Genomic DNA, 234,440 nt, shown 5'->3' on the forward strand with positions numbered 1-234,440 from the left:
TCAAAGAATTTAACACTTGATCACCGATAACTGACAACATCTTTATCATTCCGAATTGGATCTGAAATTTTCTGTACCGATTGCAGAGTTTTGCCACGTAACTTGGATATCGAGAATCCTTACTCGAAGGAAGTGCAGAATTTGCTGAAGATCACCAATCTCAGAATTAAGATGATGAGGTTACACACGCTGGGGGATGATTTGTTGGACGACCGAGCAGAAATTCGTGAAAAGTATTACTACGGTATCACTGATATGGTGATAAGAGGATCCTGTTCCTGTTATGGTCACGCTTCGAAATGTCTGGAACTGCCAGGGGTGGAGAACGTCCATAATGACATGGTCCATGGTAGGTGTCAGTGCACGCACAATACCAAAGGATTGAATTGCGAGAAGTGCGAGGATTTCTACAACGATACACCATGGAGACCTGCCGTGGGCAAGCAAACGAATGCCTGCAGACCTTGTAACTGCAACAATCACACTACGTCCTGCCATTTCGACGAGGACGTCTACGAACGCTCGGGAAGGGTCTCTGGAGGTGTTTGCGACGACTGCCAGCACAACACCAGGGGACAGAACTGTGAACTGTGCAAACCTTTCTATTATCACGACGTCACTAAAGACATCTCTCACCCCGAAGCATGTCAACGTAAGTGGTTCCCCAATAAATGCCTGTGAATCCTTCGAATGAACCGTTCAAAAACTTACGCATCTTCGATTTTTAACAGCCTGCAACTGTGACCTTGACGGCTCCATCGACGATGGCATTTGCGATTCCAAAACGGACGTCCTCAGCGGAGACGAATCTGGCCGCTGCCACTGCAAAGCGAACGTCGAAGGTCGTCGCTGCGACAGGTGCAAGAATGGCTTCTGGAACTTTGATGTTGCCAATCCCGAAGGGTGTCAAAGTAAGTTGAGACGCTTTGGACGCTCTCAATGTGCTTTTAACGCTTCTTATGTTTCTAGGCTGTACTTGTAACATACTTGGTACCATCGATAATCAGGGCTGCGACATGGTTACCGGTGAATGCACTTGCAAGAGATACGTCACAGGTCGAGACTGCAACCAGTGTTTGCCTGAATACTGGGGCCTCTCGGAGGATCGGGACGGGTGCAAGCCTTGCGATTGTGATCCTGGTGGTGCTTACGAGAATTCCTGTGACGTCATCACTGGCCAATGTCGTTGCAAGCCACACGTCAGCGGACGAACTTGCAACCAGCCCGAGCAAAGCTATTACACTGGCTCGCTCGACTTTTTGATCTACGAAGGAGAATTGTCGAGGGCCACAGACGTGAGTTCCAATTTCTCATTCAATTTTTAGCACCAATGTTGGAAATTATAATGATTTCACGAATGATTTTACAGCAATGTCAAGTAGTCATCAGGGAACCGTACAGGGATGGAAGGAACAGTACTTGGACCGGAACTGGATTTATGAAAGCTTTGGAAGGATCCCAATTAAATTTCACAATAGACGATGTGAAAAAGTCCATGTGGTACTACGTTGTGGTTCGTTACGAGCCAGTGCAACCTGGAACTTGGGAAGATGTACAAATAATCATCGACAGAGATGGTCCGGTAGATCCCAATGGTCCCTGTGCAGACTGGCAACCAGGACAAGATAGGCTCTACGTTCAGTTACCCTTCAACGCTAGGAGTGCCATTGCTACACCGGAAGTTTGTCTGGAGGAAGGCAGGACGTACATTGTGATGCTACAGTTTAGAAAATTCAGCAATAACGTTGATCCTACTCCTACAGCCTCTATCCTGGTAGATTCGGTGAGTCTTCTCGTCGAATATTATAGCCACCAATAAATCCATAAAATTCTCTAACACATATTAATTTATAGATCATCCTACGACCGAAGATAGAAGCCATTCCTTTCTTCAAGAGTCCCGGTCTTGGCGAATTGAGACTTCAGGACTACAAGAGATATCGTTGCGATCAATACTTTAACGAAGTCGATAATTATTGGCAGGAGATGCCTGAAGCTTGCAAGAAATACCAGAACAGCATTGGTTACTATGTTTTCAACGGTGCTCACTGTAAGTTCAAAGAGGGATAGAGATTCAGAATGTGTGTGTGTAGAAAATATGGTAATACATATACAGATAAGGCAAGAGACCAATGACACTGGATTAAACGTGAATCTTTTTTCCAGCCTGTGAGTGTAATCCTACAGGATCGCACAGTTTGCTGTGTCAGCACTATGGCGGTATATGTCCTTGCAAGCAGAATGTGGTTGGAAGGCGTTGCGATCGCTGTGCTCCAGGAACTTACGGATTCGGTCCCGAGGGATGCTTGCCATGTGACTGCGACAGTGTAGGAGCCCTCGATAATTTCTGCGACGTTGAGACCAGTCGATGTAAATGTCGCCCGAACACTTATGGACGTACTTGCGGACAGTGCGAGCCTGGCTTTTGGAATTTCCCACATTGCCAACGTTGCGAGTGCAATGGCCACGCGGACAGCTGCGATTCCAAAACTGGCGCCTGCATCAATTGCAGGGACAGCACAACTGGACATAACTGCGACAGGTGCATCGACACTTTCTATGGTGATCCACGACTCGGTGTTGATATTCCTTGCAGAGCATGTCCTTGTCCAGGTAAGGTGTCCTCCGTATACAAAAAAATATATAATCAGAATAGACTCGTTTCTCCTAACACTTGAACCCTCATTGAAAAAGGTACCTTGGACTCTGGACACTCTTATGCTGAAAGTTGCTCATTGGACCCAGTGACCCACGACGTTATCTGCGAATGTTTCGAGGGCTACACTGGTCCAAGGTGCGAGAGCTGTACCGAGAATTATTTTGGCAATCCTGAAGTGGCGGGAGGAGCTTGCCAACCTTGTGACTGTAGCAATAACACTGACATCAGAAGACCAGGCAATTGCGATCCTCACACTGGACGTTGTCTTCAGTGTCTGTACAACACCGATGGACCAAATTGCCAAATTTGCAAGCCTGGCTTTTATGGAAATGCATTGGAGCAGAATTGTAACGACTGTCAATGCAACGTCCTGGGTACTGACCAATCGGCTGGTTTCTGCGACCATAGAACTGGTCAGTGTCCTTGTCTCCCACACGTGATCGGTCAGCTTTGCGACACCTGCGAAGAGAATCATTGGAGAATCGCCAGTGGCCAAGGTTGCGACCCTTGCCAGTGTGACGTCGTTGGTAGTCTCTCAGATACGTTAGTATTTCTTCATTCAATTTCTGTCATCGTCGCAAAGAACCGCCTTCATTGTTCTTTTAATTTTAGGTGCAATCCGTTCGATGGTACCTGTGCCTGCAAGCCAGGATTTGGAGGAAGACGTTGCAACGAGTGTCAGACAAACTTCTGGGGCAACCCTAACGTCGAGTGTTACCCTTGCGACTGTGACTTGATCGGTTCTTCGAGTCTTCAGTGCAACCGCGAGACAGGGACCTGTGTCTGTCACAAAGGCATAGGTGGAGATAAGTGCGATCAGTGCGATCGTGGCTATCAAGGCGATGCACCTCAATGCAGTCCTTGCGGCGAATGTTTCGACAATTGGGACTTGATCCTGACTGGCCTGAAGAATACTACGAAAATGGTCATAGAAGAGGCTTCCAGAATTCAGAAAGTTGGTACCACGGGTGTCTACAGCCAGGAATTTGACGATATGGTAAAATCCTTGGATCAGGTCAGCTCTCTGATCAGCAACACTTCCATCAGGTCCCAGGACCTTGATGAACTGGACCATCAAGCGGATCAGCTTGCAAATAGCATCAATTCTTCCACGAAAAACCTGGAGGAAGCCGACATTCTTTTGGAGTCTGTTAGCCAGAGGGTCAACCTTGGAGACGTTGCTTTGAAGAACATGAAGAACAGGACGAGCAGCTTGCACCAGAGAGCGTTGGATCTCAGGGAGAACGCCACGAGGCTTCAAGAGGAGAACGTTCAAGGTGCCCTGAACGTCACCCAACAAATGGCAGAACAGTCCAAGCAAGCTGAGAAAATTGCGAATGATACCAGTAATATACTTGCGGACGCAGAGCGTTATCGAAAACACACGGAGAATTTGCTAGTTAAGAACAACATGCTGGTGAATGATGCTCAGGAACGCAACGAGGATGCTCTTCAGCGACTGGGCAGCAAGCTTACCGACTTGAATTCCATTATGCCCAGTCTCAATTTGGACATGTGCGGTGATAACGTAACGGAATGTAGTAACGTTTGTGGAGGTGCTGGATGCGGAGTCTGCGGTGGTTTGTCCTGCGATGCTGGGGCTGTCACGAAGGCTACTCAAGCTTTGGACGTTGCCAAGCAACAGGCTGCGAAAATCAAGGGCCAAAAGGACGAAGCTGAGCAGTTGTTGCGTAACGTAAGTGTTTCAAATATAGGAATTAAATTGAATTTTCTTGATATTTAGCAAATAACAGCTATTGTTAAGAATATCGATATATTCGAGCGGAAATAAATTTTCCAGGTGATCAAGGTCAAGCAGGGTGCAGTAGCTGCTAGAGGAAACGCTCAGGATGCGTACAATTACGCTTTTCATGGTCGGAACAAGACAGACAAGATCGCCAAAGATTTGTCAGACATTAACAAGAAGATCTGGAATATTCTAAGCGAGGAGCATGCGACACCATCGATGGTCAGGGACCTGGCGAACGAGGTGCTGACGAAGAATATTCCTCTTAGGCCGGAAGAGATCAAGGATCTAGCAGACAAGATCAAGAACATCGTTGGTTCTTTGACGGATTCTGACGAGATTTTGGCAGAGACGGAGGGTGACCTTCGGTTGGCCCAACAATTGGAGTACCGAGCTAATAGGACCAAGGAGGCTGCACTGGCTAAACAGGAGCTGGCCGACAAAGTGGTGTTGCTGATTAGCGAGGCTCAGAATGCTCAGAAAATGGCGCAGGGTGCTATAGAACAAGCTGAAAAGGACGTTTCCAAGGCCCACAAGGACCTAGCGGACATTACCGAAGTGACCAAAGAGGCCCAAGCCAAGGCCAACAATACTACGCAATCCGTCGATGCTCTGGATGCTCGTCTTAAACAGGTTCAAACCCAGTCGAAGAGAAACGAATTTGTCCTTGAACAGGAAATAGAGTCCGGAATTCGTAGTGTCGGAGAGGAGGCCAAAGTGGTGGATGCAAAGACGAAGAAGCTCGCTACGGAGTACAAGAATGCTGATGAGACGCTTTATCAGAGAGTCAACAAGAGCAAAGGTGACATCCAGAGAGCCAAGAAGCTCCTGCAGAGAGCATCCGAACTAACAGCCGACACTACGACAAAATTCAAGGACTTGGACGGTATGGAGAGTGTCTACAGAGATAACGAAAGGACTCTGTCCGACCTGATGACCGACGTTGACTCTCTCACAGCAGAAATGGAGAAACATCTGGCTGAAATAGAAATTAAATCGCAGAAGTACAGGAGATGCACTACATAATTTTCCCAATAGGTTTTTAGATCAGAGATTCGTATCGCTATTTTTGGTATGTGTATAGGGTGAAACATCCTCGTAATCCCATGTGAACTATTGGCCTATACAAAATATCTCGACGATGTTTCCTTCCAACGTCCACGAGTCCTCTCAGCTCCTAACAAGAAGTTTGTCGAGTCTTTGGGTTCCTTTTAGAATTTTTTATTTGAGTAACAACAATCTTATACATTGTGTGCGTGGTATAAATAAGAATATCTCAATATTGCAAGACGTAGGTTTTTGTATTGTCAATCAGCTGTAGAAAATTTGTCAAACCGAAAAGCAGGGGCCAATCAGTAATACGAATCTGAATAATGCGAGACTGTGTAGAGTGCCAGTTGAAGAAAATATTTTTGAATTCAATTTTATCGAGCGAGAGAGCTTTATGACCCACTGGGATTAGCATTTATTGATAGTTAACATAAATAAAGTGCCTATTAGTTCATACAAGTCTCTTTGAAAATATTTAACATTAATTCTAAATTCTGTTTTAGGAGTAATGTAAATATTTTAAGGAGTTCTTGTCAGTGCCATAATCTTACACGAAGGGTCCACTTGTTTATGTGTTCAAAAAGGTATTTCATAAGTTCACATACGATGCATTTACAATGACTCTTTAATCGTGCGATACAGTTTAACAGAAAACGCGAAGAGGATCATGAAAAATATGCAAAAAAATAATTGAGTTTGATCATAAATCAAGCAAAAACTTGAAAGAATTTTGTTCAATCATCATGTAATACGTGTATCGTGCCTTTAAAGTTTCACCAAATGAGAATATTTAATTTTTCTTGAAAATCCAGACACAATTTTCTTGATATTACTATTCCTGGAAATTGAGGTGCTCATGGGTTTTTTTGAAGAATTATATCGCCCATAAGAATTTACTTAACGCTAAACAAATGACTGAGCAAAACGTATTGAGGCTGAAAGAAATATACAAAATGATTTTGTACTTATAGAGTAGTAACGAATTCTTCATCTCAGTAACAATAAAGTAGATTCTAAATACATAGATACGGTACTGTAAGTAGAATACAAAGTCGAGGGGAGGCCTTTTTTCAGTCCATGTGTAGCACTTGTAAATAATAATCGTTATTTACAGAACGCCAATCTGTAAATAAAATATTAAACAGCGTAAGTTAACCGAAGTTAACGTAATACCCAACGTACAGTCACTTTCTGTCGTAATTGTTACAATTATTTCAATAGAGGTTTAAAGTTTCATCAAGAAGCGACCATAGCAACATTAATTTCTGAAAATCAAGGAAGAAATGAGAGAGAAAGAGAAAGAGAGAGAGAGAGAGAGAGAGAGAGAGAGTAATAAAGAAAGGAATAGGTACCAGTGATGAGACGACCAAAAGAATGAAAATTTACATAAAAGTTAGAGAAAATGAAAAAGAGATTACCATTTAATTAAGGAAAATTTATTGCGCAAGAAATGAAAAATAAATCATTTTCTCAAACGATTCCGTAAACTTATCAGTTGTAAGTTTACTGTTAAGTTAACGGCAGATGCAATAACATAGATGCTTCAACCAAAAGCTTTTGAATGTATATTTAATACTTTGTTATAATTATACAGAATTCAGAATATTATACATTAGTAAAATAAAGATTGATAAAAGATATCAGACAGGTGGCAGAGTTAAATTTTCTTGAATAAATTTCCCATGTATTTTTCGTTCAGTCTACACACATTGCAAAATCCAACAGCAACCCCGAGCTTTTCGGATCATTGAATCGGAGAGCGCGTTATATTCGTGGGTTATTCTTACGATAACAATGTTTTTCCGGCACGTGATTGTAGATTGTAGGAAAAAAGGGCCAACGGAAACGCGATATCACTGCCTGATAGAATATTTTAATCTGAATGGGACTTTATTATTTCCTGAATGTCTGAAAGTTTCTTCCCTTACCTCGACAAAGTCTGTCGCAAAGTTTTTAACTGGCGTATATTTATTATTTAAAAGCCCCAAAAACTTTGCACTGCAAAATTCGATCAACGACTTTCCACACGAGATTTATCGATTTTCCAAGCGGTTTTTTCTGGCTGAGAAATTTCACGTGCATAATTGCAATATAAATATAGATATTAAAGTTTATTATGATAGACTCTGGTTTCGGTCTGCACACGTGCGTAAATAGAAACTTGGTACCGTGACGAAGCCACCACCACCGATGTAATTTAAGCTCGGGAGACAGAGCGAATCTCTAAAATAACTTGTGTATTTTGTATTATTCTTTGATCTTTGCAATAATCCTTTAAAATTATAGAGCTTGGTCTAACTGCCGAGTTTTAACGAATGATCCTTTAAATCGTTCTCAAAGGGTGGTATAGTTTGATGTGTGAAGAGAGTTCTATTATTATTTTCCATTTGCTCTTCACTCCGTGCCTGTCTCTTTATTCCAGCATGAAACCTCCGGACGAGGATGTTTGGAATAATACACGAAAACTTTTTATTTGCATTTTGCTTAATTGTCATCATGGCTAAACTCTGGAGACTTTTTCCCTTTCAGACGTAGTTATTCGAGGGTGTTTGTGAATAGAACGCTCTGTTGGATGCAAATGGAATATAGGTTTACGAGGGCTAAGCACAATGAGTTCATTCAACGAGTGGTCCAGGGGCTCTCATAATCCTGTAAATTAATAATGAAATTTTTCTATCTTCGTAGCTTCCACTGCGGAAAATAAAAGAGAAATCTGCAACTGCAGAGTCCAACAGTTGGAGAATAATCAATGGAGACAACAAGATTATCATTTTCCACGTCATGTAATTATTGGACTCTCGATACTATGTTGCGGAATGGAAATAAAAATATTGAGCGTCACTGGCCACGAGACAAAGACACAGTTGGTGGTGCGGTCGTTGTGACTTCTGTGCATATCACAAACCAACTAGAAAGACGAAAGGAACACGAGACGACAAATTACCGGAAGCTTTATTGATTCTCATAACGGATTATTATTATTATTTTTATCTAATTTTCTGAAGATATACAATCCATAGAAAATAATGTTATATTTTGCTTTATTCCTAGGAATATACTCGGTAAATAAGAAATTTGACATTGAATCTTTCTTAATTTATAGTTCGAGTAATTAATTTTTATCATCGCGGAATTTTGTGAGCGATGTTAAAATGTTTTGAAATTTGAAAAATTATTCTTTTAATAATCGAGGAGAGGATTGATCGATACGATTAAAGTTCTATTATGCTCGCTTTATCAGGGACTCGTATAAATTCACGTTTATCTTCGGAAGAACTTTTGACCTTTCCCATAAGGTATAGACGCGACGAACAGGAAGGAAATTTGCAATTACAACCTTGGACCATCGACAGTCCCGGATACGCTGGTGAATAGACTATTACAGTTTTTAAGGCAGGAAATGACGTATTAAAAAGTAACTGGGTATGATTGACCAATTGGACTTTTTAAATGGATAGTATACAGCTACAAAATTTAATTAATGAACAAAAAAACGAGAATCAAAATTGTTATTACATATGCAATTTTTAAACAAAAACTTAAATAAACCTTACATTAGAAAAAAGTTCTAATTGTCTAAGAAAATAATAAATAAAATCACAGGGAAGTTAAATGTTTATTCAGTACGATTACACGAGGTCGGATTTCCTGACTATATTTGCTTTTCCTTCCCACCTTCTTACTTTCTCCAAAACAGCCCCTGTTTAAGGACCACCGACAACGTTCGTATTTTTGAAAAAAAAAAAAAACATTCCATTGCATAGAAAAAAATATTCTAAACCTATCGTAGAAAACCCAAGAAAAATATTCCTATCTTTTTGTTACTTCCTGTTATAAAAGAAAATTGTAGGATTTAACGAGGTTTGTCTCTTCAAATATATATATATATATATATATTTCATCAAGTATTTAAGAACCAATCGTTGAAAGTAATCGAAGGTTCCAAAGAAAAATGAGTGGGAGTAGGGAACCTTTGATGAGCTATAAATTTGAAGTACGAATTGAGCATGGACACGGTTAAAATGACGATGACTTCCTTCGCTGGTCGTTCAGAGGAACGTGCGTTCCTGAAATGGAAAGATTATCGGTAATCGTAGGGCCTACAGCAGTTTGTGGATGGGATAAGGAGGGGGTGAAGGGGGAAGTAGTAGCTGAACTTTATAAGTAAAAGGCGTGTGTGCGTGTGTAAGAAAGAGAGAAGGGGAGAAGTGGGGTGTGGGGGGGGGGGGGGTAGAGACCGGGGCTGTTGGACGGTGAAGAGAGTTCCTTCCGATTGTGTTGGGCACCTTTTGTGGGGGTTGACAGCTGGCAACGGGAAGGAGCGGCGAACCCGGTCGAAAGCTGCGCCAATCACCATGTGACCGGTGCACTCGTCGCTCCTTATACCTTCTCGAAAATCGCTACGCGACTCTTTCCCTCAGTTCTCGCTCACCGGCAAAACTCGCATCATCCCCGATCCAAGAAAATCATCCAATGCGGTCAGTCGAAAATTCCATTTTTTCATAAATTATTCATTCCGATAGAATTCGCCTACTCGTTCCTCTGAATTGACTCGTTCATTATTATATAATAACAATAAACTGTATAGTAAAATGCTGTAATCGAGTACCGGTCTAAAAATTCTAATCAAATCTCAGCAACGACTCTCAATGATTTGCGGTTGCAGGAAGAATCAGATTGCGAAGAGTAGGTTACTGACACATTTATAACAACTAGCAGTTTCCTGCTGGGGAGGCGGATAATTGCAAACTATATAAAGTTTTAATTCACGCCTGCACGACCTTGCCGAAAAAATTGATCGATCGTTCGCCAATCTACTTTTGCAAGAGAACAGAATATTTTTGCTCGCCGCGAGTGTAATAATCGTTCGAAGCGTCTTGTAAGGGTATAGAAAAAAATGTAGGTGTGGCGGAGGGTAAACAATAATTAAGGGGATTCGATCGCGCGACGAGCAAACGCGGTTTCTGATGAAAATAGCTCGGAATTCGAAATTCATGGAAAGTATGCAGGAGTCTCGTGGAGATTGTTGAATTTTTAGTTGAAGTAATAAATAAATAAAAATTAGTCAATCGTGTTATACGTGCGTGTACTTGGTTGAATGTTAATTATATCGGAACTCGTTATTTGATTGTTGCAGATTGGAGACGTTGTGCGATTGGGGTAGGTAAAAACGCGGGGTCCTCCTCTTGGATCGACTAAAAAGAGGCTGAGTCTCTCGGGAGCTGGCAGTCGGTGTGGAAGAAAGTAAAAAGGAGGATGGGGAGAGTTAAATCGAGCGAGTTAGATAAGAAGCTGTGTGCATTCATCGTAAACTCGGCGTTATAGCCACCGTACTGGTACCAGTCTTTGATGAACATGTGCCGCGCCGACACATTAAACCCGTGTATAATTAACAGCGACATTAATTAATTATGCCCACTAATGGTGCAATCGACTTCTTCGTGGAAACGTAGAATTATAAACTACGTTGTCAAATTAGACGTACTCTAATAGTTGTCTTTGAAATTATTTTCTTTTTTCTTAATTTACGAGTCTCGTGATATACGATGTATATTGAGTATCGTAAATATTGGGAAAAAAGTGTTTTGGGAAGAGGACGAAGAAGCCGGAGAATTTAATCGGGAGTTTTCAATAAATGTAAGAGGCCAAAGGTCAGTAGCCCAAAAGTGTCGAGAGATAAAAATTTATAAAGTGTCCGTGGGAGAGACGAGTGCATTTATCAGTGTGTGGCGTGAAGAAGACGAGGGGTGGTGTACAAAAAAGGAGGGGGGAGGAAGGGGACCGAATGAATAAGAAGCAAATTGATGTTTCTTGTCAGATAAGTCGAGCTGGGCACAAAGGGTAAACATTGTAGAAGGTCAACAGTCGATCCACAGCAAATATTTCCAACGAATGTCTCAGGACCACGTTGTCTTTGCCAGCCAGCAGAATTGACAGGCAAAAAATCTTGCTTGATACAAGTGGTACCAGTCGAGTCACGGGCACTCGAGAGACTCGGGAGGAAACGCCTCGAAAATTAGGATCAACTGTCGTGCCAGTGGAGTTTTGCAGGATTTTCAATGAAGCGTGAACATTTTGAGAGAGGATTGCGAGGCTGAGTATTTTTTTTGTTATAAAAAAATAGTGAACAACAAATACCGGTTTGTAGGAGGCAAAGGTTGATTTCCCTTCCACTGCTGAGGAATTATCGAATCAATTAGGAATATTGCTCGTTTGTTCGATGAAAGTGAAAACGTGAAATATTGATCAGGGACTGAGTAATTGCTAGGTATTTCTGTGTAGGAAAACAAGAAGAGAATAGAGAGAGGTGTCATTGTGTTGGAGCTGAAAGACGACTGCAGTTTGCTCGGTTTTTATCCCACAGGATAGTGCTGGAGAGTAAAAAGGACCGGAAACTGACTGAAAAATTCCAGTTTTTTTGCCAAACGAGAACTCCTGGCGCGGTCTTGAGAGCTTCGATGAAGGATTTCGCACACATGTAGTTAGCGATCTTTGCGAGAATTCGCTATCTCGACTCTCCAGTGGCTGCTCGCACGTGCAGCTGAACAGTCATCGTGCAGTCAGCCAGTTATCATTTTGACAATACTATATTTTATACACGGTGACTCTGTAGGCCGTTATTAAAATTGGACCAACATTCTTCTCCTCCTCCTTCATCCGCAAAAACCAAACTCGAAACTTTCGAGTCACTCTTAAAACTCAGACTTGATTATTCTTCGACTGTGATGTCGTTCGGGGAAGACACTTTTTTCGAGGAAACTGGGGAGATTTTTTTTAAATTCTTTTATATTATCAATTACGAGTTTGTTAATTTTTTGATTCGTTGCTAAAGTGTTTTTATGCGAGAGTTAATTATTAAAGTGTGTACCAAAGTTGTGCGAGTTTTTATAGTGTAGCTTTAACTTGTCATGGAATAAAATGTAAATATCGGAGAGGAATGAAAATGGAGAATTCGAAAATGGATAATGCAACGATTGCGAAGATAGTGGAGAGCGGATCGTTCGAATCTTTGCCGAGATCGGTGATGATCATAGCTGCGGTTTGTGCGATCATTTTCAGCATAATCGGCATTCTAGGTAAAAGTTCTGATAATTTATCTATATATATATTTACCTTTTGTATGTGTATATACGCGATAGGATAAATATTATTGAATATAATTATTTGTAAACAAGAATAGTTTTGGTTCTGGGTTTATCATGATTTGGAATTATTTCGTCGTTTATAGTATTTAGTATATATATATATATATGGAAGCACATTTAGATCAATGGATTTACCGACCTTTAATTCGATCTAATTGATAATGAAAAATACTCTCCTCCAATTCTTTCGCGGAGCTATAAAACTATACTGTTAACACCCTCGTTTTGCCACTTATCGTTTTCTTTATCCTTATCTTCCTCTTTCATTATTTCGTGCCTGCAATTAACTCGGTAATTGGTGCAGTTTACTTACACGCATACAATTTTATCAATGCAGTCTCGTAAGTGAATTAAATGAAGCTATATAAACAAAAATAACAAACTTATCGCTATGTAAATTTATTATAAAAATAATGATTGAAAAAATATTGCCTTTTATCTTTTGAGATATATCTTTCTATAAATGTCACGTTTCATAGGTGTATAGAAAAGTTAAATTCGGTTAGTAGCTTGACAGATACAAATTTGGAGCGCGAGTCATGAATAATTCTAGTGCATAAGAAATGAAGAATGTTGTTTGGCGTTTGCTCTCTGAATTATGTGGACCCAGCCTATCGGCTATTTTGTAGCTTATGCTTGTGTATTATGTATTGAATTGGAAAACGGTAATCCACGAGCCAAGAAAATGAGATATAAAAGGAGTCTTGATTACATGGAAAAATTAATTTAAAAATAAATGTAAATAATATTCTATGAATAATTTTGATTTGCAGGAAATCTTATAACAGTAATTGCATTATTAAAATATGCAAGACTGAGAAGGCATGCCACGACAGCATTTGTGGTCAGTCTGAGCGTATCGGATTTGATATTTTCAGCTGTTAATTTGCCACTAACAGCAAGCAGGTATTGGAACCAAGCTTGGATACTGGGCGATACTCTTTGTCAAATATTCCCATTGTTTTTCTATGGGAACGTCGCGGTTTCCTTACTCAGCATGGTAGCAATAACGCTCAACAGGTAAGAAAATAGCTGGAGCATCGTCTTCAACATTCATTATCGATTGGCATGTAACGAATGAAATGGTAGATGGATATAGATATATCTAAATAATCATTGTCGTATCATCTAAAAGAAATGCAAAGAAGCTTTCGTCAGCATTTTTAAGTCCCAATCAAAATCTTATCTCAGTCGAATAAAAGGATACACTTAGCTAATTATAAACTATTTTATCAAACTATCATTCCATTGTATTATTGTTATTATAAAATCTTTTTATGGTTATCATTTTGAAAAAATGTATGTTATTTTACTGTTTTTTTTCTTCTTCTTCTTTAGGTACGTTTTAATATCCCAATCGGATATATATTCTCGACTGTACACGACAAAAGGAATAGTTTTGATGCTGATCGCCATATGGACACTGAGTTTTTCCCTCATGATACCACCTTTGCTGAGCGTTTGGGGGACCTTGGGCCTGGACCCAGCGACATTTTCGTGTACAATTTTAAAGAAAAATGGATCTAGTCCCAAAAAGCTGCTATTCGTCCTGGCCTTTATCGTGCCATGTGTCGTTATCAGCGTATCTTATCTATGCATTTATTGGAAAGTTAGAAAGAGCAGGAAAAATTTGGAGGCACATGCTGGTCCTAGTAAGCGCAAAACAGCTGGATTCCAACGTCGAGAAGATTCTAGAGTGACGAGATTAATGCTGACGATTTTTCTCTGCTTCTTACTCTGCTTTATGCCGCTGATGCTGGCCAACGTGTTGGACGACAAGATCAGGATTCCAATTATTCATGTGATTGCGTCGATTTTGGCCTGGGCTTCCGCCGTTATCAATCCTTTCATCTATGCTGGCACGAATAAACTTTACAGAGAAGCCTACAGGCAAGTTCTGTGCCCAGGTACCAGTAAAATTACAATGTCTGGTCCTAGACCAACGCATTCACACTCTAGCAAAGTCTCGTCCCCGCAAACTACTTAACAATGTTTGTACAAAGTGGAAGAAACAATTTATAATTATATAAATGAGACAATTAGAAGACGAAGTACAAGTCTGTAAATTATTCTTAGCGAATAATCGATCGATGTATCTTTGGGACGAAATAGTTTATTTCTTTAAAAAACAAATAGGAGTGACTCTTATTTTATTCAATTTTAAAAATACATTGTATATATGTTGTTATATATATATATGTAATATGATTTAAAATGACACTATTATAAATATATTTTTATTACTGTAAATTCACCTAAAGTCATTTAATAAATATATAATTATAAAATAGGGATGTAGAAAATAAAGGGCTGCATATAGAGTAATGCAAATATTTGAACATAACGAACTAACTTTATTAAGGTAAAAATATTCACACAACTGTATATTTAAAGCATTGACAAAATTAGGTTTTAAGCATATTAATTATTTTAAGTACAAGATCGTAATGTCTCGCAAGCATTTTTTTTTTTTAATTACTTGTCGTCGAAACATTACTGCTTCTCTTCATAAATACGACGATTAAATACAATATTACACTCCAATTTTGAGATCATCTCTCCTTTTACAAAATAATCACTCGTTAAACAAAAGTTTACAACTTTCGAATGCACAGACATGTATAAATTTATCAAAGAGTATGGAAAAACAATGTTGCTCTTGTACTATCCCAATATTTATAATCAGTATATTTTGAATAAAATTATTTCTACAAAATAAGGCTGTTTTGTATTTTTTCAAAAAGTTATCAAATAAAAGAATGATAATCCGATTTCTATCCAAGTACTTAATAAATATTTATAGATTTGTCGACTGTAGTTTATTTTTAGAATTACAACATTTATTCATTGTACATTTTTTCGCAAACCTGCGAAACTCAAGAATTTGAATCATTCGTTTACGCGCTCAGTCATTTCAGCTTCGTTCTTTTTAACCAAATAATACAGGCCTTATTCTTATTTGATCCTTATTATGGCAAATTAATTCTAAAAATTTGGCATTGGTATGATAAATAAACGAATTTTTGGCAAATGATGGAACACGTTTGACTAATTAATTCTAATTTTAATTTGATTGATGTGCATTTCGTCATAGACCAATGATTCACGAATGCGGTAAAGATCATTTGTGAAAAAATCGGCAGTCATATGATTCTATCTTCCTTTGTTATACACCTGTATCAATCCATACAATTGTTTATTCCGGAAAAATATATAAAAAGTGTATCTTCATAAAATAAAATTATTTATGTTTTATACAGACTATAGACATTATAATATTAAGGCAAATCTCTGTCTTCTTTTCTATTCATATAAAATCTCGATTAATATACTAAGAAATACCGTTTACCTTAGCTTATATGGACGGAAAGGTTTATCAATGGTAAGTCTTGCATTAAAATCTTACTGGATAAAATTATAAAATAAACACTCAATAAAAATATAAAAATTGCTGCGAAATAAAGTTTCTCTACTAAATTAATCTGAATTGGACGGTAACTGAGCTTGATACATGCATGAAAAATCTAGGAACACTTCATAAAAACGTTATTGTATATACACAAACTTACGAATAGACATTTCATAAGCACGATATGTAAGTAAATGGAGTGCATAGTGTGCAAAAGCTTGAAAAAATCAGTTCAATTCCAGATCAGGAACATACGATTCTGTGATGGCCGTAATGGGCACTATAGTCAGAGTATCCTGTAAGCATATTGAAAACGAGTTTAAATATAAAATAATGTAAATGAATATCTTTCATGAAACGTTATGACCTGTTTATTGTACATTTGAGGAAAATAATAAGTACTTACAAGTCTCATGAGCTCTTCAAAGCTCGGCCTTTCCTGGGGATCGATTTGCCAACAGGAAAGCATAACTTCATAGAGTGGATCTGGAATATCTATGAGTTGAGGTAATCGAATACCCTGTACAATTGCTTCCTCGACTTCGCTATCCATACTGAGATTCGAATATGGTGTTCCACCCATACTTAGCATCTCCCACAGTAAAACTCCAAAGGCCCAAACAACACCTGGCTGTTGTTTCTTTTGAGTATTACTGAAACACTCAATAGCAGTCCACCGTGCATATTTAATATCTTCCAGGCCATACTTGGCAATTCCATGGCCCATCACCTTCGGAATAAAATCTGAGGTAAGTCCAATACTTCTGGCACAAAGATGATTATGTACAATTTTATGATTCGCTAGATGTTGCATGGCGGCCGCTATAGACGATGCTATGTTTAATATATTGTCAACGGGAAAAATCTCCCCAGATCTTGCGGCAAGAAGTCTGTTCTTTAAGGTTTGAGGAGGAAGCTCAAGAGCAACATAAAGCATATCTGAAGTTTCACAAGTTCCAATCAATCCAGCAATATATTTTATTGGGGGAACTTTGATACAGATGTCCAGTTCCCTCAGCATATGTCTTTTTTCTGATGGTTTCAATTGGCCATCAGCTATAGTATGTATGGCTGCTGAATAAACTTTATTATCTCTCTCTACAGTGCCTGTATGGACAGTTCCAAAACGACCTCTACGTATAACATCCTCATTGATAGATAAAGCATTTCTTGGTATACTCCACACTTTATTCTTTAATTCTTGATAGTGATTTATTCTTTCAGGTACATCTTCAGGAATATAGCCCATATTGTCTACCTCGTACAAAGGACCTTGAAGAGTAAGCTCTTGTTGCTCAGGCAATTTTCCCATACGCAATTTCTCGTGTCGACGCCGCAAATACACATAAATTAGAATCGATGCTACCAACAAAATTCCTAATAATACTATGGCTATCCATAGTACAATTGCTGTAGCACTCATAGCAGTTGTCTTTACTGCATTGTAAGGCATTCTATTAGTTAAGTCGGAATAAGAGTACTGAACTTCTCCATTAGCCTTAGAAACTACAGCTAAACCAATATGAGGAAATATAGAGCCAGTCTTTAATGGTACATTATAATATTCTCCTATCATTTTCCCATCTCCAACAACAAACTTTTCATAATTATTGAAGTCAGATGAATCAAATTCTCCTGTTATATAATAACCTAAACCTAACTCTGTAGCTTTTTCATAATTTGTATAAGAAGTCTTGCTATCTGTAGGTGGAATGGTGCCAGGTTGGACTACTATAACCTGATAAGCGCTAATAGGTCCAGCCTCACTATTTCCTTTTGTAAGCTTAACCGTAACTGTATTTTCTGTTTGACATATAATTTTAGGCATTTCTGGCTTCATTGGTGGACCTACCCCAGTCCATTCTGTTGCAGAAACTGATTCACTGATTCCTTGCAGATTAGAGGCAATAAGCGATATATTATATTTTGTTCCGGGCTGGAGTCCTTTTAATACAGTTCTATTAGAAGTACCACCCTGTATCTGACTCTCCACAGGTGGTAAAATATTGATAGCATATGTCTTAAGTACAACTGCACGAAGAGTATACGAGGTAATATTTCCATTAGGAATATCCGGAGGTTGCCATGTAATCAGGAAGCTATCCATTCCATCAGCTGTTATTTGAATCCTTCTTGGTGGACTGGGACCTGTCAAAATACTTTCATTTAACAAATAAACTTAAAGAAGTAAAATGTATATAATTTACCTTTCTGACCAGTCGAGTATATACTCATTGCAGTAGCAGCGCCACAAAAATTTGTTAAATCTGCAGTACATGGAATAGTACAATCCTTGGAAAAGCCAGTTTTGCCATATTTACTGCCACAATAGCACTGATGGCTGTTCATTAATCCAGCAAACCTGTGTTTGAAAATGAAATAATATATCTGTGTATTGTTTTACCTTAAGAAAAATTTACACTTACATGAAATAGCGTGATTGACATTCCTTTATACACTCTGCAGGAGTATTGGCATTAATCAAGGTTGATACAGGCAAAGCAGGATCATAAGAGGAACTGTCGAAACAACCTTCATAATCTTGTCCATAAACCAAAAAGCTCATACAAAGTATCAAACCAGGTAACAACATATTGAACATAATTAAGACGTGATAAAAGTAATATCTGTTAGAACTTCATCAACTACTCCTAAGAATTGTAAAATAATTTAACATTCTTTTAGTATGAATAAGTTATTTCTGAGTCAGGAGTGATGTCACGACGATACAGGTACTGATTGAGGTTATGTTAGTTTCGGATTAGGCTTTACAGTTGATTCATAAAAAGCTGGTGACAGATGAATATACCACAAGTAAGTCATAATTTGAAGGAGAATATCATTTGATTGAAAGTGAAAAGATGTTATGATAAACGTCAGCGAACTATTATAAATGATTGATGACAAGCTGCAGACGCTGCTACTGCCACTATTGTTGCTATTGCTATAATAATAGCTGGGTGCGGTCGGTGCGGTTGCCTGTGTCAGCGTTGTTTTGACCAGTGCTGCCGCAGGAATTTATACAAAACACAGCACATTTCACTGGCAAGTGGCAACCATGCTAGCAACCATAAAGCTATTCGACCAATTCGACAATCCGATTGGTTGTTCTCCACCAAGTTCTTGTCATTTGTGATTTGAAAAACTCAGATTAAAGTCTTTCTTTTCGTAAAAACTAGAAAAGAAATCGGATAAAATTAGGATATCACTACTAATAATTATAACTTAATTATTCTTCTAAACGATTAATAAAAAAAAAATAAGGAGAAAACAGTATTAAAACAAAATCACTACCTCGGCCACCTTATCAGGTTTACAAATCGATACGTAGTACATTAAAAATCTCTATAAAAAACCTGGTATTTGTACGATAATAAGGATTAATTACTGGGATCATAATAGATATAATGATAAGGGAATCGACGAAGAAATTTGATGTGAGTATAAACCGAGAGTTATAATAAAATGAGATTGCAAAAAAGCGAAGATGGAAAAGAGTGCGCTATGGATCGAAGTCGGTCAGGTAAGCGCACTTGGCGTGTCAGCTTAGAAAGTTGATTATTGCGAAATGTTTAGAGTATATGCAGGGTATAGGAAGAAAGAGAGAGAGAGAGAGAGAGAGAGAGAGAGAGAGGGGTGGACTGTGGAGGTGTGTGCGCATAGTGGTTGAAGCTGTAGGAGGAAAAGCCGTAGACCGTGTGTGGTTATCGCGTTCGTCATCGTCTTGGCACGGAGGGAGGGTTGCGCGTTGCATTGCTTCCCATGAATCGAAACTTGCATCGTAAAGACAACCAACGATAAATCCTTGCATTTTGACGCGAAGAACCGTGGCCGACCACTTATCGTGAATTAATGTCGTAAAAATTCGTTATTCCTCGGCGACTTGGCGATAATTCATGACCTGCGATGACATTCAAGGTCGTTCTGGTGGGGCTGGTACCTCAAGATTGCATCTTAACGATAGCGTGCCAGACCATCGGGGCGAAAGACCCTTTCTATCGATTTTCAAGGACAGACCTCGCTTTTCTGCAAAAACTACCAGCCCACGAATTTCCTATGACGTCACTGGCCTACTGGGATTCCCACTCGAAGCTTCCACGAAAAAAAAAAACTCCTCGACCCACTCGACTCTTTAGAATTTAATAATCTCGCGTCGCGTTCATTCCTGAGAAATGTTTACATCTTGCTCGCTTCAAGCGTGATTAACTTGTTTTTGTATCTCAACGTTCGCCAAGCTTTTATTATCCTATAATCCAGTCGATCTTTTGTATCATTTTATTAATAGCGCAGCGTGTGTTATCGTGATGAACGAAGCTCCGAATTACGTGGAAATTTCTCGCGAAAATATTAACGAAATTACGCGGTTTCTTGGATGTAGAAGTAGTTTAAGGATAATAATATGCAGGCTTTGTTCTCGAGTTACATATAGAGTTATGGAATTTAGCTTAAGCTCGTTCTTGACACCGTTTCTACAAATGTTGTTAAGGCATGGGCTACCCGGGGTCATTTGCATTCCGATAAAGCTTTGTTAAGCGAATTTACGAGACTCTTAACGTACGCAAATTATTCCCAAGAGTTTCAGTCTCGCATGTTCGCTCAAACTTTATGCTTGGAAATTTTAGGACATTTTTTTCTTCATCTCACTGTCAAACGCACTTTCGGAATAGAATTAATATAAACGGGTGAAAGAGAGAGATTTTGAATGTTTCATCGAGGCACGAATATGTAATGATTCAACCTCGCAAAAACGAACATCGGTCTAATGGAAAAGTACGAGTTTATTATCAGGTCAATAGTTAAAAGGTCAAATGATAATTTCTGCCTTATTTCTGAACAACGGTTATAAGCAAGTAATTCGATAGAAACGTGCGAGAAGGCATTTTCTGCCATGATTAATTGTCTTATGCAAATGACAGTTTGATCAACCGTCAAATTTATTATAATTAGCTTCGGCTTACCTTATCTTCGCTTTCTGAATAATTAATTAAGTTTACCCCAAATCCGACAAAATGTTAAAAAATATTAAATAATCATTGGAAGATCATCGAGATGTATTCAAACATCGCTGAATCAATCGTGGTTGTCTATCTCAAATTGAACGGAATTCCTGAAATTGCATATAGCTTCGAGCATCGCACAATACACATCGGTTTTCGGGTTAAATTTTTAATGAACGGAAATACGTTCGTTTCCTGCTTTACAGAGGTATCGGCAATTAATTCAATTATTTATAATAGCCCATACGTGCCGCGAAGCAAGGTCATTCTGAGTTTGTTTAAAAATTTATCGTCAATTCAGTATCGAAGGTTACCGATAAATGCGTCTTACCCTCTAGAATTTCATCCATCAAACGTGGATTAATTACTGCACTATTTACCCCCCCCCCCCCTTCTCTCGCGACTCCTAGCTCTAAACGTGGGTCGCTGCTGAAACTTGTGACGAAAGCAATCCGATTACAATCCTCTAAAACACAGATTTACGTATTATAGGAGAGTTAAGAAACCCTTCGAGTATTACTGAACAACGTCTGCGAGATAATTAGAGGCAAATTAATTTTTGTTACAGGCTTCGAGGAAGAATCTGGAGAAACTAGTAGTAGAGACAAAGGACGAATCAGACAAGCGATCAGAAGGGTTGAAGATTATCGAGAGAGCGAGTGTGGAGAAGTAGAACGAGCGTAAAATAAATCAGGCAGGTGATTCAGCAGCATTGAAAATAGCGACGATGTTGAAGAAAAGGGGAGGGAGGTTGAAACTGGAAACGAGTGGTATAAATCCGAGGCGAGTCAGCCTGGTGGAAGAAAGGGTTGATAAACGAAAGAAAAATGGTGGGTGGCAGGTTTGGAGTGGGAGGGAGGGTAGGAAGGTGTTTAATAGGGAAAAGAATGAAAGAGGGTGGGAAGTTTGGAAAGGGATGAAGGGAGTAGGGTGAAGAGGAAGCTAGTAGTATAGGTACGGGTGAAGCTTGGCAGGGCTAAGGAAGGGGTGCGAAAGGTCGAAGGAAAAATGGTCACTGGCTAGCGGAGGACTGAGAGTGGTGAGGAACGGAAAAAGGGGGCGGAGGAGGAGGAGGAGGGGGGGGGGGGTGGGGTAAGTAAGTAGAAGGAACGGAGGAGCTCGAGGTATATACCAGGAGGCAGGTGAGCGAGGGTCAAAGAGCGCAGGTCTCCCTGATGGCAGTTCACCAGTTGGTAAGCTACCTCGGGCAGCACCTGGGCAGGTGGCGAGGAAGCGGGGGGTCGGGGGTCCCAAGGAGGGTTGCCGCTAGGAGTCACGCGAAGAAAGAACCGCGCCAGGTTCGGGGAACCACGGATTGTTTCCGAAGCAATCAGTCAGTCGGCAGAATGAAGTGGCCACTGCGAGTCGACCTCGCGTTCCTCCAGCAGACGACGCTGCTGCTGCTCCTCCTAACGGGAATACCCTCGACCATCACCCAAAGAACCCACGCAAGACAAGGAGTCAACCGTGACGCGCCCACCGTTAGGATATCTGGACAAGGAACCGTTGCTGGAAAAGAGGTACCAACTCTTTTCACTACCTCCCTCCCCCCCCCCCCCTCTCTCTCTCCTCCTCTCTAACACGTTTCCCCAACTCCATCTCTTTCCCATTCAATCTCTTCTTCTCTCAAACTTTTTCCATATCTACAATTTTCCAGTCCCCCAACATTCTTACCAAGAAAACCACCCCTTCCTCCCCCACCATGTTTAATGCATGTTCCTCGAGAAATTCCTTTCGCTGCCAATTTTCAATCTACCTTATAATTATCGAATGAAAAAATGTTTATTGAAATTAATTTTCTCTCGTAACGATCGCAGTCACTTTTTTTTTACTTTTGCTTTTTTTTCAGAACTTAATGTATTCTCTTTATGTTCGTTTCGTTTCTTCCTTTTCTCCCCTATTTAGAATGCAAGTCGTAAATACTGCTGGGTAGACTGAGAGAGGGAAAAAAGTGGTCAAATGTGCCACATAAATAATCTTATCGGGCCTCCTAATGTACCAACGCATTTCACGTGCTTCACCACGAGACTTCGTAGTCATTTTCATTCTTCTTAAAAGTTCTCTATTGTATTCGTAGATAGTGGATAGATTTACGTGTGTGTATATATTCTCATTATTATTGTTTCATTGCACGTTCGTATTGCGTAAACTGCACGTATAATAGTTAGGATTACTTTCTACGACTGTATTTAATTTTAAATATTAATTACAGTCAAAGTAACGTGAATTATTTATACTCTCAAACACGATTTAAAACTGATTACAGCTCGTGTTACATTGACTATATACTGTTTAAAATTAAACACGATCGCAGAAAGTGATCCCTGGTCATAAAATAAGTAGTCGAATCCCCCAATTGGAGAAGACATGCTACGGAGGGTTGTAAATGTTTATACCTCCGAAATTAGAACTAGCCTGGTAGTTTTTCTGCTTACGCTCAGCGGTAGTTTACCCTCGTATGGAATGTAACAGACCAGGAAACGGTATTCCGGTTGCTATGCAATTAACCAAACGTTTTCTTCCTTGTGTTTACTAAATCTGTTTCGCTAGACAGCACTTTCCCTCTGTCAGAATTTTGATTGATTTCGACCATCACCACAGTTTTTGAACGAACAGAACTGACCTGTTCAAATTCTGTTATTATTTTATAGAAAAAATTGTGCTTACCTTTTCATTTATACAATTTGAAGTTAAATGTCAACTTATTTGTATGCAACGAACGAGTATTATTGAATCATTGTATATATTGAAGAAAGGGTGGGAGTCTATTAAGATTTTTGATAAGAACTTCATTGGACGTTAGAGGGTTGGGAAAATGACATTCGGGACAGGAAGGATACGATTCAATCGATTGGTGGTAAACCGCAAAGCGTGTGTGGTAAATCTTGGTTTGAACTGGCGAAAAAAGGTAAAGTTTGATTATTAATTTAGGTATTCGTGAGTAGAACTCAAAGGGTGGTGCAATACCTTGGCATCCCTTACGCCCAACCACCAATCAGGAAGTTGCGGTTTTCTGCACCGGTTACGGATCCTCTCCCCAGCTGGAGTGGCGTGCGAAATGCATCGCAATTTGCACCGTCATGCCAACAGGTTTCGAACCGGTTAAAATTGCACGAGAAGCTTTATATGCAATTACTACCTCAGGATCAACCTGAAATGAGAGTCAGCGAGGATTGTCTCTTCTTAAATATTTTCATACCGGACGGTAAGTTCAACTTTGCAATCTTCGATACACGCATCATAAATAAATATACATTTACACATTTGTATAACAATTAAAAATATAGCTTCTTAATTTGAGTCTAAAAATTCTAGCAGTGAGTTAAGTCACGCATCTTCAACAATTTTAATGCAGAAGAGAGTGGTTCTGGCTGACCACCAATTAATAGCGATAAACCGAACAATGCTTTGTAAATAATTGAGGATGACGATGCAAAATCAGCTGAACGCGAAGAAATGTAACTCGATAAATGCTAAGAGGTACGCTTAGAATTCTCGCGTACTTGCGTGATGCATTAAATTGAAAGAAATCGACCATTCTTTGGCGTAACGTTTGATATTGCGAAAGAACTAATACGCTGGATGGTATATGGTTGATGGTTACATCGGAAATGGCGCATATTTTTAATCGAAGGCCTTGAGCTTCCCAATTTTACTCGGATATGCCAATAAGAATTTATCGTAAATCGCTATTATCAGGAGAATTAAGTTCCATTTTATTCAAGAATTTCCCTATTTTTATTAGATGACACGCCATACGTTGCTCTAGGCTTACAATTTCTTAGCAAAAGTTCAAATTTAATGAGAAAATGAGTCCATCGCAACAGGAAGTACTTTTGTTCGAAAAAACCCGCGAGAGGCTAAAAGTATAATTACCGCATTATTCACGGCCAGCGTCAGTGACGATGCTCGACATTAGGTGCACGATAATTATATTTTAACAAGTAACTTTTGGAGCGAGAGAGAAGCAAGCACGCAATATGGCGGCAATAATTGCGACCAAGTACATTCTCGATAGTTGAACGTACGTATGCAGATAAGCTGTTTAATGACAGCGTGGCATTGTGCACAATCGCAGATATTTATCTTCCCGAAAGAATAATAGACCATACATATATATAGCGTCCAGAAGCAAAAAAAGTGTCACCTCGGCGTTATGAATCTGGAAAGCCAAGCATGACCGACATGTTCCAGCAGGTAAAAATAGCAAATATAGAAAAATCTGCGCCAAGAACATTTGATATAAAGCGTGGAGATTAGGAGGAAAGTGAAGTTGAGGCTGATAAGAGCTGAAGAAAACTTTTTATCGTTGGATCGACTGTGAAAAATCAAGCGCAGGCTGATTATGCTTGAGAAATTGATTTAAATAATATTTTGTGGGTCGATGGTGATTCGTGGAAATGGCTGAAGAGAAGAAACGTCCAGTGGAGGGGGAGAAGGGTGGTGGTTGAAGAGTATATAACACTGAGCACAATTCTGGTACGAAGGACCAGTTTAGGTAGGAGAATGTAGCGAAGAAAAAATTGGAGAGAGTAAAATATTGTGATAATTGGGAAAGAGGTAACTTGCGTAATCTTGTCGATCAGACGTTTGGCACGTGTTCGGATATCAATGTCCTAGGTTGAGTCATGCTCTGGCGAGAGGAGAAGAGGGAATGGAATGGGATGATGGGGATCTCCCAGGGAGTCGAGTCTGCGTCGCCATGTTGGTCGATACAAGTGCTGAGGCGAAAGTAACTGGTGCACGTGGTGGCACGCGATCTTTTCGAGTTGCTTCCACTGAAGAGAGAAAGGGGGGGGGGGGAGATGTCGAGATAATGACTGCTTGGTCACGAAAGCTTCTCCTCTCGATTCTCCTTCCTCTGCCAAATCCAGTCGATCGGTCTACATTGTCTTTAGCCGGTCAACCTTGGCTATAAATTCGCGATGGAAATCAGAGTCGACGCGATAACGTCGAGGGACCTTTGCTCTTGGACCAATTAGCTTTTACGTGGCTCAATGGAAATGCCCTGATCACCCTTGGATCTCGGTCAAGGTTCAAAAATAGAGGAAGTCCCTGTAGACTGCACGGAGATGCAGATAAATGCAACGACGATACGTTCATTTGCATTCGGTTCCTCATGCTGGTTAGGCTTGCCATCCCGTCCTCTTTTCCCCGCACATCATTCTCTTTCAAGCGAATTCTAAAGAAATTCAATAGGGGTATTTATAATTTTAATAAATAAATTAATAATATCATTGCTCCTGTAAAACTATTTTCAATAATAACAGTGTTTATTTCAATATATCTAATGTGTCCGGGGTTATAAATGGGAACCTTACTCATGGTCTATCCTCTTCTTAGCACCAACGTCCACTGCTTTTTCGCGTTCGTCGTTTTTCATAAATAACCTTCGACGTCAATTTCGCTGGGGAAAAGAGGCAAGAGACGTTGCGCCAAAAAGCTTTCGCAGAAACCAAATCGCGTAATATCTCTATTCGAGCACCAATCTGTAAAAAAAGGAGGTTTCAGTACAAGGATAAATGCCAAAGGACGCAGTTTTGTCCAATGTAAATGCTAAAAATTATGTATCGATGTTTCAAACCTGAACTCGATTATCCACTTGAAAAGGGATTAATGATGAATATATAAGTATTTACGTTGTTATTAACGCTCTTTCCAGGCTATCCATCTCCAGTTATCTCGACTGATCCTGAGATAGTTTTTCTTAATAGCACCGGTAAACGAAGCCATTTCATGCTTAGATTTTACCGATACAAGTAGTTCCCCTCCAAAAATTATAATACGGTATCAACGTGATTTACATACAAAAGTGTTATTGTTGAAGCATGACACAATAGTTAAACGTACAACGATGAAAATACAATTAAGCGATTTAATTTACTATCGAATAATTTCTTGGTTTACGGTATAAAATGGAGTACAATATTTATCTTTAACCAATTTCTGAATTTTTCGCAGGAAATCGGCCACCGGAAGGATGGCCAGTGATGGTCTGGTTCCACGGTGGAGATTTTAACACTGGAACTCCTGCGATCTGGGACGCCTCGGTGTTTGTCACGAAGCAAAAGGTCAGACTCCAAACGAGCACTCTTCAAAGAATCCGTGAATATTCATGAAAGGAACCCACGTTCCATCTGGATGAAGAAAACGATCGATCCTTTAATTTCTCCTGAAAAAAAAAGTAACATTAATCATCGACACTGACCATGATAGCTACCCTTTTCCGCATACCAAGGTCACGGCGTACGAATCAGCCAGTCGTCATCAATATTAACAAGAGTTCTTAAAGAGAGTACCTCTAACGCTAAATTAATAGAACATTGATAGTCGACAGGAAATCGAAAGAAATCAGACTCGATCATTCCTGGGCGATTGCTTCCTGTAGAAAATCAACCTTCGATATTGGCCGCTTTTTCCTCTCATGTATTATCGACTCTTCCCTCTTCTTCTCCCCATTAATCAGTCGAGGAAACTTAATAAAAGCAATTTTCTCAACCGAAGGGAACTTTTCGCGATATTAAAGTAAATTGAATGTCCGAAGATGAGCCCGATAAGAACCGAATATCGGAATGATACTGATAAAGCCTGTCGTGTTTATTCCTTCGACATGTTGTACATTCTTGAAAGATCAGTCGTTGCACGAGGTACGAGTTGATTTACAGGAGAATCGATCGTTCATTTTGCAGTATACATATATGTCGTGAATAATTTACTGAAAAACAAGGTAAACAATTATGTGCACACACTGATGTTGAAAACATTGCAGATTCTGGTGGTGACAGTGGCGTATCGATTGAACATTCTGGGATTTTTCACATCGGGGGATGGCGAGGCGCCAGGTAACTACGGGATGTTTGACCAAGTTGCAGCCTTGGATTGGATCCAGAAGAACATCCACCAGTTCGACGGGTCAGCTTCGAACGTGGTGATCGCGGGTCACAGCTCAGGAGCTATCAGCGTAGGATTGCACATGATGAGTCCACACAGCAGAGGGAAATTCGCAAAAGCGATTGCGCTGAGCGGGGATGCAGTTGGCTCGGTCGGTTCACCGGAAGCAGAGATGCCGGTGATCGACATTGTTGCTGACAGATTCGGATGTTATCGCAAACCGACCACTGCTTTGCTCAAGTGCCTCCGAAATGTGAACGAGACGATCCTGGTGAGAGAGTCCTCGGATATCGAAACTTGGGGACCAATCGTGGACGTTCAAACCAACAACGATACTGATCCCTTCCTGCCCGAACATCCCAAGGACACTCTCGACAACGGTAATCCCGTCATAAGCGATAATAGTAAATCTGATAGAGAAATGAGCACAACTGCTGTACAATTGACAAATCAAACTTTTTTATTGACAATTCTTGTCTCCAACATTCTAGAACACTTACACTCTTCATCTATGGAAGGATATAATTCCTTTACGAGTTTCTTGCTTCTCATTCTTATATAACTCTAATCCTATCTAGCTTGCTTCGTGCGTTAAATGGTCCCTTAACTTATGAGAAGACATTCGGCTGATTGCAGCTTAATTTTAATTCGACAATAACGAAGATTGCTAATAATTTCAGTTAACGTTAGAAAGCTACAACAGAAGCTCGAGAAACTTATACATATATTGTCTTGATTTTCATTCTTCACATCCAAAGCTTCGCATTCCATTTACAATGGTCGCGTCGAACGAAGACTCGTTAATTTTTACAGTTAACAACTAATCGTATGATTGTCGAAAACTCTCGTTGCATTTTCATCTCGTCAAAGTTGCAAATGACATTAACGAATGGATAACTTCCCAGAGAAAGAATTAGCAAAATAAACTTAACATAGAAAATATTATATAGTAGATAAAAATCTTTATTTTAACGAGAACTAGAAATTGTAAGATAGGACAGAGAATTAATACAATTGTCAAGGTCGAGGCATTAACACGTTAAATATCATTTAAGGCAACTTCAACAGTGAACCATTCCTGGCTGGCTACACGAACAACGAACAGGCACTGGCCTATATAGAAGCGATTGGTCGACAAGACACGGATGGCAAATTGTCATCGAGAAAATTCGAGTCGATGATCAGCGACGAGTCGATGAACGCTGTGAGGGTACCATTCGAGAACAGTAGCTGCGAGCTGAGACCGGAAATGGTAGCGGACGCAGTCCTCTTCTTCTACAAGCCCCATCCACCGACGAAGGACCAGAGTTTCCTGCGCGATAGGTACTTGGATTTGCAGACGGACAAGAATTACGCCGCTGGTTTGACTCTCTTAGCTGGTAAAATGTCCAAAAAGGCAACAGCTTACGTGTACAGATTTGACTATCGTCCAAGGACGCAGTCGATCACGAGAGATGTGCCTGAATGGGCTGGAGTACCCCACATGTTCGAGCTGCCATTCGTCTGGGGTCTGCCTTACACGATGAACAGTATGGTCCAGTGGAACCCGGCTGACAAGAAGATGGCCGATAATATGATGTCCATGCTGGCTGGGTTTGTGCGCGAGGGTAATCCTTCCATCGGGGGGATTAGGTGGGAGCCCTACACCGAGGAGAATCCTGGCATCCTCATCATCGGCAAGAACATCGACATGAGTGCTCCCAACACTATCGACTACAAGGCTCTTGCTTTCTGGAACGAGTATTATCCCAAAGTCCTTCAGCAGGCTGTTGAAAATTGCTGTAACATGACTGGCAACTCCGCAAGAAGACATTTCGTGGAGAAGCGACTCCTTAGCTTAGTTCTCACGATTGCGTTGGTGTGCCTTCGACGCTAGTCCACTTTGCATAGAGAGATTCTGCGAGGTCGAGGGAGAACGAGATTTTTAACGAAAGAAAGACAGAGAGAGAGAGAGAGAGAGAGAGAGGGGGGGGGGAGTAAGAGAGAAGCGGAAGGAAAAAAGAGTATGCCTGAAAAACTACTCGTGCTTTGACGTCCCGATGCAAGGATCTTCTTGGGTTGATCGCTGTTACCAAACGAGTTTAACGAATATCTTTTCTATAATTTAATAATGATATACGTATGGTGCAGTCGAAGGAACGAGGTACCTATGAAGCGTCGAGTACTCGATCTTAGCCAGGTTCTAAAGCGAATAACAATTGACAATCCTTCCCTCCTTAAAGCTTTCGCTCGTGGCGAATAACGAGAGTAAGATCAGCCTGTGGGAACAATCAACAGGATCGTGTTATGGAGAACAATAAAATTATCCTACGAGGACTTTCGATACACCTATATTTGTACAAACAAGAACGCAAGCAACGAAACAATGTAAAGTGTAATATTTCATTAACGGGAATAAAGTAGGTTACTGCAGTGGACACACTTGCAACAAAGCTGATAGTTAAGAAATGTTTTGAAAGACCTGATTATGAAGACGGAGAGATAACGAGGTATTAGGAATCTGGAGAAAATTTGGACGGTTGCAAGAGGAGGAACCAGCCTAGATGTTAACATTCAGTGATTTTTTATTATTTGCTTTAATACGGAGAGATATAGAAAAACATATATTGTTTGAGAAACAAACGATTGATAACTTATGAATATTTTGATGCTTTCATAATAATAATAATTAATTAATTAATTAATTAATAATAATAATAATAATAGCAATAATAATCATCATGTACCGTCTATGTATAATTATTATATTATATAAGAAGAGGTGCGCGGCGAGCGTTGCATGGGGGCTGGTGGCCTGCGCACGCGCACGTCCAAACGTTTCTTTTTTTCCTTTTTTTCCTCCTAAATATATATAATCATAGTTAATCATTTTTTTTCTCAATCATTTCTTTAATGCAAAACTCCTACAGTGATAACCGATGCCACGGGGTCTCGTACACTACTTTGTGCGCCATTTTGTTTGCGCGTGCACGCGAGCCACCCCGGACTAACGTATATACAATAATCCTCCGTTTTCTCGCTGTGCTTCCCTTTTGTCGGTATCTTCCTCGTAAAGTCTCTCGCGAAGCTCTTATTCGTGTGAATGTGTGTATGCTCGCAATCTCTCTCTTTCTATCTCTCTTTCTTTCTCTCTCTCCCTCTTTCTCTCTGTATATATGTGTATCTGCATATGTCGTTATCTTCCTCAGCAGCCAACTCTTGTTGATTTCCGTAATCCGCTCATATATATCTATATATATATATATGTATATCATCCTATCAGCCCCCTCCCTCCTTGTCACTAGATTTTTTATTTCGTACCCAACTGTATTTTCTATCCTCCACTGGTATATTCGGATTTTTATATAGGAGAATATATGGCAGGGGCCATAATTATCTTACAAGAGCCGACACAGCGATTTCTTCTTTTGTTTCATTTTTTTCTCTGGTGACTTTTTGTTGATTTGCCGCACCAGGTCGTAGAAGACCTGAAATTTAATTTGAAAGATACAGTTTGCTGTTCGAACATCGATACTGATTTAATTTTTAAGTAAAAAAAAATACTATATCCATGTGTATTTATTACTCACGTCGTAAACATTAATTTTGGCTTTGGCAGAGGTTTCCATAAAGGAGCAATTAAATTGCCGAGCAAGATTGACGCCCTGGTCTTTGCCCACTACCCTCTCATCTTCCAAATCACACTTGTTGCCTACCAGCACCATTGGAACATCATCTGTGTCTTTTACTCGCAAAATTTGTTCCCTCAGGTCCTGCAGGTCGTTGAACGTCGACTGTGCCGTTATCGAATACACCAACACGAATCCTTGACCATTCTTCATATAAAGATCCCTCATCGCTGTGAATTGTTCCTGTATCGACGAGAAAACGATACAAGTGATAAAAAAAACAATCAAGGAGAATTATTACCGAGTTTTCGATATTCAAAGAAGATTTCTGCTTACCGTTCCTGCCGTGTCTAGAATTTCTAACATACATTGTTGTCCGTCAACTTCCACTTGTTTCCGGTAACTATCCTCGATAGTTGGGTCGTATTTTTCCACGAAAATACCTTGTACAAACTGGACAGTGAGGGCAGATTTGCCTACACCTCCACTGCCCAATATTACTATTTTATATTCACGCATTTCTTGCCCTATCTATCTGTGCACCTTGTCACAGTCCAGGGGTCACCGAATCCGCCACGTTTTGTCCTCCTTTTCCCCTCAACTAACCGGTTCTGTAACAAACAAGAGAAAACATAACATTAGATCATCATCGAAGCTTCGGTTAAACGAACAAAAAATTCTTCCCTTCTATTTTGTTCTTCTCACATGGACTGTACCAACAATTGTTTTTGCTCGTACATTCCACGTGACTTTTTTAAAACTAAGAGCACAAGAGGAGAATGTTACGATCTTATTAGATCCAAGCAAGATAGTAATCACGTGTGCAGGGGAGCTTTGTCGATGCGTAAATAATTTATCGCCCATAATATATACACACTGAAACACGGAATAGCGTTAATTTTAGCAATTTCGCAATTAGGGTCAATCGATATCACCATGTAGATATCCGAAACAGACTGCGAAATGATTGAACGATGACTAGAATAATGGGGATGGGAATTTGTTAGAGGTTATGTGATCGAGTTGTTGGGATGGTGGAAGGGGGACTTGTAGTAAAGCCGAGAGGATTTTGAAGAAAATTCGAGATGAAAGCGAGTCGCTGATAGGTCGTTTCGCGAAGCCCTGGTGGACGAAGGAGTCACGCAGTCTGTGATTGGCGTGCGCAACATCATGGCGAGGCGTCGACGTCCAATAGGCGTCCTCGAAATTCTTTCTGCCAATCCGTCATTGATTTTAGGTTTATGAATGGGCCTTTACACGACTGTTCCTTCGCTTTCGCCTCCGAAGCTGCTTCCAGACAATCGATGCACACACCAACTCGGGCTGCTCGCCGGGTACACGCGAATCGCAACGTTTGCAAGGAGCAAATTGCAAATCCCACACAACACGCGCACCGACTACCATGAGTATAGAAATGCCCACGTGAGAATCGACCAATGCACGCGCCAAGCACAAGAGTGATTCGTGTATATTTATGTGTTATAAACATTCAGACGGAGAAACGGAAACGTGTGGAAACGAAGACGCGCACGAAACTCAAAGGTAAATGAGAATGGAACGCTGGGCTGACATGCTCAAAGTTAAATGAAGATACACTTGCGGTATTGTTCGACGAACACTGTTCTTTCCAATTTCACGGTAATTGAGTAACGAAGATATTCCGTCTCATTAATGATATTCCCAATTATGTCTCCATAAATGCACGCGTTTTCTCGAAATTTTTTGTCTCCAGCAAACACTCACGACTACCCGATATATTTGGCTATCTTCCTTTATTTATATGCTAGGGACTGAATTTTGAATTGACTCGTTTGAGCACTGAAACCGTTTTCTTATCGACCTCTGACTGCGAGATTTGAGCAGGAAATGAAGCGTTGATGATGTGGTTTCTAACATTGTGATTAAAACGTGCTTCATATGATGCTTCGTGTAAAATTTCGTACAAAAAAGTATGGTTCCGATGATAAAGCAATGCTCGTAAATTCGTCCGTAAGATAAGGAATTTTCTCTATCGTTTTTGGAATATCATAGTCCCATTCTTCCTGGGTAGAAATGAATGCTTCATGTTGTATATTTACGTATTTTATTATGTGCAATTTGTGTCCAGATCACAATCAAAAACCTCGCAAAACTGATTGTTTACTTGTGTGATCTAAGAGTTTCGATTTATTTTACAATCAATCGAGTTATATTAAAAGCTTTTTTACAAACCTCCTCGCTAGATTTTTCTATTAATAGAAATAGGAATGATGTATGACTATTGATAGTCGTTACATAAATTGCACATTATTAAAACACTTGCAACGATTGGTGCTTATTCGTTAAATGATTACAGCAAGCATTACACTGAACACTAATATATTATACTCGTCCTACTAGAATCCGTCGATAAAAGAAAACAAATGTCTACGATCACAGGATTTCTGAAGCTAACGTAGTAAATAAACACTAGCTTATTTATGTCACAGGTTGAGAAATATTACCAAATAAAATCTCTATTGTTGTGAATAACAATGATAAGAAATCGTATGTTATACGGCAGTATAATATTCGAGCGTTCTGCGAATGAGGCAGCGCCGACTTGTTTTGCAGTGATTAGTACAGGAAATTGATCAGCTAATCGATGTTTGATATCGAAGTAATTTCATAGCAGGGAATAGCAATGAAGAAATAGGGAATATCGAAGGTGACGGCTCAGAAAACCAGTTATATCGTCTAACGTGAGAAACTGAGCAAGAAAATATATCCGCAAAGTATATTATCACAGCACCATGAAATTTTCAAAGTAAATTGTTCGCTATTATAATTGTGATTCACCGCAATACTTTCCCCAATGCCAATAACACTATTTAGTTTATCAAGCTAGGCGTCATTCGGTAACAAGTCAAAGTTCAATTGAAGAAAACACGAGGAAAGTTGGGAAATATAGCCGCGATAATTTAATGGCTTCTTCACTGACTGTCGCATTGGTCACTATGTGGCGCGTCGAACGCTGTCAAAAATGGCTGCTTAGAAAGGAAAATATTAGATAAAAGAAGATAATTCGCGTACTAGAAAATTGGAATTAATAATATTAATGTATTATGATTAACAGAATTATATTTGCAATAGATTAGAAATCTTTATATATAATGTTAGCTTTATTTGTAACATTTTTTGAACGCTCGCCTTTCCAAGTCAGTTGAGTAAGTTCTGAATTGGCCACTAGTTGGCGCTGACTTTTACGTACGGCGGCCAATCGAATTGGGACTTTTGCGCGGAATGTGTAGTCGTATAAAAGAGGATAACGTAAAACTACGAGGACGTAATTTTTCTAATAGCATTAATTAACAAAGTGAGTGACGCTGTATGCATGTATCGGTTTAAAAAGGAGAGCTGGAGCACGATTCGTTCTGGGAATAAAGCAATTAGTTGATGAAACTCGCTGAAGCGCGATTTTCAAAGCTGCGAGTGCTTGGTACTTGGAATAAAAGGGGAATAAAAGAGAAATGTGAGGGAAGGATGAAGAAAAGGTAGTAGCTGTGGAGTGGGGAAAGAGAAAAATGAGGAAAGGGGATGAAAGTGACAACGTGATATCGACATATTTGCCTTTGCACGTTTATTATTTCTTTTCGTACGCATCGACAGTTTTTTGATGAGGTTGTGGGTTTCTTCTCTGAGCGGTTGAATAAAAGAAAAGAAGGCCGTTAGGGGAGAGAAGCCAAGCAGGTATGTTTAGGTCGATAATATTGGCAAATGACCCGAGACACATCACAGCTTGTTTCACATCCCGACGAGATGAAGTTTCGAGATAGTATATCGAGTATGTCACACTTGACAGAGTGTAGTATTTCGAAATTTTCAGTAAACCAGAAGCGGTAATATTTTCCGATCGATCGACGAATCAGCAATTTCGTAAGAATAAAGAGCAAGAGGTAACCATATTTTTTCACACGGTAGATATTATATATAATGAACTATATTTGGAAAAATTAGGTGAAAAACATGTTCTAACAAAGATTGATGCTATTGTTAACAAAAACTGCTCTGTACGAATTATCGACAAGCCGTGAATAATTGGTAGAAAATTCCAGTTGACCTGTGTCACCCAGCTTTTTCCATGGTTAGTTGTTTCGAAGGAAGTTTTTTTTAATCCAAGAGCAATGTATTGTTGTTCTATTGAGAATCGACAGACACGATTAATTTTGTGCACTCGCCCAGGAGGTATTAATCTTAATGTAAACATACCGCACACTGGAATTCAGATGAAAGAGCTTTTCTGTTTATTCGAACGACTTTGAAAACATTTGGTGGTTGAAACCATCGGCATTGTATCCTACAAACTTGCATTATTATCTAGAACATAGTTCGTGTAAAATATAACCACATCCATTTCTCATGCGTCTATATAATCGATTTAACACGTTTTGAAACTATTCAATGATATTCGAAAATACTGCTGTTGCTTTCAACCTTAGTCAACGCGAATTACAAGATTCCTATCGTTGTATCCGAATAATCCTATCGAAGACTAAATTCACAAATCATAATACGTCGCCTATCTCTTCCTGACCCGTATGTAAACATTCGTGAAGTTCACCCAGCTGTGAACGAAGATCTAATAAAAAAACTCATCGACAAAAACGTGAAAAATATGAGAAGGAACGCAGGACGTTTTAAAAAGTCAATCTAGCAAAAAATGATTTTAACTGAAAAATGTCGAATCTCGTGTTTCCATACTGAGAGACCTCGGGTGCAATCGAAAAGCGTGGCTTAAGTATGGCTTCCTATCCAATTACGATAGCATGCAGCGATTGTTAAAGCAAAGCCAAAAGCAGCCAGTGATAAACACGTTTTCAGTCAGAAGCGTTTAGGGCAAAATATTAAAAACAATAAACAAAATTCAATTATTTCTAAAAAAAAAAAAAAAAAGCGGCAAAAAACTTGATGAATTTTATTGTACAAACAAACATTCATATAAGAAACTTATTTGAATAAACCGCTCCTTCCACTCATTAATTTTAAAAATTCTTCTAAATTATTCTATATAAATTTTTTCTACATTGTGTAGTAAAGAAGCGTAAAAGGATAAACGTGTTACTAGGGGCGAAAAGGTAGGACAAAATTAGGTTATTAGATTGGGTTAAGGAGTAAAAGAAGAAGAAGAATAAGTGAGACGAGAAAATGATGTAAAGGATGTGGAACAGATAGCTAAATAAGGGACGGTATAAGTTGGATTCCTGAGTAAGAATGTTAAGTCAAGATCCAGGATGAGATTCCTAATAAGTCTTAGTTTTGCTTTTGTGTGGGAATTGTCGTATCCGTGTTAGACGTGATCCGCAAAGGTAAGGAGCTTCGTGTGTTGAACGCAGCATTGGCTGTGGTTGGCTGGCGCCCACTACGACGCGTATTGCTGCTGCTTGCCAGTTTGCCACTTCTCTCGGGGAATCAAGTGGGTGCATGCGCATGCGCAAGCGCAACGCCTCAGCAACAAGTTGAAGCGACCTCATAAAAGACTCCCGGTAGATCGAACACTGCCGGCTACTGCCTCTGTGTGTTCTTCTAGCCATCGCATCATCCGAGCAGCAACGAAACCTTTTATCACCACCACCAACAAACAAAAATCAAACTGTTTTCCTTGGAGACTAAACCAATCGAGAAACTATCATCTAAAATTTCTCCAATCCCAGAGATTTCCAAAGTATTCCCAGAGCTGAAGGATTTTATTGCCAAGTTAGGTAGAACGAAGCTTCTTGAAATATACACAGACAATTCTGCAACTTTCAAACGAGTCTTTTTTTTCTATGAATCGATGTATGGCTAAGCGGAATAGAGTACGTTTACATAGCAATTAAGGATAGTAATAAATGCGATTGTGGCTTAAATCGTAAACACACCCAGGCTGGAATTCCAACTCAACGGGTTCATAGAATCCTAAAGCTTTAAAGCACACACATTCGAAGCTCGTGTACGTGTGTGCATTAATAACAATAGAAGAATTTACACGCATGGAAGCTGGCTTTTTAGAGGCACATGACTGTGATATATATGTGTGTGTGTGTGTTCATGATTGTGTACGTACCATGGAAGAGGCAGCAAGTTGCTTTCAACCCCTGACCCAGTTATGGCAACTTGGCACAGGGTGGTTTGCCTGTGTTCCTATATAGTAGAATATATGTATAGATCACCCATATCTTTTGTTCGGAGATTCGAGCTAGTTGAAAATTATGATTCGAACCAACTCCACCAAGCTTTGCACTTTCCCAAAGTATTAAATCATAATGATCATAAATCTGATTTCCTTTGTTATAATTGAGAAAAAACTCTAATCTCTCCGGCAAATGAAATTAATAATCGATAAATACTAAATAAAATTCGTGTAACCAAATATTGGTTTCGATTCAACTCTTAAACTGAAACCTATTTTACGACCTCAAAGTTTAACGTTGAGAAATTCTATCTGAACGTTCACCAGTGAATTGGTTATGTATATGGAAATACCAAGAAAAATAAAACGTTATAAAAATTTATATGATAATATTATAGCGTGTAACTGAATTTTTCATCGGATTGAAGTTGATTGAAAAGGGACTCGAAGATGGATTATACGAATTATATCTGATATTTATGCCGGATATCGAACAAGTGGCAATTAGAGCCAAATTAGGCTCGACAAAGATCCTGTTTAAAAGGGATTTTAACGTTAATGGAGGATTCCGCACTTCACTGGACGAGTGAGGTTTCGTCTCTTTGTGGCGTATTTAACGAGCTGTGTGCAAAGGTTTCGATGAAGAGGTAAATGGAATAAAAAGTAGGTGGAGGGGGAGGGGGGGAGATTTAGGAAGTAGAGAAGGAAGAAAATGAAAGTGGAAGCGCGAAAAAATGTAATTGCGTGCAACAAAGTATTGTTTTTCGTACAAGCTTAACTGAGCAATCTAGCACCAAGATCCAGTTTACATAGCTCGATCCAGGTCATTCGATTTCATGCCTCAACGCTGCAGGAAAAAACCATTGAATGAACTTCATGGAAAATAGTACAAGTGTTGCGAATCTTTTATGTAACGGCAAAGAATTAAAATGGCAAAGGCAATATTTATGTAGGCAGCCTCTTCTCTTTTAACGAATGCATGCTCGCGAAGACTATTATAATTCAATAGCAACAGCAAATATTAGAATTCAGCAGCAAGAAATTAATTAATGAATTTTGTGTTCACCTGTGGCACACATACACACTATCATCTAATAATCCTCTTCGATAAAATTAATTATCTACTGTTAACGTTGAAGTTGAAGGTTGTGACGGTGAAAGAAAATTTTTAACGACGAATAATAACAAACTTGCAGTGAATTTATGCTAATAAGAAATAAATAAGTGGAAAATTAAGGATAGCAATAGAAATTTGATTTTTCAAAATTCCCTCAACTTATTGGTAATAAGAAAGATGCTCACTGATGAGTTTTCTGACATTTTATTTTCGGTTCTAAGAAATTAACTGGGTCTCGACACTTTACATAGTGTGAGTAAATTGCAATTTAAAAAAATAATAAATAACGTTCCTTGAAATACATTAAGCCGTGGTCACTACGAGCAATTCGAGTTATTAATTACATTTTTAAAACGAGTTTAATATCTCGTCCAACGCCTTGAGACTGTTACTACTCTCTGAACGGGAGCCTAATTCCCCTGTTTTGGATAATCCTTAATAAAAAAGTACCTCTTCGTACTAAACGACTACAGAGTAATTTTTATTTTGAGTAAAAGAAAAAAATTACTTCTTATTCATTTTAAAAAGAAGTTTTATTTGCAGTAGAGATAACACGCAATTAGTGTCGTTATTTTTAAACAATTACTTGCAAACAGTTTAATGTATTCGGAAAGGGAAATATTTTATTAAAAAAAAAAATAAATAAATAAAAACAATAATAAATAAAGGTTGGACGATTTCTTGAAAAAAGTCTTTCTTTTTTACCAGGAACAAGGAACGAAGAGAAAAGCGCAATGAAAAAAGGTAATATTTTTCTCTATATAATCTTTAATTAATCAAACGTTTTCTCGTGTAAAAGAACTCAGTGAGTCTTGTCGTAGCAATAAGAAAAACTAAGATGGGAATAAAAGAAAGGAAATAAAATGTAGTATATTTTCCCTGGTAACAAGCATTGAATCACCTTATAAAATTTTCCATCATCGATTCCTCAGCAACGTGTTAACTGGGTCGAATTTAAAATAGACTTTTTTTATCTCATTAGTTGGTAACAGACGTATAAATTGGAATCATATTCTATATCTATTTTCATATATCCAATAAGTATGCTTATATATAGACATCAGCTTATACAGACTAGTTTTAAATAAACTCTTCAAGAAGATCTTAAGCAGATTTTCTTAGTTGAGCTGCGATAAGCGACGTGAAAAAGTTGGCTCTTTCAGAAACTATATTCATTTCAAGCTTTCTCGCTAAAGCGAGCTTCGGATCCGTGCAATTCAATGCTCAATTCCGAATAGCGTTTATCGATAATTATTATCCATTTTCTCTGTTATCAGCGTTCGGCTGGGAAAGACAAGTTCGTTTACCGATTTAATTAAGGAAAGAAAATAGCACAGATCTATATTTGCGATTCGCACGAATTGTACCACCAGAAAAATATAATAATTTCTTTGCAAATATGTTTTGCAAAAAGGCGATAGATGCAAATCAAATAATTACGTTTCTTTGGCGGTATTATAGAGAGACAAAATTAACGTAGTGTTGCGAACTACTAATTTTCTTAAACTAATAACAACGATGGGTCTTGCCGGCGGGTTCTCCCGAAGCAGGATCCACGCGAAGACATAAACCGCAGCTGTACGAGGCATACCGTATGAGGCGAGCGTAAAGTTCTTACTGCGCCATGGAACTTATAATACGAGCAAGTTCTCTCTTAAAGTGCATTTAAGCTCTTCTGTCGTTCCAACAACAATAAATGGGAAATTTCTGAAACTTTTGGACGACATCTGCTTACATGTTGCAATAATGAACCAAAAGTAAGTAAGCGTGATTAAAGCTTCCTAAAAACTATGTATACATCATTTACACGTGTCTTACGCACTTGCAACGTGTCCTATCAAAAGGCGAATAATTAAATAAACGAAATCTACATATAGCGACGAGCTTGAAGGCCTTGAAGGATGGACTTGAAAATTATTAATCTTCGCGTACCTCGAGAATATAATTTTTTATAGTGCGATAATTTTTAGTGTAAATGGAAAAGGACGTTGAAAAAGACCCTGTGGAAAATTGGCATTTTTTAGATGGTCCGGAAAAATATTTTCTTACGTTTGTTTACATTCGTGTTTTCCGAGTGTTCCATCTGTCTCACCCTGTATAAATTAGCTTTTTGCTCAAAGTGTCAAAAATGGATTAAATTTGTGCGAAGTATGATGCTAAAGTGTATTAAAAGTCTAAATTTTATACTGAATGAATGAGGCAGCACTGTTTCCGTGCACGTGTTTGTTTTATGCGACAGCTGGGTGTATTCGAGCTTATTTAACGCGCTAGTATAACACGTACGATCTTGCTATGTTTTATTGACTGACTGCATTTTATCAAGACAGCCAATTGAACGCCAGGTTCAAGACTTTGACCCGGGAATTAACGGCACAAATGGCACACAGCATGGAACGAATAGCCAACGATATTAACAGATATCACCGAGACTAAGTAGTTGAACCGTAGTGGATCCTTAGGTTTCTTTGTATCAGAAAAACATTTGTGTTTCTACATTAAGTGTATTTGCTATTTTTATAAAAAAAAAAATCACAGAGACAAAGTAGACAAAGTGTGATGGTTTCATAGTTTTTGTATAAGAGAAAATTTTGTTTCTAGGAAGTATTTTTGCAATTTTCCTTAATAAAATTCTTTTTTTAAAGAAAAATTTGATGGTTATGATGTGATTTATCTTGTGCTTGTTGATAAACAGAGTTTCAAAACTGCATTCGAAGAAAAGTTAACTGGCAATTTTGTCCAGTTTGAAGTGAGCCCAACCCACCTTAGTTACGTCATTAATTACGCGTGTTAAGTGTGTCTGTGTAGGTATAATTATAGAGATTAAGGCTAGGACAAATTTTCTCAACGACTCACGTGTTTCTTTCAATGATATTTGTGTATATACTGATCGTGTTGAATGATTTTAATAGATAAGTCTAAATTTAGAATGACAAATTTTCCCAAATTTACACTTCCTTGAGCATATATATATATATATATATATATATATAGATGTATACTTCTGCTGAAAAACTTGAACAAAAGGTTTAAGAGCCAATTTTTCCTCGTTTCGATTCACATGTGATAACGTGGAGAATGCAGTTGAAGAGAGTAGGACATTTTTTGCCTTGTCTATATAGATACAAAAAAATTAATTAATTTTTACGAAGTCAATTATTAGTTTTCTTCCTCAATTCTCTGTGAAAAAACAATAAATTCGACCTTTTTGAATAGCGTATTCATCTCTTTGTTCTACCAAAAAGGTCAACGTTTACGTAAATATGGCTCGAAAACCAATTTATTATGAAAGCTTCGTACAATTTCTGCTCAAGCTCGCATTATTGGCTGAGCTTCATAAACAATTTAATATCAGCATTGTTTAGCATTGCCCTGTACCTAAACATGGTTCAAAGCCTACCAAAAATAATAGAATTAAAAAAAGTCATTAGACAACATTCGATGAAATAGAAATATTGTTAAATTAATTTAACAAAGAATTTCCACCTAAGCGTTAAATAAGTATTGTTCACTTCTTGTTATTGTTATGTTATTTCAAATAATACTACTAAAAAAATCATTACACCACATTCAATGAAATGCAAATACTATTGAATTAATTCAATAAAGAATTTCCACGTAAAAGTTAAATTAGTATTGTCCACTTCTTGTTATCTTTGTGTTATTGTTTCGTTATACCCAACATGCTACTAAAAAAAAAAAGAAAGAAAGAAAACATTGGACGACATTCATTTAAAAGCAGATACTACCATGGAATTAATTCAATAAAAAGAATTTGAGCGTAAAAATTAAATTACTACGTTATCTATTGCTTGTTATCACACACACACACACACATGAAATTCATTAATGTGAGGGAGAGAGACACTGAAATATTAAGTACGTACGATGGAAATATTTACATATATGGATAATGAAATAGAGGGAAGTATAGTCCTTGTGTTGGTAGAGGTGACCGAGTGCAATCAAGTGTATCGAACTTGTTGAAGCAGATAACGTATTTATGGTTCAAAGTGGATACACATCGACGAAAAATGTGCTTGTGTACTGATCACGTGAGCTTGTAGCCAACAAGCTCTCGCGTGTGCATACATATACGCACACCTGGTGAATTTTGCAAGTTTAGTGGATTTACACACACACACACACACGTACACTTTAAGCTTTCATCCTTTATATTCGATGCATGCTCTTGGAATTTTTTACACACGTTATATTTTATACACGTGTGTCGTGCTCGGTCTTACCAGGAAACTAAAAAATTTACATACACAAATAGACACACGAACACAGAGCAAACTTTGAGAATTTTGCGTTTCGATCAAACGAATGATTCGGTGTTTGGAACTGGGCGTGTATTATTCTCGAATATCAATATTGCAATTATTCTAGTAAAACCAACGGAGAAAAACAAAGCGTAAAATCGGTCGATAAATCAGACAAAGTCGAATAAACAATTCAATAGAGCAAAACTTGTTCTAACGATAAGACATTTATTTAGTTGGCATAGAGCGTTTGGAGAAGAAACGCAAAAATAGTTTGCGTTCTCTAATTTCTATTTGCCTTCTCGAGCAGCTATACCCACTGGCCAGTGTAAAAATAAAAGTACGAGGAAGCGAGTTGTTAAAGCAAGGAACAAAGGCTTCGGCGGAATTATCCATACAGTGATGTTAAGAATTTGTTCCAAAAGGAAAGTGGTCTGGGATAAAAGAATGGGACAGAAGCAGTAGCGTTTAGAAAGTTGTCGAGTTAATTTTCGCATTGTACGGAGTAAGAAAGAAAGGAGAAGTTGGTGCTGGGGGAGCTTTTTACATATCCCCAGTAAGACACCGGCTAAATTTACTCCGAAACGGTGACTCATTTTCCATTCTGTCTTTTTCTTGGGCGATCAAGTGCGACTTGGTCGTAGCTGAACCGGAGAAAATTGGAGGCTCGAGTGGAAGAGCCCAGAGGTCTAAACGATATACCGACTCACGCAAACGGCTTTGGAGATAAAAAGAGGAAAGCTAATCCCTTGAAATAACTTGCAAGGTATTAATTGATAAGGAGGCATATCGCCTTAAATTAGAAGCTGGAGCAACTTTGAGAATTTATCGTAAGCTTGGGTGCTTCCGACCGAAAGAAAATGGTCCGAACTCTGCTCGATAAGAAGAGGGAGCTGGCTCGAGAGAAAAGAATATACTTGGACGATCGCCAAGACGCGGTTGCGATGCAAAAATAAAGGACAAATCGCGTCTAGCGTGATTAATCGCTAATGACCGCGAGTCTTTGAGGACACTTCATTACCGACCGAGCAAACGGACTAATTAAATCATCCGACGGACAAGACGGCTTCTTCTTGTACAAACGACTCCGTCGAGTCGAGGAGGACTACAGGAATGACCAAACCACCCGATCTTGCATATTCCTTCAAAGTGAGTCGAGACCAATCCGAGTGATCGCTGATTAAGCAACGCTCCTTTGCTTGGGAAAGCGATTCTTCCGAATTCATCGAGTTTCGTGCAAAATTTTTTGTTCTCCAACCAACGAGCTCGATCGAATTTTGGTGGAACGAAAAATTAGTGGTGTATGAAACGTAAAATCACGCTTGCATTTTCACGGTTCGATTGGGGCGGGCCAAATTGGAAAATTCAGCTCAACACGCTACTCTTCCGAATTGTTCGCTGTTAACCCTCTCATTATGCGGTACAAAACTTGTAATTTGTACAATATATATACAGCGTATATGTATATTTAGGTCGACGACGCATGCCCACGATATAAGCTCTGCAATTTCCCTTTTAAGCCCAAGTTAAATCTGGATAAACCTCCCTATTCTTGAAAATTCCAAACACTCGATAAACAGAAATCAATATCGAAAAATAAGGCGATAAATCAAACCCTTCCTCTTTACTCAGAATTTGCATGTTTATATACAAATTCAAACAATCCAGCTGATCAAAGTATGTATTTATCCAATAGCTTGGTATCGTTCGTCTGTAAATATTGTGTTGTAAACATCAGCGGAGCATTCCACGAAAAACCGATCAAGAGCTTCTCAGAACTGCTCTATCCAGGCTTTCGAGAAAGGAATGAGCGTTGGAATGAAATCCGAATCGTTTGGAAAGCAAAGTATTGTCATCGCACAACAGCTAACTAATCGGGAGGTTTATTATGAAATAGCGCTCAGTAAACTCGCATGGTTCGATGAGTCTGCAACGATCTTTAAAAACAAACAGGCAGGTTGGAACACGTTCACGCGTGTTTACGAATACACCGTGGATGACATTTGTAAATGTGTATGCGTGTGAGTATATGCAAAGGTACGCGTGTGACAAACGACCACTTATTCTTCCACCACGTACAATGAGCTGCTCTGCTCTTTTGTGTATAGGAAAGTATCAAAACACTTTTTTGCCCAATTCCAAGGATCGGTGTATCCATCCACGAATCGTCCACGACCGAGCCCAGTATTGTTCGTATTTCAGCGCAAAAAAACCTCGTGGAAAAAACTAGCGAAAAACTCTTCTACCAACGTCGAGTGTTTATAGCTGGCCAAAAAACGAAACTGCGAGTGTTCACAGCGAACGTTTTTTTTTTCGGGAACGAGACGGTGCGTATCCTGTTGGATTGGGATTAGCCGGTTCAACGAATCGCAGGCTATACTCTGATCGAACCAACACCTGCTCCTCCCCCAGTGTGATATATTTATCTCTTTTACTTTTTGGAAATATCGGCTAGGGATGAAAGACACAAATATTCTTTTTTTTTCTTGCTTCTTATTTTATCTTTACTGCATGGACAGTGATCTTTGCAGTGGACATACGAGAGTTTTGTACAATTGGTTTATAGTTTTGCTTCGTGGAGGAGGCGAGGATAATTTTGTTGCAGAGTGTTTTTCTTCTCCCTCTTTTTGACAAGATGGCGAATAATGGATTTTTGCATCCGTTCACCCAAATTGTTTGCTGGGATGAAAAATAAGTTTTGGATTCTTTCACGATGCTCCGTGACACAGTTTCGCACAATGGAACATTTCGAGCAGCTCCTCCACATCCTTCGAAGAGTGCCAGTGGCTACACGGATAGTCTCCTACATTGACACTGCAGACGAGTCACGTGACCCCTGGTAATTCGCAATTCCGACCTTATGGATTACCAAATGCGATCGAGCGTCCAAATATCTGTGCCAGCCACCTTCTCCTTTATGTGGATAGGGATTATTTTATACCGAATTTAATATGCATCAACGGCTCGATCGATTTTCCATTCGCGTATTATTAAAACGTAGCCTGCTTTTCAATTCCTGCAAAACTTTTAATCCTTGCCTTTAAAATACCAATAACCATATGATTTCTGGAATGAAGCCAGTTTTCAAAAACGTTAACAAATTAACTCCAATCAGAGTATAAATTATCACAACCAGCTTTTCTCTTATGAGGATTGAATTATTTTCTAACAAATTTAATATGCGCCAGTGGTTCTCAATCGATTTTGCTTTCACGTATCAATATTGTATAAAAATGTATTCCTTTGAATCACGTCAGCTAGTTCCAGCCTGGTTCCAGCAAGCTTTTCATCCCAGCTACGTAGAAACACCAATAAGCATGATTTCTGGAACGTGGCCAATTTACACAAATGTTGACAAATTAACTTCTACCCAAGTGAAATAGTTAATTTAGTTATTTTCACGTCCATCAATTGAATTTGAAATATATGTGTCAGAGGGTGAATTCACTTCAAAGGTATACCTTAACTTTAATCCTTCGTCGAATGAAAATTCAATATACGAGAACGGTATTAAATTTCAAGCGAGAAATCGTATTTAGTTCCAGTATTTACATGTAGATGCTGCTCTGATCATCGAGAAATTGTCCGTGATTACTATTTATTTCTGTGTTTGCAGCACTTGTCGAAGAGAACGCTAAATTTGAAAACTTTTACCTGACTAAGCATGTCCCCCCCCCCCCCCCCCCAAAGTATTTACATGTGCAAGTCCGTGACGTAATCGACTGATAAGCCAGTGTATATTGTGCAAGCAAATCCACACGAAACGTTCAATTCTGCTGCGTGTAGTAAATAATTACTCGGTAAATAAATAACGATTCTCTCAATATTATGATTATGATTAGTCATTATTATTATTATCTTAGGGAAATATAGATAAACGAGAAACTTTTATCGGTATCTCTATTGTACTTTCTGTGTCCACTTCGGATTTTTCTTTTTTTAATTAACGAGCTAATTCCGCACGTTCGAGCTTAGAAAATATATCCTGGCTCTATTTTATAGTCTATTAGCTATATCTGCTAATTCGACTTTTAAACAGAAATCGAAGAGGACGGTATACGAATTAAAATGGCCTTTGTCGTGACATCCCTCAATTGCATTGCGATTCGCAAATCGTTCTGCACTTTTTTTCCTACAGTTTAGATCATTCCGCTATTCTTCCTTAATAAAATAAAAGATTCGCAAAGCAGCAAAGGAATAACATTACGCACACAAAAGAGAAATTATCCCAAGCGAGAAATTACGTTATTTCCAGTTTTGTAACAGCTCCTCGCGTAATCGCACACGCAGAAACGCGAAATGTGAGCGTGAATTTTGCAAATATTCAAACAAACGATTGAAAGAGACCGATTCCTCGAGCTTTAAAATCCTAACGCGAGGGCCTACTAGACTATAGACATATGTTCAGTGTGGTTAAAAAGTTTCACGATGCACGTGTGCGACATGATTGGAAGGTTCCAGGAACTTGAAAAAAATAGTCGAGGAAAAGAAAATGGCAAAACAATGTTAACCTACGGGAACAGATTTATTTGCAGTGTGGGGAGATTCACCTGATTGGTCAGCTTTCTATGATCGATAACTAATTAATTATTGGTCCTATCGAAAAACGACAAATGACTTTTCGTTTTGTGTTTCCATATAGAAAAAATTCGTACAAGTTTTATGTCACGTACCGCACACACAAGGTAGTTGTTCAGTTTTGCAAGCCGCCCTTTTTTCTCCTTTTACACTTGGCGTTCCATTTTTACGACGATGCCAAATGCCACCGCATCGGTTCTCGTATATTTCGCTCTGGCTACGATATGTGCTGCTATCTCCTGCGCGAGCTCGCTCGAGCGAATCCTACGATAAAATCCTGCACAAGACCCACAGTGGAATATTTTCACTACGACAACTGAACAGCCTCTCCTGTATCGTTAAACACTCGCTTTCATTGGAAACCGTGCTCCGTGCTGTTTGACGCATTGAAAAATTTCATTTGTAATTATTGTACAGTCCCTCTGTGTTATACTATCCATCGTTATGAAAAGCAACTCTTTTCCACGGAGCGAATGAAACTTATCGTAATAACGATGCAGTATCGAGTTGTGGAGACGTCATTGATTATACTCGAGGTAAATCAGGGTTTTATATATATATATATATAAACGTATAGATAAAGAGAGCGGTGAGACGTAACTTCAAAGGATTTTTATTTATTGAATATTTAATATTAAAAAACTGTACTATTTATATATAAATTGACAAAAACCATTATTCTGCCAGGTGAAAAAAATTATTTTCCATCAAAAGACGATACTTACACGAATTCCTTGAGCAGAGAGGATTGAAATTTGCATTGGAGGTATTTTTGGTCACGTGACACGTCATCGTGATTAGGAAAGGGTTGGTTATAACAAAATTGAGCAACACAGCGTGCAAGAATGCACGTGTTTGGGTAGAAGATAAATAATATTCTCTCTCCTCTCGACCCACGAGAAGTATCCATATTATTAAAGGCGGCTCCACGAGCTGGAAAAAAGCTACGAGCAACGCTCGAGCTCGTCTCCCGTCAAAACTAAATAGATCAGCCGACGCTAAAGAGTCTCTTCTTGGAAAAAAGAAGCTACAAGATTACCCGCGTTTCCATCATGAATATTTATAAATTTCTCCTTTAATTCAAATGCGATCTTTGCATAAATTCAATATGCAGTCTGGACCTTTGTACGCACCAACGAAATTTATATGAGCTACCGGGGAAGAAGGATGGGTTGCTCGAACGCGCAGATCGATAATATTCCTCTCTGCCACGTTTAGGACAGCTTTCATTAACACGGATCGAGAATGAAAACGCTCGGAAGATTTCGCGAGGAATTTTCTGAAAATTTATATAGGGCACTGGAGGCCGATTTTAGGGCGAATAAAAATTTTGAAGCTGCTAGACGTTGGGTTTGGATCGATGACACAGATAGCGGCCAGAGCTTCGTTCTCCAGTCTTTTCAGAGTTTCTCGCGCGGAGGTGAAATCTGTAATATTTTTATTTTAAAGCCGAGCCGCGCGCGGGGATTGGACCATGCGTGGAAGATAAAGAGGAAAAGAAGAGTAAAAGAGAAAATTACTTTGCGTGTTTGGCGAATCGTCATGTTCCTTTGCTAAGATTTATTCGCTTCGACTCTAGTCTGTCACGTACGAAAGTTGATATATATTTCCAGATGTGTTAAGCTGACTCGGGACTTTCCTGATAAGAAAAACTCCGTGGCGAATTCCAAGCCGTTACGCTCGGAGTTTTGTGTATATATATAGGTTATACCGTGTGCAGTATATAGGATAACCGAAGCGAGTGTTATCTCGCAACACAGGAATAGTTTTAAAAACAATCGTTAATTTTATTTTTACAGTGAGAATAAAGAAGCAGTGTTGCTCTTACAGTTGAGTTTTCAATCAATGCCACAAAGTTTTTTGTTAGCTCCCTGGTTACTAGGAAAATGTTCAAGAACATGTCAAAAAAATGTAAACATTATAGATAGTTCGCGGTCGTAAACATGTTTCGGCCGCGCCGAGTGTTCCGCGAATCCAAGCCATCAGAACTGTATTGTTCGAGTACACACTCGTGTTGGTATTGGTTCAGTGTTTACAATGAGCGCTATAATCGTAAACATATTAAAGCCGTGTGACAGAAATTTTATGGGTATTAAACAACCGAACGAGTCGAATTTCATTTCTAAGAATTTTACGCGAGTTTTCTCAAAATTCGTCATTGTTCTCGTTACAAGAATTTTTTTCCATTGTTGCTACAAATGAACAGTGTTTTGGTCGTGTTTTCGAAGCATTACAAGATTATTCGTGGAGGAAAAAAACAAGACGAAGCGAACAAGTGAAGATTTATGACCGAGTATGGAGGAATAGCTGGTGGAGGGGACTTGTGCGTTTGGAAAATTTGGGTCCACTATCGACGTGAGAAGTTTGTATAGAATAGAATATTGTAGTAAACGGGTGCTTAGCGTATATAAGATAGCTGCGAAATGACGGTAAGTTATGGGGCGTGAAGAACATGCTCGCCTTTCATTATCGAGCATTATATCATATCCGGTCAGGTACTTATCTGATCCCATTATTACAGTACTCCACTAAATTCTACCTGCCTTGCACATTTTTTCCACCCCACTCTCAATAACAACACCTCCGTTCAAAAATTCATTTATACGAACAGCTTAATTCGCACGGAAAGATTTAACAAGATATTTTCGATTTTCCAGCTTCTGTTTAATTTAACTTTACCACTCAGTCGCTCGAGGAACTAATATCTGCTACGCTGTAATTCCACGTTTCATTTTGACATTCATTTCCCCATCTCGACTTTTTCCTCAGACCGCTTTGTTCACTAATTTCTTTTCAAATTCTTTGCAAGCTAGATTCTAGTGTTCGTCATTCGTACAAATGTGTTAGGGCAAACGGGACGCTAAACGAGATGAAAATGGAAGAGGTAAGGGAGCAATGATAGTCTTTAATATTAAGTATAGTACTAGTTTTATACCGTTGAGACACTTTGCCATTACAATGTGTATAATCAAAAATGAAAGATAACACTGGAGTATATATGACTGTAAGAGTTTTATAATTTGACAAATGCGATTTTTAATAGCATGCAGCAGTTTTAAGTATATATAACGAATCGTGCGGCAATGGATGAAATAACAAAGTTTTATCATTAAGAGTTCTGCCTGCCTGGCACAGATTACTATCGTAATACGAGAAACGAACGAGACACGCGACATCCAAAAATTGCACAAGCATCCCTCCACATCCTCCTTCCTTTTCTCCCCCCTTGCATTAGCCTATTTCTCTTTATCTCTTCCCCGCATTAAAAGTACATTCTGCAATCTATATGTATACGCGCGTCACATAAACATTCCACACATACACGCACGTGTGATGCACGCGAGGCTCTTTTGGATAACAAAAGCTATTTCGACGATTTTAAACCCGGCAAAACGCTAAATCGCTCTTACCCTAGATCCCGTTTTAGAATGAATCGATAATTATCGATAAATATAACTGACACAGAAGAGAATCCATTCCCTTTATCGCAATCCTTATAAATTCAACACAGATTATAAGCTCAATTTTTTCATCAACTTGAAAGCTGTTCACGAGTGAATATTCTCTCTCTCTCTCTTTCTCTCTCTCGTGGTGTAATTTCTTTGAATTAATAAAGCGCCGAAGGTTTGGACAGTTTTTACGGACAAGCATTATAAGGTAGAATAAAAGCCCGCTCAAGTTCGTATTAGCAGTGCAAACACCTGCTGGTCGACGCGTGTTAAGCTTTCAATTAAATCTTCGCGGAGGCAGAAAGATGGTTGCAAAAAAAGTTTCCATACTTATACAGCGAGGCTGGAGGTCGGTTTTAATATGAAAAATGGATAGACTCGTACAATCCTCGCCATGTTAGTTGATCTTCTTACCTCTACCGGACAAGCAAGTCGGAAGAAGTTGGAGTTTTACCGATAAAGAACAAACGAGAGGGGCGAGAACGTTCTTTCGGAATGAAAATTTCAACCGGTGTCTTACCGATGGATCAAAAGAGATTAGAACAATTGAAAGGGTTGTTCCTCCGAAAGAATGAGTAAGCGAACATGACGAGCGTCCCTTAGATCGAAAGGATGTAGTACAATGTTCTACCGGAAAGAAGAGGTTTACACGCTACTGGTGCCTTACCGAAGGTCAAAATTAAGCGATTAGAATAACTGAAAGTGTTATTCCTCCGAAAGAATTAGAAGACGAACATGACGAGCGTCTTTTAGGTCGAGGAGGGGATATACGATGTTCCTCCGGAAGGAAGTGGCTGACACACTACTGGTGCCTTACCGATAATAGGTCGAAGGAGAAGGAGGAGGGGGGGGGGGCAGCCTTGTCGATACCATCATCGGAATCTGCAAAAAAATGCCTCGGGCAATTTGTGATCGCTGTCCAAGCGAGCTTCACCGCAAATGGAAAGTGTTATCCGATTACGTCATTGAATTCTATCCGATAGAATCGTAACGGTTTTTTTAAAACCCACACAAAAGCTCCAATTACGACGGAGATACCTCGTCACATCGCGATGATATCTTTTCCAGTCCACTAATCGAGAAAACCGTTCATGGCCCGCAATTTTTTCGCAACGTTGCAGAAGATCGGGATTCCTATACGAATCTTACGAGGAAAATTTCGAGCGCATTAAAAACAAACGTATCTAAAAATGCAGAATTCGGTTGAATAAGAATTTATACCGCGTATATCACGTGACAATGCATTTTCAATTAGTTTTTATAATCCTCGTGCGCGAAATTGACCCAGTTTCCCGTAAATGGAATATCTTGGAGCTGGTCCAACGTTTTCATAAAATCCTTGGTAATTCAAGATTTACAAACGACCTTCGGAAATTCCAGCAAGCATCCACGATCTGATATTTGCAGGATCCTCGTTAAAAATTACCTTCCATTTCGCTCGAGTCGACTTCTCCACGAGGGAAAATCACTTCCGCTAATAGTCTCTTCGAATCCCAGAGTAAATTTATATGTAAATCCTTCATCGAAGAGAAAATTCGGATAAGATTTTACGAATTTACCCGTATATATCTATGTACAATATTCTTGAAGAGATTTGTGTGATCCAGTGGTGCAGCTATGTCCTTTGAAAGATTTGAGCGATCTGCTTGTTCTACAATGTCCTTGAAAAGATTTGAGGAATCCACTGGTTCCACAATGTCCTTGAAAAGATTTGAGGAATCCACTGATTCCACAATGTCCTTGAAAAGATTGGAGCGATTCACTGGTTCCAAAATGTCCTCCGAGAGATTTGTATAACCCACCGGCGCCAAAATGTACTCGAAGAGATTTGAGCCGCTACTTGTCCCACAATGTCCTTGAAAAGATTTGAGGAATATCCACTGGTCCACAACATCCTCGGAGAGATATTCGAGGGATACACCGATTCCAAAATGTCCTCCGGGAGATTTGTGTGACCCACTGGTACCAAAATGTCCCCGAAGAGATTTGTGCGATTCAATGGTGCCAGGATGGTCCAAAGCTCGTCTCGCGCGGAATCGCGAGAAAAGTCAGACAAGCTCCCTTGTCTCTTAAAACTTGCTCGTTAATATCGGCCAATCGATTTATAACACTTTAATGGACCGTCGACAGCATTCTTAATTATCGTTAGAGTCGTAACGAAATGGAGGGGGGAGGAGTAGAGAAAAGATGCTCTCCGACGGTTACAAAATTTATCTTATCTGTTGGACCAGCTGCAACGCTTATCCGCCTACGAATTATCTCGAATTTAATAACAAGCAGCAGATATAACACGAACGGTTAACTTTGGCAAGGAAAAAGCTCGCTTTTACGGCCATTAAAATTTATGATAGACTTTAAACTTTCCAAACGGAATTTTTTCAACGGCAGAGAGCCAATAGCCTCTATAATTCGATAGAGCAATATTATACGAGGTGCCTAGCGGGTACGAACAAGTGCACGAGTACCGCGTCAAACGTATCGAGTTCGGTGTAGACATTCGAGTCGAAGAATGCTGCGAACATGTCCCAGAGTGTTCGAAACAACAAAATATTCGAGAAATCCAGCAACAAAGAGCAAAGATCCAAATCGAGTCATTTTCCATGGAGCATCGATAGGAGCCTGTTTTCTCTGCTGGTCCCTGCTGCACTATATATAAAACTATAATTCTTGTTAAAGGGGTCAAAGGAGTAATTACCATCGACTCTAATAAATTGCAAATGACGCTTAGCGTTGAACAAAGCAGCATTGTTGCCATTTCTCCCCTTTTTAGGCCACTTTTCTGCAATTTACTGGTCCGAGGAATATATAAAAACTCATGAAAGAGAACGGTGTTAATCATCCGGACGATTATGTATTTGAGATTAGTCATCGCATTCTTCGTGCTTTGCGTCGAGATACCGATAAATCTAGTGCTTGCATCATTATGCAAGATCATTCAAGGATCTATTAATGAAAAGCAGTGAGCGTGCAGTATATATATATATATATACACTAATGCGTCTCGATCACGAGTCACCTTTCGTTTTACAGCGACTCCACAAGCTCCTCGGCTCTCTTATGACGTATAAAAGAGGCTCCAGGAGACTCAAAGTATCCAGCAGCAAGCTTTCTGCCTCGTATACGCCATCTATCGCGTCGTGCGAGCTTTATCACCCATCGGTTTCTTCCTTAGATTTCAGTATAAAAATTCAATGATTCATGGTCTCTACGCGAGCGTAGACTGGAACAAAAAATCATAATGCAAGCGTGTGGTGATTAAATAATAATCGAGTGGTTCGAAACTTGGGTGAGTCTGAGATTCACAGGGTTGCAAAGGGGAGAGTTTGGTTAAATTTGGTCGATATAAACGACGAGGAATCCGGTGAAAATTGGTCGATATAAAGGCGGAGGAATTTGCTGAAATTTGGTCGATATAAACGAGGAGGAATCCTATACAATCAGCTTTTGTCTAGGCATTTATATATATATATATATATATATATATACACACACATAAGAGGCCTCCCTGCAAGCTCGAACAAGAAGGCAGCGAGGCATTAATTAATCCAGTGTGATTGTAGGATCTACCCACGCTGCATACCGGAAGTTGATCGCCCTCATAACTCGAACGTTATGTAGGGCAGACATATACATCGTTCCTACGATGCCCATCGCGATGCAGCGAGGCCCGACATGGCACAAACCTCGCAAAACTATTACGCAAGAGGAACGACAACCTCGAAACGAGTAGGAAAAAAAATAGAAAATTCTGCAAAATTTAAAAAAAGAGTGCCGGATGATCCACAGCCGAAGCTGTTTAATCCTTTCTTTCGGGACGGTCGAAGAGCAGTGTTCGCAGAGTCGAAACACTCAGTTTACATGCGATATGGTATAAATTAGAAAATTACCCGTCGTTCTTATTGATTTTTAACAGCCGGTGTCCCTGAAATAGATACTCGTAACAGAAATAGTTGGGATAAAGAGCCAAGGCCGCGTTTAATCGCATCGTAGCTCGGATTAGCGGTAAATTATATTACCATTTGGAATTTGCTACATATTACGAGCATTCTTTTTGCATGGACAAAAATTTTTACGCCAGCCACCTATTTATTCCGCCTCGATAATTAATCTCCGTGTGAAAAAGCGTTATCCAACTGGGAGCTCTTTAACGACCTCCACGAATTATAGCAGGAGAGAGAAGCTGTTCCTAACGAGTGGAAAGCAGCCATAAAAACTCAATCTCTGAGCAGAAGCAAAGAACAATGCACGGATGTTCTCTGTTTGTATATATATATCAAACACTTTTTTTCCTTCGATTTTTAGGCGTTCCTCGAAAATCCTGACCAACCCATAGCCCGATATAACAACAGAGTTTGTATTATGATAATAATAGCGATCGATGACCTGGATATCAGAAATGTTCTAAAACTAGTTTTTCATTTCTACATATATAACAGCTCGTAATCAGGGATAATTCATTGAAACGACTCGTTTCTTTGTGGAAATATGGAATTACCGATGGAATATAGAATGGTCACTGGAGGATTTGCCCTATTTATGTGGATAAAAAGAGAAGAAGATTAGTGAAAAGGGAATTATTGACTGGATCCGCGCGTCGAGACCCAATTTCGCTAAACGACTTGGATTGGCGTTGAGGAAAGGGCAAAGTGCTGCAGCAAAAATCAGGGGGAGGGGGGAGGGGGAGGTATTGAAATCATTAACGAGACCCAATTCGTGGAAGTCGCCGCGATGGGTTGCATTGACAGGAAAAAAATAAAGGGTGCATGTGTGTACATATATATATATATATAGAACGTGTCATAGCGTGACGCCAGTATTATGAGTCATGGTAACCTTATGGTGCACTACAGGGCCCCACAGAGACCCCTTTCCTTCGATGTTCAAATTGTACAGCTTCATCCCCGAAACCTTATCTTTCTTATATTCTTTTCCCCACCCTCAAAAAATTCTAATTTTTTTTTTATTCCATTTCCATTATTTCCACCGATGGAGTTTTCCGGATAATCCTGCGAAAATTAACTCGTTTATGCTTCGATCTCATTTTTTCCTAGAAATAATTTTTTCTCCCAAATTCCGCCTTTGTTTACTCGCTGAGAATATATATGTGATTGTGTATAAGCATAATAAGCGAAGCTGAAGAACAGAATTATTTTCGAAAACTTGAAAATCGATTCGTACGTTTCGAGTCTCGTCTCTTCGTCTCTGTACGCGTGCGACCATTCACACACATACACACCTAGTCTTCTCGCCCACTACTTCCGCTTATCTCCAGGAGATTCGTTGATTTCGCTGGATTCACCGTAATCCCTCATTCGTCCGTTACAATTCAATTTCATCGCTATCCTTGAACAAAATTTTACGGCCGATTAGAAGGGAGACGGTAATTAATTCTCCATCGCGAGACGAAACACAAAATTCGTCCATTACTTATGGCAATTGTCACTGGTAATTTACGTGCAAATGGTGTTTAAAATTTTGCAAGACGTTCTTCGATATATTCCCAAATTTGCAGACCGTGCAATAATAAAATAGCGAATATATATCACAGCTGGTCAAATTTTTAGAACTTTGAAGAAATTACTTTGATTGATGTAAACTATTTATCAAATTCCTACAAAGTCATTTTGCTTAAAAAATTGGATATAACGAAATTTTATGCTTTATCCGAAACCGATAAATTCTTTTCAAGTTTTATGTTTGCACAAAGATCAGCGGTCTGATCACAATTGGCTTCTCAAGCAACCAGCGAGTAAAGCGAGCAATTTCTCATAATCGCACAATGCTTCAACCTTAGTTTGCTCGACTTTGAACTACATACACGTATTATACAGTAGTATAATATATATATATATATATATATATACATACTTGATTCAATTTCACGCTGTACAATTACTTCTTTCTCCCATCGTGACAAAAAAAAACAAACAGTCAGAAATTAAAATAGCCTGACTGTGAAATGATACTTCGAGTACATTTTCTCAGCATGACAAGAGTCTATTTACAGTTTATCATATTTTATGCAAATACGAGTTTATCGTATGGCATACAGTGGTGCGGAACAAATTTGATTATTCCACGCGTGATAAATACGCGAGGCAAACATATGTTCAAAATCTTTCAAACCAGAATGATCGTCGATTGACGAATTTTGGAATCATTGCTTTCGTTTAGAAAAATCATCAAATCATCGTCAAACGTGACTCAGGATGACACGAGCCTATTTACACTTTATCATATTTTATGCAAATACGAGTTTATCGCATGGCACACAGTGGAGCGATACAAATTCGATTATTCCACGCGTGATAAATGCGCGAGGCAAGCATATATATTCAAAATCCTTTAAAGAAGAATGATTGTCCATTGACAAATTTTTCGAATCATTGCTTTCGTTTAGAAAAATTAATATTAAACGCGATTCAAATTCTTATTAATTTCACCAGAGACTCGAGTCGATAAAAATTTGACCATGTTGATAAACAATGATAGAATAAACGCGTGTTTGCGTGTGTGTGTGTGTGTGTGTGTGAGGAAACTGGGAAAATAATAAAAAAATCTCAGGTGCAGCGTTGCACAATTCTCTTTAACCGAAGCGCGCGTAATTTAGTTGTAACGGGCCCTATCCGTTTGTATGCAAAGTAACACAGGCTTTATAATTGCTGTTAATAGAAAAAATGTTGCGTTGCCGTTACACAGTCATGATTTCTCACAACGATTTCTGTGTTTCGCGCCAGCAAGAATGTGGAAAGGGTTGCCTTCAATTGTCGTTATGGGAGACGGAAATTCTCTGCATTTTTTTTCACACTGTACAAATGGTCGCCAGTCGTAAGAGTCGCCATTTTTTTTACTGAAAATAAAACAATTCTGAAAAAAAGAAAAAAAAACTGTATGAAAAGGATCCTCGAGATAATCTGGATTGAAGGAGTGTTGGTGAACCGTTCGTTAAACTTGTTTTATTATTTTTATATAATTAAATAATAATACTTACATTAAAAACATTTCAAAATTCGAGTATGTTATTTTTTACGATTCTCATTAGTCTATTCTTCGTCTATAAAGTGTTAATAAACAAACTTTCCATTGAAATAAACACTGGAGTTTTAAGAGTCGAGGCAAAGATAGCTGTGAAATTTGAGGTTTGAGATATACAGAATGATATTGACTTGTGACAATGTCAGCACGTTTGGATGCTGGCCAAACTCTCCCCACAGCCAATTTAACGAAGATAAATTTAAGATTCCCTGCAGCTACTTTTAATTAAAGAATTGATCCTCGTTGCACGAATACGTATACATCCATCACAATACGTGAAGAAACAGTGAATCGAATCTTTTGGATAAACTGGATTTTTAGGTCTATATAAATATATAATATTCTATGGATTAGTTTTTAATTGTAAAATAAAAATATTAACTGTGTCCACTGTATTTATGATTTCACACAGTACGTTTAATTTGAAGAACGTAGAACATAAAACATTGATAAATATTTCAGGTGTTTATTGCAAAAATGAACCAAGAAAATTAGCTAATAATGTGAAAAAAAGAAGTAAATTGTTTGATGCTGGATCTTTAGTAACATTTTTCATAAGAGTTAGTAATATTAGAATTTTGTAGGATGTAGGGGGTAAGCCAGTTTTGCAGTAAAAGCGTCTGATTTGAATTTGAATTTGGAGATGACAGCATTGGCAAGTGCATTGGGTCTGGAATTGTGCTGAGAAACGGGGAAGACTCCGAGCGAGCACCATCTATGAAGTAACACGTGTAGCAAAGAGAAGTACTGAATGAAAACTCGATTTATACTTTCAACGGCTGATTTTCTTCTACCTCGCGCAAACTATTGTTCTCACTGACCTTAAGCGTAATTAGCGGAAACTCGGGAAACTCTCCTAAGCAGTAGAAAAGTTTAAGCAACGGCTACTTGCCTATATAGCCATTCACTTTTCGAATAAACTTCGAGTTATGCAAAAGTACCTAAGTTCAATCCATAGAATTTTATCTCTTTCGTCATTGGCAATTGAATATTTCTCCAAAAGGAGTCTCACGATTGTTACGAAATAACTTTTTGGTTCATTCGTGAAATTTAAGTCTGTTGAAGGTACTCGTTACACGCACTTGTCCCTCCTGGGTATTATTGAGTTTCAAAAATAAAAGGACCCATTTCCTTTCGAGTTCAGGTTTACTGAAAAGCTGCATATTTAATATACATGTGCATGAATAACTGGGTTTCCTTTCCTTCTCGGTCACTTCCTGTCCTGCTGCGATGACTCACGTGAGTCGATTAGAAGTCAAGCCGCGAGAAGGCGAAAGGATCCACATTTACTTATGGCCCCTTCTCATCGGCCTATGAATTTTAACTCTTTTAATAGGCTGGCCACATTCGGCTTATTAGCATGATAAATCCACCGATGTACCGGTAATTGTAATGCATACTGCATAATTTTCCATTATCTACTCAATAATCCGAATAAACTTGTAATTATTACCGATAGAGGTGATTTTCTTAGTAAATTTCGTTGAATAAAAATTGAGACGCAGACAGAAAAAGATTGAGAGTGAAGTGGTGGAAGAGGGGACAAGGAGGGGGGAGGGGAACGGATGAGTTGAAGCTATCCATAGGGTCTGGGTTAGAGGTTTGTTGATTGAATATGGCTGGGATTGATAGAGACACGAGTGGAGCACATGGAGAAGTGGGAAGGGTAATTTTTTGAAGTATACAGTGGGATGAGAGATTTGAAGAGGCATGGGTTGTCTGAAAAGCACGAGTTCCGGCGACGATTCTCGTACCAACGCCACGACAAAGCTCCGCGGGAGATTGAGCAGTGGATCTTTTTTTAGAAAGCACACCCGAAAGTGGGCGACAATGAACTCTTACCTTCTGCCTTCTGACACGCTTCTTGATAGCGTTATACGATATATTCCTTGTACACCGATGAATTCGCTCTCTCTTTGCTTGTCTTCTTCTCTCTTTCTCTCTCTCTCTCTCTACTACACTCTATCCTTGTCTGGTTTACGCACCGTTCGAGCTATCCTCTCTCTCTGTTCCCCGTAGAGACGAGATTCCAGCGATTAATCGCTTCCTGCACCGCTGTTCGTTTCGTCACGGCAGCTCCGCAAGTTCATCGAGCCGCAAGCTTCGATCGCACCGTTCCAAGGACACGCACGGATGAAGCGTGTCAATCGCGCGAGAAATTCCACGCTTAAAACTGGCAAGAGTCGGCAATACTGCTCGGCCCAGTCGCCACTTGCTCGAGACTTTGACCAACTCTACTGTAGTCACTACTCTACTCTCTTTTTACCCGATGACCAATCACGCTCACTCGCACTTCCAGCACATCGACGGATTATCCTTGGTCGAACACTTTGCGGCTTTAGCCAAGTCTTTCAAGGTATTTATTTAGTTGGCGATAGGCGCCGCGAGACACGGTGCACGCACAGTATTCTACCGTTATCTAGGGCGATGCCTTTCTGCTTTCCGCTGCTCCTGCTCGCCGCCGATTTGCCCTCCGTCATCGAAAACACGCTACGTTGTCGTAGCCGTTGACACACTCGACGCTACCGCCCTATCGCCGCCAGTCTCTCCATCTCTCTTTTACCTCTTCATCTCTTTCTCTTACTTCGACTGTTAAACTTACTTACCGACCAAACATCCTGACCAATAGCATTCACCCAATCGTCTAACCCCAAGCTCTCCCATTCGCTCTTTCATCGAGTCACAAACTATACACTATGTCCCCACTCCTCCTTCATTTACATCTTATTTTACATTCTTTGCAATCAAACACATTAGCACCGTTCAACACTACTAATTTTAACTCGTTTCGTATTTGCAATGATTTTACTTCATTAAATTTTTACGCTTGAGAATTTATACATAATCCTTCTTTCTGGACACTTCCCCCTCCACTTTCCTATCATGAAATTATTTACGTTCAACCAATGATGAAGGAAGAGGGGATTTCGGATCGGACCATTCAGATTCCCGTCTTTGAGTATACTTTACCGCAGTATTGCACATCGTTATCATCCGAGGATTTTTACAAACGCATCCTTTCGATCCTTTCAGGTTTTCGTTCATCGTATTTTGCGGTTTGTATAATTTCTAGTGCACTTTACATTCCCATCTGATCTTTGCAATTAAATAATAATTAACTCACTCTATATTTCAGGTAAGTTGTTTTTATGCCCCAGCACTGATTTCAATATATTGATGTAAAGTAGCAGAATATGAAGGCTAAGTAATACATTTTGGTTAGGGTTGTTAGAAGCGTCTTATCGATTTTTCTGCCACCCGTTGCTGATTTTGTCAAGTCTTGCAAAATGGGAGTTTCGTGAGTGACATTATTAATCATTAATATTACAGAGCACTACCATTAGGCGCTCAATTACACTTCATTCTCAATTCGACCATTTAATTTCCCAGATATTATCTGTATAAAGAGCAACTACTTTACGACCGAATATTATTAATATTTAACTGTATAGTTGTTAGGTAGGTTTTTAATTTATTTTATTTATTTATTCAGTATTAATTACCTTAGGAATAATATGGTACGAGGTGGACGTGGAGGAATGATCAGGGGTGGCAGAGGAGGTATGGGCCGTGGAATGGTCTTCCCTAGGAAGCAATTTCTCCCACGTCATCCATTTGATTACACACTGTGCGAAGCTGCTTTTCCACGTGTCAAGCCAGCAGTGGATGAGTCTGATTTTCAGACAGCTTTATTAAAAAAAAATACAGATATGTGCCCAACTCCAAAAGAACAGACATCTATCTTAAATCTAGTAACTAAACTGCAAAGTGTTCTTGACAATTTAATTGTAGCCCCTGGAACTTTTGAGGCCTGCGTAAGTAATTATTTTCAGTAAAATTATTTCCTTTTCTTTGTAGGAATCTAACTGAACGCTTTTTTGCAGCAATTGGAGGAAGTCAGGCAAGTTGGAAGTTTTAAAAAAGGCACAATGATTAAAGGTCATAATGTAGCAGACATTGTTGTAATTCTCAAAACACTACCCACAAAAACTGCAGTAGAAGCTCTGGGAACCAAAGTCAATACAGATTTAAAGACTGTAAATCCAAAGGAAACATTTAGACTTTCTCAAACAGAAAGGGGTTTTGATATTGCAAATAACGAGGCTACAGTCAGAGTACTCATTACTACTTTACATCAAAACTTACGAAAACTAGAGTCTGACCAACATTTGGATGTTAAGATATGTCAAGGTACGAAATTACAACTAATAAAACTTTTCTTATTGATCCATAGATAAGAATAAAGATAAATAATTTTTCAGGTCACTTAGCAGCAATTAGACATTCTCGTTGGTTTGAGGAAAATGCTCATCATTCCAGTATTAAAGTTTTAATAAGATTATTGCGTGATCTCAGAAGTAGATTTGAGGGATTGGAACCACTCTCCCCATGGATGCTAGATTTGTTAGCTCATAATGCAATTATGAATAATCCAAGTAGGCAAGCATTGCCTATCAATCAAGCATACAAAAGAGTGTTGCAGCTTCTTTCCTCTGGTTTATTCCTACCAGGCTCTGCAGGTATGCTGTAATAATAAAATATATTAGCGGTTGAGAATTGTTGCCTAATACAACTATTTTTTTTAGGTATTTCCGATCCGTGTGAAGGTGGAAATATTCGAGTCCACACAGCAATGACTTTGGAGCAGCAGGATTTGGTCTGTTTAACTGCACAAACTTTGCTACGTGTACTAGCGCATGGAGGTTACAGGCGCCTTTTAGAAGGAACCAATAAATTTGCTGTAGAAATGAACGTATGGGGAGGTGGAGTTGTCGTCAGTCCTCTTGACAAAGCATACGAACCACCAACAGAACAAGAACAACAGGAAGATATGGAGGAAACCAGTGAAGAGATGATCACTGAAAGTGTTTAATTTGGAACATTTTGCAATATATATATTGACTTAAAGAGGAACTTTACGTTTTAAACAATTATTTATTATCTTCGTTAGCCAATAAATTTTCTAACAGAATAACATTTATGTTCTATTGACAAAACAGGCAAAAGCTCGCACATGGAGTACATAAGTTTTTTAAGCGGTGCTTTGCACGATGAATAAATCAATATGGATAAAAAGTCATTGATATACAGTCTTGTTTTTTTGGGCACGCTTGTAAAATTCGTACCCAGTAAAATTTATTGCTTCAAATTAACAGGTTCAGACTTGGACCAGGTATAAGAATGATACGCATCTATTGCCACTTATTGATTATCGTAAACAAGGATCATTTTCAGACATCCAATTGGCGCAGTTGGCAGAGTAATTGTTTTCGGATGTCACAGGCACCTTGAAGAGTTTCCCCTCCGGCATACAAACACAAACTTTATAAGTCTCTATCGCTGTGGATTTGGATAGAAATAAAGGAGCGATCGGTATTTTATTAATATCGATGGAAATACCGTTCTTAGCATCCAAAATTATGCTTCCGTTGATGCTTTTTAGGAAAACATCACTATTCGCACTCCAAACTACTTCTTTACCGTCCATTCTTGCTCCTTCAGCTCCCTGCATCGAAATTTCTTTGTCAGATTTAATAGTTAAGCTTGCATTCATAGGCGACGTGATCCTATGGGTCTCTGCAATTTTAACGTCAATTCTTTCCACCCCGTCCGGTAATCCGAAATTTGGAAAATCTGTGGAAAAATACGTGGAGCCCGTCTTAGGGTCCTTCACGTCGAAAGTTTTTACTCGAGATACCGAAGTACCATTTTTCTGAATTAGTACGTTGGCATGGTGTAAATTACGAGAACTGTATTTCTTTACTTCTATTTGAATTCCAGCTTCATCACCCGATAGCTCCATTGGCTCGTCTCCGTATCCTTGACAAATTCCCGATTGCACACAAACCTGAATAAAATACTTGTGTAATATTTGTGGTGGATGCTATTGAATGATGAGTCGTATATTGTTCGATTAGTTCTTACGTTATCTAAATCACTTCTGCCATAAAGCTTGATCAAACTTTCGTCAGGAATAACTTCTAGAGATTCCATTCCCTGTCCAATTCGCAAAATTGCAATTACCGTGAGGCTTAGAAATAAATTGCACAATCCAATCAAGCCAAGAATAAGTGTAAGCGTCCATAAACAATATCTCTTTCTCGTGGATCTTTCATTAATTTGTTGTTTTGAAGAAAACTGTCCATTGACGTTTTCTGAGCTGCAAGAAAAATTATGGTAAGGAAAATTTTCAAAAAACAAAATCAAGCTAACTCTTACCTTAACCGCTTTCGACCTGTGTTATTGCCGCAAAGAGATTTTTTTATCAAAGGACCCTCACTGTTGGATAAATTGTCATCGGCCTTTGATATGGAGGGAGAGCCAGTTTCATTTCCAGCAGTGTCGATGAAAGCAGACATTGGAAGAATAATCTCAAATTCTGAGGAAAATAATCTAAAAAAAATATTAAATTGGCAATAATGTCGTTCTCAATATAAATGTTCACAAGTATCTGGAGCAGTATCCCAGGATATTTAAAGATGAGAGCCATCTAAGATAATAGCACTATCTCGTATAACGCGAAATAATTCAAGATATCACGTGGGCAAATTTGAAACAAGGCCAACTACTTGTTTTAGCCACCTCGTCACGCGTTTGCCTCGAGATTGGCAATTCTCCACTCAATTCCTTTTTGTTTATGGATGGAACGCATCGACCAACATCCTCTCTCACTCACTAATTAAATTAAATAAGTTCTACATATACCTTGAATTTTGACGAATGAGTCTGCTTACGATTAGAAATTCTTCAAAGACCGGAAATACACGAGACTGGAAATTTTCGAGGAGAAGGTGAATATTCGACGACGGAAAGGAATGAAACGGGCCGAAATTCGGCGCTTGCGCGTCTATAAATCGATGCTCCATATGTACTCTTTCGCATTCTGCTATCGCGCAGTTCATTTTAAATCCCTCATGAATTAATCACCACTCAAAAAATCCCCAGTCTCTCATCATAAAACAGGAAAAAGCTTCCAAAAGATCTGACAATATTTATTAGAATATTTATAAAAATGGAGAAATCAACTTCACACACATCACGAGATAAAACCTAAATATAGCGAGCAAGATGAACAAAGAAGATTGATCCATAAGTAAAGGCAGAGTGCACAAGCACCGTTGAATTTATTTACATAAATATAAAAACATTTTTTTCTAAAAATGTTTAACTCATTCCTGTGGCCAGACTTGGCTCTCTATCCACGGAATGTAGTGATAGATTCTAGTATAGATTCCAGGAATGAAACTACCACATATTTTTCCAATACTGGTCACTCCAATCACATTGTACATACAGTTATGATCGTCGTTGAAGACAGAAAGGGGTCCTCCGCTATCACCCTGAAAAAGCAAGTTATATTAACTTGAGAAAAATTACTAATAAAATCTTATTAAAGTAGTAACCTGACAAGTATCCTTTCCCATTCCCCCAGCGCAAATCTGCCAATCGGAAACGACTCCTATTGGCACTTTATCATCTGTGGTACCACCTAGGAAGGTTTCGTTACACCTTGGCTGGTCTACCAAATTCAGAGTTACCTTCAACAGATCATTCGAACCCTCTTCGTCGGCTGAAATAAAGCGTTATATTTTTGTTATTATCCGACTTATTAAAAAATCATAAAACGAATTTCGTCAATCAATTTACTCCAATCAACGCGGCCCCAGCCGGTGGCAACTGCGTTATCACTCTCTATGTTGACATCCGGAAAAGAATATGGTAGGCAAGCAGGTCTGACATAGGCATTAAAATTCACCGGTCTTTCTAATTTGAGCAAAGCAATATCATGATACTCCGAATTCCTTGGATTGTATCTAGGATGTCTGATTCTCTCGATCACTCGCCTCTCTTGTGGCTTGGCATCATCGTCACTGGACGCCAAATTCAAATCGCCAACTCTGACCCAAGCTGCATTACCCCTAAATTGAAGAACATTAATAAAAAATTTATAGCTAATGTTTATTTGCAAAAAAACTCACCAGGTTTGTGAAGAGAGGCAATGTGCGGCAGTCATGACGAAATTCTCCGCTATTAAAGAACCCCCGCACAGTCCCCAAACTATATCACCAGATCGCTTGTCGTAACCGATAGCAGTCATATGAGGGAACTCCTTAGGATCCGCTTTTTTCCCGCCAACAATTAATTTCCTGAACTTGATTGCGCACAGTGAAACATTGACTGGTTTCCGGTTTCCCGAGAGCGTTGGTGGCGTCACAAGAGAATAAACTGATTTAGCGTAATCAGCGCATTCTAAATGAGGAAAAGATCGATTAACCGGATAACTTGATTTTCTTCCACAATGTAATTTTTTTATATTTAAATATCGACAGTATCTGATGTTAATTCTTTATATCACTGGAAACAACATTACCAATTTAAAATTTAATAGGAAAACTTACTTGCTTAATCATATTAGATTTGATTTGAATTCTTTTTGTATCAAAATATTATTGTTTTTGGAGCTTTTAATATATTGGTAATTACTTCTTCTGGCAACTGCACCCCGTCCGCCATTGTTTATCAATGAACCACCGGATTGGGGTGCTGGCGTAGTAGACGTAGTCGTAGACGTGGTAGTTGTAGTCCTTTTGGTAGTGGACGCTGTTAGAGGACAGCAGACTATCGGATCGAATCCTGAAAAACTGCAAATCTTCTTGGGAGAAACACCGGATAGGAGCTCCTGATAAACGGATTGACAGTTGTCCACCATCGTACACACTCCACGAGCTCCTCCGACAGTACAGGAGCTGCCTGGAAAAAGGCCAAATTCTATTGTTTTGCGGAACGACAGGATTGTGCATGCGGTGAATCTTGGATAGAGGATAAAAAAGGAAGGAAGGAAAAGAAAGATCGTTGGAGAATGAATTCAAGGCTGTAAAATATTCGAATGTGGATGTGGAGATTGAAACGATTAGCATTTTAATCAAGTATTATATTTACCTTCATATTGCGCCGAGACTGCAGAAGGAGCGAGAAGAATGGAGAATGCTGCAAAAAGTAATGTAAACAGCGATGCTGGTGTATACAGCATCGTTGACTCGTGTTATTACTGTTCTAGTTCAGTGTAACTGCTGCTTCCTTCGAGATCAAACTCACGTATGGCTGATTTTCTTGTCCCCACCAACCAGTGTGCACCATGAATCTTTTTATTCCGTGGGACGTGGGACTAGACTCTTCCCTCCCCCCTCCTACACTTCCCCACTTTCTCGGCAAAAGGACCAAGAGAAGAGGGGAGGGGGCACACGGCACCCGAACGCGTCACTTCGCCATCTACCAAATCAAACGATTTTTCTTCAATAAAATTTATCAACAAGTCATGCCTTGAGAGCCTGTAAGATATCATCAACGCTGCAATAAATGGAAATGTAATTTTTATTATGCCAGTTGTCTGAAATTGGCGAACCGTTAAATTATCCATTATTATGTAAACAGGTGCATGAGTTTGGTGCTTTTTGATAGACTTGTGTAAACAATGTGAATGAACAACCCACTGTTGCTCTCGTGTCCAAGTAATATGTTTGGCATTCATATAATAATGAAAGTTCAACATAAAACAATTGCATTATGAATCAACAAAGGCAACTTTTATCACGCGTTTTCCGGGTGATAATATTCTATTCAGCTATTTTGCGCACAAATTTTATATGTATATACCATTGTATTCTAGAAACTAATAAGCACTGCCCCTGTAACGGGGTTTCCCAAGGAGTTTATACAGAAATAACCTATTCGAAATACGTAGTTTTTAGTATTCCCCTGGCAAGTTGGCGTAAATAGAATCAGTGTGACGGAGAATTAATGAAAAATTGAATGGCTCGCGTGGTAAACCGCGAATGTTTATGACTCGACTCGTTCTGGCTTAACAATCATCTCCTACGCCACCCAAGTGATGACGTATGACAATCAATGAGCTAATTTCAACTCATTCTTCTATTTATTCCCAATGATACGAGATTTATCTAAGAAATTCCATTTTTCCTAGAACGGAAAGAACGTCATTTGCATTAATTAAATGATATTCGATTATTACTCCACGATCGCGATTAATAAAATCCATTAGTTTTGTCAATTGAACATTGCACGTGTTTTGAACGAAATCAGGAAGATAATAAATCAATATAAGTAGAGGCTGGTACAGTTAACCGATTAATGGAGTGTCTAGACACTAAGCTTACGGTAAAACTCATAAAATTTAATCACATTTTAAACGTCCCGATATTAATTGCGTCTAATATTGGAAAGAGTAAGTATATATAATGAATAATATCCCGTTAGAGTTTACGAAAAAACATTAAAATTTTGATAACAGTAATTACATCTTAGAGTTAATAGAATGCCAATTTTATTTCATTTGGTCGCCTAAGGTTTCTCCAGCCTTTAACAGGACGACTTTTCAAGCGGTAAATTTTTGTCTTTTGTAATTGTAAAGAGTATTTTTTTTTAATTTTAAATTTTAGTATTTGTATCGTATATATAATGAATAAAACAAACCATTTTTGCAATAAATTGATAATTTTGTATGATCCACAGAGTCTAGGCCATAAGAAACGAGTCAAGATGTCTGAAACGAGATAGAAGAGCGAAACGATCGTTTTACAATTGGATTAATTTATTGTAATTATACAAAAAATAATTTGATATAAAGATTATTTTATTGATATAAGGAATTTTCGGTTATTTCAATGAATTTAGTAGTAAACAATTATCACGAAATTACTATAGTCAAATTTTTCCACAGGTTCAAATTTTTTACGATTAAATCTCGCTGCTTCAAGTTCCTGAAAGTTCGCGCCTGGAAGAACGAGCGTTTGCAGACCGCACGTGGTAGCAAGGGGGTGGTCTTGTATATAGGGTCCCCCAGTTGAAACGTGTAGAGCAAAGATGCACGAAGTGTATCTTCATGATTATCAAAGTTATTAAATATTTGGGTAAGACCTCTTTTAAAAATCTTATTATTTATATTTAGAGTGGCCCTATAAAAAATTTAATACTTATAGTTTTGAAAATATTTTTTTTAATTTATCTATGAGGAATTTTAACTGTCGGACCCTATATGTACATATATGCACACCGTACCTATTATCCATGGAAAATAAAACGTCAAAATCTCCATTGCATATATTGCTAAAATTTGAGGAACATTTATGTGATGCTATCGTTTGAAAAAAATCCTATGGACGCCCTTGCAGTGGGTTTACGAAGAGGAATTCACGTTCCGGAGCCGGTTCTAGAATGGTTTCCCATTGCATCGTTGAAGCGCCATTAATCGTTGACGGCTGAAAAGTAAAAGCCAACGAGCTCCTCATACGGTGAGCGTATTAAAATAAGAGTTAATAACTTCCAGTCCTTTCCGTGTCATCCTTGAATTATTCTAAATGTCCCTCTGCAATGATCGAGTCTCATAAATTATTTTCATGAATGAACGCATCCTTCGATGCATCCATCTAATGGGCTCCAATTTCTTTAGTTTTTATTTTAAACGTCTGGCCGTCTGATTCGTTCACCCGTACAGTTATTGGCTGTGGAATATATGAACAAAGTATTTCTTCAAAACCAGCAACATTTCTAGCTATTTTATTTTGATCCTTCATCTTTTTAGCTCATACGATAAGTAAATTGATTTTGTTGTTGTTATTATTAACGCAATTTGTTTCAGATTCAAAAGTATGCACTGAGAGGCAGATTAATCTACTGATGTAGCAGGACATTATATGCAGGAAGAATCACATTTAGTATCAGTAAATGAATTGCTCTGCTTTTATTTCATTTTTGATGGTGCATATGTGTATTTCGTCTGGCTCGAAAAAGGATACTTAGCAGGAGAGAAACTTTATTGAAAGAATAAAACGTCCTCATGCAGGTGTGGTATCTCGTCATCGAACTACTCAGGCTCAACGAACCTCTGCAATTAAATCCAAGAGTAAGACCAGCTCAGCCTGTCTGGAAATCGATCCATTTCCGCCAGACAGATCAATCGATGCATGTGGATTCTGAATAATTGTATATGACGAGTGACATTTGAAATCGCAGATTTTTTTTTAACGTCACCGCAGAATTTTTTTGTTACTGACACTGTCTAGCGAGTATTTCAATGACCAGTGTCGTTTAAAAGAGTCTAACTTTATCTGTGTTAAAATAGTAAAATAAAAAACTTTGAGATTTCTAAAAAATTAAGCTATCTTTTAAGGCTATCCAATGAAAGTGGCTTGATTAAAAACTGCGTTTCGAAAATTCACTACCAATCTAGTACATTTATTTCTATTAATCAAATATATATATATATATATATATATATATATATTTCTGTCGTCACGAGTCTTATAATAGAAAATTGAGGCGACAACAAGGATTTTACGAAGGTCAAGATTGCAAAAATAGTTTTGGAGCTGATTTGAGTGGGCGATAAATGCCAAGAGGATTGATGGACGAATTGTTTTGTGCTGGTATACAGTGACGGGTGGGAAAGGCACGTATGTCAGGTATATGTATGAGTAGTACACTATCGTTAGTATTAAAAAAAGACCGATTGAATAACCAGTGATAAAAGTGTTATGGTTATTTTTAAGGTGGTATTGGAGTACCAATGCCCCTATTCTTGGTAGAATTAATTAGTGGCTCGTAGGGGTGAACAATTTTGGAAAAATCTGCACGTTGTAGAATTCTTAAGGAATTTCTTCTATCTGGATTTGACAGTTGAGTATGGTAATAAAAGAAGAGTGGTGTGTTTAAACATTGTATTGCAAGTTCTTATTATTCAGTAAAATATTTACAAAACGGTACCCATAAAAGCACGTATACAATTCGTATCATCTAATCAAGGCAAACCAGTGTTACATACTAAAAATGACTTATTAATTCCGCATTCCATATATGTGATAATACTAATTAATAAACACACTATATACATACATTTATCTTTTAACATAGAATTTCTCATGAAGATAAAAATTTTAACAATTTCTCAGTCTGATGATTCCATCATTAAACTTTACAACCCTTAAATGATTAATACACGTATTTGTAGAAAAAAATAGAAGGATAATGAATTATTTACATTTAACGTAAAACTCCCACCCTTTGTACGAAACATGCGATGGATTTGTAGAAATTAAGGGCATGGATAAAACTTTTGTTTCTTCTCATCGTGATTTGAATGAATTCTACAGTTACATGATCAGCCGTAGTTCGAAAAGTTTTATCGACACTCAATTCCGTATAAATCGGGACTATTTACAAGCATGTACGTGAATTAAGTTATCAGTCTTACGGCTCTCAAGGGGGGTAGGTACGCATGCGAAAAATTCACGCATCAGAAAATCTCACTATATATGTATAAACTATATATGTACATATACGATTATATATTGTGCTCGAAATAACGATCAAGGGTACGAAAGGCATTAAATTCTCACTGGACAGCGAATGCCAGAAATGGAACGACGCTTAACTTCATCCGACAACAATAAAGCACACCGAATTCAATCAAGCCCAATTTAAACCGATTGGATCTTTGCTCGTACCATTTTTGACATTGACTGTACACTTTCCTTACGACTACTTCACAATTGATAGTTCACATCGCATACAATAAAAATAAGACAAAGGTCAATTTGCTCACTCAATGAGTAGTATATAATAAAAATAATCGACGCAACATCTATTGTAAGAATTATTGCAAATCTGGAAACGTGCGAGTTCCATGAATATTTGTCTCGTATAGTAGATTAATTATATTATCGCGCGTTACGGATAGACTGAACAAGATATTAATTAATCAGTTATTACGTGTATAAGAGTCAAGAGCTATTCAATCAATCCGTAACGATGATTCACACGCTGCTTTACGAAAAGTAATAACACTAGTCTATTATATTAATTGTAAAATTCTACTCTTGTAGATAACGAAAAATAATAGTTCTCTTTGTATCGCAGTCCACACGGAAGATAAACGTAATAGTGTCCGATATTCTTATCGATTATTGCTAGTAAATTGACGTTGTTTGTATTAATTTATTAAGAAGACCTGTATATTAGCTGTTCATTTTTCGTCTCTCACTGTGAAGTTAAATTTCCAATTGGTATCAGCTTTTCGAATTGATGAGCATTTATCGTCGCTGCTTATCGCGCTGCTTTTTTCATTATATGAAATAATTGTATCGGTGAATGAGTGATCTTAGCGTAAGTGGAGCGTGTAAGGTTGATTATTAGCTGTTATTTTTATGATTATGAAAAAGTGCAAAAGAAAAGACATCGTCAAACCATCCGTAATCTCATACTTTTTCATATTTCGTGTGATAAATTCTCTCGTTTTCTATATTCGTTCTCAGTGTAACGACTAATCTGAAAAAGATTTCGAGTAACGATGTAAATAATTTTCTGAAAAAAAAATCAATAACAAAATAATCAATGTAAAGTATTATACAACAATTTTTAAAATCCAGTATAAAAATAATTTGATTAACAAAGAAGAACACTATCCGTACGTACATATTGCTCGTTAAGTTAAATTTGAATGGAAGCTGCTGCTGATTAGTACGAAATGTATCTTTTTTCAAGGAACCATGTACGAATATCTCGTGCAAAACACGTTTGATAAAAATATTTACAAAGTCGTTAGGAACTATATTAATTGAGAGTATCTGCGATAGTTAATTGGTAAAAAGACAAATCTCTATTACAAAACACATTACGCACCGAATATGTAATTCTATCAGTCTATTTGTGTATAATTATGCTTCTATCTGAACCGCTGAAAGGTCAATTTTTTTTAATTTCATTCTATAGTACAAATATAACTTAACCACGTGTATTAATAAAAAATCTGCAATATGACCGTATTGAAAAATTCTGTATGTTCGACAGGGCATGAATCGACGAATTGGACCACCGAAGACACGAGTTCCTGAAGAAGCTCTCCATCTGGAAGAGATCTAGTGCCCTTGGAAAGAAAGATGAGGAAGAGTGCGACGAATATTAAGTTTTCATCTTTGGGATTTCAGCCTGTTGATAGGGCAATCCATCGTTTCACAGTCGAATCCCTGAAAACAAGACCTCGATTTCCTCAGCAAGTTGATTGGTCGCTACTATAATAGGCAACAAAACGAGATTTCTCTTTCTTGGTCGAAAAAAGGAAAGCCAGCATGCATTTTTCTCCCATGCCAAAGGTTGCCTCGTGCACTGCTGAGATTGGTGCATTTCAAACAAGAAGCGTGATAAGTTGAAATATTTCTCTGCGAGCATATTTTTCATTGATAATGCAGATTTCGTATGTACAGAGACTCGACTTTGGTAGATTTCACACTTTGCTGGATGGTTTGCGTTTCGTTCTTTTCCAGCTTTACTCTAACGATAGGCAGCTAACGTTAAAGCTGATAAATTCAATAATGCTTCATACACACAAGCTAATATTAGATAACGATTAATTACAATGAAATTGCGATAAACTGAACAAGCTACCAGTAGTATAAGTATAGACTAAATGGGTATATATGTATATAAATGTATATACTAAGTTATCGATGTACAGTTGTAGTTGATGAACTTAGCAATATTCTGATCTCAAGTACAATTGTATTACAAACTATTTCAATATCGATTCGATAAGACGTGCTGTGCTTCCAGTGCGATATAGTAGTATTAGTGCAGCGCAAGTTAATTGAAAAGTAATAAGTTTCTTTAAAGTTAATGTGCTTAATCGTGTCAAGATAATAAGAGCTTTAAGAAACTTCTTCATTAAAAGTATAGATAGAGCACGAGAAAAGCAATAATTAGCACCGTTACGAAATTATCATAGATATTTTTAGTGGTTCGTTACGATAAGGACAGTTTTTCGCTCGCTGTTGTAGGAAACAAATATTGTGCCGTCGTTCATTGAACACTTCTGCCCATAATCAATTTGCAGTTTTGCACTGCTTTCTCGACACTGTATCATGAGCGAGGCTCGTAGGTGTTTTCACGTTGACTCTCCACGAAGAATTTCTTTTCTCGAGACACCTACGAGGTCTCGCGTAAAACATGTATAAAGCAAAGCAGCTGTGCAACGAGCAGAATTGTCCACGAACCGCTAAATTTAGCGAATGTATATGCCTTTCGGTCTGGCCTTATGTACAATCTTTGACTCGTCGGGCATAAATCAACTGTGCAAATACGTAACTCGAGTTTCTCCATTTTGCCACTAGTGATGCCCAAAACTTCTCGATTTCGAGAGTCTCGTCTCAGTCTCATCTCAGTCTCGTCTCATTTTTGAGACGAGCCTAAGACGAGATAACTTAATTTATTTATGAAATAAGCCAGTACATTATTTTCATCTCGTCTCGAATTCTCGCTATTTCAGTTTCTCAAATATTTAACCATTTGAAAATTCCAACTATAATTTTGAACATTTATTGTGCACGTTATAACGAAAAAAGCAAGCGTAATTACGCTGCAGTGACATTGTGTTATGCCAAACATTTGATTAAATCTATTCATTTGAATAAAATAGACAAAATAATTTAAAAATGATATTTTTGTCGTGTTTAAGTCGATTGTCGCAAAAACTTGATGTGAATGATGAATTCGGTTACCTGCCAGATTAAAGTTCAGCGGAAAAGTTACACCGAAAATGCTGCTGAACTTTCATTAATAAAATTCATAATAACTTGTCGATCACTGATACTCTAGTTAATATGATAGATTTCGATATCTTAATTGGCGAAGTGGAACTAGAGCAGTCACTCTAGAGGTCAAAACAGATCCCCCCCTCGGAATCCTAAGTCCGTATAACTATATAGACTTGTTGGTCATAGTAGGGAATTTATTTAGACACAGACTGTCGTCACTGGGTGGAGTTGCAGTTGGTGGAGAGTAGGCTATGAGAGTGAGAGAGAAATATTTTATGCTAGACGGGGGAGAGGTGTATTAAAGGGATTCGTTTTGAGACCGGTAAACTGGTAAAACGTTAGAAAGAATCTAAGGAATACAATTACTTATATTGTGACTAAATTTTGAAAAGCGGAAGGCAAACGAAAACAACACAGTGATTCGGAAGAGGACATATTAAGCTCTTTTACTGATCACTCTATTAAATCTACTAATTATCAACTGAACAAAAATCTAGAAGTAATTTCAATGAATATTTTAATATTAATACATCTTTAAAAAACAAAGAAGCCACTTGTAAAGTTTGTCCAAATTAAAAAAAAAATAAATAAATTAGCAGCGGTAACACACACATACAAGTGGATTAAAAAAATATTTAAAAAATAACGACTGTAAAAAATTTGAGAAGTTATTTCCAATTGAAGGTAGACATACCTCTAACTGTTCAAAAGTGAAAATATCAGATGTTTTCAGGAAATTTTAAGGTAAATATTTATAGCATAAGATATGCGCAACATAATTATTAATGTTTCTCTTTTACCATAATAAAAGAATATCTTCGTATGTCCCTTTATTTCCACAAAGTATTCATAGCTAATGCGTAATGTATAGAAATTTAATTAACAATTTGACAGGGATAGAGAGAGAGAGGGAGAGAGAGAGCGTTTGTTAAAAATAGTGGGTTTTGCAATGAGGGAAATATTTTGAAAAACAATTCCAAATAAACATTTTATGGAGAGTGGTTTATTGATTATGCAGCTAAATTAAAGTTGCAGAAAAAGACTGTCAGTTTCGTCTGTTTTCAATAAACTTGCAATGTTCTCGCTAACTGGCGAAATTCTAAAAATTATCAGCAAAATGTACAATAACGAATGTAGATAATATTTTTAATTTTCGGTTTCGAGTTATTCTATATGGTTCATCCCACAGCAATCACCGATCTCACGGAGCAAAAAATTTTTAATTTTATTGAAAATAATTTATTTTTTAAGATTTATCGAAGAAAAATGCTTATTGCGTCTAAATTTTACAAGCTTATCATTAATCCTTAAAAAAAGCAATGAACTTTTTAAAATAATGTATTTCTAACGATTCTGAGTTTTCATACGCTTCTTATAACCTTTTAAATAACAAGGATATTCTAAATATTTCAGAAATCGGAATAAATCTTGCAATTTCACAAATTTATATCTTTTTTAACGCGGTTAATTAAAACTATAAATATTTACATACAAGCCCCTTTCGACATGTGCGAAACAATAACAAATTTGCAAGAAAGTTAAATATTATTAGGTCCGAGAAGTCGGTAGCTTGACGTGGAATGCCACATATGTATGAATAATTTTGACAAATATATTTATGAACAATTTTTTTAGGCAAAGTTAACGAAGGAAGAAACAGACTATTTAATTGTGAACTGGATTGTCAAGAAAAATGTACTGTTTAACTTTTTGAACGGTGAAGAAACTCAAAATTGTTTGAAAAATAGCACCTGGAGTTGTTATACCTAAAAGGACACAGTTAAAACGAATGACAATTTCAAGATTTAATGTATTACAAAAAAAGTTATGAACATATTAACAAATAACATTTCTAAGCTATATTTTACAGAAGATAGCTGGACAGCAATTAATGGGAAATGTTATTATGGCATAAACGTTCACTTTATAGACAATAATTGGAAGTAGCAAGCAACTACGCTTCACTCATGCTTCCTCATGATAGTCATACAGGCATAGATATTGCCACAATTTTTTACAAGTGTCTTGAAGAAAATAAAATTCAAGGAATAACTTTAGATATATAATGCTTAAACTAATACCGCTTTTATAAACAGCCTTAAATTTTTTGTTCCTGACTTAAATGTTGAAGATTGTCATTTTAGATGTTTTGGGCATACTATAAACATAGCAGTACAGATTTTGCTGGAAAATTAAATCTAGAATCAGAATATGACGATGATTCATACGACGATAGTAATAAAGCCGTAACTTTTGAGTCTGAAAACCGTTAAAATACTATTTGTAAAATTAGAAGTATTTTTTCAAAAATAAGAAGATCAGAGCATGCAACTTTGAATTAAATATATGCTTGCTTGCGAGGCTTCTGATAAATGCCATTTTCTTCCATTTATTTTAGATGTTCTAACCCGTTGGAATTCAACTAGCAATATGCTAGAAGTTGCTTTAAAAAATAAAGCAGGTTTGGATATGGTTTATAAAATATTTTCAATTACAAGAATATTGCATTTATGAAGAAGAATGGTTGCTTTTAGAGGAAGCGAATAAATCTCTTTTAAATTTAAAAATATTAACAACAAAATTAGAAGTTGAAAATAAAATAACATTACCATCTGTTATTATCTCATTAAATATTTTATTCAACGAATGAGCAAATAAAGTATTTAAATGGGATAATAAACCGGAGAAAAATCGTTCCAATGAAAAATTAATAATTGCATTCTAAGCTGCAAGAGTTAAGATTTTAAAATATACTATAAAAAATTGAAATAGATATATACAGTTATCCTAATTTTATATCCACGCTATAAGCTAGAGGGTTTTAATGTAACAAAATAGGGAAAAGAATTGTACTCTGAATCTCTGATCAAATTTGAAAATATTTACAATAATTATTATAAAATGGTAATAGGCCAACAGGTTAAACAAACATATATGAATATAGGAAGTAACGCTGTTGGAAAAGAAGAGGCATTTCTAATAAACTTTCACAAACTATATAAAAGAGACTGGTCACAAAATGATTGGAAGTACGAACTTGAAAAATATTATAGTATGCTATGAGGCGATAAAAATTTGAACATTTTGAATTAGTCGAAATACCACAGTACAGTGTTCTATATTCTGAGCTTAATGGCAAAAGTGCAATTCAAGCAACTTCTGTGCCTGCAAAAAGATTGTTTTCTCGGGCGGCTTTAATTATTCGCAAGTATAGAAATCGGTTGAATAACGAATCTGCAAGATATCTTTTATGCCTGAACTATCGGGTAACAAATAAAGCGTTATGTTAAAATTGTATTCGTGTGTATGTAAAAAATTAGAAAGAGTAAATTTCGTTTAATAAATTTTATAATATATATTATATTTTAAATTAAATAAACAACTTTATAAGATACTATAATTTTGTAAAATTTCATATTATGCACAATTTATATTACATATCAGTAGTTATGGAAATTAAAATTGAGAGCGAGACAAATATTCGAGTCAAGAAGTAAAATTTCTACACGAGACTAAGACGAGACTTGACTCATGTCGTTACGAGGCAAGAGGAGATTTTTATAGTTTATCGTTTCATTGGTCTCGTGGGCATCACTATTTGCCACGAAAGCTTTGAAGATGTAAGCTCAAAGTGTACGTTACACACTTCCATGAAAGCCCAGAGGGGGAAGTGAGAATAAAAAGTTGAGTCGAGTGGGAGAGACGAAGCAAAAGAAGATGGATAGAGAGAAAAACAGAAGAAGAAGAAGAAAGAGGTGGGTAGGGGAGGGGGGGGGGGCGGGGTAAGAAAAAGGAGGAGAGGGAAGAGAAATGTGAAGCTAAAAGGATTTGCCCTTCAGAAGGGAGGAAAAACTTATCTTTGCCGACTTCTGCGGGACAAGATCCGAGACAGAGAATTACGGGAGAAGGAAGACAATCATTGGTAGTAAGATGACCGACGATTTTCTCGCTTATGCTGAATTAACTGGATGGAGGGACTCTCGAAATGCACTGGAGACTCCGCCGAGTGGCAAAACAACCGCCTGGGCTGCTTCGCTTCCATCGATGGCACTTTGCTCCCGTGTGATCTGCAAAAAAAATTCACTCTTAATTTTTCTCATCAATCAGACAGTTCAAGAAGAGATTAAACGATGCTGATAAATTTCAATTAAGCGAAACGTCTGTTTATTTTACTCTCTAGTTTTTTCAACTGGCTATTGCTGACCAATTGTAAAAAAATATTCCTTATCGAATTACCAGTGGAGTTTGCGTGTGTGAAACTTTGAGACTCTCGATAAGCTCATTTGCGATTGTGTATTTGCGAGTGTAGTGGTGGTCGAGGCGTGGTAGAAGCCGGTCTTCGTAATACCACAGCGCACACCACGCCATACCGTGTAATGCATCGCGAGCACCGTAAAACTTTAAGACGTCTAGACGCGTGGGTCGAACAGGGTAGTGTCTGGGTTCTCGATTACCTCGAGACACATGTAGCCCACCTCTTTTCCATTTTTACACCTCGTCCTCCGTGTAAAACATGTCAGGACTGATACCAGTTTGCCCCCGAGCTAAAGCCAACTTTCATTCGTCTCAATAAAGTCCTTCGACTCCGAGAAATTCTCTCTAAATTTCCATAAAGCACGATGTAACTCGGAAGATTAATAACGTTGGAAGGGATACAAGGGGTTACAAAAACTATCTCAAATTGATTTTATAAACTCTCGGCGAATGAGTTTCAGCTATACAAGGTCGAAAAATCGTTCCTATGGGGATTTTACTTGTTCGAAAAAAAGATCAAACAGACGTATACTGTGTAAGGTTAAATTAAAATACATCAGGGCTGATAACGATTTTCTTCCCAAGGATAGCTAACTTTTATTCGTCTCGTTAAAGTCCTTAGACTCGAAGTAATTTTCTCTCCATTTCCTTAAAGCACGATGCAACTTCGAGTATTAACTTTAGAAAGGACAAGAGGAGTTTAAATCGAACTACTAATTGATTTTAGAATCTCTTAATGACTGTATGTTATATCGTATAAGGTCAAAAAGATGTGTACTCTCTAAAGTAAAATTAAAACATGTCAGGACTGATATCAGCTTTCTCCCAAGATATAGAACCAACTTTCATTCGTTTCGATAAAGTTTTTAGATTCGAAAAAATGTTCTCTCCAATTCTATAAAGCACGATGTATATAAGTTGAAATATTAATATTATTAAGGACACGCGAAGTTAGAAAAGAACTTAAGACTGATTGTACAGCTTCTTAACAGCTACATGTGTACTGCATAGGATGAAAAAAATGCATTCTCTTTTAGTTTATAATTAAACTATCTTAGGACTAATATCAATGTTCCATCAAGATAAAATCAACTTCCATTTGTCTCAATAAAGTCCTTAGACTGGAAGAAATTCTCTCTCCGTTCTTATGTATCACGATGGGACTTTGTATGTTAAGTTAAAACATGTTATGCGAGCACTGATACCAGTTTTCCTTTGGAAGGGAAGCCAAGTTCCATTCGTTTTAATAAAGTCCTTCGACTGGAAGATATTCTTTCTCGGTTATCACGAAACAAGATTCAACGTTAAATGTGAGGAAGTGGTTGAAAAAGTAACTTGTTAATTCCTCATTGACCAAGTTTAATAATTGTCAGGAGGGATCAGAGATGAATGGTTGTTGTTGGCATAGCAGCTAGTTCAGAGTAATTTGAGCAACAAAAGGCCACCGTTTGAACACGTCAAATATATCTATTGAAGAACGCGTCGCGATATTACTGTAGCAGTTTATAAATCCAGAGGAGAAAGAGAGGCGTCTCTGTGGTGATAACGACCCCAAGTTAAGGCGATTAACCATGGCAAGAGTCTCTTCGATCGAGCTCGTATCGAGGCGAATTGTTATTTATGTAGAAAGAAAGTTTAAAGACACGGGAAAAAAGTCTCTCCCGCATGAAGAACGTACTCGATAAACCGTACAGAGAAACAAAGAAGATGTCTCAGAGAAAAGGTGCGAGGCCACTGATAAGGAACTCGAGTCAAAATGTAGTTCTTTTTTAATAAGATAAAAATCGAGTGGGTTGATGCGTTCAATCCGATAAACTAGACTAAATTTTTATAACGATTCAGTCGTGTGAGTTTATAGCATTAAGATTTCCGGTTGATCTACGTTAGAACTTTATTGGTTTGGGGAACTGAGGGGGAGTTATGGCTAAAGTAATATTTACCCTCAAATCGGTGCGATTGCATACCCATTGATGAATGTCCGCAGTATAAAAATCATTAATCCAATTTTCCAATGTGTCGACATCGCAAAGTCCTTTTGGAAGAAACTGGTGGTTCTGCATTGACACTATCACCAAACACCGTTCTCTAACAGCATCTTTAAACTGAAGGAACACTGGCACCAGACTCTATTTTTGCAGAAAATACACGCTAGTCGTAATATCACATGATTTTCACATAGTTCCCTCACAAAGGTCAACATTATTACATTGCACAGTCTGCGCGTTATTTCGTATTATGTAATGGTCCTTGGTCAACAGTTATACTATACATAGTTCTGTACTGGATGGTTCATAAAGAAATCTATATTGTCGTAGAGTGTGAGAGTTCTAACTAGTCTTAATCAATCGACAGTGAATCAGATAAGTATTTCGTATATCGTCATATGGAAATCTTCCAAATGGGTAAGCCCTTCGGAAAAGGATTTTAACATTTCAACGCCAATCACTGCTGTTTCTTGTCCTCGTTATCGTTGGTGCTTTCGCATCTTCGTTGGTTCCTCCTTCATGGTCCCTCTCGCTAAGAGTGTGAGAGCTCTTACTAGTCTTAATGCATGGACAGTGAATCAGATAAGTATCTGTGTAAATCTCTCTTTCTATATATATATACATATATATATATATATATATATATATATATATGGAATATTTGAAATCCATAAGCCCTCTTCAAAAGGAGTTTTATACGTTCACGCCAACCACAGAGAAACGCGAGTACACACTGTCGTTTTTCTTGCTCCTCGAGTATATCTAGGTATATAGGTGCTTTCGCATCCTCGTTGATTCCTCCTTGCCGATGGTCCCTCTCGGTGGCATCAGTCGACTCTCTCCTCTCGTCGTTTCGTGTTCCACTTTAAGAGGTTTCAGCGAATCCTGCGTGATCGACGTTTTAACGATTTCCAAGAAAAGTGTGAAGGTGTTCGGGGCAAGTGGACGTAGCGGATTCGGGCATCACCAGTAAGGAGCGTCGTTCGCCAGATGCTGCCAGGAGGCGAACTCGCTCCACGCCGGTAAATTTGCTTTGGTAGCATCCGTAACACGGCCAGTATCTTCGTAGATGCCCTTCGACGGCCCATCCACGTTATTCTTGTCCAGCTTTGCCGTTTCCACCGTCGACGTCAACAGCTCGCATCTTTTCGCTGGGGCTCGGGACTGGAAGACGAACCCTTAATTAACGGCTTAGATTAATATTGTGCAACTCTGTTTATATTATAATATCTATATAAAGCAATTAACGAGTGCCCACATGGAGAACCAATGGGGAAGAAGCGAAACGTCTCAGCTTGAAAAAGCTTGAATGGAGGATTTATGGTTATATATATATATATATATATATATGTATGTATATGTATATACATGAGTATAATAAGGTTTTTGCTTTACTACTTTCGGTCAAGGTGCTGTTGGCTCGGTTCAGGACCTACCGCATACGTGTCCGACTATGAATAGGAATGTAGCAAGGTCCCGCAGACGTGCATGTAGCTTTCAAATGAAAATTCTCTTAGCGCAACAGCTCGTCTACTATAAATAGCACAAGACCAACGCGAGGCAGCTGGTTCGCGCAAAAGCTTAGGATTCTGTTAAGCGAAAGCACAGGGAGAGAGAGAGACACATTGCTGGCTCTGCGTCCAGCCAGGAATAAAATATTCTTTTATCAATTACCTCTGGTCTCTTGGTAACGACGTAATTGTTGCCATCGTTGTTGTCCCAGAACTCCTGCCCGTCGGTTTTGAATCTAACGCAGAATTCGATCTTGTTCGAGTTCACTGGGAGGTTCAGTCTGAAACGGAAGGTGTCGTAGAGAATGAGGACCGGTGAGCCTGGTTGCTCGACGTAGCTGCAGGTCACGTCCTCGTGAGTCTGCCAGGAGTCGCTGCTGGTCCTCACAGCCACCTCCTTGTTGTAAGCGAGATTACGGACCTTGATGGTACCAACGAGACTCTGCTCCGGTTCCCGGAGGATCACGTTCTCCAAGCTGACGTTCTCCTGGTCCAATTTGTGGCGGAAGGCCAGGTAGTCGCTGGCTGGCTGAGGGAAGGTCAACTGCCAAGGTGGTGGAGCATCCTCGGCTACCTCCGCAGGCTCGCTGCTGTTCTCCTTCTCCACTTTCGTGCGGAGTACCGTGCCCCTCACTACTCCTGCCAGATAACCCGAGGTCCATAATGGAGGAACGTTGCTCGGCTCCGACATGACGCGTACCTGAAATCCACAATATTAACCGTTACAATCTTTTCTTCAGCTTCTTTCGCCATCAATCGAGCACTCTTAATAACCAATGAGTATATCAAACTTTCGTATATACTGACTTCATTCTCATCGATATAACAAAACTTTATTCATTTGCATTCTTCTTCGTTAAAATAACGATTGACAAAAATATTGTAATTTTCGTGTAAAGTTGGTCATTATATCGATGATAATCTTATGTAAAATAGATAAATCTGTATTCGTACTGTAATTTGGATGTAGTGTTCGTCCTTGAAATGAGAAACCGTATTTTTTTCTTCAATGAGAGTTAATTCGTTGTTTGGACGAAGGGCAGTTTTGCTCGTGAGTTTCGTTCATTTAATTCTTTTTTTTTGTATGTGGTTAGTTTTCTTTTAAAGAGTCCATCGTACCTGAGTGAGTGGTCGACCACGATCATCGGCAAAGACAACCCTCTTCTTCTGTCTATTTCCATCGTTGCTGTTGCGTAAGCTGTCCAAGGCCAATGACCCCGTGGAAAGGCACGGTCTTATTCTCGGTGGCACCGATCTGGTAGCAATCGGTGCTCCGGTCACCACCAGAGGCGAATACAGCAGGGAACTATAGACCGGAGGGCTGTGCCCCAGAAGTAGTTCGGCCGGCATTGCTATGGAACACATTTAGATCTGAAAGTACAAGACAAATTTCAACGTTAAAACCTGAAGAGTCCTTTCCTATGCGTTTATACTTAAAATAAGGATCGTTCGACCACCAAATGGTAGCTTCATTGTTAAAAGATGTATACATAGCATACTAGTTTTATTCATCAACCTCCGGGATCCATTTTACAATATACGTAGCGTACCATCAACGACGAGTTATTTTCATCCACGATCGTTCGATTTCATTGGACGAACACAGTGTGGCGCCACGCGATGCTAATTACAATTTTAATGACGCTTTAACGTTTTTGCATAATCTCGGCAATTGAAATTCGCAGGATTGTCGATGACTCGTAAAAAAGAAGGATTATGCAAACGATCGCGATAGTCAGGAGCTCTGTAGAATTTCGGGGATACAGCTTCGTGCTCGAGGAATGTTTTATCACGTGATTGGTTCGTGCTCGTAAAAAAAGGCAGATATTTTCGCGTGCTCTTCAGATTATAATTTACGTACATGCGCTCTACACCTGGATATATCGAAGACTCTCGACTCGTGTATCTTATCGGTGCAGAAGAAATAATAAAAAATACGAGAATGAGAGAGAGAGAGAGAGAGAGAGAGAGAAACATCTTGAGAACGGAAACGCATATTTTTATTTAACAACTCGCGGCTCTATCTATTTTTAATTTTACACTCCCGGCCTCAAAGCACTGTATTTTTATTCGCGAAACTTCACACTGAGCTTTGGACAATTCTTACGTAAATGTTTGCATGAAATTTTAATTATTCTCGTACGTCGAGAGGAATGTAATTATTGTCGAGGACAAGGTTTGACTTTTCGAAGGCTACGTAACGTTAATCGATTACCAGGGACGATAAGTTTTTGATGTATACATATATATAAGCAAAGAAATTATCTGGATCACAACACTTGACAGGATAGCTCGAACAAGGTGACGTAGAAATCTTATCTAGGTCAGTATCGCTCCAATCTAGAGGAGATCTTGAGAGATCAAAGCTACAGTCTCACGATTAAGAAACGTTTTACTATGATTCTCCATCATCCATCGGTTCGCCCATCGACATCTAGCGAGAGAGCTATCAGCCTTTGCCATCTGGCGGAGCTTTGAGGAACTAACTAGAGCCAGTCATCAATATCAAAGTTTTTCTCCTTTGACTCGCTGGCCAAATGGAAAAAACAACCATTTAGATCTTGCTATTATACACTGACAGCTTAATCGTAGCTGTGATTCAATGCAATTTGTTGCTATGTTATTTAATCGGTAAAAATTGCCGAGTAATTCCACCGTGCAAATTGACCAGTAATTTTATGACTTTGGGGGAGCCCAGTACAGAAATAGAACTCATCAGCTCTCTTCCTGACCTCCGAGCAGTTAACAAACCAGATCCGATGGTTACCAGACCAGAACCAGACGCGTAAGACAACCGCAAAAATTCAGATTAAAACGAGACACACGTACCATTGTGGCAAGCTTCTTAAACTCTGCAGTTTCGCGTACTTGAAAATTTTGTCGATAAGCGTTTATCGTTTGCTTAAAATTCTCTCTCTTCTTTTCAAGACGAGAAAAAAATACATAACAGGTTTTTTTCGCGATGGGGAAAATGCTATTCTGGCAATACGCTAGTGCGAAGAAGTATCGAGATAAACGTCCCAGGAACATTCGCGGAATGTCAACGAGGCGATGATCGTTAATGGAATCAGATTTGCGTGCTTGACAATTTTGTAGATAAGTTTTTATCGTTAACTTAAACATCTTCTGTTTTTGTTTTCTTTGGCCGGGAAAAAATACCGAAATTATTTTTGTGACGCATGAAAATGGTTGTTTTGGAAGGCGATGGTGGACAGAAATCTGCAGATAAACGTCCCAGGAACATTCGCGGAACATCAGCGAGCGGAGGATATGGTTAATGGATTTAACCAGTGATGCAATTTATTTGCATAAACGAACATCCTTGGCAGATGGCCAATTGTATTGTGTGCACCAAATTCGAAGGAGAGCAAAGCCATGCAAAAGAGCTGAGATCCATGCTAAGTCCACTTCAAGAACAACGTGATATTCAGGGATGACGTATGGTCAGCTGCTAATTTCAATACGATTCACGTTTGACTTTTTTCTTCTTTCGGTAGCAAATAACGAGCACACGCACACAATTGCACGATGAATATCAATATTGAGAATGTATCGTACCACCTCGTATCTGGCATGAGACGTTTCGCGGTAAATGTCAGAGGATGTTACGCGAATTAAGATAAGAATATAACGTTGAACTCTCGAAATAAAGTTGATCCAAGGGAAACGACACGTTCGTCGTGGATGAATCGAGGAGTAAAAGCGACATTTTCCATTTTGCACATAGATACTAAGAAGAATCGTTTTCAAAACTTAAAAAATTTCTTTGACTTTGCAAAGTACATAGGAAGAACACTCACTGTTATACAGTTTATCTTTTCAAATCCTTTTCCTTGATCGAACAAACTTACGAATAACGAACGTTTCACAGTAACGAAAATGGCAAGTTGAGATAAATTTTATCCAAAAATGTGTAAAAATGTCTATATATAATATAATTTATTCCTCTACTCTTCACTTATTCGAAACTCGACGAATAAAAGTCACTGAAGTCACTGCGGAAACAAACTAACTTCACTCTGTTCGCGTTTGACAATATTCCGGTGGAGTTGGCCGGGAATCGCAAGTATTCTGGACGGTGCAAGACTGAGGAGTACCAAGTGTCGTTCGGTTGACGGCGACTTTAACGACGTGGCGCACGTGACAGTGATGATCTGGGGCAATATTACGGAAGAGATGGAGATAAATTTCTGAGATTACGTATACATGCAGTGCGAAGGCGGAAATGCATGACACGTGTATCAATAATATTGACAGAGATCTTCTGGTTGAAACTTAGGGTCGAGGTCAGGAAGCGGAAGATTCGTGGCGACGTCGAAGCGACATCTTCAAGGACAATCGAGTCTGTTTCGTCTCCCGTTGAAAAGAGAGAAGAGAGCTTATCTAGCATTTTTCTCATCTTTTCTTTCTCGCGGATTCTCAAACGACCATTGGCTGCTTCCTCTCGTCCCCACCCCCGTACTTAGTTCTTCCCGTTGATCTTCGTCGATCGCGATATTTTTGCTGGGCGGGATTATTAATTTATCGTCCCTCGGGTCAAAGCCTGTAACCGAGGGTCGTCCAGAAAAACTTTCCTATTATATCAGACCAATCGTCATGCCTCTTTTACATCGGATTCGGAATTTTCCGATTCCGACGTTCACCCAAACTGATTCACAAATAGCGTCTGCTAATCCCAATTCGATCTCGTTGTTTCTTCCTCTTTTATTACTTTTTTTTCTCTTCCCTCCGTCATTATCGCAATAAATTTTCGACGCTTATCGCCTAACACCATCGAGTCCAGATTTAACAATGAGTCTCTCTTTCTCTAAAATTAGAATAACGACGAAAGATGCGGTAGGAGTAAACAGTGTTGAATGTATTTCGACGAGTGAAGGATGGAATGAAAGTTTAAGAGCGTTTCGTCGTTGTGATTGTATAGGATTTGATCGAAGGAGCAGGTGGAAAATGTGGATTTATTGCTCAATTGCTCGGGAATTCGATATACGAAATATAAAGTAGGTGAAGGAAAATCAGTTGCGCTCTGTATGTATATATGTACAGGGTGCTTCGTTGAGTTTTGTCAAAGTGATAAATTTGTATAGAGTGAGTGATTTCAAGAGTAAAGTTCTTGTGCTATTTTTGTGTTTAGCCCTTAATTAAAAAGTTGTTAAGGATTAAAAATTATTTCTTTTTAAACCTTTTATTGGTCGTGTGACTCGTCGATGACCTTGTCCTATCGGTCAGGCATAGGTCATCCGGTAGTTAATTGGAGAATCCAAGCATTTTTTCATTCTCGATGACTGTTTAATTAATGGCTACGTAAGAAATTGTTTAAAAATTTGATTCTTATAAAATCATTGGCTCTAATGAATTAATTAGTTTAGCATGAGTTAACCAGACACGATTATTCTAGATAAAAGGTCCTAAAATATTTTTCAATATAACCTCTACTCAAGAAAATATTAAATTTTCCAATCCCGGAAGTCAATACAGTGATGCGATGGTGGTGGTTAAATTTTCCACGTTTAACCCAATGACGTTAAAGAAAAAGTTGTAGTAGTTAAAACAAAAAAGTAGATAAAAACACGTCAAGACTGTAAAGGTTAAAGATTGAGAGTCTGTTAAGTCGAGGCTTCTAATTGGCTACATCGTTTTTTTACAACCAATGGGAGGTCACCAATCAATCTCCCAATAGGAAGCTTCGAATTAAGCAAATCTTTATCCCTGATATCTTCTTAATTAAAGGCGTAATTAAAAAATGCTAGAGGAACTTTTTGTTTATAATTACTTAAAATATTAGAAAATTTCAAATTGACAATAATTTTAGTATCACTCTGTACATTCAAAAAATATACGTTACTCTCTGAAGACTTTACTCAGCAATATCTCGCAACCAATTAAACGAACAATACCGTCCAATCACAAATTCCCGCGTGAATCTAATTAACTCGCGATATTTCACATTGAACATTCTTTTCTTACACAAGGTGCTTTCTTATCACTCTTATCGACTCTTTTTTTCGTCACGAGTAGGAATCTTCGGGACGAGAAAACGTGCATTCATCTCAAACTTTTCCCTCTTTCTTGCTCTATTTTATCTTTCGTATATACACGCATACGTTTAACCATTTAATTTTAACGTTTTAAAACAAAATGCAAAGATTCGGACCAGTCGAGAGGAACAGTCGTGACATTTGATTCGTGTTTCGCTATTGTCAAACATCGCGCTTAAAATTAGATTTAAACTCTTGCTGTAGCTTTGCCGTTTCGCCATTTAAATATATATACATATATATAACAACTGGACGCGCTCCAAGGGCGGCTGTGTCAGCGCAAAGATGCAGCTGACTAAATTTAAATCATGAAACGACGAAATGGTACGAGGACTACGTAATTTTTATCTCTTCACTTATGGTCGTTTTCCTTTTAAAAAAAAACAATCATCATTTTATGCTACACATCTATATATAGAAAAAAGTTGATAAACATAATTGCAGATCGATTGTACGTTTAAGCAAAAAATAATGCTGTGCCAGCGCAAAAATATAAGCGAGAGTAAACAAAAAGACTTGGTAATAACGAGAAGACGTAAAATCCTCGAAAATAAAATTTGTAAAACCATCCTTCAGCCTGAATAAAATTTCAGTAAATTTGATTCAAAATCGGTTCTGTCCAGAGCTTAGAAAAATTTTGTTCCAGCGCGAAGATGCAGCATCGGATGCAGCTGACTAATTCTAAATCAAGAAACTCGGAAATAGTGCGATGACTGGGTAATTTTTGTCCTGGCTCTTATGGACATTTACTCTTATAAAACCGGAATTACTATAGACACGAAAATGAAAAACTGGCCAAAACCCAAAAATTTCATAAGAACACAATTTACACCCATAAACACAGTCAAATATTTTAATAATTACTATTATAATTATAAAAAAACTAATCGTAATCAACAGTAAAAGAGTTTGTTAAAAACAGTTGGAAAAAGTGCGTAAACCCAGCGCATTAAGATTATCTCTTTGCGTAAATGAAATTTTTGTGAATTTTATTGTAGATGTCGAAAAAACAAAAAACAGAATTGGTCTAGAGCGATCGGGGAGTGGGAATCCTCCAAGAGCTCGGGCGCCTATAATTATCACTATCGCAATGTAAAATAGCAGAAAATAGATCGTTTATGCAGTGGTCTTATCAGTGTCGAGCGTTCGAGTCACGAGATAATCACGAGACACGTAGCAAAACAATGCTGGCAAATTCTTTTCCCTTTTCAAGTATGTTCTAATAATTGCAAGAGCGATCGCAAATAGAACGCATGCGAGATATCCAGCGAATCGTCTGGCGAAATCGTGGCCTGCTGTTGTATCGTGTAGAAACGTTAAAATCCCGGCTCGAACGTGTCGTTTGTATTTATTTCTGATCGGGTCCGAATACCAATGTGGCCACGTGACGAGCACATGCCAGTGGCCGTTGTGATCCTTAACGAAAAGTAAAAGGAGCAGAGCCACTTTGAATCCCACACCGAGAAAGCTCCCAAACAGACCAGTTATTTCTCTCAAAAATCCTATCCATAAATTAGGCAAAATCTTTAAACAAGTTTTCTATTTTTAATCCATGGTGAGGCGCGTCAAAACAAGCCCCCCATAGACGCGTAAAAAATGTTATCTGGTTAATTAAAAAAAGAAATTAATGTTTGCATGGCGCTTATATTCGAAGCTTCATTACGTATATTTACAATCGGAGAGGTCTTGTGCAAAAATTCATATCTCTTAGACTTGAGCAGATAAACGAATTTTTAGGTTCTAGTTCTGGGGTGTCGTAAAGTGAATCAGTATATTATGGAAAATGTGGAAAATGTTGTGCAGGAAAAATAGTGAATTATCGACGGAAAATTATTCAACGTAAATTGTTAAGTTTTTATCCCCCCCCTCTTGTCCTCTCTGGCCAACTGTTTTCTTACGCGTCATAGTTAACGGTTAATTGTACAAAGTTATGGAAAGTGTGGTAAACTTTGTACCTGAAAAATAATGATTTATCAACGAAAAATATAATTCAATATAAATTATCCATTCAGTTTTTCTCCCCCTTGATTTTTCTAGCAAACAGTCGTCATTACGAGTAATATTTAAAAGCTAATCAACTACAAAAGTATATATAAAACTATGGGAAACTTTGTACCCGAAAATGATTAAATAGAAACTGTCTATTCAGATTTTACACCCCCCCCCCCCACCTATCCTTTATTCTTTCCGGCCAACGGTCTTTATTACGCGCGTACATATATATATTTAAGAGTCAATTGGACAAAGCGCGTTTTTTGATACTGTTGAGACGAGTGTTGGTAAATAAGAACAAGTTTTTTCCGCGTTAGTGGTGAGTTTCGATGACGTTTTCGGCGACTAAACTTTGTCCGGTATAATTCCGCGATTGATCGGAGGGGGATGAGGGGAGGAGGGGGGCACCGCGAGGATGTCGGTTATCGTGCTGCTTCGAACCAGAAAGTAAGTGATAAGAGGACAGATTCGACCTCCGCGACGTCAAACGCGCGAACAGCGACGAAAACCCTGCGAAAAACTCTATTCTCGATCTGACGCTAACGAAAAATCATTATCGCGGTTGGAAAGTCCGCTTGATAAAATAGAAAAATTTCAAGAGTTTCGATAGTATCGCGCGATTGCAATTGAGTTTAATTGGCACAAGAGGACTGTTTCTATATTTTATATTAAATTCTCTCTCTCTCTCTCTCTCTCACTTATAAAAACTCTCTCCTTCACCTCTCTCGTTCACCCATCATTTATTGTCGAGATCCAATTATGTCCAGCACCCACAGGACCTCTGACTTCGGGTGCAAAAGGTCAACCAAGCATCGAACGTAAAAGTGCAGAATCTAATCGTCAATTGATAAGTTATATAAATTCGAGCAAATTGATACTATAGTGTAATAGGCGAGGAAAATGAAAAAATTGCAAATTATTCGACGAACGGGCAAAAGCAAGCAGGATATCTCGATTTAAATAGGAAAAATGCACTTCCGGCAGAACCCGATTTTCTTCCGTGTCTCTCCAAGTGACCACGTGGCGTGGGAAGTGTCGAGGCGTGGGCACAACCGGACTCGAAATTTTTCACGCTTGGAAAATTTGCTCCTTCGTCTCTGCACCGCGAAACTACCTAAATAACCGAAAAACACGACACGGCCGAATCAAAATAAATCGCACGTGCCATTTTTATTCCCGTCCGTTTCTCCAAAGACTCGCGTGGAAAGCTAAAAATACTCGGGGAATATATAATTAAAGACCCGTTACGAGTCTCTCATCTCGAGAATTACAAACGTGCGATTAATTCAATCGGCGCTTCTCAAGCAGGATTATCAATTTCTAAAATAGCCTAGTAAAGGATAGATTTCTTGGAGAACGCTTGTATTTATATATTATACGAATTTGTATTTTTGCCAATTTTTTATCACATTCGACGTGTGATTGAATCTTCTGGAAATTTCCACCGAAAATAAATGAATGAAAACAAGCTTTGGCGTCTACTTGCAAAAATTCGTAGTGATTATTTTTTGTTCAATCGAGTTCAGTGACTGAAATAAAAGAATAATTCGGTTGGTTCTTCTCAGAATGAATGGTCAGTTTCCAGAACGATTTAATTAAGGAGAGATTTTGTAGAGAACTCTTGTTTACATTGGTGTTTACTTTAACTGGTCGCAGAGCGTGAACGTAAAAGAGCATTTATCTATGTTTCCAACAGAAATACAAGTTTCTTGCATACTACCTTTTTGGATGTAAATAGAAAGAGCTTCCGAAAAGATTTCATGCAAAAATTTGATATCTCATATAGTTACGCAAATAAATGAATTTTTGTTTTCACCCTCCAGGACGAGTTAAAGTAAACACCCTGTATTCGACTTTGTATATTTACTAATGTAGAATGACACCAGAGTTTCATTTCATCCGATGGAAATTTCCAATGAAAATAGGACTTTTTAGTTGTTTGTAAACACACATAGTGAACAGTTTTAGTTAATATAGTTTTAAAACTCGAGTAGAAGAAACTGTAATGATTAATTAACTCGGCGCCTCTCGGACAGAATGATACAAATTTGTATTTTTATCAATGTCGAGTGACACTAGTGTGATTAGATCCAGTGGAAATTTCCAATGAAAATAAATGAAGCGAAGAGGACTTATAGCGACTATTTGTAAATGATGAAGTGAGCAATTTTGGCCAATCGAGTTCAATGATTGAAATAGAAGGAGTGGAGTGGTTAGATTGGAGAATTATGCTAATAAAAACTATGATTTATTTTGGAGCTTCTATATTAATCAAAGCGTCGATCTAGCATGATATCAGTAATCGCATTTAATAGTTGCCACTTAGACCAATTATCATAAGAAATTGCGCTTGCTGCTAATATACGTTTTACAATAACAGCGATTAGCGCAATTTTTCTCGAGATTTTTCCAAATCTAATTAGCGCCCGTCGAGGCTGAAAAATCAAGGAAACGAATTGAGGCGAACGATATGACGCTCAGCCGTTTGAAGATTGACGGAATGTCGTAAAGTTGTCGTGTGACTATGGACGCAGGGATTACCAATGTTTACTGGTAAAATAATAACGATTATCTCGTTATAATTTAATGAAGGTAATTAAGCGAGACCTATGGCAGCAACAGACCGATAAGTTTGTAGTTAGAGTTTTGTAACACTTACGGGACAGCTAAGAAATTTGTAGCTAAAGAAGTTGCAATGCTAAAATTAACCACGCGATAAAAGAACGATATTCTTTTATCGTAAGACGCTTGTCCCCTTCTACATACGCCGAGCGTTTTATTTCCATAGATTTTTTCCAGTATGTGCATGCTATAACGTGTACTACGTAATACGATCTATGATTACGAACGCCTAATCAATTAAAAACTCGTAGACCAGTTGCTGAATTCACGATAAAGAACCAGTGCTAAACTATAACATATGGAAATAGTCTTTGTGCTACTTTTAGATCGTAGATTAATTCCCTTTTGAGAGAATTTTTGATAGCCCCGATGTCTCGGCTATAATTACCATAAGACCTTTTTTTATCTATGACCATGGAGAACACAACACAGATTAGGAATGAATATACAGAAAATTATATCACACGATAATAATTCTTACATAATTCCGACAATGATTTTCGACTGTCTGCGCGATTGTTTAGCTTCTTTATAAGTTTATTTATACACAAATACATACTGCATACGCGTATATCTTCAATGTTATCGTTTCCAATTTGATTATTCTTATCGGTGAATTTTATATCGATCGTAGTACTATTATCGCCAAACATAACCTATTGATCGTCGAACGATCAGGAAAGCCCTGGATTATAAAAGAATTTTTTTGTTCCACTTTATTCTTCTCGTTAGCTTTTAACAGACTTGTTTCTTTGTTTTGCTGTTTTTAATCGTAAGGCAGATCCAACCGCTAAATCCTTGCAAGAAAGTTTTTGTTCTATTCGGTGGTTCCATTCATGGATAGCTTGAGTCAATCTACCTAGAGTTTTCAGATAACATTTATTTGATAAATAATGAGACTCGAAATAGTCAGTGAGAGGCGACATTTATTCGACGAGTCATTATTTTAAACGAGCGTGTTGAAGGGATTATTTATATTCGCGAATGAAGTTGAGATTAATGGACGCTCGCGATTCGAATGTTAGGGTGGCGCGCGATGGGGTCACAGTTGAGGTTAGACTCGTGTGCAACTGGGAAACTGTGATGAGTCGCGCGCAGTCGCGCGTTTTCGCGATAGTGAAATTAGCCGTAATGACCTAATTTTTTGCTACTAGGGTTACCAAATTTCACGGCTAGACGAAATTTTCGCTGACGCAACGGTATTCGTGATTTTAATCAGTTAGGATAGTTAGGGTGGCTGCGTGGCCGCGCCGTCGCGCCATGGGTCATAGTTGAGGTTAGATTCGCGTATACAAGTGGAAGGCACTGAAAGTCCGTGGACTGTTGCACGATTATTAGCACAGTCATAATTTTTTTGCTGCACTGGTACAATTAGAATTAATTAAAAGTAATATGTTTCCTCGTTTCACCTCACACACTCTTTACTGTACTATTCCAACAGTTGAGCGAAAAATAGACACTGAGTAGTTCCGATTTTTGCCGTTGCATTTCCGTTGTCGCGACATTCGCCACTCGCGAGTCGCGACATCTGGCGATTTGAATTGGTGAGATTTTGTGTAAATGTGTTCGGGACGTTAAGGTACCTGCGCGTTTACGTTGAAGACATAAAAGATGATAGGAAAAGGAAGAAAATTATAAAGTTATTCTACATCTATATAGCTTTCATTGCCACTCTAATCGTCTATTGCATCTCCGACATAAACGCAACCCTAGATTAGTTGGAATGGTCGCGCGTTCGGGTCACGTTTGAGGTTAGGCTTGTGTTTTGCACGCTTTTAGCATGTTTCTTGGCTGGCTGGAGTTTTAGCTGACGCAACGATACTAGCGAATCATACGAGTCGATCATAATCAAAACGCTGCTGTCGACAGGCGTCTCGTCTCGTGATTTTAGGCGCCAGCTGATAAACTTTCGTACATACATCTCAGCGAAACTTAAGCATCTAACGTAACGACATTCACGAATCACGTGAGAGAAAAGTACCGTAGACTGGGGTTCGGTATTTAGGTAGACGAGATGTCTCAGCAGAAAGATAAACTCCATTATTATACAATTAGACATCCAACGATAGTCTAATCTTGGTGAGACAAGCGACGCCAGGAATTCCTAGGGCATCAGAGTTTGTACACTCGGCGTGCACGATAACAAATGTAAACTTTGGTGGTATGCTTCTTCCCATGCTTTGTAGTGTTCTATTGTAAGTACATCACGTGAAATTAATCGATTTCTTTCTCCATTCAAGCAAATCGTTAATGACGATTTTTGTTTCTAGTTTCAGATACTGAACTTTCTCCGGAAGGCGGCAGTGTATGAGTTGATATTATGGCTGCCAGAGCGTTTGGTCTCGAGAGACGAGAAAGCATGTTAGGGGTGCTCCTTTTAAAGGAGGGGAGGGACGCATTCTACCGAGTGGCCGTTCCGGTTTTCTCGAGAAATACCCAACTCTCGACTTTCAAGATTGGAAAATGCTTTCAAGCTTTGGACCAATCCTAAATCCCACGAGAGAAGAAATTTATATTTGTCCTCGAATACCAATTGTTCACGCTGGAATGATTTGAATTGGAAGTTGTAAAAGGGCTCTGCCTGGCTGTGTACTGGCCAAGGGAAAAATTGCATAATTGGTGGCGAGGTTTATTGGTAAATTGATATTCAGGTTCTCTCTTTTAACGAGCGTATACTGTGAAACGTGACTAAAATTGTGATGGAAACTCATAAGGAATAACAGGCTTTAAAGAAGAGTGAAGTGGATAAGGAAAAATTGCGTGGGCGGTTTAAGCGTAACGTAGTAATTAACTAGACAGATTAGAAAATGTTATCCCAGGTTTACTGCTTATTGCTACGTCACATTTAAGACGATGCGTATTTTCTCCGTTAAATTCCTAAGAGAAGAAAGAAGCAAGAGGAAGAATCTAGTGAAGCTTAAATGCTTATTTATAGATTATGCAGGATTTTCTCTTACGCCGACATATAGTTCGGTGTAATTTAGTACCGATTGTAACACGAGCGGAATTAATTGAGAAAAAATACAATTGTAATGAACAGTTAGTTGTTAACACTAGAACTAGTGTAGGTAGATATCGAATTATTTTAACAAGCTAAAACTGAATTAAAACCAATTAAACTTATTGAAAAAATTGGATTGTTTAATTAGCACGGACTCGAATTAGAGTACCATAAATTGTTACAATCGTACATTTACGTTAATCGATAACTGGAAAAAATCTTGTAACCAGTCAAATTGGCTCATGTCAGTCTGTAAATCTAGTATTAACTAATCGATTGTTCACAAGGCTTGTAAGGGAGACGTGACTGGACACTGCAATGTAAAAATGTAAGAAATAACAAGTTTAGATGAAGAGCCGGCGGAGAGAAGGAAAAAATCGAATGATGCGATAAAGAAAAGAGAAGAAAATCGAGAGAACTTGCGATGTGATTAGGTAGTGAAAAAATAATTGTTATCAATCGTCATTAACTAATCGAATTTGTCCACGGAGCTCGTAAATGTTCGGCGAGTGAAATGGCGTGAAAGAAAACGGCGCTTATTTACGTTTCAGTTGTCGTGAGGTCAGCAACCAGCCAATCAGTCTCGTTCGTTCGGTTGCTGATTAAACAATAATGCACGCTCGCTTCGATTAAACAATAAAACAACGACGTTCCATGTCATTCCCACTGTACGCGTTAATCTTACCAGTCGATTTTCTTTATTCTCACGATAAAAGCATCTCTTGGCACTTTCCAGAGCTTTCATCCGCGATTTCTTCAATGAGCTGCGTACCAACGACAAAAATCACACTCACACACACACATGCACACGCAAGCGCCGAGAAACGCTAATAAGATCAGAGAAAGAGAGAGCTTTCAATCCAATTCAGCGGGCGATGCGTGGGCAGTTCATTTATAGATTTTGCACTACATACTAAATAACATATATGAAAGCCATTTCGACATCCGCCCAGCAGCAAACTATTCGAGTTCGCAGTACAAACGCATTTGCCGTAACTATTTAAGTCTCGCGCACAATCTATTTCCATCCGGCAATCGAGCTAGATTTGTCTGTTTTGCTCCCTCGATCATTTTATTTGCCACTGGCAATTACAACGTTCAATCGATGCAATCTAAAATCTTCATCCAATTGAATCAATCGCTCTGTTCGAGTTACACCTTACCTTTGCCTCCAATAACATGGATGTTATTATTATGGATGTACGCAAATGTTTATATTGTATTGGCGCACTGTGCTCGATAGAGGACACGCTCCGAATTTTAAGTACCGTTGCTGTCTTGCTACACTCTCTTAGTTTCCGTCGCGATAAAACAAACTGGAAATTCAATGAGACACGATTCACCAAGTATTTATCAATGCAGTCGCGTTTTTTCGTCGATTTCTCAGAAGGATCGGTAAGTTTCGCAGGACCGATCTATCCGACGACTGGCTTCATTCATACACCGGTCGCTAACATATACACAGACTGACCAATGAGAAGAAAGAAAGAAAGAGAGAGAGAGAGAGAAAGCTGCGCGCGCATACATGCAGCGCGCCAATTGACGGAGCGCATCAAACGCGACGAACTCTTGTCATCCGTATAGTACATTAAAATGTACTATACTTATATAATAATGACTGCTCGAGGACGGAGAACATTCGTAGCTGTCACGAAGATACGACAGAACCGTCGAGCAGATCGAACGAAAATAGAAACAGAGCTTCCTCGCAATTTCCAATCCCTCTACGTCAATAATATCCACACGATTGTAATTCAATTGTATTCCGACGAGTTTGCTATTTTATCGCTCTCGAATAGCGTAACATGTATATTACACGTGCGCGTCGATACAAACGATGAAAAAAAAACAACCAGAGGGCTCGACGAGACGCAATTAGAGCAACCGGTCCGATTAAATATTCTTCGGGGATCGACATGAAAATATTCGAAGCGTTTAAATCACTGCGAGGCCTGACGGAGATAAAATTGATATGCAAATGAAATTGGAGACCCGTCGGTAGGAATATGAATCGATGCGACGGACGTAGCGAAAATTACGCGCAGCGGCAAATAAACGCATTGGAACTTAAATGGAGCATGCAGTTCGGTTCCGTTACTTACGTTTTGTCAAAAGGACCGAAGAAGCGTTGCTGAGTAACTCCGCTCTTGCTCCTTTTCTCACTACAAACAAAACTATGCACTTCCCCTTATCTTCTTCGGCTCCTACCGTAGATTCCAAACAGTCGACCTTTTCTTTATCGATGCATTCGAAGCTTATCTTTTCCGTTCTATTTTCTTCTTTTTTTTTACCGAAAATCGCTAACTTACGTGGCAGAGCTCTCCTGCATATTTTCCGGCTTTTCCCGAAATCTTCGTCGAGAGACTTGAACGAGTGGTCAGTATATTTTCTCCGAGCTCGTTAATTCCATGTCACTACGTTAATGAGTAATTTATCGCGTTGCCTCGGTGTACGGAGAAAATCGGCCTTTCGAAAATGATGAGTTATTGCTATTATACATAGAGAATATTTCAGTGACTCGTGTATGTACTTCAGCTTTCACTGGAAGAGGACGTTTTCGAGAGATAGTACGATTCTAGTGACGAATCGGTATGAAAGATTGCGGAGAATCTTCTCGGCTCTGGCGAGGGTTTGGTTTTGCGTGGAATTAGTTATTATTGCACACTGTACGCGTGTCGTACAAGTGCGTCTGCGTCCGTAGCGACGACGAACTGATCGGCCCGCGTTCGATGTCGGTCGGATTTGACTCGTGAATCTCGAGAGTCGAGTTGCTTGGGCCAACCGACCACGACCGAACGGACCGGGTCGAGCCGGCACGATCGTCGCAGCCGCGCATGCGCACAGCGACTTGCAATGCAAGTTCTCAGCGTGAACTTCACGTGATCGTCGACTTTCTGCGAATCAGAAGCTTTCTTGGACACGTGCCTAACGTGCCGTGCCAACGCAGGCACACAGTCGCCGATCTTCCCCGTCGACGCCGTAAATTGGCTAGCCCCCCTCCCCCCCAACCTTCTACTTTCTCACACACACACATGCACAGACACATTCACTTGGAGCAATATACTGGAACATCCACTGTCGCGCTACTTCTTATAGTTCTTTCGCCTATTTACTTCCACCCACACTCCCCTAGACAAAACCCCCTTATCACCACCGGTTCTTTTCGCGAGTCTAAAAACCCGTCGAATTGGATCGCGATTCGTTTATAAACACTGCTGCTCCGTTTCAATTGGTCTTACAGATAAATTTTCTAGATCATTGATCGACGAATTGTTCGAAACGCTGATAAGGAAGTTAAATAAGCGATTTTTAGGGTTATGTGAGGAACGGAGATAGGAGGTTAAGAAATCTTTGCTAAAAATGGACGTCGAGTGGATCACGCCAGCAGGGCCAGTCTCGCGGCGCCGATATCCTTGCCGGTGGCGCTTCTCTGTCGCTCGTAAATGAATAAACGAGATTAACCCGACTCGACCAACAGGCAACAACCAGCTTGTCGTCGTTCGACAAGTTCGCTTTGCGTGCGTTCACCGAACTACTTTCAAAAATCGCGTTTGTATGTAAGTATGACGAACAACCGGCTCATCCTGCTGTAAGCAAAAACATGTGTCCTGCTTCGACAGTTTTTTTGCACTGTAAGGTAATTACATTTTTCTTTTTATTCATTACAAAATTGGCGCCATTTTGTACATACGTTCAATAAAATTCGAAGTAATTCCTTTCCCCTTGTTTCCTTTTCCCTCCTCACGCACACGTGTTTTTTTTCTTCCCTAGGTTATTTATTTTAGCGATGCTACAAATACTTGATAGCCTGACGCTTTGCATCATACGGCACGTTTCAAAATTCAGCGAAAATCGTGTTCGACGACCTGACTTGAGTGAATAAATTTAGGCTAAAATTTCCGAATGGAAATATTTCGCAGTTGAGATCGACAGACTCGTTAACGCGTTAAAAATATTACCTGCGATAGAGCAAAAATAGGCCAGAGAACATTTACAGCTTATACACCTATTTATTTTAGAAACATTATCGTCATTTCGAGTGAGGGGGTCAACTATTGTGACAAGATTAAGGAAAAGCGGCAAACTGCATTATAGCCACAGTGACTCATCCGTTATGAATAGCGAGTCACGTGTTTACTTGATATTACAAAGGTGCAAAAAGGTTTGCTAAATCTTTTTTCAGGGAAAGTGACCTAGGTTCATTTGCTGTAGTTGTATACATGCGAAAGGCTAAATAGACCCATCACCCAGGTAATCTAGCCCAGTCTAGCCTAGCTTGCAGTTATCTGGCGTGACGCGCCGTTATTTACCAAGTTGTCCACTTATATACAATGAAATGCAATATTTTATACCTTTGGACATAGAATCGGATTCTGTTTGCAGCAAAATTGAGAAATTGGCTATGACTAATATCGTTTGTATACGATAAAGAAATTATTGAGTAGATAAAAAGTTTACAAAGGAGGAAGCAAAAAAATTTATTCAAAAGTTTACGTTGAAAATTCATCCTTGACATTAAGAACTTCATTAGTCTCTTATAATTTATTTATGTTTGTTTATGTAACAAATACAATTGCATAATCGTCATTGCAAATCTAAAATTAGAAGCTAGCGTTCCTTTGGCAAACGAATAGAATCTTTCGTCTAAAGCGTAAAAATATTTTAACAGAAGAAAAATGTCACCGGTTATAAATAAATGATGAAGAATTGTAAGAACAAATTCCCTCAGGGTTTAACTGGTCTTGTTAATCAAATTGATAAGATAAGCTTTGAGTCTTGAGGTATCGAAGGTGAGCAAACGCTGCGATACGTGTACAAGAAATGTTTTATACAGCGAAGATCTAATTCAAATTTTCCATTAAAAACATTTTCAACTATCAAATGCAAATTTAATAACAACTGTTGCATCTATACTTTGCCCTAAGCTATATTTGCTTATTTTTATACTACCCGATTCACTATCATATCTAGCCGACGACTATTAAATAAAACTGTGGCATTTGTCGCAATGAGATGCTGAATATTTATGAAAAAATCACAATTTCCAATTACTATGAATTTCTAAAACTGCTGATTAAGCTAAAATAATCATAAGTGCACTATACATATAATCGCAAATAGATCTGACACATTGATCTATATTATGATAATACGAAATAAACAAGCGCTGATCAAAAAATCTACAACTATTTTCATGTTCTTTTCGTCCGATAAATCCATTTTAATTGCAATACAAGATATTATGCAAGACTTATGAAATAAGATTTTCATCTATCATTTTTCAGAATTTATAATTCATCGGTTATTCGTTGAAAACTTGAAAGTTATAAGAAAATTATTTAAAATCTAAATTTTCCATTTTACAATTTTAAAAAATTACCCTTTCAACTTTATTGTTTGCATATCCGCGAGAATAAACTAGTTTTCTTGCAATTTGACACCTGAAAAGTCAAGTTTGGTGGATTTCAGTCTGTCACAGATATCACGTATTCATTTCCGTAGAACAAAGGGCTGTTGAACAGTTTAAACGTGACACTTCTTCGTAGTTACGAGCGAAAAAGCTGAGAAACTGCTTAGTTCAACAGAAATTCGGAATAAATACAGTCGTATTTTTAAAAAGAGTTTGATATTTTATTCGTCAATCTGTTCTTTTTTAAGCTTTGGGATAAGGTAAGACATTGGATTGAAATAAAACACCAATTTACACGATAACAGAGGAATATATTATTTCCTTTTTGGGAATCACAAATCTTTCAGTTTACAGTTAGGAGATAATGGCGAGTCTCTTCCACCTATAGACGAAAATAAGTCATAGACGTCCAAGAAATAGCAATAAGGATCGTCCCTGTCTTTGAATGACTTTTTCGTCAGTCACTAAGAACACTCACACGCAGACTTTGTTGATATCGTAATTGTATATATATATATATATATATTATAATATACACTTAGCTGTTCTTAAACACCCATTAACAAAAATCCACCGCCACCTGGGTATTATAACCTATAAGAAGTGCAATGAATCAATGTGAAAAATATGCGAATTTTTTCTTCTCTCTATTATTCGTTCCTATCATCATTATTTATAACTCACTTTCGTGTCACATGCAAGGATCGAATACTTATAGTATTCATTTTGGCATCTCCTTGATTTTCTAACTATGCATACATTACGTTAACGAATGATCGCGAATGTTTTCGTACAACTGCGGTGATTTTCCGGGTCGATAAAGTATCAACTGTATCAAGGACAAAATAACTGAAGCTTTATGGCAGGTTTTGAATGAAGAAAGATGTATTTTAATAAATTCTGATTATTCTGTTGTGCCCAAAAAAAATCACTCTTCAATCATACGAACATCCCCCCCTCCCCTCTCCACCCAGGCGAGATCAAAGAACACTTTTAAATTGAACTGATAGTTCGACAAAATTTATGAGCTTGTTAAGGTCTCGGGCAAATACTCATTTTGTCAGTCAGTATTCCGAAGCTACATTATTTCTGAAGAAATTAAATGCAATATGAATTCGACAGTATGATTTTGGCCAGGCTCGTATAGCTTACACAATTGTATTATGTTGAAATAAATAAACATCTTAGTAACTAATTGTTGAACATTTTATTCTTTTTCAAAAATTTTATCTCTCAGAGGAAACAATGAAAGTATCTATTGAATTTTTTAAATATTAAGTATCATATGATGTTACAAAAAAATGTTGCATTATTATTTGTAGTGAAGTTGCAGTACAAATAATTCAAATGCCTCAAAATTAATTGTAGTTATGGAAAAGTTTCAATTTATTAGATTAAATTTATAATAATATTTTTAATATTATATTTTTAATTAGGACTTTGACTAGACTAAACAATAAATGAATTAATATCGACTGAATTCAATTAGAATTAGAATCTCAGATATTATTAATTCATATAAAATTAGCCATGTATCTGGTCATAAAGCATTTGTATATCTCAAGTAACGATAGTCCATATAATAGCTATCGGTGATTTTAGTAAACGTGAAATACGGCATAGAAAAACAAATAGACATTTTAAATATAAATTGTAATAAAAACCTTTCCGAATAAATGGGACAAAAATTTAATTTAATATCTCTAAAATTTTTACATTATCAAAAAGAAACGTAAATGTATAAATATACATTGATAAATAACACATAAATTGATCTATGGTATGTTTTCATTCATTTGACAATTTCATCGATTTTCATTGCAACTCGCGCAGCTAAGCAGGAAGGACAGTCGCTGACAAACATTAGTTAGATATCGACAAAGATTAAAAATTTATCGGCATGGAGCTATGGAGCAGTCTATCATTGACCCTAGTTCTTCCCGATCATTCCATATTTTTATTATAAAAAGCCAGGAAGCACTCTGTAATCGATTTCTCCTTTAAAAAAATACTTCTTTTGATAGTGATATTTGCCAATGAAGCAAACATTTTTGCAAACTTTAACATTTTTGATAAAAAAAAATATCTGCTTCTATGACAGATATTTTGTACAAAGATGTTAACAAATTTTTTACAATAAGGGAAAATATAATAAATACAGAATGAAAAGAACCTCCTTAATACTAAACATTATCTGAGAAATTTCGTGTAAAATATTATTAATACTCACATGTGTTACGTAGCATAGAAAGCTATAAAAGGCATAACTGTCAAAGTTCTAATACTGATATATCTATCTTCTGAAATATTATAGATATTCCCTATGAGTATCAAAGATGGAAGAACTTGCTCTGTAAGCTCCATAATTCTTTCCTAAATTAAAAGAATTTTTTTTATTCACGATAGGCCGCTACACGTCCTGGGTCTCTGGCAACAGCAGAGAATCCTCAATCTAGCCGCAGGGCCAAGCTCTTCCGATCACCGTTCCTCAACTCCCTCGTTTCCGCCAGATTCTTGCTGAGGCCTTGCAATCTGATAAGTAATTAAATATTCGGGATAAGCTTGCTCGCCTCTATAAACGACATATTCAGGAAAAACTAAACCGCCCTGCGACGGCCTTCCCATTACGCTATGATGTCCCGGTGGAGCGTGTGCCATTTTCATGGCTGAAAATTGCAGGAATGACTTTCCGAGGGTAACTCTACACAAGAGCAAATGCCTGAAAACAAAAGCAATATAGTATTAACTTTCGAAATGTATACGGTTTAATTTCGGTTTTAAAAGGAACTAAGGAATTATTTACCTATGACAGATATAACAGCTTCGATCTTTATGCGCAGGGCAGCCGGTTCCACCACAAATTCCATAAACATATTGATTACTTTTACTACTGTGTTCGGCAAAATAAATTCCTGCCCCGAACATTCCACCGATATATGCATGGCGTTCGTCAAATCCTTTTTGCACAATAGCATTAATGAATGGACTGCCGTGGAAAAGCATTCGCTCATTTGCTTGAGGCACTCCAGAATTTGGAACTGGTCTGGGACCTGTGCTAGGCGACGATGGAGCCGCGGCATTAACCTCTTCTGCTACTTCTTGCCTTCGGTGTGCGTATCTCTCCCACAACTTTCTATTCTGAACTTTTTGTATCTGAAAATATTAACCGTAATTAGAACAACGAAGTCATAGAATATTTAGAAGTTTATTTATACACTTACCCTCACAATATTATACCGTGAGAAAATACCACCAGAATGTCCATTATCTCTGTGTTGCCTAATAGTACTCTGCATTTCCTCCTCGACGGCAAGATATTCTTTATCTTCCGCTAATAAATCGACTAGTAGAGTACCCGGAGTAATAGAAGGTTGCCACAAAGTGCCAGCAGCAGTGTTTAGAAGCTTATCCATGCCTTTGATCAATTTGTGTCTGTATCCATACGCTGATACTCCGACTTGTTTCAAGTCTTCATGACCCATTTCTGCTAATATATCCAAGGTGATTTGCTCTCGCTCAAATAATTCTGACAAATGATCTAGCCCTAGGCTTTGGAGGAATCCAACAACTGTGGTGACGTTTGTATGTTCTTTAGAATTATCCTTCGATTCTCGTTCAGAACACAATTCCGAAGAAGGCATTGGACTTAAACAACTAGTTGGTCGAGCTAAAGGTACGCATAGCGTTATTGCAGCGCCAGATGGCATGATCACTGTTTCTTGAGTAAGCGGTGGTGGTGGTGTTACGGGAACTATTAAAAAATCTATTGTTACGTATAACTGAATACAATTTATAAGAACTATCAACAAAATTAGGTAAAATCTTACCAGCTACTATACTTGGCGGTCGACTATTCGTATTATTATTTCCACTGTTGTTAATATTGATACCGATACCAACTCCATTACTGGGTGGTACGGAGGGTACCACTTGTTGAGAAGCCATAGCATCTTGAAGCAAACACCGAACATCGTCAGCACTAGCCAAGTCAACAGGGCTTTGGCCTTCTTGATTCTTCAAGAATGGATCAGCCCCGTGCGCCAATAAAAGTGCGCATAACTGTGTTCTACCCTTTTGAGCAGCCTCGTGAAGAGGAGTAAAGCCCCACTTGTCTGTTGCATTAACTACTGTGTTGTACTTTATTAATAATGCTGCTATATCCAAATGTCCGTAACTGGAAGCATTGTGTAGGGGTATCAACCCTCCTTTGTCTTGTGCATTTACGTCCGCTCCACGCTCTAGTAAAAACTCCGCGACTTCCAGGTTATTGTAACCAGCTAAAGAAAAAATTAAATCTTATAAAATGATAAAATAAACCAAGTGGAGGGTAAATGGCTAAAAGTATAATATTACCGGCTAAATGTAGTGGTGTACTATTTCGACCTTGTGCATCGCGACAATTAATATTATCCTGCGTAACCAGTCTTTGTACCCTTGCCAAATTTCCTTTTTTCGCTGCATCCAGTAACGCGCTATTTCCACGTAATAGGTCCGCAACATCCTGGTCTCCATCCCTAACTAAATCTAACGGTGTTGCACCATCCCTGTTTTTCTTAGTTGCATCCGCTCCATGCCTCAGCAATAAGCGAACTATTTCACATTTTCCTTTGGCTGCAGCTTCATGGAGCGGAGTAAACTTCCATAAATCGGCAACATTTACTGATGCTCCATGTTTTACTAATAACTCGGTAACTTCGTAGTGTCCATATGAGCAGGCGTTGTGAAGAGGTACTAGCCCACTGAAATTAATTATGATACACACAGATCAATTGTTAAGATTCCTTGGTATTATATTTTTGTACAACTGACCCTTTATCCTTTGCATGAACATCGGCTCCATGGGCCAAAAGATATTCTACAACGGGTACTCGATTGAAACCCGCAGCAAAATGCAGCGGGGTCGAATGCCTGCCATCCAAGTCTCGACAATTCACAGCATGTGGATTCGCTTGAAGAATTCTTTCTACTGCACCGAGATCACCGGATTTACTCGCTTCCAATAATTGTGCCTCGGCATCATCTGTTCTACTTGGTGGATCTTGGAGAATTTTTAAAACATTCTCAGCGGCTACTTGCGCTGCAGTGTAACCCTGCAGCGATACTATCGACGGATCGATATTATACGAGAACAAAATTCTACAGGCTTGCACATTGTCCTCTCTAACGCACCTGAAAAATATCATAAATTTAAAACGTTTGTGAATTTATTCGTTAATATTCTCAATAAAATTTAACTACCTATGCAAGGCCGTTTGTCCTAAACCATCCAAAGCATTGACTTTAGCGTTATGCCTCAGTAAAACGTCCATTGCGTCAAAATGGGAATGATCGGTAGCTATATGAAGGGGTGTTAAGAAGTCTTTATTTTTTTCATTTAGGGAAGCATTTTTTCTTATTAAGTTTTCAATAATCTGCTTCCTCTTAGGATACGGAGAAGCGACTGCGCAATGCAGTGGTGTATCGCCAGTATACGGATGCTTGAAATTTACAATGTCTTGGGACAAGTATTTTTTTAACTTAGTAGGATCAGCCTGCCTGCAGGCATCCAATAGGCAGTGTCCTTTATATTCATCTGTAAATGATGTCACAATTCTCTTACACATTTCTTTTATACCTATAAGAATTCTTATTAAATAAAAATAATACCCAGCTTACACGCTAGCCTTTCTTGCAATTCGAGCGTCGGTGCTACGTCAATTGCACTCTTGCTGTGGCAGTTTAATTGAGTAGGGTCCGCACCCTCACTTAAAAGCAAGGAGCAAACTTCTGCTCTTGATTTGCTTGCAGCTTCATGTAAAGGTGTAAATGCCCAAAGATCACTAGCATTTACTGCTGCTCCATGCTTCAAAAGAGCCTCTGTTACTTCAAAATGCCCATATGAACAAGCATTATGCAATGGAACTAGGCCACTAAATGAAAAATGCATATTAATCAAAGAAATTAAAGGTTAATCAATTTTAAATGATATCTGAAATGAAAATGATTTTACCCTTTATCTTTTGCATGAACATCAGCACCATTCTGTAATAGAATTTGCACTACTCTTGATCTATTGTAACCAGCAGCTAAATGCAGGGGTGTCGATCTTCTACCATCGCTAGCATGGCAATTTACATTTAAAGGATTGAGAAGCTGTAATAAGCGCTCCTCATTTCCCGATCTTGCTGCTTCTAAAAGCTCATCCTTTCGATATTCTCCCGTGAGAACTGGCTTAGTTGCAGAATCAGCCAGTTCTAATGCAGTCTTTCCCTCAGTGTTTCTAATATTAGCATCTGCTCCATGTTGCAACAAGGCAATGCAAACATCTATTTTACCCTAGTGAAAAAAAAAACAAAAAAAAAACAAATATAGACTTATGTGTGTGTATTATCCTTTTATTTTCTGAAATAATTACTTTGATTGCTGCCTCATGTAAAGGAGTATAATTCCAATTATCTCTTGTGTTTGGATTTGCTCCAGCCTCTAATAATAATCTAACCACATCAGAATGACCAAATGAGCAAGCATTATGCAAAGGATGCAGCCCTCCATCATCTCTTGCTTGAATGGATGCTCCTGCTGATAAAAGAAACTCTACTACGTCTCTTCTACCATAACCTGCAAGAATTTATAGATTGCACAATCTCATGTATAACTGCAAATAACTAAGATTTATTATCATAAGCTGCACCAGATGATGTAAATAGGAATAAATTATAAGAACATAGATGTAAATTTATTGAGTTGAGATACTAGGTTTCTCCAATTATTTATTACTCTTGTCAAATAATGCTATTTAATTATCCACCTAGACGTAAATATTCGCGTTGGAAAATTAAATACGTATATATAAGCAAAACTAAAATTCCAGCGTATTTTATTAGTCATTTCTAACTAAAATAATTTTGAAATGAATTTTTTATTCGAAAATTAGATATTATTAAGATTTCAGAATTTGATAGGATTATTGAACGTGATTTTGACAAAATGTTGACAGAAGAAATGCCTTTACCAGCTGCGAAGTGTAGAGGTGTCGATTTCCTCCCTGCAGTGTCTCTAGCATTGACCGTCTTGGGAGTAACCAAAATTTTCACCCTGGTAAGATCTCCTGTTTTGCAGGCCTCAAATAGTTCTCTCAGAGGGTCTCCATTTCCTGATCCCGATAGGGATTCAGCACTTGTCAGAGCTGATCTACGTCCTGCCATTTTACGCCGCCATTTTCACGCTCTCTACTTATCATCTACTAATCTACCTGTGCCATCACTGCCATCTTGCCACTGTCCAGCTCCAGGACCGCTGTCTGTCTTTGAGATCTAAGTCTGAGCGTGTCTGTTTGGAATACTCCTGCTCCATTCACAACTGTTAATGCACTAGTGCCAGTTAGGCACTAGCTATTAGCTGAGTAGCTATATTATAACCTCACCTCTCAGCAGAGAGAGTACAACGGCACAACTTCTTAATAGAAGTAACACAGCCACCACACGCAGTCGTCGAAAACGTCGAAAAACCATCAAAACTGCACGCCAAAAACTATATACATATAGTAACACGCATACAAACAACCAAGTCGATATATTTTTCCAGCAATTAAATCGATCTTGTGTATCGATTATTATAAACAATTGAACAAATATCGATTCGTGATAACGTCGATCTGAATATTCGATGTTTGAAAATATCAAAAAGCGCACGATGCCACTAAAATATTTTATAAATACAAATTTTATTCAAAATAAAATTAATTCTTACTGAAATTTGGTAAACGATAGTTTCAGAATAGCGCATGCTCTTAAACCACAGTTTGCCGCTGCAACACATAAATTAGATATTCTTTTCTATTTAAATAATACACAATTACAAACACGCAAAAGCAAGTTCGCATTATGATTGGTAAAATATTTTTTTTTATAATATATGGACTCCGTCGTCCCCGTCTATACCGTCTGTACATTATGATTCCAATATTCAAATAATAATAATGCTTAAGTGTATAATAAAAGTACTACCTTATTGTGTCAGTACGTCAGTACTTGCAGCAACTTACAGTTAATAAATGAACACGACCATAACTCCCATTTGACCCCTATACTAGTGATGGTATAGCAGGTAGATTGTGGGAATTCGGTTTCCCCACTTTCACTTCCTTGCATATACTAATCCATGAGCTGGGAGTCTTGAATTCCCGCAATCTACCATCACATCACAGTTTAAAGTGTCGGGACTGTGGACAGTGGAGGTGGAAGGTGAAACCAGGGGGCGGAAACTCTCATATACACAATTCACCCGTAATGCTTAGTTCCTCCAGATTTTCGAGTGGTGCGATGGCGCTGCGATCGATGACTGTGGCGCCGCCAGGTGTCAGAACTGTGAAACAGAGTTTTTTATTCACCTATTTATTTATTAATACTAATTAACAATAATTAACACTTAAAAAGCCTTTGAAATTAAATTTTTAAGTTTTTTTACTTGTTTAGATACAAGATATGTGTTAATTTTGCCTAAACAAAAATTATTGTATGATAGCATATGATGCGCTTTTTTGGCGCCAAAACTCCATTCCGCGGGGCTTTGCCTTTCAGCCGTATAGAGTAGACGTGTAATTTTTATCGGGTCTTAATTTTGCAGAAAGACGCATAAAATTGAATAGAAAGTGATAATTTGTGTGTAGAAAAGAAAGAAAGGCAACTGGATAAAACAATTTCACTATTACACCTTCATTTTTTTAGTGGAGAAAGTGTGAAGTTTGGTGTAAATTGTTGCGTGGGTTAGTTCAGCTCAAATATTATTAACTTTTTCATTTACCAATAACGTATATACAAGTAGTTGCATAATTAAATCTTGTTTTTTCTTAGGAAACACTAACAGTTGCAATGGGAAAAAGTTGTTGCGTTTTGGGATGCCCTTCAAGATGGGATGCACCACAACATATTTTCCCAAAAGTAGCCACAAGATTTGCTCAGTGGAAGAAATGTATATATTCTTCAAAAGTGGCACATTTAGATGATGAAGGTCTAAAAAAGTGTGTAGTGTGCTACAGACACTTTAAAGAATCTGATTATGAAGAAACACATAAACAGAAAAAATTAAAATCTTCTGCGAAACCCAGTATTAATATTATAACTGATTACACGATACAATCTGTAGAGACTGAATCAGGTGAGTTATTCTTTTTCTTTCAATTTTATATTATAAAGTTTTCATAAGTAACATAATATTTATATTTTGATTGTTTTAATTACAGTTGATGATCGTTTATCACCAATTGAGATAGCTGTATCATCCAATAAACCATGCTCAACATCTAAAGAAAGATTGAATACTGGTAAGAAATATAAAAGTATATTTCATTGATTAAAACTAGTGTGCAACAATAACTGTTTCAAATTAATTAATTTTGATTACAGATAATTATTCATTATCAACTTTCTTGGAGCCACATGACTCTATAAATGATGATGTAATGGAAATTGGCAAGTATTTCAAGCAGTTTTATAAATTTTAGAAAATATTTTGTTCTATAAAATTTAACTTTAATTTAATTTAAATTGTAGATGTTTCAAGAGAGTTTAATGTGGAAGTACCCATAAGCACAATAGAAATTGTAAGTGAGAAGGGAAACCCACGAAATTATTTATTAGCTAAAAGGACAAATATGAAGAATCTGAGTGGAAGAGAAAGGAAACTGTACAAAATAGCTAAAGTGTTTGAAAAAAAGGAAAGAGATACTCAGAAAAAAAATATGTTGTTAAAACAGCGATTAAAAGAAGCAGAAAAATATAGTAAATCTAAATCTATTGAAAAATTACTGAGTCAACTAACACAACAGCAACGAAATTTTATTTATATGCAAATAAAGGCATCTGCATATGCACCAAGGGTATGGAAAAAATTATATTATAATATAGCTAAAGCTAAAGCACTCGGTTTTGATATAAATGATGTCCTGTATAAAGGATTGTCATTTTGCCTTCCTTAAACTGCATCATTAAGAGGTACAATAGTGCCTCAATTAGATGATTAGTATCAAAAGTATAAAATTACGTTCACACTCCTGTTTTTTATAAAAAAGTAGTGCATTTGAAGTCTTTTCTCTTATATGTTATTAAGATTCTTTAAAATCTAAATACATACAAATTAATAGAATAAATTAATTATGACAGACATAATATTTTAACTAAGTGTATATAAAATAATACTTAAGCTACAATTATGCGTGAATAGTTATATTAATTAAATATATTTATATATAATACTGTAATAAGTATAGTAATAAATATACGTTATAAAAGACTGTGAAAATTAAAAAATTTAAGAAATTAGATTATTATAAATGTTATGTACTGTCGTATATGAATAAATTCACATAGAAAATGTACACACAAATATATGTTTTTAACCTTTTCTGCAGGGGCGAAGATATACTTTGGATGAAAAGATCCTAGCTATTTCATTATGGAAACAATCATCAAGAGCATATTTATTTTTAAGAGAAATGTTCCATCTTCCTGCCACTAGAACATTACGTACAATGCTGCAGAAAATTAATACTTATCCTGGTCCGATGAAATTTATAAATCAACATTTGAAGGAATCAGTGACACAAATGTCAGAGAAAGAAAAGTATTGCGCTTTAATGTGGGATGAAGTAGCACTTAGTGCACATGTTGATTATAACAGCACGAAAACTTACATAACAGGATTTGAAGACTTTGGATTTGTAAGAACACCAAAGTTTGCTGACCATGCTCTAATTTTCATGGTACGTGGCATACATTCTGGATGGAAGTTTCCATTAGCCTATTTCTTTTGTGATGCTGCAACTAAAACTAACCAATTAGTTGATTGCATTAAAAGAGTATTGGAATCAGTATTAGAATCTGGTCTTCATGTTCTTGCTTTTGTCTGCGATCAAGCAGGAACAAATGTTGCTGCTATAAATAAATTGAAAAGGGAATCTTTCCGCAGTGAAAATGAAAATGGTATGTTTTTATTTATTGTACTTAATTTATAACGAATAATAACTCTTTACATGTAAACTGAATTTTTTAAAACAAAATTTATTTTGACAGACTACTGCATTAAATTATTTGGAGAGGAAATTGTACCAATATATGACCCACCGCACTTAATAAAGTCTATAAGAAATAATATGTTGACAAAAGATCTGGAAATTAACTTTAAGAATAAAAATGAAAATGAAAGGCAAATAGCTTCATGGGATATAGTTCAAACGGCATATAAGATGGATTCAATGGATCATTTATATAAATTGATGCCTAAAATTACAGCGGAGCATGTGGTGATTAAGAAAATAAAAAAAATGAGAGTAAAGCATGCTGCGCAAGTTTTAAGTAAAACTATGGCTAGTTTTATCATGTACCATACAAAGCTTAAAGGTAAACTTTTGTTTTTTTTTCTATTACTTTATATTTGTGAGCTTTCATTAAGTTATTTTCTGATGTTCTTTAAATTATAGGTCATATAATTTCCAAAGAGGGTCCCCTCCAAATTCCAAAGAAAGAAGGCCAAAACACTGCGGAAATGCTTAAATTTTTTAATGATCTTTTTGACTCAGTGAATGGATATACCACAAAGACACCAGAAGCACCGTTGAGAACTATAGTGAAAGTAAATAGTAAACATGAAGAGTTCTGGAAAAGTGCTATAGTTAAGTTAGAAGATATGAGATTCGTTGATAAAAAAACCAAACAGCCAGTGAAGAACCCACCATGTTTAAAAAACTGGAAATGTACAATACTAGGCTTCCAAAAATTATGGCACATGATGAAAGAAAAAGGATTTCTTTCTTTAAAACCCAGGATGATCAATCAAGATCCACTGGAGAATTTTTTTGGTCAGATAAGAACCTTTGGAAGAAACAACAGCATTCCAACTTGCACTCAATTTGAAACATATTACAAAGCATTGTTAATTAATAACTTGACAACAAAGAGAACACGAAAGACAAATTGTGAAGATGTATGCAATGGAGATTTGCTCTTCACATTAAAATCTATGTTACAAAATGAACAGATTAATAAACAAGACAATGAAGATGAATTTGAAGAAATTATAATAGATGATGCCAAAGAGGAAATAGATAAATATATTAATAATATGAATATGGAGAAGATAACGACTCTAAATAAAATGGTCATAAAACTATTACAAAATACAGAGATAAAAAATTGTTCATATTGTGAAAAAAGTTTAGTAAATAATGAAACGCAGCCCACCAACAATGTAGTCCAAGTATTCCAAAAAGCGCAAGAAGTTTTACAACAAAACATGAAAAAGAATGTAGAGACAAAAAATTTATGGACAAAATTAGAGACAATGTTATGGATAGAGCTTGATTTACTATGGATTAATTGTGAGAAACACAATATTCTTTTAAAATCACTGCTTATGCAAGTGATATTAGCTCAATATATTGTGAGATGGTGCACCAATATTAATAGAATATTGCAAGGAAAAGAACAACGAGTGGGAAATAATTTATTTGCAAAGGAAGCACAAAATAAATATTTGAAAACATTAAAAAAGGAAAAAGGTGAAAAAAAAGGAACAGTACAGAGACCATTAAAAGAGCAGCAATCAACGCAGAAGCAAAAGTGAGAATAAAATCAAACCATAATAAACTATTGTTTCAAAGAGTCTGATATCAAAAGATGAGTATAGTTAATTATATATGGACAGCTAGTCAGCAACCAGTTCCACTAAAATATCTAGAATTACCTTTAAGAGAGCACAAGAGCAGCTTTGGGAGATTAAATTTTATAATTGAAGAGTGACATGAAAAATTATCAAAACCTAGATTATGTACTTCGCTATTTAATATAAATGTTAACAAAAGACTGAAAACTTCGATTAATTAATCACATCAAGCAAACTGCAGAAAATTGTGAAGTTTGATTACATTTTCCATCACTCTTTAAATGACTATTGTGATAATTGATTATTTATATGAATTTTTAAGGAAAATATGTTTAATTTTATATTTATTGTTAATATTCTTGTTATATATGTATTTATAGAAAGCAAATGTATTTTTGATATTTTAAAAATATAAAAATTTAAATTAAATTTTTTGGTGTTTTCTTTTGGATTGACTTATATATATAGTATATATTCTACGTATGCATATATATATACACACACATAAACGGACACACTTACACATGCAAAGAGTTCCTGTGCTTCTAGCGCCATCTCACCACTCGAAAATTTGGACGAACTACGCTTTACGGGTTTACCTATCTTGCAGAGAGTTTCCGCCCCCTGGGTGAAACTATGGTGAAGTTCCTGAAGCTATGCAAGAAGGCTTCTAACCTATATTTGTATACATTATACAGTTTTATTTTCTGAGTACAGTAACTGAACAATTTTAATAATTTACATTGTTCTAGGCGCTGGTATCATAATGTCATTTTGCTGTGTACGTTTTTGTCCTTCAAATAAAAACACAAAAGTCAATAACAGAAATATTTTCTTCTTTAAATTCCCTAAAGATGAGAGGTAAACATTTAACAATTTAATTATCTAATATACAATAATAATTTTATCTTTTTAATTAATATTTTTCAAAGTAAGAGGAAAAAATGGTTACAAAATTGTCAACTTGGAAGCCATAACATTGACGACCAGGCATCAGTATGCGAGTTGCACTTTGTTAAATCAAGTTTTACCACTTCTGGAGAATTAAAATCTTATGCTTTTCCCAGTATATTTAATACAAGGGATGGTAAGTTATTTATAAAAAGATTTTACTCTGAGTGCAATATCTAATAAATTTAAAAATTTGTATATTAGATTGTGCTAAGAAACGTAAAGCTGAAGAAGATTCTGCATTATTAAATGTCCAAACTAAGTCTAAAAAAATGAATGATGATAAAAAGGTAGTTATATTACCTTCAATTAAGATTATGGATACTGAAACAACAGTCCCAAGAGAAGAAAATATCTCTCTGAATGGCTCTTCAAAAGATACTACTTCTATCTCAAGAAAAATTGGAAGAAAAATATACAGATTGATCATACAGATTGACAAATTACATAAAACACCACCTACAATCTCTGAGACATGCAAAAATATAATTGATTCCAAAAGCAATGAGAAAGTTGGTTCTATGTCAGACTATGAACGGCTGCTTGATACACATAGTGACAAGAAACCTTGTACAGAAGGCTGCAAATTAAGGAAAACGGTATTTAAGGATAAGCCAGCATTTCAATGTGAATATTGTGATAAATATTACATTTCAAGAAACTATTCTAATTTAAATTTTTCAAATAAGAAATCATCTTCAACTCTAAAGACACAAGTAAAAAATAATTATATTTGTAATATTTGTCAAAAGGACTGTACTACTCAAATGGCATACGATAAACATTTATCATTACATGTCAGTGCTACTCCAGGTTATCCATATAAGTGTCATCAGTGTTCTGATGTCTTCATTCTAGAACAAAATATTAAAGACCATTATAAAAAGTTCCATTCAGAAGATAAAACAAAAACTTGTGTTTCACAGCCTGACTTACGAATTGGATTACAGAAACCTGAATATACATGTAAACATTGCAATTTCAAATTTTATAGCAAGGAGGCTTATGGGTAAGATTTTTGGTATCAAACTATACAATTAGTTGATATATTAATACACTTCATTTATAGGATTCACATTAAGGGCCACTTTCGAAAAGAAGTACAAAGTGACATAGCTGAAGTCAGTAATGCTGCTCCTATGCCCAATCCTGTAGCAGGAAATCCAATTGGAATTTTAAGAGCTATAAAATTTTCATGTAAATTATGTTCCAAGGAATTCGATAATGTTGCTGAAGTAGACAGACATACGCGTACACACTTAGAAGTGGTGGAAAATCCACATAAATGTAATTTATGTAACAAATCATTTAACACTACTGGATCGCTAAATATTCATTTGAAACATCATCTTTCGAGGGCTCATAAATGTCCTATATGCTCCAAAGCTTTTATCAATAGAACTACTTTAAAAATACATATGAGAACGCATGCAGAAGTTACTGTAAATGGATAAAGACGATTTTGAATGTTCATGTTTATGTGTTATCTCTTTGGTTATTAACATGCTTTATATTTCTTCAAAACTAAATTCATAAGCCATTTTTATTTTTTTTGTTATGCATGTAAATCCAAAGGTAAATTGCATTAATGGTTATTTAAAATTAATGAAATACTATTATTAGTATCCTTGAAAGAGCCACTGTAAAATTATGTTTAAATTTGTGTGATGATCTACACCTTTTTCATTAAAACGTTAAGCTTAGTGTTCAGAAGATTTTAAAGAAATCATCGAAGTTAAATAAATCTGTACAATATACATAGTTTCTCCTAATGATTTCTCCGCTTTCATATGAAAGGATGACACTAAAATAGTAATTTAGCGTTTCTCGGGATTCCGAGAAAAATTCATGGATCCGTACGATCAGTTAGTAATAGTTTGATGGCTAGCTATATAGTATACGCGGGACGCGTATCGAGTTGTTGAAATTCTATGGGCGATTCATAAATAAATGCGAAGCTAGAAATACATATATCGAAACTAGGCGTCGCGTCATCCGTCGGGAAAGGACAACCGCAAAGATCAACGACTAACAACAATGGTGAAACATGGCAGTATCTTTTGTTGGTGAATGTAGCAAGAATGATCCCGATTTTCTTCCAGGTCGAAGCTGTTAGTTGGTTGGGGGAGAGGGAGGGAGAGAGTTTCGGAAACGGGGCAAGCAAAAAGAAGCCGACAGTGTGCTCGGTCAGAATACAATTGTCCCGATATTCACGGTATCCTGTCAACGTGAACCACTTCAAACGCAGCCGGTCTCAATGTGTTTATTTAGCCAACGTCAAATTTACTCGTGCAAAGGAGCCGGAATCAATCGTCGGCACACACCTTGACGCAGGACATTTTCCTCTGGAAATCCATGTACTCGATTCGGGCCACGGCCAGGGCGTGGCTCGTGGCCCCATTGTCGAAGCTTCTGACTTTACGGACAAGTCAAGTATGCGTAAGGATTAGAGAGCTAAACCATTCTCAGTGCACCATACTCTCATTGTTCATTCACTTTACGGGGAGCTTGCAATTGGATTATATCCAAACCTACTTACTGTAAATATCTCAAGTTCCGCGCAAAACCTTCTTAAAACGGGAAGGGGATTAAAATTTACTTTTCGCATTAGAATAATTTGATGTGTTCCTGGAACATCTTATTACAGGGAACTAGACCCTACGTTTTGTATACAAAACAGATACATAATAATACACGTATACTCTTAAGCATTGTGAGTGCAAAAAGTTTGAACACACAATAAAAATGATTTATAAGGTTAGAATATGTTCGATGGGAAGGATTCGAGCTTTCCATTAGGTTCAAGTGCTTAAGTAGAAGCTAATTGAGCCGTGTCACGTTTCTCATCAGTTGGCCACTGAATTCTGGAGGCACTCACGGGAAATCGCGCGATTCGACACGCAACAGCCCCTCGCACCTTTTATCCACTCTTGAGGCCTCCCGGATACTTTTATATAATATATATAGGTGAGCGTTTAGCGTTTAGCAACGGTGAAAACCCGTGAAAAATCTATAGATCTTCTTTCAGTGGCCGTTATTACCAACGCATTAATGCGATAGGTTTGAAGAATGATACACAACGTCACTAAACGCTTGTCCACGGTAAAAGATATATATTAAAATCATTTCTTCACTTTTCTATATACAATACATATATATAGTTTTATTATTTTTAAAAGAAAAGTCAATATCCACACAAGAAATTAGTATTCTACACAGTAATTTAGAAATGTTTAGTAGATTTATATTAATTTATTAAGAGGATTAACGAAAAGGAAAAGATTTTCCAGAATTTCCATTTACATCAATATTTATAGTTCAAAATGACGCTTGATGGCATATTCCACGCGTGGCGTTGCTGGTCAATTCCTCTTGTAGCTGCTCCTCCCGAAAGTGACGCGCACAATCGGCGACATTTCGGCAGCTGCCGTCGGCTTTTTTTGATCATCGTGTTGTACCCAACGAGGAGCATCCTCGTACAAGAAGAGCAGCTCTCGAAACCAACACTCGAATACAAGTGCACGTCACCCTTCATCGTGAATTTGCGAGTCAGGAACTATCTACCCTTTACCGTTCCAAATATACAAACCTTTCAAAAACACCGGACAATGACTTTCTAGAGCGATTATATTTATCTACATTAGAATTATTTACCCTTCCTCTCTCACTCGATCCCAACAACTTTTCAAAAAGTCAATGTTTAGCACAATTTCAAAGATGAAGCTTAATCTCACAGAATTTAACCTGACGAGCTTAAATATTTTGAATAATTTTTCAAGGAAAGTGTATAGAGGTCTCCTCGAAAAAAATGACTAAAAACACTTTGACTCATAACATTCTTACTCGACTCTTAGAAACGAAGAAAAATAAATGAGAAAAATCAAATTTACTGCTCGACTTATTTAAAATACAAACAAACTACATAAAAGTCGCTTCGACATCTATAACTACAGGGCGCTTCATCATTTCTGTAATAATTCCAAAAATCAGCTGCCAAAAACCTGGGATCAAGCGAAAGACCAAAAAGTTGTTAACAAAAAATGTTCGAAATAATGTCCCGCGCGTACCTTTGATGTTTTACCGAACATAACAGTTACACCCTGTATATATAGTGCTACAGCTACACTATTGCACTTCATGCTCGGGTCGTTTGGAAGGTGACGGAAAAGGATGGAAAATATCGCTATAAGCTATATTTATGGTTTTCCTGGAAGTTAGGTTGGAATATCGAGAGGCATTTGCATTTGTTGTATCTGTATACAAGTAGGAAAAAGTAAGTAATGGAAAATTTGTGGCAAAAGACGTTTATGGGGCATAGGTACAGCAGTAGCGCGAGCCAATCGACGAGGACCGGGGAGGCCATTAATCAAAAGGCAACTTCCAGCCGAGTGATTCCAACATTGGAAGATATGGGAGAGATAGAAAGCATAAAGGATGCCTCGGCCAGATGGCCCGTGCCCGCTATATATGTATACGAAGAGAGAAGCGCGCCTTTCCCCATACTACGTTATACGTTTGCTCCTCACAAACGAAATCACCGTTTCCTCCGAGCTTTTCTATCCCGCCATCTCGCGTATTATATAAGCGCGTGTCCGTGTGTTGCATCATCCATGCGTGGATCTTCGCCCGAAGAACGTTCTCCACCATTCTTTGAGAAGACTCGCTGTGTCTATTGTGTCTCGTGGTTTGTGCCCTTAGGAGTTGCCCTTTGTTGCTCGAACGTATTAAAATTCGACAGCTCGCGTCTGCCCCCCCCCCCCCCCTATTTATATATCCTCATATTTTTCCGCCGTGAAGCATTATTCTTTGATTCCTGCGTTTAATAAAAGCTCGGTCCAGTGTTTGAATAAAGTTTAAATTTACTAGTCTGTATTTATACATTTATATTGTTTCCTTTTTTATTATTTTTATGTCAAATCCATAAAATGCTTTCGTAACGCTACTCCAGTTCTCGATTGCAGCAGAATCAATAATTTTAAAGCGAAATGGAAATCTCGAATTGATTTTTGCCAGTGGAGGTACACAGGGTCAAGTTGCCTTGGAAAAAGTTGGATAAATCACATGAGAGCGGGTACCGGCCAATGAATCTTGTCGGGTTCATCCACATGGAAGGGCATAATCAAATTTTGCCTTGCCATGTGAGGGGCGGCGACTCTGCGGTCGCACACTTTCTGCCTTTTTGTCTGTCAGGGAGGGTGGGACCCGGTTGAGGGCTATTATGGGGCTTGCCATGGGCTACGGGGCTACCCCTCGATATTCCAAGATCGCCCTTTGCCACTTCAAAGAACACCAGCCCACAGGCCTGCCCATGGCGAGACTTATACCATCGTACAAAAATCCGCAAATCAATGGTGGCTTCGAAGCTCTTGGACTCTGAAATTTCTTCCATTGATAATATGCAACTTTCCATTCGTTAACGCACAGCGATTATTATACGGCTTTCACGTTTATTTTAAAATAATGGAAAACCCTAACAAAAACCAAAATTTTCCGCATTTATTTTTATCCAGACTTTGCGATCATCTCGGTTTTAGGAAAGTTGGTTTATTTTTCAGAACGATGATTGATTGTAAAATTAATTACCGAATCATTGAATATTTGCAATTTTCATCAACTTCGTAGGCTCGAATGTTCTTACGTTCTTTTTTATACTGATTTAATAATAATAATAATAGTAAGAAGAGAGAAATATTTCTTAGTAAATGAATTTTTATCCAGGCATCGATGTCTCTTGGGAAAGTTTATTATATTTTCCATAACACTTGAAAGGAAATTATTCGATTGTTTAAATAATTATTGAATTTTATAATTTTTATAAGCAGGAGATATTCGGGTTGATAAAATAATAGTGAGGATAAAAGATTTTCTTTGTGCATCAATTTTTCTACATACATCGATCATCGGCTAGAGGAAAGTTCATTATTCTATTTTGGGCGATGGTCAAGGGCTCGATGTTTTTTTCTTCGAAACTGCAAGTTTTTTCTAATTCAGAGAAATTGGCGGAAAAGTGCGTAACACGCTGAATGCCCATTTCCGACTAATCCGTCATCAGCTCTACGGTCACTGACACGCGAACCCACAAAAGCATTCGGTAAGTATACAGATTTCCGTCGATCGTTCAATTTCTTTCTGACAATTTTTTTTTCCAAACACCCAACAGCCTCTATGTTTGACCCTATTATTTTTTAGATTGCTTGATCGATAGAATTTGCTTAACGAACGCATTGAAAATACAATATAAAATTCTGATTTGCAACTGAGAAACTTGTGACGATTTTTGTTCCTCGATTGTACGAATGAAACTATCAATGATGTATGAGAAATATTATTGAAAGATATCTGCCACTTTGCAATATTTGTGCAAGTTCGATGTTATTATATCAAGCATTTTTTGAAATTGTTTATAAATAAGACAGTGCTTATGCTATTGTTTGTTTTACAGTGGCAGGTTGACAAATTTTTCGACACAATCGAATTTTTACGCGAAACTATTTGTGTTGTGACTTTGAGCCGACCAAAATAAGACGGATCGAAGACTCGAAGAAAAGAAGTGGAGCGAGCGATCCATCAAAGCTCGCTTTGCTTAAAAGCCGACTGGCAAGATTTTAGATTCACCTGTCAAAAATCTTTTTTTTTGACTTTTGACAACTGAATGGAAATTTCTGGTTGCTCCAAATTTCGTTTCCGTAAACACGAAAGCAGGTCGAGTTAAAACGACCAATGGAGTCTGAAAATCGGGGAGTTAAAACGCTGTTGCTGAAAAGTAGAAATAATTGCAAGACGCCATTTTCGGTGGGGTGTGACTGGATATGAAAATCGGTTACGCGAATCTCTTTTATCGTTTGTCAGGCAAAAATGGGACCACTTTAAACACAATAGGCCAGTGCTTGCCCTCGTACGGAGATGTCGTCTCTTGTATGAAATATCCTACGAGAGTTGCGAGGGTGGAGCCCCAAAGCGTTGATTTATTGTAACACTGGAGAGTAGAACTACCCCGAAATACCCTCGCTCAACGAACAATTCGCCTTGTGCATTCGTCCCCCCTTCCCCCTGTATAACTTCTTTTTTCTCCTCCCACCCTGACACCCTTTCCATCCTCTTCCAACAAAAACCTGTCAAAGCCATTGATATTCGTCTTGTCTTTATCCCCCCCCCCCCTTTGTACCTTAATAATTAAAATAGTAGAAAAAAATAATTACTTCAAAACTGACACAATTACATATCGAAGAATAATTTAAAAATATCAAAAATAATATTGTAATCCTGTTTGAAACAACGAATTAATACTCGCAGAAATACCAAGAGATTTACGTTACGCAAGAGGGTGAAAAAGGGGGATGTGTATGAAAGCTTCTTGGCAAAATTTGCGGTAAAGGGCACGAGGAGGGTTGCGACCCCACTTCGATAACTTTATTCATTCTGCGAATGCTCAGCTGACAAAAGTGAAGAGTGGCTGCAGTGACCGATTAATTCCCGACAAAAGAGTCGCGTATCTTTCGGTGTGCCCTTCGCAGGCCTTCCAAACTCACCGAGATAGCCCCACGAGCCCATTTCTCCTACCCCTGGCGTGAGCGCCCTTGCAAGAGTGGCCCAATCACAGCACGAGGGTGGGATTCGAGCCTAGCTCAGACCCAACTATTCCCCACCCTCGTCTACCCTCGTCGACAACCCTCCTATAAAAGCTCGTAGTCCCTTTTCCCTCGAGTCAGTCACGTTCGGATCTTTTCAAGGGCAAACGAGTTGTGGTAGTAAATCCGAGAAACAAATCAACGGAAAATTTAGTCAAAATGTGCAACAGGAGCGACGCAGGTTTCTTCAGGCCGTGGCACTCGCCGAAGGAGCATCATTCAGGATTGGAAGCAACTGAACCGGATAGCGAGAATTCGTCCTCGTCCTCAGGGTCCTCCAACGGAGAGACCAAGAACAGTCTGGAGATGCTGAATAGTTTCGTGCAAGATGTGCGAAGGATCGTGTTGGTTGAGGAGACTTCCGGTCCATCGTCTCCTAGCTCCTGCGACGCACTTCCGGTGTCCTTGGAACCATCCTGCAGCTTCCTACCCACACCACAGAACCATCTGCATCCGGTTCCTCAGGATGGATTCCCCGCGATACTCCCTGGAGCCTCCTCGTCTCTGTCCACGTTCGCCAGCAATCCTTACGCCATCGGAAGCTTCTACTACCAGGAAGCAGCGGAACTCATCCGCAGACAGGATATGGCTGCCAAGCAGATTAAGAAGTTGAGGCCGAAGAAATTCAAGTGCGAGCACTGCGATGTTTCCTTCAGCAATAATGGACAGCTCCGGGGACACGTTAGGATTCATACTGGCGAGTTTATTGAAAACTGATAGTTTTATTTGTTTATTAATCATTTATTTTTGTAAACATTTACTGCTTTCGTGATCTTATAGAATTTCCATAAATATTATTATAGGAAATGGAAAATAAATTATTTTCTGGTTTGTTAATAAGTATAAATATTTTACGTCAGACTTAAAGTTTCTCAAATTTTATCGTGAAATATTATTGAGAGAATTGTACATATAGCAATATATTCCAATAGTGTTACTGTGAAATAGTTTTGTAGATTTTGTGGGACGAAATTTTGGATTCGCTAGAGATTGCTGTTATTTTATCAAAACTTCTGTCACGATCTTTTCTCGCCAAAAGACGTATTAAAAATTAACCAAATTGGCTCGATAAATTATAGACACGCCTATTTAGAGTGCCTCGTAGTTATATTTAGCTTTACCGGTCTTCAAAGGTTAATATAAACATCGTTTTCCGGTAACAGTCGAATTTGGAACTAAAATTATCATCCGATGTTTTTCGATGAACTAGTGTAATAAGTTGAGATAATTGAGGAAGTGTAATGTAGAATAAAACAGGTCTTATATTTCGTACCGATAACACGAATACGTCGAAACGGATTAATAGAGTTTCCTGCAGATTTTTCTCATGAAATGGGGTTGATTTATTCTGGGGTACAAATATGGATATAAGATTATTATATTTTACCACACGTCTGGCATAAGTCAAGTATTTCACAGGTTGGTCTGGTACCTGCGGTAGAAGTCGGTTTACCTGATGGATTAAGGGCACTCGCAGTAAATTATATATTAAGTAGTCCTTCGAGCCTCGGCTATTAGCAAAGGCTGTAAAATAATTTGGAAATAAGAGGAGAATGGTATTATTGTAAGAAGGACATAACTTTCAACGGGGATTATTTTTTGTTTCAGGCGAAAGACCTTTTAAATGCGAGACGGAGGGTTGTGGCAAATCTTTCACCAGGAACGAAGAGCTTACGCGTCACAAACGTATTCATACTGGATTGAGGCCTCATTCCTGTCCAGTGTGTGGCAAAAGTTTCGGACGCAAGGATCACTTGAAAAAGCATACGCGAACGCACGAGGCTAAAGAGGCATACAGGATCGCTTCAGCTTTCGAAGCTTTTGCTCATCACCGCGCTATGCCTGTTATGTACCCCTTGCCACCTTACGCGTACACTTTCTAACGCACATTTCGATCAGCTTTGGTTCCTTGCAAAATCACGCCATTTTTGGTAACGGCTGAAAAAGTAATTATTCTTCTCACTCCTCGTAATTTTTTAATAATGGGCAAAATTTTTAATCGCTATTTATCGTTTAAGGTGAAAATACCTTGATTTGGTGACCATGTTTCGATACGAGACGCTGATATGATCATTCGACGGCACCGAATAATTTATAATGGTAAGGTAATTGTTAAATTTTCAAAATCTCTACATTTTTATATTTGGGAATAAAGTTTCAAGTGCTTTTTTATAGTTTTTTTAATTTTTGAGTTTTATTCTTCAGGTGGAACACGAGGGTGATGAAGAGTACTCCTTGATTGGTGAAGCATAAATGAACTGATTGATGTGAGTTGAAATAATTTAACTTTGAGAGATATTACTCGTTTGTTGTATTATATATTATTTTGAGATGTGGTCCGGAATTATTGATTTTTTTCTCTTCTAAGGTGGAAGATCCTTCGAAAGTGACCCTGATGCCTCTGACAAGAGAATCTATATATTTTAATATGGAACGAGAATATTTTCTTCCAATGAATACGGGAAATAGCTTTTGCACGGATTTCTCTAATTAAAATATTTTTGATAAAACGCTGTATTGCAACCAGATATAAAAGTGTGATTCTTGTTAAATATAAAATTTTATGACACGTTTTGCTGTTTATTGCATATAATAGTATATATATATGTATATTAAAATACACAATAAACGTAGTATTTATAGAAATCTATTTTTACAAAAGAGAATGTAACTGAAGTCTAATAAAAAAGACGATTATTTATATAATTTAAAGATTTTCTCAAGAGTATCCACCATTACCCTCTCAATTAGTTTTAAGATGGCGTCATGGGTAAGCTATGGGGTTTGTCAGAGGAGTAACTTGCGCCTGTATAGTTTTCCCTTAGCTGTGATTATATGATACTGCAAACCCTAAGGGTGGCCCTTAACAGGGGGTGTTACCCCTCACGCTTGTCGGTTACCGAATGAGAGCCTCAGCCTTCCACTTTTTTTCTGGCAATACGTTTTTATAGGTTGAACCCGTTGCAAGCTTGGCTATGACGATCCCCTTGCGGTTACACCTTAACCGAGGGTGAGAGAATCCTAATCTGATTAAATATATAAACAAGTTTTTTTTTCTCTTGTAACTTTAACGTGCAGTATATGAAATTAATTAAAAAAATGATTCTTATTTTCATGAATTTCTCAAATATTAATTCAAGTTTTTATAATTATAGGATAAAATCCATTAGAGTTACATTGTCTCCGAGTGTAAGAATTTTAGTACTTTTATCAAACAAATATTAGTGAAGTCTTCTTAACGTTATTTTGTAATATGTCATTCGATTTAAATAAGTGATTAATTTTATATCTTATTTTTAACAATACTTGCCTAAGAGTTTTGTATCGTTATCGTTGAGACGTGGATAGGAAGACTGTAAAATCTTATATAATTTGGTAAACTATATCAAGGATTAAAAGTGATCGAATCAGAAACTTGAAGAATTTGAAGGTTTTCGGTAGCGAGTATAGTATAGAGAAGCTATTATATTGAGAAGCCACTGCTTGCAGGGTCATTTGGTCCAGCTTGTTGACACCCCCCTACAGTTCAACAGATATACGACACACTGGTCCCTTCTGACTTTTCTCCGGGGGTGCCAAAATCATTTCTCTCGCTCTTCTATTGTCATCCCATTCTTCTCTCCTCCCCTCTTTTTCTCTTTCTCACTCTCTCTATCCCTCTCACCTATCCTCGTCAGTTCCCATACAACTTTCCTTCTTCAGATTCCCCACCAGATTTTTTCAAGTACCTTAAACAAAAAATGTTACATCAATTCTAATCCCTTTCCCCAAATATTAAGTGTACACGCTGAAAAACTTAATCTAGATGTAAACTGGTAGTTTTATTAAAATAAAAAGAAGAAAAATATTGCGTTTGGTTTGGTCGAAGAAGGTTGGGATGTGTGATGATGAAGAGTTAAACAAGAATCAACTAGTTATATTATTAGAGCAGGAATAAAATTATCGAATGACGAAGATTCGCTCTAGATTTTATTTGTTGAAAGAAAATACTAAAAAACATCCAAAATTGTTACGTTTTATAAACTAAAAGTGCTATTCGAGGATTGGTTGTACCTTCCACTGGCTTTATACTCTATTTAATAAAAATAATTGCAATTGTTTCCTACGAATATTTCATAAAAAAAAAATTGAACAACAATAATTCATCGATACTATTTGTACTGGAATAAAACTGTCGAACAACGAAGGCTCGATGTAGACTCTGCTCGCTGCCAGAGATGGAAAGGTCCAATAAAAGCATCGACTGTAAACTGTCGCGCGAAACGCAACGTGGATCATGCACAGCAAAGGTCCAACACAACACTACGGGTGGGCCTGTAAATCGAAATGTTTGCCCACGTTATTGTTGCGCATCCTGACACTCGATACGTTTCTGCCCCGTTTAAAAAGCGTTTAGCCCTAATAGCCCACGCCAGGACACCTTTCCGGGCTCGCTGAACGCGTCAGAATCCATTCAGAAGTGTTTTTCATGCTCCCGAGGAAAATTTCTCGATCCAATCGATCCATACATCAGCCAGTCAACGCACCCCGGGTGTTCTTCCCTTCCGTTTCGATTTCTTCGCCAACATTTCAATGACCCGATCTCGCGCGCTCTCCTTAACATCCACGAATCCTATATAGGTACTTTTGCCTTGGACTAGCATTGTCAGCGACGGACGATTAGTTCTTCTCAACTTTATGCGATCGAAACTACATCGAACCTCCTTGCCAATTGAAAACTTCCAACTGTCAAGATGCTCCGTCCCTCCTCAAATGGGTTTTCTTTTTTCTTCTAGTATTTATAATTTTTTTTTTTTAGAACATTTGGTAGTTGATGCATTTTTATTGCATTTTCTAAATTTTATTAATTTAGATATATATATGTGTTACGTGATGTTATTTATCGATCGATTCGTTCGATTTTTTTACTGTAGAATAAGGAGAAATATGAAGTTTGATAAAGTGAGCTATATCTCTTTTGAAATGTAAGAGTGTTTTTATTCAGAATTTATAATTTTTATTTCAGAAAATCTGTTGATAAAAATGAATGTTATCGTTGTACACCTTTTTATTATCTACGCGTTTGTTACTTATTTATTACGTTTCGTAAATTGCGTCTCCAAACATGTTTCCTGTTGGACCATAGTTACATACGAGGAACGTGTTATACCAATTATCTGCCGTATGATATTCGATTAGTCCGCATCCAAGTCGATTTGTCTTTGCCCAAACAAGTTGAGTGTAGTGGCCAATCTTCATGAAATTCGCTCCACTAAATTAAATAATTTTATAAGATTAAAAAATCCTTTCATTGATCATTGCTTATAACTTGATACTTGGTCTTTATGAACAATATATAAATTATTACAAACTTATTGGCTTGAAGTAAACTATACAATTTTATTTCACCTAATGCTTCAACTTAGCAGCATCAGTTCGTAAAAAATTGATAAGTATAGTTTACATCAATAAAATTAACTTTAAAAAATAAATTCTTATAAAATTCCACATTTGTGTATATAAAGATTCGGAGCTTTATTTATAACTTACCTGAATTTCTTAACTTCATCCTTGTTAAAGTTGTTCACCTCGTTGTACCACATATCGACAAGTTTGCTGACATCCCCTTTTTTCTCTTCAGACGCAGAAGAAGAGGCAATATTTTGTCCAACTTGAAATCGTGCTGCAATTGATTTTTAATTGTTAAAATATATAAATTAAAGAATAATATTTTTACCAATGTTTATTACTCACGGATATCTCTACACTGATCGTGACTAAAATCGCACTGATCTGCCCATGCCTGTGCTACTTCAGCAATTTCATCGTCCCACTCCTGAGCAAAATTCATTATAAATTTGTTAATAAAATGTTACATTTTTAGAATTATAAAGAACACTGAAAAATTAGCATACTAAATCCTGCATATTTTTAGCTGCTGGCTGGGGACCGGGGGATCCCTTAGTCTCTTTTCCACTAGCAACATGTTTTCTGTACTCATTATGCTTGTCAACCAAAATTTTCTTCTCTTCATCAGTTAAGCCTTTACGAATGACCTTATTATTGCATTTTTGACCATAGTTGCCAGACTGCAAAATATCAAGCAATTATTAAAATCATTAATCGTAATTAATATAGCTAGATGCAGAAATGTAATGGTTTTTTTGTTTGGAGAAAAACTGTGTTTATTGATTTATAAGCTCGTATTGAAGATTCATGATAAACTTTAATGAAATATCAGGTACTAATAACTTAAATGCAAGCACATATAATAGTAATTCTAGCAGTTCAAATAAGGTTGATAATTTATTTAAGACGATGTAAAAAATATATTACTTACTCCATATTGACACAAAGTTTGCTTAACTTCGGAACCATAACATTTTACACTACAGGAGTCATCTCGTGCTTGAATCACTACAATTATTGCAGCGAAAATACAAAAGCAGAAAGAATGCAAAGTGTTTCGCATGATTAATAACGATATGAGATATGTAGTTTTTATACTTAGGTGAAACTTCCTCAACTGTTTAGTACTTTCAAACCAACTTCTTATTTATAGTAAAATTTTTATATAACATTATCTACGCGTGAAAATAAATATATTGTCAATTTGATATTAAAAATAGTAAAGATTAGTGTTCTATATACGTAAGCTCTACATGGGACATAAAAATTTCCTGAAAACTACCATTAATAAAAATATTTTTATTGTGCTATCCACTAAATTTCTCGATGTTTTGACGTTAATTTTATTTAAAAAATAGTTTTTATATATGTATATTACTATTTAGGAACGTAACAGCTTAGCGAAATATTTTTAGTGTTTTATCTCAGACGAAAGCTACCTAAATTTAAAAATGAATTTATATTTTAAAGAAAAATATTTTAAGGATAAAAATTATATAGTACCAAGGATGTAAAATGTTATTTTTAGATTTATATAAAAGTGCATTCACTCTTTTACCTACAAATTCAAATGTAAATACCTTTATTAATTAAAAAATTAAAGTGTTTGGCAACCTCTTGAGATATCCTACAGTAAAATGCAATAATATAGATTGGTGATGTACCCGCACTATTACAAACAAAGGTGAAATTAATAATAACAAATTTTATTTCCCTGAGTCATAAAACTTGTTTTTTAAAATATTACATTATAATAAAACGATTAGGATTTGAGATATTTGAATGCAGAAGTTAAAGTGTGATAACCTGTATATGATACTATTAAAAATACATTATTATAATACCTTCAAAATCAAGGACAAAATTGAAAACAGTTGAAAATTTTTTAAACCAAGCTTATTTTATAACAAAGTTTAATTTAATTGGTTAATAACACGGTTTGGCCTTAAATAAAATTGTTGTGATTCAAAAATTATAAACTGGCTCTTTTTTTTAATAAAAATTTCAATTTTGTATAGCATACTAGACTAGGATTAGCATTCCAGATACAGACGATTGGTTCTGCTCAATAATCTGCAACTGATACTATATATCAAACTTCTTTGTAAATGAAAACTTTCAGTTGTCAAAATAATCTACATCTTATCTAAAATTAAATTTTCTTGCTTCCAATAGGGGGGAGTGGAGGAAAATGATCCCATGTCGAATAATTTAAATTATAATTTTATATCTATGTATATAGATATGATACACAGAATTTAGTTTTCAAAAGCCTCATGGATAATTTTCCTTCGAGGGATCATTATGCCCCACTCTCCTCTATATGTTATATCATATTATTTATCGACCGATTCGTTCTCTTTTTCTCACTGTTGAATAATGAAAATATAAAGGATGATAAAGTTTACTCTATTCCTATTGTAAAAAAATTTTTTGTATTCAAAATTTATATATTTTTTTAAAGAAAATCTGTTGACAAAACAAACGTTATTCCTATGTATACATCTATTCATTATCTTCGTTATTATCAATTATTTATTTGGACAGGTAAACTGAGTCTCCTAACATGTTTCCTCTTGGACCATAGTTACACACGATATGCGTAGTAAACCAACCGTCTGACGAGTGGTACTCGACTAATCCGCATCCAAGTCGATCAGTCTTTGCCCAAACAATTTGAGTGTAGTGGGTAATAATGTTTTGTTTATGTCCTACTCCACTGAATAAAAATAAATGATAAAATTATAGAAAATCAAACCTTTATTAAATATGCTTCTAATAACTTACGTGAATTTTTTAACATCAGCATTGTTAAAGTGTTCCACCTCGTTGTACCAATCATCGACGAATTCGCGAATATCTACTTTGGTCTGTACGGATGAAGAACTAAAGGCAATATTTTGTCCAATGGCAACTCCCGCTGCAATTTATTTTTAATTATTAAAACATAAATCAAAGATTAGTATTTTTACTAATGTTTATTACTCACGAATATCTCTACACTGGTCGTGATTAAAATCGCACTGATCTGCCCATGCCTGTGCAACTTCAGCAATTTCATCGTCCCACACCTAAGCAAATTTTATTGTACATTTGTTAATATAATGTCAAATTTTTACAATTATAAAGAAACACTGAAAAATTATACGTACTAATTTCTTCATATTTTTAGCTGCTGGCTGGGGACCAGGGGCTCCCCTCTTCTCTTTTCCATTAGCAACATTTCTTCTCAACTTATTATGCTTAGCTAACAACATTTTCTTCTCTTCAGGCGTTAAGCCTTTACGAAGAATTTGATTGCATTTTTGACCATAGTTGCCAGACTGTAAAATATATCAACCAGTTATAATAATCATTAATCACAATTAATATAGCTATAGGTGCAGCAATGTAATGATTTTTATGTTGTTTGGAAAAAACATCGTGTTTATTGATTTATAAGCTCGTATAGGAGATTCGTGATAAATTTGAATGAAAAATCAGGTAATAATTTAAATTCAGGCATCTGATAGTAACTTTAGTAGTTCAAGTGAAGCTAATGATTTAGTTAAGATGATGTAAAATATAAATCACTTACTCCATATTGACATAAGGTTTGCTTAGCATCGGTGAACGCACACTTTACGCTGCAGGGGTCCCCTCGTGCTTGAATCGCTACAATTATTGCAGCGACAACACAAAAGCAGAAAGGATGCATAACGTTTCGCATGATTACTAACGATGTATATTATATAATTTTTATACTTCGGTGAAACTTCCTCAATTGTTTAGTACTTTCAAACCAGCTTCTTATTTATACTAAAATTGTTATATAACGTTATCTACGTAAAAATAAATGTCTTGTAAATTTGTTTCTGAACAATACTAAAGATTACTGTCCTTCACATAAGTTCCACATAAGATGTAAACATTTCGTAAAAACTACCGTTAATAAAAATATTTTTATTGTGCTATCCACTAAATTTCTCGATTTCTTGGTGTCTGCAGTTTTATTAAAAAAATAGTCCTTTATGTATATTATTTTTTAGGAATGTATGGAATTAATGAAATATTTGTAGTGCTCTCTCTATCTTAGAAAAAAACTATCTAAATTTAAAAATGATATTACATTTTAAATGAGGAATGAATTTTAAGAATCAAAAATTTGTAATGCCAAGGATATAAAATTTATTCTTTTAATCTATTTTTTAGCGAATTATTAAAACATGTACATGCAAATTCCAGGGAAGACATCGGTATACCAAACCTGGAAATATAAATATTTCATTAAGAAATGTGTGACATAACTCTACCAAAATATTTGACTATATATAGTGTACAAATTAATAGATACTAACAATTTATAGAGTGTTATTTTTAGATTATTTATATATAGGTGACATACACAATTTTACCTATAAATTCAAATGCAAATACCTGTATTAAATGAAAAATTAAAGTGTTTTGACAACTCCTTGAGATAAGCTACAGTAAAATGCAATAATAGATAGGAGATGTACTCGTAATATTACAAACCAAGGTTAAATCAATAATAATAATTTTTATCTCCCTATGTCATAAAAGTTATTTTTTAAAATATTACGTCATAATAGAATGATTAGTATTTGAGATATTTGAATGCAAAAGTTAAAGTGTGATAACCTGTGATACTATTAACCCTTTTTTGCATGATTTTTTCTTTTTTTTTTTAAATCAGGGTGATGTAATTAATGCTCTAGATTAAAGGAAAAATATTTTTAAAAATCTTGGTGTAAATAAAAATATGTATTATGTAAAAAACAATATGATGGAAATTTCCATCATCATGCAAAGAAGGGTTAAAACCATATTATTATAATATTTTTAAAATCAAGGAAAATTTTAAAAATAGTTAAGAAAGTTTGAAATGAAGCTTATTGCATAACAAAAGTTTAATTTAATTGGTTAATAACTGTTTGAACTAAAATAGAAGTATTGTGATTCAACAATAATGCACTCGCTGTTTTTTAATAAAAAATTTAAATTTGTATATATAACATATCAGAGGCTTGGAGTAGCATTCGAAAAACAAACAGTTAATTATACCCAACTATTTGCAACTGATACTGTATCAAATTTCCTTGCAAATGAAAACTTTCATCTATTAAGATGCTCTACGTTTCGTATAAAATGAAATTTCCTTGCTTCTAGTATTTATATATATATATATATATATATATATATATATATAAATATATAGTTTTTCTTCATGAAAATCTGTTTATAAATAAAATCTCTACATCCTCGTTCATTTTCTATTTTATTTCATTTTAACTACACCTCATCATTCCATATTTTTGCCTAAGCCTGGTACACTAGAGGAAAATAATTATTTGCAATAATATACTGTATATAACATTTATTGTTATTTTACCGTGTTCCACATATTTTATATCTTTATTTATTTAGGCTGATAAACCGGCCGATTATAATAGTTTCCAGACGGACCATAATTACACACTACAAATATGTTCCAGTAATTGGATGACGAACGATACTCGGTAAGTCCGCATCCAAGACGGGTCGTTTTTGCCCAAACAATTTGAGTGTAACTACCAATATCAAATAAATGTTCTGGACTGCAATAACAGATTTTATGCGATTAATAAAATATTTTAATCATTAATGTTCTTAACTTACGTGAATTTTGTAACTTGAGAACTCTTGAAGTGAGTCACGCCATTGTACCATTCTTCTACCACTCCGGCCAGATCTGGGTTTGCTCGATAGGTTGAGGTCATAATATGAATATTTTGTCCAACTTGAAAACGTTCTAAAATTTTCATTTAATAATTAAAACAGATCAATTAAGCAATAATATTTTTATTACTCACTAACGTCTCTGCATTCGTCGCTACTAAATTGGCACTGATTAGCCCATGTCTGTGCTATGCTAGCAATTTCATCGTCCCAAATCTGAGCAAATATCATTGTAAATGTTTTGAATTAGCAATCTAATTTAAAGTAATAAAAAACATTGAAAAATGAGTGAATACCAAACTTGGCATATGCACAGCTGCTGGCTGGGGACCGGGTGATCCTCGTTTCTCTTTTCCACTGGCAACAAAAGCTCTAAATTCATTATGCTTATCTAGTAAAACGCTTATCTCCTGAGGCGTTAAGCCACTTCGAACGACTCTATTGCAATTCGGACCATAGCCAGACTGAAAAATATCGAAAAAGCACAATGATAATTCATCAAAAGTACAGTGACCAATGTGATGTAATAGGACTAAATCCTTAACAGCGAAATTAAAACTTTCTTTTCTATATTTTCTGCTTAAAAAGCCCAAGTGAATTTGAGATAATTCGTTCGGGGATGAAATAAATAAATCACTTACTGCATACAGGCACTTAGTATGCTTTCCGCTGGTACCCGAACATTTTTTATTGCAATAATCCGTAAACGCTTGAATTCCTACGAATATCGCAGCGAATAGATAAAAGTACAAGGAAGGATTTAAAATATATCTCATTATGACAGTCAGTACGATATGGTGTTTAAAATTCGGTGAAAGGTTTCTGAATGGTCGAGTACTTCCAGATCAGCTTTTTATTTATTTATATTAAGATATGTAACACACTTTTCAGGAGCTTCTAATGCTTACATACTGTCACTAGCAATTTCTCTTGATGCATTACATTTTCTTGGAAGACGTCAGAGGAATAAATCTGACAATTTAAATATTTTTTTAAACAGTGTGACATGATTGTATCACGTACTGTGACCATATGGGGGGGGGGGGGGTACGCAATTTAATGCTAACAATTATATTTAGATTTATGTAGAGGTGCATTTGATCTATTATCTATATATCCAAATGCAAATGTTTATATTAAATAGGAAATTAAAATGGTTTGAAAAGTCCTTGAGATAATATCCAGCAAATGGTGATAATAATAAATACGAGATTAGCCCGTCATTTTACCATCCAAGGTGAAATTGATAAAAACAATAAATGACATCCCTCTAAACTATAAAATTTGTTATTAAAATATTACGTTATAGGGTAACTTGCCCAATGGATGGACAGTTTAGCAATTTGTTGTATATCAGGGCTGCATATTTAAAATGTAATATTAGTCTTTAAAGACAAATGACGAAATTGAATAAAAAAATTATTAAAGTATCGAATAAAAAATAATTCAACCTATTAGAAATAGTTTGAAATAGATTTTAACAAAGAAAATTGTCAAAGGACCAAAAACACCAATAGATGGACAATAGTAAATATTAAGATTCAGATTAAATTTAAAAGGTAATCATTAGATATCAATATAACTATAGAAATGTTTTGTAAAATTCAAAAAAAAAAGACAGTTTTCATTTCAACAAAATTTATATGGTGATTACTACCTATCATTAGTAAATCATCCATTTATTGGTCATCGTCCATATATTGGGCATATTGCCCTGATAGGAGGATTAATTTTTAATATATGTGAATGCAAAAATTACAGCGGCAACACCCTATATATGTGATGCTATTATAAATATAATTTTATAATATTTTCAGGGTGCAACGCAAAAATTCCATAGTGGGTAAAATGATTTGTTGACCTGCTAGTGTAGTATAACATTTATTACAATTTTCGAATTATTTACATTTTATTTTATTAACTATCTGGTCTGGTAAATTGGCTGATCATAATAGTTTCCACTTGGGCCATAGTTACACACCAGATATACGTTCCACCAATCGTCTAACGAAATATACTCAACAAGTCCGCATCCAACTCGAGTCGTTTTTGCCCAAACAATTTGAGTGTAGTGACCCACTTTTTTTATATTGTCTCCACTGAATTAATACATTTTATGAGATCAAAGAAGTCTTTTATTAATCATTATTTTAACTTACGAGAATTTTTTAACTTCAGAATTCTTCAAGAATTTCACCTCATCGTACCAATCATTGAGAAACCAATTTAGATCTGGTTTCTCCCGATAGTCTGATGTCATTTCATAAATATTTTGTCCAACTTGAAAACGTTCTGCAATTTTATTTTAATAATTAAAACACATAAAAAAAGTGTGTAATATTTTTCATGATACGTGAGGTGAAAGTTCAGCTTTTCATGTCTGCTTTGGCGATGAAAATGATAAAATTCTGCATGAATAGCTTGAGGAAAATCAGCTCAGTCTAAGGATAAAGCAGGTCTGGAGGGGTGAAAGTAAATTATTTCACACCACGGAAAAATTCATGAAAAACAGTATTTTCCCTCGATGGTTAATATGAAAAGTTCTATATTCTTCAAGAAAAGAAATCAATATCGACGATGTCCGAAGCTTGGATGAACTCGGCTACGTTGTTAATCCTTTTCTTCTGTTCAGTTATCAACCCTGCCTTTGTGCATTCAAATTTCAGATCTCTTCGGTAATAGATCGCTTTCTTCCCTTATTGGTTAAAAATATATTATTTATTAATCTCTTTACTCACGGACATCTTTGCACTCGTCGTGACCATAATTGCACTGATTAGCCCATACCTGTGCCACGTTAGCAAGTTCATCATCCCATTCCTGAGCAAATTTCATCGTAAGTTTGTTAATCTAACAAAAAATTTTAAGATAATAAAAAAGTATTAAAAAATGAACGAATACCAAATTTGGCATATGCACAGCTGCTGGTTGGGGACCGGGTGCTCCTTGTTTCTCTCTTCCACTGGCAACAAAAGCTCTTAAATCATTGTGCTTATGTACCAAAATTTTCATTTCCTCAGGTGTTAGACCTTTTCGAATAATTTTTTTACAATTCCTACCATAACCAGTAGACTGAAAAATATTCAGCAAAGACAATGATAATTCGTTGAATTTACTGTGACGACTGTGAGTTAATTAGTAGGACTAATTCTTTAACAGTAAAATTAAAACTTTCGTTTCTGTATTTTCCGTATAAGACCTAGTGAATTTGATCATTCATTCGAGGATGAAATAAATAAATCACTTACTGCGTACAGGCACATGGTATGCTTTGCGTTGGTGCCCGAACATTTTTTATTGCAATAATCCGTAAACGCTTGAATTCCTACGAATATCGCAGCGAATAGATAAAAGTACAAGGAAGGATTTAAAATGTATCTCATTATGGCAGAAACTACGATATGGCGTTTAAACTTCGGTGAAAGCAGTTTTCTGAATGATTGAGCACTTCCAAATCAGCCTTTTATTTATTTATATTAATATATGTAACACGTACACTCTTTTCAGAAGCTTCTAGTGCTTACATACTGTCACTAGTAATTTCTCTTGATGCATTACATTTTCCTGGAAGACGTCAGAGGAACAAATCTGACAATATAAATATTATTGTAAACAGTGTGATATGACTTTATCACGTAATGTGACCATATATTGTACGTAATTTATTGCAAAAAATTATAAAAAATTATCTTTAGATTTATGTAGAGGTACATTCGATCGCTCTATTATCTATATATATATATCCAAATGCAAATATTTATATTAAATAGGAAATTAAAATGGTTTGAAAAGTCCTTGAGATAATATCCAGCAAATCGTGATAATAATAAATACGAGATTAGCCCGTCATTTTATCATTCAAGGTGAAATTGATAATAAAAAATTATATCCCTTCAAACCACATAAAATTTGTTTTTAAAATATTACATTATAATAGGATGATTTCTTTTTAATATAATTGAATTGAAAAATTAAATTAGGGACACCCTTTACTTTATACTATTAAAAATTTAATTTTATAATATTTTCAGAGGAAGCAGCAAAACTTTCATAGTAATTAAAATTCTCAAAAACCAAGCTTATTGTACAAAAACATTTTTGATTTAATTGTTTAGTATAGCTATTAAAGTTTGCACAGGATCATTTTAGTTTACCACCATACACACTTGCTTTTTTTGAAATAAAAAATTAAGTTTGCTTTATAACATATTAAACTTTGACTAGCTTCTTTGAAGCCAACAATTAGTTTTGCCAAAAATTGTACGATCGAAGCTACATCGAGCTCTTATTGCAAATGAAAACTTCTAATTTTTAAGATGCTCTACATATACATATCATAAAAAGAAAATTGTTAACTTTTGCAGCATTTATAGTTTTTCTGTTCGAAAATTATTTCATATAGATAAAATCTAGGTTCCCTTATTCAATCTCTATTTTATTTATTTTTAATTACATCTCATTGCACCATACTTTTGCCATAAACTGGTACAATGTAGATAAATGATTTGTTGACCTGTTAGTGTAGTATATAACATTTGTATTTTTTTTAATTATCTGATTATTTACATTTTGTTTCCTTCATTGTTCGATCTCGTAAACTGGCCGATTAAAATAGTTTCCACTTGGACCATAGTTACACACAAGATATACGATCCACCAATTGTCTGATGACATATACTCGATTATTCCGCATCCAAGACGTTTGGTTTTTCCCCAAACCATTTGAGTATAATGGCCAATATTTTCCAAATCGTCTCCACTGAATTAATAAATTTTATGAGATTAACGAAGTTCTTAATTAATAATTTTTTTAACTTACGAGAAATTTTCAACTTTAGAATTATTGAAGAGTGTCACCTCATCGTACCAATCTTGGACAAACCAAGATAGATCTGCTTTCTCTCGATAATCTGACATCATCTCATAAATATTTTGTCCAACTTGAAAACGTTCTGCAATTTTCTTTTAATTATTAAAACACATGAAAAAGGTATAATAAAATTTTATAATACATGAGTTAAAGTACAGCTTTATATGTTTGTTTTGGTGATGAATATCATGATTTTTCCTGAGTAGTGGGAGAAAATTCAACTCAGTCTGAGGAGAGTAAGTCCAAAGGGGTGAAAGTAAATCATTTCATCCCGCTGGAAAGTTAATGAAAAAACTGTATTTTCCTTCACTAGTTTTGAAAAGTACTATATTCCTCAAGAGAAGAAATCAATTATCGACAAAGTCCGAAGTTCGGATGAACTCGATTAGGTTGATAATTCTCTTCCTTGATTATAAGCTATGAATCCTGCCTCGTGCATTCAAATTTCAGATCTCTTCGGTAATCGATCGATTTCTTCCTTTGATTAACAAAGTATACTATATTTATCAATGTTTTTTACTCACTAACGTCTCTGCACTCGTCGTGACCATAGCTGCACTGGTCAGCCCATACCTGTGCCACTCTAGCAATTTCATTGTCCCAAATCTGAGCAAATATCATCGTAAGTGTGTTAATTCACGAACAAATTTAGAGTAATCAAAAACACTGAAAAATGAGCGAATACCAATTCTGGCATATGCGCAGCTGCTGGCTGAGGACCGGGTGATCCTCGTAGCTCTTGCCCACTGGCAACAAAAGCTCTAAGCTGATTATGCTTCTTCAGCAAAACGCTTATCTCATCAGGCTTTAAGCCTCTTCGAATGATTTTATGGCAATTCGTCCCATAGCTAGCCTGAAATATATGGAGCAATGATAATGATAATAATTCATTGAAATTACTGTGACCATTAGGATTTAGATCCTTAAAAGTGAAAATAAAACTTTCGTTCCTGTAATTTTAGTATAGTCATTGAGATTTTGAGTAAGAAGATTATTAATAGTTAATTCTTCGTAAATCAAATAAATAATTTTATTAATATGATTAGAAAAATTTGATTTATATTCATAACTTGGTTTCTTTCCCAAGAACATAACGGACTTAGATAGATTCGATTAAAAGGGACTAAGTTATGAAATAATAAATATTGGAGTACCTGAAGAGATTTTAACATACATATATATACAAAAAGAAATTAATGTTATTTTTATACGGGCTTTATAATTTTTGAAGGAATATAAATTTTGTTTCTTGATCCTAGAGTGGTTTGTTTAAGTACAAGTATCTAATAATATATACTATAATTCCAGTAGGCTCTACGATTCATCTGAGAAATTTTATTAATAAATAAATAACTTACATAGTTCAGGCACATAGTATGCAATGCGTTGGTTCCTATACATTTTTGGTCACAATAATCCGTATACGCTTCAGTCCCAACGAATATCGCAGCGAATAAATAAAAATAAAAGGACTGATTTGAAATGCGTCTCATTATGAGTGATTATATTCAATGCAGCGTTTATACTTCAGTTGTGAATCTTTTCTAAATTATTTAGTACTTCCGAATCAATTTCTCTTATTTATACTATTAAAAGAATATATATACAGCGCTATCTGTATAAAAATAAAAATTACCCAAAATTTATTGCTAATAATTCTATAATTTCTATTCTCCACGTGTATGTATTAAGAGGATATAATAAAAATGTTATCAAAATTACAAAGCCATATTTCAACTGTGTTACATACTAAACTTCTCGAGAGAGAGAAAAAATTATCATATAAATTAAATTAAAAAAAAAATAATCTTCATACTTTCGTTTTATGTGGAAAAATAGTAACATATAGCTAATCACGTTATTTTTGTACTAAATAAGACACAAGAGCTACTTAAATTTAAAAATGATTTTATATTTCAGAAAAGTTGGGAATTTTAAAGAAGAAATATTTATAGTCTTAAGGATGTAAGAGTCATTCTATTAATCTAATCAGCATATTACTATATGATATACATCCTGTGTACAACTATATATATTGTGCGTACATGATTACATTCCACGTGCCCTCAATTATTAAAATTGTATTGTTTATAATCTCAACCTTGCGAGAAAAAAATATTTACGACGCGCATGGTCAGAAACGTACTAATAAGCAGTAGGAAAAATTTTGTCATTTCAATACTATATTAGACAGTGATCGTGCTATATTTTTGGTTCAATATATAGATTATTACGGTTATGTTTTGGACTTGTAAATGTTGTTTATTTATTTTTTGTGTAAACACACACATATTTCATAAAACAATTGCGTTTTTATTTTTTTTTGTTATATCTTGAAGTTTATTTGGTCAATGTTAATAGCGTTCATAGGTAATTTATAGAGTATTAAAAAATGAAAAAAATGAGATTTTGAACGGTACAATCGGATGGTTACTTACGGAGTAAACAAGGAAAAGACTTAAATTTTGGGGTTTTTAAAAAAATTAATTATTCAAACATTTGCCTATAGTTTTAGGATTGTGCCTTCGTAAGTAGACAGTCATTTGTATATGAACTTTATGCGCACTAAATGCAGATGGCATCGTACAATTAATTTTTGCGCAGTAGCAATTTTAATTTTTTATTATGCTGATTTATAGCAGGGCTCGTAGCATTATTGATTGTCCTATGTTAATTTGTCCAACGGATATTAAAAGTAGAAGAAGAATGCAATAAAACATCTATCTTCGATTTATCCTAATGTGCTGCGAAATAATAAAAAAAATCGCTTGCAAACAATTAAAAATGGCCGACCGCACGAGAATAGTTGAGTAGTTTCCCCCACTACTTCTAAATCACAAAATTTTTGTGAGCAATTGATTAAGTTAAGTTCTCTGAGAACTATAGGAAGGAAAATTCTGGTGAACAAAACAAAATAATGCTTGGAGTAACTGATGATAGATCGTTTATTCAATACGTTAAATTAAATTTACACAAGAATTATGTACAAATAATAAAGTTGCCCATAGGCTGAAGTAAAGAATAATGCTCCGATGAGCAGAAAGTAAATAGAAATTGCTCCGAAGAGCCGAATGCAAATTAATTGCACGAGCAAGTTTATAGAGTCGCTGAAAGTTATAGGGATGGCTAAGCTTTAACGTTTGACAAAGTCTAGGGTCTAGACCATTTACGATTATGACGAGCCGCGCACAGCGCAAGTGCCAGGCCAGTTGGCACTTAAATAGATTTCGAGCTAAATCGTGCGAGCGAGAGAGCTCTCGATGGCCGTGGCCACCTAGTGGCGTTTAGTGAAAGCAGGAGAGGAAAGAGACGGAGAGTTGTGCGGGAGCGAGAAAGCCCGAGAGGCCCCGACTGCTCGCACCGACACATCCCCGATCTCCAAAAATTTTCTCTACTTCTTAATACGTTTCTGGCTATGTGAATCGTGATAAAATCGTTTTTTTCGCTTTGAAAATCCACAGATTATATAAATTTTAATTTTTTTTATCTATGGAGGATATCCCAAGAAACTTTATTGATTTTCTTTATAATTTTCAGAGAATGACAACACATTTGTTAATTGATTTTTTTATCATAACTGTTAACGGTTTAAAAAATGTATGACAATCTATTGTTTTATATATTTTTCTAATAAAATATGAATCTTCTTAAGTATTTTGGTTGCAGCCAAAGTCTTTTATCTTCATTTTTTTTAGGAAATATAAATTTTCAAAAATTACGTGTTTTTACCAAAAGCAGCAATAGTGCAAACTTAACAGCTTGTATCTCCGGGACAAGATAAGATTTTTCACTCCAACCTGCGCCATGTCTTGTATTTTCTTATATTTTAACATATTTTATTTAAAAAAAAAATGTACTCCAAAGTCTGTTCGTTTTATCATGAAATGGCTCTTGTACCTTCTTACTGATGCAAAAATATACTAATTTACGCTTTTATTACTTAAGTAACTAATTCAGCAAAACGATTTATTCTTCCATATGGTTTTATTAAAAAAAAAGAATATTGTCAATCAACATTTATTTATAAATAAATTTATTTACAAATTACACTTAAACATATACAGTAAAACTACATAAAAAACAAGAATGCAGTTATTGCTATCCTTATTATATATAATAACCTCCCGACTCGTATTTGTGTGTGTCGAAGAGGCCGGGCTACGAGTTTATGATCATTAACCATTGAAAGCTGTTGCAACAAGCGCATTCGCCGTGAGTTGTCCATTGTAATGCTCTGGATGATTTTTATCTGCTCTGAAAATTTTTATGACTGGGTATCTCTCAACTCTGTATTTGACAGCAAGAGGCCTGTTCTTTGTTATATCCACGGCACCAACTTTAAAGACTACCTAAAAGTTTAATTAATTCGATATGAAAAAACATCGAAAATAGAAATGATATAGTAGAATATCTTTGATATTAGTATACCGAAAGTTTTCTAGCTGCTGCCTCGAAGTGTGGTTTAAAGTTTTGACAATTCGGACAATAAGGTGAGTAGAATTCCACAACCCAAGCATTACTACTCTTAATTACTTTATCATTAAAATTATTAACATCCAGTTCTATAATATTCGGATTGTTGTAGAACTTTTGCTCGGAATAAGCGCCAATGATCAATATTAGCAATAATCCTGTGAGAAAGAAAAATGTCATTTATTTTAAAGCTTCGTTTAGAACTTTGAGATTATTTTTTTTTTTAAGAATTTATTTATAATAAAACTATATATTCTTAAATTTTCAATGCTTTTTCTCAGAGGGATAATTTTGCATTAAATATTGTTTATATGGCAAAAATAATTTACCCAATATTTCCTTCATTTTTACGATTTTTTCCTTGCTAGTCGAAAAAAGTCTTAAAATTCTCGAGGTTTAAACTCTCACCACTAATATCTTTCGTCAAAGTCAGTGTTCCTTTAATACTCGGTTCTTTTACTTCGCACTATAAATACCATTCCTGATTTTGATAATAGCCCTTCAACCCCCTCTCCCTCGTACAAATTATCATAATTTTTCTTGCACTATTCTGATTGGTGCATTACATTTAAAGACTCTTCGATAGACTTCGATGAATATCGTGCACAAGCAAAAGCTATATAGTTGTTTGGTCCTTTTTGTCTTTTTGCGACTTATGCCTTCGCACTCTCTCATTTGTCTTTAAACGTGATTCAACTAATTTTATAATATCTATATCTTTGCGTCAATTGCCACGAAAAAATATATTTATTAAAAATAAGCGGATTTTTTATCCTTTTTAAGGAGAGGGGGGAGGCCGTTAGAAGAGGGAAGATATATAGTTTTTTTTAGTGTACTTTCAACTGTTAACAAGTTATATTTTTGATGATAGCAGCAATATTATTTCGAGTATTACAATAAGTGATACTGTTTATGGATTTCCCAATACTCAGACTTTAATGCCTTTAGGTGTGATTATTTTTGATGATTAATTCTTTAATCGGTCCACAAGATATTTTGCGATCTTTATTATTTAGACGGTCAGGCGCCATTTAAATTGCACGAGAACTTTTTTATATCTTTTCAACATAAATATATTTTTAATTATCAAAATGGTCACGAATCATATTTAAAAATTTACTCAAATAAAAAAAAACATCAGCAATCTAAAATTTAATGTCGTGTTACACATTAAATTTCTGGGGAAGATGTGATTATAATAAACCTGTCAGTAATGAATATTTTATTAAACGAAACTATTAATTTACTTTCTCACGTGGTATTGAGATACAGAATAATCCAGTAACTCTGGTCACTTACAATTTCTTGCTTATTTCTGAGGATAAGCAACTCGAAGAATACAATTACAATCTTCCAAATGTATAATGTTATGATACAAATTTGATTTTTTTTAAGGTCAAGTTATTGCAGTTCTCAAGGTCATTGAAATTTTATTAAAACGGAAAAACCTATTTTTGTTGCTTTTTTTGTATCTTATCTTAAGAACTTTTTGGAGCATTATATCAATGTAGTGTAACTAGGTGTTCTGAGATACGTGTATTTCCAATTAAGCTTAAATGCAAATTTGACCAAAGTGAAGTGAGCGATCTCTATGCATATACGCACGATTTTATAGCCTATATATATACCTATTTATTTTTTTTAATTTCCAATATTTTGTAAAGCCTGACTTTAATGGCATATTATTACAGTGATTTGGAAAGCTCCTGAGATCAGCAAAGGAATATGTAATAAAAAATAGAAAATGACATTAAAAAAAAATTACAGACTTTGGTATGACCGTCATTTTTCTATTCAAGGTCAAAATGATAAAGTCAAATTATATCCTATTCTCTGAGTTATAAAACTTGAACTGTAAAAATTATTCTGTTTCCCTTAAAAATAAAATTTCTCTTTTTCTTTATAAACATTCATTCTTTAGGAAAGTGTCTTTGTAAATAAACATCCTTTGTAAAATTTGCTTACTACCTTTATTTATGTTTTCATTGTTTACATGTTGTTTACATAATTATTTAATATGGTAAACTTGTTCACCAACGACGTTTCCAGATGGGCCATAATCACACACGAGAAATGTGTTCCACTGATTGTTTGTTGACAAATATTCCATTAATCCACATCCAAGACTTTTCGAATTTGCCCAAACAATTTGAGTGTAGTGACCAATGTTTAAGTAATTCTCACCACTAAATTAAATAATTTCATAAGATTAAAAAAACCTTTTATATATATCGACAGTTACTTATAACATGATTCAACATCTTTATGCAAAATATGTTTTTTAAATTTATTGGCTTTAAACAAACCACGAAGTTTTAGTATATCCAATGTCTTAATTTAGAAATATCAGTTCGTAAAAACTTGATAAAAAGTTTACACCAATCAAATTAGTTTTAAAAAATAAATTGTTGTAAAATTTTACGTTTGCATAAAGAGTTGGAGTCTTATTAGTTAATAAACTTACGTGAATTTCTGAACTTCAGCCCTGTTAAAGTCCTTCACCTCGTTGTACCAAGACTCGACAAAGTCAACTACATCCACGTTTCGCTGAGCGGATGACCAGGAAAGGGCAATGTTTTGTCCAACCGAGAAACGTGCTGTAAATATTTCTCAGTGATTAAAACAAATAAATTAAAGAATATAGTATGATTTTTTTAATGTTTCTCATATATACGTACGGAGTTTTCTGCACTTGTCATGATTATAGTCACATTGATTAGCCCAAGCCTGTGCTAAATTAGCAACTTCATCGTCCCATACCTGATAAAATTTCATGGAAATTTTATCAGTCTTATTATAAAGTTTAAAATAACAAACAAAACAAAAAATTTATTAGAATACCATATTCTCCATATTGTCAGATGCTGGCTGAGGACCAGGGGATCCCCTCTTTTCTTTTCCACTGGCAACAAAAGCTCTTAACTCATTGTGCTTGGCTAGCAAACGTTTCTTCTCATCAGACGTTAACCCTGCTCGAATGACTTTGTTACAACGCTGACCGTAACCATGCTATAAAATGATGATAAGAATATTGATAGCAATAAATCATCCAGATTCTCATAACTACTAATATATTATATTAAATTATCAAAAAAGTTTGCACCAGATTATCTCTTCAAGTTTATCTCTAAATCATCCGCAAAATTCAATCATTTTGTATTATACTATATATAGCAATCCTATACTGTTTTCATGATTCATCTAAGAGGAGCTTAAAAAATAAATTGCTTACTGGATACTGGCACAAGGATTGCTTTTCGTTGGGTTTACATTTTATGCTGCAGTAGTTGGTTTGTGCTTCACTCGTTACGAATATCACTGCGAACAAACAAAAGTAGGCAGGATACAAAATACTTCTTATCATGGTCGACGATACGATAACGTTGTGTTTGAGGAAAACTTTCTTACCAATCGAGCATTTCGAAAGCAGCTTCTTATTTATACTAGAATATTATAACGTTATCTATGAGTTATTTTCAACCAAATAGAAATTTCACGGAAGCTTCGCTTTTCCTGTCCTTCATTTGCTTATTATCTGTATATCCTTACAATTTTTTCAAGTCCATTCTTCATCCTCCAATAATGGAAAACGAGCGATTACGATATAGCGAGCTTTCGTTTACTACATTTCCGCTTTTAGCGAATTATACCAAGATAGCGTTGAAGTTAAGAAATGTCAGCATAAAATAAGGAATATATAGAAGTAAACGCTGTAGAGTATATTATATTTCAGTTTTATGACGTAGGAAAATGAGCGAGCGAGTGACCTTTAGCCATTAGCCAACGACGAGCGACAGTTCGCTGTCTGAACGTATACGAGAGGAAATAAGTCACATAAATAACAATGGTAAACGGTATCGACTGGTAAGTTCGATCCAACACAATGGCTATGATACATTTGAAAAAGGAAGGGCCGGCAAACAAGATTGCCTTGACAAAAGGTCACCTTTTTCAACGGAATATCCAGTAGCCATTGGGTAGCTTGGTATATACAAAAGGTCCCATTGGCTGCTTCGTCATTTAACAAATTTTATTAAATACCAATTAAATTTCTTAATTCCCCTTCGAAATAACTATCAGAAAAATTAATATTCCAAATTTGTAGAAGAACCAACCGCAGGATTTTGTAATTTAAATTTTAATCTCGTATAATTTACAATCAAACAATATAAAAATAATTAATACTTAAACAGTATTGTATATAAAGATTTAATTAAGTATTCGTGTAAACTTCGTAAATTTTCAATTATACAAGAAATAATTACAATATCGAGTGATAAGGAAGAAGGAAATTAAATGATATATGTTCAACTAATAATTTATTTTAAATAATTTAGAATTGGATAACATATAAATAATCAACATTTAAGCGCGATCGTATACGGGAGATCCAAGGAAGTTTCCAGCAGAAGCGTAGTTACAGGCGAGATAGAAACTGTACCAGCCTTGGGCATCCTTATATTTGATAGCACCGCATCCAATACGATCAGAGTCACCCCAGACGAGTTGAGTGTAGTGTCCAACCATCTTCACTTCACCATTCGACAGCTGAGCGTTTCCAGACCTAAATTTATTCAGTTTTTCATAAATTCTTCGAATAGTCTTGCTCCCACCTCTGTATTAATCCCTTTTCACAAACTACTCACTTGAATTGATCTACATCCCTAGCGTTGAAGTATTGTACTTCGTCGTACCAACCCTGAATAAGATGTTGCACAGGTTTAAACGTCTGTGCTGTAGATGAAGCAATTGCAAGATTCTGTCCTACTCTTTCGCTTGCTAGAAAAAAAGTTAATAATTAATAACGTATTTTAATTATTACTTTTTTTTCAACTTACGAGTGTCCCTGCAAAGATCGTGCTGGAATTTACATTGATTGGCCCATCTTTGAGCAATAGCTGCCAATTCGTTGTCCCATTTCTGAAATTTTATCGAGAATAATTTAATAATCGAGTAATTTCTATTTTAAAAATTAATTAAACTAACTTTACCAATTTTTTCATATTGGTAGCCCTAGGTTGGGGTCCTGGCAGTCCTCGTTGTTCCTTTCCAAGGGCAACTTTGGCTCTGAGGTGGTTGTGCTTGTGGACGATTTCTTCAATCTCTTTTTGGGACAGACCTACCTCGATTACCTGGTTGCACGTACGTGCTGGGGCTGAGGACTAAAATTGAACAATTTCATAATCACGATGACATTTCTTAATCATGAATAGTATGCTATATATGCAGGTTTTATAATTTACTTTGAACAAACACATGGTATGTTGGGCACCCTTTTGTCGACAGGTATCCACTCTGCAATAATCAGCAGCTGAGAGACCAACTAAAGCCACCAAGATGGCAGTGAATGCTAAGAGATTTGCCATGGCTGGTCGTTTTCGCGTTATCTTCTGACACTGACAGTCCGTATGTGACTCTATGGGACCAGTCGATTGTTTTATACTACTTCTCTTATCAGTAAATTCAATAATGTAATAATTCAATAGTGTAATATGTCAAGATGATATTAATGAGTGCCTTGTGCTGTATCTACGTATTTTGGTGTTGCTTCTACGTTTACCCAGTCTGTTCAGCTTGGCAAATACTGCGTGCGGATGTGCTTCAATCGAATAGAGCAAAACACTCGATGAGAATAATCGAGGTGTCAGCAGAACTTGGCTGATACTCTTCCAAATCCATTGGAAAGATCACGAGAAATTGCACTGTCATTCATCAAGCTATTCTCGTTTGTTGAACGACGATCCATTCGAACAATACCATCGAGTTTATTTTATTCGTCAGAATTATTGTTTAAACAATACTCCGAGAGAACAATAACATAAACTGAACAAATTTGCTTTCGATTGATCAGCCATGCTATGATTAATCGTTCCATAGGAAAATATCGAATTGAACGAACTATATATACTGGAGAACATATTATGCTTATGGACGAAGGTAACAAATTTGTTAGCTTCATTTTTCTCATTGGTTCAGGTGCGCGAAAAATAAATTGTTGAACAAACAGCCTACTTTGAATAAAGAAATATTATTTGACGCTTAGAGTCATTGATAAAACCGTAAGGAAACACAGGTGTCGATCATTTTTTGTTAAAGTTCAGCCAATGTAAATAAATGTTACATGAAAGAGGAAGGTGGTAGCCTGTGAAATAGGATGGGGGGTTAGCTAAGAAATATAAATTCTAGCGCATTCAAGGATTACACAAGAGAAATTGAATTTTTTTCGATCATTATGCAACATAATGAAATGAAAAGTTTTGTAGGTCAGCGAGGGCTTGACAGGTCGGATTTTTTGGCTTGTGCACTTTGCTGAGAAATCGTTTCCTCCCCTTCCCCCATTGTAGGGGCTTTTTGACCTCAAGAAATGGACCCTCGGTGGGCGGGTGGCTTTCTAGAACGCGCTCGACAAGAATCAATGCACCTAAGAGGTCCATTCAAGGAAACACCTGATTCTGACTCGTGAGAATCTCCAAGATATTCTTCACGACCTTATTTCTACGTCCTATCCAGTTCTGCTGAAATTCTACTCTATTCACCAGAACGAGCTTCGAGATTCTTTCTCACCAATAAAAAAACACCATGCTAAATCGACCTTACGATCATCAAAGGGATCCGGTCAATTTTACAACTTTTCACACTTTTTCCATTTTAATTAATATGATCGATTTTTTTGCAATTTTGCCAATTATACTTTGATTCATTAATGAGTTCATCAATCGTTTAATTATTTTCATCATTCCACTCGAGTTTAAAATTACAAGATTTATCGAAGCTATCTTTCTATACATTTCTGTTAAAATTCTATTCTATCCATTAGAATAAGTTTTGAGAATTTTTGTCATAATGGAAAAAATACCGTGCCAATTAAATGTAATCTTTATTTAAGAATTCCGATTGAAACATAAAACAATTGACTTTTTGCAATTTCCTCAACTTCTATCCGTCAATGAATTTGCTTCTTATGAGAAAATTCTGATAACTCCACTTGAGATAGGTTACAGGAGTTTGTTCAGGCTCGGTGGTTTCTGGGACAAGTATAAGAAGCTACTCCGCCCAAAATAGGGGCGCGTTCGACACCCGTAGTGTCCCCGGACCTTTCGATCTGTTACACCACCTTTAAGAATCTTACTGATCTGGAACGAATCGAGAAATTTGTTCCATCCCCACCGAAAAAATTAAATCTCAATTAATTCCAGTCAGTTTTAAATCGCGTAATAAGAATTCGGTAACCATCGTTAATAAAATATAACAATACATACTTTTATTATATTTGTATACATAAGTGTACGTTTATCCAAAGCAGCAATACTTCCATTACAAGGTTCAACGTTTATTATATAAATTAAAGATTCAACAAAATTATATATATATATATATTATTCAAAAATTTGTATATTCTTCTCACGTAGCTGGTTCAAAGCAAAATTGTACTAAAATTTAAATAAAAAATGTACAGTTTAGCTTCATCCTCGTATAAGAGAAACACAAGCTCGTACCATGATTCGACCTTTCTTTTTAAACTCCACACACTTGTGCAAAATTTTCTAAATTTTACAAGCAGCATATGGGCTCGCACCACAAAATTTTACGTTTCTTTCTCGCGAAACATTGTTCCTCCATCGGCATGGATTTGATCAAGTGAAACAGTGGAATATTACACTGTCTACTCTCCATATTCTTCTTAGGCTGGCAAATAAAATCAGAGTGCACCTTCGGTGGATTGGCCAACAACTCGTATTTTTTTATCATCTCTTCGGTCCAAGGTTGAGCCGTCTTGAACTCCAGGTCTAAATTGTCCTTCTCTTCGCCACTTTTACTAGTTTTTTTAATTCTTAAAATATACACATTGGGATTGTCCTCGCAGTCTATAGCTCTGGGACATCTAGCTCCCGAAGCATTTGTCTCTGGTTTATCCGAGAGTGGTACCACAGTCACTTCTCGACAAGCATCGGCACAAGTTTTCATCCCAGCACCCGAATCGTCCCGGAAGCTTGATAGAAATGGACGCTGCAATCTTCTCTGGGCTTCCGGATTCGTCGGGCAGTCGCAGGGTGGAAAGAACTCCGTATCCTTCGGTCTTAGCTCGGATTGTGTTCTCACGACGATCCTATGATCGTTTATCACAGCCTCGACCTCTTTATAGGGAAGACCGTTGCTCGCTATTTCGGACAAATTTTTGCCAAGATTATCCTCGCAAGAGCAATCATCGGCCAATTTAATTTCATTCCCGCTAGGACAAGACGCATCGCAGGCAATCGGTGCACCAGGATGAATGGATTTCAATACCGAAACATCTCGATCAGCTGCGTTACAAACGCAATTTGAATTAAATTTCTCGATAAACTTTTCTAATTTGGAAAAATTCAACTGTTGACCCTCGTCCTCGTGGCTAGAATTCCTCTTAGGTACGATCGGACAACCACAATTGCGAGTTGCTATAATCATTTTAATTTTCTTATATTATTTTGATATTTTTGTTTTTATAATTTTATACTATTTGTTTGTAAAATTTTTGGACTAGTTCATGGTGCACTTCTTGGTTGGACTCGTGGATCAACATTGCGAAGCTTCTCACTTGTAATCGCACGAATCGATTGTACACTCGCGCGAGTTTTATTCTCGAGATATCGTTAGGTTAATCTTGCTAATGATGGGAGGGGAATGAAAAAAAATTCTTAGTTTTTATAATTAAAAATTGCAATGTTTTTACTATTTTCAATTATTAACAAGTAAATGATCGATTCGTAATATGGATTATCTACAAAATAGGACTGATGTAATAGCAGGTAAAATTTGGATGTTTATCTTCCTTGAAAAAATAGATGGTAATTTTATAATTTTTTATACAAATCTTTGCAGCTTGCGGATGTGCGTTAAATCCCTCGGAATGTCCTCCACCGAAACCGAGGAAACCACCAGAAAAGTATTTCCGGCAGATCGGAGCCGAGGTTATAGGTAACCAATTAATAATACGTATGCAAAAAGAGAAAAATAAGAAGAAGAGGAACGATGAGTGGTACCCACCTTGCGATTGCGTGGAGATAAAAGGAGCATCGAAAACCCAAGGGCCAAAAATAATCAAGACTGTCGATAACGATCAAATCTTGTTAAAAACGGTATCTAAATCAGGATTGACCAAAATTGCTGAAAACTCACACAATTTTGGTTACAGGGTGAGTAATTGGGTTGCACATACTTGATGTTTTTATCTAGTGATTAGTGACATTCTAATTAGACCTGAAAATACGTGAAATTCCCAAGTTAATAATTTCGAATGATTCGAATAGTTTCCTTATCTCTTCAGATTGGATTTTGCGAAGATAGGGAGAAATCCTGCAATGAATGCAGAGCAGTGACGGTTTATCCTACAGCAACCGACGAGTCGGCTCAGGAAGTCTATACGGATCATTTGATAGAGAACGATCGCGAAATTTACTTTTTGAAAATCAGGAAGAAGGCAGAGGCCCCTGAAGAGAAAGAGAAGAAGATCGAATTGGAAGTTATCACACCGAGACCACCCACCCCTCCACCACCTCCCCCAGAATTCGTGGATAAACCTCGAAGGATCAAAGCCAGAGTCTGCAAAAAAGCTAAAAGAAAGAGATCCTCGAGTCGTACGGTTTGCCACTGCTGCCGAATTTGTCATTGAATTTGGAAAAGGAGTTTTGTACGTTATGGACATTTTTGTAAAGAATCTGCAATGACTGTTGTATAATCTTTGCAGGGTTGGATATAAAAATAGTAAAAAAGTAAGAAAAGTCTTCTCGTATCGTTTAATTAAATAATAAATTTGCCAAGTGTTTATGACAAAATCATGATACCAAGACTGAGTCCTTTGACAATCTTGGATAAACCTCGCAGGGAGAAACCTATAAAATATTTTATCTTGTTGTTTGCAAAGGTAAATTGTGAGTAGGATAGAACGTATATCCTCATTAAGAATTCCTCTTCAATGAAATAGAAGCGAGTACCGAGAATGGGCGTGAAAGCTATGGAAAACTCCATGAATTAGCCAGACGATGGTCGTTCATAGTAAAATTTGCTGCAAGTATTCGGCAGTCCGTGAACAATCGATTCGTTCCAGGCATAGATGAAAACGCCGACGCATACCACGAAGAATTCTGAATGAACTTGGCTACTTTGAATGGATGCACCTTTCGTGAATCGAATCCTTGAAAGAAACTCGATGATCACGACGATTGATGAAGCCGACTCTCTAGTTTGGCCAACCATTCACAATTCTCTCTCTCTCTCTCTCTCTCACACACACACCTATACTGTTGTAATTACACGTACCGTCCGGTCATTTCTGTCAAACTCCCATCTTTTCACCTACTTTCACGCTGAATTACAGCGAGCTCTATATTTCCTAACCCTCGAACCGATGATTCCTGATGAATCTTGGATCTTTTGCCATTGTTTTTCCTCATCTATACATACACACAAGTGGTAAACATGGTGTGTATAAATTAAGATTTTTTTTAATCACGAAATTATGCGTGTAAGTCATTAGATGTTTTAGAGAACACTTGATTAAATATTTAGCATCGAATACAGTTAAATTTATGAATGAATTTAAGTATTTTGAATGGGTACGCCAAATCCTTTAAAGAAACTCGGTTATCTGGACTAATGACGAAGATGACTCTTTGGATATACTTGTTTTTGAGAATTCTCACTTATACTGATGTAATTGACAGATACTCTGCATATTAACCTGATAATGAATCGAGAATGTGTAGTTTTGCACGTGTATGTTATCAGCATTGTACATTCATTTTTTTAAGTTTCAAGCTTATTTTTCATAAACGTATTTATAGACACGTGTTCTTATTAAATTTTCGTTGTGTTAATGTGCACAGACATATAGCTTTCCTTTCATTATATCTGTATATACAATCCTATATCTTTTCAGCAACTTTCACGCTAAATTACATCGAGTTCTATATTTCTTAACTGGTAGCAATGATATGCTCAGTGATTGCTCAATTACAAACCGATCATTTCATAATGATATTTTTCTGGTCATTGTTTCTAATCGTATAATAATAACACATACAAGTTTTAACTAATTTCTTACGCTGTATCACACTTTCTTCGCATTAAAAAATAGTCTATGATATGTGATTACGTATTTTGGCAAGCACTTGAACAAATATGGTACAACGCAGTACCCCTTATCAGGTTACATAGACCTGCTGGTACCATCCAGGTGTTAAATACTGTGAACGAAAGTTTGCACATCGATTTAGGCTTTCTAGTGACATAAATCAAAGTGCAAAATATTCACTGGCAGAAATGTTGACAAATTGGTGTTGACAATGGCTTTCTCCAGAGAATTTTGTGCTGCAATCATTATTCTTCATGGTCAATTACAAGGGTCGTTCGAGGTATTGGCTAGTAGTAGGCAAATTTACAGAAAGGTATGAATGAAAATTTCGCACCTGGTCAAATTAACAGGTGAGACTCAACCCTTGCTACGTGGTGCATTTAGAAGGGACCAAATATCCATGTTGCTACAAGCTTTTCCCCTATTCTGTTGGTACGACGAGTCAAATGGGAAACCTATAGATCTTTGGTAAAAATATTACTTGGAAAATGAAGTATGTCACTACATCTCTAACACACTTGACTGAAATCCTTGATATTTTTGAAACCAAGACTTGCGTCGAATATAAGGACGATAGTGACAAAGATGTAGATGAATAATGAGAAGATGAGGAGCCTATATATGATTTTTGTAAATAACATTCAAGAATTGATAGATGTGACTACTTCAACCCTTAACCATACTCAAAAAAGAATAAATTTAAAGTTAAATATTGCTACCAGATTTTTCTCAATCTTAAGTGAAAAATATATATACACCTCTGGTAACAATACCAAGAAAATAAAGAATTCCACAATTTTTCTCACACTTGACTGGAATCCGCAAGATTTTTGAAAGCAAGACTCGCATCGAGATAGCACATAAAGATTATTGCATCGAATGTAAGGACGATAGAGAAAAAGATGTAGACGAAGAATAAGAAGACGAGGAAGTTATATAGGTGGTAATCGTGAATGGCGTGGGAGTTCATAAAGGTGTCGCTCGTATTGTGTGGTCTTCCACGATTAACAATGGGCAAACCAATAAATTAGGCGAGAAGAGTGGACACGCTCTTGAGTCACGATGGCAGGAAAATAGCGTGACACGTATGATTCCTTCAGTGGGTGGTATGGGTCCATATAAAAATACTGAAAAGCTGCGGTCGACACTACTCAATGGCGCGACAAGCGTGACCCAGAGACGAGCTGCTACGATTTCTTTGGCCGAGACAACAACTCCAAGACATAATCCCACGACCTGTCAAAAATTGTCAATTTTATCATTCGACTATATATATCTCTTATCAGCCTAGAAACTGCAAAGTAATTTCTTCCGATACTATTGTAAAATAGTCAAACAAAAAACGATTCTCACGAAATGACAGAAGAGATATACAAAAAAAAATCCTGAAATCTTTGCTATCAATACTATATTATTAATCAAATTAAAAAATTGCTCAAAATAATGCCTTAAAAATCATTGATTAAAACCTGCATGAAAAATAGAATACGATATTCATCTAACAAATTTCAAAATTAAAATCCTCACATTCTCAAAACGTGTATAAATAATCTTCACAAGTATCTATATATACATTTATTGAAAAACATTCACAACAAATCAGAAAAATTGTTTATTCGACGACTGATGTGAAATACTTTGAGCATAAAAGAAAAAAAGTTTTGGAGAAAACATTCCGTTGGTTTGTTAGGTGTAACAAGAGGAAGGCAGTTCTGTAACAATATTTGTTTATGAATCAGCATATCGTCATCATTAATAATATTGAGGTTCGACAATGGTGCTGGGTGGAAATAAATAAATCAGCAGTTTTGGTTCTCCACAGGTGGTGGATGGAGCACATGCGAGGATCTCCAGGGGTGGTCCAGGCTGGCATTGACAGGAGGCATTGATGAGCCTGGGGTGAATCACCGAATCTACCACATCGAAACCGCAACCGAAAAAGTCGACGAGTCCTCTCGAGTGATGCTATAATATTATTACGTCAGCGGTCGCACAGCACGAAGAGTCTCGGTGCGGTTTCTCTGCTGCGGCTTTGTACTGGCTCCCCCTGGCCAGGGGAGGTTTATTTTATTCCAGTCCTGAGGGATTTTCTTCCCGTCGACAGCTATGGTAATCTGTTTCCGGTTCCTTTTTATCTCCCCCTGCAGATTGCCACTCGAACGGAAGCTAAATGGCTAAAGTCCCCCTGGCCTGATTTTCCGTCTCTATTTGTATCTTCCGCTTGCTGTCACCTGCGGAATCCCCGCACAATAAGGATACGAGCAAATTAGCCCCATCCTGACCAACCGCTTAGTCCTGACACTTGCGAAATTCTTTTAGGATTTTTGAGCGTTGCTCGCACATTCTGCAGTTTTTCTTTAAAATTTATGTTATTTCACAAGAAGTTTACACTTTTAATCAAAAGTGTAGAAAGTGCGAGTAATACGAATAGAGCTATTTTCTAGGCTGGTTATGTTTATACGAATATTCTTTTGTTTATAACATACGTCAATTTGGCTATCAATTAGCGATCCGTGATTTCCTATTTGAAAATCATCATGTGGTAATATCAATTAGCCCAATAATGTCATTAAATTACTCGGTAATTACCGTTGCGAAATTTTCTTCGCCATGTCATACGTAATTTTCAATCAATTATAAATTACCGGCATTATGATAATTGAGCCATTAGTGGTGCTAACCGTGTTAAATTGTTTTTTTATGTTGAGTTCTACGATGACCACGTGTGCATTATGGTGAGTTTCGTGTGTAATTAAGAAATTGTGTTTGTATTTGGCTAAGAGTACTTTTGTAAATTCGATTTGTTTCTCAACCAATAAGGTGGCAGTACAAAACCCACGAGTGTTGCTTCTTGGGAAAGAGTCGAGCTAAGCGTCCGAGGAATAAAAAAATTCCAAATTTGAAACGTTCCAGAAGCGATAATTCTTCCTCCAGCACAAATGAACAGTTTGACACGTCGATGAGTGTCAAGACAGCTTCCATTAGAGAAAATGTGGCTAGAGAGAGGAGACCCAGATCAAAGTATTGCAGGAGATAAAATTTCTTCTCTTTAATAATAATTAAAAATTGGCTCAATTATATTTTTTATTCAAGACAAGAAGTGGCCACAGACGAATCCAAAACTACACTCACGGAAGCTTGCCAAACGCCTCGAGATGCTAATTCACCGATCGTTATGGAGTTCCAAACGATTCAACGAATTACGCAAATCAAAGAAGACGACTCCGATTTGTCAAGACTAGCCATTAAAAATATCATCACAAGAAAGGATTTATCAGGCAAGGAAAATCAGGCCCAAGAATCTGTGGGGGCTGAAAAAAAATTGTGACGAGGAATGAAACTCGATAGACTGTACGAATCGTTGATAAATTAACGCGATGTGATAACAAAATTCCTGTTGTAATGTGAAAATAAGAAATTTTATGGGAAATAAGTGAAATTGGATCTCGTGGTTAATAATAATAAATTTGGGCCAATAAAAAGTTTCCCTTGAAGTTTCAATGCGAGTTTCTTAAGGTCGCTCGAAAGGTGCAATACTCGATTCAAGGGAATGGAAATTTCTGCTGCACTTTTCTCTTTTGCTAAAAGTCTTTTACACCGCAATACCCATATATATATATATATACAGTAGGCTAAAATTTACAACGCGACCAAAAGAAAATGTACTGTACAAGTTATTATTCATCGCTGTCAGAATCTATCCACCACCACAAATCATATAGAATCTAAAGAAAAAAAAGTTGAAACACGTGTGAGATAACTATAGTTAATAATTCCACCAGATATTGACCAATAACAACGCGAGTATTACTCAAGCCTTTGGCACAAAAACCACCAGCCTATAATAAATCGCGATATACGAAGCATCGAGCGGATGAAAGTTTTAAGAACTTTTTTCATCGAGCAAAAAACCTCATCAGCTTATAACATTTTTTGCTGCTTCTAACGCGTTCCAGTTGATTAGCATTTGGCAATAAAACAAATTTCTCCTCTCGCTTTGTACTGCCAGCATGCGGGGGACTCATTTCGAGAAAAGTAACGGAGGCAGCACTTTGGCTCCTTATTAATTTACACCCAAGTGACCGAGCAAAATATATATATATATATATATCAACGCAAGGTCGTTGCTCGAAACCGAGAAAGAAGGAACCTGAGACACACAGACGTCCGTGAAAGCGAAGGGCAACGAGATCACGAATCCGCAGCGATTTTACTGTGGACAGTGCGTTCAATGCTATATACTAATTCACTGGACAATCTCGTCGATACATTTGCGAAACCGTCGAAATATCTCGAAAAAAAGGAACTTATCCTTGCCAAAAAACCAGACTTGTTAATCTGTCTTCGACATCTCAGTGCGTATGCAAATATAAATTAGGAATTAATTATAGGCACGTATGAGGACGCAACGGTCTCTCTCGTGAATGAAGATTTTTGATATATAGGTGTCGATTCCTCGATACATTCGCCGATGCGTGATGTCGTCTTAACGGGATCGTTTGGAAGAAATTGCGAAAGAAAGTAAAAGTGTATAAAGGTGTGGAAAGTGCAGGTATCCGGTGGGTTCGCCCGGTCGTCGGTCGTCTCTGTATTGGTGCCTTCGTTCGTTTATATAAATCGGTGCACGTGTGCGAGTACACGCTTTCCGATCTAAATGGGCTCCTGCAGGCTGCCCATGAGGTATTCGTTCGTGCACTCGTATAAGAATTTGGCCAAAGTACGTTGAAAAGGTAAATTAGTCTTGTACAGTGGAACGTGTGTTGGTTATTTTACACAGGAGTTGGATCTTGCTCTTTTCAGCTTCGTAACGTGGTTCTTGTAATTTCACACGAGTGGGGCACATATCGGTAAGCCAAGTTGACTCTGTTCAGTGTGTTAAGTTGCAGGAGATTTCGAAGTGGGGGGCAGCTACGTTCGATACGAAACGAATCATTCCCGCAGTCAGTCTAGTCTTGTCTCATTCGAGCTATGCTTGACACATGATTGCAGTAAACTTTGTTTTTATTTCATCAATTTCTGTCTTCGATATCTACTGGTGTAATTAGTGTCGATTTTTAAATTTTTAAACAACATTTTTTACGAGGTTTTTATTCGTTTGTACTCTTTTGTTGATTTTCTACTGAAAACTTCGAGGGGGTTTCTTTATCCCCCCCCCCCCTCTTTTGTACGATACAAAGTCTGAGATTTTTGTAGGATTGTTTTCAAAAGTTCACGAAGCAGTGAGTAGATGTTCTTTTTTTACGTAATTTCTATTTTAATTTATAAGCTAAGGGTGATTATTGCGAAGTATTACTCATGTGGATAATTCGATTTTTATAATTAATAGATTATAGAGCGATTTGCTTCTCACCGCACTTTTCGTTGCGTTTATCGCTTTAACGATTCGCAAGGTGGAATTCTAACGTGATTAACTACCTGGTTTCTAGCGGGTAAATAAATCGCGTTTGTAATGCGATTAACATAAAAAACCAGTTACAAAAGTCGGATAATCCACGATTACGCGAAATTGCTGCCTTGAAAATGTTTAAACACACAAACACTCGTTTACATCGCTCTCTCTGATAGCTAATAGTAAAATAGTACATCGATCGTTTGTCCATTGAATTTTGTAAGAAAAATAAAAAAATCTTGATATTCGAAAGACGAAAAATTATTGTGCAAAGATTGTAACAATTTTTCAATCATTCTAATCGAATAGTTTAATTTTCCATATAGGTCACCCTGCGTCTTGTACTGTTGTTTCTAAAAGCTAATACCACAAGCATGCGTCGATCGGTTTTCCTGTTAAATTTAACGTTTTCTTGTCCATAGTAGAAAGTTGCCCTGCGAATGTTCGTCTTTTTTTCGACCGCCAATTGCGCACTCAATTTCCAAGCGTGAGTGCATTTCTGTGGTGTACGCACATGCACGCGCGTTTAGGTTTGTAAATCGGTGGAATGTGCCACTACCTCGATTTTATTTTTGTAACACAAACAAGAAAAAAAAACAATAAATTTGCCTACGTTGCTAAATAGACATAGTATGACTCAGTAAGCGTGACTTTAAAATTATATACAGGGTGTGTACTTTAATACGCACCACGTATGAAAATTAATTTTTACGGGCCACCCTCTGGGATGATTTAAAATTCCAAGCCAATTTGCTCGAGTAATATTTATAATGGAAATTACAGTCAAGATTAAAATTCCTATCAAGATTTTTCTCTATTCTTGCGAATTTTGCAAAATAAAGATTCGCACGACTCGCGATCCTCGCAGCCACAACATTCGTCGCATCCCAGCGCTAACGTGTCGTTGGTCGTCAACGTGTCTACAATCGCGCATGTTGCCACATTTTGCGTGTTTCTCAAGCTAAACCTGTTTCACCTTTTCCTATCTCTCTCGCACCTTTGCCAACCGAGAATTATTTCGCCGTGACTAATCATACTTTTGGGAAACTTGCGAGAACTATCATTATCGTAGACAATAGACTACTTGGATTGATACGACCTGAATAATCGACCGAGCTTCCCTTGAAACGACCACTTTTACACAAATTACCTGTAATTTACCACCGTACCGCAAACCTGTCACTAACACGATAAAAACACATTTAATGCTAATGAAATTCCTATTAATTTGAAATTGATGTCCAAAGAAATTTTACAAATTAATTTAGTAACTACTGATAAGATGAGAAACATTTACAACTATGAGAGTATGTTATATATATATAGTATTCAACGTTCTGATTTTAATACATTGAAAAATTTATCAAGATTCCTTTAATTTTTTCTTAATATACTTGATTGCAAATGCTGGATTAATTGAAGTATTTAACAAAATAAACAATTTCGTAATTAGATATAATCTTTCAATACTCCTCATTTATATTCTCTGCTCATTTCTATATACGCAATTATTATTCCATGTAAAAACGTGATGCGCTCGTGATAATACCTAAATTCGCTTCACGATTTGGTCAAGCAAATAACTTACTTTCACCCAATTCTTTGCATTATCATATATAGGTTCGCGTATACGGTTCATACGTTGTTTAATTATTCTTGTCCCGTGGTTAAAAAATTCGAAGAGAAATATTTTTCAATTATCTTCACTCGACTGGGCCTAGAGAAACGGGATGCACGTTCGGGGAGAAAAATGGGGAAAAAAAGTTCCTTTCACACGTAGTACGGGAGTTTGGGTGGTCCAAAAACTACGTGTTCACGATACGAAAAAGCCGAAACCGTCCACACAAAAAGACTCCATTTGTTTTCTCAAAACGAAAAGTCGTTCGGTATTCGATCCTTGGGTCCAGACTCTGAAACGACAAAATTACAAATTCCAATCACGATTTTAGAGTGTCTTTCGCGACCCGATTTCTCCCATTGCTGAACTATCTATTCCTAATCGGACTACCGTGATTTATATTATGCCATTGACTTTTCATACAAATTACAAAAACACGCTCACCTTATTATTTTTTTCTCTTGAAATTCTCTTAGTGTTATAATTTTCATTTTTTGTTTACTCTTTTAAATATAGCAATGACCTTGCTACCGCCAACCGTGGAGCAGCAAAAATTCATAGACGCGGAACTTCCGCCAGAACCGGAAATGAGAAGAAGAGACATTCAGGCTATACGGGAGTGGTTGTCCAAGCAACCCCATTTACCCGATCACATGGGTCACTACAAATTATCCAATTAACAAGCGATATTCCCCTGAAATTATTTTCTCGTCGATAACGTTTTAAACGAACATTTCAGATGACGCTAGATTATTGAAGTTCCTTTTTGGTTGCAAGAACAGTGTAGAAAGGTGCAAACAAATTTTGGAAAGATACTTCAGCGTTAGAACAGCTTTGCCAGAATTTTTTGCTGTCAGAGATCCACTGGCTAACGATATTCAGAAATGCTTCAAATCCATGTAAGTAGCGTGTAGCAAATTTAACAAACTTAAAATGATAATTCATGAAATTATCTAACGAAAATTTCGTGTCACGTTATACGAGGTAATCCAGTCTATCCAATTCCCACCAGTAAAAATTGACTCATATTTCTAAATATTTTATCAATTAGTATTTCCAAAAATGAACTAAAAATTACATTAGATTCATCTTTATAAAAAAAACGTCTAGATAATTTAAAATATATATCTATAGTAAAATATCTTAAAGCTCTAAAAATGTTATCTTCATTTCTTCGATGATTCCATTCATAGCAAAATTGTAAACAAATTTAACTGGAATAATAAACGTTCTTTACGATTTAACAGCTTTGGTTAATTATTCATTAATATTATTATTATTATTTCTTATACTTGATTCAGAGATTACTTTGTACTACCGTCACTCACCAAGGAAGGACATCGAGTTACCATTTTGAGGCTGAAAGACACCTCTATAGAGAACTTTTGTTTGAAAAGCATTACTAGGCGGATTTTAATGGTTTTGGATATGAGAATTCTGGAGGAGCCTTGTTTGTCCAACATCATGATTCTGGATTTAAAGGTGCTTGATACTGTTTGATAAAATTTTAATTAGCACAAGATGAAGTTTAACAGGAAAATTTATTGCACGATACGACCAGGGGTTTACAGCTGCACATTTCGCCAAATGTAGTCCAACACAGACGCTAGTTAGAAAGGCAATGCTGGCAGTTCAAGATAGCATGCCTCTGCGTCTAACGAGGGTCCATTATTTAAATGCCCCAGCATTTATAGGAAGTGTCCTCAACATTTTCTACCCTCTCTTGAAGGAGAAATTAATCCAAAAGGTAATTAAATCTAATGGCATCTTCCCATAATTAATTACACCCTACCATCACGCTTTACAAATATTTCAGTTTCGAATTCACACGGGGGGTGGCGAAGACCTGCACCCTTACATCGAAAGGGACATTTTACCCTTTGAGTATGGTGGAAAAGCTGGATCCTTCGCTGAGCTTAATGGTCGATGTTCGAATATTTGGTAAGGAAACTGGAAATCTATCGAGAGTAACGAATTTATTGCTTTGCAGAATCTTGGAAGAAGAAGTTGGAGAAGAATAGGGATTGGTTCCTGAGGGAAGAGAAAATGAGCAGAAGCAACGAAAATGCGAGAATTCCGGAAATGAAAACTGCTCTTCTGAAGGATCTCGATGGTTTACAGGGTTCGTTCAGAAAACTGAATATCGACTAAGGAAGAATCCTGCAGGTACCTACTCCATTTCCAATAACAAACAAATCCTCTGCATTTTATTTTATCTCGAGGAAAAATGCACTTGCTTGACAGCAGCACACCACCAAATAATCAAACTTTCGTGCCAATCGTGTAACGAGGAAGAGAAATATGGCAACGATTTAATTCCATGACAGATTGTTTTCGTTTCGAGGGAAACCGCTGAAAAGTCAATAATTCCACCAGTAGAGAGAACTGTATCCAGTCGAGGAAAATCAAGATTCACTCTGCTCTCCGAAAGATTGCGCCACGTACCATGCTAAGCCACACAACACTTGACTAATTTATAATATTTTCAAGCTTTGTAAGAAAGATCTCCGGTAGTATTTTAGGCCTTAAGAAGATTCGCCTTGGCGAAATCCACTGTACAAAATATTTCATTGTTCGATATATACGTATTAAAATAATCTTTTTTATATCTTTATAAAGGGATCAAAGTACTTTTAACTTAGATCTTTGAAATTGTATTATTTACTATTCTTAAGCACTGCGTTACAACATTATTATAGAATTAAACTTTTAGTCTTAAGATATTTTTAAACATTTATGTAAATTTTCTATCGTCATCCAAGTTGTACGAATGAAAATGAATAAAAGAGAAAGGAGACAAGGAGTGTATTTTTAGACTGTTCAACGAGTGTAATTTTATTAATAGAGCATTTGCAGTAATAATAGCAGCTGTATTTTTATCCACTTGAATTGAGGCGGTGGTCCGGATAGAATACAATTCCTATTTACTCGGTTGTTATTTGTAGCAATCGCGTATGGTCGAGCCACCTTCTTTTGTACTCCTTTAACTAACTTGATAAGCTAATGGTGGCCGAGCGAATGTTCGCAGCACAGCATCCGAGACTTCAACACTCCTCGCTTTATTATCACGGATTTATCTCTATTAACAATTATGCCGTACGTACTCGACTGGCTATTAACAATTAATCTCGATAATTAATTCTTAGCCACTTCGTAACTCGCTTCGAGAGGAATAAATTGCTGCATTAATTTATCTAGCAATTTTTCTGAAATAAATTTTCTGCTAAAATTAACAAAGTTGAAGGACGTTTGATTAGAAAATTCTATTAACTATATAGGCTCGTCCAATTAGAATATGAAGTACAGTGTGACGTACTATCTGCATTATGACACATATATATTCATCATAAATGCATGCGTGCAGATCGTAATACTATTGAGTTGACTAGTTCACTTCTATGACCGTTATTATTATGCTTAAATCAACACCAATACAGCAGTAATTTTATTAGCGAGACCTTGGCAAAATTTGTCTTTTCTCGTAACAGCTTTGGCTAATCGACCAATAAAAATTGACGTTTTTCGCGCGTATATTTTTTTCTCCACGTTAATACGCACGCTTCGAGTAGAAAAATAAAGTATGGAAGCTGATCGCATCAGGGATGATAAACGAAACTAGAAAATATATGGATCAAATCGGAATCAATGATTTTTGAAAATTATTAATATTATAACGAGTGACAAAAACTTAATAAATATAGTCATGATTCAAATGTTTTGTATATTGAATAATATAATCTGCAGTTTCTGAAATAATATTGTTTCTTAAATTCGTTTGATTACAACAGTTCGATTCTTATTAAAATCAGTCCAGTAGATATTGAATTGCAAACTTTTCAAAATTATAACTTTTTTTCCATATTACAGTAGTTGAAATTCAGCTATTACTATGCTGTAAGATCATGCAAATAACATAACAGAATTTGAGTAGTTTATGACCACCAGGTGCAGATCTAAAAAATTCATATATATCAATACAGATTCTTTTTTGTTGCACCCTGTATACACAGGATCTGCCTCAAACAATTATTGAAATGAAAAAACCTTTATCTCTGTAACTATTAAAGATATCAAAATGTTCCATACCATTTTTTCAAAATCTCTTTTTTCTACACCCAAAGAAGTATTGTGCAAAAGAAACGATTTCTTACGTGCCTGATTTGGGACATTTTCAGTGGCAAACCATACCGATTCGAGTTAATTTCTCACATCTGCTAGATCGTAACACCAAGAGGAAGTAGCTTTTCCATTTTATTAGCAATTATGTTTCCCCAGTAAATTTTTTAATTGCCCAGAGGTAAAACTTCGTTCGAATGCACTCTTACGATCCAATCGATCCCATAAAATGGAACTCGTCGATGTCTCGATTGGTTCGTCCAATAAATTTAATCATTGCGTAACAAATTTTCGAACGTGCGAAGAATAAATCTTTCGATTCAATAAATTTCTAGTCTCATATCGGATAGTTAAAGCTTACGTCGTAAAATTTACGATTTGATCACGTGGTTGAATGACGTTAATGAAACTATTGTTTTTCTCATTGCTTTTATGGATCTATGTATCACAAACGGTCAGGTAGAACTCGTTTTAATAGCAGCGACTCTGGCGAACGCGAGAGTTGTATTGCAAAAGACAATTAAACTATGCGCACGCGCGATGGCCATGATGATGCAGGCAATTGATTAATCGGTTTGGAATCGTTGCATCCTGTGTCACAAGTTCGATTCATTAGTTCGATAAAATTAAAGAGAAAATGCCTGTTTATCGATATAGTATTGTTTATAAAAAAAAATCGTTAGAAATTTATGTTGCAGTTTTCCATTTTTTTAGAAAAAACAAGAATAAACATTGACGACGATTCGTGGAATCATTATCAATGACGAGATGCGAGCGTGAGTGGTTTTGTAGAAACGACCGAGCGAAGCAGTCAAAAAGATAAGATCGAAAAAAACATTATTCGAAAAAGCTGAAATTGTAACGACGATTCGCAGAATCTTCGAAATGCGAGCTGAAAAGGCGTTTGGACGAATCGAGCAAACGATGCGATCAAAAAGTAGCAATTAATTAAACCAATAAAGAACAATTGCATCCCGAGCCATAAGTTTGTTTCGTTACTCTGAAAATTCCAAGGAAGATCATTGCTTAAAATACCAACAAGAAAATACTGTAAATAAAGAAAAACCTCGGTCACATTCACCATGATTCCATTTAGAAAATTTTGTGTCTCTCGTTCGACAAAAATGAAGATAAACATTGATGACGATTCTGAGAATCGTTAGCGGAGGGGTACGAGCTCGATGGGTGGTTTTGGCGAAGCGAGCGTGCGAGACAGGGAAAAGGGTGTTCGCGAGTCGGTGCAGGGTGGATTGATTTTTCGGGCAGTGACGTCAGAGGCGAGAGGGCGACATGCGCGTGCCTCGCGGCGGCAAAGGACGCGAACGCGACGGTGCTCGAGTGTTATTCGAACCGGTGAGTCTCGACGCGAGTGAGCCGGTCACCGGTGCCGCTCCGTGGAAGCTGTCACCAGCGGGGAATCCCCTGATCGAAATAACAGAGTCACTGCGGTAAGAAAATAATAAAAGATCGAGAAGCGCTTGATCCAGATCGAAGCCGGTGCTCGATCGAAACGATCGAGCCTGAGACCTCCTTCGTCGTAGAGTGCAGTGCGGATTGATAGTGAGAGAACTCGATGAATCAACTCGGTGCTTGGTTCGATTGAAGAGAGCGCGAATGAAGTTTGTATGCCATGCCTGGATTGGTCGCTGCCCATACGCATTGGTACGTCACTCTTTTTTACCTACCAACCCCACCTTACCCCCTCCCCAAACACTCGCAGCATCCTTGCTCGACGTCCAAAATCACACCTGGTACATTTTTTGCAATGTATATATTAATCTACAAGAGTCTCTTTAAATGAAAATGCTCAACGATAGGACACCATCCTATTGGAAGAGAAGAATTCTAATAAAGTCCGAGGTTTATTTGTGAAAATCCAATTTGCGAGAGAAATCGTATAAGGGTTGATTTTGTAACTAAGAGGAGAAAAGAGGGATGGAATTGCAGAGAGGAGAAATTTCGGCTTACGAGAGTCTGTGCTGTGGGGAGTAGTCGTCGAGATAAGGTGAGGGGACGAGGCAGAAATGATCGTAGCGCCGGACGTTTGGTGGCAATGGCATCGATGGGTGGAAGGGGTGGGAAGGGGGTGGTGGGTGAGGAGGGATGGTTAGGGGAAGAACGAGGTAGCGGAGGTAGATCTCTCTCTCTCTCTCTCTCTCTCTCTCTGCGGGGTCACAGTAAGTTCATTCAGTGCCGTTCAATTCGCCAGGCATCCCAGAACCACTTTTTTTCGTCTCATCCCCTTTCAACCACCGACAGTCCCCAACGACCCCTAAACCCTACTCTCCTTTTATCCCCCTTCAGCCATTGCGCCGTCTCCATTTTCATCCCGTTACAGCCCCCTTTTATATTCCCTCTAACCCTTACGATATCACCCATCCTACCCCACTCCTCTAACTTTCCCCTACTCCGTCCCCTCCCCTCCCAAACCTTCCGCCATTCTCTTTCCCGGTGCAAGTGTACCAAAATCTGCTTCCATTTCAGTACACGTCTCTCTACTTATTTCTATGGATGATACTTTTATTTCTGGAATATCATCTAAATAATATATGTATTATTTTTATAAACACTGCTGTGTTTATCTAACAATAAAAGTTATCTTATAATTCACAAGTTTGATCTTTTGAGTTAAATCAATCAACATTGTTATTTTGTCTGAGAATTAATATAGTTGCACTACTCGAGATTTCTTTGTGTTTTCTTGCATATGACTCGGTTCTACCAAACTAGAAATTCTTTATTGAATTGACCCTTCCAGATTATCTACGAAATTAGATTGATACAGATTTCTGTAAAAAAACTGATTCTACGGGTTTCTCGATGAGACGAAAGAGTTTTTGTCAGTGCCCAGGGTTTCCGAGTCTCCAGACACAATTCTCTCCAGACTCCTCCTCCCCTTTTGTCGGATGTTGAACCAACGTTCGAGCCTTCAATTTCACCCCGAATTAAGTCGATTCTACTGAAAGCCATTTTATCAACTATATATCTCGCGTTATCCCCAATTTTTTGTTCGCCCCCTCCTGAATCAATGATTTTTACCAAACTTATCTACAAAATTACATTATATAGAAATAAGTATAGTCCGAATTTTCCAATAAACCAGAGAGAGTTTTTGTCAGTGTGTCTGGGGTAACATTTAATTTCAGAGTCTCGAGCTGTAACTCACCTCAGATTCTCCCTCCAATTTCCCTCTCCTTTTGGCGAACGTTGAACGAATAGCCGGGCCTCCAGTTCCAGCTGTCATTGAGTCGATTTCAGAGTCGTACGTGATCAGCCGTCTGTTGCAATTCCTCTCAACCCCCCCCCCCCCTCCCCGCCCTCCACCTTTCTTCAATTCTTCTTTGTCCCGCCCCACCCCACCTTCCCATCTCTCTCCCTCTTCAATTCTTTCGTTCGTAGCTAATCAGCTGTAGCATTATTTACTCCTGAGACCACCACAGTCCAGCACCAAACACTCTCGGAGTAACTACACGCATCGAAAGCACCAAAATCATACCGCAACTGAAACCTCAACTCGAGACACGTGCTCTCCTACATGACAAAGAACTCCATTTTCCGGGAGATCGTGTATATTCCCTCCAATTTATAAAACCTTGTGCACCGATCACTCTCCAGTTTCGTGACAAGGATAAAGGTGGGCTTGTGTATGATTTTTATTTTCTTTTTGTGTATTCAAAGAACAGTAGCTTAGAACGTAACGAAAGAAAAAATTTTGTGTACCATTGCAATGATTAAGGGATGATAAATTAAATTGCAAAGAAACACAGTATGAGCTCGTGCATAATTTTAATGTTTGCTTTTCAATTAAAAAAAAACAATTTGTTTCTAAAGAAGGATCAAAGATAGATTGCTCAAATTTTATTATTGTGTATTTAAGAAATATTTGTTTATAATTGGAAAAAAAATAGCTCGCGTGTATCTGTTAATTTTTTGTTTTCAAGCTTTTTAGAACAAGTAATTTAGATTAACTTTCTCGATAAACCGCAACGTCGATATCAAACTTCATCGATATTGTATCGCACAGCTTGACTAGCTTAATGAGAAAAGGCTACAAGGGAGAAAGAAATTAGTCTCGCGTTTAAACTTTCTCCTCCAAACTTTATTAGAATTTGGTGGATCTTTAGCTAATTTATCATTGCACCTATTCTGTGTGAGGTATAGTAAACTGATAAAGTTCATTGAGACAATCAAATGAATGGCGATGGAAAGGTGTATTGTGTCGAGGGTGAAGGGGGGGGGGGGGGAGCAATTGCCCCTTGACCTATCAAGTCGTCGAAATGAATGAAATTGAAAGCTCTTAAAAAAACCAAGAAACAAAGCAATTTTGTCCATAAACGAATCCTCGGAATTGTGCGAGAACAGTTAATTAATAGGATCGTAAACTACAACCTTAATAAAATAACGAGATACAGAAAATATTGAAAGAAAAGTGTTTCTGCGAACGAAAGGAAGATACGAGAACGTGTCGCACTGCGTATTTAATTGCGAGAGTAGGTGTGGCTTAGGATCTTGACCTGACCAGTGTTTAACACTAGGTACATACACACACACACATACATACGTAGCACTCGTACTAATAAGTGCAATGAAAGCATTTATAGCGTTTATTTAAATTATATACATTAATTATAAAAATTTGTCATCGTTAATGATTTTCCACAAGTAGTATAATCAATGTATAAGCAAACAACAGAAACACAAATTCGTGAAAGAAGATACAATTTCAGCATTTTTCTATTTATCTAAATTATTATAAAATAAAAATTCTTTCTTTATCAATAATTTTCGACAAATTTCACGCGAAGCAGGTTCGAAACAAGGAAGTACGTTACTTGTAATAAATGGAGCAGTTTTATCATGTTATTTTTTATTTAATTGTTATACCATAAAAAATCTATTTATTTCTAAATAATTGTATAAAAGCTGCATAAAAAATGAGAATGGTATCGGGCTCCTCGTGTCGATTGGTGCGTTGCAATGGATACGCGTGACCCTTGTGCATCGACCCGTCTTCACTGCGTTGCTAAACCGCTCGATTATTCAGTACTCACTACTCGGTCACTCAGTGTGATTCTGTCGTGTCGTGCCGTGTCGTACCTGTTTTTCGTCAGTGCGCAACAGATAAACTACCAACCCACGTGAATTCTCTCAATGATTCCCGCAAATGTGCGCCAGAAATCTCTGGCGATTCCTCTCCACGAAAAGTACACCCAATGGCAACGTACTTTGTCCCACAGAGTCCTCATTCATTGCAACAAAATCCAACCCTCTCCACCATTCCATTCACCACCTCCGGTAAATTTTTCGAAATACCCTCGTAAATCCTAAAAGTAGCTCGAGAATTTTAGGGCTTCAACGACGATTATCCATAAGTATACTCCGTTTCAGTTCTGATTACAGTTTTCTATTTTTTATCAATATTTTGTATCTGAATAGAAAACATCTTCTATCTTGTTGCATCGTTCTTTTTAGAACTAAATTTTAGAATTTTTATTTTGGATTTAGGTTATAGTGAAAGGTCATTGACCTTGTTTTGTACAGATTATGATTGTAGTTTTTTGGTTTATGTATTTTATTAGCAAGATACTTGCGTCATTCTCCATCGTATTTCTTGGAAATTAATGGGTGGTACCTTCATGTTCTGCAAGTATTTTTCAGATTTTAATTTTTGCTTTTTGAAATTTTTATTGATTTGGGTCCTGGTGAAAAGCCACTGATCTCATTCTTTGCTACATAGATGTATAGTCATCGCGTGTGTTCTATGATTATTCTTCTCACCTCTCTCTCTCTCTCTCTCTCTCTCTCTCTCTCTCTCTCTCTCACTCACTCACTCAACTTATGTAATAGAACACTGCCTGTAACTAGTATGAGTGTCCCTGGTATGATGCAGGTCCGAGCTCGAGGTTAATGGTACCCAGTTCCACAAAACTTATCGTTCTTTGAAGAACCAAAATCCATCATTGAATTGGAATATAGAATAAGCAAGAATTTGCTGAAAAAATTAAGAATCACCAGAAGAGTGTAAAAAACTTGTAAAAAATCCCATGAAATTTTCAAATTGCAATTTCTTTTAGTATAACTACAGCTTATTTTCTTCCAAACCTTTTCCTCCTTTTTCCACGTCCATCTGATTCCACAGTTTACGAATCTTTGTCAATTCGTAGAAGAAATTATGAAGAAAATTAATCGTGATTAATTAAAGGAAATGACTGATATCTGGTAGAAAAATGTAAGAAACTGTTTCTATAAAATAATTTTTCTAAGACTTCTACATATTCTTGTTTACTAGCTTATATTGCACTATATTATTTCTGCATCTTACGCGAACGAAATTACGAATAAAATTAATCATGGTTAATTAACTAAATTCAAAAATATCTATCAACGAGAAACGAAAAATTTCTTAACTGTTTTTGCAGACTGTCTTAGGTAGCATATTTTGTCTACGGCTTCAATATACTCTTGTTTACAAGTGGAGCACAATTATTGCCGCGTCACTTCTACCTATTTAGGCCATTGATTCGAGAATACGTTGGGACGGAAGCTCCACTATAAAATATTAAAATCCTGAAATTTATGCAAGTTTTTATTTTTTATTTATTTTTTTTTTTATTTCAGCAAATTACCATTTAGAAAATACTCGATCGATTTTACGATTACCAAGAAAAATATCATTGGTTCTAGTAAGCAAGAAACACGCCAATTTGTCTGTTAACACTCGAACAAAGTGACATTGGGATAAAAGCAAGTGTATAAAGCCACGTGTACATATCGTTCTATCCGCTTTAAATGGACAAGACACGTACAGTTCAAGTTTTCTGTCGAATTCCACGAGACATTACATTCGTCATTTTTTCTGTAAAAAAATTTCTATTGTGATAATCTCAATTAATTATTGTTGTGCGAAATTTTGATCTAATTTATTTAAATTATTATCAATTATTTATCGTTATTTTTCTGGTTTTATAAACAAAGTTTTATTATAGGTAGTTTTATTGGCAAAGTTATGTTCTTGAACAACGTAGCTTTATATGGCAATCGATTTCCTTCGACACTTCGTTATAGGATGCAGTCTTTGATGGAGGAAAAATTCAAGCTGAACTATCGCTCCAATATCTTTAATCAGATTCTGCGCTCGCGGTTTCTGCGCAAGTCCGTCATATTTTTCGAAATTTATCTCGCAATTGCATTAACCAATAAACATTTCACTGCGAATTGAATTTTATAAATTTATAAAGTTGCTTAATAATAGAACTTTGGGGATTTATATTTCATGTAACACGCTTTAGTACTTTTTTAATTTTTAGCACACAGACTGGGTATTTAGTAAATAAAGTGAAAGAATTTGAATGTTGAAGACTGTATTGTGAACTACCATCGTTCAATTGTTGTAACCTCGAATTGAAAGTTAAAAATGGGCTATAGTTTTAAATTTGATCTCTCCTTCTGGAAGGATGGTTGTCGTTGTCAGGTCTTTCGACGAGTTAGCAGGTGATGTTACAAAAAGTCGAATAAACTATCTGAAACCAAAGGTTTAACATTGAGTCATGAGAATCACCTTCGTAACTTTAAGTTGAAATATAAAAATAAGTTGTAATTTATAAAAATCCTTCTCTTCTTCTCAAAGAGCCTCTACCCTTAAAAATGTGCTAATCCATTAGCATGCAATATGTATATATTTAAGTCTTTCCACGGGGTAATGATTGATGTTGATAAAAAGTTAGAATCAATTATAACGTTAACTGTAGGTTGAGTTTTGAATCCTAGGAATTACAGTCTCGTAACTTCCAATTGAATTTCCTAAATAAGAATTATCGGTGATACCCTCAGAGGTGAATGTGTTAAACATGCATTGATGGGACACAAAACGATATATGTAAATCCCTCTAGGAAGGTTGAGTAAGCGTTTAATGTTAGGAAAATTCGAATCAATTGCAACTAAAACTAAAGATTTAATGTTGATACTTGGGAGTTACATTCGTAATCTCGTGAAAAACATGTCGATAAATCGTTAAGAGTTGATGTTGAAAACTTGGAATCGTCTTCCACCCAGTTTGAAGAGTCAATGTTGAAACTCGAGGTTTACCTTTGTGGCCTCGAATTGAATTTTAAAAATACACTGCTTTTTAAAAATTGACGCTAAGAAACATCTGTCATTAAACCCCTAGATCTTTGCAAGAGGGTTAAGGTAGCGGTTGATGTAGCGAAGGTTCGAATCTATATATAGAGGAGGCGCTCGGGGTCAAATCAATAAACATCTCGCACATGTATATTCGCCCTTGTTACCAACGTCTACGACACCCTTTAAGGGTTTAACCCCCTTGTAATCCCCGTTCTCTCTCGAATCACCAGAAACTTCACGAAATTTACCTATCGTTGTAAAACTACACAATTATGCAGAATAAAAAAGGCGAAAGTTGATCGATTCGCGGAAGGCACGAGAACTGGGCTACCGCATTCTATTTCGAGCCGGTAATCAATCGTAGCGAGCTGATTCATGAAATGCATCGCTGAACGAATCGCGTACGTGCACCAGAGGCGGGTTAATTAACCGGAAGTGGTGCTAAAGCTGCTGAAAAAATAGAAAATTGTGGGAGAAAAAAATGGCGTAACATGTATATATATAATTTCCAGTTTTAGTGGGTGCGTTTATCAGGTGGTTGGGATCGACGAATCGGAAGGAGGGTTGGAGAACGGATGTTGTGGCCGTGGCGCCGTTCATGTGGGACGACGCAAGCGGAAGTAGAAGTAGAAGTAGCCGAGGAGGAAGAGGCGAGGACGGTGGATCGGCTGGATTGGAGCGAGCTGGCGCGTGAAAAGGCAATTTGGATGAACAGAGGAGACCGTCGACGGTGATGGACAATGAGCAGCCACATCAGGAACTGGTCAAGTGCGTCGTCGTCGGGGACACAGCGGTCGGAAAAACCAGGCTGATCTGCGCCAGGGCTTGCAACAAACATGTCTCCCTCTCGCAATTACTCACCACACACGTCCCTACCGTTTGGGCCATCGATCAGTACCGGATCTACAAGGATGTGAGTCTCTCGATCTCATTATCATAGATCATCCATGAAATTTCTTCATTCTTCTCATTGTTTATCGAAAAGTAAAATAATCATTTTCAACGACAACGTATACGCAGGAAAACTAATGTAAAATAATAAGAGTTCATTTTTCAACGTTTCAATATTACTGACAGGTCCTGGAACGATCGTGGGAAGTCGTGGACAATGTCAATGTCTCCCTACGACTCTGGGACACCTTCGGGGATCATGAGAAAGACAGAAGATTCGCCTATGGAAGGTATGCTCTATTTTCTTTCAATTTAATATTCCTCCTCTATTTTCTTCCTTCTCATCATCTCTCTTCTTTCAAGGTCGGACGTGGTGCTACTGTGTTTCTCCGTAACCAACCCAGTCTCGCTGCGAAATTGCAAGGCAATGTGGTATCCGGAAATTCGAAGGTTTTGTCCACAAACGCCGGTTCTCTTAGTTGGGTGCAAGAACGACCTGAGGTACATGTACCGGGATGAAACTTATCTCAACTACTTTCGAGATCGAAGCCCATTTGTCAGGTGAGTAAATAAATAAAGGCGCATAGCGTCAGTTTTATAATAAATAAATTCATCCTTTGAGCCAATTGACAATAATTGATAGCATTCGAGAAAGAAAACATTGTGCAGAAACGATACAGTGGACTTTGATGATCCTCCTGGGATGGTAAAAGTTCGTCGTGACCCTCAAAATATTTCTATACTGACATTCATCTGCCATTTACTGAAATGTCTCCGAAGGCAATGAGCCTTTCGTGAAAATATGCTAAGTGTCTCGGATTTCACAGACGTACGGTGGACTTTAAAATGTCGCATTGTGTGTGTAGTGTGTACCGTGTGTACTTGGCACGAGACACACATTTATAGTACCCCTCGGTTCAATTCAAGCCCAGATTGGATAATAGTATCGTATAACACATTTATAACCGTGAAACGTTAACCCTCGATTAAGGCGAGAAGAAAATCCAAAATCTGGCAAATTTTTGATAAGCGATTAATTTTGGTTTTTGCAGAGCAACGAGAAAGAGCGACCTGGTGATGCCTGATCAGGCACGCGCCGTTGCCAGAGAGCTCGGTGTCTGCTATTACGAAACCAGCGTGTTCACAGATTATGGTGTTAACGAGGTCTTTGAGAATTCGATTCGTGCTGCGCTCATCGCGAGGCGGCAACAGCGATTTTGGATGACGAATCTCAAAAAGGTTCAACGACCCCTGCTACAGGTAAATCACCGCAGTTTTCAATCCATGCGATTGTATCGCAAACTAAGGCAAATATAAGCACGTACCTTGCATGAGCCTCGAAAGCATTTAAAACCTCAATGTGTACACTCTGTGCATCTATCTAACCTTTGTTTGTTCAGATAGACCTTTTCATAAATTGAATATATGCTTGATAATTATTTAATTCGACCTGATCTAAAGCATTGATGATGGTTATGGAAGAAAAAAATTTATCAAGGAATTTAAACAACTGGTTTTAATTAAGAAATTTACAATATTTAACGTTTCCTAACACGAATAACAATTTTCAGGTCCCTTTTTGTCCTCCCAAGCCAGTTCCACCGAAAATCTGTTTAACACCGAGTACCTACGAGGAGAATATGAGGGCGCTGTGGACAAGACCCGTTCACACCGATGTCACGTTGATAGCAGGAAATTGCACTTTCGCGGCTCACCGGTGTCTTTTAGCTGCTGCCTCGCCGGCATTTCATCGACTCTTCTCGATGGAACTCAGCCATGAACTCACGCCAAGAAGTTCCAGCGAATCTAGCATGGTACGCGTCCCCTCCCCTCCAATGTAAAAACTCATTGGAATCTCAAAGCTAACTCGTGACGTCACTAAGAAAATTGGAAATTTTATTCACAATTGTTGCTCGAACGCCAATTTGAAATGAAACAATAGCTTCTGATTTAATATAATATTGATGAAATTAACAACAATAATCACTGTTCACGTGTACTTGTGAGAGATGTGAGTAAACAAGAAATCATAACCTCTCTTTGTTTTTGGCTCGAAAGGTAAGCACATTTGGCGAGGCTACTGTTGGCGAATTCAACGATGACACTGAATGCCTGATTCGCATCGATCAAAGCAAATCCATCAAGTGAGTTTTTAGTGCTATATAACTCTGTGAACGCGATTAAGAGATTATTTTACTTTGTTATTACTCGCAGAGTCTGGGAGCAACTTAAGCGTCGATCGAGCTTCCAAGTATTGCCAACGATGGATAATCAGAGAATAATTATTACTGGTGCTGTTGCCTCGAGGGAGCTCAATCATCCCGCCTTCCAAAACATTCGCATATGTATGGTATGACAACATTTCTATCTCTATACTTTTCTAAATTTGTTCCGAGTAGCCATATAGGGACCGTGCACATCAACACAATGATAGAGAAGTGTCAATGTGTAACTATATACGTATAAATAAATTACACTCAAAAACTGCGAAAATTGACCGATAGTTTGCGCTGATAGTATGCATATACACCAATACACATTCTCATCTCACTGTCATTGTGTTGATGTGCACGGTCCCTATAGAATCACACTGAAATTCGTTTCAGACTGAAAGCTCGAACGGGGTGCAACAACCCACGACTGTTGTGACACTCTCGAAATTAATTACACCACAAGCGATGCAGCAGTGCCTACAATTTATTTACACCGGAAGTCTCGATAAACGGTATCACGATTTGCAAGTAAGTCGAGAACTTCTCCACCCCCACCCCCACTTTTTCTCTCCCTTTATCCAATTTATTCTTAACGAATCAGAGCGTCTCGAAAAGCTTCCAAAGCCGTTTTCGCTTTTTTGCGCAACGGACAGATGATAAGTGTTGTCGATCGAGGATTGCACCACTTATAATAGGAAGTAAAACTTATGAGAAACAAGAAAAACTGAAGAAAACCAGTGAAACAACTAACGCGGATGTATTCTTTCAGACAGCTCCTATCGGGCTTCTACTGGTTAGTACTGAGTAAACAATATGCGTTTCCCGATAAAAACGCACGCCTGAACATATTTACACGCGCTCGCATCTAGAATCATCGAAGAGGCCAACGAAGGGCGTAGTTTTGCAAAATGTCATTTTCCTCCCACAATCGACTATTGCAGATTTGCGAAAATCATCATTTCCACTATCACTCGACTGCAAAGATTCCTCGAGCATGTAGAATTCGTACTCGTCATGATCATTGCCTGTATAACGATCACCAGGAATTTCACAAAAAGTCCCATTCAAATTTCTGGTACCTTATAATGCTGCGCATAAATGGAAATATTAATACAATCGTTAGAATTAAAGTGTTGTAAAGACTTGCTTTTAGACATTTATGCGAGCACCTGTCGTTTTTTGTTATTAATTATACAAATTTGAGGTTAGCTCGACAAGTCTAACGAGTATTTTGTGTTGTTGATAGGAAATAAGACAGGCAGCCGAATTTTTAAAGTTGCCGCACTTGCTGATGGTGCTGCGCAGCATTCAAACCAGAGAACAATTCGTCAATAGCGATCTTAATAACGGATACAAACAAGCAGTGAGGCAACGACTCGAAGATATTTGTTTGGAACAAGGTGAAACTTATTAAAAGATAAAGTATGCACAGAGATCCGTCCTTGAAAGCCCGTTCGACAAATTAATGCGCGTCCCCGTTACATCGTTCGCTCAATCTCTTATCTAACGATGAAGAATCGATGTTTTTTCTTTAGGCCAATTTGCCGACGTCATCTTCGACCTGGACGACGGTAGCGTGCCGGCACATCGAGCGATTCTTACTGCCCGATGTGACGTCATGAAGGCTATGTTTTCAGGAGATTTTCGCGAGAGCAGTGCCAAAGTTGTGAGTGCAAATAGTGTATTTGTTCACGCACTTATGGTATTTTGCACGTCAATCTTTTTTCTTGAACATATTTCCTTCTATATCATTGTCGAAAATGTTTCTAAAACGTTCCGGGAAGCGACCTGATACGTTGAAATGTTTTAGGAATTTTATTGACACTGCTACATAGAGACGTTTGAAGCGCGTCGTCTCAATTTACGCGCGAGAACATCACTGATAAGCTCCATTACATTTTTATATTTGTTTCGCACAGATTGTATTTCCTGGCGTGCGTGAATACACGTTTCACAAGCTGCTGTGTTATTTGTACACGGACGAGATTCCAGCTATCTCATCGGCAAGATGTTTGAATCTTCTGGAATTGGCGAATCGGTTATGTCTGGCGAGATTGGTGAATTTAGTGGAGAGCAGAGTCATCGAGGATCTCGACAGGCTTTCTCAAAACGAGGGAAACGAAGCGGTTGAGAACTGCCTCAGATTGCTAGAGCCGTGCAAGGTGAGGAATGAAAACAAAATAATAACAAGATCACTTGCCTGTTTACACCAGTATTTTAACAATTTGCCTATAGTTGCACAACGCTGACCAGCTAGCAGATTGGTGCATGAATCATTTGTGCGTGAATTATAACAAATTGTGCAAAATGTCACCACGCAGTGTACGGCTCCTTCATCCAGAAAATCAGGAATACTTGAACGAGCATCGCTGGCCACCCGTTTGGTATGATGTTTGCCAGAAAATGAATTACACAGTACACTGTGTAGGCTTTGTGATAACGAAGGAATGCATTTGATTGATTGATCAATATTTTAGGTACTTGAAGGATTATGATTATTATCAAAAGTGTTTGGCGGAACAGGATAAGGAGAACAAGCCGACGTTGAAAAGGAATGGGAATCAATCTGGTTGTCTGTGTTTTTCTGGCTCGAGCAAAACAAGACGAGAAGCTGGCACCGTAACGACATCTACCATGTCAAGCGAAGCTCCTGCGGATCGAGCGCTTTTCGACGCCTCAACAACAGAATCCGCCGATCAACCAGTATGACAAGAGCCTGGCGGCTTTTGCCGCTCGATCAAACTTCATCTGATTCTACCGGTGCTCATGCTTTTCGTTTGCTCCATTCTTACCATTTTGATACTGCTACAGATTTATACTTAACGATTGCTTCGTGTAAACTTTTAGCACGAATCGAGTCGCGGAACATGCCGAATTTTTTACGAGCCCGATAAGGTTATATAGCTCATAAAACTTTCATAAAACGTTCCTTGCAACACTCATATCGTTATACAGGAGAGCTGTTAGCTCGCTAAACTTCGGGCCAGGGTCTCTCACTTCCTCATCGATTTGTTCTACTTTTACCAAGCAAATGTAAAACAGGTTTCTCCAATTCTTATCATACACCATACCTATACCCAAACCTCTCGAGATCTTCCAATTCGAATACCATATTGATAAAACAAGTGCTTATATTTTCTCGAATTAATTCATCTATCGCGGATCAGTCAGTTAATCGATGCTGACAGTCCGAAAGCTCTTTTTCTGCAGCCCGAAGATACAAAATTTGTCTTCATAACGACGATCGGAGAGTATGAGACGCGAGTGATGCAAAGTGAGAAATACATTTTTTGTCGATTGTACTATATATATTATGCAATGAAACGTCATTTTTTATCGTTGCGAATTAGACTGAGAAAACAAGCAATAGTCTTAGATCGTAGTTGAGATAATATAAATGGTATTTCAGTCACATGCAGGACTTTAGCGTCATAAAAGCATCATGTCCTATTCTACACGTAAAGTCTGCGAATTTTTACTAAAAAAATGTGTATATATATATATATATATATATACTATATTAAAGTATTTAAATCGCGATGGAAATTGGTCCTAATCTCCTTTCTATCATTCACCGTTGTGTTTTCCATCTTGTGTTTTCTTTACATCGGCAATAACGATGGATTCACTATCTTAGATATTCCTATGCATGGTATAAAACAATATTTAATGCCCTTTCAATAACAGTCTGTGTCCCAAAATACTGTGATTAATTGTTTCGTTTGATTGTCAATGCTTAATTTTTACTGATTTCCTCCTATGACAGTAATTTTGTCTAAATACATTTATTTACTCTCTTCCTACTGTACTTTCGTTGCAAAACTGAGAGAGCTATTAATTACAGCAGCTTAGAAATAAAATAATCACAAAGTATTTAGCAAACTACAAAACGTACAAATACTTTATCTTGATAGGAATAAAACATATCGCTCCAAAATGCTGTTGAAGCTTACTTTTCATAAGATATTAAAGTTTATCAAAAATCCGAAAGAATACTTTGTAAATATGAGCTTCTCCCGTTTTGATAAATCGCATAAAGATTATTACAATCTAGTGATTGGTCTCTTGCTTTTTGCAAAAAGTACAATCCTGTTGGAAAGGACCAGTTGCCTCGTAACACGGCTTTATGGAACATAATTCGATTGAAAAATTATTCATGAAAATAATCTATGTGCGGAAGGATCGTTAATAAATTTGATACTCCTTAGTCTATTCTTCGGAGCATCAATAAAACTTTCATTGAATCTCGAAAATATACATATATGTATAAGCTTAAGTAGTCCAAACGCACGGAGAACAAGGAATGGACAATTATTTTTAAGGAGAAGGCCTGCTCATCACCATACAAAGTATCATACAGCAGTTGATACTACATTTTTGTAATTTTTTATTGAATTTTGCACCACATCTGTGTACCGAAGTATTAAACAAAATGTTTAAAATCTCCTCGTTCTTTTGTCCGATTAGGTCGCACTGTGAGCAGGTTTTTCGAAAGTGATAATCGAGACGCAGCGAGAACTGGTATGAGATAGCTTTAAGTGAATATACTTACATACTCACAAGATATGCTACTGCCCGATGTATAAAACCAATACGTAAGAAGTGACGATGCTTTGAGTACCTAAAGCAAGTATCTTAGAATACCTGTCAATGTTGTCCTTCATCACTCCTACGTAATTGTACATTTTATACTGACATTGGTAATAATAAGATTATATGTGATGACATAAAGAAAGCAAAATATCATAAATACAAAGAAGAGATCTGAAAATAAATTTACAAACATTTTGCTTTGTTATTTTTCTATTGGATCAGAGCTTTTAGTCTTATTCTATTATGATTTCTAACATGATTGTAGGTTTTTATCAGGATTTTTTATCAGGATTATTCCTACTTTATAAAACATGATATTTTAAGTAATAATTTTTTATACTGAAATGGAAGGATTTGAAAAGAGGCAACTAAAGGGAAAGGCCTCTTCTTTTTACCTGAAGAAATTTTAACTTCTTATGCATAGTTCTTGTAGGACTACTAAGCTAAGAAGGAAACTAAAATTAGTAATATTTGATGTATTTGTAAGAGGTAAATGAGCAAGTTTCAATATTTTTCATATAAATTGCAGCATATTATGAAATGATGTGTGCATTTCATATTCAAACTTTGCAGGTAAAACTCCTTTATGTATTATCTAATTCTTTCCACGATGGAAAAGATTTTTCTAATGAAAATATTGAAGCTTTGAAGCTTTAACATCTTTGTACATACATCAATTATGGATGATACAGGAATATATTTACATTGCAAAAGTCGTTTTTTTACAAATAGAAGAGGAAATGATCAAAAAGATACACCTATTTGTATAATTATTAATTAACCCTCTCTTTTTACTATACATAATAACTAGCTTCTACATGACTATAAAAATAATTGGTTTAAAAAACTCAGGAGTAACCTCTTCTTATTCAAAGTGATTGAATTATAAAATAACTTACACAAAAGCTATAAAGGAGCTACTAGAGTTATCATTGTTTTTCTCACTTCATCATAAAGCTCTTTGTAATCTGGATGTTTTTTGATGAGGACCATTAAACATCCTCTTTTAACACCCATTGCTGCTCCAATATCTTGCCTGGAAGGTGTATAGCAGTATGGAATATTTTTATCTTCGCAAACTACAGGGAGGTGACATATAATTTCAATTGGTAATAGAGGTCTCCAGTAAAAACTACCAACCTGCCAATGATAATATATATATATGTATATAACTATTAATTTATCTTATTAAAGAATGTGTGTTTGTGTGGATAAATTAATATAACTCACCCTTTTTCTCCTTTTCTTATGTGCTTTTGTACATCTTTTAAACCATTTTTAAGGTATGTCTTATGCTTATATAAGCTACAATAAGAAATCACACAAATAACAACAAACCTTATTTAAGTAAAATAAATAATTACTAAGAATTTATACCTTTCTTGACCAATTTATAAATTTTCTTCGTAAATTATGTAGAAGCCATTAGTTTGCTGATTTTGTAATTAGGATTGCTATCTGTCCTCTTTTCCCCGGATACTGACCTCTTTTATTAGCCTTACGGGAACGTCCGGAGGGATTTTTAAATTTATCTAGGATTTTCAAATCGTTCGAAAAAGTTTTTTTTTTGATTCTTTATTAGCCGTTAAAGACTGATGAATAAATATTATTGGAAATCGGAGATGTGTCGTGGTGAGCGGCCCGGGGCCCCGGGACTGACTTGCTTGAATTTGAGTCTCACTCTCTCTCTCTCTCTTTCTCTCTCCGTCGACTCACTTTTTTAGGGCCGGTGTCAGTACGAAAAGCAGGTATGCCTCATATCCAACATAACTGCAAAAATCTGAAAGTACACATTTTGATTGGCAGTTTTTCAGATTTTTACTTCTTATGTTGGATATGAGGCTTGCCTGATTACTACTGACACCGGCCCTTTTAGCTAACGAGTCGAGTAAAAATCATTTTCGGACGTCTACTTCATTCCTCCGTCTACCCACGTCTACCTCCGTCTTTCATACCCCAGATTCGAATTCGATTTCATTTAATAACTTTTTTTTTATTATAGAATGTTGAAATTACTATTAACCTATTAAATTAAAAAACCTGTAAGAATGGGGTTTCAATATTTCATAGTTACGCTCAAAATATCTTTATTGAGTCTTACACTTTAAATATTCTTATAAAAATTTAATTTTTATTCTATTATTAATTCAAATTAGTTATTAATAGCTAGTATAAATATTCCAAAATTATAAAAAAGAAAAAAATGAGAAGCCGAAGAGGTCTCGAACCTGGGACCATGAGTTTCAAAAGAGGGAATCCACCTGTGGCCGGCTGTGGAGTGTGGCCATCGGCTGAGTCAGCTGAATGGCCTGGCGCCAGTGGCGCCTGCCCCACCCAGCGCCACCTGTGCGGCCTGTGCCACCAATCGGCGGAGACTGCCACGGGACGGGATCCGCGAGTCTCGGACTGACTTCGACGGTGCAGCCAATAAAACTCAAGAAGAAGAATCTGGCAAATCTGGCTTTGCCTCGACTGGCTGGCTGCGGCCTGCGACTGGTTACCGTGCGGAAGTTAGATCGATAAGAATTTCATCTGAAACAAAAAGAATGAATAAGTAAATAATAAATTATGATATTATTTTTAAAATGACAATTGTGCTGTACATAAAAGAATATCAAACGAGATGCTTATAAACTTTTGTGATCCCCGATTGGGAACGGAGGTTACTTGCAGTACTGTTAGTACTGAAGGATACGAAGTTACAAATTTAATAAATAATTCGGACAAAGGATTTTTAGCTTATTCTTGTATTAAGCCTCCAATTAATATTGATTTCACTTTGATATACAATGTTCAAATACATCATATATTAATTTGGCCGAGTGTTGGATCTCAAAAATCATCAGGCTTCCAAATTTTTGGTAAAAGAACAAATGATGAAAGTGTGCCTTATACAATTCTATCAACTGGCTATCTTAATCCTATGAATTCTGGAGTGTTATTTTATCCAAAAAGAGTGAATCATCTGGATATACCAACACCTGTGTCTTTCTTAAAACGTTATATAAAATTGTCTTTGGAGCCAATAACAATGCAGTTGCATAATTTAAGAATATGTATATGTAAAACTGAAAATTCAGTGCCAGCATTAGGAAAGATAGAGATATGGGGAACTGTTTCAGCTCGTTGTGGAAAAGATGTGGTAGCTAGCATACATACTTTATTGTTACAGAAACCAAGTTCTTTACAAGATAGAGTTAGTGATATTGAAAATGATAACATATTTTCCAGATCAGTAATAAAAGAGTAAACTTCAAATTTCTAATATATAATATTTTCAATGTACAACTGAGTTATGCTGAATTTTATTAAGAAATTCTTTTGTTTTAGAAATGTTGAAAGAAAACATCTGGAGGTACCTGAATGTTTTCTTGATGCCATTACATGGGAGATCATGACTCAACCTATTATCCTTCCTAGTGGAAAATTAATTGATCAGAAAACATTAGAAAAACATGAACAAAGTGAGGCTCTTTGGGGTAGAATAGTATCAGATCCATTTTCTGGATTACCATTTACTGCAGAACGTAAACCAGTTATAGCAGTTGCACTTAAATCAAGAATAGATAAATTTTTACTTGAGAATTGCGATTCTGATGAAATTAAAAGTTTGCCAAGGGTTTTAGGGCATGTTTCTTATAAAATTGAAGATACAAATGTAGTAATAAAACATGATACACATGTTGCAAATATCAATACAGCAAAGCATACCGGACCTGTTACGGTAGATTTAGTAAGAAAAAAGAAAACATGCCACCAACTGCCAGTGGCCACAATTAATACAGGTAAAATATTAAAAAATTATAGACCTGTAAAGAAACTTAAAATTTCTAATTCACCAAATACTTGTGAATTAAATAATTGTAATAGTACAAATGATAATGTATGTAATTTCAATAGTAATGATAGAAATCATTTGGATGATAAGGCACAAATTTTACTGTCAAATTTAAAATGCTTTAGCCAGCCAAAAATTGAAGAACAAATTAATATACAAAGTAGTTGCAAATGTTGTGCTATAAAAATTTCATATAAATTACCATGTAAACATATTGTATGCAGAAAAATGCTATTATCAAACAAAGGTAACCAGTGCAATTTTTGTAAGGAATCATATAAATCTCATGAGATATCAAGGGTTCATTAAGCTTGTATAACAAAAAGATCTTATGATATAAACACTTTTTAAAGAGTGGAAATAAAAATAGTTATTTTTTTCATTAAGTATTTTTAAACGCTATTTTATTATTTATACATTTAAACATCAAGTTACTAATTTATATTGTATATGTATATTACATTGACTAAATAGATGATATCTATTTTTCTTATTTACATACTTCTCATTTTTTTTATTTAATTCTCGAGCCTATTTTATTGTAATAAAAATCAGTCTCATTTATAATTTATTTTGTAACATTGCTTATAATAAAATATATTTAGATAGGAAACATTCCAAAATAGTAATAATGAACAATTTCCTTGATATTTATTATTTTACATAACAAAATTCTATATTTACATCAATTTTAATAAGATAATGCATAATATTTTACTTTACATGGAATGCAATATACCAGTTTACATTATCAATTTTCTTCATTGAATTTGATTATATTATTAAACGAAAATGTCTTTAATAAAAGCAATTTCTCGTTTGTATTTGGCATATTGCTTATAAGACCGGAAATCCAAAACCTTGACTCTGCCGCTTAGCTATGTTAAAAAGTGACAATAAATAATTACGTGAGTCAGAGCCAACATAAAATGTAAGTGTATGTTCGAGGGGCTGTGCCATGGCTTCAAAAGCATCAGGCTCTCCATCACTGTTAGTTGAAATACTTGCAAGTCCTGTGCTACTAGTTCGAACGTATTCAGCTACTCTTGCTCTCATTTCTTGATCCATCTGAAAGTGTAAATTATGAATCAGTCAATGTGATAATATTTATTAGTAGCTGGTATATACCTCACGTTCAGGTGATAATAACTGGTTTGACTGAGAAGTTTGCCGAGGACAATAGAAGCATAACGTGTTGGACTCAGAAGAATGATCAATGCTGATTAATTCTTTCAAAGAAAATATTTTTTCTACACTGTCCTCAGTCGTATTGACAAGTAATAGAGCTTGTCTAGTAAGTACCAAGGTGACTGGACGGTTACTGCCTTGATGGATAACAAAATCTGCAGTGGCGACATGCAATATACTGTCATGTCCATTTTCCAGAAGAGGAAGTAGTCTCCACGCATATCGCACTGATGCGTTATTACTGCTCGAAGTGTACTGGACGATGGGTCTTTGGCGTGGCTGTTGACGGTTCTCTTATTAATACTCAATATATCTCTTAAAATAAACAAAAAAAATGCAAGCTTACAGATGGTAATGCGTTCCATCCGGCACCTTGCAATAATCCTTGTCCGGTCAGAGCTACCAATTCTGCTGCTCCACTTAAAGGTTTTGTTACAACTCCAACTAGTCCCAAACCAACTCCAGTGACCAAACCTTTAGTAGTAGTGGCACCAGACCAAACTTGTTGCAAAGGATGATGGGCCAAACCAGCAACAGCACCTTTACACAAATGCCAATATGTTTACATATATATTAATATTTTTTTTCATACATTATTTTGAGTACCTAGTACACTCATTCCGAGTCCAGTTAACCCTTGATAAAGCCCTTGGGCCATCCCTTGAGGTCTCACTCTACGTGATTCTTCCTGTCGTTGAAGATGCTCCTCGTCCAAAGTTAGCCTGTCCAAATTCCTAGCTACGCTCGACGCCAGTTTCGTTACTGAATTAACGGTTCCTGCAAAGAATATATAATCAATTAATTCAGAAATTGTACAACTAAAATATTATTTTATTTACCAGCAGTTATGTGTTTCATTAAGCTTGCCGATCCATGAGTGATGCCAACGATAAATCCCCATGGTCCTTGCAACAATCCTTGGAAAGGAAGAGACACGAAATCTCTTAGTCCAGATCCCAAGGCTTGTGCCAAGCCTCCTGGTGACCCCAAAATTTCCAAAGATCCGACAACCCATCCTAAAATTATTGAAAATTTGATTGAATATGCAAAGCCTTTGTTTCTCGCTTTTCATCCAATTACCAGCTCCAAAAATAGCACCAGACAAGTAATGCATAGTTAGGGCATTTCCAAGCCTATACGGAGTCGTGAGTAAATTCTTCTTCTCGAAAGTACCAAAATGAAGAGGAGAATGATCCAAGGCCACGTAAAGGTGAACCGAGGTGTGAACGCTCAATAATATTGAAAGCGGATCGATAATAAAATGCTGAATTCTCAAAGGTTTGCTTAAAATTCTGGCATCAATTATTATGTGATCGGGCACGTATACAGCTGTTTGAATTGGCATTTTTTTCGAAAACTCTGGAGATGCTACGAAGCACGGAGGTATCATAGAAGTTGCGTAATCCAATAATGAAGAAATATACGTATCCTCGATATACGCACTAATAGGTGCAATTTTCAAATGAAAGTCCTTATATGCTAAAAAAAATATAAAAACTAGTATTAAATCTTACTTGAGAAAAGAACACTAAAACTGTGAATGTATAATAATACACTTACCAGTTTTACGCTCATAAAACTCAGATACATAATCAATTACAATCAAAGAGTTTTCTTTAATTTGACTGAGATTACTGATTAAACAATTATTGGCGTAGTGGTACTTTTCTTTTAACGTGGATGAATTTTGACTTATCAGTACCACAGGAAAGTCGAAGCCTCCTTGATCAAACATTTGATTGTCCAACTGCAAATCGCCAATGCAAGTGCATAGGTTAAGATGATTGAACTTAGCATCCACAATCGTGATGAAATCCATCATTGACAAACTGGCCACTTCCGTTCTTTGAGAATTTTCATTTACATCGTGCATAATGACAATTGTAACACCATGGAAATAAAACATTGCTGAGCCTTCGCTACGTGTCTCTTTCTCCTTTTCTTTCTTTTCCGACTCCTCAAGAATTTCAGTCATGGAATTTTTTATTTTTGTAGTTAATTTTGTATTCGACGGCGTCAGGGAGGACTCTGCTCTAGAGTCATCTTCTTGCGCCGAATAAAAACTCGTTACGGACGTGGAGCTACTGGAACTCTGAACATTCAATCCTCTATCGTCTTCCGGTGACTCGAAATTTGATTTATTATTATAAATCATCTCTAATTCTTTTTTGTCCTTTCGCAATAATCGACTTCTAATATCCCTTGCGGATACTTCTACCTGAGACATTGGTACTATGCTGATATGAATGGTATAACATCGAGTTTGCATCAATAGTTTGACATCACCGTAAGATGGTAGCCTCACGAATTGTTCCACGAGTGTAGACGTCAAGGCGAACAAATTGATTCCTCGAGACCAGCGCAAGTCTTTCCGCCCTACATCTTTGTTATGAGTTGGTAAAATGGCTAGTAGCAAAATGTTGGAATTTTCAATGGTTGGGGTATCTGGCAATCTGCTACCAAATGATGGAAGGGAATAATGGCACGTTGCTCCAGTTTCTATCTTGCACATCCAAGAGAAATGTGCTGCATCCTTGATTACACTATCAGCCTCTTCGTTGCTCTGTCCTATTAAGATTTTAAAGGAGCAAGCGTTTTCAATCTGTAATTGTGGATGATTATCATTGTGTATTATTATATAAATTGTTCCCTTATCCTCTTGAGTGGTGACAATCACTGGCAAAGTGGTATTATCATTTGGTATAGATATGCACCTTCGACTCACATTTTGATCGACTCTAACGGGACAAGACCAGGAATACCCTAAAGACAAGGATACGTACAGAGCAACAGGTGTGATCACGTTATCAGAGTTTAGCATATGCCATTGCACGATTGGAGTCGCTTGCCTCTCATTGTCCGAAGGTAATACGTTTAAGCTGTAAGGTGTGAGGTCATCAGGAAGATCCAGATCAGCCACTGAATCGTGAACTGCCATGGTGGCTACATAAAGTTCTCGATTGGTAGAATTACCAATAACGTGACTACTGCTTACACGTACCAAGCGCATATCTTCATGCATACTAGAGTTTATAATTAAGAAGGAAATACTGGTCCCACAATCAACCAAAGCTTTAACGTTGCCCTCGACAGGTATCAATCCATCGATACGTGGCATATAAAAACTTTGGCTCCAGTCTGGACGAGCCAATTGTAAAGTCTGGGAGGTGTGGTAAGTGTCCCCAATGGCAATTCCAAGATGAAAAGTTCCTTCCAATTTAGGGGGTGTCACAATGCCATAATGGGGAATCTGGCAAAGCTCTGTGTCTTCTGCCACCAGTGACAAATGGCATCCAACAGAATTGATGAAGAAACACCAAGGCTGCAGCTCGAGCAATAAAGTGCTCGACACTAATTTGGCATCCTGATATTTCACTTGAACGTGTGTTTGGGGTTGTTCAGCTGGTATCCATTCTTCTATGTCATCAGACTGAAAAGGCCACTTTGGTTCATCCTTCAGACTATCTAATTCTTTCAATATGGCATCGATATCTTCATTCTCTAGTCTCCTAAAGAACTTTCTTTGATCCACAGAGCTATAGGACAATGGCACATAAGGATCCGATGCAGAAACTCCAGACTCCAATTGAAATGTTAATTGATGAAAGTGCTCGAATGTCCCAGGACAATACAATTGCTGACATTCTCCACGTCCTACTACTACGGTACTCGAGGATGTCTTCAGCGATGGCGTTTCTATGTGAACATTGGCAGGCACTGGTAAATGCGATCGAACTTTGTATAATGGACTGAGGACTGCCAGAATTTTTAATCTACCACTAACGGCCTGGGTAATTATTCGCACCCAAATACTATAAAATTGACCTCGTTCTTGCAACGGTACTTTTACCAGCCAAGGCTGACCCCATTTAACATTGGGTTGTAAAGGAATATCCCCTGTCCATGCCAGATTTGGAATATTGGAGAATCGCAGTCTCATTGCCATTTTCTTGTAACTCTCTAAAACAAAGGATAGTGGCTCACTTTTCCCAGATATCATATAGACAGTTTTTAATACAGTAACTTTAGATCCAACGTCCGATTCATATTTAACCAATCTCATCTCGAAGTTGTCGTTCAATTGGTTGGAAATTATAAATTGACCAGAAAAGGTAATAAGCTTTTGGGTAGCTGATAATGGAGCAACATTGGCGAATAAACTAATATCTGCTGGACCATTTGTGAATTCTACCACTTGAGTACCATCTTGAGTAACCGCCAAAGGTCTACTCCAAATCCAAGCATTGGCTTCAACAGCAATTCTTATCATTTGATTACTAACGTGTCTCCATGAATAAAAGTGGCACTCTTTGCTGTCTAATAAAATATTATCATCTGTTCCACTTTGACCAAAACGAATTGGAACATCGCTGTTATTAGCAACTACGTATCTCGTCAATGCAATTGTCTCGTTCTCTTGATTATTCAGCAAGGTTGACCACAAATGAGCGGAAACTGCGAGAGTGTGAGCAATGGCTGGAGAAATTTTTAAAGTGAATGGCTTACACGTCATTAATATGTCAGTTTTATCAGTCAAAGACAACTGAAATTTCCCATCCAGAGGCTCCAAGACCTCTTGCATTGTCAAATGACCGTAATCCAAAACTTGAATACCAATAACACAATTGATATCTATCAAAACTGATTTGTCCAACCATTTGTTAAAAACGAATACAGCTCCTTTCTGATCCACTGTGGCAAAACATTGCATTTCCGGAATCGTGTCTTTCAGTGTATAATTCCTTAATGGTCCAGCTAGTTTGTTGTAATTCACGGATCTAACATTATTGTACAGAGATATGTGAATTACTCCAATGTTTAACGCTGCTTGAATATTTGGTATTATTGTAGAGTTGAAATAAGAATCAATACGTAAGCAAGCAGCTAAAGCCCTGGAAGACGTAAGAGTTTTCGAGGATGATCGTTCCTGAGGTAGCAAAATTACTCGCCATATGCAAGCCACTGCACGAGCTGGTGCTTTATCTGGCAATTCTAGTCGGTAACTTTCGGTTTCTGACAAATAAAAATCCACGTATCGCTGGTAAGCCATATGACAATCGCTCCAATACTCAACGGCACATGGTATCCTTTTGACGTAATCGGCACCATCGCTGACATTCTGTAAAGGCTCAAAAGCCATTAATACTTACAAAGCAAGTTAATACTTCATGAAGAAACGAATCATTGCTTACCTCAAATGGTACAGGACACACATGAATTCTGGTTAGAGTTCTTGGCTGGGGATATCTCCAGGCCATAGCTTGTTGAGGGTAATTAAAAAATATCACTTGATATGGAAAAGGAAGCTCCTCAGCATTCCCATCGATAAACTGAAAAGCTCCAGCTTTTAAATCATCCTTATAATGTTGCTCTGCTGACAAGATAAGTTGTTTTTCATCAATTTCTTCAGTCGTGGATGATACAGAGAGTTCATTAAATAGTATTTGACAATCTTCAACAACGGTTTTTAGAATTTTAATTTGATCTGGACTGAAGTCTAAGTATATGCTCTCACTGTCAGCTTGCAATTGTATTTGAGGAAGTGCATCGTTTTCTTGCCAAGACTCCCAAACAAAATAGACTGTCAGATTACAGCACCACGGATTTAAAAGAACTTTTATGCTATCATTTAATATTGCAGATATTATTAACGAGTCAATCGACATATTGGAATATATTCTGTCTGGTCTGATAAGAGTTGAAGTGCAACTTGCCATTGCAGACAAACTAATTATTATCTCTGATCCAAGATCAGTTCTTAGGGAAAGTACGATTTGTTTGGTATTTAGATTAAAATCTGGAATCTTCAATTTCTCTGAAGTAGCAGAAGAAATAGTTGATCTACTTTTTGTTGGACTCTCCATTATCACTTTGACGATATCTTCATCTACGAAACATGTTTGTACTTTATTATTTATGCTCTCAATTTGGCGTAACCTTGATAAAGAAATATAAAATTTGGTTGGTCGTCCCATGTTAACAAAAAATTGCGAGTTTTTCCCTACAGATTTTTCGCACTTGATAGTTATAAAAGAAGGAGGTATTCCAGTATCGACTGGTGGTTCTCCATTTTTCGTTTCAATCATAAAAGTTTTAAAATCTTTAACAGTCGGAGTAGTTGTCAAATCTGTTGTATCTTTATCGCCCAAAGATATGGCAATGTCGAAACATGAAATTTGAATTTTTTGAGCTGATTGGTGCTGCAGCAAGTAGATATTTGGTTGATTGATCATCAAAAAGAGTAAAGGTTGCTTCAAGCTCGTACCATTTTCATCATCAGTTTCATTCAAATCTATGAGATATTCGGAGATTGTAGGATTTTTCTGAACGTCGTAAAGGATGAAAGTCATTTTTCCACAATTCACTAAAAATTCAAACGGTGGAAATATTGAAATCTCTTGCTGTAGAATCTTCCCTAAACTCGCAGAATTTATACTGGACATTTCGAAATCAATTCCACTATCTTTGGTGTGATCCCTCTCATCGTCAAAATTACGCTCCGAAGAAATTTGTGTTTTGTTATCCGTCACGTTTACAAATTTTTGAGCTATACTACTCGTAACATCAGTAATTTCCATTTCCTCGAAGCTCCCAGAAATAATATTTTTAAAATCTCTTTGAAGCGTTGAAATTAATTTCAGTTGATCTAAATTGATAGTGACATCGACATCTGTCAAACAATTAACTTCCATGGCACTACCGCATACAATTGTGTCCGGTTTAAAAATAATCGTTGGAGCGATAATTAAACAAACATCAAATTTCGTCAGCATTGGATACGTGGAGAAGCGTGGCTCCAAATTGTTTCCATTTCCAAGTCTGTTCCATTCCAGAGCAGGATTCTCGTTCATGGTATACAAATAGGATTGTGACATCCTTTTATTTATACTCATTTGATAATTTTTCCACGTGGTCGTATGAATACAAATTCCTTTTACATTCATTTGATACTGACGATCCTCCACGGCCGAACCAGGCACGTTTAAAATATTGGCTTGAGCAGCAAGCTGGTAAATGTCTTGGCGCAATGGAGTTCTGCAAATTGGATTTTCTGCATGCGGTGTAACGTAAATACCATCCAGCTAAAAATAAAAACTGTTGAAAATTAATGAATTAAAAATATCATTGTTATTGGATTACCTGAAACATTAATAAGTCATGCTGCAATTTATATCTAGCTGGAGCTGATGATGGGACCATAAGCCTGAGTCCCTTGAATTCCAAATAAATCAGTGGTAAAGATTCGTTGTTGAGATTTGTGATAAAACTTAATGGAAAAACCGGACCTGGGTCCTTGACTGTATTCTTCCCTATGGACTTGCTTAGGCGCGTTAATGGCATCATTAGTTGCATATATTTGTTGAGTACACTAGGTGGTAAAATAACATCAACCATCTGCATCTTAATCACCGCTTCAGTAATGTAACTGTTCGTGGAAAATGTTGTCTCCGTTACAGACTCCTTTTTTTGACCCTTGTACTTCTTAAAGGCCCCCCAGCGAGTATGAACATTTCCTGATTTTGCTCGTGTTAGAGTGACACTAAAAAATCCAAGATCTTCTCCTTTTTGTAAGGTGTCTTCTCTTCCGCAAAGAACCAATCCTACATACTCGCCAAAGTCCCAATTTTGCGAGTGTGCAACTTTCACATAATGAAAAATAGTAGCTGTTGTAATTTTATTTTTTAATTTTAAATAGACAGGCTGAAGATCGAGAGACGTGATGATATCTTCAAGTTCCAATACTAATTTCAAGGAAGACTGATTTTCTTGACCCATGACGTACAATTTTATAGCTATTTTCGTTATGGTCCACTGTATCCAAGCTGTTAAAAATATTCCTTCCCTTTCCTGGTTGGACTCTTCTTTTGAAGTAGATACAGTGGAGGTTGTAGTTGTGTTTTCAGGATATAAAAATTGTGGAGGTGTTGAAGGTGTTTGTGGAAAGATGGGAAGTACTACTGGTGTTTCCTCTTTAGCCAACGGGATGGGCTTGTTCTTATCTGGACTGGAGGACCTCCTTAATGCATGCAGAATATTTAAAAGAATATTGCTCATAAAGATCATCTGACCTTCCGATACTGATACAATAATAGGAGAATTGTCGATGTGAACGCAAAGAGCCAAGGCTGTGAGGGAATTCCCCGTCACTTCGGATGTAGCAATTTTTGTAGTCAGAGCTAACGTTGCATTCAAAGATACTTCTTTAACAAAACTCTTATGTTCGTGTCGTCTAAGCGTATAGCAATGAAATTCGAGTAGACTCAAAGTCCATGGAAAACTTTGCGTTTGATTTACCCAAATGGATTTTGGCAATTTCACGGGAAGCTGCTCCAAATGTGGAAGTAGCAATTCCGTGCTCATATTGGATGAGTGAATGAGGAGACTTGGCATTGTTAAAACTAGAATTTGTAGATCTGCATCTGTATCCAATGCATTGTCTTTGGCTTGTTCAATGCCGTGTGCATCAATTGCACTCATTGAATTCGATGGAATGTAAATTACAATGTGCCCAATGGAGCCGTTCAACAGCAGTGTTGACCAAAATGGATACAGATCCGAGAGCTTTGCTAATATTTCTGATTTTTTCAAGCTGCTATTCTCATTGCTCTTTGGCATTTTTAAAAGAAACTCGTCATTCTTTATGGTTTTAGATTTTTTTGTAGCACTAACAGATTTTTTCCTCTCTTTATCAGAAGTACTGTGTACACTTTCATGGAGACTTGGAAAAGTTTTTTTACGACTTGCTTTATCTGACAAAGTTCCTTCAATGGGTTGAGTTTCTGTTCGAGCAATAGCTAAAGTATCCAACTTTTGGTAAGTTACATGGTATTCCAACCAGCGGAATAAAAGTGGATCCAGTGATCCTCTGATCTCTGCTGCTTGAAAAGAGATTAGTGAGGGATGAGTCTGCATACTGTTACTTTTCGGAAATTGCACTATTATTGTTATCAGGGGCTTATCAATACCCTCAATATCACTCTCTGGACCAGACAATATAAAAGCTTGTTCAGTATCATTCAAAGCAAATATTTTTATAGAATCAATATTTAATTTAAAGCACATTGTTGCCAAAGATAGTTGACTCATGCCACTAATATTTTCTATAGACAATTCTAAGTAAGTGGAATCTTTTTCCTGACAAACATCGCTGAATAGACTAGAGCATACAAGTGGATTTGTTGTATCAGTTGGATTAAACAGTGAATTTACAATTGACATGGTTACTATTAGCTGAGCTTTTGTCCCTGTTACAGTGATCCCATCCATTCTGAAGAAATATTTCTTTTGAATTAAGTCAATATTTTGCCAATACTGGGGGTACAATAGTTCTTTGAAAGAACACTCGGCCGAACATGGCATTATTATAGACGTATGGCATTCACTTGTCAAGAAAAGCTGACTCTTTCCTCCATTTAATTTTATTTTAATATATCTATGGCATTGCTCAAACATTTCAGTTGACAAATCTGTTTGCCTTGAAGCGCAAGATGCAAGCCTAAACCGATACATTGGCTCTGTTACAGTAATAACAGCTTCATCACACTCCAGACTCATGAAAGGGTCGTCAGTCAAGGCAGGATTCAATGGAGCTGTACGATTTTCAATCAGCTTCATCTTCTTGGTTAATCCATTGTTGCAATGATCGGCTAATTGTAGCTGAATGGATGATCTTATTATGATAAATTTAATATCAACCATAGAAACGTTCTCCCTGAGTGACTCAAATTCCTCTAAAGTGACTGGCGGCAATTCTTCCAAAGCTGGATCGGATTTTGGAACCACATAAGGATCGTAATCATACTTTTCTGCTGCAGTTTTTATTGTCTCCAATCGATGTAAAAGTCCTGAGCACAGTCTTAATGTCAAATCACCGACAACATAGCGCACGTATCGTTCTTCCTTGAAATTACTCTCTTCGAAATTAGAACCCAGTGCAGCCAATTCTTCCGGTGAAATGTCATCGGGAATTTTTACACAATACAAATAATCCATAACAACTGCTGGGCATCTATCTAATAATTTTTCCACGGTATACGTGGCCAAATGGTATTCTACTCCTTGGCTGTAATCACGCTTCTTTCCCTTGTTTTCTACGGCCTCTTCGTCGAAAAGAGAATCTTTCAAATAATTGGTATTCATTCTCCCAGCAACCAAGTATAAGGGTGGTTGAAATCCATCGAGAACTTCCAAATGACCACAGCTACAATTTCCACGAGGATACAAACGAATGTACCCTATTCCAATTTGAAAAGATGTCATTTCTATTCCTTGAAGAAGAGTGTCTATGACCACTCCATTCAGTTGCAAGGATGAAAACGACTTGTACCTGAGCTTACGCGATTTATAAAAAACTTGCTCTTTAATACTTTCGATTATTTTAAATGTTATGGTTGCATCGTCAATATAAATTCCTAAGTGTATAATGTGACCAGAGTAGGCTATTTGTTGCTCAGTAGACAGTTCCATATCCCAATCCATTGGCAAAACTGAAGACACTATATTCCAAGCCCATCCTCCCCAAGTCGCAGCTTCGTTCGCTACTGTACTGTGGATAACATCATCATTAATATAATCTTCCCTTTCTTCTATTGGAACTGTGCTTCTGTCTTTTTTCATTGGAAATTGCTTATTTTGAAGAACTAATAACAAAGCCATCAATCGACATAACATTGGCACTTGCTGTTCTGTTATACTAAACTCCATTTTTTGGCAATGAAGATCTAAGCGGGTTACAGATGCTCTTTTTGCTGTATTACCATGATAATTTATAATCAGACGAATCGTCATTGAACACCGATATAAGACCGGATCTTGATATATCTCTATTTTTCCTGAAGCATCCATTTTATCCAAGCATAAAGTTAAATCTTGGATAGTTATAATCTTTCTCACCATTACTTCATATCCTGTTACATCTAAAAACCAGATCATTAAAATGTTATACAGAAACAAACAATTTTTCTCAATTATAATTACCTGTAAATGCTGGTTCCCATTGATGATTTACTGTTTGCATACTTAAAAATCTGACATTAATACTTAAAACAATATCTTCTTCTACGTATTTCAATATTAAATTATTGCAATTGATAGTTATGTTATTTATAACTTTTGTTACAATACTTTTAATGTATCCTGGAGGTGCTTCCTCTCTATAAAAAACGAAATTAGAAATCCATAAATAATTAATTACAAATTAACTGCTTACTGCTCAGTTTCCTTGCTACTCTGTGCATTGGTTGTGCTATATTCTGTTTTGCTCTCATTTTTTAATTTCAATATACATTCTGAAATGGAATTAATTTACAATGATAAAAACAGTATTTTGTTATTAATATTTTGCTAACTGATAACGAATTAACTCGTCTTTCATGCATATACGTTTTACAATTGCCAGTCAACAAGGTGTTAACTGCCAATATTAAAAATCTGTATTTTATTTTACCAACCTTATAGTTTTAAAACTAGCAATTAAGCTTTAAAATTTATAGAGGATAAAGTACACACTATTACAAATGGGGACTAACAATTTTCAATTGCTAATAGCTTACATTAATGAGAAGTTAATGTATTTTTCTAAATGGTAAACAGTAAGATTTAAAAAATTTCTTATAATTGGAGAAAGGCTGGACATTTCATGGTTTAGAAGAAGCAACCATTTCAAAATTGTAACAGTACAAATTGGCACAAATGTGCACCTTAAGGGTTGCTTATGGAATATAGGTAGAGAAATATTTGGTACACAAACAAAAACTTGAACCCACCTATAGTATTAATTGTAACTACAATTGGCTCAGATGTAATTTTTACCCAAGGTACATGAATAAGCAGTTCATGAATATGCCCACTAACAAAACTGAATGGTAAATTTAGCTGTTCCTCCAGCACCTCCAATCTGAGATCAAGATTTTGAAAAGATGCATCGCCGCCCCATAATGAAACCTTTAGGAATAAATATTTATGATAAAATTAACCATTATTAGTTACAAATAAATGTAATTATAAATAATATTTTTACCTGGGATTGTTCCGGCTTAAAGTTCTTGACATATTTCTCCACATAGCTTAAAATTACTGGTGTTATATAAGACTCCAATTTGAACATTATAATTCAAAATGAAAAAATTCCCACATGCTTCTTGCACTTTTATCCAGTTAGGCACAATTGACTTCTTTACTCATGGCTTAGGTTTTTATATTAAACATTTTCTATAAAACAGAATAGTAATCTTAAATTATATTCTAAAACAAAATAAGAAAACATATTCAGTTCTTCACTGACACAAAATTAATAAAATATTGTTCTAAAAAATAAAAATTTAAAAAATATGCAAGGCGTCTGATTAACTTATGTCAAACAGATAAATTCATATAGAATTTATAGTTGTAAAGCAAAATTTTTATGTCCTTTTTTAATGTATCACTTAATTAAAAAAGGATTAAAAATTAGAAATTATCTTATTCAAAACTTCTTAATGATAGATCTACCTGATGATCCTTTCTTTCCTGTTGGTCAGGCATCTGTGAGACAATCCATTGACTAATAAGAAGCTTTCAAATAAGAAACTTTTTATTATTAATAAATCTTTTGTTAAGTACTAGAAAAAATAAGTTAAGAATTTTCTCCTTAAAATAAATACTTCTATATGAATTTATTGATTTGACATGAGTTAATCAGACACTTTGTATTTGTATATATCATAGCTTTCAACATTTTAAAAACAGTTGAAATATTATATACTATTAATAGGAAAACAAAATGTAGGATAAAGAAGTTGAGCAAATAATTTCTCAACAAAATATAATTTATTGTTCAAATTTTATTTATTAAGCGTGTATACATAATCTTATAATAAAATTATTTGACATATACTTTGTATACGTGAAAAAGAGACAATAAAAAAGCTATTTTTATTGCAATTTCTGTCATTTAATTGTATAAATAAAATGATTATTTTTTATTACTTGTATCTTTTGATTTGACAACCCTCTACTCTAACCTATGCTACAGTAATTTATTTTCGTAGTCTAAAAATAACTAAAATTTACTTATAAACATTAACAGATCCAATAAAGCTGACAGCAACCACAATAAAAACGATTAGTAATTAGTCATAAAATCACACATATATTAAATGGATAATAAATATTTACTATTTACTGCCATTAAGAGCCACAGAGAGCATGGGCGGCATGGGCCATGGATGATGGATGGAGCTGCTTCTGGTGCCCGTAACCAATATCCATAGACGTCACTCGAACTCCATACTCCACGTCTCCACTCAAGTTTTAATGCTACAGTTTACGTTACATATACTGTAGTATTTTAGCCTGTTTCGAGACATTTCGAGTTCGAGTGGAGCTCGAGTGACGTCTATGAATACGGCCCTGGAGCTAGGCCGTGTTCCAGAATTCACTGCCAGCAGAGATGAAACGGGACTGAACGGGAGCTCATGCGAGGTCCCGAGGCAATCCCTACCGGTAGGCGGCGCTGGTGTTGGCAAGCGCCAAGCGTCTCTGGCATCACCATTTGAGGCTTGCCGCAGCGGCAGCCCGCACAGTCGCAAGTCGCAGTGCCGTGCCGCTTTGGCTCGCAAGCTGAGTGCTGAGTTTGTTCTATGTAGATTTGTTCGCTCAGACGTCGACACTCGACAGACAAGCAAACTTAGCAAACTAGCAAAGCAGAAACAAAACTCGTCTGCAGAAAATAAACCAATGGAAATCTGCCAAAAGCTCAAAAACTTCTTTTGGCGATACATAGATATTCGACACAAAATAATCATCGAATGTAACTGAATTGAGTGGAATGTAACTGGAAGTGGAATGTAACTTTAGTACTACTGGGCAGTACTGGCAACCATTTTTGTGAGAGTGCAATTCAATTTATTTTATGAACGAATATCGTTGGCCAAAATAAATATTTTTTATGGAAGGATGAAAACAAAGAATTAAAAACGGTTGCTATGTGAACACGATATTTCTAGTTTTTAAGTAACAGATGATTTTTATAATTTACCAATATAGTGCACCATATGAGTCTATGTGAAAGTTATTTTTTTACACATTTCACTGACAATTTATTTAAACATCAGTATAAAACAAGTGTTTTCATTAATTTAGTAAACAACGATTTAATCTAGATCAAAATCTAACTTTTATTATAACTATACCTGATTGCCATACAAGATTTTCTGCCATGAAGAGGTCTTTCCAATATCGTCCTTGGCATTTAAATATGTATTAATTAACAAATAAAAGCGAATTATTAATTTTAACATAAAATTGATTGATTTATGAAATAATGGCTGCTACATTTGATCAATATGATAAAAATAGGCAAGTACTTATCATTATTTAGAAAAGATGATAAAATGATCAAAATAACTTTCTTATGATTAACTATTATTAACATTATTAAAAATTTATTAATATCTTCATTGTAGTTGGTATTTTGGTGCAATGTCAAGACAAGATGCCTCAGACTTGCTTATGGGTGAAAAGGAAGGCGGTGTCTTTCTAGTGCGTGATAGTACTTCCATTCATGGAGATTTTGTTTTGTGTGTAAGAGAAGACAGTAAAGTAAGCCATTATATCATTAATAAAATTCAACAAGGAGATCATTTACGGTACCGCATTGGAGAGCAAATATTTCCAGATATCCCGAATCTTTTAGCATTTTATAAGTTACATTACTTGGATACAACTCCTTTAATTAGACCTGCCACAAGAAGAATACAGAGGGTAATTGCCAAGTATGATTTTGAAAGCAATGACCCTGAGGATTTACCATTTAGAAAAGGTAAATAAGATTTTTTTTAATTTTATCTAAAGTAATATTATACTAAATTAATATTAACTTGCAGGAGAAATATTAACTGTGATCTCAAAAGACGAAGAACAGTGGTGGACAGCTAGAAATAGTCTTGGACAAACTGGCTCTATACCAGTCCCATACATTCAAAAATACGAAGAAGATAGCCTCCCAGTTAGTGAAAGTATTCCACGTCCAGAAAGTGGGGGAAGCTCAACTACAAATTCTAACTCTGTTCAGCCTTCTGCAGCTCAAATACCTCAACCTGAAACAGGACAAACAACTGCTACACGTAGATCTAATATTCAAAGACAACTACCTGCCTTTGCTAAAGTAAAGCAAGCAAGAGTACCAAATGCCTATGATAAAACAGCATTAAAATTAGAAGTAGGTGATATGATAAAGGTAACTAAAACTAATATAAATGGTCAATGGGAAGGTGAATTACATGGTAAAGTTGGGCATTTTCCATTTACTCATGTAGAGTTTGTTGATAATGATGAGACTAGTGAAGAAAATAGAGAGATTTAACAAAAATCAAAAGTTTGCAATATGCCAGTTCAGTGACAAAAACAATGGGGGACAACTTCTGAATTATTAGTTATGAAATTGTAACTAACATTATATGTACTAATATAAAATTCACTTGCTAAAATTTTTCAATCTTTCCAATAAAAATTTCATAATTTTGCAGTTAATTGGTATTTAATTGTTTCCAAATAGCTAGACATCCAAAGAAAAAGCTTTAGAGTATAAAAGCATTTATAAAAGTTTATGTTGTCTTAACATATTTTACAATCACTTATTAAATCTTTCTAGTCATTTTACAAATTTTATAGAAATTAACTGTGTATACTTAGTAAACTGTTTTAATATTAATAATATTCAGGTGAAACTGATAATAATAAATTTAAACATTTAAACAGAAGAGTAAATATTTTTATATTAGTACATATAGTGCAAAGAATATTTAGCCATAAGTTGTGCCACCATTATAATTGTTCTTTGTATTATAAAATGTATTTAGTGATGGAAATGTTAAATAGATTTTATATAAATTATTTTTTACACTGACAGTTTTGCAAAAAATCGTTTTTATTGAAGGATTTTGAATGAATTTGAAATATTCAGCAGGATACGATTTAAATTCAATGAATTACAAATGTAGATAACAATTTATGTATATGATAAGTCTAAAAAATTAAATTTTTAATCATACAGAATAGAAACGTGCAATTAATCATAGATTAGCATAATTTTTAAGCATTCATACTCTATTAAAAGTTGACATTTCCATCATTGTAAATTCGCATGAATCATCCGTAATCTTCCTATTAAATTTTCGCAGTATTAAAATATATAAAGCTGGAAGTATTCCATATCATTATAAAGTTTGAGTAATGGCCAGATCCACTTTTGATATGTAATTATCTTTTTTAAATTATGATTACATCAAGTTTTCAAAAGTTTTATTAATTTTGCGATAATTTTGATAAAACTTAACATCTGAAGGAAGAAAGCTCTTTAGGTAAAAATAATAATCTAGCCATTGATTTGTATAAATTAAATGAGGAATAAACTCTGTGCCATTATATATATTTATATTTTATCTTTTATTATGAGTAATAAATAAGATGAGGTGTTTCAATAAATTTTGACATACATCCATTGTGAAAAAATATGAAATTGGTTTAAGAAAAAATTACGAAGTTGCCCATAATCTTTTGCATAATAATTCATTAAATCAGAACATCTATGAAATGTAGCAAAATCTAATGATATTCTTAATTGACAATGATATTTACCTCTGCATTCTTATTGCATCTTATTACAAAATATTAAAAATTTATTAATAAAGATAACATTGTACAATATTTTTAATTTAATTAATCCATTCATCAAAGCATGTCTTATTTGTATATGTGACATACACTTATAAAGATGGTGAGATATGATAATGTATATTTTTATAAGCATACGCACATTATTTAGTTTCCTTTTGTAGTAAGCCAATTCATTGAATGAATGAGATAGAATAATTAATCTATAAGGTAGGTAAGTAATTGTGTTGTAATTTATAATAAAGCCTAGTGATGTATTGGATAATTGCATACAATAAACGATATTATATTAAAATCTCGTTTATTTTCCTGATATAAATGACAATCTCCCCGTGGTTTATTTTATTGTTTTTTTATTTAGAACACTTTATAATGAAATTTAAATAATGTCTTTAACATGAACGATATTATGCTTAATAGAATATCATTTTTTTAAAAATCACATATTATTTTTTTGCTTTTAGTTAAATACTAAAATTCATCTTAAAAAATATAACAAATTCCCTCATTTGATGTTTTGACGAATAATTCAATTGTTCAACTACAACTTATACATGTAAGCATTGTGGTGTTCTTTGGCGGCTGAAGATTAACGAGCTAATTGCGTTATTAATGCTGCACACATTTCAAAAAATTCCATTGTATGATGACCGGTAGCTTGAGGCGGTGGTAGTGTAGGATCTAAAAGGAAATTAAATATTAAACACAAATTAATTTATTTACAGTACTTAATTACCTCGCGCAAGCTCATCTTCTTCATTAGATAATGACTTGAAATCCAGTAAATAGCTCTTGGTGTCTACTTGGTACAATTGTAAAGACATTTTACTATATCTATCGGCAAGTTCATTTTTTTGACGAACTCTTACGCTATAAGTGTTAATAATTTTCCACTCCTATTAAGCATATTTAAAGTTATTTTTCAAGTTTTTACAAAGAAATAAAAATTTAATAAAGTAGAAAAACTTACAAAATTCAGAGCCTTCATAGCCCGATAAACTTCGTTCATAATATCGTGCGGATTGGATTGTGATCTAATGCCTAGATGCCACTTTGCTCTTTTTATTGGAGTTCCACGATTCCCTTGCATCTGAGGTACCACACTACTCTGTGAGCCTTGTCTTTCTCGGAGGGCTGAAAATAAATACAAAAAGTGGTTGACCTATATAATAAAATTAATTTGATGAATATATTAAGTTTATTAATCTCATACGTGCAATTCTTTCAGGATGAGGTTTTAAAGGACTGCTGTTACTAGCATCATTAGGGCTAAAAGCCATTGGTGGAGGACTGGATGCAACATAAAAATCTTTAAGTTCAGCTTTAGCTGCCTCATCTGCAATTCGTTTATTGTCTATAATCAGGTGATATGCAATTGCCAGTTGATCATGTGGATCACCACCAAGTAAAGCTGAATGAACTTCAGCTTCTTTTACATTGAACTTCTCACACACTTCATTCACAGCATCTATGTCAATAACAGAAGAATCTTGTTCTACAGGAGAGGGAAATAAGTATGTTGGTAAGTCTTTTTGGAACCACTCGTGTTTTCTGAAATTAAAAAAAATTTGTTTACATTTAACAGAATTATTTTTTCTCTATTCACTTACTTTATATCTTCTATAGTAGCTCTCCGCATTGGATCAACTTGCAACATATGATCCAAAAGACTGACCACACTTTTCTTTAAATATTCAGGAATCGGATAAGAACCAGCTAAAATTGAATAACTCATTAATAGGTTATATTTGAATTCAAGTTTCACTTACATTTAATTTTACGAAACAGTGTAGGCACATGTTCATCATCAAACGGAAGAGTTCCACATAATAGAGCATAAAGAATAACTCCACAGGACCAGATATCTACTTCTGGACCAGCATATAATTTGCCTGAAATTACTTCTGGAGCTGCATAATTTGGGGACCCACAGGACGTACATAGAAATTCTCCATCCATCATCATATTAGACAAACCTATGTAATATAAATGAGAATAAGTTTATTAATAAAATTATTACTTGCTCTTAGTCTTAAGATATTAAATATATCTTTGCATACCAAAATCAGCAATCTTTACATGAAGATTATGATCTAATAAAAGATTTTCTGGCTTTAAATCACGATGAACTATCATATGTCTATGGCAATAATCAACGCCAGAAATAATTTGTTGAAAAAATCTTCTTGCTTCATGTTCTTTTAATTTTGCATGCTTTACAATATAATCAAATAATTCCCCACCAGAGACATATTCCATAATCATGAATATATCTGTAGGAGTACTAATAACTTGATACCTAAACATAATTTGAATTATCATATCAAATTTGAATGAATTTGGATTAAAGATACACTTACAATTTTATAATATGTGGGTGACGGAAAAGTTTGAGATTTTGAATTTCTCTCCGTATCTTTCCCACAACGTCTAGACTTTTTATTTTCTGTCTATTTAGAATTTTAACAGCAACTTTATGCTTTGTTAAAATATGTTCACCAACTAAGAAAAAATGAAAATTTAAACTTAAATTATATAATTATTATATTTGTTATTTTAGGCAGAATGTTCGTCATACTTTTTACTTTGCCAAATGTTCCAACCCCTAGCGTTTGGCCCAATGTATAGTGACCTATCTTAACAATAGGCTGCTGCTGACTTTGTTGATTCTTTTCAGCCATTTTCACTATCTAACTGTCTAACAGTGCGATTTTAATTATTCAGATATATGAAGAACGATTTTCTATCAAAGCAAAAAAAAACATGGATTCACAGGAATTTCATTTGTTGAAGATACGTAGCCTCGTTTATATTTAACAGTGATAAAAATACCTATTTTATTGAATTAGGTTTATTTTTATAGCACAGAGATGCATAAAAGAAAAACGTATTGAAAATTCAAAGAGTCTATAAAAACAGAAATAATTATAATCACCTGATATTTATTTACATGATTTTCTGTCAATGCTTATTTTCCACAAAACTGTATTATATATTACATGGCTACATGACTATTGACTGCATATTCTTATGAATCTTATTTACAATTATACAGAAGGCTGGAGGAGGGGAAACTCCCAGACTGCCACAAACATACTCCGTTTTAATTTTTTGTAGTTCTTAGAAGTTTTTACAGATGCCACTAGCTAAATTCTAAGGTTAGGTGGGTTAGATGTTAGATTCTTTAGGTTAGGTCGGTTAGTTAGCTGGTATTTGGCAGAGGAAAAATGTTCTATTTACTTTGTTTTGATCAGATGGTAGTATTAGAGTTTTGGAATCCAACTATTCCGAATAGAAATGTATTATAAAGATCTAACGTCTGTGACAAGATATCTTGTCTTGAAGATAATTCCTTCTTCAAATTTGACCAATGATATGTTCCCTTTCAGCACATTATGACTAATAGTTGAGTTAAATCCACTCTTCGTTCATGTATGCCGTTAGAAATTAGAATTTTTTTCTTTTATAAGGTTGAGCTGAGCTAAACTTTAGAAGTAATCCTATTGGTCCATTTTGCTGTTAAAATTATATTTACATTTTATTAATTCCTTTTATTTTTAATTGTGCATTAAGTCGTATAAATTAGCCATGATATATTAAAGTCGACTGAAAGTTAACTATATAAAATATATTGTCGTACTGTGCTATTGGAGTATAACATATTCGTTGGAAAGCGATAAAGATAATAAAATATATTTATTATTCATGAATTAGAGAGTTTTAGAAATAGAAACAATAACATTCTGCTAATGGGTATAAAATGAAAGGAAGTTTTTAATGGGGGAGGATAAAAGAAGTAAAGGAGAAAGAGAAAACTTTTCCGTTTGGCCGTTTTTAAAAAAATAGGTTTAAATCGATTCGTATGCTAGTATGTGTAATACTGCGTGCATGGTAACATCACACAGACATATCCCACACATACCACACACACTTCGATAGCTCGATATTTCGATTGGTTGAAAGAAACTCATTCTCCCATTCCTGTATCTCCCTCCCGTAGCCAGTTACTAGTTAGCCACCCGTAGCCGTAGCTCCCTTATAGTAATTGCTGATTCGCCTCGCACACAGGGCCATACAATACAGCACATACAGCCAACACAGAGGAAAGGCCATACAGCCCCATAGAGCTGAGCTCAACTCCATTTCTGCCTTCTGCCCTTCCTTCTCGGCTGGTCAGAAAATTAAACAAGTTTCACTGTGAAAATCAACACTTAATTGTTTATACCCTTTTATATTAGTTCCTGGCGCGGCAGCACTGTCATTTGAGATCGCGAATGGACGTAATGCAGTAAGAAAAGCACGAGATTAGCAAAAAAAGTGTAGCTGTTGTGCGGTGCATGGGATGCTGGTGACTACAATAATTTGGAATAAAAAGTACGAATAAAGAAATTTCAAAGAAAGAAATAATTATGTGAATGAGAAGAGACCACAGGCCAGTTAACACATAAGATGTTCCATCACGAATACGAGAAGCGACTTCAAACAGCGAAATCAAACAGCGAAAGCCATTTATTAGATGCCACTGCTATGTCTTTATTTCCGCCGTTGCCGACCACGGCTACGGGGGGGTCTTCCTCCGTTTTTTCTCATCCTCCCCTTTATTTTTCACCAACCAAGATGAATAACAGCTTTGACCGTTTTATTCCTACAAGGTCCGGTAACAATTGGCAGACCACGTTCTCCATGATATCTGAGAACAATCGTAATGGTATTGTAACGAAAAAGAGCAGAGAAAACGGAGAGAGCAGCAGGGACGGCATAGCTTATTCCTGTTTATTGAAAAACGAACTTCTGGGCGCTAGTATAGAAAATGTTAAAGGTCAGTGCGAAGAGAGAAGAGTATTATCTCCACTAACTGCAAGAAATTTGTTCAAATACACAACTCCTACCAAGGATCACACTCTTCTGGATCAAAGTTCGCCTTATTCACTTTCACCATTGAGTGCTAAAAGCCAAAAGCTTCTTCGCTCACCCAGGAAAGCAACTAGGAAAATTTCTAGAATACCATTTAAGGTTCTAGATGCTCCAGAGCTTCAAGATGATTTTTATCTTAATCTCGTGGACTGGTCTTCTCAGAATGTTCTTAGTGTGGGACTTGGAAACTGTGTTTATTTATGGTCAGCCTGTACTAGTCAGGTAACTAGGCTGTGTGATTTGTCCAACGATGCCAATAGCGTTACTTCAGTGGCTTGGAATGAAAGAGGAAATTTGGTAGCAGTTGGAACTCACTTAGGTTATATACAAGTCTGGGACGTCGCAGTTAATAAACAAGTAAGCAAATTGCAAGGACACAGCGCTAGAGTTGGAGCCCTTGCATGGAATGGAGAGATTCTATCATCTGGCAGCAGAGATCGATTAATTCTACAAAGAGATGTCAGAACACCCTGTGTAGTGAGCGAAAGACGTTTAGGAGCTCATCGTCAAGAAGTTTGTGGATTAAAGTGGTCCCCAGATAATCAGTACTTAGCCTCTGGTGGCAATGATAATCGACTATATGTTTGGAATTTGCATTCCTTATCTCCAATACAAACTTATACTGAGCACTTGGCAGCAGTTAAAGCGATAGCTTGGTCTCCTCATCATCATGGATTGTTAGCTTCTGGGGGTGGAACTGCTGATAGATGTATTAGATTTTGGAATACTCTCACTGGACAACCCATGCAATGTGTTGATACTGGTTCTCAAGTTTGTAATTTAGCTTGGAGCAAACATAGTTCGGAGCTAGTCAGTACTCATGGCTATTCCCAAAATCAGATATTAGTTTGGAAATATCCAAGTCTTACACAGGTTGCTAAGCTAACAGGACATTCTTATAGAGTTTTGTACTTAGCGATGTCACCGGATGGCGAAGCCATTGTGACGGGCGCTGGAGACGAGACGTTACGTTTCTGGAATATATTTAGTAAGGCGCGTAGTCAAAAGGAAAATAAATCTGTATTGAATCTGTTCACCAGCATTCGGTAAAATAGTCTAAAACATATTTTATGTAATATATACATATATATATATACATATATATATATATATATATATATATATATATATATATATATATATATATATAGTAACACAAAATTTAATGAATACATAATCATAGTATTCTAAAAAGAATTATGATATATGAAAAATATATTAGTAATATATCATAAATATTAGGATTGTATAGATGGAAGTATCCTGCTTTCATCTGTAGAGTTAAGTCTATATGTGCACACTGCCTTGCAATACATCGAGTCTTGTGCAATATGTTGTTACATTAGTAGGAAAACTATACCCTTGAAATAAAATACTCCACATATTTTTTTTCATACAATTTTGTATTTCAATCTATTGAAAATGTCATAAAGCAATTTATTTTTGAAGAAATTTTTCTTTTTCTGAATTTTCCTTGCTTTTCATAGTACTGTTTATTCAAAAAAAGTCTCATACAATTGAATTTTCTACACATTTTTTTACTTTTATGATATCTCGAAAAATCATGCTTTTACGGTATTCTTGTTTTGAGGGTATGCGATAAACTTTTTGTAATATTTTGAAGTATGTGCTGTGTTTACTCGAATGTTGCAGGCTGAAAAGTCAAGTAACACATATATGCGCAAATTTTAAAAGCTTATTTTCTTCGTAGTATCATTTATTGTAATCGTACGAAATCGATAATCAGCATCACGCGACTAAAAAAAAACTTTGGTAATGTCTTATATCTTCCAGTCATCAAATTGTACAAATTTAAGTTGGAAAGTGACTTATAAAATAAATTTACTAATTTATGAGAGTGCAAAAATAATATATTATATATGATTATAGTTTCATTATTGATAAAATGTGAATTGACAGAATTGTTAGGAAAAAATTGAATGCATTTCTAGCAAATTGAAATACAAAAAGATCAATCATTTTAATCTATATATATTTTTTTCTGAATATATATATATATATATATATATATAATATAAATATATAATATATTTTTTAAACCCTCTATATTATATTTTATGCAATTTAGAAAATATGTAATGAAAAATAAATACATTGTAAATTCAACCATGGAATTTCATTTGCAATTAGTTTTGATTAGATTTTTTTTGTATAAATTAAACTGGATTTATAATTTATGTAAAAATATTGTTAACTCAATATATGTACATGTCTAAATTTCTCTATTATCTTTTGACCCATATTAAAAATTACCACGTGAAAAGAAAACGGAATTGAGCAATCAAGGTCGCTACATCAATTTAACATTTATTAACAAATTGGATGACAAATTCATAGGTAGATGACATTGATTAACATCTGGTAATTAATATAAATCAGTGTAAATGTAAGTAATACTAGATAGTGGCTTAAATATTTTGTAAAGTATATTTATATATCTTTATACTTTGCAAAATTAATCACTATACAAATCTTGTGCAATTCCCGAAATATTGAATATACTAAATCTCATTTATTACTAATACTAACTTCGGAATTGTACGCTAAAATATGCTTAGATTTCAGACGATTTATATAAGAAATGAATTTTTATTGCGCAGATTTTAATAAAATTTTATCTAAATTATTTATTAGAAAATAAGAAAAATGAATTCATTTTTATACAAAGCACTTTTATTTGAACAATAAACTGCCTAGGATATAATGACCTACAGATTATGAATTTTTTTGTAATAAGTTTATTAAGAACAGCTATGGCAGCAATCCATTTAAGCTAAATCGAAAAGGTATGTTGATAAATAAGATTTTATATGTATGTGTATCAACAATAAATTCATATTCTAATTTATCTTAGTTATTAATACCACTCCAAATATACTTACACATCAGTACATAATGTGAAAAATTCTTTAATATATGCTAATTAGAAATGGAATAAATTAAAGAAGAGAATTATTTGTATCTTTTGTTTATTTATAGAAAATACTAAGTTATTCATAAGCTTCCGACAATATGAATTTCATAAATTTTTCAAAAATATATTTTGAGTTCATATAAGAGATGATGATACATATATTGACTGGTATAAATCTGTTTCTGAAATTGAAATAGTTCATAGTTAAATGACTATGAATATAATTATTTATACCAAGTAATTGGAGATATTAGTAGAATGGAAGAACATTTATATTTTGGTAATATATTTTGTAATTTAAAATATAAATGTTGTCTTACATAGTGTATATTATTCATTAGTATCAGATATATAAACATATCTGACATTAGCTTATAAATAAATCAAATGATTAAAAAAACAGTAATTAAATTTACTAAATTCTAAATGTCAGCTTTAACTTTTTTCTTTTTCTTTTTCTTCTCAACTGGCTCTACTACTTCTTCAGCAATAAGCTCTTCAGGTTGTAGTTCTGCTTCTCCTTGAGATAATTTTTTTAATTTGTCCTTTTTCTTTTTGCGCTTTTTTTGTTCTGCAATTATCAGTAACAAATGTTAAAAATTTCATCATACATTTTAAAAATGAAATAATCATTATTTATACAATTACCTTTGGAAGCTTCATCAACAGTAATTTCTTCTTTTATTTGCTCCACCTTCACACTGACTTCTGCCTCTTCTACCTCCTGCTTATTTTTCTTTTTCTTCTTCTTAGGAACAATTGCTTCCTCCGCTGCAGGTACAGTCTGCTCTTCTACTCTTTCCTCTGTTTGCTCCTGCTTTATTTTCTTTTTTTTTGTTTTAGGTTTGTGTTCTTCTACTTCAGGCTCAACAATAGAAGATTCTTCTGCCTCTTGTGTACTTTCTAATTTCAGTTTTTTTTTAGGTTTAGCTTCAGTTAAGCTAGTATCCATTTCTTCAATTAAAGGTTTTTCATCTTCAATAGCAGAATGTGGTCTCTTCTTTTTATTCGAGATGGTAGAGTCGGCAGCAGCCGGATATTCGATAAATTCGCTCTTACTATGATATTTTTCAAATTTAGCTTTAACTTTTCCAGTTCCACTAATTCTACGTAAATTACCTTCCTCTAATAGCCTTAATTTTGATTCTAATTTAGCTTTGTGTTCAGCACCCAAGTCAAAATCAACGTCCTCGCCTAATGCATCTACTCGGGTAGCTAAAGAAGCTTTTGCTGCTAGCATTCTGGACATCTTACCCTTGTTTTTAGTAGATGCTTGTCCAACCAACTGTGAATGATAGATTAAACCATATTTTGGAGTATCTTTTTTTGTCTTCAATGCGCGGAACAAAGCTTTCTCTGCGCCAAGAATTTGTACAGTAGATGCTGGATGTTTGGCAAGATTAATAAGGGAGCCTGCATGTGCTATTAAGCGTGCTCCAACAAGCTCTCCTACTAATACAGTTAAATTTGGTGCCATAGCCATCATTCTTGCTTTAAGATAATCATACAGCTGTGCTCTATACTGAGAAATTTCTATAACCTGATCACACAGGTGTTGAATATTAATAATATCATCTTCCGAAATTTCTGTTCCCATTGAAATTTCTGCAGCTTCCTTCACTTTCTCTTCAATTTCTTCTGGTAATATGTCAGATAAGTCAGAATTTAGGGTATTTTCCCTAGTGCCAATAATTTTAACTGTTTTAACAAATGCTACATTATCAGTCACAATTTTTCCAAGTTCTGGAAAATGCCACCCATACCATTCTCTACAACGCATTATATAATTATTTAATTCTTTATCTAAATCACCCAGCAAGCATATAGCTTGAATTATCATAGTATCAATTTTATCAGGAGAGAATTTGAGCTTGTATCTGGACAAACTGTGTGCCAGACCCAAAGCCATTGCTGTCATTTCTTTCTTTGGGAATCCAGCTAATAATGCTTCCATTTGGCTCCTTATACATCTCATTAATTCTTGAATGCTGGAATTACTCACACAGGGCAAATTTAGCTTATCTTTTATAGCATTGCCTAGCTTGGCATCAGCTACCGCTAGTTGCTCTTGTAACTCTGCACATTGCTTTTTCAACATCTTCTTTAAGGACTTGCATAGTTTGCCTTCCACTGCAGCTGTTGTAGCTGCTAATGCCTCTGTCGTATCCTCAAACTTCTCAAAATGCTTAAGTTTAAGACTGAAAAAAATTATGTAAATTAAATTTTCTATGAAAAGAGCTAACTTTATTTATATTATTAAGACAAATTTTAATTACATTTTGCTTGCAGCCTCAGGAGTTTCAAAATCTTTAAATAAATTATCCACTTGAGATAATTTATTCTCATCGAGAAGCTGAAATGAGAAAATGAAAAAGTTTCGGAAAATGCATTTTGTAAATTATATATTATCAGAAATTAGGATGAAAAAACTTTGAAACTTAAATATATCAAAGTTTCATATGTTTTTACCCAAGTCGCTTCAAACCGAACACGTGCATCATTTAGGTTAGGTTCAATAAATAAAGAAACATGTAACTACCTTGAATACAGCGTATCCCGCTGGAGTCTCAAATAAAACTAACATTTTATTTTAATTATAAACAGTGATTGCATATTTCCATCCAGAGTAACTTTTCACACACACAAGCCGCCGTAAAGAAAGATCGTTGAATCACGCGACCACGAGACACGACACGACTCACACGACGCAAAATAACACGAACACAAACGCCGAGCCCGTCTGGCGTCTACCCGTGCCGGGGCGCCGGGCGCGTATGTGTACTAATGTGTAGCAGTGTGTAGTGGTGTGTGTAGTAGTAGTGAAGGCCGGTGAAACTGTAGTGAAAGTACTGACTGACCGTAGTCACTATAGTCATTACTGAAAGAAGCTATATAGCTTCACCCTGTTCAAACATCGATATGAAATAATCGATGCTTAAACATAAATTTAATTTGTAAATAAACGGTATAATAAGATTCTGTCGATATTATTAAAACTAATAAGAAATAATTCAATATAAACAGGGCTTGGAGCTAAAATTGTACTTTAATAATTATTTTAGATGCAATTAATTGACTCATAAATATTTATATATATGCATGTTTATTAAAAACCAATTAGTTGAGACTACTATAAGTACTTATACATACATATAGTACTGTAGCATATAAGAATACCTGAAAAGTAACTTGGTAAAGTAAAGTGCAGAAATCAACAAATTATAAATATGAAAATTAGAATTGCTCCGAGGTTCAAATTTCCGGCAAATGAAATATATACAAATTCAATAATGTTATGTAATAATTAATTATCGACGGTTTGAATAATGTCAATAACATCAATTTTTCCTGAAATAATATAAATTATAAAATGATCCAGATTATGTAGAAAATTGTTTCTAATATAAATAAGTAATCGGGTAAAACATAATGGTATATAAAGAATGGCGTGTAGAGAGTTGAGACTAGCTTTTGTATGAAATAACTTCCAGTGACCGCCAGATATACATGACATAACGTCCAGAAATATTTGTAATGCGTTTAGGAACAGTACTCCCACTACGCGTCCGTCTACCTACATACTGGAATGAATCCAAAACTTTGTTCTTTAGATGGAGAAATAAGTGCCGAGGAGATAATGCCTAAATTCATTAAAATTTCTGAACGCGGTCACTATATATGTGTAATAGCATGTAATATATTGACTATAGAATAAATGTTTTTAGTAATTGTTTATTTTATTTATCTTAAAAGGCTTAAAAGAAGATCGAAGTCACAAATGATTAACGAAACAAAATTAAGTTTCTAAAATAACAGAATGATGCTGATATGGAATATATTACATTTTGTAATTACCTGCACCGCTACTAAGTTTCAATGAGAAATGAATAAAAATGATATGGGTAAAAAACGTTTTAGGGGCTTTCCTCTTAATACATATCCGAAGACGGGTATTTTGTAACAATTTTGTAGTTTGTTGCAATCAGCAAATTAGCAGTATAAACCAAATTATATAACTGCATCAGGAGCATTGACGTTCATGCTGGGAGCACCATTCAGGCGCAATGGCTTCCGGAAAAATCATTCTAGACTCCAATCTTTCTCCTTGAGCTTGAAGACGTGGTTCAACTTCCTCTGTATTGATATTAGCCGGATTTGACCACAATCTTTCTGCCACGGCTGCTGTTCTTGGCCAAACTCGTGAATCCAGACTTCCACCATTCAAATATTCACCCCACATACACGCTTCGCCACCCAAAACCAAATTCTAAAGAAACAAGAAATGAGAGATATTAATTTGAATGATTCACGCAAAATGGTTTAAATCCAATAGACTTACCGAAGTTGGAATTTTATTATTATAAGCATCTCTCCACGTGTGATATTTGGTTCTTCCCCAAAATCCATGATCCAAGTACCAAGTATTCTTCGTGGACATTATCAACTTATAGCCCAGATTCAGAAGTTGACTTGGTATTGGTGAATCGGATTCAACCCAAGTTTGTATTACGTATCTGTTCTTGTCCAAGTAGCTTTCAATGAACTCTGGCGATGTGAGATAAGAGCTCCAGAGGATAACTTTGACATTTAAAATACCTCTAACCTTGTCCAATTGATTTAGTTGTCTCGTATGAAATTGAGCCCAAAGTTTTAAGAAATCCTCCGTTTTTCTTCCCATTCCATCTTCAGTCATTTTCTCGACGATTTCCGACGATGAATTCCAACAATTGAAAAATACCTCATCCCCACCAAGATGGAGTACAGCTTCGCGACCCCAAATAGATAAGACCTCTGCGTATATTTCTCCCAAGACTACATAAGTATTCTCGTTAACAGGATTCAACTGTCCACAAGGTGGTTGAATGCAATAATCTCGCCAAGGTTGCTGGCTCACGCAAACGGCTAGTTTTCCGAGGTCACTCTCTTCGCCCCATTCCCAGCCAGCACCAGCATGGGACGGTGAGTCCAATTCCAAAAGAACTCTTACCCCTTGCGATTTTCCATAAAACACGATTCGTCTCATATCATCCACGGTGTAAATCTGATCAGGACTGTAGGATCCATATCTGGAAAAGGATTCATTGCGATTAGTAGAGGTCAAAATAAACAAAAGAATTAAACGAATGGAAGAAACCTGGTCATATTAGGCTCCCTTCTAATTTCTAGTGGAAAACTTTGACTGTCAGTGGCATGCCAGTGCAAAACGTTCATTTTCACCGAAGCCAAACCATTGATGGTTCTTAAAATGTCATCGACCGGCAAGTAGTTCCTGGCTGTATCTATCAGTAATCCTCGATGGGGAAAGACCGGGGAATCCTTTATCGCAGCTGAGTCGAGCATTACTAGACCAAAACTTGTCTCGGACGTTACTATCGGTGCTGTCAATTGACTTAAAGTCTCGAGAGCATGTCGGGCCCCGAATACTGTAGTAGAAGCAATGTGCACTCTCACCTCCCGATCTAAAAATAAAATAAATACGCACTATCGATCAGAATCAAAAAAGAAAAACATAATTTTTGCAATAACAGTTTAACATATTTTTTATGTCACATATATATCGAGTGAATTATGCAAAAGTATTTATCTTGAATAAAAGAAGAACCGTAAATAATATAATATAATTCTCTGCAGACACGTACATTTTTGTTTCGAGGGGATCATAGGGTGATCATATTGATAATATTCTAGATGGGGAGAAATATTAAAATTATGAAGACGATCTTAATTTTTTTAAATCTCACCTCCTATTTTTATTGCATATTCTTGTATCTGACCTCGAAAGTTTTAAAAATAATGTTTTAATTTTTCCATTTCATCCAGTAGATTACGAGATATTTCGATTTGGATACTTATGTACGTGAGCGACTCTATGCGTGTACGAGTAGCTATCACCTAGTCTGCTTCAAAACCCCCAGCGAAATCCACTTTTATATGCAATTTCAAATGGAAATATCTCGTAAACGACTGAGTGAAATGAAAAAATGAAAGTGTTTTGGATTACTTTCCAAATCAGTTACAAGAATATGCAATAAAAAATATGGGTTACAATATAAAAAACTTAAAGTAATCTTTGTAACTTGTATATTCTTCCATTTAGAATATTCTTAATATGCTTATTTTATAGCCCTCTCGAGACAAAAATTGACGCATCTTTTGAAAACTCAATATTCATTACGGTTTTCCATTTATTAAGAATTGAAGATATAAGAAAAATCACACGCTAAAACTAAATGGCAAACTACTCAGAATAATCAAAGTGCAATATGACACCTTTATCTATTAATCTTTTGAATGAGTCATGAAAAACAAAGCTTTATCTTATTTTCAAACCTCTGGTTGTGAGTGCAAGAGAATAATCCTCTTTCGTATCCCAATTGAGGTCCAAATTGGTGGACTTGACAATTATATGAATATAAACGAATATTTCGGTCCTGGTACAATTCTCGCCGCATAATTGTCGAATATTTTTCATAAAGCTATCAGTCGTTGTCGACACAAAAGGTACAATTGTCTCCGGCAGATCCTTCAAGTCGAATTCAAATTGATCAGGATGCACACCCAGGTACTGAAAAAAGTGTAAAAATGTACAATTGTATAACATTAACGATTATAAAAGTTAATTCCAGAGAATGCATCTAATATAACACATATAGCGTCCTGTTTAGACCAAATTAAGATTAGCGCCGGTTTAGTAAAGATAAGTTTCCCTCGCTTCGACCTACAACGCAATATATTACTCAATCTCCCTCCTTATTAATTGCCAAGTGATATTTCTAGCTTATTAGATCATTTTTTATAAAACCGACCCACAGTGTCCATTTGCTAGACTCAATAATACTGGTTGGAAGGTATCACACACACAGGAACGTTTTTGACACTATGTGTGCTATATGGGTAAATAACTAGATTTGAAAATGAATTCACGTCGTTGTTCAGTTGGGTTAATCCCGTGGGAAGTGGCCATATGGCTGCATTGCTATCGCAGACCAAACGGCATGCAGCCAAGGTCGTGTGTTGACCTTTGGCCTTTAGGTCCAAAACTTCAATGGTGTTGACAGGTATGCTGGACCTTTCACATCTTCCCTCGATGCATTGATATGTGTTGTAAAACCTGTTAAACGCAATTTACAATAAGCCATTACATATTATAGACTACCGTTTGCTTTCTACAAGCATTTCAACGTATTTCCACAGCTCCATCCATGAAAGCTTCGACAGAAAATCGATCAATGCCAATAGCACAATATTACAAAGCTCTTTTTAACCAGAATAAAATATTCCATCGACTCGATTCATCAGGACTCTGCACAACTGTTTACAAAAACATTAGTTTGTATTCAGGAAAGTTTTATGATTGTAAATATTCGGTCTGTGTGCAACAAGCTAGGACATTCGACACTGGAAATTCACAGCTGGCGATTATTACTGAACGCGTATGCATTTCCAGCGATAACCAGACCTTGCCGAACGCTGTGTGATATTTTTCTCTCTCGCAGATAAAAACAAACAAACCATCGCCAATCATATACTTACCGTGTTTGATAAGATCCACCGATAAGAACGAGTCCCAAGAATACTTTAAATAGCATCTTTGTTTAATCTGAAATTAAAAAGCTCTTAAAATTGAAAGAAGAAAAAACAAAAGAGTGTTTGGAATAATTACAAAAAAATAATAGATCAAAAAAGTAAGTACGAAGCGTAAAGCTACGGCGTACGACGAGAGGATTCGGCTCTATCTTTGGTTTTGTGCGTGTGTGCGTTGAAGTGTGACTTCCGGCAGTCAGCAAAAGTGCAATGTGTAGATAGCAAACATTTATAAAGAGCGCTTGGTTATTTAATCATCTCTCGCTTTAAAAGTCATTGACCTTTCTTCTTATCTATAATTTGCATAAAAAGGGAGAGAAAGGACAGTGATTAGTATAATCTTATTTTAAGTTAGGAGTATTCTAGAACTGAAATACATTATACCTAGCTGGCGCGCATAGAAATAGTTTCATTGGGGTCATCTTCTTATAGACGTTATAAAAAATGTAATAACACACGCGCCCCACTAACACCTAATATAGAAACTGAAGTACAACTCCTGCGATTAGATTATCAAATTGTAACATAGAAGGTCCCTCTCTAAATATTTGCTTAATCGACGAGCGAACGAAAACTCATCGAACACTCCCAAAGTTATTTTTCGATAAAAAATACCCCGAACAAGAATTTTATTATTAAGCTAGATCTTAAAATTACACGGGTATAACAATGATTAGTCGAGGAACAATGGGGTTATAAATAGCCTATTAACAGAGAATTTATAAAGTAGAAATTATATCTTAAGGCATCCTGGATGAGATAAAACTGCATAAAACGTGATACATATAAAATAAATTGGCATATGTACAAAAGGGAATAGAAAGTACATTAGTTATTACGAATTTGACATGTGCTTACCATTGGGTATTTTTGAAGAGTTTATTATCCAGACCCCCCCGTGGCAAAAAGGTAAACCAGTGATAACGCTAACGGTTAAAGAGTGGCTAAAATCACTGTGATTGGTGAGAAAGGGACGTATAATATCGTATCTATAGATTATAGCTTGTCTAATAATAGGAAGATTGGGTGAGGTATTTAGAATGAAATTGGCAGAGGGCAAAGTATCATGGTAGCAAAAACACGTGGGGTAGCATGCGTACGTTTGGTCGAGATGAGAAAGCAACGTTCCATCGAGAGTTTGTTTTGTTTTGTATCTGTAGTATACGCATACGGCTAATTCCCCGTCTGTCTGCTTATTGCTTTGCTGACCAAGCCACACTCTCGCGTCTCACATGGCAACTTCACCAGCCAACCAACTCACTGACTGACGCTCACCGGCTCAAGTGGCTCAACTCCGAAGCTTCGTTGACTAAGTTCCGCGTTACCGCGACACCGCGTACGTAAGTCGAGTGTCGACTGCTCGCTCGCTCCCCTCTCTTTCTCTTTCCCCCTTTCTAGTCTACCTCTCTCTTCATCTCTGTCTTTCCGTCTGCGCGTTCACTGCAGACCTAATACCACTCTATTCACTCACTCCACTAGCGTCTGACGAGTGCTGCACGCCAACTAAAAGATTCATAAGTGGTAAAATAGCCTACTTCCATCGAAGAACACTGCTTGCGCTTATTACTACACAATCCTCTTAATTCTCCCTTTTCTTTAACAGTGTTAAGTATCTTTCTCATCCTACTATCGACACACTCACCACACTTTGTATCAAACGTCCTCGAGTTGGTTTACTCAATCTAGCCGATCATTTCGCCATTACATTATCAATTAGGTATGTATACTCTTGTTGTAATTCAATGACAGAGATTCATGGAAAACGAAGTTGGTTGAATACAATACAGCGAGATAAACTTATCCAGTGGTCTTGTTCTTAACTGCATGCGTTGTTATGGAGGTTAAGGTTTATTTCCAAAAAGAATGTTTTGTTTATAGCGATTACGCGGTAGTTAGGACGCTGCCTGCTGTACGTTTGAGCGAGGGAACTAGTGTTATTCGATTCCCTTCTTTCTCCCTCTCTTTCTTGTTTGACATTTAATGCTTGGAGAAAACAACCAATTGGAGCTGATGCATCACGCTGCAACTATTTTTCGCGCGAATCTCATATCTTTCGCTCATTATACAGTCGATAATTTAGTAATAATTGAAAATATTGTTGCGAGCTCGGTCAATAATTCTTAAGCTTTATCCGAAATGACAAAACACCATGCCGTACAAGTGTAGCGATAATAGACTGTAAATGAAGATAGAAAAAAGATACACAATGATTATATCCTTCTTTCTAGACCATACATATACTATAAATAGTCTGCGATTTACGACTCTAAAATCAGTAAACGATAAATACAAAGTTCGTTATTTAAAGTGCTTCAGAGAATTAAAATTGAAAACTACGTGTATCTTCGTAACTATAAGATATATGACATTTTTGCATAAAATCTTTTCGAAGTCTTTTACTTTTTGCATTCAAAAAAATCTTATACAAATTTTTGATATCTTTAATAATTATAAGATATAATAATTCTCTCACGTGCGTACTTTGGAGTATTTTAAACAACTCTAACTACATAAATGCATATGAGAAGTAGAAGAGGCAAGAGATTCTTCCTTCGTCGTACAGAAATGATTTATAAAAGAACGAGAGCGCGTATATAAATAGAATTCGGTCCAACATTATTGTACAGTGGTTTAATAATTAATATTTCGCAGTGGATGAGATCGATCATTATACATAATTGTTTAATCTCGTGAGTAATTGTTCTAGCTATGAATATAATGATAATAATTAATATATTTACAATTAAGCCTACGTATACGAAGTAGATATAGTCCATTTGAAATGAAACGGAAAATCACTGGATCGACAAGGTTTCCGGCTGGCCTCGCACCAAGTTGTTTCACTGAACGCGATTGTCCCTTACGCCAGCTTGTAAGAAGACTGGGGACAGGGGAGGAGAAGCGACGTGTTATTGTTTATATTAATCGTGTGTATTATAATATATGTATACCACGTCCATACTTGCGTATCTATGTGTATGCGTGAGTGTATGGTGAGCACGGAAAGAGAAAAGCAACGATTTAATTATTCTTGTTGGCGTTGAGGGTGACATCGAGAGGTTCGTCGACGGACCGTCCGGAAGGACTAAGGTCCTGACGAGGATGAGTAGGTAGATGATGAAAAAGAGCCGGAATTGGTGGATGTCTGGTCGTGTGAGGACCTTTCACGGTCAGATCCATCTCGGCCTCCTGTGGACGTTCTCTGATTATGCTCAGTCCACGATCCCTCTCCGAGGGACTCGCGCAGCCCCTCGGCGGCGGTGAGGTGCATCCGCACTTTAGTCTTTCCGGTGATTTGTCACATCCCATCGAGGCAGAAGAATATCTACATATAAAAGCGTGCATTTAGCTCACCGAACCATTAAAAAAAAAAAATAAATAAAAAATCATGAAGTAAGAAAAAATATTTACCCATGAGGCGGAAGAATTCTGTAGTCCCTGCAGACCGGAAGTGGGCTGTTATCGGAGAGTTTCTCGGCTGACGGCGACGGCGAAGAGGAAGAATTGGCGTGCAAGGATGGCGGAGGCGAGGATTCCGCTCTTTCGAGTCCAACGGAGGTCGGGGGTGGCGGGGGCGGCGGCCTCAGTAGTAAAGGAGCAGCTGTGCCCAGACCCAGACAGCGCATTCTCCAAGCGTCCTGAAGAAGCTGAAGACGCGCCTGTTTCCTCCACTTGGCTCGTCGATTTTGGAACCAAACCTGAACCAACCGGAAGTGCCACGTAACCGCTCGACCTTCCTCGTCGTACTTAGCTTCCTCTTACGGTTCTTACCTGAACTCGCGCCTCCGACAAAGAGATCCTGAGGGCCACTTCTTCGCGCAGGAAGACATCCGGATAATGGGTCTTCTGAAACAACGACTCCAACTCTTGAAGCTGCTGCGGTGTGAAGGTAGTCCTGTTGCGTCTCTGCTCGATGGACAATAATCATCGTGAAATTAACAAATGAATTTAGAGTTTGGTGCTCGAACAGTATACTTTGCCACATAGGAGAACTGATAAATTATGGGAGACGTACACTGACCTGACGACGACGTCCGAACATGTACTCTGTGAGCAGATCCGCTTGAGGTCCAAGGGGCGAGAGATAAGGGCCCGCCATGGTGAAGTTCTTGGAAATTTTCAAAAGGAAATCGAGCGAGGACGATCGGACTGGATCGGTCACGATTCGAAGAGGTTGAGGACGACGAGAAAACTGAAATTTGGTTGCGTGTCGAGTAGGAAGAACCAGCGAGGATCGCGGATCTAACGGGGGTGGGAACGATCCCTATTGGCCGTTATGCCAGGAGGGGGGCGGAACCAACCCTTCTCGTTCAGCACACAGCGCACACCCCTCGCTAAATCGCCTTCACCCCTCTATCTCCCTATCCTCCTTTCTTCACCCCTTTTTCTTACAACATAACCTCAATTTTCTCTCCCCTCCCCTTCTCTCTCCTCGGGAATAACGTCAAGGCCAAATTCGAGAATAAAATTGAAGTGTCTTGGATGAAAGAAAGAAAATCGACTAATATTGATATACAGAGTGCAACGTAATATTCAGGTAAGATACTTTTCGTTATGGATAATTCTGAGAGGGGATGAAGATCCGGGCGAGAGAGAGAGAGATAGATAGAAAAATAAAGTGAGATAAGGTTGGTAGCGTTGGATGAAGATGGGAAAAGCGGATGCAATCTTTTTAATTATGAAAACATGGCTTTGTGTTTCATTTTGTTTTGTTGTCGCGCCACTATTCTCTTCTCCTTGCAGTCCCTTCTCCTTTTTTTATATTATAACGACGAGCGGCGGCTGATAGGTCAGGGGCGGACGCGGGGGGAGCCGTGGGGTTGCGAGTCGGAGCTGGATAGGACTGGGAGAGGCGAGGGAGGGGGGAGGGGGTGGCGGGGTGAGATTGCTTTAGTAATGAATTACATGGCTCGGGGCTATGTGCCTCTGTCTGGCCAGCGAGCATCGGGATTCACCACTTTCCCACCCCGCCACCCTTTTTCTTCCCGCCTCCACCTACCCCCGCTCCTCACCCCTGCAATGATTCCAGATCGTTTGTTTCTGCCTAACGAATTTTCACCCTAAAAATCATCCCTTTCTGTTCTCCTAGACTTTTTTCTCATTGTCTTCCACTTGGCCAAATCTCCACCCCCCCCCCCATGTTCTTCTTCCTTACGCACCCCTACTCTTGGAACGTCTCTTGACCATCCGCACTCCCACACGAAGCAATTTGATACGAAATACGATAATATTTGTGGAAAGAGGGTTATGAAAGAGGGAGGGGGGGGGGGGGGTGGCAGGTGAAACTATTGGGCGTGGTTGGGAGAGATTAAAAGCAAGCAACACAATTGAGAGCTGCCACGGCGAATATTGCAGCGGGGTGGATTTCGGCAAGGGTGAATTAATAAGTAAGTTGGGGAAGCGAGGGGGTTGTATCGCGCGAGGGGGCGGTTCCTGGGCGGCAACATTGTATCCAATGAATGGCCGCTCTCATTTCATTATAAACCACCCCTCCAACAATACCAGTGGCCATTTCACCTCCACCCCCCCCTTCTTTAAGTCACTCTGACCCCGATTTTGAAAAAATCACCGATCGGAGGAAAAATTTGTTTGCACGAGAGACAAGGTGAGAGAGGGGATGCAATGGAGAGGACGAAAAAAGGTAGCTAAGCGAACTCTCAAAGACAAAAGGTGGAGGACGATCAACCGAGTCGAATAGAGTCGAGTGGAGTTGACGTCAGCCGAGCTTTGAAAGCTAATCTAGCGAGGCGGAAGTGCACTCTATTTACGCGTGTGTACCCCGTCCTCCAACCCCATCCCCGCTGCATCCCCGACACATTAAGGCTCCAAGCATGATTAATCCGATCGAAGAAAAGAAGAATTTTAATTCGCTCCGCTCGAGATCCGATCTATTTGAAGTGGCTTAGGAGCGCGAAGGGCAGTAGGGAGCATCTGCCGTACGGCTCCTCTCCTTTTCAGTCGGATCTTTTGCCGAGCCTTTGTAACTAGCCTCTGCCATGTGTTCCCGGTGATTTCGATCTTTCATCCCGCAAATACGACAGGGAAAACGTCATTAGGCGCAATGAACTCTCAGAGGCCGTTGCAAACGCGCAGTGGTAACGCTAATAAGTAGTACGTCTCGTTGTTTGGTCCGACATATTTTAGAAAAATTACCGAGCGGCAAAGAGGAGCTTTGAAGGGTTAGCAAGAGGTGGTGGTTCGTGGGCCGTGTATTATATTGGATTTCAGTCCTTTGGAGAAGCAGGAGGGATGGAGAGGGGGTGGGAAGTCGGTGCACATAAATGAATAGAGCCAGGAGCGTAATGGCGGTGGTGCACGGGGGTGGCAGGCTAAAAAAGCTTTGTGCTTGCACGGGTGAAGATTGGACGAGCCTCTGCGGGCCGCGTCGTCTGCGCATTAATCTCAGGTAAATACGGAATTAACCATGCTGCAAGTGCAAAATATCTAAATTCGCGCAAAAACATTTTTATGCGTTAAAAATGAAAAATTCTCTCTTCATCAGCTTTTCTAATTTATCCATTCCTCGTTAGACGAGTATGTACCAACGAAATAACACTCAAGCGAGACTGTATAATCGTGTATATACGTATACACAGAAAGCCTTACGACTAAATGACGTAAACTACATATTAGTTCTTACAGTAGTATATTGTACAATATTACACATTCTCACCTTAACGCTACTTTATTGATACGCGTTTAGCGAATAAAATTTATGCATATATCAATCTCGGAATCATCCATCTTTGCACTCCCCCGCACAATAACATACACATGCATGTATGCGAATACACAGCACACATAACCATCTACATGTTATTACACACGTTTTTCGTCTTTTCGCTCGAAAAGGTTTCGGCTGTGATTCATTGTTTACCGCAATCAGAGAGTAATTCTAACGGAGAAAAAGGGCTGTGATTTTTAGCTGTGGGTATTCGTTTCACAGCCAGGGCGGGGAATCATTGTTTTCCCCGGGCATGATTGACTCACAAGGAGAATGGGTATCGCGTAACGCCGAGAAAATAATATCTCCCAAGCCACGACTGTGTGCTGCACGGATTTTAATAAAAATCCGAGCCAAAAAATAGTAGGAGGAGGGTGAGGAAGAAGGGGAGGAGAAAAGGGTGGCGCGGGTGGACGATTGGATTAGCAAGGAGAGTTTGGTTCCTGCCGCTGGATTATTCGTGGATTCGTTGGGTGGAATTCCGAGGAGTCATTTGGTTATTTCGGAAATATTAATACGACCCCATCCCCCTCGCATCGTCTCGAGCGAGGTACGTCGAGTTAGGTGATGCTAAAAGGACAGGGGGAGGGGGTGGTAGGAAAGGAAACGCCGTCGAAACGAACATTGTGCGAGCACGCCGTAACGTAGCAATAACAGTGTTCCATTATACGCGGGTAGAGAGCGGGCTGCGCGGCGGCAGTGAGATTGCAAAACATGCCTAGATTAATGTTTTCTCATCCCCCAACTGGCGGTGCAGAGCCAGCGGAGCCAGAACCGCCGCCGCGCCGCGCCGCCGACGTACAACGGGCCCCATTCCCCTTCCCGACTGTGTCACGTGACAATGAAAAGTACGAATTACGTTTTGCCTCTCCCCCCTCCTCCAGTCTTCCTAAAAACTTTCCTGCCAGCGTTAAGCTCATCTCCTGATTTATCCAACAACCATCCACCGCACGCGATACGCAATTTCATTTCATATTTCTCTCTCTCCCAACTTTTCGCTCGTCCCCCTTTGTCTTGGCTTATTTTATGTTGGCCAAATGGAAAGGGGGGGGGGGGGGGGTAAAACGTCGAGGCTGAAGACGCAATCAATGAATGGACTAGGCGGACAATCCCCGAGCAACAAAAGCCTGCCATTTTTCGGCCTTTCAGTCTCATTACCATAATAATGCGAGTGAAAGAGGATTCCACGAGCCAGTAGTCCTCCCCCCCCCCCTCCCCACTCACCGCAAAAACTTTTGCCTCTGGACCACCTAGCTGGTCCACCATCCACGCGCGGAGACTCCTCCGAAGCGATAAAACTGATCTCTCGCCGAAGCAACGTTCCTTCGAGCTTCCCCAGCGCAGGTGGTTGTTTCGCGTCTCATCAGGGGATAATCCTGGATTAAAGAGCCAATTTTTGTGGAAAGTGGAAACAAAACCGGAATTCAAGGAGCGTTCCAGTCGCAGCAATCGCGAGGGCTCGGTGGAAACCGGTGAGCGTGGCTCGCCATTACCCACTTTTCAATAGTTTCACGCAACTTTCACCCCGGAAGCTCCATAACTATGATGAGCTCTCTGACGCTGGCACGGCGAGGTGTTGGCGCGTTCACTTCCGGTCCGGCACCTCGGGCATTATCGCCGGGCGGTAAGAATAGCCGCATTAACCGCAATCCCCCGATACGCGCCGAGGAGCCACCAGTCACAATGCCGCCACTTCGCCGCCCACAAAAGCCCATAAATACGACAAAACAAAACTGCGTTTCCAAACTGCGACGTTTTACGCTTAATGAAAAGGAGACCGTCATCTCCCCCCCCTCCCCCTTCTTAAAAGACGCAATACGGAAGAACTGCTAATTCCCTCGTTGACCTGAAAAGAAGAAAAAATATATATTATTATTCAAGAACAATTTTCAACAACCCCTGAATTCGTCTTCTTGGTTAGCACTGGCTCCGTTGTTCGCAGTCTGGCAATCGACGGAATAGGGCGGAGAATCGGCCGTGTTAATTGATCAAGTGGATGATTGCCAGTATGGTGGAGGAATAATGGCGCGAGTCTCGGCTGAGCCTTAGCTTAATTAGTGGCATTTGTGAAGGAGAGAGTGGCTGACGTTACGCGCAGTTCAATCTCGCCTCACCTTGTCGAGAACACTGCGCGTTGAAGCAGGGCCGCTCAAACACGGAGTTTTCTACTTACGCTTTACCACTTGGCGGGAAAACGTCCGACCATCGGCTGACTTTCTCCACTGAGGAACAAGGCACGCTTTATCGCTTCCTCTCTTCGATGGACCGATCGATGCACGACGGACGCGATTCAAAGCGGGTGAAAGTTGAATGGACGCGTGGCAGTTTGGCCAAATACGTTTCGATGAAACAGCTGAAATCCAGCGAGTCTCTCGTAACGCGATGCACGTTAATTAGGAAGCTCCACCTCTCTCATCGCGATATTTGGCCGAATTCAGAAACTAATTACTACGAGTTAGAAGCAACGAGGGTAGGAGGATTGGGGGTGGCGAGTAGAGTCCGAAATTATTTCGTTAATTCGAGGAAAGTTTAGCCGCAATTTGCGTTTTGGGGCGGGAATTGCGGCCCTGGCCTGGAAGCCAGTAGGCTGCTGTTACTGTTACCAATGCTGTAGGTGGTGGTAGTAATGGTTGTGGTGGTGGTAGTGGTAGTGGTTTTAATTACCCCTTCCATTACGGCCAAACCAACCCCGTTAGTGGATTCATTTAGTCACATTACCAACCCCTCTGCTCTTCATCCACCCTTCTCCAGCTCCCCTTTCCACGTCTCTACAAAGTACCCGCGTCCTGCCCCCTCCCTCTCTCTCTCTCTCTCTCTCTCTCTCTTTGTAGCTTTCATGCCTCTTCTACGGCGAATCATTCATTATTAACCGCCGGATGGAGGCAAATTAACATGAGAAATTGTCAATTAATTGTTTCTGGCAAACGAAAGTCGGTCGGAAATTTCTTAAAGTGCGAGAAAGAAAGAGGGGTGGTTATAGGGGGTTGTAGGAAAAGCAGAGGAGTAATAGAAGGCTTGGCGCGCAAAAAGGTCCATTGGGTGAATTTTCTCGATCGATAAAGCCGATCGTTGGAGCACCGGCTACTTTGGAAATTCAATCCACGGGAGATGAGAAGTTGTTGAGGGGGAGGTGGAGGGGCTGGAGAAAGACTTAAATGGAGACCGCGGGAAGATGCAGAAGGACGCTGAAAGGGCAAAGGCAACGGTGGTTTCCTCCAGTTTGCCTGTGTTGCTTCTCATAGAAAATGCGGTTTTCGATTTACGTCTTCGGCCAACTTCCGTTGCTCAGTTCAGATGCGTTTAATTACCGGTGAAATATCGTTAATTAGGCCCACCCCCTTCTTCTCTACTTGGCTCCCAGCGGCTCTTTCCTCGGTTTTGCCACTCGATATTCAAAGGAGAGCAAAGTTCCGCTGGAAAAGCCAACTTCCTCGATCCTCCCTCGAAAAACAACCCTCGTACAGTATATACTGCGCTTGCTTACTCCTACACACGCCTCTCCCCCTCTTCCAGAATCGATAAAAATTGAAAGAGCGAGAAATAACTTGTTCCGAAGATCAAAAGCGAAACAAGTTAATTTCTGCGAGCGTGGAAAATATCGATCGATTGATTTTCCAGCTGGCGGGAAGAGGGGGTGGGGTTGGAGTGGCGCAATTAATCGAGTCCCCGAGGAGGACGAGGGTGTACTTTGGCCACAGCTGCACTCGCGTCGCGTTAATGAATTCGTTTTGCCTCGTTCACCCCCTCCCCTCCCCCTCTCCGAAAATCCGTTGCATCAAGTCCGAAACTGTCTGCTCCGGTTTCCATCCGCTCCCATCCAAAACCAAGACTCCTTTGCCGACCTCCAATCGACTCAAATCTCTCCAGCCACCCCCGTAGCAGAGCCAGGCTGGATTCCGTCGAAATTCGATGAATTTCTCTTCACGATTATTGCGAAAAATTGACGGACGGGACCAGCGAGTCGATCGATATTAGGAAACGGCAAAACTGAGCCGGCGGGGGTGTTTTGAATGTGAAAAAATAGAATGAAGAGGGAGGGGCGATTGATGGCAGAGGGTAGTAATGAATCCAGTTTGTCGATGCGACCGACGTTCACTGCTTTTTTCGGCGTTTTTCACTGCTGCACGCAGCTTGATCGGGCTGACAGAGAGAGAGAGAGAGAGAGAGAGAGAGAGAGAGAGAGAGAGGAGGGGTGCAGAACGTCAGCTCTAATTAATCAGCTAGGCAAAACGCGCGAGTCGTTCTGTCGAGGATTTCTCTCTTTGTGTGTGTGCAGTACACGGACGAGCGTGCATAGCTTGACCGTCGACTAAAGCGATGCTCTCGATACACCAAGCCAAACCTCCATTTTATCCACCATTTTCAACCACCCTAATTGCCCATCTCTCTTCCTCTCTCTCTCAAATCCCATTTTCGCGTTTTCCCTATCCTTCGCAGCCCCAAATTCAATCCGACCCTATCTCCGAGTACAGCGATAAAAATCCTCGGAGAAGAGGCCGAGATATAGGATAATAAAGTGGATATACTATATATACACAGCATGATGGTGAAAAGGGGTTGAAAAACTTGTATTAGGACGGGACACGTACGCCACGCGAGACCACGTTACGTCACGTTGCGTGACGCGATAGCCACGTGGCGCCCGGTGAACCTACCCTATTGTTCCCCGCACTGATTCAAGTTTGGCTTATCGAGTTGATTGAGCTCAAACCCTAACAAAATCAGCGTTTACAGGTTGAAAGATCGTCGCGTTGGACGAATCGCATCGATCTGCCTGTAAAGATCACCTTTCATTGCTTATATACAAACGCTATAGCATATATGTCTGTATATATAGACGTTTGAAGCAAGGGGATGAATGGCGAACCGAAGAAAAGGGGTCTAATTGGTGGTTGATTTTAGTAATCTCTTTACAAGTGCACGTTCCGTGCCCTGCTGGGCGACGAAGCATACGATTCGTACGAGATTAGTTTTCATCGAGGGGATATTTTAATGGGACTGGTCCCGAAGTCACTGGATTGTTCGTCCGAAATGGGGAGAGGTCCAAAGCACCATCCCCCCCCCCCCCGAGGGGGGACAGCACTATTAGACTCGTTTACTATCTTTCATACGCGACTTGCCATCACAGTTATCGAATCCCAACAGCCTCCTACCCCTAAACTTATTCATACCCATTAGAAAAGTAGAAACTCCGAATTCATTAGTTTGCCGATAATGAAAAGTGGTCGCGGGAGGGGTTAGGGGCCACGCGAATCACTCGACGAGGAACAAGGATAAGGGTATCGAGAAGATGGAGCGGGGAAGCAGTGGACCAGGCGCAATCATTATTTCCATCTCAATTAATATTTTAATCAAGCCTCTGTATAGCGCGTTGTACCATTTACGGGCCCCTGAACATTTCTCCTTCTGACCTGTGCTAGTCGACCAATACAATGCTCCCGGATACACACGCTTCTCGCCGATTATACACCCATCTCTCGCAAACCGTTTCAAAGGACGTAGAAAAAATCATCGGAATCTAACCATTATTACGGGGCGAGTCTTTGTTAATGGGAGAGCAGCGAGGAAAGCTATAAGGGAGAGGGGGGGGGGCGGGAGGAACAGCAACGGATGGAAAATGAGGAAAGAAACAAGTTGGTCGACCGAGGGAAATGATTTGCGGAAGAGCAGAGGAGAGAAGTTGGTGGATGTATAGGTGGCTACTGGCGGAAAACAATAAGCACCTAAGGAACAATGTGCTCCATTGTGGTCGCTGGTAGTTCCGTCCGGTCCAGCAAATCCAACGGCCCTACGAGTTGCGAGAATCGCGCCTGCGAAACAACCGAAAAACCAAACGAACGTAAGAGGAGATGAAGAAGAAGAAAGCCAGCCGCGTGCATGAGACAACCGAAGCGAGCAACGATTGAAAAGGAAGGGAAAAACTAGCGAAATACCTGCCAAGGAGCGATATTTATCCGAGCGTTTCTATTCCCGCCAAAAATTCCCCCCCCCCCCCATTCCCCCCACTCCCTTTCCCTTCGAACTGCACCGACCTAACCTCTCCCCCCCTCGCACCAAATCATATGCCGGACAATAGCCATTGTTTGAGAGAACGGTCAAGATTTTCGCAAACGATCCACCGATCTTCCCTATCAGCCATGATAATGTTTCTTCTTTTTCTCTTCGTCCTTTTGTCTATCCCTCGGTTTGTTAAAGAATTAACAGTAAAAGCGAATTTCCACAGAGCGACTCGCCATAATTTCTGGTAGAAAAACAGGCCACGTTTACAGGACAAAATTGGATGGATATGCAGTGATGAACAACAATACACGCGACTCGAAACACCGGTTAGATATCGTTCGTGTTTGGTTGGTTTGGTTCGTTGTGCCAGATATCTCCGCAATTCTGTAAACAAACGAAAGCCTCGGCCTTTTTCTCCGTACTCTGCCCGTGCTCGCGGAAAGATGCACGCTGAGGTGGGGATGGTTTGGCTCCCCCCCCCCCCCCTCACCTCTACACCGTCCGTACGATTCACCAACACAAAAACACAGACTAAGGAAAATGCCGTTTGTTTGCCAATACACTACAGCAATGGTAAGCTTTTCACGTGAGCCTGTAATGAGCAAACGCGACTCCCGCATTGGTTACACCTATTGTTCTTTCTCTAGCTGATCTCTCGCCATCTTTAACTTTGTCAAAATTGCTTCCCTATTTTGATTTACCTCACATTGCAGAATTACATTTCTCCTCTCATTCGCTCTCTCCGCGTCTCTTCTTGTGTAGAAATTTAGATAATTTTATACGCATCGCGCGCCCTCTGGAAGAAGCTCAGTGGTGGGGGTAAAAGTCTACTGGATTGGACAGTGCAATGTGAGAAGTACGAGCAAACGAGTTGGTCGATTGGGTCTGAGACAGTGAGAGATGATGAGATACCCGAGACGGCAAGTATAATCATAATTTTGACATACATGGAGTTATTCTGATATAACATACGTGCATATATAATAAGCTCTAGGCGACGTTCACATCAGAGACATAGCGATACGAGTGAGTAGCTGTATTATACAAACGGGGAATACCCAACCCAGCCTAACCTATCCAAGCCAGTCAGTCTCAGTCCGGGACCCGACCGCACGTTGGCATCAAACCAACCACCTACGCCCCCTTCTGCTATCTCCCCCTCCCCCCTACATCCCTCTTATTCACTTTCCTCCGATCCACGGCTATTCCATAAAACCCCTTCGATCCGCCAATAATTAATTGAATCCGGTCGAGATACGATTAGCTAAATCAGGATGAGAATTAGGCATTTTTTTGCTTATCAGACCGTTACTCACGGTCGAACGGCACTGATACGACAAAGAATTGATATGCTCTCCTTTGGAGGTGCTTTCCGTAGAAGCCCACCCCCTCCACCTCTCTCCATCTTCGACTAGAACCTCCAAGCTCCAACTGGAGCTCGCTTATGCCTCGACAATGGAGAGCGGCGCACATCTGTAGCTAGGACGAAACAATGAACTGAGAGAGCTGTATGCGATTGTGGACTGGCAGATAGCATTGTATAATATACTCTGTTGTTCCACCCCTTCGGCTGTCGGGAGGGAGAGTGGGGGACTTCCCTCCCCTCCCACCTTCTATCCCTTAAATATGCACACCAGTACAACTCAAGCGCCCACCGACAGCCGACACCGACGAGATGAGAGCTTACCGATATTCCCGCTCCTTTTCTCCCCGAGCGCAATATGGATCCTCCGGAAGCTTTGTCGAAAATTAGCCGTGACGATAATGGACGAGATCGCGGTTCCCCCTCGTCGTCTTATACCCATACCCGTTTCACCATTTTCTCCGATAAAGAATCGCGATGCTTATTATCCATTCGTCGTCATCCGTGCAAAATCTATCCGAAGACTCTTTGACGAAAGACTCCTCTTCCAATGAATTATATAGCATATGTATACGCTGTGATATAAAGATATATCATATATCTGTATGCCACACACATAGGTGACTCAGAGTATTTTTGTACGAAGAATTTTAATCAAGGCTCGATGAATATGTGTATACACGTCACTACAGGTATGTATATTTTTGCACGTGTATCGAAAACTCACGAACTTTAGCATAATTTACACGAAGGTTGAGAATGCAGCTTAAATGGCGGTGCGCACGCCTTTGAAGCTTCCTAGCAAGTTGTTGACAAAGCAGCAGGAATAATAAGCTAATCGTACGTGCGCTCCGCTGAAAAACGATGCTGAGGGACGCTTCTGAGCCTGTTGATGAAAGGGAAAACTTGATAGATGCTTCCCTCTCTCTCTCTTTTCCAACTGGAGAGAAAAAGGTAAACAAAAATAGTCTCTCCAACAACTGTCTTCTCTACTATCGCTGGAAAATATCACCCATGACGCTCGTGGTACACTTGTATCGATTACCATCGATACAAGTATATACTTGGAAGAAAAACATTCGAAAACTCATCGCGTTGTGTCGATTTTCGTGCTCTGGTTTCGTCGCGACAGTCGTAAGTAAACACTGTTTTTATCAACGAGTAAACATGTACATAGAGGGCGTCAGCAGCGCAGCCAATGACAAAGGAGTGACTTTTCTTTGATGGAAGCAAATAAAGAGACTCGTCCGGAGGAATTTCAAGGAATAAGGTGAGGAAAAAATTGAAATAAAAATAACAGTCCAATCTATTAAGTGATTCGAAGCGGCAAGGATCCCCTCGTTTTAAGAAAAGAGCACAAAAGGCAAGTCGAATAATAATAATCTTCCGTCGTTCGTACCGAGTTTTTCATCAGACAGCGGATAAAAAGTCAAGGAGAAATAATAATAAAAATCGATTAGGATGCTTCGCGAGAGCTTGTAATGGATTAGGAGGTAAAGTCCATGACTGGACTGAATAATGAATTGATGAGAAGCTTATTGTGTATGGAGATAGGTAGAGAAGGGGAGCTTATTACGAGCGAGAAGAGCCAGAAGAGGCGTGATAAAGCGAATCGAGTTTTGTTTAGGAAAGAAGAGCAATGGCTGGTGAGAAAGGACTGGGCTGAGGGGAAGGGTAGAGGAGAGAAGAAAAGAAGGTTCGGCGACGTTCTTGCAAGAAGGCTTTAGTGCAATTTTGCCAGAGATATCTCATCTCGTAATGGGGTTGAAGCTGCAACAAGCCAGCAGCAACGCAACGGCAGTAGCAACGGGGTGGTGTAGTAATCATATGATGACCGTGTGTGTGAGCGCGAGCTACCGGGGGGCAACTTTTTTTGTATAAAAACATATTTATCCGCATGCATGGAGCCCTCGTTGCGCTGCACAATATAGAATGAGAGTAAGAGAGGAGGCGGTGGAGAGGTGGGGGGGGGGGGGGGTAGAAAAAGAGAGCGAAATGCGAATGGGTAGTTGGAAGGAGAGGAAAGCTTGCGTTCATACT

At 37.1% G+C, this 234,440-nt stretch overlaps 30 protein-coding genes and 3 long non-coding RNA genes across 60 annotated transcripts in view; 13 read left to right on the forward strand and 20 right to left on the reverse strand.

Annotated features, from left to right (window-relative positions):
* LanB1 (laminin subunit beta-1) overlaps positions 1–7,097 on the forward strand; it is an 11,232-nt gene extending 4,135 nt beyond the window's left edge. The window contains exons 6-14 of the mRNA XM_066725975.1: positions 87–652; positions 732–911; positions 970–1,295; positions 1,370–1,783; positions 1,855–2,050; positions 2,167–2,613; positions 2,695–3,202; positions 3,272–4,355; positions 4,461–7,097. Coding sequence (XP_066582072.1) covers positions 87–652; positions 732–911; positions 970–1,295; positions 1,370–1,783; positions 1,855–2,050; positions 2,167–2,613; positions 2,695–3,202; positions 3,272–4,355; positions 4,461–5,432 — 4,693 coding nt within the window. The 3' untranslated portion in view covers positions 5,433–7,097. The remainder of the gene's footprint in view (positions 1–86; positions 653–731; positions 912–969; positions 1,296–1,369; positions 1,784–1,854; positions 2,051–2,166; positions 2,614–2,694; positions 3,203–3,271; positions 4,356–4,460) is intronic.
* Positions 7,098–11,259: 4,162 nt separating this feature from the next.
* Positions 11,260–14,592, forward strand: LOC136772826 (protein trapped in endoderm-1-like). Of its 4 annotated transcripts, XM_066725985.1 has the most exons (4): positions 11,260–11,613; positions 11,739–12,532; positions 13,375–13,621; positions 13,940–14,592. In XM_066725985.1, exons 2-4 carry the CDS (start codon positions 12,394–12,396, stop codon positions 14,586–14,588), a joined length of 1,035 nt encoding a protein of 344 aa, XP_066582082.1. In that variant the 5' UTR covers positions 11,260–11,613; positions 11,739–12,393; the 3' UTR covers positions 14,589–14,592. The 4 variants fall into 4 exon arrangements, with proteins under 4 accessions (XP_066582082.1, XP_066582081.1, XP_066582085.1 ...); XM_066725984.1 differs by having other exon boundaries at positions 11,260–12,532; XM_066725988.1 differs by lacking the exons at positions 11,260–11,613; positions 11,739–12,532 and adding an exon at positions 12,810–12,942.
* Positions 14,593–16,178: 1,586 nt separating this feature from the next.
* On the reverse strand, positions 16,179–18,963 carry Wsck (tyrosine-protein kinase Wsck). The gene is made up of 4 exons (XM_066725983.1): positions 18,437–18,963; positions 18,218–18,372; positions 16,417–18,158; positions 16,179–16,306 (listed from the first exon to the last, which is right to left on the reverse strand). Exons 1-4 carry the CDS (start codon positions 18,610–18,612, stop codon positions 16,238–16,240), a joined length of 2,142 nt encoding a protein of 713 aa, XP_066582080.1. The 5' UTR covers positions 18,613–18,963; the 3' UTR covers positions 16,179–16,237.
* A 3,291-nt stretch (positions 18,964–22,254) lies between these two features.
* Positions 22,255–30,628, forward strand: LOC136772461 (fatty acyl-CoA hydrolase precursor, medium chain-like). The gene is made up of 5 exons (XM_066725473.1): positions 22,255–22,527; positions 23,939–24,212; positions 26,969–27,078; positions 27,777–28,278; positions 28,954–30,628. Exons 1-5 carry the CDS (start codon positions 22,354–22,356, stop codon positions 29,772–29,774), a joined length of 1,881 nt encoding a protein of 626 aa, XP_066581570.1. The 5' UTR covers positions 22,255–22,353; the 3' UTR covers positions 29,775–30,628.
* On the reverse strand, positions 30,445–60,655 carry Rap1 (RAS oncogene family member Rap1). 2 transcript variants are annotated; one of them, XM_066725474.1, is made up of 4 exons: positions 59,917–60,655; positions 31,843–32,117; positions 31,468–31,749; positions 30,445–31,365 (listed from the first exon to the last, which is right to left on the reverse strand). In XM_066725474.1, exons 2-4 carry the CDS (start codon positions 32,023–32,025, stop codon positions 31,276–31,278), a joined length of 555 nt encoding a protein of 184 aa, XP_066581571.1. In that variant the 5' UTR covers positions 32,026–32,117; positions 59,917–60,655; the 3' UTR covers positions 30,445–31,275. The 2 variants fall into 2 exon arrangements, with proteins under 2 accessions (XP_066581571.1, XP_066581572.1); XM_066725475.1 differs by lacking the exon at positions 59,917–60,655 and adding an exon at positions 33,718–33,871.
* A 389-nt stretch (positions 60,656–61,044) lies between these two features.
* On the forward strand, positions 61,045–63,154 carry LOC136772938 (interleukin enhancer-binding factor 2 homolog). Of its 6 annotated transcripts, none has more exons than XM_066726195.1 (6): positions 61,054–61,130; positions 61,298–61,372; positions 61,583–61,889; positions 61,959–62,265; positions 62,337–62,594; positions 62,661–63,154. In XM_066726195.1, the coding sequence occupies exons 2-6, from the start codon at positions 61,362–61,364 to the stop codon at positions 62,945–62,947; spliced, it is 1,170 nt and encodes a 389-aa protein (XP_066582292.1). In that variant the 5' UTR covers positions 61,054–61,130; positions 61,298–61,361; the 3' UTR covers positions 62,948–63,154. The 6 variants fall into 6 exon arrangements, with proteins under 6 accessions (XP_066582296.1, XP_066582292.1, XP_066582291.1 ...); XM_066726194.1 differs by having other exon boundaries at positions 61,095–61,130; positions 61,211–61,372; positions 61,568–61,889; XM_066726196.1 differs by having other exon boundaries at positions 61,096–61,130; positions 61,211–61,372.
* Positions 63,155–63,272: 118 nt separating this feature from the next.
* Positions 63,273–64,981, reverse strand: Scgbeta (sarcoglycan beta). The gene is made up of 4 exons (XM_066726191.1): positions 64,780–64,981; positions 64,294–64,467; positions 64,000–64,234; positions 63,273–63,922 (listed from the first exon to the last, which is right to left on the reverse strand). The coding sequence occupies exons 1-4, from the start codon at positions 64,974–64,976 to the stop codon at positions 63,284–63,286; spliced, it is 1,245 nt and encodes a 414-aa protein (XP_066582288.1). The 5' UTR covers positions 64,977–64,981; the 3' UTR covers positions 63,273–63,283.
* A 175-nt stretch (positions 64,982–65,156) lies between these two features.
* Positions 65,157–67,164, reverse strand: LOC136772937 (venom protease-like). Its single transcript, XM_066726193.1, has 6 exons — positions 67,015–67,164; positions 66,559–66,825; positions 66,054–66,324; positions 65,722–65,993; positions 65,478–65,644; positions 65,157–65,414 (listed from the first exon to the last, which is right to left on the reverse strand). Exons 1-6 carry the CDS (start codon positions 67,103–67,105, stop codon positions 65,244–65,246), a joined length of 1,239 nt encoding a protein of 412 aa, XP_066582290.1. The 5' UTR covers positions 67,106–67,164; the 3' UTR covers positions 65,157–65,243.
* Positions 67,165–70,794: 3,630 nt separating this feature from the next.
* LOC136772939 (protein phosphatase 1 regulatory subunit 3C-like) lies at positions 70,795–99,735 on the reverse strand. 4 transcript variants are annotated; one of them, XM_066726200.1, is made up of 5 exons: positions 98,178–99,731; positions 83,545–83,796; positions 82,589–83,125; positions 80,870–82,078; positions 70,795–78,742 (listed from the first exon to the last, which is right to left on the reverse strand). In XM_066726200.1, exons 2-4 carry the CDS (start codon positions 83,788–83,790, stop codon positions 81,878–81,880), a joined length of 984 nt encoding a protein of 327 aa, XP_066582297.1. In that variant the 5' UTR covers positions 83,791–83,796; positions 98,178–99,731; the 3' UTR covers positions 70,795–78,742; positions 80,870–81,877. The 4 variants fall into 4 exon arrangements, with proteins under 4 accessions (XP_066582297.1, XP_066582298.1, XP_066582299.1 ...); XM_066726201.1 differs by lacking the exon at positions 98,178–99,731 and adding an exon at positions 97,239–97,510; XM_066726202.1 differs by lacking the exon at positions 98,178–99,731 and adding an exon at positions 86,226–86,510.
* Positions 99,736–102,705: 2,970 nt separating this feature from the next.
* On the reverse strand, positions 102,706–108,991 carry Tnks (tankyrase). 2 transcript variants are annotated; one of them, XM_066725593.1, is made up of 11 exons: positions 108,477–108,991; positions 107,880–108,082; positions 107,475–107,800; positions 107,132–107,394; positions 106,724–107,057; positions 106,295–106,654; positions 105,839–106,224; positions 105,313–105,762; positions 104,707–105,236; positions 104,289–104,638; positions 102,706–104,204 (listed from the first exon to the last, which is right to left on the reverse strand). In XM_066725593.1, the coding sequence occupies exons 1-11, from the start codon at positions 108,667–108,669 to the stop codon at positions 103,964–103,966; spliced, it is 3,636 nt and encodes a 1,211-aa protein (XP_066581690.1). In that variant the 5' UTR covers positions 108,670–108,991; the 3' UTR covers positions 102,706–103,963. The 2 variants fall into 2 exon arrangements, with proteins under 2 accessions (XP_066581690.1, XP_066581691.1); XM_066725594.1 differs by having other exon boundaries at positions 102,712–104,204; positions 107,141–107,394.
* Positions 108,992–109,645: 654 nt separating this feature from the next.
* On the forward strand, positions 109,646–116,837 carry LOC136772556 (telomere zinc finger-associated protein). Of its 2 annotated transcripts, XM_066725612.1 has the most exons (6): positions 109,646–109,706; positions 114,749–114,804; positions 114,874–114,982; positions 115,054–115,208; positions 115,277–116,081; positions 116,142–116,837. In XM_066725612.1, the coding sequence occupies exons 3-6, from the start codon at positions 114,888–114,890 to the stop codon at positions 116,524–116,526; spliced, it is 1,440 nt and encodes a 479-aa protein (XP_066581709.1). In that variant the 5' UTR covers positions 109,646–109,706; positions 114,749–114,804; positions 114,874–114,887; the 3' UTR covers positions 116,527–116,837. The 2 variants fall into 2 exon arrangements, with proteins under 2 accessions (XP_066581709.1, XP_066581710.1); XM_066725613.1 differs by lacking the exons at positions 109,646–109,706; positions 114,749–114,804 and having other exon boundaries at positions 114,823–114,982.
* Positions 109,722–114,740, reverse strand: LOC136772575 (uncharacterized). The gene is made up of 3 exons (XR_010822486.1): positions 114,644–114,740; positions 112,155–112,284; positions 109,722–109,828 (listed from the first exon to the last, which is right to left on the reverse strand). It is a non-coding gene; the product is annotated as an uncharacterized lncRNA (long non-coding RNA).
* A 6,022-nt stretch (positions 116,838–122,859) lies between the features above and the next one.
* Positions 122,860–125,199, forward strand: LOC136772721 (Krueppel-like factor 15). The gene is made up of 5 exons (XM_066725848.1): positions 122,860–123,397; positions 124,309–124,646; positions 124,719–124,800; positions 124,906–124,967; positions 125,069–125,199. The coding sequence occupies exons 1-2, from the start codon at positions 122,860–122,862 to the stop codon at positions 124,581–124,583; spliced, it is 813 nt and encodes a 270-aa protein (XP_066581945.1). The 3' UTR covers positions 124,584–124,646; positions 124,719–124,800; positions 124,906–124,967; positions 125,069–125,199.
* A 2,454-nt stretch (positions 125,200–127,653) lies between these two features.
* LOC136772722 (uncharacterized) lies at positions 127,654–131,861 on the reverse strand. Its single transcript, XM_066725849.1, has 11 exons — positions 131,666–131,861; positions 131,241–131,411; positions 131,078–131,159; positions 130,876–131,008; positions 130,626–130,807; positions 129,592–129,646; positions 129,020–129,227; positions 128,595–128,768; positions 128,434–128,515; positions 128,230–128,362; positions 127,654–127,951 (listed from the first exon to the last, which is right to left on the reverse strand). Exons 1-11 carry the CDS (start codon positions 131,795–131,797, stop codon positions 127,777–127,779), a joined length of 1,527 nt encoding a protein of 508 aa, XP_066581946.1. The 5' UTR covers positions 131,798–131,861; the 3' UTR covers positions 127,654–127,776.
* A 1,627-nt stretch (positions 131,862–133,488) lies between these two features.
* LOC136772566 (venom allergen 5-like) lies at positions 133,489–134,718 on the reverse strand. Its single transcript, XM_066725630.1, has 5 exons — positions 134,448–134,718; positions 134,103–134,270; positions 133,941–134,022; positions 133,747–133,879; positions 133,489–133,685 (listed from the first exon to the last, which is right to left on the reverse strand). Exons 1-5 carry the CDS (start codon positions 134,580–134,582, stop codon positions 133,508–133,510), a joined length of 696 nt encoding a protein of 231 aa, XP_066581727.1. The 5' UTR covers positions 134,583–134,718; the 3' UTR covers positions 133,489–133,507.
* Positions 134,719–135,686: 968 nt separating this feature from the next.
* LOC136772565 (venom allergen 3-like) lies at positions 135,687–137,402 on the reverse strand. The gene is made up of 5 exons (XM_066725629.1): positions 137,055–137,402; positions 136,708–136,878; positions 136,545–136,626; positions 135,966–136,098; positions 135,687–135,905 (listed from the first exon to the last, which is right to left on the reverse strand). The coding sequence occupies exons 1-5, from the start codon at positions 137,187–137,189 to the stop codon at positions 135,728–135,730; spliced, it is 699 nt and encodes a 232-aa protein (XP_066581726.1). The 5' UTR covers positions 137,190–137,402; the 3' UTR covers positions 135,687–135,727.
* Positions 137,215–140,169, reverse strand: LOC136772723 (venom allergen 3-like). The gene is made up of 9 exons (XM_066725850.1): positions 140,035–140,169; positions 139,362–139,529; positions 139,201–139,282; positions 138,626–138,758; positions 138,457–138,565; positions 138,260–138,360; positions 138,163–138,184; positions 137,335–137,394; positions 137,215–137,238 (listed from the first exon to the last, which is right to left on the reverse strand). The coding sequence occupies exons 1-9, from the start codon at positions 140,167–140,169 to the stop codon at positions 137,215–137,217; spliced, it is 834 nt and encodes a 277-aa protein (XP_066581947.1).
* A 2,508-nt stretch (positions 140,170–142,677) lies between these two features.
* On the reverse strand, positions 142,678–143,716 carry LOC136772570 (protein disulfide-isomerase A6-like). The gene is made up of 3 exons (XM_066725634.1): positions 143,479–143,716; positions 143,105–143,307; positions 142,678–143,025 (listed from the first exon to the last, which is right to left on the reverse strand). The coding sequence occupies exons 1-3, from the start codon at positions 143,492–143,494 to the stop codon at positions 142,852–142,854; spliced, it is 393 nt and encodes a 130-aa protein (XP_066581731.1). The 5' UTR covers positions 143,495–143,716; the 3' UTR covers positions 142,678–142,851.
* A 1,380-nt stretch (positions 143,717–145,096) lies between these two features.
* On the reverse strand, positions 145,097–146,556 carry LOC136772567 (venom allergen 5-like). The gene is made up of 5 exons (XM_066725631.1): positions 146,382–146,556; positions 145,991–146,158; positions 145,828–145,909; positions 145,614–145,746; positions 145,097–145,335 (listed from the first exon to the last, which is right to left on the reverse strand). The coding sequence occupies exons 1-5, from the start codon at positions 146,511–146,513 to the stop codon at positions 145,158–145,160; spliced, it is 693 nt and encodes a 230-aa protein (XP_066581728.1). The 5' UTR covers positions 146,514–146,556; the 3' UTR covers positions 145,097–145,157.
* A 943-nt stretch (positions 146,557–147,499) lies between these two features.
* Positions 147,500–168,587, reverse strand: LOC136772568 (venom allergen 3 homolog). The gene is made up of 6 exons (XM_066725632.1): positions 168,549–168,587; positions 148,393–148,444; positions 148,141–148,311; positions 147,988–148,069; positions 147,796–147,928; positions 147,500–147,713 (listed from the first exon to the last, which is right to left on the reverse strand). The coding sequence occupies exons 2-6, from the start codon at positions 148,405–148,407 to the stop codon at positions 147,515–147,517; spliced, it is 600 nt and encodes a 199-aa protein (XP_066581729.1). The 5' UTR covers positions 148,408–148,444; positions 168,549–168,587; the 3' UTR covers positions 147,500–147,514.
* On the forward strand, positions 151,899–152,902 carry LOC136773120 (uncharacterized). The gene is made up of 4 exons (XM_066726550.1): positions 151,899–151,935; positions 152,009–152,322; positions 152,454–152,763; positions 152,874–152,902. The coding sequence occupies exons 1-4, from the start codon at positions 151,899–151,901 to the stop codon at positions 152,900–152,902; spliced, it is 690 nt and encodes a 229-aa protein (XP_066582647.1).
* On the forward strand, positions 159,210–164,061 carry LOC136772558 (alpha-tocopherol transfer protein-like). 3 transcript variants are annotated; one of them, XM_066725617.1, is made up of 8 exons: positions 159,210–159,478; positions 161,783–161,923; positions 162,006–162,165; positions 162,568–162,748; positions 162,828–163,013; positions 163,083–163,188; positions 163,257–163,432; positions 163,511–164,061. In XM_066725617.1, the coding sequence occupies exons 2-7, from the start codon at positions 161,785–161,787 to the stop codon at positions 163,415–163,417; spliced, it is 933 nt and encodes a 310-aa protein (XP_066581714.1). In that variant the 5' UTR covers positions 159,210–159,478; positions 161,783–161,784; the 3' UTR covers positions 163,418–163,432; positions 163,511–164,061. The 3 variants fall into 3 exon arrangements, with proteins under 3 accessions (XP_066581714.1, XP_066581715.1, XP_066581713.1); XM_066725618.1 differs by having other exon boundaries at positions 163,514–164,061; XM_066725616.1 differs by having other exon boundaries at positions 163,257–164,061.
* RhoBTB (Rho-related BTB domain containing) lies at positions 166,721–182,322 on the forward strand. Of its 5 annotated transcripts, none has more exons than XM_066725595.1 (15): positions 166,721–167,044; positions 174,017–174,417; positions 174,582–174,685; positions 174,759–174,956; positions 175,448–175,655; positions 175,967–176,209; positions 176,454–176,539; positions 176,610–176,745; positions 177,002–177,136; positions 177,210–177,401; positions 177,855–178,008; positions 178,144–178,274; positions 178,528–178,770; positions 178,844–178,992; positions 179,086–182,322. In XM_066725595.1, exons 2-15 carry the CDS (start codon positions 174,238–174,240, stop codon positions 179,315–179,317), a joined length of 2,391 nt encoding a protein of 796 aa, XP_066581692.1. In that variant the 5' UTR covers positions 166,721–167,044; positions 174,017–174,237; the 3' UTR covers positions 179,318–182,322. The 5 variants fall into 5 exon arrangements, with proteins under 5 accessions (XP_066581692.1, XP_066581695.1, XP_066581696.1 ...); XM_066725598.1 differs by having other exon boundaries at positions 166,722–167,044; positions 177,378–177,401; positions 179,086–182,321; XM_066725596.1 differs by lacking the exon at positions 166,721–167,044 and adding an exon at positions 168,837–169,016.
* On the reverse strand, positions 182,202–183,098 carry LOC136772573 (uncharacterized). Its single transcript, XR_010822484.1, has 3 exons — positions 182,579–183,098; positions 182,432–182,506; positions 182,202–182,341 (listed from the first exon to the last, which is right to left on the reverse strand). It is a non-coding gene; the product is annotated as an uncharacterized lncRNA (long non-coding RNA).
* A 328-nt stretch (positions 183,099–183,426) lies between these two features.
* LOC136772557 (RING finger protein 37-like) lies at positions 183,427–185,353 on the forward strand. The gene is made up of 2 exons (XM_066725615.1): positions 183,427–184,447; positions 184,532–185,353. The coding sequence occupies exons 1-2, from the start codon at positions 183,825–183,827 to the stop codon at positions 185,346–185,348; spliced, it is 1,440 nt and encodes a 479-aa protein (XP_066581712.1). The 5' UTR covers positions 183,427–183,824; the 3' UTR covers positions 185,349–185,353.
* Positions 185,354–185,876: 523 nt separating this feature from the next.
* Positions 185,877–199,435, reverse strand: Vps13B (vacuolar protein sorting 13B). Of its 2 annotated transcripts, none has more exons than XM_066725592.1 (14): positions 199,383–199,435; positions 198,247–198,437; positions 197,993–198,170; positions 197,437–197,515; positions 197,205–197,380; positions 193,368–197,143; positions 191,420–193,309; positions 187,788–191,346; positions 187,308–187,706; positions 187,067–187,243; positions 186,834–187,004; positions 186,574–186,767; positions 186,168–186,506; positions 185,877–186,107 (listed from the first exon to the last, which is right to left on the reverse strand). In XM_066725592.1, the coding sequence occupies exons 2-14, from the start codon at positions 198,331–198,333 to the stop codon at positions 185,877–185,879; spliced, it is 11,256 nt and encodes a 3,751-aa protein (XP_066581689.1). In that variant the 5' UTR covers positions 198,334–198,437; positions 199,383–199,435. The 2 variants fall into 2 exon arrangements, with proteins under 2 accessions (XP_066581689.1, XP_066581688.1); XM_066725591.1 differs by having other exon boundaries at positions 187,788–191,355.
* A 353-nt stretch (positions 199,436–199,788) lies between these two features.
* Positions 199,789–201,908, forward strand: Crk (Crk proto-oncogene, adaptor protein). The gene is made up of 3 exons (XM_066725621.1): positions 199,789–200,564; positions 200,672–201,027; positions 201,092–201,908. The coding sequence occupies exons 1-3, from the start codon at positions 200,530–200,532 to the stop codon at positions 201,568–201,570; spliced, it is 870 nt and encodes a 289-aa protein (XP_066581718.1). The 5' UTR covers positions 199,789–200,529; the 3' UTR covers positions 201,571–201,908.
* A 1,298-nt stretch (positions 201,909–203,206) lies between these two features.
* Positions 203,207–206,262, reverse strand: AMPKalpha (AMP-activated protein kinase alpha subunit). The gene is made up of 10 exons (XM_066725610.1): positions 206,121–206,262; positions 205,459–206,033; positions 205,241–205,382; positions 204,941–205,179; positions 204,650–204,856; positions 204,491–204,596; positions 204,094–204,431; positions 203,851–204,014; positions 203,617–203,776; positions 203,207–203,561 (listed from the first exon to the last, which is right to left on the reverse strand). The coding sequence occupies exons 2-10, from the start codon at positions 205,559–205,561 to the stop codon at positions 203,470–203,472; spliced, it is 1,551 nt and encodes a 516-aa protein (XP_066581707.1). The 5' UTR covers positions 205,562–206,033; positions 206,121–206,262; the 3' UTR covers positions 203,207–203,469.
* A 567-nt stretch (positions 206,263–206,829) lies between these two features.
* fzr (fizzy-related) lies at positions 206,830–210,755 on the forward strand. The gene is made up of 2 exons (XM_066725611.1): positions 206,830–207,052; positions 207,119–210,755. Exon 2 carries the CDS (start codon positions 207,330–207,332, stop codon positions 208,842–208,844), a length of 1,515 nt encoding a protein of 504 aa, XP_066581708.1. The 5' UTR covers positions 206,830–207,052; positions 207,119–207,329; the 3' UTR covers positions 208,845–210,755.
* A 62-nt stretch (positions 210,756–210,817) lies between these two features.
* nop5 (nop5 ribonucleoprotein) lies at positions 210,818–213,517 on the reverse strand. Its single transcript, XM_066725601.1, has 4 exons — positions 213,269–213,517; positions 213,006–213,082; positions 211,378–212,927; positions 210,818–211,300 (listed from the first exon to the last, which is right to left on the reverse strand). Exons 1-4 carry the CDS (start codon positions 213,311–213,313, stop codon positions 211,152–211,154), a joined length of 1,821 nt encoding a protein of 606 aa, XP_066581698.1. The 5' UTR covers positions 213,314–213,517; the 3' UTR covers positions 210,818–211,151.
* Positions 213,518–213,864: 347 nt separating this feature from the next.
* Hexo2 (Hexosaminidase 2) lies at positions 213,865–219,570 on the reverse strand. 5 transcript variants are annotated; one of them, XM_066725603.1, is made up of 8 exons: positions 219,172–219,570; positions 218,423–218,606; positions 218,263–218,329; positions 217,654–217,840; positions 217,060–217,294; positions 215,864–216,188; positions 215,069–215,795; positions 213,868–214,996 (listed from the first exon to the last, which is right to left on the reverse strand). In XM_066725603.1, exons 3-8 carry the CDS (start codon positions 218,316–218,318, stop codon positions 214,751–214,753), a joined length of 1,776 nt encoding a protein of 591 aa, XP_066581700.1. In that variant the 5' UTR covers positions 218,319–218,329; positions 218,423–218,606; positions 219,172–219,570; the 3' UTR covers positions 213,868–214,750. The 5 variants fall into 5 exon arrangements, with proteins under 5 accessions (XP_066581703.1, XP_066581700.1, XP_066581701.1 ...); XM_066725604.1 differs by having other exon boundaries at positions 218,393–218,606; XM_066725605.1 differs by lacking the exon at positions 219,172–219,570 and adding an exon at positions 218,698–219,142.
* Positions 219,571–219,731: 161 nt separating this feature from the next.
* LOC136772574 (uncharacterized) lies at positions 219,732–220,461 on the forward strand. The gene is made up of 3 exons (XR_010822485.1): positions 219,732–219,834; positions 219,917–220,030; positions 220,192–220,461. It is a non-coding gene; the product is annotated as an uncharacterized lncRNA (long non-coding RNA).
* A 327-nt stretch (positions 220,462–220,788) lies between these two features.
* On the reverse strand, positions 220,789–222,477 carry LOC136772561 (dorsal root ganglia homeobox protein-like). Of its 3 annotated transcripts, XR_010822481.1 has the most exons (5): positions 222,329–222,477; positions 222,085–222,219; positions 221,725–222,011; positions 221,276–221,638; positions 220,789–221,194 (listed from the first exon to the last, which is right to left on the reverse strand). XR_010822481.1 is itself a non-coding variant. In XM_066725623.1 (4 exons), exons 1-4 carry the CDS (start codon positions 222,410–222,412, stop codon positions 221,335–221,337), a joined length of 804 nt encoding a protein of 267 aa, XP_066581720.1. In that variant the 5' UTR covers positions 222,413–222,477; the 3' UTR covers positions 220,789–221,334. The 3 variants fall into 3 exon arrangements, 2 of the variants coding, with proteins under 2 accessions (XP_066581720.1, XP_066581719.1); XM_066725623.1 differs by having other exon boundaries at positions 220,789–221,638; positions 222,335–222,477; XM_066725622.1 differs by having other exon boundaries at positions 220,789–221,638.
* Positions 222,478–234,440: the final 11,963 nt, after the last annotated feature.

Source organism: Prorops nasuta, unplaced genomic scaffold, assembly GCF_024137725.1.
Source record: "Prorops nasuta isolate Cenicafe-Biocafe unplaced genomic scaffold, Cenicafe_Pnas_1.2 PNAS00004, whole genome shotgun sequence".
Lineage (NCBI taxonomy): Eukaryota > Metazoa > Arthropoda > Insecta > Hymenoptera > Bethylidae > Prorops > Prorops nasuta.

What these genes read in the sequence shown, in the direction of transcription:
- LOC136772568 (XM_066725632.1), bottom strand. An exon ending in CTACCAATATGAAAAAATTG is followed by an intron (nt 148,070 to 148,140) that starts GTAAAGTTAGTT and finishes ATAAAATTTCAG; the next exon opens with AAATGGGACAACGAATTGGC. An exon ending in AGGGATGTAGATCAATTCAA is followed by an intron (nt 147,714 to 147,795) that starts GTGAGTAGTTTG and finishes GAATAAATTTAG; the next exon opens with GTCTGGAAACGCTCAGCTGT.
- Wsck (XM_066725983.1), bottom strand. Translation starts at nt 18,612, where the DNA reads ATGTTCAATATGTTGTTACCTGGTTTGATACTTTGTATGAGCTTTTTG. An exon ending in TGTCAATCACGCTATTTCAT is followed by an intron (nt 18,373 to 18,436) that starts GTAAGTGTAAAT and finishes TTTCAAACACAG; the next exon opens with GTTTGCTGGATTAATGAACA. An exon ending in TTGAAGAGCTCATGAGACTT is followed by an intron (nt 16,307 to 16,416) that starts GTAAGTACTTAT and finishes ATATGCTTACAG; the next exon opens with GATACTCTGACTATAGTGCC.
- LOC136772938 (XM_066726194.1), top strand. An exon ending in GGATGTTAAGATATGTCAAG is followed by an intron (nt 62,266 to 62,336) that starts GTACGAAATTAC and finishes ATAATTTTTCAG; the next exon opens with GTCACTTAGCAGCAATTAGA. An exon ending in ATTCCTACCAGGCTCTGCAG is followed by an intron (nt 62,595 to 62,660) that starts GTATGCTGTAAT and finishes TATTTTTTTTAG; the next exon opens with GTATTTCCGATCCGTGTGAA.
- LOC136772461 (XM_066725473.1), top strand. Translation starts at nt 22,354, where the DNA reads ATGAAGTGGCCACTGCGAGTCGACCTCGCGTTCCTCCAGCAGACGACG. An exon ending in TGTTTGTCACGAAGCAAAAG is followed by an intron (nt 27,079 to 27,776) that starts GTCAGACTCCAA and finishes AAAACATTGCAG; the next exon opens with ATTCTGGTGGTGACAGTGGC. An exon ending in CAAGGACACTCTCGACAACG is followed by an intron (nt 28,279 to 28,953) that starts GTAATCCCGTCA and finishes ATATCATTTAAG; the next exon opens with GCAACTTCAACAGTGAACCA.
- nop5 (XM_066725601.1), bottom strand. Translation starts at nt 213,313, where the DNA reads ATGTTAGTTTTATTTGAGACTCCAGCGGGATACGCTGTATTCAAG. An exon ending in CCTGAGGCTGCAAGCAAAAT is followed by an intron (nt 212,928 to 213,005) that starts GTAATTAAAATT and finishes AATTTTTTTCAG; the next exon opens with TCTTAAACTTAAGCATTTTG. An exon ending in TGTTGATGAAGCTTCCAAAG is followed by an intron (nt 211,301 to 211,377) that starts GTAATTGTATAA and finishes TGATAATTGCAG; the next exon opens with AACAAAAAAAGCGCAAAAAG.
- LOC136772556 (XM_066725612.1), top strand. Translation starts at nt 114,888, where the DNA reads ATGTCATTTTGCTGTGTACGTTTTTGTCCTTCAAATAAAAACACAAAA. An exon ending in AAATTCCCTAAAGATGAGAG is followed by an intron (nt 114,983 to 115,053) that starts GTAAACATTTAA and finishes TATTTTTCAAAG; the next exon opens with TAAGAGGAAAAAATGGTTAC. An exon ending in TATATTTAATACAAGGGATG is followed by an intron (nt 115,209 to 115,276) that starts GTAAGTTATTTA and finishes TTTGTATATTAG; the next exon opens with ATTGTGCTAAGAAACGTAAA.
- Crk (XM_066725621.1), top strand. Translation starts at nt 200,530, where the DNA reads ATGGCTGCTACATTTGATCAATATGATAAAAATAG. An exon ending in GATCAATATGATAAAAATAG is followed by an intron (nt 200,565 to 200,671) that starts GCAAGTACTTAT and finishes TCTTCATTGTAG; the next exon opens with TTGGTATTTTGGTGCAATGT. An exon ending in GGATTTACCATTTAGAAAAG is followed by an intron (nt 201,028 to 201,091) that starts GTAAATAAGATT and finishes ATTAACTTGCAG; the next exon opens with GAGAAATATTAACTGTGATC.
- AMPKalpha (XM_066725610.1), bottom strand. Translation starts at nt 205,561, where the DNA reads ATGGCTGAAAAGAATCAACAAAGTCAGCAGCAGCCTATTGTTAAGATA. An exon ending in CACCCACATATTATAAAATT is followed by an intron (nt 205,180 to 205,240) that starts GTAAGTGTATCT and finishes AATTATGTTTAG; the next exon opens with GTATCAAGTTATTAGTACTC. An exon ending in ACTGTTTCGTAAAATTAAAT is followed by an intron (nt 204,597 to 204,649) that starts GTAAGTGAAACT and finishes ATTCAATTTTAG; the next exon opens with CTGGTTCTTATCCGATTCCT.
- LOC136772939 (XM_066726200.1), bottom strand. Translation starts at nt 83,790, where the DNA reads ATGTGTTCCATAGCAATGCCGGCCGAACTACTTCTGGGGCACAGCCCT. An exon ending in GTGGTCGACCACTCACTCAG is followed by an intron (nt 83,126 to 83,544) that starts GTACGATGGACT and finishes TGTGGATTTCAG; the next exon opens with GTACGCGTCATGTCGGAGCC. An exon ending in TCGTTACCAAGAGACCAGAG is followed by an intron (nt 82,079 to 82,588) that starts GTAATTGATAAA and finishes TTCGTCTTCCAG; the next exon opens with TCCCGAGCCCCAGCGAAAAG.
- LOC136772721 (XM_066725848.1), top strand. Translation starts at nt 122,860, where the DNA reads ATGTGCAACAGGAGCGACGCAGGTTTCTTCAGGCCGTGGCACTCGCCG. An exon ending in ACACGTTAGGATTCATACTG is followed by an intron (nt 123,398 to 124,308) that starts GCGAGTTTATTG and finishes TTTTTGTTTCAG; the next exon opens with GCGAAAGACCTTTTAAATGC.
- LOC136772557 (XM_066725615.1), top strand. Translation starts at nt 183,825, where the DNA reads ATGCTTATAAACTTTTGTGATCCCCGATTGGGAACGGAGGTTACTTGC. An exon ending in TCCAGATCAGTAATAAAAGA is followed by an intron (nt 184,448 to 184,531) that starts GTAAACTTCAAA and finishes CTTTTGTTTTAG; the next exon opens with AAATGTTGAAAGAAAACATC.
- LOC136772558 (XM_066725616.1), top strand. Translation starts at nt 161,785, where the DNA reads ATGACCTTGCTACCGCCAACCGTGGAGCAGCAAAAATTCATAGACGCG. An exon ending in TCATGATTCTGGATTTAAAG is followed by an intron (nt 162,749 to 162,827) that starts GTGCTTGATACT and finishes CGATACGACCAG; the next exon opens with GGGTTTACAGCTGCACATTT. An exon ending in ATCCTTCGCTGAGCTTAATG is followed by an intron (nt 163,189 to 163,256) that starts GTCGATGTTCGA and finishes ATTGCTTTGCAG; the next exon opens with AATCTTGGAAGAAGAAGTTG.
- LOC136772565 (XM_066725629.1), bottom strand. Translation starts at nt 137,189, where the DNA reads ATGAGATACATTTTAAATCCTTCCTTGTACTTTTATCTATTCGCTGCG. An exon ending in ATACCATGTGCCTGTACGCA is followed by an intron (nt 136,879 to 137,054) that starts GTAAGTGATTTA and finishes AATATTTTTCAG; the next exon opens with TCTACTGGTTATGGTAGGAA. An exon ending in TCTGAAGTTAAAAAATTCTC is followed by an intron (nt 135,906 to 135,965) that starts GTAAGTTAAAAT and finishes GTATTAATTCAG; the next exon opens with TGGAGACAATATAAAAAAAG.
- LOC136773120 (XM_066726550.1), top strand. Translation starts at nt 151,899, where the DNA reads ATGGATTATCTACAAAATAGGACTGATGTAATAGCAG. An exon ending in TAGGACTGATGTAATAGCAG is followed by an intron (nt 151,936 to 152,008) that starts GTAAAATTTGGA and finishes AAATCTTTGCAG; the next exon opens with CTTGCGGATGTGCGTTAAAT. An exon ending in CACACAATTTTGGTTACAGG is followed by an intron (nt 152,323 to 152,453) that starts GTGAGTAATTGG and finishes TTATCTCTTCAG; the next exon opens with ATTGGATTTTGCGAAGATAG.
- LOC136772826 (XM_066725984.1), top strand. Translation starts at nt 12,394, where the DNA reads ATGAAAATGGAGAATTCGAAAATGGATAATGCAACGATTGCGAAGATA. An exon ending in CAGCATAATCGGCATTCTAG is followed by an intron (nt 12,533 to 13,374) that starts GTAAAAGTTCTG and finishes TTTGATTTGCAG; the next exon opens with GAAATCTTATAACAGTAATT. An exon ending in GTAGCAATAACGCTCAACAG is followed by an intron (nt 13,622 to 13,939) that starts GTAAGAAAATAG and finishes CTTCTTCTTTAG; the next exon opens with GTACGTTTTAATATCCCAAT.
- Hexo2 (XM_066725603.1), bottom strand. Translation starts at nt 218,318, where the DNA reads ATGCTATTTAAAGTATTCTTGGGACTCGTTCTTATCGGTGGATCTTAT. An exon ending in GGTGGATCTTATCAAACACG is followed by an intron (nt 217,841 to 218,262) that starts GTAAGTATATGA and finishes TGCGTTTAACAG; the next exon opens with GTTTTACAACACATATCAAT. An exon ending in TAACCCAACTGAACAACGAC is followed by an intron (nt 217,295 to 217,653) that starts GTGAATTCATTT and finishes CACTTTTTTCAG; the next exon opens with TACCTGGGTGTGCATCCTGA.
- LOC136772561 (XM_066725622.1), bottom strand. Translation starts at nt 222,412, where the DNA reads ATGGCGGGCCCTTATCTCTCGCCCCTTGGACCTCAAGCGGATCTGCTC. An exon ending in TGTCGGAGGCGCGAGTTCAG is followed by an intron (nt 222,012 to 222,084) that starts GTAAGAACCGTA and finishes CGGTTGGTTCAG; the next exon opens with GTTTGGTTCCAAAATCGACG. An exon ending in AGAATTCTTCCGCCTCATGG is followed by an intron (nt 221,639 to 221,724) that starts GTAAATATTTTT and finishes TTTTATATGTAG; the next exon opens with ATATTCTTCTGCCTCGATGG.
- LOC136772570 (XM_066725634.1), bottom strand. An exon ending in CAGCAGCTAGAAAACTTTCG is followed by an intron (nt 143,026 to 143,104) that starts GTATACTAATAT and finishes TTAAACTTTTAG; the next exon opens with GTAGTCTTTAAAGTTGGTGC.
- LOC136772566 (XM_066725630.1), bottom strand. Translation starts at nt 134,582, where the DNA reads ATGAGATATATTTTAAATCCTTCCTTGTACTTTTATCTATTCGCTGCG. An exon ending in ATACTAAGTGCCTGTATGCA is followed by an intron (nt 134,271 to 134,447) that starts GTAAGTGATTTA and finishes GATATTTTTCAG; the next exon opens with TCTGGCTATGGTCCGAATTG. An exon ending in TCTCAAGTTACAAAATTCAC is followed by an intron (nt 133,686 to 133,746) that starts GTAAGTTAAGAA and finishes CTGTTATTGCAG; the next exon opens with TCCAGAACATTTATTTGATA.
- LOC136772722 (XM_066725849.1), bottom strand. Translation starts at nt 131,797, where the DNA reads ATGCGAAACGTTATGCATCCTTTCTGCTTTTGTGTTGTCGCTGCAATA. An exon ending in CTAAAAATATGAAGAAATTA is followed by an intron (nt 131,160 to 131,240) that starts GTACGTATAATT and finishes AAATTTGCTTAG; the next exon opens with GTGTGGGACGATGAAATTGC. An exon ending in GCTGATGTTAAAAAATTCAC is followed by an intron (nt 130,808 to 130,875) that starts GTAAGTTATTAG and finishes ATTTTTATTCAG; the next exon opens with TGGAGTAGGACATAAACAAA.
- LOC136772567 (XM_066725631.1), bottom strand. Translation starts at nt 146,513, where the DNA reads ATGATAAGAAGTATTTTGTATCCTGCCTACTTTTGTTTGTTCGCAGTG. An exon ending in AATCCTTGTGCCAGTATCCA is followed by an intron (nt 146,159 to 146,381) that starts GTAAGCAATTTA and finishes ATCATTTTATAG; the next exon opens with CATGGTTACGGTCAGCGTTG. An exon ending in TGACAAGTGCAGAAAACTCC is followed by an intron (nt 145,747 to 145,827) that starts GTACGTATATAT and finishes AAATATTTACAG; the next exon opens with CACGTTTCTCGGTTGGACAA.
- fzr (XM_066725611.1), top strand. Translation starts at nt 207,330, where the DNA reads ATGTTCCATCACGAATACGAGAAGCGACTTCAAACAGCGAAATCAAAC.
- LOC136772937 (XM_066726193.1), bottom strand. Translation starts at nt 67,105, where the DNA reads ATGCTGTATACACCAGCATCGCTGTTTACATTACTTTTTGCAGCATTC. An exon ending in AGTCTCGGCGCAATATGAAG is followed by an intron (nt 66,826 to 67,014) that starts GTAAATATAATA and finishes GCCTTTTTCCAG; the next exon opens with GCAGCTCCTGTACTGTCGGA. An exon ending in TGGGAAAGGATACTTGTCAG is followed by an intron (nt 65,415 to 65,477) that starts GTTACTACTTTA and finishes TTGCTTTTTCAG; the next exon opens with GGTGATAGCGGAGGACCCCT.
- Scgbeta (XM_066726191.1), bottom strand. Translation starts at nt 64,976, where the DNA reads ATGAACTGCGCGATAGCAGAATGCGAAAGAGTACATATGGAGCATCGA. An exon ending in ACAGGTCGAAAGCGGTTAAG is followed by an intron (nt 64,235 to 64,293) that starts GTAAGAGTTAGC and finishes TTTTTCTTGCAG; the next exon opens with CTCAGAAAACGTCAATGGAC. An exon ending in GCAGAAGTGATTTAGATAAC is followed by an intron (nt 63,923 to 63,999) that starts GTAAGAACTAAT and finishes TATTTTATTCAG; the next exon opens with GTTTGTGTGCAATCGGGAAT.
- Tnks (XM_066725593.1), bottom strand. Translation starts at nt 108,669, where the DNA reads ATGGCAGGACGTAGATCAGCTCTGACAAGTGCTGAATCCCTATCGGGA. An exon ending in TACACCACTACATTTAGCCG is followed by an intron (nt 105,763 to 105,838) that starts GTAATATTATAC and finishes TTTTTTCTTTAG; the next exon opens with CTGGTTACAATAACCTGGAA. An exon ending in CACGGTATAATATTGTGAGG is followed by an intron (nt 104,639 to 104,706) that starts GTAAGTGTATAA and finishes TAATATTTTCAG; the next exon opens with ATACAAAAAGTTCAGAATAG.
- LOC136772723 (XM_066725850.1), bottom strand. Translation starts at nt 140,169, where the DNA reads ATGAGACGCATTTCAAATCAGTCCTTTTATTTTTATTTATTCGCTGCG. An exon ending in AAACTATAAATGCTGCAAAA is followed by an intron (nt 137,395 to 138,162) that starts GTTAACAATTTT and finishes TTATATTGTCAG; the next exon opens with ATTTGTTCCTCTGACGTCTT. An exon ending in AAGAGAAATTACTAGTGACA is followed by an intron (nt 137,239 to 137,334) that starts GTATGTAAGCAC and finishes TCAATCATTCAG; the next exon opens with AAAACTGCTTTCACCGAAGT.
- Vps13B (XM_066725591.1), bottom strand. Translation starts at nt 198,333, where the DNA reads ATGTTCAAATTGGAGTCTTATATAACACCAGTAATTTTAAGCTATGTG. An exon ending in ATGGGAACCAGCATTTACAG is followed by an intron (nt 197,144 to 197,204) that starts GTAATTATAATT and finishes TCTGGTTTTTAG; the next exon opens with ATGTAACAGGATATGAAGTA. An exon ending in AATGAAACACATAACTGCTG is followed by an intron (nt 187,005 to 187,066) that starts GTAAATAAAATA and finishes TATTCTTTGCAG; the next exon opens with GAACCGTTAATTCAGTAACG.
- RhoBTB (XM_066725595.1), top strand. Translation starts at nt 174,238, where the DNA reads ATGGACAATGAGCAGCCACATCAGGAACTGGTCAAGTGCGTCGTCGTC. An exon ending in GATCGAAGCCCATTTGTCAG is followed by an intron (nt 174,957 to 175,447) that starts GTGAGTAAATAA and finishes TGGTTTTTGCAG; the next exon opens with AGCAACGAGAAAGAGCGACC. An exon ending in CTCCTATCGGGCTTCTACTG is followed by an intron (nt 177,402 to 177,854) that starts GTTAGTACTGAG and finishes TGTTGTTGATAG; the next exon opens with GAAATAAGACAGGCAGCCGA.
- Rap1 (XM_066725474.1), bottom strand. Translation starts at nt 32,025, where the DNA reads ATGCGTGAATATAAAATAGTAATATTGGGCAGTGGAGGTGTAGGCAAA. An exon ending in TTCTAGACACGGCAGGAACG is followed by an intron (nt 31,750 to 31,842) that starts GTAAGCAGAAAT and finishes TCGTCGATACAG; the next exon opens with GAACAATTCACAGCGATGAG. An exon ending in CCAAAATTAATGTTTACGAC is followed by an intron (nt 31,366 to 31,467) that starts GTGAGTAATAAA and finishes ATTAAATTTCAG; the next exon opens with GTCTTCTACGACCTGGTGCG.